At 40.3% G+C, this 257,756-nt stretch overlaps 1 protein-coding gene across 1 annotated transcript; it reads right to left on the minus strand.

The window, feature by feature from the left end:
• Positions 1 to 86,013: 86,013 nt before the first annotated feature.
• LOC134225414 (frizzled-like) lies at positions 86,014 to 220,954 on the minus strand. The gene is made up of 5 exons (XM_062705474.1): positions 219,462 to 220,954; positions 142,494 to 142,613; positions 116,688 to 116,882; positions 101,486 to 101,711; positions 86,014 to 86,883 (listed from the first exon to the last, which is right to left on the minus strand). Exons 1-5 carry the CDS (start codon positions 220,131 to 220,133, stop codon positions 86,345 to 86,347), a joined length of 1,752 nt encoding a protein of 583 aa, XP_062561458.1. The 5' UTR covers positions 220,134 to 220,954; the 3' UTR covers positions 86,014 to 86,344.
• Between the last annotated feature and the right edge of the window lie 36,802 nt (positions 220,955 to 257,756).

Here is a 257,756-nt window from a genome sequence, read left to right on the forward strand (position 1 = left end):
GCCAGGATTCGAAACGAATCCCGCCAGGATTCGAAACGAATCCCGCCAGGATTCGAAACGAATCCCGCCAGGATTCGAAACGAATCCCGCCAGGATTCGAAACGAATCCCGCCAGGATTCGAAACGAATCCCGCAAGGATTCGAAACGAATCCCGCAAGGATTCGAAACGAATCCCGCCAGGATTCGAAACGAATCCCGCCAGGATTCGAAACGAATCCCGCCAGGATTCGAAACGAATCCCGCCAGGATTCGAAACAAATCCGCAAGGATTCGAAACGAATCTCGCAAGGGTTCGAAACGAATCCTGCAAGGGTTCGAAACGAATCCTGCAAGGATTTGAAACGAATCCCGCAAGGATTCGAAACGAATCCCGCAAGGATTCGAAACGAATACCGCAAGGATTCGAAACGAATCCCGCAAGGATTCGAAACGAATCCCGCAAGGATTCGAAACGAATCCCGCCAGGATTCGAAACGAATCCCGCCAGGATTCGAAACGAATCTCGCCAGGTTTCGAAACGAATCCCGCAAGGATTCAAAACGAATCCCGCAAGGATTCGAAACGAATCCCGCAAGGATTCGAAACGAATCCCGCAAGGATTCGAAACGAATCCCGAAAGGATTCGAAACGAATCCCGCAAGGATTCGAAACGAATCCCGCGATTCGAAGCAGATGCGATTCGAAAACGAATCCCGCAAGGATTCGAAACGAATCCCGCAAGGATTCGAAACGAATCCCGCAAAGATTCGAAACGAATCCCGCAAGGATTCGAAACGAATCCCGCAAGGATTCGAAACGAATCTCGCAAGGTTTCAAACTGAATCCGCAAGGATGTGGACCGAATCCCGCATTATTTTAGGATCAGTACATTAATATTTTTTATTTTTTAGAATTTTCTCATTTTAATTACACATTTTGATCTATCGAGCTTTCCCGTTGTGCATTCCGTGAATTGGCACCGTTTTGTTTTTTTTTCTCCCCATGACCCAAAGCACCGTTCTCAACTTCTGCTAAGCGTCCATCTTCACCGCCACGATCAACAGGGAATTTATTTCGCTATTTGTTTTCGATGCAGCAATCCACCACCAAGTAGGATATTGCATATCTTCCATCTTCCTTCGGTTTGGCATCGTCGTCTTCCATCGTCACGATACTTACATTGTGATCAGCGTGTCGTCGTTGGCCGTTCATCGACGCGACTAGAAGAAAAATCTCCTGTGGGCAAATATTCTATCGAAAATCCAATCTGCTTCCACCACCGGTTAAGAAGAATAGCAACGTGAAGGAAGATTCCTCGAGAAGTGCCTACGGGTCTGCGATTCGGTTTAACCGATAAGGAAGCGGCTTGGAATCGATCGGAGATTTAGGGGACAAGATGTTTTCGTTCGCTCGTTGCAAGAAGGATTTATTTCTCTAGTTGAGGAAAATATATTGCTTAATTGTGTGTTTGGTGGTGATGATGTCGGCTGGAAACGATGGGAGCGTTGTGACGAAGAATGATTTAATGGCATATTGAATTAATTGATTAAGTATTGCTGTGAGAAAAATTTCAGTTTTTGTGCACTGGCATGAAATGAAATTGTTTGGGACTGTTCCCGTAGCGCACTGATTTTTTTACTGATTTTTCTTAAATTCTAGAGCTTATCACTTTTCACACCGAAATCCATAAACTTTGTTGAATTATTTTAATTGAATTGAATTTTAGCCTTCAAAAATACAGAAGAAAATTATTGACGAATTCAAACATCACAATAAGTTGTTTGAAAATCTCGTGCTCAGTCAGTTGCCGCTAAGTTGCGAAGGCGGTCCTTCTAGTCTAGCGTACTGTGGGTCATGGGTTCAAATCCCATCGGAGGAAAGTGGTTACGTTCAATACAATTTTCAAATCAATATCCTCCATATAATGAAAACATTCACATCGGAGGTTATGGCACTATGGCACTTGTTCAAATTCGTTTAAAAATTTGCACAGATACTTCTGGTACAATAATATTATTAGAAACGTAGACAAATGGTACACTCATTTTCATTTAACAGTGAATTCTACAAGAATGTGTATTTTTTAACTTCAAGGTTTTTAATTGTCAAACACATGGAAATTAGCGAACTATGAATATTCTTATACAAGTATTTGAAGCCTAAATTCATCCATGTATAACCGTTCCAATGGGGTGTAATACACTCAAGTATTGTTTAACGAAATTAAAAAAAAAAACCTGGCGTAACAACATATGAAATTTATGTTAGCAGAAAATTATGTTTTTATTACCACCTTCCATGACCATGTGCGTTAATTTGAATCGATTCAACTTTCAATTACAGTCACGCAAACGGACGGTGTGGTCGCGTTCTCGAACACATTTGGCACGATTCAAAATAACAGCACGTCTATTCGCAGTCAACGTCGTTGTCGTCGTCATCGTCGGAACATTTCACCTCAGCAGACGTTTCTAAACCATCTGACGCCAATTCCTATTTGGAAAGTGTCAATCACGCACATTGCCCTCCAGTATAGGATTGAGCTGGAAACCCACTCGGATTACAATTCCTCGTACACATACGTGTCTGCATCGTCTGCATGGGGTTGGGCATTGCCTTCCCATCAACTTCATTCAAACAGCTCAAACACTTTAGTTCGCGCCGAAGGATACTATCGTGGATCATCCGCCACTTACCTACCGAAAGCTTATTTCCTCCACCTACACCGCACCGTCGCGTCGCGAACTTCGAGGTGTTAAGAAACAGTCTCCCAGTGCAAAAGGAGATATTTATCATTTTTCCATTTACAATGCAGCACCCCGACTGCACTTTGCCTCCCAACCCCTGGGGCAAAACCAGAAATGCAAACGAACAAGCATCTGTTTCCTGTCATTCAACGAATGTGTGCTCTTTTGTGCGGGGAGAACCCATTCTTGGCTTGACAGTGGATAGCGACGACGACGACGAGTTGCATTTGCAGTTCCACAAAGGGCTTTGTGTGCTCTGTTAGTGAGTCTCGGTCATAGAACTCGAGATACCTTTGCTGAAGTCCTACGGTTTGTCTCTATAACGTAGGAACATGCAGTACGTACAAACGTGGATTTGCGACTGCTCGTATGGTACCACCATATTTCATCCGCGAGCATAAATCTTCACTGCTTGCTTACAATGCTCATTACTCATCATTACCTGGTCGTTGGAGCCGCAGCACTCCAGTCTGAGCTGAGGTGTGGTTGGATTTAGGACACCCTGAAAGCTTGCTCTTCGTGGAACCGGGCGCTCGTAATGATCGTCGGCTGTCAGTGGGAAATCCGTTGACGCCTTGGGGTAAGGACTGTCTGTTGCGGCGCCTGTGGATTGACATAGGATTTATTCGCATGTGTGCTTTATTCCACTGACCTCTATTTGTTATATCGAATTAGTGGAGTGGCAGCAAAGGAGAGACTTTGCCTTTCAAAATTTCAAATCCACCACAATTAACTGGAGCGTCCTCATTTTAAGTTATTAAAAAAAACGCGAGTTTTTAATAAGGTATTAATCTACTACACTCCCGATCACGGAATTCTACTCCGACTCGCGGTAATTCGATTTGGCTTTGATAGCACTTTGATGGTTCCTGAGTTTAAAACTGGCAACAAATATCCCTCCGCGGTGCCCTCCTCGGCCGCCGCACTCCACGCAAACAAAGTTATTGATTTCAATAATCCCCGCAATGTCGATGACCTACCGGGTGGGGTCCATGCTCTTGGCGATCGCAACTCAATCCAATGCTGTCACACTTGGATGCGTAGAAATTCTGGGGGTGAGAATCACAAGCCGATTTGGCAAGACGAGACAAATAAGCACAGGCACAACGAGAACAAATAGATCACGATGGATTACCTTCTATGTTAGCTTTGCTTTCCAACTATCGCAACTTTAAAACCATGCACTTAACTTTGACTTACTGTAGAACAAACAATAACAAAATTATTCAATTATATTTAACGTCACTTATGATACCTAATTTAGCCAAACACGAACACTTCCAACTTTCCAGGAAGTCCCGAGCAAAATGATCGAGTCTGTAAATCCTAAGATTAAGGAAGGTGGAACTCAGACACAACTGGAAATACGTCATACGAAATACGACTCTTTAGTGTACCAACTAGGGTTTGTATACCTGGAATACCGGAATCGGTAATACCGACAGAATTTTCAGTACCGAAATACCGGTACCCGTTTGCCTACATCAAGGGAAAATTCAATAGGGATTACTTAATTGGCGATTGAATTATTTATTTACATAAATTATTTACAAATATACTAATAAAGCATTCAGTAAGAATGCTACAAAGTTTGTTTTCACACCCTAAAAATTATGACAAAGTTTTTTGCACATAATGAAAAATTACACTAAAACACAGGTACAGCTCAGCTAGTATACAGTTATATGCTAATCCTTTGATGATTGGTGTTCACTAAATATAACAGCTTTTACGACAACTCAGTAAATATAATATTAAAGTAACAGGTCAACCTTTCTTTTATCAGCATAGCAATTTACATAATCAGCAATGAGTTTGTTCCATTCGGCAACTACACATGGAAAAAGGAAACTGGTAATGTATTGGTTTACAATGTTGTGAAAACTCATATGTGAATATGTACATTATGTGAAAGATATTGATTTGGAAAATGCATTAGAGGTAACCACTTTCCCTTCGATGGGACTCGAACCCATTCTAAATACTCACGCTCCTCTAATGTGTAAGTGTACTACACACATGTGGAAGTGTTGGCTTGAGAAATGGATTGCGAGTGATTTGATTATATGTCCAATTTGGGAATCTCGAGCTTGTTCAGTAGCCGCTAGGATGCGAAGGCCGACGGAGGTCCTTCGTAGATTGGTTGGTTAAAGCACCAGTCTAGCGTACTGTAGGGTTATGGGTTCGAGTCCCATCGAAGGGAAAGTGGTTACCTCCAATACATTTTCCAAATCAATATCTTCCACATAATGTACATATTCACATATGAGATTTCACAACATTGTAAACTAATGTCCACGTCTTTAATCCCCGGAAATAGGCAATTAACTTCGATTGAACCGTTACCAAATTGTTTTCAATTAAAAATTACGTGAGCCGAGCATACTAATTATTCTCATGTTTCTTGATTGTTGGGTGAGAAATAAATGCATTCCATATGCGCATTGTATTGTTATTGATATATCAACAGACGTATTTTTGAACGAGGATTCAAAATATATAAAAATCTCATTTTGGCCAAAAATGTTACATATGCAGTTTCTCAAACAAACGGTTCATTTTGACGTAGGACTTACGTCTTTCTTTATTATACTGGGTGTCATTTAGATTTTTGGAAATCGAGAGCGTTACGCTGGAAGGGAAGATTTCGAACGTTACTAGCGCCTTTATCTTTCGATGGATTTTGAAGATTTCTATATCAATCGACTCGGACACTCTCCAGCAATTTGTCGATTTTATTGAAACTTTTGATTAATATCGATTAGTTATTGAAATTTTCAATTCTTGTCAAAGCCAATAAAAATTTCATATATAACCAATCCCGTGCATTCCTAACACGGACATCAGAATGCGGTATCCCGTCATTCCAGTTTGTGACAGCAGCACGTACTGACGTGCTTTTTGCTCGAGCATTTTTTTTTTTTCGTTAGTTTGCTGTGTTTGTACTCGCCAGCGGAAGAGTTGCCCTGCCGATGGGTCTGCCAGTATTATTTTTTCTCGTTCGTTCGTTGTGTTTAGATACACAGCATGTAGTCGCCAGTAGGAGAATATGCATGAAAGAAGTGGACATATTTTTTCGTCATTCTATCCTTGATGATGGTCGGATGCAGTGGTGTTGGTTGCGATTAATGCGATCGCCTATCGCATCGCTCGGAGTTCACGGCTATAGGCCGATGATGGCTAAAGCTGCGAAGGGAGCGGTGATTGATAAAGAAGAATAAAATAAGTCCAGAGAGATTTGGTCTGCTCAGTGCTCATCCAGGGAAAGTTCCTTCCGGGATGGGAACAAGTCATGGCATATGATTGACCATATGTTTAGTTGTGTTTGGTACTAAACAACACGTACATTAATACAAAGTTATACTGTAAGTAACAGTTCTGATTCTCCATAAAAAAAATCAACTACACTGATGAAAATAAAAAAAAACTTTTTACTTCCATTTCTTCGCAGAAGGCATTGGCAATGTAGCAATGGTGCTGATATCTATTTTAGATTCGACGTATTACATGTAAATGTTTGAAAAAAGTCCGAACAAAAATAATTCCAGAAGAATATTTTAATGGTTAAACATTTTTTATACTTTGAGCTTTATTTTTTGGTAAATTATATCATAAAACTTGACTTACACTAGGAGTTTGGAGCCACAACATTAAAAAAAATTTCGTTGACGTTGTTGACCTCCTATGGTTACTGAACCTTTAGTATGGTTACTGCTTCCTGACTAATTTTTGTGATTTTTTCAGCAGTATGCACACATGTTAGCAATAAGAAGCAACGAAATTGATGCTGCATTTCTTTGGTTGGCGAAAAGATGAATATATGTTCTATGAGATGGAAAACGGGACCGTTCCCCTAAAATGTCACCTTTTGTCCAAGTCTAAAAATTTGATTATTAGAATTTTTTAACTTTAAATACTATCATCAATAAGAAATCTATAAAAGCCCTCCATTTGCTTGAGTAAATAAGGGCCTTATAGTTAGAAACAAATGAAATTCTGATTTTTTTTATTTATTAGTTTTATTTTCTGAAGTTTTTAATACACAAATGGCCAATCACCCTTATTCTTGTTTACAAACGAACGATACTTTCGATCGAATGCGATTCGTTCGAACCGTTTCTCCATTTGATGTTGCTGGCGTAAACGAGAATGCACTACAACTTCCGTTCGAAAGCGCGTTCGTACGTAAAAAAGAATATTAGTAAAATTCTACACAGCTTGTTGTTTCCAAAATCAAAACCTATTATCAGACCCTATAAATTCAAAAGTTGAACGTAAATACATTACGTTTATATAAGTCCTACGTCTACTCGCGATTATGTTCAAAACATTACCCATTGCTTATTTTTAAAAAGTGTTAAAGCTGTAGATTTCTTAATTTTCGTTCTTGGCGTATTTCAAGGCGCACGTTTTTTTAATATTGCGTTTATTTAATAGGCCCAAACGCCAAAGGCTTCACGGGGCCGGGGTTTTCTTAATTCTTAAATTATAACTAAAGCTATTGGATCTTTCTTTGTCCGAAACAGCACTGCAAGAATCGCAATCTTTCTGCGAACTCTGACTAGAACACATTTTATTCCTCTCTTTCTCGCGTTTGGATGATACCCGTCGCTTGTTGGTGCCTTCGTTTGTATCGTATTGTGTAGATGAACTATCGTTTGTGTCCTCATCGTCGTCATCACCGTTGTCGCTGTTGAACGTCTGTTGCTTGTTCTGGCGTTCGTTTTTTTTTTAACTAATTGTAGGGTAAATGATGTATCTTGGACAAGCGCAGGACATTCATTAGAAAATATATCGAGATTGAATAGTATAAACCAATTGAAAACCACTAGGTTCATCCAAATACATAACCTATGATTAGTCTTGTGCCTCCATTGCCCAATTTTTGAGTAAATTACGTTTACTAGGTGTAAACTGTGATATATCAAGAACTGAAATATTTTCTTTTTTGGACATCAAATATATAATTTCGACATGGAAAATGAATATATTTTGGACAGAGTCATTTTCTCCTAATTAAAAAGTGGCCTCCTCCAAATCTCAATGGTATGACTTACCTACACGTATCCACATTCATTTAAAAGCATTTATTTGCTTAACTGACATAGATTAAACCAGAAATTAACATTGTTTCGCAATCTTATCGATATCATTGAAAACAGCCTGAAAGTTGGCAATTAATGGTTCATCCATGTATTGTACATGGGGTGACCAATAAATGTCTGATGCATAAAAACATAACTTCATTTTGGTCATTCCTTTTTCATCCGTCTCAAGTTCATGTTAAGCGATTGGAATATGTTAGTATCTCAATTACAATCAAACTTTGGCTGCAAGACCTCAAGATTGCCGTTTGAACCAATTTAAACGTGTTTCAGGTGCATGTTACGAAGAGTCCTATAATGCATGTTCTCCTGCATACTGGCGTCCAGCAGGCACTTTGGTAGAAAGCTTTACATTTTAGATAATTTTAACGATAAATAATAGTTGATTTGTGAATTCTCATCAGGAGCCGCTAGAGTTGAGGTAAAAGTATGCAATGATCATACTTTCGATAAAAAAAATCCTACACATTATCTAAAATTGATCGAAGAAGCTCAGGCTTGTCCAAAATATGTACATGTCCAAAATATATCATTTACCCTATTTGCTAATTATCTAATACATGCATTCATCTCTAAGACTAGGTGTTCCGTGTTTTCTTAACACTATCATCCATGATTCATCCTTATTTGCTATGTTATATTTTTAGTTATTATTAATACATTTCAATTGCCTCTGGCAGTTAGAATTTTTCTTCTGGTTGAATTGAACCATGTAGGAATTACAATATTTTCAACTTAAACTAATCTTAACCTATTTTATACTAAGGGTACAAGGAGTTAATCTTTGCAATAGAAGATTGCAACGATTTTTGTCTAAAATTGGAAATTATTTTGTTGGACATTTGTTGCAATGTATCAATATTTAGAAATTCTATGAATTTCATTGGTACTATACCACAGAGGCAACTTCAGAATCATTTTCAAAATTTTATTTTGAATCCTCTGAAGTTCCTATTCCTATAGTATTGCAGCAACTAGTCCATATTGGCACAGCATACAACATGGCTGGTCTAAAAATTTGTTTGTAAATCAAAAGTTTGTTCTTAAGACAAAGTTTTGATTTTCTGTTTATAAGTGGATATAGACACTTAATATATTTATTACATTTGGCTTGAAGGCCTTCAATGTGATTTTTAAAAGTTAATTTTGGATCTAGCAGAAGTCCTAAATATTTAGCTTCGCTAGACCAATTAATTGGAACCCTATTCATAGTGATAATATGTCTGCTAGAAGGTTTCAAATAAGAAGCTCTCGGCTTATGTGGGAAAATTATAAGCTGAGTTTTAGAAGCATTCGGGGAAATTTTTGCAAGTAAGTGGAGAAAATATCCAAACTTTTTTGCAATCTACTACAAATGACACGAAGGCTACGCCCTTTGGCTGAGAGACCTGTGTGATCTGCAAACAAAGATTTTTGACATCCTGGTGTTAAATCAGGTAAGTCAGAAGTAAAAATGTTATACAAAATGGGCCCCAGTATGCTGCCTTGGGGAACACCAGCTCTTACAGGTAATCTATTAGATTTAGAATTCTAATAGTTTACCTGCAGTGAGCGATCTGATAAATAATTTTGGATCAGTTTAATAATGTACAGAGGAAAATTAAAATTCATCAATTTTACAATCAAACATTCATGCCAAACACTGTCAAATGCTTTCTCTATATCAAGAAGAGCAACTCCAGTCGAATATCCTTCAGATTTGTTGAGCCGAATTAAGTTCGTAACTCTTAATAACTGATGAGTGGTTGAATGCCCATGGCGAAAACCAAATTGCTCATCAGCAAAAATAGAATTGTCATTAATATGAACCATCATTCTATTTAAAATAATCTTTTCAAACAGTTTGCTTATTGAAGAAAGCAAACTGATTGGGCGATAACTAGAAGCCTCAGCTGGATTTTTGTCCGGCTTCAAAATTGGAACAACTTTGGCATTGGCAAAATGTAACTAGATAATTGGCAAATGTAACTAGATAAGTACCTAGATAAATTATTATACCTACGCATAGCATAAATAGTGTAAGCTGCGATCATTTTCTTCAAGTCGAATCAAGTAGGTCGAAATACGTAGGACTCGTCTTATGACAAGTGAAGACATTCCACTAAAAAGCTCAAAATAATTTTCTTATCAAAATTTTGCCGTTGGAATTGCTTTGAGCATTATTCCATGAACGGTGTTTGGCATTGAAGTCACCAATTACGAAGAATTTTGATTTGTTGCGAGTCAGAATTTGAAGATCAGCTTTCAACAAATTCTTTTGCTGCCCATTGCATTGAAAAGGCAAGTAGGCTGCAATGAAGGAAAATTGTCCAAAACTTGTTTCAACAGAAACTCCCATGGTTTCAAAAACTTTGGTTTCAAACCAGGGGTATAGCAAAAGTCAAAATCACCGAAGCAAACATAAAATACATATCTAAATATGTTTACTCTTTTATTCGTTGACTTACACAGATTTATGACTTAAAAATGATTTATTCCTCTGAGTCGTGTAGTGCACTCACGTACACGCCAAAAAATAACGAGTCGTTTACAGGAGTTAACCCCGTTGAAACTCATGGAAAACACAATTAAGCGTGCACAAACCGAGAATGTCAGAATGCCCAAAACTGTCAAAATTTCCAAAAATGTCAAATTCATGTTTACTACGGTGCATCTGTATGGGGTTGACAGCTGCGCTATATCCCTGTTTCAAACGAAGAAAATAATTTATGTTTGATACGTCTATTAATGACAATGGCGACCCCACCACAAGCGCTGTCAAGACGATCATTTCTGTAGATAAAATAATTTGGATCTCTTTTAATGGAGAATCCGGGCTTTAAATAAGTTTCTGTTATAATGGCAATATGCACATTATGAACTGTTAGGAAGTTGAATAATTCATCTTCCTTACCCTTTAGAGAGCGGGCATTCCAATTTAGAACTTTCACACAATTATTTAGATCCATTAAAACGGAGTCCGATAACAATTTTTTGTGTGTACTTTATACCAACCTGAACAGCTTCTGGTATGGTATTTGCTTTGAACATTGCATCAATCATGTGATGCAATGGTTCAGTTAAAAAATCAAAATCGGAAGCAGTCATGCTACCTGAATCGGCAACATGACCATTATTTTCCGTTGGGACATTTTGTCTACCAGCAGCGATGTTTGCATACGTAGGTACATTCGAAAAATTGGAATTTACTGAAGTGCTTGCTACCCGTTGACGAGCGGCAAAATTTGTTTGTGAATTGTGGTGGGTATGAATTGCTCGACCGGTAGCTGGTTTCGAAATTTGAGTGTTTGAAAAATTTCTACCCGTCGAATCTGGGATCCGATTGGAATTTCCCGTCATCAATTTTGCACGGGAATTCAAAACTTTTTTGCGTGAAGGGCATTCCCAGAAAATGGATTTATGATTGCCCCCACAATTTGCACATTTAAATTTATTGGAATCTTCTCTCACAAGACATGCGTCCTTGGCGTGAGAGGTTCCACCACAAATCATGCATTTAGCATCCATGTGACAATGTTTGGTTCCATGACCCCACTTTTGGCACTTACGGCACTGGGTGGGGTTTTGAAATTTCCTCAGGCCTGGTGGAAATGTTCCCATGTAACACGGACATGGTACATAATACATGCCTGTTCCAAACTTTTCATATTATTTAGTTCACTTTTGTTAAAATGAACTAAATAAAATTCTTGAGAAATGCCCCTCTGGGAAGTACCAGAGTGGGATTTCTTTTTCATCTTAATTACTTGGACTGGAAAATCCAAGTAATTGAGAAATTTCAATTTTAATCTCATCCAGTGATTTATCATCACTGGGGAGACCTTTCTAGACGACTTTGAACAATCGCTCAGTTTTGTCGTCGTATGTGAAGAATTTATGGCGCTTCTCAGTTAAATACTGAAGAAGACGTTTGCGATCGTCAAAGGATCCCGGCAAAACGCGGCAGTCACCCTTCCTAGCAATTTGAAATGAAACCTTGATCCCCTGAAGGTTACTCAAGATTTCATTCCGAAAGCCAGAAAACTCGGCAACAGATACCACAATTGGCGGAATCCTTTGCTTTTTCGCATGAATCGAATCACCTGGGCTAAAGGTAGATTCGATTTGCTCAATTTCATCATTAATCAAATCGAACTGATTGCTCAGTTCGATAGGAGAAGAAACAATGTCAACATTAGATTTAGAAGGAATATCTGAAGTCTCCAGCTTCCTTCTATTTTTTCCGCGCTTGGGCAGGACGGTCTTGAAACCTTGTTTCTTTGAAGGAAGTGGAGAATTCAGAGACTCCCCCTTCCTCTTGTTTTTATTAATGCTCATGGCTGAGCGTGGAGACGTGACCTTCTAAGAGGTTTTATCCCAGAACGGTGTCCCTGCAGGATTACCACCGCTTGTCGGAATTTTACTTCCGCAAACGGGTCCAACGTAAAACGAAGGCACGGGTCAAATAGCGCTGAGAAGCACTGTTGAAATTAAAATAGCTTCGGGTAGTATTAAAAACTTCCTTCCGCAAAGAGAGAAAGAACCGCACAGCACGAAAGCACAATGCGGTCTGTAGTCACGGCTTCGTGGATATTTTTCCGCAATCTGTTGACGTCGCCAGATCCGGTGGCATCTCCTATCCGCTCGTCCAGCTTCTGGTGGTGCTGTTCAGCAAACGCATCGTTCTGTTGTTTCGTGAATTCGTGAAGCAGCAGCAGAGGTTACAAGTCGCAGACCATAATCGTTGGTAGCGGAATGAAGGCTGTCCGTGCCAATGACAGGGCGAAAGAAACTTTCTCTTCCGACCTGCGCATTTGCATCCCCGATGACAATTTTTACATCGTGTGTTGGTTGGGCACTCTCCATAGGCCTTATCAAGGCTCTCATAGAACTCATCCTTCACGTCATCAGGCTTAGCGTTCGTTGGGGTATAGATGCTGATCACGTTTCATCTGTTTTCCGATCACCATGATGCCAACTCACCGTTCTGCTCTGTCACCGCCGCTATAGTAGATGTTGTACTTGAATGAAATGTTCGCTATGGTATTCACTGCCCGAAATTCACGTTCTCCAGCTCTGGGCCACAGTATTTCCTGGATTGATGCCACACTTACGCCGACCTTCTGTAGCTCACGAGCCCACCACGTGCGGGTTCGTTTAAAGTTCTTACGTTTCAAGATCCGACTTTCCAATCGTTGTCCTTTATTCGTTGCCGGGTCTGTTGCCGTTGAATTGATCCGTTTGCTCTACTGTTGCCTTTCTTGGTTACTTTAGAACAGTGGATTAAAATGTACTGTCCTGAACTGTAAATCTGTTGATGGTCACGTGTTGCATGTATGACGGTCATGGTACACAAATTATTGTAGCATGACAGAAAAAAAAGTCATGAGCTACCGTGACATTTTTCTATGCGACATAATATGTGTCACAAATGAAACGAATGGAATATAATTTTGAAGGTGATGAATGCATCACCAATGGAGCTAAATATTTGAAAATAATACAGTTAATTATACGCTGAGTTCGCTTTTTGTGCTTTCTTTACGCGGATTTTGGGATTTTTAAGTTTAATTTCCTATTTTCCCGGTATTGGCCATCCGAAATGAACAATAATTACAATATTATGAAAAGTCGATTTGCATATACACAGCAAGTAAAAGATTTAAGAAAGATGAACGGTTTACGCTAATTTATACAAAGTGTTTTTATATTTTATGAAAATGCGAGGAAAAAACCACTAGAAATCGATTTCGTTGAGTCGTTTCTTACGTTTATTTTAAAATTCACGTTCACGGATTATCGATATTGATTTGGTAGCTTTTTTCGGCGTGCATCTTTTTCAAAGTAAATTAGGACCATTTGAAAAAAAAAATCCAAGAAATATGACCATAACATGTGTCCTTGAAATTGTTTATGCTGATATTTTTTCAAGAAGTATGCTGTTTGTGCTGGCGACGTTCGTTCTCACATTAAAAAATCTAAGCTAACATCTAGTGTTGATATTATCAATAAACGGATCGCTATCCTGAACAGCAATCAGGTTACGAATTATGCTTCTATCAATCATTCCGTTACCACAATCTATAGGGGAAACTGGACACACATGATCCCTGGGGACACATGATCCCCCCCTGTTTTCTCGAAAACTAATCAAATTTTTATATCAGTGATATGTGCAAACGAATCCGTTAGATAGATTATTGAATCTGAGTAACATTTGATATTAGTTACTTCATGTATATGGGTTTTAGAGAGGTTTTATTATTTAAGCATTCTCAATCCTTTTTTTCTTCAAAGGAGAAAAGCTTAATAACTTTGAATATGTCCAACCAAAACGTACCTGAGAACGTTTTATTATTGTAGAATTGAATAAATTCATTCAATTAACTATTGCTTATTTTCCATTGAATACAAAAAACAAAACAAAATAAATACTCAACATGGACACACTTGATCCCCCACAGTTTGGACACCCTTGATCCCGATATTGCATATATTAAGGCGTTTGTTGTATACCGTCGCATATTATTGTATTGTATGTAGCTAATTAATCTGTTAAAATTCTTTTGTATTTAAAAAGTATAGATAAATTTAATTTCTCTTTAATTTTGTCAATCAGACAATACACGCGCAATTTGAATTTCTCAATAGCCTTATTTCATTAACCAGAACAAAGTGTAGTTGAACATATGTAATTAGTTTTGATGAATTTTATTAAATGCATTTTAACATTATTTTCATTGAAAAAGAGTGTAAAACAAGCTTTGAAAATACTCAACAAATCACAGGGCTTAAAATCAGTATTGTTCGATCTGGTATTATTTTTTTCCGGTTGAGCTAGGAGAAGTTTGTTTACAATCACCATTTATTTGTAAATCTTCTTAAAGAATTTTTAATAATAGGCTCATTCAACATCTTCTGGTCAGTCGTTTAAGAGAAATCGCATTTGTTTAGCAATAACACGCACTACAAAAATGATGATGCGTGATAGAACCATATTGATGTATGAAGTCATCATCCTGGTATGATCACGGTTGTGGTATTGGTAGTAGTCTGGTGATCTCGATGTACCGTCGTCGGATGAAACAATGGATCAAATAGGGGTGACAATGGGTCACTGTTTCAGCTACTTAGAATGCTTGTAGAATAGATTGAATGCATCTGAGGGCAAGAAACCAAAATATAAGAGACCTTTTGAACAATTTATCAATCACAAAGAGAGATCCTCTTGGGAACAGCATGGTTGTCGTGATATGACCACTGTCTTTGAGTGGAGTGAATGGTTTGCAGATAAATCATCATCACCATGCCAATTTTGTTGCTATAGCAGACACTCTATCTGTCACTATTAGTCTATTCGAGAATCAAAATACTTGCCTTGCTTAATACAAACAATATTTAATTTTCGCACGACTGATATTACGGCAGACTATGAAGAATTATTAGGATTTGAGGTTAGACCAATTCAACCTTTCATTAGACTTGGAAGACCCTGAACATGTTCAGCTCATAAAGGGATCAATTTCCCCCTATATGGGGATCAAGTCTCCCGCAAGTTTTGAAAATTCCAAATTTTCTATCTTTCGGCAAAATCGATTTTTTAGTAACTTTCATGAACAAATAATTGCTTCCAATGACGTTTTTGAATAGCTTATTAAATTCTTTATCAAGTTCATCAAGAAGCGTGCAAATCTGTGCATGTTACTTTGAGAAATATCCTAAACAAAAAGTGGGGATCATGTGTGTCCAGTTTCCCCTAGTGCCGTGATCCGGAGGAACATTGATAATTTCCTCCGTAAGTGGCTTTTCTCATATTTTTAAAACGAGTACTGCTACATGTATAAAGTATTAGGCAATTGTTCTTGATTATTTGATAATTTTAAACTTGTTTTAAAAATCTTTCTATGGAGTTTTTTGACTCTTCAATTTGGGGTAACTTTGATCATCAAACGTTTCAATCATTTATCTATGTATAAAGCAAGCATCGGTAAACGCCTTAAGGTAGGCAATTATAGTTGGAATGCATCGATTGTTTGGAATTAGGGGTAACTGGGCAACCCCGGGGCAAAACGACTTTTTGGCATATTCGGCGATGCTCCAGGAATATTTTCATTAATGTTTACTACTGGATCGCTAGTTAGAGATCCGTACTACATGCGCTGTACTAAATACTCTAGAAAAACTACTGAAAATGTATTCAAAAATGCAAATGGGTCGTTTTGCCCCGAGGGTGCTTATTACCCCAGTTTCCCCAACCTTGGTTTTCAACAATAAAAATCAAAATTTTGAAATAAAAAATGTGGTTCAACCAAGAAAATAAGATTACTTATCACACAATTGTAGGTACGAGCCTATTTTTTTGCTATTATATTGATTTTTAGTGCTTTTTTGAAATATATCTAGAAATGTAATTTTTTATTTAGATTAGATAATCAAAAACAGGTTAAAAATAAATCTGGCTCAAATAGTTGAAATATTAAATTATTTAAATGATTTTTAAGCCTGTAAAAACGTTCTTTTTTCAGAGCAGCAATAGCTTTTAAATATATAAGAAGTGTCTCATCGTTTGACGATTTATTGTTTTGGCTTTTGGGAAATCTTACTCGGAAAATAAAATGACGATACACTCAGTACGAAAGTGAATTCTCCGGGGTTTGAACCTCCTCCCCTATGAGAAATTGTTTCGTTATAAATTATTTTTTGCTCTTACCCCACCCGCCATAAGCCTTTAACTAATAAGTATGCGGCCCTAAAGCAGCCAAACGAAACAAATTGTTTATTAATTTACTTTTTCTATAAGCATCATACCTTTATGACTGCTCAGAACATTCATTTTGCACTACCATCATAATAGATAGCGATACGTTCACAGGCGGCACGAATATTGTCACATGATACGAATGACTCGCGGGTAATACATTCATTGCCATGAATGGCATGTGTCTACAACACTATAATTGTCACAAAAGTCACAAAAAACAAAATTCTGTCCTGTACAAACAATGTGACATGATAATAGCAGCAAAAATGTACTGTACGAATCACTGCTTATCACTGTACGAATCACTGTGTGTGTGCGACAATTCTGACGATTTATTCTAAGGGTTCATTCACATAAAGTCATATTTCTATGAAAGGATTATTATTTTTATCTTCTGACTTTCTTCAGCCCGGCAATGCAAATGTGAGCCCGTTAGAATAATTTTTAGACTGAAAAAGCCAGAAGATAGAAACAAATATCGAAGTCGAACTATACTCAAGCATTATTATTCTGAAAGAAAAGTATTGAAGTCATTCCATTGTTTTTTAGTTGCCACCCGTTATGTGGATTTTGCCATAGTCTTTGATACCATACCTCACAATTTAGTCTTCGACAAATGGATAACGAAGTGGATAGCTTCATATTTATTGCCAACGCAACTTATTCCAAGTAAATTGGAAGAGTTTAAGTGTAGAACAACAGTTTTTTTCTTATAACAAATATCCATCGAAGATACAACGAGAATCAAATGAATCCACGTGGAACAGAAAGCTTTGAAGTTTATCCTGTGAATGAACATTGATTTGGCTGTTACCTTTTGAAACCTTGCGAGATATTTTGGTGTGATTTGTTTCTTCTTCATCATCATCATCATCTTCTTCTTCTTCTTTGTGGCTCTACATTTCAACTGGAACATGGTTCAACTCAAGTATTCTATTATCATTTCCTCAGTTAATAACACTAGTCAACAGTGTTTTACTCCCTTCAACCATTCTCAGTGTACTTGAAAGATTTTTCTTCGCTGAATTCAGTCATGTATTCAGATTTTTTGTAACACGTCCAGTTTTTGAGAAAAACGGGTTTAAGTTCACAAAACTACGTTTTCTTATGGGAATTTGGTTTCTCTGTTCTGTAAGGCTGGTTTTCGGTTTTTATCTTTGAGAAAGAGGTTTGAATTATATAGAAGAAATCGTACAAGATCTAAGTAAGTTGTTGAATCTTATTTGACACGTTCATTTGTTGTGAAAAACGGAATTTCATTCACAAAAGTACGTATTTTCATAGAAATTTGGTTTCTCTCCTCTGCAAAACGGAATTTCGGCTCCTCACTTTCAGAATAAAGTTTGAATTTTGTAGAATGGGCCTTGTAGAATGCATGTGGGTTGTTGGACTTCATTTGGCACGTTCAATTGTTGTGAAAAACGGAATTGAATTCACAAAAGTACGTATTTTCATAGAAATTTGGTTTCTCTCCTCTGCAAAGCTGAATTTCGACTTCCTACTTTTAGAATAAAGTTTGAATTTCATATAATGGGCCTTGTATAATGCATTTGGCTTGTTGGATTACATTTGGCACGTTCATTTGTTGTGAAAAACGGAATTTCATTCACAAAAGTACGCCTTTTCATAGGAATTTGCTTTCTCTCCTCTGCAAAACGGAATTTCGGCTCCTCACTTTTACAATAAAGTTTGAATTTTGTAGAATGGGCCTTGCAGAATACATGTGGGTTGTTGGATTTCATTTAGCACGTTCATTTGTTGTGAAAAACGGAATTAAATTCATAAAAGTACGTCTCTTCATAGAAATTTGATATCTCTCCTATGCAATGTTGAATTTCGGTTCCTCACTTTTAGAATAAAGTTTGAATTTTAGAATGGAGCCTTGTAGAATGCATGTCGGTTGGATTCCATTTGGCACGTACATTTTTGTGAACAACGGAATGTCATTCACAAAAGTACGTCTCTTCATATAAATTCGGCTTCTCTGTTTTGTGAAGCCAAAAAATCCGTTTTCACAACAAATCAATGCGCCAAATGTCATCCAACCAACCATATGCATTCTGCAAGGCCTATTCTACAAAATTCAAACTTTATTCCAAAAGTAAGGAGCCGAAATTCAGCTTTAAAGAGCACAGAATCCAAATTTCATTGAAAATACGTATATTTGTGAATTAAATTCCGTTTTTCACAACAAATGTACGTGCCAAATGAAATCCAACAACCCACATGCGTTCTACAAGGCCTATTCTACAAAATTCAAACTTTATTCTAAAAGTGAGGAGCCGAAATTCAGCTTTGCAGGGGAGAGAAACCAAATTTCTATGAAAAGAAGTACTTTTGTGAATGAAATTCCGTTTTCACAACAAATGAACGTGCCAAATGAAATCCAACAACCCACATCCATTCTACAAGGCCCATTCTACAAAATTCAAACTTGATTATAAAAGTGAGGAGTCGAAATTCAGCTTTGCAGGGGAGAGAAACCAAATTTCTATGAAAAGACGTACTTTTGTGAATGAAATTCCGTTTTTCACAACAAATGAACGTGCCAAATGAAATCCAACAACCCTCAACCATTCTACAAGGCTCATTCTACAAAATTCAAACTTTATTCTAAAAGTGAGGAGTCGAAATTCAGCTTTGCAGGGGAGAGAAACCAAATTTCTATGAAAAGACGTACTTTTGTGAATGAAATTCCGTTTTTCACAACAAATGAACGTGCCAAATGAAATCCAACAACCCACATCCATTCTACAAGGCCCATTCTACAAAATTCAAACTTCATTCCCAAAGTGAGGAGCCGAAATTCAGCTATGCAGAGCAGAGAATCCAAATTTCTATGAAAATACGTACTTTTGGAATTAAATTCCGTTTTTGACAACAAATGTACGTGCCAAATGAAATCCAACAACCCAAATGTATTCTACAAAGCCCATTCTACAAAATTCAAACTTTATTCTTAAAATGAGGAGCCAAAATTCTGCTTTACAGGAGAGAGAAACCAAATTTCTATGAAAAGACGTACTTTTGTGAATCAAATTCCATTTTTCACAACAAACGAACGTTCCAAATGAAATCCAGCAACCCACATACATTCTACAAGGCCCATTTCACCAAATTCAAACTTTATTCTAAAAGTGAGGAGCCGAAATTCAGCTTTGCAGAGAAGAGAAACCAAATGTCTATGAAAATACGTACTTTTGTGAATGAAATTCCGTTTTTCACAACAAATGAACGTGCCAAATGAAATCCAACAACCCACATATATTCTACAAGGCTCATTCTACAAAATTCAAACCTTATTCTAAAAGTGAGGAGTCGAAATTCAGCTTTGCAGGGGAGAGAAACCAAATTTCTATGAAAAGACGTACTTTTGTGAATGAAATTCCGTTTTTCACAACAAATGAACGTGCCAAATGAAATCCAACAACCCACATCCATTCTACAAGGCCCATTCTACAAAATTCAAACTTTATTCTAAAAGTGAGGAGTCGAAATTCAGCTTTGCAGGGGAGGGAAACCAAATTTCTATGAAAAGACGTACTTTTGTGAATGAAATTCCGTTTTTCACAACAAATGAACGTGCCAAATGAAATCCAACAACCCACATCCATTCTACAAGGCCCATTCTACAAAATTCAAACTTTATTCTAAAAGTGAGGAGTCGAAATTCAGCTTTGCAGGGGAGAGAAACCAAATTTCTATGAAAAGACGTACTTTTGTGAATGAAATTCCGTTTTTCACAACAAATGAACGTGCCAAATGAAATCCAACAACCCACATCCATTCTACAAGGCCCATTCTACAAAATTCAAACTTTATTCTAAAAGTGAGGAGTCGAAATTCAGCTTTGCAGAGGAGAGAAACCAAATTTCTATGAAAAGACGTACTTTTGTGAATGAAATTCCGTTCTCACAACAAATGAACGTGCCAAATGAAATCCAACAACCCACATCCATTCTACAAGGCCCATTCTACAAAATTCAAACTTTATTCTAAAAGTGAGGAGTCGAAATTCAGCTTTGCAGGGGAGAGAAACCAAATTTCTATGAAAAGACGTACTTTTGTGAATGAAATTCCCTTTTTCACAACAAATGAACGTGCCAAATGAAATCCAACAACCCACATATATTCTACAAGGCTCATTCTACAAAATTCAAACTTTATTCTAAAAGTGAGGAGCCGAAATTCAGCTTTGCAGGGGAGAGAAACCAAATTTCTATGAAAAGACGTACTTTTGTGAATGAAATTCCATTTTTCACAACAAATGAACGTGCCAAATGAAATCCAACAACCCACATCCATTCTACAAGGCCCATTCTACAAAATTCAAACTTTATTCTAAAAGTGAGGAGTCGAAATTCAGCTTTGCAGGGGAGGGAAACCAAATTTCTATGAAAAGACGTACTTTTGTGAATGAAATTCCGTTTTTCACAACAAATGAACGTGCCAAATGAAATCCAACAACCCACATATATTCTACAAGGCTCATTCTACAAAATTCAAACTTTATTATAAAAGTGAGGAGCCGAAATTCAGCTTTGCAGGGGAGAGAAACCAAATTTCTATGAAAAGACGTACTTTTGTGAATGAAATTCCGTTTTTCACAACAAATGAACGTGCCAAATGAAATCCAACAACCCACATGCATTCTACAAGGCCCATTCTACAAAATTCAAACTTTATTCCAAAAGTGAGGAGCCAAAATTCAGCTTTGCAGAGGAGAGAAACCAAATTTCTTTGAAAAGACGTACTTTTGTGAATGAAATTCCGTTTTTCACAACAAATGAACGTGCCAAATGAAATCCAACAACTACAAGGCCCATTCTACAAAATTCAAACTTTATTCTAAAAGTGAGGAGTCGAAATTCAGCTTTGCAGAGGAGAGAAACCAAATTTCTATGAAAAGACGTACTTTTGTGAATGAAATTCCGTTTTTCACAACAAATGAACGAGCCAAATGAAATCCAGCAACCCACATACATTCTACAAGGCCCATTCTACAAAATTCAAACTTTATTCTAAAAGTGAGGAGCCGAAATTCAGCTTTGCAGAGGAGAGAAACCAAATTTCTATGAAAAGACGTACTTTTGAGAATGAAATTCCGTTTTTCACAACAAATGAACGTGCCAAATGAAATCCAACAACCCACATCCATTCTACAAGGCCCATTCTACAAAAATTCAAACTTTATTCTAAAAGTGAGGAGTCGAAATTCAGCTTTGCAGGAGGGAAACCAAATTTCTATGAAAAAGACGTACTTTTGTGAATGAAATTCCGTTTTTCACAACAAATGAACGTGCCAAATGAAATCCAACAACCCACATATATTCTACAAGGCTCATTCTACAAAATTCAAACTTTATTATAAAAGTGAGGAGCCGAAATTCAGCTTTGCAGGGGAGAGAAACCAAATTTCTATGAAAAGACGTACTTTTGTGAATGAAATTCCGTTTTTCACAACAAATGAACGTGCCAAATGAAATCCAACAACCCACATCCATTCTACAAGGCCCATTCTACAAAATTCAAACTTTATTCTAAAAGTGAGGAGTCGAAATTCAGCTTTGCAGGGGAGAGAAACCAAATTTCTATGAAAAGACGTACTTTTGTGAATGAAATTCCGTTTTTCACAACAAATGAACGTGCCAAATGAAATCCAACAACCCACATCCATTCTACAAGGCCCATTCTACAAAATTCAAACTTTATTCTAAAAGTGAGGAGTCGAAATTCAGCTTTGCAGGGGAGAGAAACCAAATTTCTATGAAAAGACGTACTTTTGTGAATGAAATTCCGTTTTTCACAACAAATGAACGTGCCAAATGAAATCCAACAACCCACATATATTCTACAAGGCTCATTCTACAAAATTCAAACTTTATTCTAAAAGTGAGGAGCCGAAATTCAGCTTTGCAGGGGAGAGAAACCAAATTTCTATGAAAAGACGTACTTTGTGAATGAAATTCCGTTTTCACAACAAATGAACGTGCCAAATGAAATCCAACAACCCACATCCATTCTACAAGGCCCATTCTACAAAATTCAAACTTTATTCTAAAAGTGAGGAGTCGAAATTCAGCTTTGCAGGAGAGAAACCAAATTTCTATGAAAAGACGTACTTTTGTGAATGAAATTCGTTTTCACAACAAATGAACGTGCCAAATGAAATCCAACAACCCACATCCATTCTACAAGGCCCATTCTACAAAAATTCAAACTTTATTCTAAAAGTGAGGAGTCGAAATTCAGCTTTGCAGGGAGAGAAACCAAATTTCTATGAAAAGACGTACTTTTGTGAATGAAATTCGTTTTTCACAACAAATGAACGTGCCAAATGAAATCCAACAACCCACATATATATTCTACAAGGCTCATTCTACAAAATTCAAACTTTATTCTAAAAGTGAGGAGCCGAAATTCAGCTTTGCAGGGGAGAGAAACCAAATTTCTATGAAAAGACGTACTTTTGTGAATGAAATTCTGTTTTCACAACAAATGAACGTGCCAAATGAAATCCAACAACCCAAATCCATTCTACAAGGTCCATTCTACAAAATTCAAACTTTATTCTAAAAGTGAGGAGTCGAAATTCAGCTTTGCAGGGGAGAGAAACCAAATTTCTATGAAAAGACGTACTTTTGTGAATGAAATTCCGTTTTTCACAACAAATGAACGTGCCAAATGAAATCCAACAACTCACATGCATTCTACAAGGCCCATTCTACAAAATTCAAACTTTATTCTAAAAGTGAGGAGCCGAAATTCAGCTTGGCAGGGGAGAGAAACCAAATTTCTATGAAAATACGTACTTTCGTGAATTAAAATGCGTTTTTCTCAAAAACTGGATGTGTTACAGAAAATCTGAATACGTACCTGAATTCAGCGTAAAAAAATCTATTGAGTACATTAAAAATGGTTGAAGGGAGCGAAAAAAAGTTCCATTTTGTTGGATAGTGTAATTGAAAGCTTTCTATGGAAAACATATTTAAGCTCTTTTAGTGGAATGTCTCAGCTGCCTAGGACGAGTTTAGTACTTTCCATTTAATTCCAAACGTAGTGTGCTCGCTTGACTGTGGATATACAACAATAAAGCACATGTGAAGATTGGACAAATCAAGCATCCGAAAGATATTCAATTTGCAAAAAAAAATCTAATCGCGGTGGAGGTTGGTACTCGGATTCTGATGGCTTGTCCGCAAACGTGACTTATAAGTGATCTTGTTGTGTAGGGGCTATCGCCCCTATCTAGAGAGTAGGAGGTTGAGGGCTTGAGTTCCTTCAAGACACGTGGATTCTTTTTCACAAATTTCATATCAATTTTTCCATTTCGAAACATGTGCTGTGCACATGCACAGCCAAGATATTTAACAAAAAATATAGATTTTCGTACGGCCGAGTTGCCGAACAATATGCAATTAATCGTCTTAGACAGTTGAGGCTTTCTTTGCCCGCCTCGCATAAGTATTAAGTATGTATCTTGTGTGGCAAGTACAATGGATACACTATGCCCAGGGAATCGAGAATATTTTCCACCCGCAAACATCCTAGACCGGACCGATAATCGATATCGCCATCTTCGGATTGACAACCCTACGCCTTCGCACGCAAGGCTAACTGAAGACCCCATAATTTGCAATTTGTTGGAAATCTCAAATTTCCTTCTGTAAATTAGAAGGATTCAGGCCATTAGACCGACGGGTCATTAGACTGAATTAGATGAAAAAGATGGGAAATGATCCAGGCGCACACGTGTTGCACAAAAGTTTCTGTGACCAATATGCAACCGAATTTAGTCACATTTGAGTTGCTGAAACCAAATCGGTCTGGATTGTGCTGCTAGAGGGGAAGTGAAAAGCTAGTTTTTCCTTTTTCCTGCTTCTTTCCTTTTTCTTACTTCTCTTATCTTTTTTCCTTAATTCTTCTTACTTTTTTTCTTTTACTTTTCTTCCTTTCTCCTTCTTGCTTTTTTCTTAATTTTTCTCAATATTTTGTCATCCTTCTTTTTTACTCCTTCTTCTTTCTTCCTTCTTAGTTCTTCTCTTTTATCCCTTCTTTCTTCTTGTTTCTTCCTTCACTTGTCTTATTTCCACCTTCTTTCTTCTTCAAACTTCTTCTTCACCCCTCCTTATTACTTCACACTTTTTCTTCTTTCTTCTTCTTTTTCCATCTTCCCTCTTTGCTTTTCCTTCTTTCTTTCTTCTCCCGTCATCTTTCCTTCTTCTTCCTTCTCCAATCTCTCTTCGTCTTTCTTCCTTCTTGCTTTCCATCTTCTAAGTTTGTCCTCATTCTCATATCTCTTTTCGTATGTCTTACTATTCGCTATCTCACTTATCACTTCTCGCTTACATCTTAATTCTTACCTATAATACTTATTTCTCACTTGTCACTTCTTACTTTCCACTACAAACTTGTTACTTCTCAATACTCACAACTTACCTCGAACATTTCGTTTCACACTTTGACTTTACCCCACTCACTAATCACTTTTTATTTCACACACATATTTCGACAATTGGACCAAACGGCATTCGGTCAAATGGCGTTTGGCCAAACGGCATTCGAACAAATGACTCTAAACCGTTCGTACTATTTACGTTTAAAGTCACTGCATGAGCATGAGCATGAGCATGATTGACCGCCCACGGTTGCTACTCCGTTATTGCCAGGTCAGCTGTAATTACACAGAGAACCAACAGATGAAGTTTGGGACTAACATCATCTTCAATGTGTAAGCCGGCCGTGTCCGAATGCAGGTCAATTAAGGAATGGGTAGGATAATGTTGACATGATACTCGCTTTGATAGAAGCCGACGAGTCATCTGCACTTCCACGAGAAATCACTGGGATGTTGGATATATGGGGTAGGTATTGTGGCAGGGTTCGTTTTGGTAAACGGTATGCCGTGTATAGCGTGTAGTTTGATCAATTCAAAACATAATCGAACGAACACTAATTATTTTAATTACCGACCGCACTAAGCAGAACAAAATTGTCGATGACCAGTCGATCTCTCTGCTAACCGCACAAAGCAGAACAATATTTTCGATGACCGACCGATCGTTCTGCTTACTGACGCGAACTGCATTTTCACTTCACTTAATTTACTCACCAGCACAAATCTGAACAACATTTCGATGATCGGGCGATCGTTCTGCTAACCGCACAAAGCAGAACAAATTATGTCATGACCGGCCGACCGTTCTGCCTACTAAATAAATCACGTTGTGAACATTTGTCTTTCAAGCAACAAACAACATGATCTACTTTTTTCACTCAATTCCGACAGAAAATTTGATACTCCTAAATAAACGTCTCTGAGGCATGTTTCCAAGTACAGCATTGCGATTAATAAAATCTATTCACTTATCGACCGCATAAGCAGATCAAAACTTCTGATTCTCGCGAACAATCTGCATATCATATAAAAACGCACTCTGATCTATTTTCTTACCAACCTAATAGGTACTAGCATTTCTACCACTCTTCAAAGAATTAGCTATGTCTAAAATGCATTTTCTACTAACAAAATGGAAAGCGAGCAAGATAGTTGACAAAATAGATATATTTGAAATAGGCTATGAGAAGGAAGATTTGAAGAAATAGAAGGCAAGCAAAGGCCAGAATAAATATATATATTGTGATCTAGGGCTGAAAGTCTCTCTGAAAGAACTTCTGTTGGTATTCAAACAAAACTCCATTCGGAATACGGAAAAAAATCCGCTCAAAATTCGGACAGAATTTAATTCGAAGTTCGAATAGAAAAATCCAAGTGGAAAGTGATAGATTCGACTACATCTATCACTTTTTTTGTCAGTATTTATGTTTGGTGCACATCATAAATGTAGTTCAAAACATAAAAGCGGCCAGGCCTAAAAAGAAACAAAACAAGCATAGAACCCATAAGACGATAGAATACATCATATTTACTTACCACAGATTATCGTTATCTCGATTATCTCAAATATTCACTGGCCCATATTCACTCATACGTTGACAGCAATGTGTAACATTTTTATTATTTAATATATGTGAATATTAGAAAAATATCTCACATTTGGCAAATAGTATTTGAAATATTTATTCGAAACATACTATATTCAAATATGTGAAAGAATAGAATAGAGATGATATAAATATCTCAAAAATTAGTATCTCTGAAATACTCACCACGCGAAAGTGTATAGTCTCCTCAGTCCTCTTTCATGTTGTGGGTAAACTGAAGGATAGAGCCTTCAAGGTAAACATACCATTAAAAAAACAACTTGTGCTTATTCTTATTTAACTTATCTTGAAAATAACTAACTAACGCACGTTGAGTCCAGGAATCGAGTGGCAAATAATAAATCACTTTAACTAAATAATGTTTATCTTCTGTTGAAATTCAGTAAAATTAATAAAAATAAAATGAATACGAATGGACAGTTGAGGTTTACACAATCAGAAAATTTGAAAAACTAAGGTGTAGGATTAAATGATATTTGAAATTAAAAACTTGATTTAACATTCCAAGATGCGCACACTCCTAAGCTGATTGCATTCATTTCATCTACTTCTTGGATTATTTCAATTGAAAGGTGAGAAAACCTAATTACTTTACACCCACGATGGTCACGACAAATATTTCCTCTGCATTCCAGAATGTATCGTTTGTCTCTGATGGCCTCTGTTTACGTTCAAACTACTTCAACGACCAATCCCTCATCCAGTCAAAAAGCTCAATGAGTTTTGGCAGAATGATATTTGTTTAGTACAAATTTGATGTAACGCCATTTTTTCCATAAACAAAGTTTATCTATCGTACTGACAAATCCAGCCATGTTTCGGAACAGGGCGAATCTCAACCATAAGTTAAGCAACCCACAAACCATCAAACTTCGACCAAATTTTAAACGAATCGGTAATCAGGTTCGCAGCTTAGAAAAGAAAATAACAAGGTATATGTTTTAATAAGCGTATATGACAAATAATAATTATATTATAAGAGAAGATGATGACAATACCACAGAGAACAGACATGGAGGCTCGAACAAAATTTCTTGCAAAACATGTGTAAACAAACACACCGAACCTCAACGCCATCGACGTCGACATTGCAACTCACAATCTCATTTTGACAACACGATGGCGCTGGTATGCTCTTGCATGCATAACGACACTAGCGCACAGTGGCATTTTTGATGACGCTAGCGCTGATTATGCACGGGATAACGGCGACATTCCAAAGTTATTTCAAAATGAACAGTAAAAAGTTATCACAACATGGCGAGTGTAGCTTCAACGTCTGTTCTCTGTGACAATACTATAGTTATTTAGCATCATTTAGCATCATAAATACACCCAGGTTTTTTTTTACACGGTTTGGTTTTAGTCGTTTAAGACCTTCAGCATCAATGAAACAATGAGTTAACCCCACGAAAAAATTCAGAAAAAATCAAAGAAAATTCAGGGGGTATTTAGAAAGCAGTGAAAATTCAGGTTACCCGAGAAATCAATGAATTCCAACCGTGTAAAAAAAAACCTGGGTGTACTGCAAACAGTATGAGTTCACCAAAAAAAAAACACTTACACATAATCCGCTGAGATATAAAGATTATCTTTTTTGTATTGCTTACCTTTTTCCATCTTGAATTGATTTATTTTTAACTTACGACGATTCCATTCTGGTTTCCAGTTTTAAAACCCCCTTCCGGAGTCGATACCTCCGCTAAGCAGCTAGATATGCTGGAACAACTCCTCTTTTTATTCTGATGGCATAGAAATTCGCGGGTCAGCTGGACTGCGGCTCTGAACTGGCTGGTCTGCAACATTTTTGTACACCCGCGAATCAAGAGAAGAAAAAAATTCTAGAAACTATACCACAGTTTCGGATTTTATCGGCTGAATACATAAAAGTACAAAAAATACGAGACAGAAAAGTCAACAGCAGCTATTTTCGCGCACAACCTGCTGCGATCTCTTTTACGTTTAAAGTCACTGCACAGACAAACAGACATAACACTCGTGAAATCCTCATCGTTCACTGATTTACCGGTCAAATTAAATAATCATTAGTTGGCCAATCGATCACCCGTGGCGCACGCGTTGGATTTGCTCTAGTTTGACGTTTGCTCACTACCGCCATCTGGTTCGTGATTTGCCCAACTTAGTGGAAACAACAGATGTGGTTACTGTGTTTACGACGATGAATTTGATGAGTAAATGTTCAATGTGAAACGAAATGGTTTGGGCTTCTGACAATCAGCAGCTTAAGCGCCACTCTCGTTTTGGAGAGGCTGCTGTTGCTGTTTGAGCACTCGGCTATAGACTCTTTACAAGGCGGGTTTGTTAAGGCTCAAACACCCGAATCACATTAGCATTCCCAATACGAACGGCCTAAAACGTTGGGTGCCTAACTGAAACTATAAAATAATGAGAGGATATTCTTCTCCCACAGCGGTGTGATTTCTATAAAAACTTCCCCAGCACCCTATTTGTTGGAAACGTCAATTTTAGCTTGAGAACCTCTGCCTAATTTACAAAACTCTAGATGTAGGCAACCAGCATGTATTCTCGTTTCTGTTTGTTCCCTGCCTGCTAGTGACGTCACTGTTTCTCTAGGTTACAATATTTGTCTTAGAACTAGGCAAACCTGTCTGTTATGTGGTAAGCTGGATCATGGCACGTGTTCGCTATGTTCGTAGGAATCGCACTCGTACAATATCCTCACGATCTCGTTGGGACGATCTCGTTTCGATCCGTGCACGCCGTGCACGCAGATTGCGCCTCGCGTATGGGTAGGCGTCTCTCGTCACCGGGCTGTTCCAAAATGTCTCACAGGGCTTCGGATGACCGTTACCTAACGACGGTAGCGACGAGTTGAAGGATTACCGTTACACCGGACTTGATCAGAGGTTTGCACACCCAACCACGTGGTAGACAGACGGCGATGTTTTGTGGTTAGCTTTCGAGGTACGAAGCTCGTTGGTGGCTCTGGTAAAAAGCGCTTCGTTAAGTTCCCCGCATCTACCGTTCCACGGTAGGGATTTGGACCACTGTCACAGTCACTAGCTATAGTAAACCACCGAAAGAGGTAGCTATCCACGTGGCCACTCCGAACTGACACCCACGTTGTAAGGTGGGGTTTCGACCTAATCCAGATTGTTTTAATTTTTAACGCTGCTACAAATTTGGTTTAATTGTTCTCGGATTCTATTTACCTTTCATAAAAAGCAATAACTTGAGCACAATGTTAATCCGACAAAGGCTTAATATTTAGCTAATTTTACTTTTCGTGAACGACTGCTTCAGCCAACAATTTCCACCAAATTAAATTAAAAACCCCGACTAATATCACTCGATCCCACTCTTTTGATCTCTTCAAACAATACCTCTGTATCGGATGCTGTTGAAGACAAATGCCATCTCATTTTCCCTAACGCTATTTGAGGCTTTCTTTTTTCCTCCTCTGTTTTTTTAGGATGGAATGTCCTTGACCATACGATCTGTTTCTATCTATCTTCGATCTGTGTCTATCTTTTACCAACATTTTTAATACACCTGACTGGGAATATCAATGAGACCCCCTGGTGGAACTCAATCTATATATTTTTTCGCGAGCAACGCAGTTTCTCGCTTCACGTGAAGATGGCGCGTTAGCATTTGAAAGTCAGTGAAGCTTTCAACCGATAAGAAAGTTTCACGACTAACACTCAAGGGAAAAACAAATCTCTTACAAATGTGTTATGTCTGTTTGTCTGTGGTCACTGTATCAAATCAAGACAAAATTTTCAAAACGACTTATCTGCTTTTGTAAACAAAGATTCAAACGACGATTTGACGAGTCTGATAGCTCTCCCACGCAAACCAACACTATCAACAGGTAGCGGAATCCTTCACCTACCTATTGATGGTGTTGGTTTGCGTGAGAGAGCTAACAGATTCGTCAAATCGTTGTTTGAATCTTTGTTTACAAAAGCAGATAAGTCGTTTTGAAAATTTTGTCTTGAAATGTGTGTTTCTAAACATCATCAGTACCAGTAAACTAATCGCAGATAAGCTCAGAAGCGATTGATGCATTTAAATTGCTGAAACGCATCCCAACGGCTAGACGAATTCTTCTGCAATGAAATTATTGCTCCCGATTAAACAACCCAATAATGACGGATGAGAAGAAACAAAGCCCATCGATTTTAATCTTCTCCCCATATCTGAATCACGAAAACACTTCGAGGGAAACACGCCATGTGCCGACATCGAAAGGCACATACCCATCGATAATCTCAAACTCAATCTCAATCTTCGGGCACAGCACGAGAATGCCTCCAATGCTCAATAATGCAAAAGGGTGCTCTGAATAGAACATGACTTGCGTGGACTCGACACGACTGGACGGAAATGCGATGTAAGACCCTGTGGGCAGTCTTCAGCAAGAACAGTGCAGCCCATTCACTCCGGACTGGTGGTTTCGAAGCCCGCCACGCTGCAAGAGCATTGCTTGTTGGTTTTATTGTGTGCGAAGAACAGAGTGCGGTTTAACGAATATGATAAAGACACCGAAGAAGTTTTCAGATTTAGTATAGGGAAAATAAGTGGTAACTTAACATGTATAGAAGATATTATTATTTTAATCCAATTATGTGTGTAAACTTTTCAAATAATTTTAAATTGTTTTATTAAGAAGACGTCCATAATATCCTGAGGCGACACTTTTATTAGTACTCTAGGATTTAGTAAAGTTTCAAAATTCTCCCGGACTATCTTTGTTCGATAAATTGTTGATCGCATTCTGCCGCTTATTCTTAAGCCACAAGTTAAGCCCTCAACCACGTTATTTGGCATATATGCGAAAAAGCATCTCAAAGCTAGGCGATCACGATGCGCATGTTTTGAAAGTATCTCCAAGCACACGATAACAACCCGGTGCAAATAAATGAGCAGAAGCAATCCTTAAGCTCGTAATTCGACAAGAACGCAACCCCGCATGAATCTATCATTACAACGAAACAGCCTTCCGCTGCGCTAGTCAGTAATAAAGCGACAAGACCAACGCACAGCGCTGCTCGATCATGACTCCCACTGCTTTCAGGCATCTCGCATTCTCCGACATTCAGCTATGCGTGCGACTTGCGACTTGACTATATGATCAAAAGGAGCACGAGATGCGCCACGCACCCGGACGCGTCCCAATCAGCTAGAACCGCGCCGGGTCGGAATTAAATTTATTACTGGCTAATGGCCCTGGAGTGGTTGGTATGTCCCCGGAGGCGGGCATGTCTTCGAGTGTGACCACCGACCGCTTCTTGGCCTTGTCGCTGCCGATCCAAGCCAAGCATGTGGCGAATCCGATTTGTTTGCCTCTGCCGACTACGACCAGGACCAATCAATGACGGCATGGACGTGACTTTATTAGAGCTTTTATGCAGATTCACGATGCGTGTGGTATGCAATTACGTAAGTACCTTCTAGGGTGAGTCGAGAAATCGTATGTCGTTAAACTTTGGTGTGAAAACTGCATCAACAATCGGAACAAACAAATTTCTTTGCAACTAGAAATCGATTTTGACAAATGAGAATTTTTAGAACATACATCGTCTGAGCATTGTGACCATCTAGTTAAGAATTGTGATACCCCCACTTACAGCTTTGGGTTACCCTCTTGTACTTTTGCTAGTCTTGAGCAGATAATGAGCGAGGACTGGGTGTGATTGATGTTGACTCAAGCCTGCGGCCGGAATCGTATGATTAAACAGACGTCGTTATAACTGTGTGGAAGCGTTAAATGACGGGTTTCTGATGCTTTCGCTAACCTTCGATTTGAATTATAATAGTATCGCGTGGTGAAGTGATGATCCAAGTTCGTGATTGCTACCAATAAGCAAATGGTGTCATATTCCCGGTGTCTGCTGGAACTGGGTTTGGAGGAGGCCGTTGTCGCCTGTTGCAATAATTGTCACGAATGGCGAACACTATCCATAAAGTTTGCAAATTTATTGCGATAATTAGACCCAAAGCAAGATGCCGGCGGTATCCGTTGGACCTGTAGCGCCCGTTGCGCGTGCTGCTCATGTCTTGAAGGCTAATTATAATTACACATGTTCATGTGGTTCGGAGCGAAAAAATAACAGGAAATTAGACCTCACTCCAGGAGGGCAAGTTTAGTCAAGTGGGGACATTAGTTTGATAGGATAACTTTACAACTTCTGTGAAAAGAAAAATTAAAACATTTGAATTGATGTGTTGTGTGTTCGACTCGTGACGTGAGGCATAATTTAAATTCTTCCATTTTCATTTCATGGGCAGTTTTTTGGAGCATACAACCACGTATTAACGCCTAACCTTTTTAGCAATTAATGGTTTAGTGTACAATATAAACTTTTGAATGGCCAATCACTAATAGGAGCGTCGAAAGCCCAAATCTTTCAGCGACAGAATCGCTGTCGCCAAACGATAGAATCGCGTCGCGTGTGTTTGGGGGAACCTTTAAACTTGACTGCCACTGAAGCCATCCATGCGAATACATATTTGTAGCATCTCCTTCCGACGCGCGCTCGTGATTCTGCTACGGACGCCAGGCAACTTTATGGCGTCTCCAAGCGGTTTATTTGCACTTTGCAAAAAAAATCGCCTCGCCTCAATCTTCCTTTGTATAGAATGGAGGCCCTGAGAAGAACCGATTTTTCCAATATCCCATATGTATTTGGAATAAAATTTGCTCAGCAACTCCACCGATGCTTAGAGATGTCATAAAATCTCGATTAATCGATTAGTAAATAATCGATTACTCTCGAGTCTTGACGATTATTGAATCGATTCATCGTTGAGTAGTAATCGATTTAAAATTAATCTATTATCATAACGATGAATCGATTAATCGAAGTAATCGACATCTAAAAGTTGTCGTAAAATCCCGATTAATCGATTAGTAACTAATCGATCACTCTCGATTCTTGTCGATTATTGAATCGATTAATCGACTCAATTCTTGTGTCATGCGTGACTGTGTAAGGTGACCAAACTATGCTGCAATATTCAAGTATCGATCTGACATAAGCAATATATAAGTTTTTATAGTGTATGGATCGTGGAAGTTGTAGCCAAACCTTTTTATGAATCCTAACATATTATTAGCTTTATTTATAATAGTATTATAATGGTCAATGAACGTAAGCTTAGAGTCTATAATTATGCCAAGATCCCTAACTCTATCACATCTTGTTACCTTTTGGCTACGTAAAGTGATTGTCATATTTGGAATATTTCGTTTTCTGCTTATAGTAATTAAGTTGCATTTCTTTATATTGAGCTGTAACAAACTTTTTATACACCAGTTATGAAATATCTGGATCTCGTGTTTGAATGTGTTCATGTCTTCAGCGTCTTTGATCTCAATAAAAAGTTTCATATCGTCAGCGTAAATCAATACTTTTAGATGTTTTAGAATGAAGGACAAGTCGTTTACAAACAAAATAAACAATAGCGGACCTAAATGAGAGCCTTGCGGGACTCCCAATGTGGTATGAATAGCTACAGATTGCTTTCCTTTGAACCTAACTATCGTTGGGAAGTAATCGATTCAAAATTAATCGATTATCACAACAAATAATCGACTAATCGAAGTAATCTTTAGTAAAACTTGGGACTTCGATCAAATTAAATGAAGATGTGGTTCGATTCGTGGTTGGTAAACTAATCATCTTTATTGTCAATCCTATTGAGTAGGAAACTTCTTAATTCTAGTACATCATTATTTCTTCATTATGCTTTCTCTGTCTATGGAGTGAGAAGCTAGGAACAACTATTTACTAATTTACCAATCAGAGAAGCGTAAATCGTAAAGGCAATAACCGATACGTAAACATAGTCATATCGAAGGGCGTTTTCACTTTGGTTTGCGTTGAGTAGGTCAGTTGTGTAAAAAAAGAAAGAACATAATTGCTCAGCGCTCTAGGCGACATGAAATATGAATCCAAGGGATCGTGAATGAGTCATGTTGTCATTGAAGAAAACCAGCGCCTTGCTCAAGTTACCAGCACTTGTGTGGTATGGGAATCGATAGGTGTAAAGTGACATGACACAGAATTATTCTTGGAAATGTTGTATGTCACCTAAAGGAATTTATTAGTTATGGAACGTTGTGTTCCAGATGAATTCATGGAATTGTTGTATTCCACTTGAGTGAATGTGAAGTAAGCGCATCTGACTTGCGCGTGGGAACATTCTGAAATTGAGCTGCATGTTTGCTCTGTTGGAAAACGACAAGATCTCTAATTTATGATCTTTGAAGATGAAAAGGATATTTAGTATGCTACACCATCCCTTTGGGTGAATGATGCAATGAAATGAAATCATTCAATTGTTGTCAACATATATCGAGAAAATTTTAAAAAAAAATGTTGTTCCAAATCTTCTTTACAATATTTATTGATACACTACACTTTTTATTTTGTTATTACTAGGAGGGAAAAAAAAAATAAAATCAAACTTAATTTAAATCTAACCGAATTGCGCACTTCTTAGCTATTGCCAAGAATTTTTACCTATCTCATTTTTGTTTATTATTTTTTTGAAGTTCAAATTTTTTTTTCTGAGATTAGGCTCGGTATTTTTAACACTTCTTAAGCTCTAATTAATCTATTTTTATGTACTAATAATGATTGATTTGTCTGTAAATGAATTATCTCGCAATTTGGTTCATTAACGTTTTTGACCCTATATGGACCTCTATAAAAGGAATCTAACTTTTTTCTATTTTCGTTTTTAAGATACACTAAATCTCCTATATTTATGTTTATTGGATTTACAAATTTATCTGCTAATTCTTTTCGTAGATGTTTTGCTCTAAAAGTTTTTGTTTAACTATTTCATGAGATTTTTGCAATTTGTATTTTATTTCTTTACTGTCAAGTTCAAAATTGTAAACAGGTTCAATGTCGTTAGCAAATGTTTCCTGGGGTAGTTTAGCCTTGACTCCAAATACAAGTTCATAGGGTGTATACCCATGTTCTGTATGTGGGGTAGTGTTATAAGTAAATGCGTAGTATTGTAACCAACCATCCCAATCAGATTGATGGTTTATTTACGAAAGATCTCAGGTATTCATTCAAACACCGGTGATTTCTTTCTAACGAACCAATTGTCTGAGGGTGATATGCTGTTGAAAAAAGTTTGTTTGATTTGTAATAATTTACATATTTGATCAAGAACCTCGTTTTTGTATTCGGTTCCTTGATCTGATTTCAATTCTAAAAATATGCCGTATATTAAAATAAAATTGTCAACTAAAGCTTTCGCAATCACGTTAGCTTCTTTTAGTTGGAATTGGTATTAAAATTATATACTTAGTCAGTCAGTTCACATTGTATAGTGACTGCATATCTATTGTTATTACCAGATTTTTGGAAGTGGACCTATTGTATCAATGGATACCACTTCAAAAGGTTTTGATGGTGTGTTTGTAATCATTAATTTCTCTTTCGTGTGTTTAGTAATTTTATTCAATTTGCACAATTCACAGGCCTTGATGAATTGAGCTATTGAACTTTTCATGTCTTTCCAACTATATATTTCTCGTAACTTTAGGTACAGTCTGTGCTGCCCTATGTGTCCTCCGGTAGGTGTTGTATGATGTTTATTCAAAATACTTTGAATTTCACAAAGATCACTAATGAACTTTGGTGGATTAAATATGATTATTTGTAGACTTTTCATTGTTTCAAGAACTAGTTCTTTAAATGATTCTTTGGGTACCCATTCAAAAATTTTATCATGACTTGATAATGCAATTTTATATATTTTCTTCATTTCCATTTCTTTTTCCAACACTGAAAGTGCAACCACTAATGATTGTCTTATGCTTTGCAAATGTGTTGTTATTCGTATTATTATGTTATTCTTCTGCGTTCCTTTAAAGATTGTTAATATCAATTTATTGTTCTCAATTGTACTTCGAAGTTTTGGTATTTTCCTCGTCTCAGTCTGGTTTTCAGTAGTATAAATAGTGAGTTGATCAGACTCGCTATTGTCTTCGTTTTGTCGATAACTCTTGTCAAGTTGCTCTTTGTTTTGTCTAAGTTTTTCATTCCTTTTTCGTGTCATTGACCTTGTATTAACGATAAATATATTTTCTGTCTTTAAATCCTCTGATGTTTTTTGGTATACGTGATAAAGCATCCGCTGTAACGTTTGTTTTACCCTGTATATACTCAATATTGAAATCATACTCTTCCAAGTCCAATCTCATTCTTGTCAGTTTGGACGTTGGATTTTTCATGTTGTATAAGAATACTAACGGTCTATGGTCTGTATAAACAGTAAATTTTCTTCCATACAAATAGGCTCTGAAATAATTTATAGCCCAAATGTATTGCTGTCAGCTCTTTCAAAATAACTGATTTATTTTTTTTCACCGGGAGTAAAACTTTTACTGGCAAACGCAATAGGTAAATCGTTGCCATCAATAATTTGAGATAAAACTGCTCCACATCCCACGTCGGACGCGTCAGTTGTCAAAATGAAAGTTTTTCTGAAATCGGGATACTGTAATAATTTTGGTGACATCAAAACGGCATCTTCGCATTGAAATGACCATTTAAATTGTGTATTTTTCTTTAACAATTGATTCAACGGATACGCAATTGTTGCAAAATTTGGTACAAATTTTCGGTAGTAGTTGCAAAAAGCTACAAACCGTCTAACTTCATCACTACTTTGTGGCTTTGGATAATTTTTTATAGTTTCAAATTTTGAATCATCAGGAAGAATACCTTTATCGGTTAATTTATGACCAAGATAAGTGACTTCTTTGTTGAAAAATTTGCATTTTTGTAAATTCAATTTTAAATTATACTTTCTTATACGATCAAAAACTTTGGTTAAATTATGAAAATGATGTTGTATAGAACATCCAATAACAATTATGTCATCAATATAGACAAAAGCATGTTCTGGTGTTAAACCAGCCATTGCGATCGTCATCATTCTTTGAAAACTATTTGGACTTATATTTAATCCAAACGGTAATCGTGTAAATTGATAATGACCTGTCTGGGTCGCAAAAGAAGTGGATTTTCTAGAACTATTGTCTAGCGGGATTTGATGGAATACAGACATTAAATCTAGTGTTGTAAAATATTTTGCTCTACCAAGTTGATCCAGAATAGAGTCAATTCTTGGTAAAGGAAATTTATCAGGAAGAATCTTTTTATTTAGCTGCCTGAAATCTATAACTAGGCGCCATTTTTTTATATCATTATTACTCTTTTTAGGTACGAGTAATATTGGATTATTATAAGGTGATATTGAAGGTTCAATAATGTTTTCCTTCAACATCTTGTTAACTTGTGTTTGAATTTCTTCACTTTAAGAGTGAATAGTTTTATAGTTTGGAATATAAATTGGAACTTTGTCATTCAAATGTATATTCTGTTCATAGAAATTATTGATAGTAATCGATTCATCAGGTAGTAAAAAAATGTCAGAATAGTTTGTTATTAATTTTTTTAAATCATCCTTTGCATAGTCAGGAACATTTGTCATATCAATTTCTTTTAAAATATCCTGGTTTCTTTTTTGATTATTACATTTAGTTTTATTTACGTTCATAATTTTATATTCACTTAAAGGTTCCATTTTCAGTTTAAAACCCACATTCGATACATTAATTGGTTGAAATGTTGTGTTCATCAATTTTATATATTTACTTTTGGGTGAAATTATTGTATTACCACAGAATAGACCAGGTTTGATCTCTTGTGAAAACAATACCATATCCTCTGTAACGTTTAAATTTTCAATTTTTCGGACCACTTCACATCTTTTGTGGTATGATGTAATTTCCATCTACTGTATCCTGAATTGGAATAGACACAGTTCTATTATCAATGTTGAAATTTAATAACCAATATTCATAATCGATGTTACATTTAAAGGACGACAAAAAATCTCTCCCGAGAATTCCATCTGTTAAAATAGGGAAATCTGGTTTAACTAAATGAAATTCGTGTTTCAATTGTACATTATCTCCAAAATCTAACACTGTCTCAGTAATGGCTAGAGTTTCTATTTCTTCTTCAGTAATCCCTGTCAATTTAGTTTTAACCCTGTTATCTATTTGCTGATGCGCAAGTACTTTATTTGATTTAAAAATTGAAATTTCTGCCCCTGTATCTACAAGTAGAGTACAAACAGAATTTGCCATACGCACTCCAACTTTAATAAAATTTGAGGCGCTTATATTCATCGTTAACACTGATCTAAAAAATGTCTTTCTTGTTGTTGATTTTGTTGTGAAACCATCCTATTGGACACTCCTCTTTGTACCTCACGATTTTGATGTATCGGTTGTGATTGACCATTTGGTTGATCAATATTAACCAAATACATTCTGTTCCTCCGATCAAATCCTGGGCGATCATTGTTATACCTGCCGTGGTTATTATAACCTCCACGTTGATATCTTCCGCTAAATGAACGATTATTTCTAGAGGAATACCCTCCTCTAGAGTAATTTCTGAAATCTCGACTTCTATTAAAACCATTTCCTCGAAAATTGTTTCTATTGAATGCGTTTGGACGCGCATTATTTTGTTTATTTCGAATGTTAAAAATTTGCGAATTGCTTGAATTGTCAATGCTGAATTCTTGAACTTTCTGCAATGCATCTTTTATTGAGGCAAAATTCCTGCCTTTTAAAATCAATTTAGTTTCACTGGCGCTAGTACCATTAATCAAGGCATTTACGCCTGCCTTCGTAGTCATTGCCTTAGCAACTTCTTCAGGCACTTTTTGAACAATGTAACTATTTTCAAGTTTTATGCAAAGATTTTCAATATCCTCGCAAAAACTTGTAATTTGACCACGCTGTTTGGTCGAATTTAATTTAGCTATTATTGTTTCTGGAATGGCAATATCTCTACATTTATTTTTTACATGATCAATAATATCATTTATTGTAACAAGTGTGTCAGGAAGGCCACTACGAGCTTTCCCTGACAGTCGGGTTCTTATAAATTTCACGGCCATCGCCATATGTGTTGGCTGAATTAATTCTCCAAGTAGTTTTGCTGAGTCGATGAAAGCATCGAGCCCGGTTGCTGAACCGTCATATGGTTGTAGCAACAACGTAGCTTGGCGTAAATCAAACCCAGTTTCATTTGCTTCCGTCATTGTGTACTGTTTTGTTTTTGCTGCTCTACAAGTGCTAAATGTTGTTTTTTACGACTTTGTTTTTCAAATGTAATTTTTCTAATTTACTTTTACAATATTTTAATTTCTATATACCACTTGTTTGCATTAGCTATGAACAAATTTGAATCCTCTTCTGAAAATTGGTCTATATTTTCGTAAAATTTTATTTCAAGTATTTTATATAATTCGTCGCATTCCTTGAGTTTACTCCTTAACGTATTCTCTTTTTTATTGTAGTATTTATTGACTTTTTAACATATGTGTGCAATTGCTTCAATTGCTCATATTCATTCATTAATAAAATCTTATCGTATTCAAAACAATTATAAAGAAGATACACAAGAAAAATAGATAAAAGGGGTACATTACCAGGTAATAAATACTCATTTACTTCCTTATGCTGCTACCTTCGCCAAACATTCCTGCATTCGCCGCTCTGCTGCATGCACACTTCAGCTACTCTGGTCGGTCACCGTTGCACACTCAAACTCCCAGCCGTTGAAATTCAATACATGTAGTTTTTTTTTTTTTTTTCTTCTCTGGCTGTCCACAGCACATTATGTTTGCTTTCCTGATTAACTGTCCAAATTATTCCGCTTCAATCCGCTTTTGCAATTTTCTGTACTTCTCAGTTTTATTCATACATGAGTTTTTGTTCTCGTAAACTTTTGAAATATTCACTCTAGTCTTTACACTGTAACCATCATTATCGACGTAGTCAATTTCTAATGTATAGCTTGTTGCACTCGATTTTGTAAAGTTTTTATATGCACTACTGTTTTTGAAATTCTTTACTTCAATGTCAATAAGTCTTTCGACTCTAATTCTCTCAAGCACATCATTCCAAATATTGTTTTCCATTTTAAATTTTTAATCACTACTTTCTGTGTTGACCGGTTTTATCAGACTTGCCGCATAGTGTTAATTTGTAATTCTCGTCGAGCCACTTCACTCACTGTGCTTCTTATGTATTTCGTATAGATTTTGGTACACAAAAATATCACTATAATCATAACAATCACTATCAATGTTACTGCGATCAATGTATTATCACTGGACGTATTTGCACTGGTGACGATCTCGTCACTGCTGAAAAATCCCATCTTCTATTTGTTTTACTCACTTCGCGAAATGCACAAAGATACTTTTGAATTTCAAACTTTAATTTACCACTTCTAACTGTCTGGTCGCCATTTAGTAAAACTTGGGACTTCGATCAAATTAAATGAAGATGTGGTTCGATTCGTGGTTGGTAAACTAATCATCTTTATTGTCAATCCTATTGAGTAGGAAACTTCTTAATTCTAGTACATCATTATTTCTTCATTATGCTTTCTCTGTCTATGGAGTGAGAAGCTAGGAACAACTATTTACTAATTTACCAATCAGAGAAGCGTAAATCGTAAAGGCAATAACCGATACGTAAACATAGTCATATCGAAGGGCGTGTTCACTTTGGTTGCGTTGGAGTAGGTCAGTTGTGTAAAAGAAAGAACATAATTGCTCAGCGCTCTAGGCGACATGAAATATGAATCCAAGGGATCGTGAATGAGTCATGTTGTCATTGAAGAAAACCAGCGCCTTGCTCAAGTTACCAGCACTTGTGTGGTATGGGAATCGATAGGTGTAAAGTGACATGACACAGAATTATTCTTGGAAATGTTGTATGTCACCTAAAGGAATTTATTAGTTATGGAACGTTGTGTTCCAGATGAATTCATGGAATTGTTGTATTCCACTTGAGTGAATGTGAAGTAAGCGCATCTGACTTGCGCGTGGGAACATTCTGAAATTGAGCTGCATGTTTGCTCTGTTGGAAAACGACAAGATCTCTAATTTATGATCTTTGAAGATGAAAAGGATATTTAGTATGCTACAAATCGATTAATTTGCTATATCTATGGTTGTCTATCTATATTTCAAATGAAATGCCACGCGCGCGGGGGAAAGCAGTTTTCTTATAATCAATAAAGATGGCTCATTAGTCCCGCCTCTTTGTTGTCCGGTATGACTGCAAGTATTGTGTACCCGTCACACACTCACTAAAGGGGCGTGGCTACAGGTTCAACTTGATTGATTACAAGAAAGCAGCTCTCCCGCGCGCGCGAGCCATTTCGTTCGAGATGTCGCGAAAAGCAGATCGTAGTCCCACCATCGCCATCGGCGGAGCTCCTACCGGAAATCTTAGTATCACTGATGGTGTGGGTCGTGCGGTCGTCTTCATCAACATCAGCAGCGCTCAGATTAAAATTTTCTTGTCTGCAGTACTAACGATTGGCTACCAAAGTAAAACTTAATTACTTGGTGATGGAAGATTGTTTTCCATCGGTAGCAGAATCACGAGCTCGCGTCAGAGAAAGACAAAGGATAGCAGTAGCAGTCAAGTGAAATTTCCCCTCAAGATTATAATTTTAGTAGATAGTCTGCTACTTGCTTCAGGTTTTATTTTCATCCATGCGAATACATATTTGCAGCTTCTCCTTCTGACACGCGCTCGTGATTCTACTACCGACGGCAACATTCTGCTGTCGCCAAGCGATTATAATTTGCACTTTAGAAAAAATTCGTCTAGGTTTAACCTTCGCTTCCACAAAATTGTGATCTATCGATCGATTGTTAATAATCTGCCTTCCCAATCACAAACTGCAACAAAACCAATTAAGAATCTTGATAAAATTTCACTTGGCTGCCACTGATCCATACATTATGGCGTCGCCAAGCGGTTAATTTGCCCTTTGAATAATATTCGTCTCGCCTCAATCTTCCTTTGTATAAAATGGTGGCCCTGAGAAGAACCGATTAATACCAAATAATGCATATTTTGAATCACTAACAGCTATTGACGACGACCACACGATCCACTCCACAAATATAAATTGCTCGGCAACCTTGCCGATGCTAAGACCGCTCTCCGCGACATTTCAAATGAAATGGCTCGCGCGCGGAGGAAAATAGTTTTCTTATAATCAATAAAGATGGATCATTGGTCCCGCCTCTTTGTTGATCGGTATGAGTGCAAATATTGTTTAACCGTAACACTCACCAAAGGGGCGTGGGCTTTATTGATTACAAGAAAGCAGCTTTTCAGCGCGCGCAAGCCATTTCGTTCGAGATGTCGCGAAAAGCAGATCGTAGTCCTACCATTGGCTTCAGCGGAGCTGCTACCAGAAATTTTATTCTCATCGATGGTGTGGTTCATGGGGTCGTTCGCGCTCAGATTAAATTTTCTTGTCTGAAGTACTAACAATTGGCTACCATCAGAGAACCGATTCATTCTCACTTATGTGCCTCACCAACAACAACTACTGGACTGCGCGACAGCCATCCGATGATTCGGCTCTACGCACGTCGTTAATTGCCAGATCCAAAAATGCTGCTTGTAACACGGATGTAAAGATATAATGCTGTTGCCACGACCGCTACCACCATCGAACGAAAAATTTTCATCCGCACCACCACAGCCGTTGTCGCTGGGACCGCTTCTGGACGCCTTGGTCCGCTTTACATGAAATCCAGAATGAAAATGACGCGCGCACGCGAAACACTGGGCTTTTTATACACAGGGAAAACGAAGCAGTGGATCAAAAGGCCCGTACCTTACTGCAATCTGATGTCCGTGTTGGGGATTTATGAACGGGATTGATTATTTCTGATTTTTTCACCCGGTTTGGAAAGAAATAACATTTTCAATAGTTTGCCGTTGATAATGAATAGTTTTAATACAATTAGCAAATTGGTGGAAAGTTTCCGAATCTATTAATAAGAAAATCTCGAAAATCCGTCGAAAGATAAAGTCGCTATTACCGTTTGAAATCTTACATGATTTCGTGACGGTCTCCAATTTGGAAATTTTCATTTTGCACCCTGTATCCGAGGCTTCCCCTTAGACGTAGTTTACGTCAAAAACGAAGACCACCTACAGTATAACTTAAACCTATATTCAAAGTAGAAACAGCTGGACAAAGTTAATTGCCTACATTATGGATAATCATCATCTTTTCAAGAACATTGTTTGTTATAGTATAATATATTTTCATCACTTTTTATGTAACACAACGAGTTATAATTTTGTTCAATAAATAACATATTCAGTAATATTTTTGTTAAAACTTGAAGAGATTTTGTTACAATTTTTGTTATTTTAACTACTAATGGTACATGTTTTATAACAACCGATGTTATAAAAAAAACTGCTGTAACAGAATAACAAGGTCTGATATAAATCTGTTACTATCTACTGGTCAGGTGGTTCTCACAGCAGCTGCACTCCATCATAAATGATACGCACCAAAATCCTTTCTTAAACTCGTATCCGTAAGAGGACTAGGCAGTCTAATGAGCGTTCTGAGTGATTATCTACACTTTGGTACCGCCGAGAACTCTATTCGATCTTGCGGAGTTCAAAGAACGCTTAATTTTTCTTGATTGGTGACTTGTGAGGGAAGTCTGATTTTTACTTTATTTTTGGAAAAGATGTTCAATTTTGATACACATAGTTAAGTTTGCCATTTTAAGGTGTTTTTATGAAATATTGCGAAAAAAAGATTCGGCTGCCGCTGGGACTTGAACCCATACTTTTCCATTAAGTACACGGACGTATTACCGCTGCCCTTGTGAGAAGTTGTTCCATAACCAACTTATAACGATGGGATATCAGTCAATTAGCCGTATCCATCGAATTTGTTTTGGCAACATTTCACACTTTTTCTCTCGACCCAACTAGGTGTATCAGAATTGAACAACAGTGAATTGCGTTCGAATCACAAACATGTGCCACTGTTTGTCGTATTGAGGCGGGTTTGCTTCTTCAACGACAATAGAGGCTCGCTTGCCACCGTGCGTCCGACCAGCTACGCACAATACGTCTCTGCATTTCGTTGCTGGTATCGATTCCGGTGGTCACCAATGAGCCCAAGTACATGAACTCATCAACCACCTCGATTTCATCTTCAACGATACAAACTCGTGGTGGGTAACTTACGTTGTCCTCTCTTGAGCCTCTTCCTGTTACGCACTTCATCTTCGACGTGTTGATGGCTAGGTAGATGTACCAGTAGTCGTGGCTATAGCACCAGTTGTCGCACTAGTACATTGTACACCAAGTGGCACATCACATCACCACACAATGTTTTCTGATAAGTGTACCATATTCATATGACACGATAACACCTTTAATTTCCTCCAACCAAACCATAATTGTAAAAAAATGAAGTTGCTTAATTTTTGTCGTCCTTTGCACCAGTTGTCGCACTAGTGGTCTCATTATGGCCAATCCCATAAGAAAACAATGGGATTTGCCATAATAGGAATTAAAATTAAGAATAGTGCCAGAACTGGTACATGCGTTCCTATTATGGATTAAGCAGCTTTGGGTACTATCACGAATCTTATTGCGAATTTCATATTTGTTGTAAGGAACAGGAAGGGAAACCTTGCGCATGACATAAAGGGTGTACGGAATCAAACTGCATCACTTTCAAAAGTCGATAACATTTCACCTGGGCTGATTTTAACGAAATTTTGAGGAAAGTGGCGTCATCATGTGCTATTTACACTGCATGAGTTTCATTACGTAATTTCCAGTAGTTTCGAAAATACAGCCGAAGGAACAGAACGTGAGCAAATAAATCTTGCGCATTCCACTCTATATTTCCACTCTATTGTTAGTAATCCAATTTTGTTCCATTGACACCAAAATCACCAGAATTGCGGCCGATCGAAATATGCATCTGGAATGAAAACACGAGCTTCAGAAGCCTCCAAATTGATCATTACGGAACATAAAATACTGATTTCTCGGGTACTTATTCAAAAGGACATATGTGATTTTGTAAACAAAGATTCAAACGTCGATTTGTCCAATCTGATAGCACTCCCACGCAAACCATCACCACAGACAGGTAGGGGAGGCCTTCGGCTACCTGTTAGTGGTGTCGGTTTGCGTGGGAGAGCCATCAGATTGGACAAATCGACGTTGGAATCTTTGTTTACAAAATCACATACGTATAACATACGTAATAAGCTTTCTTTTTTTATCGCTTCTATATTAAAAAATCAAATTAAAAAAAAACAAGAAAAGCGCTGCAATCTAATTTTGGACTGATATTCGTCAGATTTTGGGAGAGCATCAATCTTATTCATTGTTCAGGCCGGCTCACATTGCAGCACTTTTTTGATTTTTTGCTTTCGAATTTGTAATAGGGTATCTGTTCCCATATTAATAACAGCCCGTATATTAATCTCAACCGTCGATAAACCAAATATAAAATCAATTTGATTACAATTTCTCACATCGTATGTACACAATAATAAATAGACCACCTTCTCCAATGTTTGGAATATTATTTAAAATTCTGTTTGAGTAATGTTTTAGCTCACAAGACTCAAATTATTAAAAACAAAATTATAAAACACATTTATTTTCATTTTCCTACCTCTGAACTGTTGATTTGATGCACTGCTCGATTGCTACTAGCAGATTCATCTCATTTCACGCCGTTGTTTTCCACTCAATTTCATGCTAAAACAAATGTATCCTTTGAAAATACACTTCACAACACATAGAGCACATCACATTTTCACTAAAAACATAATCATATTTGAAAACTAACGCGATTTCCTATAGTTTGATATAGGTTTATTTCAAACAACGTCTAAATTATTCTTGGCCGTATTCCAAACTATTTACATGGCCTGCAGCATCTGCAAGGGTTGCCGACCTAGTTTTTTATTTCAAAAATGCTTGAATGAACTTTCATTGTGAAATTCAACTCTTATGTTTGTAAAACAAGGTATATCGAAGTGATGAGCTATGACAAACATAAAATTAAACTCATAAGTTGGAAAACTACAACAAAAACTGCAATTTTGTAATTATATTTCAACTCAAATACAAAACATTGAAGAATTCGGCATCACTGTAATCATATCGTTACGTATACACACAAGTAATAGTGTGCGTATTTTATGTTGGAAACAGTATTATTGATATAGGTACAGGCATAGGATTAACTGTTTTTGAATGTTATTGAAATAGGTGCATGGCAGTGATGATGTTTTTTAGCTAAATACTTCTATAATGTGATAACAATTTCATTTTTGAAGTTACCAAATTGTTATCAATTAAAAATGACGTTAGCCGAGCATAATTATTCTCATATTTCTTGATTATTGGGTGAGGAATAAATGCATTTCATATGCGCATTGGCTTATTGTTATTGATATAGGAACAGATACCCTAGTTAGAGGCGTCAAAAAATATGGTTTCTTTGGGAAAGTTGGTTTTAATTAAGTTAAATAATCGACTGAGACAATAACATGAGTTGATTTTTTTTGCTGGGATAGATTGCAGGTTGAAAAATGTTGGTATATGACGTGTACAAAATCTTATGAGTTCATTTAAGAAAAAAGTTCCAGCATTTGGCTATATTCAAGAATTACAGTGAAATAGTTACACCCAAAAATTTTTTTACACGGTTGGTATTCTTTAATTTCCCGGTTAACCTGATTTTTCACAGCTTTTCAAATACCACTTGAATTTTCTTTGATTTTTTGTGATTTTTTTCATGGGGTTAACTCATAGTTTCATCAACGCTAACGGTCGTAATCAACTAAAACCCACCCGTGTAAAAAAGGGTGTATACATAATCAAAGCTTACATATTGTAGTTCAGTTTCTGAAAATTTCATGAAAATCGGCTGATAAACTAATTTTTGGCGAATAGCTCAAAGTGATGCAATTTGATTCCGTACACCCTTTATCAACACAACCCATGTACCTTTCATTTATATTTTTAAAAATAGTTGTTCTTAACTATGGCGACGATCGGTGCACCCACCCAACCCTAGCAGAATACATATCGCATATAGGTTACTGCAATTAATATGTGACCAGATTTAGTCTCAATCAAGTTGCTGAAACTATTTTCGTGTAGTGACTTGTGCTGCTCGGGTAGTCCGATCTGCGTAGCTTCCCCCATTAGTCTGATGAGTATCGAGTCATTTAACCGAATGGCGCTTGGCCGGATGCCTTTTGGTCGACTGCCGTTTGGCCGAACAGTCGAAAAAAAAAAACAAATTTTTTTTTGCACAGGTGAGGATATTTGGGAATTTTTTGGCTTCGCAGTCTTGAAGGTAACTGAAAACTATGGTTTTTTTTTATCTTTTGCCGACGTTTTGGTTCACTTAGTTAAAGTTTCTTCATCAAATATGTTTCTATGTAACGTACAACGTCATGTAAACTATACGGTTCAAATTTGGTCCGAACGAATGAGGTATCGGACAATTTGAATGATTAGATTTCCGTCGGCGTTTCGTGGAATTGCGTTTGGAGCTTAAGGAAACTCCTCATAGAATCCAAATTTAAAAGTACTCGCTTTTTCAAGGGCACTCCACTCAAAACGGAAGCAGTGCACTACTGTCATTTTTATTATTTCATCTTTGCAGCGCCGCAGCATGCGTGAAATAATAAAAATGACAGTTTTGCGTTACTTCCGTATCGAGTGGTGTGCCCTTGACAACACGAGTTTTAAGGGCACTCCTAAAGTCCTAACGGAATCCAACTTTCAAAGTACTCACGTTTTCAAGGGCACACCACTCGATACGGGAGTAACGCACAACTGTCATTTTTATGTTTTCACGCATGCTGCGACGCAGCAAAGCTGAAAAAATAAAAATGACAATTGTGCGTTGATTCCGTATCGAATGGCGTGCCCTTCAAAACGCGGGTACTTTTAAAATTGGATTCCGTGAGGAGTGCCCTTAAAATTTGGATTCCGTGAGAAGTGGCCTTAACAGCAACAAAACCAAAATCTGAATCTTGAGAGAAAATTTCATTTGACTGTTACTAACGCCATCCCTGCGAATATTTTTTTTTGCAGCGTCTGCCTCTGACGCGTGCTTGTAGTTCTACTACCGACACACCTGGGGCCTCAAACTTATAAGATGCTTTTAATGTTGTCATAACAGGAAAATGTAGTTAAGTATCAATTCCAGTCATTTCGCGGCTAACTTTTGAAAAGGGCTTAATATTTTGACTCTTTTATCAATAATGCACTCAAAAACCAAATCTGACAATTATTGTATAAAATCTGGGCATATATGCCCAATTATTATAAAGTTTCTGTAAGGTTCTTATGCAGAACTGTATTAAAATCTGCCATCCCCTGGTTGGGTGATGTATCCAGTTTTTAACGCAGCCTATGCCCTAAACTTTGAGTCACCCCTTTTGACGTTTGCGTTGTACGCTATAATTTTTTCTTATAATTGGATCAAATAATGCTATTTGCTCATTTTTTCAGATTATTTTGAAGCAGTCAAGCTTAGATGCCTTCCTAAGCTCATCAATTCCATATTTGGAAAGAGTAATAGAATTATTTTCAGCACCAGTTCTATGGATATGAAATCAGCTTGCGTCTACCTGGATAAAGGATTCGTTGTTCAGTTGTGACTCTGCGAACAGAATAATAAGAATAGCCAAGGGTTTAAGTTTGAGGACGACGATGATATATATAGCAATATTTTTTGGGGACTGTCTTAATAGACCCACACTAGAATACTTTCGTTAATCCATACAGACGTGTCTTAAGTTAAATGCTAGAATCACCCACATGTGAAGGATGAGTTTCCCAGATGAGAATATAGACAGATCTGAACCCAATCCTTCTAACAAAACTACTAAATTAATCTAAATAAAGTGCAGTCGGAACTTCCAGAGTTGATATAGCTTTTAGCACAGGTTTGTAAGGCTATGACGAAACAAATGAACTTACGAGATTCATAAAACTTGTCATTATGTAGACGTGCTCAATTCCAAGTGAAAATTGTTTAATGGAGTCAACTTCAAACCTTCCTCTAATTACAAATGCCCTTACAACTGAACAAATTGATCATTTGAGTCCTATGGAGCTAACTAGTAAAGACATTACGATGAATTTGAATCACTCAGTAGTAGAAATTGATGAAGCTATTTACCAAGCATAATGTGATTATTTACTGTACATGTAAAAGCTTCAAGACCGACCCGTTGAATCCTGCAAATTGCCCCAAAACGATTCTCAACATTGTGGACTTGATGGGTGTTAACGTTTGCAGTCAGGTTCCAAGACTGTTGGTGAGTTATTTATTTAGCGGTAATAAGAGAGGCATGAAGTCCATATTATCCCTGGAAAACATCTGCATTCAAGGAATGTCCTAAATGGATATAGAACATTGCTTTTTCTGGCGGGCGATATTACATATTAGGGGTATTCACTAAACGGCGTAGGTTGCTGCGTATCTGATTATAGAAATGTTTCACGCACAATCATAAGGGACATATTTCAAATCGCCTATGAAACATTTCTATAAACAGATACGCAGCAACCTACGCCGTTTAGTGAATACCCCTATTGTCAAGCCGTCAACGCCCTAAAACGGTTTCGAATCCTAAACTGAGATATGTTTTGCCATATGGTGATGTTTGTAAAGCTTGTAACGGTATTCTGAAAAATATAAATATAGTTAAATGTATAAAACGAAACGATTCAGTTACCATGAATTGAAAATAAAACAAACTGTGAAAAATATTGACATATTTACCTATGCGTCAACGAATTGAGAATCATGGCTACCAAGATGGTATTAAAGAAATCTGTACACCATACCTGTCATGTATGAATCACCCCTTATAAAGTTTATGGCTAGCGTAAAAAGCTGGTTATAAATTTACAAACGACATCAAATTTTTATTCACAAAATATCAAGAACAAATAGGGAAGAACGTTTATTATAATAGAATATTTAAATTTGTGTTGCAATGATGCACACTAAGGAAAAACAGACAAGTTTTGGAGCTCAAACTTTTTTTTCAAATTGCATTTTCTCAAAATGGCGCAAGTTTGCGCAGAAATTTCAGTGGGAATCTGAAAGTTCACATCCCAAATATGATCCCCAACTAAATATCTCCGCGGGGAAATGCGGGGAAAAAGTGGCTGACTTTTAAAGTGGGAAATACATCTAATTTTCAGTGTTTTCTCCGTATTTTGATTTTTTTTTCCTTCATTATATCACGATTTTCGTTAGTACGATATGATAGCTCTTTTAATTATCTTTACAATGCTATATATAAACCTCGGTATCGTATCAGAAAAAACGTTCCTATTTCCTGTAGATGCTATTTATTTCACCGACGAAAACAGGAATGCACTCCGACTGGTACAATCTTTCAATAACTAGCTTCTTGACTCTTGCTGCCGTAGACACCTGAACAACTTGCAGTCGAATTTAAAGAACAACCCCTCCATGTTTTGGAAGTTTGTGAAATCTCAGAAGTTAACTAACCAAATTCCGAAGGCGGTGAATTACGGTAACGCTACTGCAACTACATCTGACGAGGCTGCGATCCTTTTTGCGGCATTATTTCAAAGCGTATTCAATGCAAACCCAACAAACAATTAAAGCCGAATAAGCTAGTTTTTCGTCTGAAGAAGCCGATTTTTGGCTTAACAAACGCATTATTCGTCTCCAATGTTTGTTGGGACACCTCTGCCTCCAGTCCACGCAGCAGGCTTCCGGAACATACCAGTTCATGAAATCCGTCTTCCACCCAAAAAAGGTGCAAAGGTGCAGGAGTGGACAGCTTAACGCCCTATCTTCTGAGGAGCTTTGCTGAATCTTTTGCGACTCCACTGCTACTGCTTTTCAATTAATCGATAAAAGACAATATGTTCCCGGAATTATGGAAAACTGCAAAAATGATCCCTGTTCACAAATCAGGAAGTAGGCGCGATGTTGAAAACAACCGCGGTATATCGATACTATGTTATCTTGGCAAACTCTAATAGAATCTATAATCCACAAAGTCATATTATCAGCAACTAAACATGTAATATCGGAACACCAGCATGGTTTCGTTCCACGTCGCTCTACTACGACCAACCTGTTATGTTACTCTAATGTGCTGCTTCGTGAAGTTGAACGGCGAAATCAGGGGTGGCATTGCGCACCTCGACTCGAAACGAGCAAACCATGCAAACTGTCATGCGAAAGAGCTGTCGAAAGGAGATGCGCAATTAGGCCCCTGGGGATTCGATTTACTTCGACTTTTCGAAAGCGTTCGATTGTATACCACATCATCAAGCCGTGAATAAGTTGCGACACATGGGCTTTCCAGACTGGGCAGCGGGCTGGATTTTATCCTATTTGATTGGCAAAAAAGTTTACGTTAAAACAAACTCTTCCCGATCCGAGGCCTTCAGCATCCCTTCGGGTGTTCCGCAAAGCAGTGGGCCAGGGCATTTAATTTTCATTCTCTACATAAACGACCTCGACTCTCATCTGGCGGATCGAAGTGTGCCGTGCGCGCGAGCGAGGACGCGTTTTTTTCCTACGCACAGTTCTGCCATCTTTTTGTTTCTTCTGATAACCGGCCGATTGTAAATAATGGTGAAATGCGAAAAAAATCTGTGAAGTGATAACAGTATGAAATATCAATAAACTGGAGAACCTTTCGAAGACATATCAAGTGGTACAGCTGTTACAGCTGTGGTGACAGTTATTCGGAACTCACATCAGCATCTTTGTAAGATTACTGGCTGGCCGTGAGAGCCGAATTTGGTGAGATAAAGTCAATGAGTTTTTTTTTTTCATAATTTCATTGTGGATTTTTCTTATGTATGATATGATTACGTTTTTTTTCGATGCGGATTGGGGGTATTTCCATACAGGGAACATAAGAGAGTAAATAAGAAGTTAGCCTAAAACGTTTGCAAGATTTTTAATCAATTGGTTGGAATTCGTCTGATAATAAGTATCATTTACACTACCTTTGGTATATTAGCAAGTGAATTATACGTTTTTCTAAAACATTTGTAGCCAAATTTAATCTCTGGCAGGGTAAGAAGCTTGCCAATATTATTTCGTGTATGGTAGTTCAAAAAGTTGACAATTTCCCTTGAATCGGCCATGTTTATTGCTACTGACACTATTATTTTGTCTACCAAAAAGGCAATAGAGAAAATCTTTGTTGAAATTATTTTTCAACCAGATGAACGGGGCACATTTTTAATAAGTTTTTATAAAACATTTTCAAAGAAATCATTTCAATTAAATTTCTGAAACCTAAATTTCATATATTTATATGAAATTTGTTATTAGATTCTAGATTCTTACTGACATGCTCTGTTTTTTAAAGTAATGTTTCACTTATTTATTTTGTCTAGCACTAAAAAGAGTACCTATGTATAGAGAAAAATAATTTTATATTAACAAGTTTTACTTTGCCTTTGTTTATAATAATACATTTTTAACTAGAGGTTCATTTTTTAAAACATTATCAAAGTGTTTATCAGTTCAACATTATAAAAGAGGTTCATCAGTTATGAAATTTGGATCATATTGATTATAACAATCAGATTGTTTGACAGTGGGCCCTGTTAAACCTCTAAAAAAAGCTGCATGTATCCGCAAGTAGGTTCCGCCAAAGCGACCATGTGCCGCTCAAAGCTCATAAGCCCAAGTCCTGGTGTTAGGTGTGACGCTAAACAGCCCTGACACGACGGCCCTCCGGCGAGACATGTGGTTTGTGCAGGCTCAATAAGCCGCCTGGAAAACCAATCATTACGAACAATATAAGAGATAATGCGACTCGATATAATCGGCAAAGATCTAGGCGACGACTAAAGGATCACGATTGGAAGCTTGGAACATGGAACTGCAAGTCGCTAGGTTTCGCAGGTTACGACAGGATGATCTACAATGAATTACTTTCCCGCAACTTCGACGTCGTGGCACTGCAGGAGATTTTGAGACAGAAAGTGTGGAAAAGCGGGCATCGAGCGGCTACCTTCTACCAAAGCTGTGGCACCACCAACGAGCTGGGAACCGGCTTCATAGTGCTGGGTAAGATGCGCCAACGCGTGATTGGGTGGCAGCCAATCAACGCAAGGATTAGCAAGCTGAGGATCAGAGAAACGACTGGTATGATGGCGAATGTGAGCGGTTAGTAGAAAAGAAGAATGCAGCATGGACGAGATTGCTGCAATACCCCACGAGGGCGAACGAGGCACGATATAAGCAGGCGCGGAACAGACAAAACTCGATTTTCCGGAGGAAAAAGCGTCAGCAGGAAAATCGAGACCGTGAAGAGATGGAGCAACTGTACCGTGCTAATAACACACGAAAGTTCTATGAGAAGTTGAACCGTTCACGTAAGGGCCACGTGCCACAGCCTGATATGTGTAAGGACATAAACGGGAACCTTCTTACGAACAAACGTGAGGTGATCCAAAGGTGGTGGCAGCACTACGAAGAGCACCTGAATGGCGATGCGGCAGACGAAGATGGCGGTATGGTGATGGACCTGGAGGAACGCGCGCAGGACATAATTCTACCGGCTCCGGATCTCCAGAAAATCCAGGAGGAGATTGGCCGGCTGAAGAACAACAAAGCCCCTGGAGCTGACCAACTACCAGGAGAGCTATTTAAACACGGTGGTGAGGCACTGGCTAGAGCGCTGCACTGGGTCATTACCAAGATTTGGGAGGAGGAAGTTTTGCCGCAGGAGTGGATGGAAGGTGTCGTGTGTCCCATCTACAAAAAGAGCGATAAGCTGGATTGTAGCGACTACCGCGCAATCACATTGCTGAACGCCGCCTACAAGGTACTCTCCCAAATTTAATGCATTCGACTAGCACCAATTGCAAGGGAGTTCGTGGGGCAGTACCAGGCGGGTTTTATGGTCGAACGCTCTACCACGGACCAGGTGTTCGCCATTCGCCAAGTACTGCAGAAATGCCGCGAATACAACGTGCCCACACATCATCTATTTATCGACTTCAAAGCCGCATATGATACAATCGATCGGGACCAGCTATGGCAGCTAATGCAAGAACACGGATTTCCGGATAAACTGACAAGGTTGATCAAAGCGACGATGGATCGGGTGATGTGCGTAGTTCGAGTTTCAGGGGCATTCTCGAGTCCCTTCGAAACCCGCAGAGGGTACGGCGAGATGATGGTCTTTCGTGTCTGCTATTCAACATCGCTTTGGAAGGAGTAATGCGAAGGGCAGGAATTGACACGAGTGGTACGATTTTCGCGAAGTCCGTCCAGTTATTTGGTTTCCCCGACGACATTGATATCATGGCACGTAACTTTGAGAAGATGGAGGAAGCCTACATCAGACTGAAAAGCGAAGCTAAACGGATTGGACTAGTCATCAACACGTCGAAGACGAAGTACATGATAGGAAGAGGCTCAAGAGAGGACAATGTAAGCCACCCACCACGAGTTTCTATCGATGGTGACGAAATCGAGATGGTTGAAGAATTCGTGCACTTGGGCTCACTGGTGACCGCCGATAACGATACCAGCAGAGAAATTCGGAGGCGCATAGTGGCTGGAAATCGTACGTTTTTTGGACTCCGTAAGAAACTCCGATCGAATAGAGCTCGCCGCCGTACCAAACTGACTATCTACAAAACGCTTAGGTAGTTCGTTAAACGTTAAGTAGTTCTCTACGGACACGAGACCTGGACGATGCTCGTGGAGGACCAACGCGCACTTGGAGTTTTTGAAAGGAAAGTGTTGCGTACCATCTATGGTGAACAAGGAAACAAGAAGGCGAGGTGCACAGCGGGCAAGGTGGATCGATCAGGTGGAGGACGATTTGCGGACCCTCCTCAGACTGCGTGATTGGCGAAGTGCAGCCATGGACCGAGCTGAATGGAGAAGACTTTTATGTGCAGCACAGGCCCCTCCGGCCTTAGTCTGATAATAAATAAATAAATAAATAAATAAATAGAAATTAAGAAGCGAGAGGCAGAATTTAAGGAGTGAGAATAAGAAAAGAGAAGTAAGAAATAAAAAAATGGGAAATTCGCAGAGACAAGAATGAAATGAAAAGCGAGAAGTGAAAGGTGGGAGGAGTGAAGTGTGAAATGCGAAGTAGGGAGTGAAAAGTGAGAAGTTAGAAGTGAGAAGAAAATAATAAGAAGGAAGATGTGATAAGTGAGAAGTGGAAGTGAAAAATGAGATATAAAGAATTAATCTTCACTCCTTCTTTCTTCCTTTTTCCTTCTTCTTTTTTCTCTATTTATTTTTCCTTCTTCCCTCTTCCTTCTCTCTTTTTCCTTCTTCCTTCCTCTTACTTCTTTCTTTCTGCTTCCTTGTTCTTGCATTCTCAATTCTTCTTTTTCCCTACTTCCTGTTTCCACCATCCTTCTGTTTTCTTCCGTTTTACTTCTACCTTGTTTCATTTTACTTCTTAGTTTTTCTTTCTTTCTTTTTCTTCGTCTTTCTTTCTTCTCTTCTCCTTTTTCTTTCTTTATTTTTCTTTCGTTTTTTCTTTTTTTCCCTTCTTCTTTATTTTTATTACTTCTTTCTTCCTTCCTTCTTCTTTTTACTTCATCCTACTTTTTGCTTCTTCCTTCATTCTTCTTCTTTCTTCTATCCTCCTATTTCCTTCTTCTTACACACTTAAAATAGAATTTTTTTGACCAAAAACTTCGTTAAACATTAAAAGTTACAGTAAGTTCGGTTGAAAAGATTTATTCTACCGAATTCCGGTAAATTATGCTGATCAAACTGTAATTCAAAAATCATTTGACAGAATTCGGTAATGAAACCTAATTATTGCCATCTATGGTAAAACAAAAACCGAACAAACTTCAAAATAAATTCTATATTACAGTACTTCGGTAAACTAGGTTGAGCTGTCAAACTGTAATGCCGCACCTGTCTACAGAAATTGTTTGCAGCTAGCGATCGGTTCAAGACTTTTTTAAAAGAAACGATCACATTTTTTATCAGATTTATCATAAAAAAATCTTCTTCAATAAATCTTCAAATGACATTAATGTCATGCCATTCCGTGACTTTTTTTTAAATTCGTTATCATGTCTCACGCTTTGTATTTGGAAGAATCATCTGTTTGGCAAAGTTGTAGGATCTTTTAAGCATTACATGTTAATCAAAAAATCCGAAATGTAAACAACTTTTGAAAAAATCTATTAGGAAATTAGTAATAACAATCCCATGACATTTTTTATGACATTTTTTTTTACAATTCCCATTACTGGCACTTTGCCTCATATATTCAAGAAATATACTGTTCAATGCGTTTGAAAGGCAATTTGATGGGTGTTTACTAGTAGAAAAAATTGAGAAGCATTTGCATTCTTTTTTCCTAATCCATTTCTCACAATTCTGATTCTTCTGATATGTTTGACATTTGTATTACAGTGATCGTTCGCTAATTGGGGCACGACCTCACCCCAACTAGCGAATGCCGTTCGCTAATTGGGGCGTTTTGACAAGCGTCAATGTTGTTCACTTTTTGCATTGAACAAAGGAAAATTTTACGCGCCAGAAAATATCGATCCCGCTAAACACGGAAACAAAACGTCAACGCGTTTTTGACATCACATTCTGACGTTTAGCTGCTTTTTAGTTGGGTTTCGCCCCAATTAGCGAACTCCCAACTAAAAAGCGCCCCAACTAGAAAAACCCCAATTAGCGAACGTTCACTGTACTACTCATGCATTTCATTTTCGATATTTATATTATTTTATACCAAAACTTTAAAAAACAGAAACGCAAACGTGTGCAACGTTTTGTCACATGTCGCATGTTGTAGGTTGTATTATTGTCGGCGTAGCACCAGCTTAGAATTCGGAAGTCACGACTTCCGAACCGAACTTTCTTCTGTCAAACTAATTGATTGTTTGCGTTGTTTAGCGCATCTTTATGGAACGTACACACAGTCAAGCAGTTTGATCAACATTGACTCCACCTCTCGTTTATTCAAACATCCATAAAGTTTTACCAACAGCGACACGAACAATCAATTTATTCGACCAACAATATCACACACGAATGACCGAAGCACCAACTCGAGCACAAACCATCAAAAAATATATGGGGGCTTGTACAACTTCACTACAAATGCTCAAACATGTTCGGCGAACCTTGACTCCACCCCCGACAACTCAAACCAAAATCAAACCGTTTGAATTTCTTCCAATCGAGTCGCTAACTGTCAAATGGTTGTTCGAACAACTTCACACACGTTCAAACAAAGCAGCAACCGAAGAGTTTTCTTGGGGGCGAAGTCAATGTTCGTCAAACTGCTTGACTGGTGTGTACGTTGCATTAGACGAACTACTTCCGCACTACTTCCGAAGTTGGGTAAGATGCCTGTATCTGGAGAAATCTCGCTTAACTTTTCAAAAGGTCCTAAGTAACATTTTTTTCAAGAATTAATTTGAATAGCGCAATCAACAGACCAATATGAAAGCTTTTGATTGCAGTACACCCAGGTTTTTTTACGCGGTTGGAATTCATTAATTTCTCGGTTAACCTGAATTTTTACAGTTTTTCAAATACTCCCTGAATTTTCTTTGATTTTTTTGTGAATGTTTTGGTGGGGTTAACTCATTGCTTCATTGACGCTGAAGGTCTTAAACGACCAAAACCAAACCGTGTAAAAAAAACCTGGGTGTACTCAAACTAATTCATGAAAAAAATGTTACTTAGGTCCTTTTGAAAAGTTAAGCGAGAAATCTCCGAATAGACAAAACTAGAATTTCTTCAGAAATAGTTATTCTGCAACTGTTTTCCCAAAATTTCCAAAAAGGAGGACATTTTAGCGCAAAAGGAGGACATCTGGTTTTTAATGAAAAAGGAGGACATGTCCTCCTTTAGGATACCATATGGTCACCCTACTCACAACTGTGAGTTTTATTACTCTCCGCATGCTGCGACGCAGCGAAGCAGGAATAATAAAGATTGCAGTTGTGCATGGTTTCCGTGTATACCCTTGAAAACGCGAGTTCATTTAGTTTTAGATTACTTGTATTTTCTCAGTACTCACTTCTCACTGCTCTGTAGAAAATCTAACAACCGCCGGTTGGGTGTATCGCTCATCTAGGGGATGTTCCGCATTAGGTCCGTTTTGTGTGATGCAAACACATCTCTGTGTTATTGATTTTAAGCGTGTGGCGTCGTTGGATTGCTTCGCTCTTTTGTTTTTAACAACAGAAGAAAGAGTGGATGAAAGAGAAGAGAAAAAAAATAACTCAAAAGTAAGTTTAAAAAAAAACTCAACGCTGGGTACCTTTATTCTTGGCCTATCCAGAAATTCGTGTTTATTAAACCTATTCATGTTTTCAAAAATATCAGAAATTCATCCAATCACAATTCTTATGCTAAAATAAGCAGTCAGTCAAATTTTCAACTAATTCGGATGAAAGTTCAAAGTGGCTCAAGTCAATCTAGACTTTTGGGACTATTGTTAAGTTTCAAAAAAATATAACGCGGAATATGAACGTTGAAAATAATCACAACAACCTCTAAACGAAAGCTTTTGGTGAGCACTACACAAGGTTGGCCTCACCTGGAGCACCATGGGGGCAGCAGGGACTTTGTCCAAGGGCTTGACGACCCCTCCCCATGGCCACTGCGAGTTAGACCGGGACCATCGTCCCTAACCCCTAATCCCAAGGCGTCAAGCGACCCGTGCCGAGGGGATGCATGGCCAGGGGGGTGAAATAATAAGCTAGGCCTTTAACGGAGCCTGTGGGGTACCTGGGCACCCCCCACAGTAATTGTCCCTTACCGCGTCATGCTGGGCTCTGGCGTGGTGGACCTCTTTTCCCGAGCAACTCGTGGGACCAAAATGGAAAACCAAGTCAATTCTTCAATTAGTGGTAGTAGTGTAGGCGACAACCACTTCGCAAGAGGTGGGTTGTTCAGGTCTCCGCCTAGGAGGCCAGAGGCAATAGTCGGCAGCTCAGTGCGCAGCGCCAGCGTGGGTCACTTAACCTTCCTCTCGGCTAAAAAAACGCCGGTAGAGGTTATTGACGGCCCATGGCTTGTGGAGGCGATGAACCGCAAACGCGATGGGCTCTCGGCCTTCGAGGTGGCGACGGAACAGCTGGACGCCATCATCGACTTTGCGTCATCGAAGCATAATATCAGTAAGGACCTTAAGAGGAGCTTGCAGAAACTTCGAAAGTCGATGTTGGACGCCAAGCTGGAAACGGCGGTCGGGACGGCCAAGTTCAAACCCGTGAAATCCATGGAGTCGAGGTTCACCAGACTGAGGCCCAAGAATTCGCGGATTTGGGCAAGGTCGAATCGACCGAGGGCGTGCCAGCGAAGACGGTGGTGCCAAAGTCTACCAAGACTGAGGCTCAAGTATTCGCAGGCATCGTCAGGGGTGGCTGCTCCAAAGGAGCAGACACACACGGGGGAGACAGTCTCCAGGGGATGAGCTCCCTGGGGGCCGCTCCAAAACGCGGAGGGTTACTACCCCGAACAAGGGTAGTGGGGCTGGGAAGCTGAACCCCGGCCAGGTACCTCCAAAACCGGGGGAGGAAGGACCTGAAAAGGTCCGTCCACCCAGGAAAGACGGTGGTAAGGGGTTACGGCAGGCTGAGAGCTCTCAGCCGCCCCAGACCAGGGAAATAGAGGGGGATGACGCCTCCTGGACCCTGGTCAAGAACAAGAGGAAACCGAAGACGTCAAGGGCCGAAAAGAAGGCCCAGGCGAATGAGGGTAGCAAGAAATCTAGGGTAGGCGCCAATCGCTCCAGGAGCGATGCCCAGTCATCAAAACGGACGAGGCTAAGTACTCGGACGTCTTGAAGGCGATGAGGAGGACGTCAACTCGGTGAACTCGGCGCCGACGTACGTCGAATAAGACGTACTCGGATGGGCGAGATGATCCTCGAGCTAAAGCGGGGCGTCTCGCAAAGGGCGCCGCCTACAAGAAGTTGGCGGAGGAAGTCCTAGGCGAGACGGTCAAGGTGAGAGCACTCACGACGGAGGTGAATCTAAGGGTTAAAGACCTGGACGAGATCACCGAAGTCGAAGAGCTCGTCACGGCACTGCGGCGACAGTGCGAAGTGGAGGCGTCCACCGCAGCCGTTCGGCTACGGAAAGGTCCGGCAGGGACACAGGTAGCATTGGTTCGGCTACTTGCAGCGGACGCCTCCAAGGTAGTCAAGTTAGGGAGCGTCAAGGTGGGGTGGTCGGTATGCCCTGTGGGCATATATGAGCAAACAGAGGTTTGCTTCAAGTGCCTGGAACCGGGGCACAAGCAATGGGACTGCAAAGGCCCTGACAGAAGCAAGCTCTGTCGACGCTGCGGATTGGAGGGACATAAGGCACAATGTTGCACGAACCCTCCCAACTGTTTGATCTGTTCCAGCAAAGCTGCGAACAGCAAGCACCCCATGGGGGGTTCGAAGTGCCCGGCGTTTAAGCGTGCTGCAAAATCACAGTGCAGGTAACGCAGCTAAACCTGAACCACTGTGATGCAGCCCAGCAACTGCTGTGTCAGACAGTTGCTGAATGGGGAGCGGATATCGCCATCATAGCAGATCCTTACCGGGTACCCGCCAGGAACGGTAATTGGGTCACCGATGGGTCTAAAATGGCGGCGATATGGACAACGGGGAAATACCCAGTCCAAGAGTTGGTGTCTTCGACACACGAGGGCTTCGTCATTGCCAAAATCAACGGGGTCTTCTGCTGCAGCTGCTATGCGCCTCCTCGATGGTCGATCGAGCAGTTCGGTCGAATGCTAGATTGTTTGACGGCTAACTTGATGGGGCGTAGGCCGGTGGTGATAGCGGGGGACTTCAACGCTTGGGCCGTGGAATGGGGAAGCCGATCCACGAATCAACGGGGGCAGATCCTGCTGGAATCACTGGCCATGTTGGATGTGGACTTGGCTAATGTCGGTACCAAAAGTACCTGCAGCTGGAACGGTGCCCAGTCGATTATCCACGTTACGTTCTGGAGCCCTGGCCAAACGAGTAGTTCGAACTGGAGGGTAGATGATGGCTACACTCACAGCGACCACCTGGCGGTTCGCTACAGTATCGACTATACGACCAGCATTCAGCGGACGGAAGAAGGGCGAGGCCTAGTCCTCGTATGTGGAAGACATCATACTTCGACGACGAGGTGTTTAAGGAAGCGCTCCGCCGCGAGCACAATACTCTCGGTCTGAGCGGCGAGCAGCTGGTAACAGTACTCTCGCGTGCATGCGATGCCACCATGCCTAGGAAAGTCCACCCTAGGAATGGGAGACCACCGGCTTACTGGTGGACTCAAGCAATTGCGAACCTGCGCCGCGCCTTCCTACCACGGGCAAGGAGGCGGATGCAGCGAGCACGCACAGAAGAGGAGCGTGTTGAACGACGGGTGGCGTTCGTGGCTGCTAGAGCCGCTCTGAAGACTGAGATTAGATCAAGCAAAAAAGCCTGCTTCGAGGGCCTGTGTCAAAGTGCCAACGCGAATCCATGGGGTAACGCCTATAGGGTCGTAATGGCCAAGACACGTGGGGCGATGGCCCCTACAGAGCGGTCTCCAGAGATGCTGGAGAGGATCATCGCGGGGCTCTTCCCACGTCACGACCCAAGTCCCTGGCCTCCCTTTGTGGAGCTGCCACGGGCCAGGGTGGCCGACGAGGGAAGAGTAACGGTGGCGGAACTTGCGGGGATTGCACAGTCTCTTAGTGTAGGTAAGGCGCCAGGACCGGATGGTATTCCGAACCTGGCCATCAAAGCGGCCATTGCTGAGGCTCCCGAGATGTTCAGATTTGCCATGCAGAAGCATGGAAAAAGCAGGGCTTGGTCCTATTGCCAAAAGCGGGAAAACCATCGGGAGATTCGTCGGCATATAGACCAATATGCCTGCTTGACGGGGAAGGGGAAGGTGCTCGAGAAGATCATCCTCAACAGGTTGTTGATACGCACGGAGGGTGCGGATGGTCTATCGAGTAACCAGTTTGGCTTCCGAAAGGGTAAGTCGACCGTAGACGCTATCTTGTCGGTTACCAAATCCGCGGAGATAGCTATCCAGCGTAAGAGGAGGGGAGTTCGCTATTGTGCAGTAGTGACTCTCGACGTGAGGAATGCTTTCAATAGTGCCAGTTGGGCAGCTATTGCAGATGCGCTCCTGCGTCTTGGAATTCCTGAGTACCTGTACAAGATTCTCGGAAGCTACTTCCAGAATCGAGTACTGGTATACGACACGGAGGCGGGTCGGAAGTGCGTTGACTTAACCTCAGGGGTTCCGCAAGGTTCCATACTGGGTCCGGTGTTATGGAACGTCATGTACGACGGTGTCTTGAGGTTGAAGTTCCCGGTGGGCGTGGCAATCGTCGGCTTTGCTGACGATATTACGCTGGAGGTCTACGGCGAATCGATCGAAGAGGTGGAATTGACTGCAGCCCACTCGATCGCAATTGTGGAGGAGTGGATGAGTTCCAGGAAGTTAGAACTGGCTCACCACAAGACTGAGGTGGTTGTTGTTAACAACCGAAAGTCGGAGCAACAAGCGGTGATAAGGGCAGGCAACTGCACGGTCACCTCTGAACGCTCCATCAAACTCTTGGGGATAATGATCGACGATAAGCTCACCTTTGGTAGCCACGTCAATTACGCCTGCAAGCGTGCCTCCACAGCTATAGCGGCATTGTACCGGATGATGTCCAATAGCTCTGCGGTTTATGCCAGCAAGCGCAAGCTTCTGGCTAGCGTTGCTCTGTCCATACTGAGGTATGGGGGGCCAGGTTGGGGCACGGCCCTGCGTATTAACTGCTACAGAACGAAGTTAGAAAGTACGTATAGGCTCATGTGCCTAAGAGTTGCGAGCGCGTACCGTACCGTGTCGCACGATGCACTTTGCGTCATCACCGGTATGATGCCTATCGACATAGTTATCGGTGAAGACATAGAGTGCTTCGAAATGCGCGGCACGAGAGGCATCCGTAGGACTGTCAGGGTTGGCCTCAATGGTCAAAATGGCAGCGTACGTGGGACAGTTCCACTAAGGGTAGATGGACACATAGGTTGATACCGGAGATAGGTACGTGGGTCAAGAGGCGCCATGGGGAAATCACTTTCCACCTGACCCAGGTCCTTACAGGCCATGGTTGCTTCAGACAGTACCTACATCGGTTCGGACACTCGGCCTCGCCCGAGTGTCCGGTGTGCGTAGGTTTAGAGGAAACGGCGGAACACGTGTTGTTCGTGTGCCCGCGTTTTCGCACAATGCGTGATCACATGCTTGCCACATGTGGTCTGGACACTACCCCGGACAACCTAGTCCGGAGGATGTGTAAAGATGAAGTTGGCTGGAACGCCGTTTTATCGGCTATCGTCCAAATCGTCTCGGAGCTACACAGAAGGTGGCGCGTGGACTCGAGGAATGGCTAGTTCAGGCGCAAATAAGAGGTGGTCCAAGGGTTCGGAGTCGGCTTCATGGGTCATACCGGTGCCCTGTGGTCGAACTCGATCTTTTATCGAACAAGTGGCCGCGTGAAGAACAACATGGTATCGTCGCTTTCGCGGCGTCGGTCAACCGGGCGGGTTCCGAGCCCGAGGACGGAAAGGGGTCCTCGTCAAGGCTGGGGCAGGCGTAGGCACCGCGTCGGCAAGTCCCTCTGTGTGCTGGCGAATAGGCCCTATCGCAGAAAGGTCAATTTGGGGTGCACGCGGCATCATCATTCTTGATACCAGTCGTGCAGAGGGAAGCAGGCGCGAAGTCGACCCTGCCCACCTTCCGAGGACATAGGGTAAGGCCACCTGGAAAGCCGGCATGGTGTTCTTCTAAAAAAGCGAGTCACGATGTTCGATGCTGCAAGGACACGCAGCTAACCTCGAGGGTGCGTTATGCACTGGCCCCCCTTTGAAGCATTACTTTCTGGTTGTACCGAAGGGACGATGGGCTTGGCGGCAATGGAAACGGTTTAGCTGGTCGGGGATGCAGTCCTGCCTCCCTCATTGGAGGTGGCCCTTAACCCAGCACTTCCTGGTCAACCCAGGATGTCTGTTGAGCAGATTCCCCCTCCATTGTTTAGGAAGAAAATAAAACACAGTGTTGGTAGAATCATGCTCAAATCTCACTCACCGAAGCCTCATGCACGAGCTTGCGATTCTCGCTTGCGATTCTGCATGGAGAGCCTCGCGCATGAGTTTTTCACGCATCGTTTCGCTCATTATCCGAAAAATGATTTCGCTCCAAAAAGTGTCAATATCCAATCGAAACGTATTTTATGTTTACGTATGGATTTGTTATTCATTGTTTTAAGCAAAAAAGGTTATTCCCATGAATTTAACGAAGAAAAACACGCAAAAATGAAAAAGGCAATGATGCAAATCACAAGTCGAATCATGGACGATTCTCTGGGCCATGAGTTGGCTGAGGTTTGCCTCGCACTTGATTTGAATCGTGGATGAGATTTGAGAATTTGAGTTTTTACCAACACTGGCACTACACTGCCGCTAACCGCAAGTTGAGCACATCTGTATATGGAGGCCCATATACAGATGTGCTCGACTTGCGGTTAGCGGCAGTACAAGTCTTGTAAATATTGTGATTCATTTCGAATAGGTTTTTATTGTAGACTAAAGTCTTCATTCCAGCCAGTTCTTGAAAAACCATGAACGTTCGTTCAATTTGACACAACATTCCGTTTCATTAACCTTTTGTCTGTGCTCTGGGGTCAATATGACCCCAGGCCACTTTGAGTGGCTGCCATTTTTTTAGTTTTCAACCGATTCTCCTAATTTTTGGTAGTTTGGTAAAACTCGCCGAGATATGTCTCCTAGGTGCAAATTCGCTTGAAAAATCTTGAAAATATGCGCTACAGTGTACTTTTTTCGAAAAACTTACGTTGTCTGTGCTCTGGGGTCAAATTGACCCCAAATTGAAATTGCTATAACTTTTTTAATGTTCTGCCAATTCTGGATTTTTGGAGCTGTTTCGAAAGATAATTTAATCATCTTTCAGATCGTTGCCAAAGATTGACTATAGGTGGGCGGGTACATCGCGGGGAGGAGTTTTCGTAAAAAAGGTAACAAAAACAGTGATTTTTCATGCTTATTTTACTTATATCTGAAAATCCTACCCATTTTGAACTACACCTTTTCAAAAAGGTTATGCAGGAAGGCGTGTGCTTTGATATGAGGCATTGATTAATTTAGAGCTTGGTCGCTAGGTGGCGGTATATTTGAATTCATTAATTTAGACTACTCCAGTAATTCCGATATATGGAATTTTCCTCATTGTAAATATTCTTATCACAGAAATTTGAAATTTGTAAAGATGACATCTTTAACAAAGTTCGTCTGGTGGGAATGGACTGTCATGTGACGGAATAAATAATTAGGAAATTTACAAATAGGCGGCGCTAGCGTACTTGCAATATTCTTGCATATATGAAATATTGCCTTAGCTTGAGATCCCTCATACCTACACCCAAGTTGTATGTATTCGGCAACATTGTTCAGGATGTCTAGCACTACAAAGCGGTGCTCAATATAATAAGCACTTCTTCCAATTTTTAAATTTGTGCGATAAGAATATTTACACTGAGGAGAATTCTATATATTGGAATATCTTAAGTAGTCTAAAATAATGAATTCAAATATACCACCACCTGGCAGCCGAGTTCTAAACTTATCAACGCCTCATGCCAAAGCACATGCCTTCCTGCATAACCTTTTTAAAAAAGGTGCAGTTCAAAATGGGTAGGATTTTCGGATATAAGTAAAATAATCATGAAAATCACTGGTTTTGTACCCTTGTTCACTAAAACCCCTCCCCGCTATGTACCCGCCCACCTATAGTCAATCTTTGGTAACGACCTGAAAGATGATTAAATTATCTTTCGAAACAGCCCCAAAAATCCAAAATTGGCCAAACATTAAAAAAATTGGAGCAGTTTCAATTTGGGGTCAATTTGACCCCAGAGCACAGACAACGTAAGTTTTTTTGAGCACAGACAGAAGGTTAAAGGGTTCAGGGTCTGCACCTATTGACTGCATACTCTGTTCTTTTTGAGCTTGTTAGGCATAGGGCTATATTCCATGAAGATTTGAGATCTTAGAAGTGGATTGTGAATATAAAATGTTGCATAATTTATATGAACATATTTCTCGCCACCTACTAGTATAGAGCCGACTCATAGTGCATCAGAATGATTGATTTTTGACGGATGAACTAATCTACATTTTCTTGTTTTTCGTTCAGTTTTTTTTTTTACGTTCTTATGAAAAAATATGTTTTATTGATGTATTCTATTCTACGTTATCGAATATTCCCATTTTTTGTGAATTTTTTCTCTCTTTACTTAATCTCTATCTCTCCCTTTTTTAGCATCTTTATTTTTACTCTCTCTTATTTTCTTTTCGAATGCGTTCATATGAGTGAGACCTTCGCATGATACCTATAAGCCAAATGCATCTGAAAGATCTCGCTCTGCAAATCCAATTCAGTCGCACGAAAATTTACGCGTGACCAGCAGAAGATAACAACCTCTACGACTTGCACTCATGTCATGTTTCGCTTGCAGATAAATCTTGAAGGGTTTGGCTTGCGTTTGCAGCTTCGGTTCGCTTTCGTATTCAAATTTCCACCCAAAACATGCTACCTTCGCAATGGACTCATCTCGTCTTACTTTCCGAGGCTGCAGTCAGTGCGACTGCCACAGCAGCCGGCCGTGAACAAATTTATTGTCGGACAGGATCATTGGGCCATCTTTTCGTACATGGCTTGTGGGCCCTACTTTAAGATAAATTGATTCAAATTAAAACGGCTCTAGAATTGAAGCAACATCCAGGAATGGTCTGATCCAATTTTGTGATTATGCGAAGGTGGACCTTCAATGGAATACACGAGAAGAAGAAATGCTACACGAAAATAAACTTATCCGAAACGCGCGAGCATTCAGCCTGCACGAGAAGTAAAAAAACAGAAATCAGTAAAACATGTTACCAAAAATCTGTTCGTGTTACGGTCCGGAAAAAGCTTGCCGTTCGGATCGGAGTTCGCTCGTGAGATAATCACAGTCACGTAAACCGGCCGTACATAAATTCCGAAATTTCCTCCGGGCCGGAATCAGAAAAAGCTTTCAAACATTTGTTCGGCATTGTTTCTTCTCGTGGGATTTCCTTCTTCCATTCGGAATGTGTCCTGTTTTCGTTGATTTCTGTAGCCCACCCTTGAAGATGGATGGTAGAAAAAGTTTTCTTCGACAGCTGTAATGTCTTCTGAGACACAGCTCTTGTGCACAGAGGCGATGAACTGTGTCTACCAAGCGTGAAAATGATGGATGACGGATCAAAAAGTTGATCTTGTCGCATTCCGGGGCACTGCGTCTTGCTGGTAGACAAACGATAATGACCAGTCCAGTTCGGTCACCACCTTGAATCAGTTTACCGCATTTTAGGCACTCATAAAAGCTAAAATTCGTTGAAAACTTGAGACGATAAGGTTAGTCCGAGACAAGCACAGTCAGTTATAAATCACCCGCACAGCTGACTGAGAGACGGACGGAGTCGTCGAGGAAAAACAGTTACCAACGATGAGTCCCCAGAGACAGATGAACAGATCATAAAGCGAGGAAGAGTATCAACTTTACTACCATCCTCGCCTACAATAGTTTCATCACAAAAACACTTCTTATGGGAGAATGTGCCACACTTCCCGAGTCACTGGCTGCCAAATCTCTCAGGGCTAATTAACATTCTTCAGTTTGAGGAATAATACATTTGGGGAATAAATCTTTGCTCGAGGGCACAACAAAATGAAAAATTAACTACTTAACTAGTTGGCCATCCCCTCTTGGGGAAGATTTATAACCGCAGTGGTATCGTTTTGGGAGAACATTCATCTTTCTTGGAAGTGACACCGCTCTTGGGTCAAACTGAAATCCAATATCAAAAGATGGAAGACAATCTTCTCTGTTTTACGAAATGAACAACGATCGCTCACCTTTTTATAAATGCTTATGAGTTTTGATAGGATAGTTTAATTGGGTTGCTAACATTTTCGAAGAAATTCCTGTGGAAAATCCGAAAAATATCTCGAACAAATTGTTATGAATTCCTCCTTTCTGATAGAAAGCATCCTTTCAGCGATGCTTGTGCCTTAGTTTAGCATCGATGAAAGGGCGAATTTTGCTCATCGTTTTATCCAAGTCTCTCAAGTGACGATGAATCCGACCGTAGCTGTAGATTCCATTTGCGTTCCATAGTCATCGGTCTATCGAATTTACTCTCGGAAAACCAAAATTCGCTTTGAATGCCTAGTAGAGGTCTGTAAAACAATAAAACAATACCAAGGTCAACTAAGTGTATAGACTAAAAGTCCTTTCCCCTAGAATGTTTTCCTGTAAGGTTTCGTCAATTCAATTTCCTGAATAAGTCGCTAACATCGGCACACATCTCACAAAATTTGAGAGCCAATTGGACAGGAAATGCTTGGAGCATTGAACCGCCTGTTGGGAACCAACAAATTAATTGAATAAAAATAGATTACCAACAAAACTGCCCGTAACTTTGATGTTCACCTCTTTGATGTGGAACACATTTTCCACCATAGCCGCAGGACTGTGTTTACATTTTTTCATCTGTTTACAGAATGCCACCACTGGCAGCGCGCTATTCGAATTGGACAGCAACCGAAAGAAGTAAAATAATTGAAATTGATTCTCCACTCACTGTAATGCATCCCCGCGGGGCAAGACAGCAAAATTATATTTATTTAAATTCATTTTTTTCTCTCCCATTTTTATTTTATTGGACATCACATGGTCGAACGCAAAGCGAACGTGGCTCGCCTTCGCTTCATTCATCAACGGGTCCCATCCGAGCTCTAATTGTTGTTTACATTCATTCACGTTCTCGCGGTGGGCCCTTTAATCACTTCGGTAGATACACAAACCACACACCGACCGGGCCCAGGTTGCTGACCGACCGGCATCCCATTTGTTCCCTGTCGGAGAGCACGGGTTAATGGAATGCATTTTGTGGGGCGAATATTAATTGAATACGATGAGGGGCACTTTGGGAGTGTGTATTTTTCTACCGGGGAAAATTCGACCGACTCAAAGGAAAAATGGTGAAACATCTAAAGTACTTCCGGTTCGAATCGGCTTCGATTAGAGATTATCAATCGAAGCTTCTTCGGAAATTTACATTTTCGAACCAATATGTGATACTTTTAGGAACCTATTAATTTTATTGATGAAATATAAATCAAGCATAACCTTGGAAACGCTTCACTTGCTTGCTTAGGAATCCTGCGCACCCAGAGTAATGCAAAGGGCTGAACTGAAAGATCTCCTCTGGTCTGCCTCTATTGCGATATCCTTATGGCTTCCAAACTATTAGCTATTTGCAGATTTCGTTTTCGCCCCTACACTGAGCCAAAGCTTCAACTCGTAATGCAACGTACACACCAGTCAAGCAGTTTGACGAACATTGACTCCGCCCCCAAGAAAACGCTTCGGTTGCTGCTTTGTTTGAGCGTGTGTGAAGTTGTTTGAACAACCATTTGACAGTTGGCGGCTCGGTTGGAAAAAATTAAAACGGTTTGATTTTGGTTTGAGTTGTCGGGGGTGGAGTGTGGGCGACTGAAAAGTGTTTCGCTCACACCCTTTAACGAACATCATCCGCTTTCCGAATGATTCTCTTTCGGTTGTATCGAAGTCAGATGACAAACAGCCGTATGACAATCATCCGAGAACCGAATGCCAATCAGCCCGAAACCAAAATTGTTTGTCGAGAGGAATTCGAATGATTTGGCGAATGATTCTTGGGGGAGTGTTAGATGATAATGGGATGACATGCATATATATTCTTTCCCATGTAATATGAAAATTCAGTTTATAAATTGTTTTATGATTATTTAAAAACAATGAAAAAACTCTGATACTTTAAATATTTTATTCTTAGTTTTTCAACAATCGCCCAAGTTTGACAAATGTGGAGTTCAGTGCGAGATTTCTCTTGTTTCGGACAGCAGAACGATGGCGCGATCGGACGAAATATTGTGTTCTGCTTTGCGCGGCCGGTAATAAAAATCAGTTCAGTGCGAGATTTCTCTTGTTTCGGACAGCAGATCGATGGCGCGATCGGACGAAATATTGTGTTCTGCTTTGCGCGGCCGGTAATAAAAATCAGTTCAGTGCGAGATTTCTCTTGTTTCGGACAGCAGAACGATGGCACGATCGGACGAAGATGAAATATTGTGTTCTGCTTTGCGCGGCCGGTAATAAAAATCAGTTCAGTGCGAGATTTCTCTTGTTCCGGACAGCAGAACGATGGCGCGATCGGACGAAATATTGTGTTCTGCATTGCGCGCCCGGTAATAAAAATCAGTTCAGTGCGAGATTTCTCTTGTTTCGGACAGCAGATCGATGGCGCGATCGGACGAAATATTGTGTTCTGCTTTGCGCGGCCGGTAATAAAAATCAGTTCAGTGCGAGATTTCTCTTGTTTCGGACAGCAGATCGATGGCGCGATCGGACGAAATATTGTGTTCTGCTTTGCGCGGCCGGTAATAAAAATCAGTTCAGTGCGAGATTTCTCTTGTTTCGGACAGCAGAACGATGGCACGATCGGACGAAGATGAAATATTGTGTTCTGCTTTGCGCGGCCGGTAATAAAAATCAGTTCAGTGCGAGATTTCTCTTGTTCCGGACAGCAGAACGATGGCGCGATCGGACGAAATATTGTGTTCTGCATTGCGCGCCCGGTAATAAAAATCAGTTCAGTGCGAGATTTCTCTTGTTTCGGACAGCAGATCGATGGCGCGATCGGACGAAATATTGTGTTCTGCTTTGCGCGGCCGGTAATAAAAATCAGTTCAGTGCGAGATTTCTCTTGTTTCGGACAGCAGAACGATGGCGCGATCGGACGAAATATTGTGTTCTGCTTTGCGCGGCCGGTAATAAAAATCAGTTCAGTGCGAGATTTCTCTTGTTTCGGACAGCAGATCGATGGCGCGATCGGACGAAATATTGTGTTCTGCTTTGCGCGGCCGGTAATAAAAATCAGTTCAGTGCGAGATTTCTCTTGTTTCGGACAGCAGAACGATGGCACGATCGGACGAAGATGAAATATTGTGTTCTGCTTTGCGCGGCCGGTAATAAAAATCAGTTCAGTGCGAGATTTCTCTTGTTCCGGACAGCAGAACGATGGCGCGATCGGACGAAATATTGTGTTCTGCATTGCGCGCCCGGTAGGCCGGTAGTTAGTTTGTACTACTTTTCGCGCCCGATTCATGGCTAGGTAAAATCATTGTGTATAAAGAATGACACGGTCGTATCGCTTATCAGAGTGAATCCAGATCCAACGATGCCTACCAATTAACTGATAATCCTTCCTGTGGTTTTTGTGGAGACGCAGAGGTAAACACGGTCTTCAAATAGCAAAAACCACCTACTAATATTCCTTCCTTCTTCCTAACTGACTACAAGGACGTGGCCGGCGCCGTTATTGATCATTTGAATTTTAGAGTCACTGAAACTTGCACACTGAGAATGCTTGAACAATCCCAGTCAATCATTCAGTTGATTCTTTGTGCAATTTCACTGATTCTGGTCAATCACGGAGTAGCAACCATAGATATGTGTAGTCAGTCAAAGCTAAGCTAAGCTAAGCTAATCGCCCAAGTTTGACAAATGTGTTGAGACATGCTTACGAAATATAAACGCATTATTTCAATATTTTTGCCGCTACCGGAGGGCAGTTTAGAAGCTTCACTTAATTTAGGTGCACTTTGGTAGAACGGTATTATACGATGTTCAGTTGTCGGGTGCAAGGATTCCGAACCTTCCCGCTGACATTAAACGAGCTATAAAACTCCGGAACGGAAGCTGCTGGAACTTCATCATTTGCTTGTTTTAGATAACTAGATAATAACTGCTGTCAAAGATCACGGGTCAAATAATTCGAAACCTTTGTACCATATCTGTAAAGAGAATAAATTAAATTCCGCAGATTTCTTATAATAAAACAGAACTCACTTTAAATTTTCACCAAAAGTAGTTTTTTTTTCCACCCGTACGGTTACCGATTCGAAACGAAATAAAACATCGCGATGCATCGTGCTGATGCGACATCAGTATACCAAGTACACACAATTCCCTTATCGAATGACATTCGTTAAGGGGCGTGACCAATACACTATTCATCTACTTGTAGGATGACACTCAATCGCTGTCTCGCAGTTCCCGGCATGAAATGAACTACCATGCGTAAACCAAAAGACAATCATCCGCATTTGAAATCATTTTCTTTCGATAGATTGGCGATGAGGCATTCCCTCGTTTTCGTAATATGTTATTGAGATGATATAAAATGAAGACAGGGAGGATGACAAATCCTACGCTTAGAGGATGATGTTTGGGCTCAGTGTACGTAAGGCGTGGCCGACCAGTAGGATTGCTATTTTGGTTGACTAAACTATCAGTATTTTCGACGTAGGACTTACGTTTTTCCTTACTATACAAGGTTGTGGGGTTTGAGTAGGTTACTTTCAGCGTGTGATTATACATTAACACCTCAGCGTGTCAATTGATGATCAGCAAGCCATGACTCGCCCTCTTCTTGTCAGATCTACGTGGCCTGCACACGCACCCACGGAGAGCTGATCGCATTTCGTTCCGGCCATTTGAGGACAAACATTTTGGCGATCCTGTCAGTTCAATCAAAGTTAATTGCCTATTTCCGGGGATTAAACCACCCGACTTGGACGTTAATTTACAATGTTATGGAAACTCATATGTGAATATGTACGTTATGTGGAAGATATTGATTTGAAAAATGTATTGGAGGTAACCACTTTCCCTTCGATGGGACTCGAACCCATGACCCTACAGTACGCTAGACTGGTGCTTTAACCAACTAAGCTACGAAGGACCTCCGTCGGCCTTCGCAACCTAGCGGCTACTGAACGAGCTCGAGATTCCCAAATTGGACGCATAGTCAAATCACTCGCAATCCATTTCTCAAGCCAATACTTCCACATGTGTATTGTACACGTCCACATTAGAGGAGCGTGAGTATTTAGAATGTCTGGCGGCTATACACATTCTTCATCAGCAACGGTACTGATCAAGTGAGGTTGTGTAAGCATTTGCCAGTCGGTCGTCAAGCTCAGACCCGACCGCATTGCGTAGGCAATACATTTTTCAAATCAATATCTTCCACATAACGTACATATTCACATATGAGTTTCCATAACATTGTAAATTAACGTCCAAGTCGGGTGGTTTAATCCCCGGAAATAGGCAATTAACTTTGATTGAACTGAACCTGAGTTGCGTGCTCTTGCCTACGCAATGCGGTCGGGTCTGAGCTTGACGACCGACTGGCAAATGCTTACACAACCTCACATGATCAGTACCGTTGCTGATGAAGAATGTGTATAGCCGCCAGACATTCTAAATACTCACGCTCCTCTAATGTGGACGTGTACAATACACATGTGGAAGTATTGGCTTGAGAAATGGATTGCGAGTGATTTGACTATGCGTCCAATTTGGGAATCTCGAGCTCGTTCAGTAGCCGCTAGGTTGCGAAGGCCGACGGAGGTCCTTCGTAGCTTAGTTGGTTAAAGCACCAGTCTAGCGTACTGTAGGGTCATGGGTTCGAGTCCCATCGAAGGGAAAGTGGTTACCTCCAATACATTTTTCAAATCAATATCTTCCACATAACGTACATATTCACATATGAGTTTCCATAAGATCCTGTCAGGTTATTTTTTTATCCTGACGATGATTTCTATAGGTGAGTATTTTTTTATTGTCTTTATTAGGGAAACTTTCAGCCCGAGGCTGGCTCGTCTCCAAAAATAGGTGAGTAGAATTCAAGGGGTTATTAAAATATTGGATGGTTTAAAAAAATCACAAGGTAAAGTGATTTGTATTACCACAAAGGTGGTTTGGAAAATTGCAAAGCGCGTCGGGACGACCCCTGGAAAACGGATTGTGGTTCGAAAAATTACAAAGCGCGACTGGAAGACCCCTAGAAAATGGATTGTGCTTTGGAAAATCACAAAGCGCGTCTGGAAGACCGCATGAAAACGGATTGTGGTTTGGAAAATTACAAAACGCGTCGAGACGACTGCTGGAAAACGGATTGTGGTTTGGAAAATCACAAAGCACGTCTGGAAGAGGCCGCTAGAAAACGGATTGTTGCTTGGAAAATCACAAAGCGCATCGGGACGACCGCTGGAAAACGGATTGTTGTGTGGAAAACCACAAAACACGTTTGAAAGACCGTTGGAAAACAGATTGTGGTTTAGAAAATCACAAAGTGCGTCAGGACGACCGCTGGGAAACGAATTGTAGTTTGGAAAAACATAAAGCGCGTCAGGAAGACCGCTAGAAAATGGATTGTGGCTTGGAAAATCACAAAGCGCGTCGGGACGGCCGCTGGAAAACGGATTTTGGTTTGGACAATCCCCAAATAGGGACGTTCCGATACTTCAAAATATCGATATTTGATTCGATTCGATAATCGAATCAAAGTATCGATATCACCGATATATTGGAATGAAAATATCGATACATCGGAAAATCATATGATATTTCTGAAAAGAACATATTTAGAATATATTTGTTGTATTTATTCAATTACTATCGTATTACCGAATCACCCCTTCAAAATAATTATTGGAAATGGCTTTTGTTTTCTATTACTTAATCCAATTTGCTTCTGTGCCAGTCCAACAATCATCGGCGGCGGCGTTCGTCGTAGTTTTAAACGGTAGTGGTGGCGTTTTCGGCATGATACTGATCTCACTAATTTCCGTTCGCGCGATCAACTGAAGTTTCGAGAAATTTGCTGAAATTCTAATGACAATTTTTCTGTATTTCTCCTCGGGTTTTTCTGATTCTTGACTGATCTGATATGATTGATACTGATACTTGACTGAAGAAAATTCTCTCTTCAGAATTTCCAAGGAAGTTTTTTGAAGTTTTGAAGTCATAGAAAATTCAGAATTTTCAGAAAATTCATTCTATTAAAGTATTTTTAACTATAAAATTCACTTCGATTTTCGGGCATTCTTCAAAGTTTACGCAAAAAGTTCCATAAAAAATATTGAAAATTTTCATCAGAAAACCCGTAGAAATATTTTAAGGAAATTCATATGTTTTCCAATTCTTCTAAACTACCATTTCCGCAAATCTCTTCCTAATTTCTCAAGTTTATTTATCTAATTTATCATAGGAACACGTCAAATGTGTAATAAGATTTCAAGGACCAACGGCGTGGCAGATGTTGCACAACGACGCGTCAATGCAAAGTGTCGAGTTTCCAAAACTATTTGTGATGAAAGCACACACATCACACCATCCACGCTACCGGAACAAAATCCTCTTAGGCTGTGAACCATTCCACCGATTCGTTTATCTTTTAGTTAAAATTTGACATTCCGATGGTTATTTTCCCATCGTCGTTAAAATTTTACTCCGAGGCCGACCCATTTGAGTTTTGACAGATTGATAGTTATTTGGAACGAAATGGATTTGGCGCCAATTTTATCGCGAACAAAGTTTAACTATCGAACTGTTAAATCTAACCATGCTCCGGAGCAGGGTTATTTTTAACCACGGCGAAATAACCATCAAACTGTCAAATTTTAACTAAAAGTTAAACGAATCGGTGGAATGGTTCACAGCCTTAACCATTAAAAATACGGTGTTTCAGATCCATTTTGTAGTACTTTGTTCTGATTCAATATATCGATATCGAAAGCAAAAATATCGATATGACCGATATATTGGAAGCAAAATATCGATACAAAAATATCGGATACCGAAACAAACATATCGATATTCCGATATATCGGAAGTATCGGAACGTCCCTATCCCCAAAGAGCGTCGAGACTATAGACACTGTAGATTCCATAGACGAGCTGAGGCGAAGGCGAGTGTAGCCAAACGAACTGTCAGTTAGTGTAGCCAAACGAGCATGACGTCACAATTGCAATCCAAGCAACAGAGCGTGTGACGTCAAATTCGCGTGGTACACTGTGAAAAAACGGAAAAACACACTAAATCGAAATGACTCAACCGTGTCTCCGCTCGTCTATGGAACCTATAGTGGTTATAGTCGAGACGAGCGCTAGAAAACGGATTGTGGTTTGAAAAATCACAACGCGCGTCTGGATGATCGCTAGAAAGCGGATTGTGGTTTGACAAAAAAACACAAAGCGCGTTTGGAAGACCGTTGGAAAACGGATTGTGGTTTGGAAAATCATACAGGGCCTCGGGAAGACAGCTGGAAAACGAATTGTGGTTTGGAAAATCACAAAGCTCGTTTGGAAGACTGCTGGCCAATGGTTTGTGGAGTGGAAATTCACAAAGCGCGTTTGGGAGACATCTGAAAATTTATTGTGGTTTGGAATACAAGAGGCGTCTGGGAGACTCCCAAGTCCCAAGGTTAGTGCTGATTTTGGTTAAAATTAATTTAGTTTGATATTTATACACTTTGCGGCTTTAGTTGAGCAAGTTCTAACGAAATCTGAAAGATACGGAGAACTATCGTATGCTACAAAGTTGTTTGGAAGGCAAAATATATTATCTTGAAGTTTTTTTTCAATTCACTGACTTAGTAGCGGAATTACCCGTTGGATCTGATTTAAGTAAGATATCTCGTTCAAATATAATATCTCTGCGAAAATTTAGATAAATATCATTTTCTTGGCCGTTGTTCGGAAGTTCAACATCGATAGGTTGAAGATCAGCTTGATTGTGTTCCTATACACGAGGATGATAGTTGGATTTAATTGAGGTAATAAGATATTTAGATTATTCATTATTATTATTCATTATTATGACTCGCCCTCTTCTTGTCAGATCGCCGTGGCGTGCACACGCACCCACGGAGAGCTGCTGTTATCGCATTTCGTTCCGGCCATTTGGGGCCACACAAAAATCGTCCAAAAATCGTCATTCAAATTTTTGGAAATCCAGGGCGTTACGCTAAAAGAGAAGCCTTTATCTTCAGCGACGGTAGCGAGGGCAGCCCATTGTCAATAGAGGTATGCACCGGTCCAAAAATTTTGTTTTTTTTGTTAATTATATTTCAAAAAATCATTTAAATCAAACTAAAGTTGAATACTAATGTAATCAACAAATAAATGAATAAATAAATGAATTTAAGTCAAAAGTCGTGCCTATAATGAAGGATTGCCCTTTCAGATGCCATATAAACATATTTTTTTTTGATTGCACAATCGGAGATATCAACTTAAAAAAACTTAATTTTGAAAGCCAATATAAGTGAACCAAGACAAACGCTCAGTCAATTTGATTGGCGGTATTTTTGTACCTTACTCAATGGAGAAGCATAAGGGATATATCTTCTGTAAGAACTAATAAAACCTCCAAAGTTTCTTTATTTTTGGATTTATGCGAGAAACTGTCCAAATTAGGAACATGACCAAAACTGGTACAGTCACCATACTAAACGACTGTTTTCACAGGCCAGCAATGAGTATCGTTTGTTTATACAATCGCCTACTTTATCGCCGCCATGTACGTCGCACTCAGCAAAACCTGCGCTCAGATCTAAAGCAATTTTGGTCGTTCATGAATACTAAGAAGAAAGAGAAAGGACTACCGGTTGAAAGTTTCCAAGAAGATTGTCAAGCTAGCACGTGTTTGGATAAATGCAATCTCTTAGCTGACAGATTCAGAAGTGTTTCCTCGGACGCATCTGCCACTGACAATCAGGTCAAAACAGCCTTGCAGAATGTTCCCAATGATGTATTCAACTTTGACGCTCTTACATACAATAACTCCGGAACAACCTTTGAGAGCTGGTGTTTCATATTCCGACGATGAGAAGCAATGGCTTAAGCCTTGGTTGATCTGGTAGATAACTTGGGTTGAACTCGAGAACGCTTTTTTTTTAACCAGTTCATTTATTTGGTAGGTTCAGTCGTGTGTGACACTTTGCGGAGCCGCAATTCTAAAGTATGATATTTTTACATGGTATATCATCTTATCTTAACAGTTAGTTGGGAGGGGACATGGACCATAATACTCGTGGCGACTCAAGGTTAGAAAAACTTAATACAGGACGGACGGGGTAGGGATTTGGGTTTAGGTTATTTCAGCTGCTCATCCGGGCGTTTGACGTTGAACGTTGAAAACGGTTTTGCGTGGCGTCGTGCTCGATTTTGGTTCGTCAGGGAGCATCTTCCGGATGGCCAGAGCATCGGGGTACATGGTACAGAGAAACAGAATCGGACAAGAAAAAAAACTGAGAAAGAGAAGAATATAGGCATTAAAGTTTAATGTTAGCCAAGCAAAGGAAGGCATAGATGGCCTGCATATATATCACATCGCGATCTCCCAAAACACCTCTTATATCCCGGAAGGGTTGTTTACCTCGGGCCACAAGGGTATCCAATAGTTGCTCTCTGGAGGCGTCATTTTCCGAGCAATACCAAACTACGTGATCGATGTCATCGTAACCGGCTCCGCACCTACATAGGTTGCTATCGACCAGGTTTATTCTGTAGAGATGTGTGTTTAGTGAAATCTCGAGAACGCTTTGGAGTAACTTGAACATCTCGTATTCCTGAAAATTGATCACCGTCTCAACGATCAGGATGATTTAACTTGATTGAGTGTTTACAATTAAAAAACAATGGGATCCAAAAATTTCAGATTCATCTACATGCTCTCAGAAGTGAAATCTTCCCAAGGTTTTTGATATCTGAGTCTTTAGGGTATAGTCAAACTTGACCTCCGATATATTTCCTGTGAAGACGAAATCCTGATGAACATTTTTGCTGAAGAAAGTGAAGACCTAGCTCTCTTAAAATTTCCTAGAAGAATATTGATGATTGTTAACTTTTCGGACGCATTTTTGGTCTTCACCCCCTTTTTTCGAACCTGCCTGGAGCTAGCGGCCGGCATTCTGCTGGAACGACTCGAACATGGTGATCACGCAGAAAAATAGCATGAATGTAAACCTGTTTGGAAGAGCTTGCATGACGTTGTTTGTATCGTCGAGCCGCCTCTCATCCAATGCCGTATGGTCTTGGATGGTTGGCTGATGTTGCCGTTTTGTAAGTAGGTACAACGTACATACTAGAGAATGCTACACTGACTGCAACAGAAAAGTGCAACCTATCTTTCCAGACGGGGGAGATAGGTAGGTGGGGAGTGCTGTACAAAGATCCCGACTGCCGACAAGCCGGTGAACATCATGCTGAGTTTGTTTGGTTTGGTCTTTGCTCTATTTAGGCACTCCAATCGAAACCCATTGTTGGTGGTGGTTTTCCGTTCTGGAAAGGGTCAGGAACAGAGTATTGGGGCTGATCAAAACAAATATTATTTAAAAAAAAAACTGCTTTTCGAATCGTGTTTTGAATGTAAAATCAAGTTAGAAGCTAAATTCAAATCCTATTCCAAATCCAAGTTTTAACGCAATCATTTCGTTGCGTAAAAACTTGCAAGCCTCTACTTTGTAGCCCAATTCTTACTTATAACATATTCTGTGTTTATTGTCATCATAAAAATATCCTCAAGCCAGTATAAAATCACACTCATAAAATCTAGATTTGAATCATTTTACGATTACGGCTTCGAAATAAAATATGTGCACCCCAAGCTCCATTTATCGAAAGTGCCTTCGTCCCTCCTCGGTGTCAAGCTCAAAGCTGCTGCTGCCAGCCTGGTCTGACCATTTGCACAGAAACATTGAAAACTAGTTTTTCCTGCGGCTGTCTCCCGGTCGATGCTTTGCCAATGCCATCGATGTTCGTTTTGCCTTTTGGCATTGTACCAAAACATCACCGACCACCACTGTCAAGCTCAGTACCTATAAGAAAACTAGCGGGGGGAGGGTGATGTTAAAAGTTCCTACGAAGGATTTCAAACCATCCGAAACGATGACCACGAGTGTGGTTGGGACCTCCTCCCCCCGTTATTGCAGCATCAAGAAGCACGAAAAGCTTAAGCGATCGAACAGCTACGGCGTTGAAGCCCCATCATCGTGATTATGATGCGAGCAGCCCATCCCCGGCGAGTTAAACATCGCGTTATCGATATCGGATGGACCGTGTACTTCTTTTCGCAACGCACATTCATATGTATGATATTTTTCTAGCCAGCTTTTGCGTTTCATGTAGGTTAGGGTGTTCCGAATGGACTCAGTTGGTTCAATTTGACTGCTATGCATGAACACGATTGGTAATTAGGAATACTCAAAATAGGGTCAGTAGCTGTTTTTCGAGTTAAAATCTTTCACTAATGTATTTTGCGAGTCGACTATTTTACTACCGATCTGGATCCGTTTTAAGTTCATCATAAGAGTTATACCGCGCCAAATATTGATTGATTTGTAACCTCCTACGATTTGGCACACCTTATGGAGCAGATTTGAAAACAATAGCCGTTCGGTCAAGCTTGACCACCGCAATGCAGCCTCTGTTACGGTACTCTTGACGGTTAGTTCGACCGTGCACCGGTTTTCTTCTGAGCATCCACTTAAAGCAAGAACAGGGGAATTGTGAGCGAGCAATTAAAACAATCGTTGTTTTGTATGATTTATTCAGTATTCTTTATTAAAGTCTTGCGTTTTTTTCTCTACTGTAAATTGATGTCACGACTACCATCAACGATGTATAATTTCGCCATTCTATTCGATCCGACTAAAATGCAGTTAACCACACTAATAGCATACAAAGTGAGTAACCTATACGATTGTTTGTTTCAGTTTTTAATTACAGATGCTACTATTGTTCAACTATGTTTGAACATATGCGTGGAAAAAGGGGTTAGTGGCGAAATTTCGTATCCAATTCGCGCAGTCTAATAATATGACACAGTTCGATCGTCTTAAGTCTAACTTTTAACCAACCATCTCCTAACGCTAACGGTTAACCTAATCAGAGCTTTACAAAATATTGAATAACAAGTTTTTCTTTCTTATGAACAGTTTAGTAAATCACTTTTAAGTAGCTTGCTGACTAAGAGGACTTGGACTTATGAAACTAATTGTGATTACAATGGTCTTAGTATAAAAAAAATCTAAAATAAATGGGTGTCAACAGAAAATTGTTGAATTCTCTACATATTTGGCAACGTTCATTCAAATGTAGGGATTTGAACAAAGCTTTTTGAAATGGTTTTACTTTGTACAGGATGTGGGTACGGGACTACCGAGTAGTGTCTGACAATATTCTGGATTTTGATTATTTTTCTATGATTGTGTTTGATTCGCTCAGGGTTTACCGACTAGAGGCAGCTTATGCATGATACTTTACTAAGAAACGGAGTGGTATGACGTCGGAGCAACAATAGACCACGTTGAATCTACAAAATCAAATCGTGTATACTACTTTAAAAGACAATTCCATTTAATCATAGTTTTACAGATACTGTAAAACCTCCTTTTACGCTCCTTTTTTCACGCCCAAAATTCCAAATAACACTCCCTCTTGTTATGCCTTATAGGAGCGTAAAAAAAGTTTCAAGCATTTATATGATGCAAATCTGGATTAGTTTCAGAGGTTGTTTATTAGATGAGCTAAGTACTTCGGATGTTCTAGGAACAGAATTTATGCTTGCATGTGAAGGGGTATTACCTGTTGTCACATGGGTTAAAGGTAGTTTATGAACACCTTATAGGTCAAGGTCTCTTCATAAGGCTCGGAAGCCTCCATTCATAAGGCTCGGAAGCCTCCCTTCAAGAGGCTTGAAAGCCTGGACTGAAGCCTCCATTCAAGAGGCTCAGAAGCCTCCCTTCAAGAGCCTCGCCAAGAGCCAATAGCTCGGAAGCCTCCTTTCAAGACGCTCTGAAGCCTCCTTTCAAGAGGCTCGGAAGCCTCCCTTCAAGAGCCTCGCCAAGAGCCAAAAGCTCTGAAGCCTCCTTTCAAGAGGCTCAGAAGCCTCCTTCCAAGAGGCTCGGAAGCCTCCTTCCAAGAGGCTCGGAAGCCTCCTTCCAAGAGGCTCGGAAGCCTCCTTCCAAGAGGCTCGGAAGCCTCCTTCCAAGAGGCTCGGAAGCCTCCTTCCAAGAGGCCCGGAAGCCTCCTTCCAAGAGGCTCGGAAGCCTCCTTCCAAGAGGCCCGGAAGGCTCCTTCCACGAGGCTCAGGAAGCCTCCTTCCAAGAGGCTCAGGAAGCCTCCTTCCAAGAGGCTCGGAAGCCTCCTTCCAAGAGGCTCGGAAGCCTCCTTCCAAGAGGCCTCCTTCCAAAAGGCTCGGAAGCCTCCTTCCAAGAGGCTCGGAAGCCTCCTTCCAAGAGGCTCGGAAGCCTCCTTCCAAGAGGCTCGGAAGCCTCCTTCCAAGAGGCTCGGAAGCCTCCTTCCAAGAGGCTCGGAAGCCTCCTCCAAAGAGTCTCGGAATCCCCCTTCCATGAGGCTCAGGCCTCCTTCCAAGAGGCCTCGGAAGCCTCCTTCCAAGAGGCCTGGAAGCCTCCTTCCAAGAGGCTCAGAAGCCTCCTTCCAAGAGGCCTGGAAGCCTCCTTCCAAGAGGCTCAGAAGCCTCCTTCCAAGAGGCTCAAGCCTCCTTCCAAGAGGCTCGGAAGCCTCCTTCCAAGAGGCTCAAAGCCTCCTTCCAAGAGGCTCGGAAGCCTCCTTCCAAGAGGCTCGGAAGCCTCCTTCCAAGAGGCTCGGAAGCCTCCTTCCAAGACGCTAGGATGCCTCCTTCCAAGACGCTCGGAAGCCTCCTTCCAAGAGGCTCGGAAGCCTCCTTTCAAGAGGCCTGGAAGCCTCCTCCAAGAGGCCTGGAAGCCTCCTTCCAAGAGGCCTGGAAGCCTCCTTTCAGGAGGCTCGGAAGTCTCCTTTCAAGAGGCTCGGAAGCCTCCTTTCAAGAGGCTCGGAGGCCTCCTTCAAAGAGGCTCGGAAGCCTACTTCCAAGAGGCTCGGGAGCCTCCTTCCAAGAGGCTCGGAAGCCTCCTTCCAAGAGGCTCAGAAGCCTCCTCCAAGAGGCTCGGAAGCCTCCTCCAAGAGGCTCAGAGCCTCCTTCCAAGAGGCTCAGAAGCCTCCTCCAAGAGGCTCGGAAGCCTCCTTCCAAGAGGCTCGGAAGCCTCCTTCCAAGAGGCCTCGGAAGCCTCCTCCAAGAGGCTCGGAAGCCTCCTTCCAAGAGGCTCAGGAAGCCTCCTCCAAGAGGCTCAGAGCCTCCTTCCAAGAGGCCCTGGAAGCCTCCTCCAAGAGGCTCTGGAAGCCTCCTTCCAAGAGGCTCGGAAGCCTCCTCCAAGAGGCCTTGAAGCCTCCTCCAAGAGGCTTGGAAGCCTCCTCCAAGAGGCCTCGGAAGCCTCCTTCCAAGAGGCTCTGGGAAGCCTCCTCCAAGAGGCCCGGAAGCCTCCTCCAAGAGGCTCGGAAGCCTCCTTCCAAGAGGCTCGGAAGCCTCCTTCCAAGAGGCTCAGAGCCTCCTTCCAAGAGGCTCAGGAAGCCTCCTTCCAAGAGGCCTCAGAAGCCTCCTCCAAGAGGCTCGGAAGCCTCCTTCCAAGAGGCCTGGAAGCCTCCTTCCAAGAGGCCTGGAAGCCTCCTTCCAAGAGGCCTGGAAGCCTCCTTCCAAGAGGCTCGGGGAAGCCTCCTTCCACGTGTCTCGGGGAATCCTCCTTCCAAGAGGCTCGGAAGCCTCCTTCCAAGAGGCTCGGAAGCCTCCTTCCAAGAGGCTCGGAAGCCTCCTTCCAAGAGGCCCGGAAGCCTCCTTCCAAGAGGCTCGGAAGCCTCCTTCCAAGAGGCTCGGAAGCCTCCTTCCAAGAGGCTCGGAAGCCTCCTTCCAAGAGGCTCGGAAGCCTCCTTCCAAGAGGCCCGGAAGCCTCGCTCCAAGAGGCCCGGAAGCCTCCTTCCAAGAGGCTCGGAAGCCTCCTTCCAAGAGGTCCGGAAGCCTCCTTCCAAGAGGCTCGGAAGCCTCCTTCCAAGAGGCTCGGAAGCCTCCTTCCAAGAGGCTCGGAAGCCTCCTTCCAAGAGGCTCGGAAGCCTCCTTCCAAGAGGCTCGGAAGCCTCCTTCCAAGAGGCTCGGAAGCCTCCTTCCAAGAGGCTCGGAAGCCTCCTTCCAAGAGGCAATAAGCAGATCTTTACTCTAAAGAATTCGTAGACTACCTAAAACCCATGAACAATTGGAATTGCTTGGAATGCAAACAAATTCCAAGAGAGGGTCACACAATTTGTTATTTATTCAGTTCATAGGTTCTAAGTAGTCTACGAACTAGAATCAAGGCTTGTCCCACTTTGGAAACAGGCCGATAGATCTCTGGATACGCGTGTTGTTCTTGAAGCCTTACTTCAAGGTTTTCTTGGATGACCATAAACATATGTAATGGATGCATTCTATTCTATGTGCCACAAAAGCCATGCACCAGTTTTGAAACAGGCCGATAGATCTCTGGTAACTCGTGTAGACCCCTTCTTGAGGCCTTACTCCAGGGTTTCTTGGATGATCATGAACATATGCAAAAAACACATTCTAGTCTATGTATCACAAAGAGCACGTACCATAACGAAAACCATTTGGACGACCCTAATGCCGGAATTGGTAAAAGACACATCTTAAAACTAAAAGTAAGTTAAATTTCAAACTTTGTTTACCCAAAAAATTGCAAACATTTTTACGCTCCGAATTCGAAATATCACTTCCTCTTTTTACGCTATGATTCAATAAACGCTTCATCGTTTTGGGACGCAAAAAAAGGAGTTGCATTATCCATTGCTCGATCTCAAGGGTTTGTCGTGTGTTGTCGGGTCCAAGTTACAAAATGGTCTATATTGCAAGGAATATTTCGATCTGTTGAAGTCTAATCATCCCCAGTAATAACAGCATTTTACATTCTTGTAGTGCAGAACATGGTCTTGAAATCGTTAAAATCCAAGAATATAACTTGAGAAGAACGAGACATTTCAGACATATCCAATTAAATACCAAATAATGGAATTAAATTGAACTATAGGAACGCAATTTTCAAACTTTGAATAAAAAAATCCGTTAAACAAGATTCAAATAATTAATTGAAGTTAAGAATATTGAGAAATTTGAGCAACATCCAAATGTAAACAGTGGCTAGTTATTTTACAGAACCATTTTTAAACCCACTGTCTACAGTCGACCATGACGAATACTACAACTTAATTTTTGTAGTAATAAATATTTACTCTGATTTGATTTGTGTACATGCTTGTGGACGAATAGAAACTCTCACCACCGTCAAACGATTCTAACCCAATTGACCTTTCCCGTCAAACATTTTAGTATTTTCAAGATTAAAAACAAAAAATCGAAAAAGTGCTGTTTTCCAAGATTGGCCTAATATTCTCCCGAATGTGAACGAAAATCGGGTGAATTCTTCAGACCGGTTTTTCGGATTTTGTTAAAGGCTTCAAAATATGAGTTCTTCAGGAAAGTTGACCTTAAATAAGCCAAAGATTCGCCTGAGACAATTAAAAGAGATACAATTTTTGACGGGAAAGATCCATTGCAATCAATATCTATCATTAGGTATTACAAAAAAAAAATCAACTTCAATTTATCATCAAAGATAGATTTTTTGATACTTTTTGATAACTACATTCATAAGCATGCTCTAGTCGTAACTCTTCTCGAATTTCCGTCTACTTGTTCTCATGAAGCCTTACTTGTCGTTCGAAAGCTCAAGCTTACAACTGTTTCTCTATTTGGTTTGGGCAGCCATCCTTGAACTCTGTACTAATAAACTCTCAAACAGTTCGCGGAAAACTAGTGTGACGGTATACTATGTGGATAGAAATCTTGTTACGGTTCACGCTGGAGGCATTTCGAAAGCAGTTCTTCCTCCCGGACGACCGTCTTCAGCTTCAAAAACTCCCCTCCCCCGCTACTAAACATAGGCTCCCCGACTCCGAGCGTCCTTACCTTGCAGCCGTTCGGCAAACTGCCGCCAGCTGACCACCGTCTTACCGGACCACAGCCAAACGCTCGAAGTCACCCCCACCAGCATCGAGCACACGTACTTCGCCATGTAGATGTGGAAAATCGGTTTCTCCTCCTCCGGTACCATGTTGCTGTTGTACTTCGTAGCCGGACATGGGATCGAAAAAATCTTACACATCGCCCGGTTCCACTGGATCATCCAATCGTCGAAGTTGTAGTACTCGTAGAACAAACAGCCCAAGTACCCAAGCGCGGGCAGGATAAACAGTCCGCTGAAAAATCCAATCCTCAGCATCAACCGTTCCAGCTTGTCCGTCCGGGTCCCGTCGTGCTTCATCACCGTCCGAATCCGGAACAGGGACACGAACCCGGCCAGCAGGAATATCGCTCCCAGTGAAAGGTAGATGCACAGCGGAATCAGCAGGAACATGGCCAACGAGTGAGTGTCGAGCTGACCGACGAAGCACACCCCAGATAGGACGTCACCTGGGCGGAGGAAAAGAAAGAGACGAATGTTAATTTCAGTATAATTATGGGATGCGAATCGGGAAAGTCAATGAGGGGGACAAAGCTCTGTCATCAAAGCTCTAGCAATGACATGTTTGCGGCACACTGTTGACATGTTGGACGCGGTTAGCAGCGGATGGACCGCGTTACATTCGTACATGCTAATTAGTGACCATTATGCGACCTTCGTTCAGGGTTGTTCAAACCGATGATGCGGGGCTCAATTACAAACGGATATGTTGAATGCTTTGTCATTCTATGGATGTGGACAGCTTTGTTTCAAATGTGAATTCGATTCGATATAAATATAGCAAAGATATAATGATAAAAATACATAATCTCATTTTGAAAATATAATCTAGGGCAACTATTAGAAATAAAGCAGCACATCGGTCTTGAAATAGAACTGGTTATAGTAGTCACCACACTCCTGAACTTTGTCAACGTTCCATGCAGTCTGGTAATAACGTTGACTCATTCGATTTAAGGATGTATAACGAATCAATTCTTCAAATCTGCCAACCAGTTCTATTTTATGTCTGAAACCAATTTTATAGCCCTCTCTATGACACATTAATGTATATCTTCATCATAGAGAACGATAACCAAGAAAGCCGAACCATTAATACCTACGACGCTCATAAAATGTGTGAAAAGACAGAAAGATAAAAACAAGAATAACACATTTTCATTGTTCGTTTCCTTTGAATATTTTTTAACGCAAAACAAAAAACTGAAACTGTCTTACTGATAAGTCAGTGCAGTAAAAAGCAAACTTACCCAAAAATGGTCGGGGACCCACCATTGATTTGAGATTTGACTTTAAAATTTCTAGAACAAAGCCTAGGGTAACAGTTACGATAGTCGTGGGTGTTCCTATAATTGCGGTAATGCGATTTACAGAAATTCTACTGATTAAACGCAGCAACACACCTTACCGGTTAATTAGTTGTCATAACACGATAGAGAGAAACAAGTTTTGGAATTACTTTTAAATTGGTAAATTAGTTTGAAAACACCTAATTTTTTCGCCTGTGCACCAATAGTTGCAGGCGGATAAGGATATAGCCAGTACTGTTAAATTGAGCCACTCGTGTTAATCCCTGTTCTTCGCATTACCCCTTCCAAAGCGATGTTGAATAGCAGACAAGAAAGACCATCACCTTGCCGTAACCCTCTGCGCGTTTCGAAACTCGAACTACGCACATCACCCGATCCATCGTCGCCTTGATCAATCGTATCAGGTTATCTGGAAATCCGTTTTCGTGCATTAGCTGCCATAGCTGGTCCCGGTTGTATCATATGCGGCTCTGAAGTCGATGAATAGATGATGTGTGGGCTGGGCACGTTGTATTCGCGGCATTTCTGCAATACCTGACGTACGGCGAACACCTGGTCTGTGGTAGAACGTTCACCCATAAATCCCGCCTGGTACTGCTCCACGAACTCTTTTGCAATTGGTATTAGTCGACGGCCTAAAATTTGTGAGAGTACCTTGTAGGCGGCGTTCAGTAATGTGATTGCGCGGTAGTTGCTGCAATCCAGCTTCTTGCCCTTTTTGTAGATGGGACACAAGACACCTTCCATCCACTCTTGTGGCAAAACTTCCTTCCTGGTAATGACCCAGTGCAGCGCTCCAGCCAGTGCCTCACCACCGTGTTTAAATAGCTCTCCTAGTAGTTAGTCAACCCCAGGGGCTTTGTTGTTCTTCAGCTTGCTCATCATTCGTTTGCCACATCGCCATTCAGGTGTTCTTCGTAGTGCTGCCGCCACCTTTGGGTTACTTCACGCTCGTTCGTAAGAAGGTTCCCGTTTATGTCCTTACACATATCAGGCTTTGGCACGTGACCCTTACGTGAACGGTTCAACTTATCATAGAACTTTGGTGTGTTGTTAGCGCGGTACAGTTGCTCCGTTTCTTCACGGTCTCAATCTTCCTGCTGGCGCTTTTTGCTCAAAAAAATCGAGTTTTGTCTGTTCCGCGCCCGTTTATATCGTGCCTTGTTCGCCCTCGTGCGGTGTTGCAGCAATCTCGCCCATGCTGCATTCTTCGCTTCCACTAGCTGCTCACATCCACCGTCATACCAGTGCAACTATTTCGGTGCTACCAATGACGGCCGAATATCTCTCCAGCCATCTTCAAGAGACGCTGCGCCTAGCTGCTTTTCCATTGGGAGTGCCACTTCCAGCTGCTGCGCCTAGTCTTGGGCTAGTCTACCGTCTTGTAGCTGCCCAATGTTTAGCCACGGCGGACGACTCCGATGCGTGTTCAACACCGTCGAGAGTTTTCAGCGCAGGCATACTGCGACGAGGTAGTGATCGGATTCAATATTCGCACTGCGGTAAACGCGTACGTTCGTGATGTCGGAGAAGAATTTACCGTCAATTAGAACGTGGTCGATTTGGTTTTCCGTTTCTTGGTTAGGTGATCTCCATGTGGCCATGTGGATATTTTTGCGGGGAAAGAAAGTGCTTCAGGCTACCATTCCGCGGTAGGCTGCGAAGTTTATGCATCGTTGGCCGTAAATACGGTGTGCAGACTATCCGGTCCGATGACCGGTCTATACATTTCCTCCGTTCCTACCTGAGCGTTTATGTAGCCGATGACGATTTTGACGTCCCGTAGTGGGCATCCATCGTATGTCTGCCCCAGCTGTGCGTAAAACGCTTCTTCTCGTCGTCGGGTCTCCCTTCGTGTGGGCAATGTACGTTGATGATGCTATAGTTGAAGACACGGCCGTTTATCCTCAGCTTGCACATCCTTGCGTTGGTTGGCTGCCACCCAATCACACGTTGGCGCATCTCAACCAGAACAATGAAGCCTGTTCCCAGCTCGTTGGTGGTGCCACAGCTTTGGTTAAAGGTAACCGCTCGATGGCCGCTTTTCCACACTTTCTGTCCTGTCTAGCAAATCTCCTGCAGCAAGTTGCGGGGATGTAATTCATCGTAGATCATCCTGTCACAACCTGAGAAACCTAGCGACTTGCAGTTCCATGTTCCAAGCTTCCAATCGTGATCCATTATTCGTCGCCTAGGTCTTTGCGATTATTTCGAATCTCTTATATTGTTCCTAATTATTGGTTTTCCAGGCGGCTTATTGGGCCTGCGCAAACCTCCAGTCTCGTCGGAGGGCCGTCGTGTCAGATCTGTTTTGTGTCCCACCTGACACCAGGACTTGGGCTTGTGCGCTTTGAGCGGCACACGGTCGCTTTGGTGGAGCTCACTTGCGGATACTTGCAGCTTTTTATAGAGGTTTAACAGGGCCCACTGTCAAACCCCACCACATCCTAGGCAAGCCCCACAACTCGCAGATGGCATGGGGAGGGATCGTCAAGCTCTTGGACATAGCCCCTGCTGCCATGACATCTCTGTTATTCAACTGAGATCTACGTAGGATAAGTTCACATTCGGTTCAAAAAATTCAATCGACATTGAGATTTCACGGCACTGTATGTGAAATTAACTCTTAATTTATCTCGGTATGTGTTTCGGAAAATTGACGCCAAACATGTAAATGGAAGCAAGAGTTGTGGATCTTGTGAGGATTATAAAAAATATTTCTGTAATGCAATTTCCGTTTTAACCTTCCTAATGCATTAGAAAAAAGTTATACATTGTTTATTGGGGTCCATTTGGACCAAAAATTTCTACAGATTTTCGATCTTTAGGCTCCAAACGAAAACTGTAGGTGCGTAGAATAAGCCCATCGGGTGATTCATCCAAATTGACCTGTTTGAGCTTCTCAATCTGGCACCTAATTTTATAGTTTCGTTCTATTAAAAATAAAATTAATTTCAAATATGTACTCTGATGATTCCAACTGTATTTGCTATCTTGTATGCGCCATTTCTTGGCAATTTTAGTCCTTAAGTGGCCATCGGAAAGCCCTCTGGAAGATCCGGAACATCCTTAAAAGTGGCCAATTCTAAAAGTTCATCCCAGAGCTTCGCGATTTTTTCGTTACCATCCATTCTGGAAAATTGTGGATTCAATCAAAAGTGGAGGTCTTCTGTGTGTATGTTTCCAATCTATCCCCCACTGTCCGCAGTGCTTTTATGGAAGAAACATGTCTACATCTATTTATTGGTTTTTTTATACCCATAGATGGGAACATTTTTAGACCTGGAGTTAGAAGGTGATAGCTCTAATGTGCATCCGAAGACCCTATAACAAGAAGCTACAGACCACATCTTGTGGTAATTTTCTACACAGCAAGCCCCGCATAGATACACCCAGAATTAAATGTATTAAATAAAGATACGCAATGTATTTATGCTTCCGGTATCAACAATTTATATCAATGATATTTATCACAAATATATATATTTATGATCCCAGCTCGTATTTAATGGAATCATTGCGTGACATCAATTTTGTGTAAAACAAGCATGAAACGGACTGACCAAATTTTTGCTCGAAAGTTATTTTCTCACATTACTTACTGTTGGCGATTTTTTCAGGACTGGATCCTAATACCACTCATGGTGGGTAATCCGGGTTAGAATCTTTTTCTTGAAAATACCTGAATTCCAACATAGTGTATGTCCTCCAAAATCCAGTGTACGTCTTAATCTTGTGACACATCCAACTGCAATTTTCAGGAATCCAGTGAACAATATCCTCTAACCAATGATTCAAAATGGCAAAATGGTAAATGCATCATGAAAGATTCATGATTACCCTTGAAAAATTGAAAAATGCTCCTTAAAATAGTGATAATTTTTCCTTAATTATCTAACAAATTACCTTGAAATATATAAAATGCTCCGTAAACATTCGAAAAGCGTACCGTAAAAACGAAAAAAATGTACCGTTAACAATTAAAAATGCTCCTTAAAAAAGCAAAGATTTGCTACGTAATTAATGATAATTGCGCAGTATATTGACAAAAGAATTATTATAAAATAGTTCAAAAGGTACCTTGAAATTGGCTATCATAAATTAGAATCTTATGCACAATTGTATAGCCCCAAGTAGCACACGCAACATCTTCCTAAAAGCTCCTTGTTCTTATTCAGTTTCATTAAAGGCATTAGAAAACCTTCAAAGCACGAAAAAGTTGCATCAAGATGACAAAAACGTTCGAATTGTGATAAATGTTCATTAAAATTGCAATGCAGTACGTGTTTGACATTTGGAAACAAACAAACGAAGAATACTGCACTTCATGTTGCAAACACGAAACAAAATCATTAAGTTGCATATTTTTCACCATGTAACTTCAATGCGTCTTTCAAAATTCAATTGTTTGTTTAAATTAAGTTGCAGATAAGTTGAATGTGTCTTCATGTTTAATTTAGCATCTTTCAGCGTTTTGACACATTTCTTCCTGTGATGGTGCAATCAAGTAACAGGAAACCCGAGTACAAAACTTCATAATCGCATGGTTTTTATTGTGAGTCAACATGCAGTCCCTTTGAAGTGTTGAATGGTGCTGTGGTAGAGTGAAGGACTATCAATCACAAGATCCATAAATCGAATCCAGTTTTATATTTTTATGTATTTTTTTCCGCTGTGGTATTTTGCAACATAATTGCAGTTTTACTGCAATCGAAGGATGTTTCCGAAGGCTCCACCTCTTGCGCTTTTTAGATTGCTTTTTAGATATTTGATGACACTTACGCAAAGATTGTTTCTTTTCGAATAGTTGCAACACAGTGAAATGTTCAGTAGTGAAACAATTTGTGCTGCTTGGGGCCCCTAGAGTTTATTGCTGATTGTTATAAATCAAAAGTGGAGTCTTCTGTGACTCCCAAATGTTTCCGAAATGGCTCTCCGGAAGATCTGGAATATTCGTAAAAATGGCCAATTCCAAAACTTCATCTCAGAGCTTCGCGATTTTTACGTAGCAATGCATCCTGGCAAATTGTGAATGCAATAAATAGTGACCCCCAAATGCTCCCGAAATGGTCCTCCAGAAGATCCGGAACATTAGTAAAAGTGGTTAATTCCAAAAGTTTATCCCAGAGTTAGGTTTTTTCGGCTTTCAGTTACATGAGAATGTTGATAATTTTGAATCATTTCCAAAGTTTCAAGCCCAGATGAAGATCCAAACTTCCGGATCGAAACGTGGGCAACTGTAAGTGACTGTAAGCCGAAAAACCCTAACTCTGGGATAAACTTTTGGAATTTGCCACTTTTAAGGATGTTCCGGATCTTCCAGAGACCCATATCGGAAGCATTTGGGAGTTACAGAAGACCTTCACTATTGATTGCATCCACAAATTTCTAGAAAACCTGTTATAAGCAACAGATCCAGTCGAAATCCCTGAAAATTTATCCCAGAGCTTCGCGATTTTTTCGTCATAATCAGGGATCGTAGCTCTCACTCATTCTCACGAGCAGAGAATGCTCCCTCACGCTGATTTTCGCCGAGAAATCGGTTTGCGGGAAAAGAAAAAAGGTGCGATGAGAGATAAACATTTCTCCCTCACTGCCAGTGCCGCGAAAAGTTGATTTGCTCGTTTTCTCACTCCTTTCTTTCTTTTCGTGTCATCATCAATTGCAAAAAGAGTAGCTTTTATGGAACAAACAACCTTATCCCTACATGCAGTCGATGTGGTGTAATGACTATGGTGACTGAATCCCATCGCCATTTTTGTTGATGTTCTAGGTTCGAATCCCGTTGCGGTTATAAAATTTTTGTAATTGCTCAGCGAAAATTTTCGCGAAAAGTGAGGGAGGCGTAAAAGTGATGAAACGAAAAAAGAAATTCATCAAGTAGGCACGATTTTCGGTCATCTTCTAGGTTCGTTCTAGAGAAAAGAGAGGTGGATGAAAGATGTTTTTCACTACAAACTCCGAAAAAAGATTCTCTTTCGACCTGAAAATCGCTCATTTCGTCTCATCGAAACGAAAAATACGAACCCTGGTCATAATCCATTCTGGAGAATTGTTGGTGTATTCAATACTGAACCCTGGCAGCACAATTCAGACCGATTTCGTTGCAGCAACTCATATATGATTGGATTTGTTGGTATATGGTATTCCGGAAAACACCCTAACCCTAGAGCTGCGCATTTTTGTTAGAATTCATAACGGTGAATTATAGTGGAGTCAATAGTGAAAATCCTCTATGTCCTTCCAAAAGTTCATCACAATCGATGTTTTAAAAAAATGATAACGGCATGTTACGTCTGCAATTGGCAGTAAAGTCCTCTCTCATCGCCAATGATTCCAAAAAAGTTCTCCGTGAATTTTGGGACATCCGTTAAAATGATTATTTTCAGACCTCTACATTCTATTTCTAAACCGTCCATAGCGGGGAAATAATTGTGCAATCAATAGTGGGATTTTCCTCCTGGAGATCAGGAATATCAGTGAAAATGGCCAATTCCAAAAGTTTATCCCACACTGCTTTGATAATTTTCTCTTTCTTACATATGGGTGAATTATACAGTGTCGACCCTATTTTGTCACGCTCCGATTTTGTCTACCCCCGATTTTATCACGTTTTCGACCCGATTCGTTCAGTCGTTCTTTTTATTTTTGTAAATAATACCGCAAACAATAAAGATTTTCATGAAATAACTTTCACCGCCTGTGGTTTATTAAATCACTAGCTTTATGTACCCGGCCTTGCTCGGAATTGCCAGTTTGGTTTGCAGTTTTCTTTTACAATCGGAAAATGATAAAACCAATTGATCAACAGGGTAATTGTGTTTACTTATTCAAACTTTATCATTTGATTAAAAGAAGGCTTTTGGAAACATTGACTGATTTTGAAGAAGAGATCTTGGGTTTGAAAGGTCTTATTCCGGGAAAACGTCTATTTCTAAAGAAGGAAAAACATTCATCGATGCCATATTCGGGCAACGCATATTTTTAAAGAAGGGATCACACCCACCATTGCCTTATTCCGGGCAAATGCCTACTTTTGAAGAAGCAATCACATCCACCATTCAGAAGGAAACACATTGATCATTGCTTTTCACTGGGCATACAATTATTCCGATGAACAACAATACCCAATCCCAATACCCCCCCACATCTCATTCCAAAAGTCCCTTCCAGCCTCTCTATAATAGTTTCCTTTGGGTAGGGATTACATGCTTACGTGTTTGGTTTGAATTGACCTATGCGATAAAAAGGTATACTAAACTGTTCGTTTAATGAATATACCCTCTCTCTCATTTAGCTATGGCACTTATACCCAGTCTGATATAGTCTTCCTTAGACAGATAATATGGGTTCCAAATTTGGTGGACATCGATAAATGGGTTCAGAAGTCATGCTGAATTGATCGATAACTAAACAATACCCCTTGTCCCACACCCTCCCCTTTTTTTTAAATTACTTAACCACATCCACTAAAATCGCTTCCTTAAGACAGACAATATTTGATACAAATTTGGTTCAAATCGGTCATGAGGCTCAGGATTTACATTGAGTTGATCGATTGCTAAACAATACCCCTCCCCCCATACCCTCCCTCTTTGTAAAGAACACCCTCCTCCCACACCCTCCCTCTTTTCCAAAGAGCATGCCTAACCCCTATCGTCCCCTTCTTAAGATAAAGAATTTGTGTTCCAAATTTGGTCGAAATCGGCCAAGGGTTCAGAGTTTACACTGCGTTGATCGATAATTAAGAAATACCCCTCCCCATACTCTCCTTTTTCAAAGAGCATACTTAACCTCCCTATCGTTCCCTCTGTAAGATAAAGGATTTGTGTTTCAAATTCGGTTGAAATCGGCCAAGGGGTTCAGAATTTAAACTGAGCTGACCGATAACTAAGAAATACCCCTCCCCCCCCCCCCTTCCCTTTTCCAAAGAGCATGCTTAACCCCCGATCGTCCCCTTCTTAAGAGAAGGAAATTGTGTTCCAAATTTGGTCGAAATCGGCCAAGGGGTTCAGAATTTAAACTGCGTTGATCAATAGTTAAGCAATACCCCTCCCCCCATACCCTCCTTCTTTTACAAAGAGCACGCTTAACCCCCCTATCGTTCCCTCTGTAAGATAAAGAATTTGTGTTTGAAATTCGGTTGAAATCGGCCAAGGGGTTCAGAATTTACACTGAGTTGATCGATAACTAAGCAATACCCCTCCCCCCACACCCCCTTCCCCTTTTCCAAAGAGCATGCTTAGTCCCCTATCGTCTCCTTCTTAAGATAAGGTAATTGTGTTCCGAATTTGGTCGAAATCGGCCAAGGGGTTCAGAATTTAAACTGCGTTGATCGATAACTTAGCAATACCCCTCCCCCCATACCCTCCCCCTTTTCCAAAGAGCATGCTCAACCCCCCTATCGTCCCATCCTTAAGATAAAGAATTTGTGTTGTGGTTGAAATCGGCCAAGGGGTTCAGAATTTAAACTGAGTTGATCGATAACTAAGCAATACCCTTCCCCCCACACCCTCCCCCTTTTCCAAAGAGCATGCCTAACCCCCTATCGACCCCTTTTTAAGAAAAGGAATTTTGTTCCAAATTTGGTCGAATTCGGCCAAGGGGTTCAGAATTTAAACTGCGTAGATCGATAATTAAGCAATACCCCTCCCCCATACCCTCCCCCTTTTCCAAAATGCATGCTCGACCCGTCCCCTCCTTAAGATAAAGAATTTGTGTTCTAAATTTGGTTGAAATCGGCCAAGGGGTTCAGAATTTACACTGAGTTGATCGATAACTAAGCAATACCCCTCCCCCCACACCCTCCCCCTTTTCCAAAGAGCATGCCTAACCCCCCTATCGTCGTTTCCTCAAGATAAAGAATGTGTGTTCCAAATTTGGTTAAAATCGGTAAATGAGTTCAGAAGTTAAGCTGGAACATACATACAAACATACATACAAACATACAAACATTGAGTTTTATATATATATATAGAAGAAGAAGATAGATTTCTTAGTACCTGTCAAGGATTTTAAAGCCTTTTCGACAAGAAATAACGGGTGTCAATCACGCATTTTACCTTTCCAAAGCATAAACTGATTCATATTTGTGAAATGAATTTAAAAATTGAAAATAGTTCCGATATTGTCACATTTCCTATTTTATCACCACAAAATTCACGAGGTGGGTGATAAAATCAGAATATTACTGTATATGTAATCAATAGTGAAAAACCTTCGTGATATGGAATGACAATAATAGAAAACAAGAGTACAAAAGTCAAGTACGAGACACTGAAGACGGCCTTACTGTTGAGGTCGTAATACGTATCTGTCAAAGGTATTGGTGGAATTAAATGGAATTGTATACACTCGTCTTATGACATCTAAGACAATCTAATCTAAAGACATTTCTAGCTGAACTTTTCAAAAGGATCTAAGTAACATTTTTTCATGAATGTATTTGAATATCGCAATCAACAGCCCATCAGCTTTTGATTGCAATACTCAATTTAATTCATGAAAAAAGTGTTACTTAGGTCCTTTTGAAAAGTTAAGCGAGATTTCACTGAAAGCTCAACATATTTTTATCAATAACAAAAAGTTTTTTGTAAAAGTGGCCAATTCCAAAAGTTATCGTAATAGAACATTATCAGCCAGTGACGGCGGCGTTGCGGCGTTCCTCCTTGAATTCCTCAGAAGCTGCTCTGGGAATTCTGGAGTTCTTCCAAAACTTTCTCCGGGAGTTCGCTCAGGAGCTCCTCCGGTAATCCCTTCGGAAGTCCTTCGAGTAATTCCTTGGAAAGCTCCTAAGAGCATTGCTCTAGAAGTTCTTCCGCGTATTCATCCGGAAATTCCTTTGGATGCTGCTTCGTGAATTCCTCCGGAAGTTCCTCCTCAAATTCCTCCTGAAGTTCATCAAGTAATTCCTCGGGAAGTTCCTGAAACCATTTCTCCAAGTATTTTACCGGAAGTTGTTCCGGGAGCTCATCCAAAAATATTTCCGTTTCCCCGAGAATTCTTCCAAAATATGTAAAGGAAGTTCCTTCGGGAGTTCCTTCAAAAGTTCCTTCGAGAATTTCTCCAGAAGTTCTTCCGGGTGTTCATGCGGAAGTACCTCCAAGAATTCCTTCAAAAGTTCCTACTTGAATTACTTTTGAAATTGGACACTTTTACGTACAGTAAAGATCTGGTCCGTTGACGAGCGGCTGTCAACGAAGCTGGCTTGATAAGTTCCCACGAACTCATTCACTATTGGTGACAGGCTACGAAAGATGATCTCGACGGATAGTGATTTATAGGCGGCATTAAGGATGGTGATCGCTTAAAAGTTCTCACACTCCAGCTAGTCCCTTTCTTGTAGAAGGGGCATTTGACCCCTTTCTTCCACTGCTTCTTCGGTAGCTGTTCAGTCTCCCAGATTCTGACAATCAGTTTGTGGAGGCAAGTGGCCAGCTTTTCCGGGCCCATCTTAATGAGCTCAGCTCCGATACCATCCTTACCAGCTGCTTTATCGCCTATGGCATCCTTAACTTCCCTCAATGTGGGGGCTGGTTGGCTTCCATCGTCCGCTTAGCTGACGTAGTTATCTCCTCCGCTGATTTGACTTCCACTACCTGTACACTCAGCGCCATTTAAATGTTCCTCGTAGTGCTGCTACCACTTTTCGATCACCACACGTTCGTCAGTCAAGATGCTCCCATCCTTATCCCTGCACATCTCGGCACCAAGCCTTTGCAGGATGCGTTGAGTTTCTGATAGAACTTACGTGTTTCTTGAGAGCGGCACAGCTGTTCCATCTCTTCGCACTCCGCTTCTTCCAGGCGGCGCATATTCTCCTGAAGAAGGCGGATCTGCTGTCTCTGCTTCCGTCTATAACGATCTCCCGGGTACATTGCTGCAGCGCGACCGCGCTGCGTCCTTCTCCTCCAGAATCTGTCTGCGCTCTTCTCCATTTTCAATATGGCCATCATAAATTTCGATTAGAAAAATGTTGCTCTAATTGAACACCTTTATAAACTCTGCCCTCTTTAGCCGTGCGGTAAGACGCGCGGCTACAAGGCAAGACCATGATGAGGGTGGCAGGTTTCGATTCCCGGTGCCGGTCTAGGCAGTTTTCGGATTGGAAATTGCTTCGACTTCCCTGGGCATAAAAGTATCATCGTGTTAGCCTCATGATATACCAATGCAAAAATGGTAACTTGGCTTAGAAACCTCGCAGTTAATAACTGTGGAAGTGCTTGAAGAATACTAAGCTGCGATGCGACTCTGTCCCAGTGTGGAGATGTAATGCCAATAAGAAGAAGAAGATGATAAACTCTGCAATGCAAATATTCTTATTGGGGTTACTCATTTGACCACACAAAAGTTGTAGCATTGATCGAGCTATGGAAATAGAATTTATCACACTCTTCATCACAACTGTAGAGCCGCTCATAAGGTCTATAGGCGTTTGACATTTGAAGCTTTTTCAGCATATTTATGAGTGGTTTATTGATAGCAATAAGATCGACAATAAAACTGAGCAAATAGCTATGATGATTGCTACTATAAATCCGCTTTAAGAATTAAATAAATCTAAGAAGCATGGAAATTGTTACTTGGGCAGGTTGCTTCAGGGGCCTCCTTCAGGGGGGCCTCCTTAGCCGTGTGGTAAGACGCACGGCTACAAAGCAAGACCATGCTGAGGGTGGCTGGGTTCGATTCCCGGTGCCGGTCTAGGCAATTTTCGGATTGGAAATTGTCTCGACTTCCCTGGGCATAAAAGTATCATCGTGCTAGCCTCATGATTTACGAATGCAAAAATGGTAACTTGGCTTAGAAACCTCGCTGTTAATAACTGTGGAAGTGCTTAATGAACACTAAGCTGCGGGACGGCTCTGTCCCAGTGTGGGGATGTAATGCCAATAAGAAGAAGAAGAAGCAGGTTGCTTCAGTCGCTCTAGGTCGTAATGCGGCGGCCGTCGATACCGAAAATTGTTGATGTCGGATATTTTTGGGCGCAGTTTAACCATCACCAGAAAGTGGTCAGAGTATGTCGAGAAGTGCCGTCCATCAATCAGAATAATAATACTTCTACTTCATCTATTATTATTAGAGTTCAATAATCTTTTACAAATCTAAGTGTAAACGATCCAAGAATTCATAAGCTTTACCAGACCCATTAAAAACCCATTCACTTTTTTCATCTTAGGACTCTTCCGCCCTTTCATAGCCATCTATTTATATTTGATAATAAAGGTTGCAAATCCGGTTGAACGTTGTCGAGATAAAAATGCTATTTTAACTCCGGATTAATTATTTTCTTCAAATAATCCATCACATCTTCAATTTATCTTATATTAATACGCTTCCACCCACTCTTTAAATGTCTTCTTTATGTGGTTGATACCTACGTGTTCAAAATTTGCTGGAATTTAGCCCGTGCGATGGGAAATGTTCCATTACCTACTCTTTTACATTCTTCAAACAAATGGGAATAATGTGTACTGTACAATTAAACGAGGTGAGCAAATGTGTATTGTTGTCGTCATTATAATATGCCTCCCAGCTCTACCACAGTTCACACCCATGAACTTATCCATTTTACACTTATGCAAGTACATCATTACATCATTATGACAATAACTATTTTACATGTTATTGTGTCATAATTTCCTTACCAACTGGAACGTTGACGTATTCTAACTCTATTTAGCTCTAGTGCGGTCCCACCATTAACGCTCTATTGTGTCGCCCATCAAGGGAGTAATCAACTTTTGTGACACAACGCATCAAATCCAAAACAAAACACCTTCATCAACGCAAAGCTGCCATGAAATCCAGCCTGAACGGGGCTGACTATTCCGACGAGGCTGACGATGGCAGATTTCACGCCACATTGCGGTCATTTGCAAGTTGAGCCGTACAGAAAGTTTCTCATTTCTTTCTCCATTCGCTACAGTCCAGGCCGGTGGGGAAGTCTATTTAGGAGATTGCTGTTGGTGAACAGTAGTTTGCTCGCAGAAGGGCATGATTGGTATGCGGTGCGGATGTTAATGGTCTGACTTTCAGTCGTGATGCGCTACGAACAATGAACAACCCAAGACGGACGACCTTGAATAGATGGAAGATGGCCTTCCTCATTCTATGCCTACGGTTTTTGCTGCCAACCAAGTATTTACATTACAATTTACTTTTAATGTAGCCGATTCGCAACGATGGATTGTGTCACGAATCTACAAGATTTTAGAATAATACGGGTGACTGAAGCACGAATTTGATACCAGGTACAAACTAGGATTCGAATTTGATACCAGGTACAAACAGGATTCGCTTACAGTTTTTTTCATGTTTGATTACCGGTTCCTGCGAGATGTCGTGACAAACATTCATCAAGCGTTATTCATGTGAGGGCTGCCTTACAGGTGCCTTACATAGAACTTTTAATTCATCACCGTAGAATACATCGCTGTATTCATAATTCAACACCGCACCGCTATAACCGTCGTAACATGCATCACACATAGCTCGTAAATTGCTGCCCTTCCGACCCCATTTCCCCAAGGATATCCAATCATCAATCGTCCACAAACTTAACCTTGATGTATGTACAGTCATGAATGCCCAGAACAGAAGACGTACACCGACAGGAAAATTGACGCACGTCCGGACAAAAGTAGCAACCATCAAATAAACGGAGGGGAAAAGTTGGTACACACGATCCGGGAAAAAAAAAGATATAGGTATATGAAAAAGCAGCAAACCAACGAGAACTTACCTTCCACCTTGCCGAGTGCGAGCACGAAAATGGTCTGCACGGCCGGGATGGCCCACGCCACCAAATGGAACAGATGGGACCGGTTCTCGATTGCTTCGTGGCCCCACTTGAGGCCGGCGGCGAGGAACCAGGCCAGTGCCAGACAGGCCCACCAGGCGAACGCGGCCATACAGCAGAAGTACAGGGCCATGAAGAGCACCGTGCAGGACGTCGATTGGCGGTGACCCTGCGAAGAGGTGGAAAGAAAAAAGAAAGAATTGCTAAATATTTGTTGCCAAAGGGCAAGGTGATGGGGAAATTAAAATGCGCGAATTAAGTGTAGGTTATGGGGTTTTATAAATAGTTGTTGGAAATTGCAGTTTTTGGTGAGCTGAGTTTTATGCATTTTAACCGATGCATGCAAAAACAAGGGGTTTAATCATACTGAAACGGAGTTTTCTCGGATAATTCAGTAATATGACTTAAATATTTGAGCCACGCACAATTTCGGCTTTAAATTGTGATATAGATATTTTTATCAGTATAGATTATTAAGAGCTTTGTTTATGAAAAAATGACAACATTTGTTCATTGTTAGGAGAAATTGTTCAAATGTTGTATGGCCACTAAAAAATCCCTGAGAGGGTCAAAACACAGAAACCGTTCTGCCAAACTGCCTGCAGAGACCGTTCTGCACGGTTGTCAATCCAAAAAATAACTCATCGCGTATTTGTAAAATAGACAAAAGTAAGTATGGGAGAAATTGACCGTTTAGATTTGTGATATGCATCAGTATGTAAATTATTTTCTTAATTATTTTCTAAAAATCGCCAGAAATTATAGAAAAACTTTTCCAGTGTTGTGCTAAATCATTATCAGACGATTTTGGGTGCAATTGTGCAATTTTCATGTGAAAACTTTTCACGTGAAAACAGTAGGCGTGTTGTCGCCGGCGACAGCTTCTCAAATTTTGCACTCAAACGATAATAAGCTCATAATTTTCATTCAAACATTAATCTTTACTAATATCAGCTAATTGTCAACAGTCCCGATATCTTCTATTTGGCGTTATAGTTTCATGGTAGTAAGGAAAAAGAGTTCAAAATGTAACGGTAACTGCTTCAAATCAGGATTTTCAAACGATTCTTAACTGCCCATGATCGCATATTTGTAACAATTGCATTTTGGTTGATTTTGTAAATCGTTTGTCAATCCGTCCCACACACTCAATTATTTCCAGCTTACCACAGATAAGCAAGATGGTGAAGCCTATTTTACTGTTGTGAGATAAGATGCAGTAAATTGAGCTTTCTGAACGATTCACAGGCTTTTTACAAAATTAACAAAAATGCGAATGTTACAAATATGCGATCATGGGCAGTTAATCGCTGGCGAGTTTTTATCACTTGATAATTTGAAAGTAAAATCGCGGGGAGTTTTGATCACCTTTGATTTTTAACAAAAATGATTTTTCCCATCCCTGAAATTTTCTAGTTGAAATCTTGCATAGCGCCGTTTACATTACACCCAGGTTTTTTTACAGGGTTTGGTTTTGGTCGTTTAAGACCTTCAGCGTTAATGATGCAATGAGGTAACCCCACGAAAAAAAATCACAAAAAATCAAAGAGAATTCAGGGGGTATTTAAAAAGCTATAAAAGTTCAGGTTAACCAAGAAATTAATAAAATCCAACCGCGTAAAAATGTTCGTTGGAGGAACACGATACAATTTTCTAGTGTTACTACAGTGATGTTCCGATTTTGTCTAGCTACGATTTTATCACGTTTTCGACCCGATTTTATCACTTTTTCAACTCGATTTTGTCACTCTAACAGTTGAAAATTTTAGCCGTTCTTTTATTTTTTTGTGAATAATACCGCAAACAACAATGATTTTCATGAAATAACTTTCACCGCCTATGGTTCATTATGAATGACTTTACCTGTGAAGGATACTGTAAGCATGTTTAACAATTAATAGCGGTAACACGCGTAACACGTGAACGGTAACACGCATTTTGCCTTTTCAAGGCATACACTGATTCATATTTGTGAAATGAATTAAAAAGTTGAAAGTAGAACAATTTCCGATTCTGTCACATGCCCTATTTTATCACCCCAAAATTCACCAGGTGAAAAATGAGAGTTCTTAGTGTGCCATGAGTAACAGATGGACGTATTTTTTTGTCACGTCAGTTTTGGTCTTTGGAACAAAAACTGAATAAAAACCGGGATTCTATGTAATTTTAAAATGTAGTCACTGACAAATATCGCCAAACGCTGGATATGAATATCATCAAGCCAAAGTCCGACTAAAGTCAACAGACATATGCCGCAATATCTGTGTTACGACCTGAACAGCTTGCCGTCGAAGTTTGGAAGATTTTCGTGAAGATTTGCTTCCGTGGATGTTTGCGATTAAAGAGGAAATCGTAGTCAAATCTGCAAGCTTTGGAGTGCTGCCCACCGCATATTTTTAGATTTCCAAAAAGTTGCTGTTCAAGACCTCAGAATTTGCTTGGTTTCCGGTTTAAAATTCATTCATTTGGATCAAAAATCCTTAAGTATAATTTTTCCACATTTTTCTGTTTCCTCTTTCTATTTCTGTTTTTCTGTAACGAAACTCCTTTTGGCTTATTTTATATAAGCTAACGGATTAACATGTCCTTATGATCTTCAAATGGTCCAACGCTGGGTGCTGCGGATAGAGCCGCTTTTCTGCGCTCAAGCGAGCTGAGGGATATTTTGAAATCACTCCCATAAACAAAATTATTTTGCAGTTACTTGGCTGTCAAACATTTCCCGCTCTTCAAATTTCTCTTTCCACGCTGCATGAGGGCGCAAAAATGCGCTAGACTCTACATGACTTTACGATTGTTTACATTCATTCATGCTCCAATCAGCTGCTGAATCTCGTGAAATTTCGTAACGAGTGCTTTTTAGTTGCATTCCCAGTAATTTTCCACTCGAAATATAATGTGAGAATATTTGCTACAAACAGTACAAAACTCAAACAAAGTTTATTTTTATTTTTTCCCAAAATAATAACAATACTTCTCAATATATCGACAACGATCCGACGGGCACAAGAAGGCGAGGTGCGCAGCGGGCAAGGTGGATCGATCAGGTGGAAGATGACTTGCGGACCCTCCGTAGACTGCGTGGCTGGCGACGTGTTGCCATGGACCGAGCCGAATGGAGAAGACTCTTACATACCGCACAGGCCACTTCGGCCTTAGTCTGAATAAATAATAATAACTTCTCAATATTAGATTAGAAACGAACATAACCACAATCTTCAATGTTTGGCTCCGGCACAATAGAAAATTTTGGCTTCAGTTTGACAACCAAATCGATTCTATCCGCACCACCCAGGTCCAACGGGGCGAAAATGCACAAAAAATCCGTCTGTTGCAATATGCAAGCTATTGTTGAGTGATTTTCAACAATAGTCTATGGGCCGTTGAGAGCCGTTGAGGCCGACGCGTCGCCGCCAGCTGTTTTTTCTTTTTCAATTAGAACCAAACAGATTCATAAATAATTTTCATTCTAATTTTCATCTACTCAGTGTTGACTTAAAGCTTTACTTCAAACTGCTGGAAACTTAACAAATATAATTGGAAATAGCAGAACATTTCTATCGCGGATTTAAAAACGTGCATGTCTTACAAAGGTATGCGGAGCCTACTTTGCATTATCGACATTGCAGCATTCGAAAACTGGGGAATGCGGACAAGGTTCGATATCGTTACTTTAGACAATTTTAAACACAAATGACAAATTTTGTAGATATTTGGATTTGGGTTCACTTCTTCTTCTTATTGTCATTACATCCCCACACTGGGACAGAGCCGCCTCGCAGCTTAGTGTTCATTAAGCACTTCCACAGCTATTAACTGCGAGGTTTCTAAGCCAGGTTACCATTTTTGCATTTGTATTATCATGAGGCTAGCACGATGATACTTTTATGCCCAGCCACCCTCAGCATGGTCTTGCTTTGTAGCCGCGCGTCTTACCGCACGGCTAAGGAGGATTTGGGTTCACATTGAGTGTAATACACAGTCGTATAGCTTACAAACAGCCGTGCGTTTTGCATCACAACGCTTTTACCATAATATGGAAATATATTATGATTTATTCAGTTTAGTGAACGTTTATAGACATCACAGCCAAGCCAACTAAACTTTAAGTTAATAATATGTTTCCCATCCATAGATAATCATTTCGCCCCAATGCTCGGTTCAAATATTTGTAGATAAGAGGATGTTAACTTGAATATTTTAGATTTTTATCTCGTGTTGTTAAGCCTAACTCTATAAGAAATACAAAATAACGCTATTCAAATATGACCAGAATAGTCAAATGATACACCAAATGATTCGGGTGACAATGTTTAAAGTTTAGTTTATCAAATTCTATCGAGTTTTTCTAGAAAAAGCTCTTAAGTAAAGGTTAAGAGTGGTAATAATCAGTGTTGGTTAAGTCGACGCTACTTTTCGATATGAAAAATTAATTATTTAGGATAAATTGGGGTAAAATGCACCCCCGGGGCAAAACGACCTTTTGCATTTTTGGCGATGTTTCAGACATATTTTCAAAAATTTTAACTGCTGGACTGGTAGTTCGAGATCCGAACTACATGAGCTGTAGCAAATATTATCGAAAAATTGTCGAAAAGGTCCTCAAAAACGTCAAAGGGTTTTGCCCCGGGGGTGCATATTACCCCAGTTTCCCCTATATTTGTATCTGGAAGTCAATCAAAGTGGATTGTCTCAGAAAAAAAACTTCCCTAGCGGATCGAATGTGAAATCAATAATGGTCAAAAGATATGGGTATACATTTCATGTTGAATTCTGAAAGGATTTTGCCGGCAAAAGATGTGCAGAGAAAACAGGATGATTCAAAGTTTCGAAAAAGTGTTTAGGAAAATCCAAATTAAGGAGCACTTCAGGTGGTTATTCAGGTTCCGAATCGTGTTATTACATGAGTAAGGATTTCCTAAAGGAACGAGGAAGCTTCCATACACACATGTCTGTCTTTACACGGACTTTTTAACTGGATCCTTCTTGCACCAAAGGTCTACTCAAGTTCGGAATATCCGGATCCAACAATTCGTAGAAAAATGCATGCGAAAATATCCATCTAAAAAAACAAACATAATAACGTCCATATGTCTAAATGTTAATAAATATGCATCAGCACGATGAGAGTTGGATTCGAAATCGAAAATTTTTGACGTGTCATATATACATCTAGCATATATTCAACATCCCAGTGATTTCTCGTGGAAGTGCAGATAATTCGCCGGCTTCCATCAAAGCGAGTATCACGTCAACATTTTCCTACCTATTCCCTAATTGATTTGTACAATCACATATGCTACGCTACCCTATGCTCTATAACCATTGTATGTAGATGATGCTGTACCTTATTTCCTTGAAAACAGCGATAAAATGTTTTTCTTCTCGTTCTTCATATAAAAGTTTTGTAAGGTCTGCCTTCAAAGGAGAATTATAATACAGATGACCGTAAGGTGTTACTAATGTTTCAAAAGCTTTGTTAGTGGATTTCTTGAAATTGAGTGAGCTTTTTTTCTGAAATTATTCCAAATTTGGTATTAATATGCATTGAAAATCAGCATATTACAAAAAATTCGGATGGGTCCGTTACTGACCGAGGAGAAGGGTCACTGCCTATATATGTGAAACACCATCTGCCATCAAGTTCCTCAACCCAAACTTAGGTCCCATACTTATAGACGGTCGGGCTTTCCCGTTTCTCGGCCGTACGAAAACCATTTTTTTGTTAAATATCTTGGCTGTGCATATGCACAGCATATGTTTCGAAATGGACAAATTGATATGAAATTTGCGAAAAAGAATCCACGTGTCTTGGAGGGACTCGAACCCTCAACCTCCTACTCTCTAGACACAACAAGACCACTTAAAGGTCACGTTTGCGGAAAAGCCATCAGAATCCGAGTACCAACCTCCACCGCGGTTAGCTCTCTTTTTTGCAAATTGAATATCTTTCGGATGCTTGATTTGTCCAATCTCCACATATGCTTTAGTATTGTATATCCACAGTCAAGCGAGTGCACATTGTTTATTAAACGAGAGGATCGCACTCCATGCCCCCCAGTAACGGGCTGGGCGGGACGGTATAGAATGCGAATTCAATCGCACTCTGCTGTGCCGCGACCGCTTACGTAAAAGGCAATCAAACTCATCAAATTCTTTAGCCAAGCAAGCCTTTGGCACAGCAGAGTGCGATTGAATTCGTATTCTATACCGTCCCGCCCAGCCCGTTACTGGGGGGCATGGAGTGCGATCCTCTCGTTTAATAAACAATGTGCACTCGCTTGACTGTGGATATACAATACTAAAGCACATGTGGAGATTGGACAAATCAAGCATCCGAAAGATATTCAATTTGCAAAAAAGAGAGCTAACCGCGGTGGAGGTTGGTACTCGGATTCTGATGGCTTTTCCGCAAACGTGACCTTTAAGTGGTCTTGTTGTGTAGGGGTTATCACGCCTATATAGAGAGTAGGAGGTTGAGGGTTCGAGTCCCTCCAAGACACGTGGATTCTTTTTCGCAAATTTCATATCAATTTGTCCATTTCGAAACATATGCTGTGCATATGCACAGCCAAGATATTTAACAAAAAAAAACATTTTATTTGATTAACCCCTTACAGCCCACTCAATTATTATTACAAGATCAACCAATGTCTGCTTGAGCTCGTACAAAGCTTTATTCAATCTACAAACTTTCGTTGATGCTGTCTCGCTCCGGAATCTCTCAGGTTGATTTCGTCGTCCAGATTGCCTTGAATGAGTCCATCTAGTAAATTATGAGATTCAACTGCGTGGCCAGCGCAAGAAGGTGACGGATAGTGGCGTAGTGAACAACAGGCGAGTAGGTTCCTATGTAGTCTACTTCTCTTATCTGTGAGTACACCTTTATCACAAGTCTTGCCTTATACCGTTCGATGGTGCCGTCCGGGTTGGTTTTAATTTTGAAAACCCATTCATTTTTCAAGAGTTTCCATCTTTTTGGAAGACCCACAAGACACAATGCCTAGTTAGCACCCAACACGTGGTACTCGGATTCTATCGGCTCAATTCATCGGTCCTAGTTCTCAAGCTGCCGATTACGTGATCACGTCCCTCGTGGTTATGTTAGTTATGTGGAGCTGCAAAATCCTGAGGAATAATACTGTACGTCACTTTAAAATCATCATACTTGTTTGGGAATCTGCGCTCAGTGCGGCTTGCACCATCGCACAGTGGCTAAAATCGTGTCTTGGGGGCGTTTATTTAATAGTACCTTTATTATGTGATTTAGCGTAATGGCGTCTTCGAGACATTTTATCAGTAAATTGAAGTGCTTTTATCAAGCCTTATGATCAATTCCCCTGAAAGTGAGATGAAAAATTGGAAGGCATACGTCCTCGCGAGAGTTGTAGTAAAAGTTCTCCTGAAAAACTTTGTCCAATACATCAAGTTCGTGACTTCATTACTTTTGGAGATTTTTTGATTTTTAAGTCAACAAGTTTTGAACATGTTCGATGTATAAGCATACAAGCATATGTAGACGCAAGGTACTTTGGTTCATCAACTCCTTGTAATGGTGATTGATTTCTACCTTGCATAGGGAGTGAGTGCTAGTAATGGACCCCGTGCGTATAATGGACCCCCTGAACAAAAACCGAGAGTTTACGCTTGAATCTACAATTTCCTGCAAACTTCCATAGGATAAAGTTGCTTCACTAATCAGGGTAGTAGTTCCATACAATTGTTTTGCACTGGGAGACTGAAATTTAGTTATATTAACTATTTATGAATGTAAACGCGCTAGAGGGTCCATTACTAGCACAGAAGGGGGAGTCCATAATAGGCAACAGGAACATGTGGAAATGGAACATGTTAATCAAATAGGGGGACCATAATACGTATGTAAACAAACTCGATGTTGCGTATTATGGACCCGGGGGTGGCCATAATAGGCAACCTGGCTACATAATTTTAAAATACATATTTTAGTAGTAAAAATGAATGTTTCACCACGTGTTATGTACGAAACGCGATGCTGATACCTGTTGCTTGTCATCTAGTGCTGAAGAATGGCAATTTGTCATGAGTCTTACTCTAGCGAAGCGATTGAAGTAAGTTTCCGTCGTTAAGGGGTCCATTATTAGCACTCACTCCCTAGTAGGAAATGATTTTTGATGAAACATTCCTTACATTCGCTTTCAACTGTACAGTTCAGGTATTAATTTAAAGTTCATTACTTGTACTTTGTTATGCGTATGAGATTGACTGCCACAATTTGCCCGTTGTCAAGTAGCAATTAAATCAAATGTGATTAAAATTAAACAAAACTATTACATATAACTTTTTTATTTTATAAGTTTTTGAGTCACTATAGCCACCAAACGGGGTATTTTTATATGATCTAGAACTTTCTGAAACAAAATGTCAAAATTAAAGTCAAAGAGATATAATGAAAAAAACATTTTAAAGGTTTTGTCTGCATGAAAAGTAAAAAAGGTCCAAAAGTAACAGAATAACGAACTTGGTGTCTTCTACAAAGTTTTTCAGAAGAACTCTTGTTACAACTTTTCTGAAGAATCAAACCTTCACAACATAAGAGGAAAAAATAGTAAGCTGAATACCTTCAAAGAAGCGCATTAACTTACTAATAAAATGACTCGAAGAAAACATCACGCTAAATTGGATAATAGAATTACTATTAAATAAACGCGCTCAAAATACGATTTTAGCCACTGTGCATCGTCGTAGTCATATCGCCGTCCATGATCTTTTGTTGATCGGCTTACCAGAAAACCTAAACCGACGGTTGAAACTCATCCAGATTACCCACATATCGGCCCTTAAAAACTTGCGTGCTCTTCAGGTTGTGTATTCGATAGGGCTTGGAACAGTCTTTACAACCAATCAGAACGTACGGTATTGTATTGGGATCCCACTTCGTACGCTTTTCGTTTGGAACGTTTTCGATTGGTCCGGCTATCGACGCTGCGTCTGCTCATAACCGTTTGTTTGTTGTCGGACAGAAGACATCTGGTTCGCTCCTGAATCGTCCGGTTCATGCGTTTAGTTAGCCCGTTCTACTCCATATTGCAAGGCATTGTTGTCTCGTAAAAAATACCGTGAGTCTTGAGGAATTCGACGATATGCTTACACATGCACTCGGCTAACCAACTTGTTTCAGTCGGTAGAAGCCATCCGTCTTATGGCTCATACAGATCTTTCCTGCTGTAGCGTTGTGCTTGATCCCACACGCATCTTTTGCGAAACCAATGCATCAGCCTTTCCGGCAAATACGACTCACAGAGATACACACTAACTTTTTCTGTGTCGAGCTCGGCAAAATTGGGCACCGCTGTAGCTCAGTAAATTTCAAAACTGAGCTTCGGCAGAAAATTTCGTTTATTACTGATTCTCAGCTAAATATTTGCTGTATCTCAGCAACTGAAACGTCACTTTCACTGAGATCTCGGCAAAAATCAGGTTTGCTGAAACTCGGCGATGTCCATATCGGGAAAAGAAAACGAATAATACTGAGATCTCGGCGAAAGAAAAAGTGTAAGGTTCGATGCGAGGTCTTTAACATTCCTTTCCTTCGGAAATCCTCGGAAAACACTTGGAAATTTCATCAGAAAACTTTTCGGAATTTCCTCGAGAAGCTATTTGAAGTTTCTTAAGGAAGCTTTTCGAATTTTTTTTCGGAAACGCTTCAGTAAATTCTTTGAAATGTCCTTATGACACGCTTCAAAGTTGCTTGAGAAACGCTTCAATTTTTTTTTGGAAGACTTTCTCTGCGAAATTTGTTGGAAAAACGCTAGAAAATATCTTGCAAAATTCTTCGGATTTTTCCAAAAACATCTTCGGATTTTTTTCGAGAAGCGCTCCGAAATTTTCCCGAGGCACTCCTCCGAGAAACGCTTCGAAATTTTCTCATGAAACATTTCAAAGTTCCTTGGGAAACGCATCAAAATTTCCTCGGGAAACGCTTCGAATATACCTTGGGAGACTCGTCGAGACACTCCTCAGCTTCAAACGCTTCAAAATGTATTTGGGAAACGCTTCAAAATTTTCTCGAGAATCACTTCGAAATTTCCGTGAGACACTCTTCCGGGAATTTTTCTCAGAAAACTTTTAAGAATTTATTCGAAAAACGCTTCAAAATCTCTTCGGGAAACGCTTCAAAATTTTCTTCGAGAAGCATTTCAAAACATCCACGGGAAATGTTTAGAAATGCCTCGCAAAACTCTTCGAAATTTCTTCGAAAAACAGGTTCGGATTTTTTTCAAGAAACGCTTCGAAATATTCTCATGAAATATAAAAGTTCCTTGGGAAGCGCATCAAAATTTTCTTGGGAAATGCTTTGAATATTCCTTTGGAGAATCTTCGAGACACTCCTCCGAAAAACGCTTCAAATTTTCCTCACGATTCAGGGACGAAATTTCATCACGCTTAATGTCCGACCACGATTTCTTAGAATCTAAAAAAAAGTCTGGCGTTGGAGTTTTAATCGTAATCTCTACAAATTTTGTATCAGAAATAAGAACTACCAAAAAAATATAAAAACTTTGAACATCTTTGGGTGAAATCTAACATTGCAGGAGAAACCCATGTTTTCTCCTCTGTGTATTGCCCACCGGAACATGCGCAAACAACATCTTTTGAAAGCTTTTTAAACACTGCAGAAGAAATTTTATCGGAACCTCCACCTGAAGTCAAAGAACTTATTTACGGAGACTTTAATCAATTTTTAATTAATGACTTTATTCCAGCTTCAGAAAAGGACCAAATTCTACTTACAGTCGCTGAGCAAAACGAAACACTAATGTTTATATTTGATAGAACTGCTAGCCTAGGACTTCCACCAACCAACCAAATCAATCACAATAAAAATCAACAGAACTGTTACCTTGATCTCCTACTAACGAATATTCAAGAAGATTTCTGTGTATCTGAATCATTGAATTCCTTATGGAAAAATGAAATATTCCACACGACAATCGAAAACTCTTTGTTCGTTTATGACCCATCAAAAACCCAGCAACTGTTACTTTGAAAAAGTCCTTGAATACCATAAAGCAAACTATGACAACATAAGACATAAGCTAAGTAGATTTAACTGGAAGCAAATTTTGGAGAATGAAGGTAATATTGAATTTTCCGTTGATGTGTTCTATAACATCATTTTTGATATTATTATTGACGAGGTTCCAAAAAGAAGAAAACGACGGAGCGGAAGCTCAAAATATCCAATTTGGTGCAATAGGCAAATACAAAATTTGAAGAATCGCAAACAAAAATTGCATAAAACCTACAAGCTAGACAATACGCATGGAAATTTGGAAAAATATTTAGACATCTGCGATCAATTGAAACTAACAATTGATGTAGCATTTGAAGAGCACAACAAAAGAACAGAAGACGAAATAAAGTCACACCAAAAGAATCTTCAAATCACTTCGAAATTTCCTCGAGTCACTCCAGAAATTTATCTCAGAAAACTCTTAAGAATTTATTCGAGAAACGCTTCAAAATTTCTTTGGAAAACGCTTCAAAACTTCCTCGAGAAACGTTTATAAATGTCCTCGCAAAACTCTTCGGAATTTCTTCGAGAACCAGGTTCGGAATTTTTTCATGAAACGCATCGAAAATTCCCCGAGACACTCCTCCGAGAAGCGCTTCGAAGTTTTCTCATGAAACACTTCAAATTTCCTTGAGAAACGCATCAGAATTTCCTCGGGAAACGCTTGGAATATTCCTTGGGAGACTCTTCGAGACACTCCTTCGAGAAACGCTTCGAAATTTCCTTAGGCTTCAAACGCTTCAAAATTTCCTCGGGATACACTTCGGAATATCTTTGGAAAATGCTTCAATATTTTTTCGAGAATCACTTCGAAATTTCCTCGAGATACTCCTTCGGAAATTTTTCTCGGAAAACTATTAAGAATTTATTCGAGAAACGCTTCAAAATTTCTGCGGGAAACGCTTTGAAATTTCCTCGGAAAAGGTTCAAAACTTCCTCGGGAAACGTTTCGAAAAGTCCTTGCAAAACTCTTCGGAATTTCTTCGAAAAACAGGTTCAGATTTTTTTCAAGAAACGCTTCTGAATTTCCCCGAGAAACGCTTCGAAATTTTGTCATGAAACGCTTCAAAGTTCCTTGGGAAACGCTTCAAAATTTCTTCGGGATACTTTTCGGAATTTCATCTCATTCTCTTTCATTTCATTCTTGGCAGACTTCGGAATTTCTTCGGGAAATGCTTGAATATTTTCTCGAGAATCACTTCGAAATTTCCTCAAGACACTCCTCCGAGAAATTTCCTCAGAAACTTCTTAAGAATAAAATTCGAGAAACACTTTAAAATTCACTTTGATGTCCTCGGGAAATATTTCGGAATATCGAACCGGCTTGTGAAATTATAAATCATAGGCGTGAAAAATTTTTTTTTGAAAAAAAAAAGCTTCTAAAAAAATTGTCTATGGGGGGGGGGTTATGCCCAAAACCACCCCCGTGGCTACGCCACTGGATCCGTGTAGTATGAATCAATCTCACAGTATAAAAATGTTACAGCATATATGATGTAACAAAAAGGCTCCATTCGATTCGACTCATTTTTCCATCACATTTTAAAATTAAAGGTTGCCATTTCTATGGAGCTTGCATTCAATATTGTATACAACAAAAAGTTGGATGTACAATTAAAGGTGTTTGAACATAAAAATATGGGTTCAAATATTTCCATAGCGTGTAATTTTCAGAATTTTAAACTGTGCAGTTTTGTCACATGCGGAATGAAAGAAATTAGAACTCATTTGTAACATGTTTATCTAAAGAAACGTTTAACTGCAAACGAAACTTCTAGCTGTGTGGTGCATTGAACAAATTGAACTCTACTAAATGAAAACAAATGTTTAAGCCTCAATACCTAATCCAATGTATTTTTATAGGAAAGATGCATGCTGCAACTTTCGTAATGTGATCTGAAGAACTAGAAGATAAACATTTGAAAAAAAGCACTCAACAATGTAAACCGGACAAATTGATCTTGATGGGATCTCCGTTAAAAGCCCTGTCATTTTTTCACATGTCTTCTGCAATACATCATATGCACTATCATCATCTTTAACTCCGGATGATCCAGTTACCGCACATCAATAGATCAATGAGAGAACTAAATACGAAACAATCCGGTTTATCGCCGCACAACCAACCGGTTTCGCTAAAGTTAGACGTCTTCCAGTCAGAGCAGTGTGCAGTGCAGTCGCTTTCTTTCCAACCTACGCCTCTGAACTCTTGTGGATGCTGTGCAACATCACCATCAGCGCACTAAAAAGTATGAAACGAGACCAGCTTGAAGAGTACCATTTCTTACGTCTTACAAACATTGAATCGCCGAGCCGCCACGAGAGGAGACTATTGAAAACACACTCCTCCAGGCATACCTGTCTTGAAAATCGAGGATTGTTTTTCCGTCTCGTCCCGCATCTGTGACTGCGGTAAGCTTTCTTCTGAGAAGTCCTGCCCGACTCGGCTTCCAATCCGTTGCAACTTTGATCGAAGAATCAACAAGTTGGACGGCGATGGGCAGTGACAGACAGTTTGACAAAAAGTGGAATAAATCCGCGTGCACTTTCCTCGCTATCGTCATTCAACGTTTGTCTATTCTTTTGAAATTGTGGGGAAAGCAAATTTATAAGATTTTCCAGCTCTCGGCCACTGTTGACCATCAACTTCTAGGGCACTGCAGGCAACGAGGAAAGAATTGCGCGCAAAGAAATGTGAAATATCAGCGTTTTTCATCTTTCCATTCTTTTAAGCCAACTGCATGAACACCAGCCAGCATTCCACCCCCTCCCCTTCCACGCGCACAGCACAGCAGCACCACATGGCATAAATATTTATATGAAACGCGAAAACAAAATACATTAATTCGACGGAGGGGGGACGGGGTAAAATGTGTAACGGTCACAATCCGCTGCGCTGCTGCTGGGCAATGGACAATAATGGAAGGCATTCATAAAGCCGCTCTGGATGGTGGGGACAGTTCACGTTATACCTTTTGTATTCATGAGCTCCGAACCGCTCGTTACGCATCCAGAATTACTTAACGAAGTTCTGGGACCATCAGTTGGTTCCTATACCTACAAAGAAATTGAAAATTCGAGTGACTTCAACTGTGGGTGACGAACCTTTCGAAGTGTTCGATCAAATTAATACTTTTTTCAAAGAACCTCGTTCATGGGCACCACTGTTCGAGTTTGCGTAAACTGGGCATGTATTTCTTGCTCAGAAAATGCATGTATTGTTCTTTTTCCCGTCGTTGTCTTCTTACTATCCCGTTCCTGTCGCGTTGTTGTCGCATTTGATGACAACTACGGCAACTATTTGCGGGCTTTGTTAATCCGTGCGTGCTTGACTCAACAGTGCTTAATCCCAACAACAGTCGGTTGCATTGTATATGAAGCATTCAACGTTCAACAGTAACTGGATGATCCTCGCCCTTGCTCGATGTTGAACATGAACATCGGTGGGCACAAATGACAACCCAGCGCTATATTTCGTCGCGGGGTGCGAGCCAGGAGCGTGGATTTGCAGCAGTGGAACGTGGAAAACATGTTCTCCGTCCGCAGTTGGTTCACGTCGTCGTTGTTCTACGTAGCTAGTCAGGCGTCGTTGCGTTTCATTTCCATGTCAGCTGGAGGGCCAAGTTCAATTCGTGGAAGGGCCTGATGTAGTTGTTTTGCATAAAAGTGCTGGGCTCGCTGGGTGATTCCAGGTGCAGTTTTATTGAAAACAATGTTCCGGGATTTATATCTGGCTTCACCGATAGCAAACTGAAGGTCAAAAATAAGCATGATCACCGACTAAATGAGCATTTATCACATTTACATAGTTTTTCCTTTCACTCGAAAGGTTCGTACGCATAGGTACAGTCAGTTAAGTCACTTGTTATGCATATGAGCCAAACTCTGTATCAGAAGTATGAAAATCAACACAAATAATGAGATTCTGAGACTTCGTGGCATTTTTAAATCATAATTATTTCGAAATTAGGATGGGAGACAAAATAACGTAAATAGCTTATGCACAGTCAATATTTAATGCATTGGTTCAAACGGTTAAGCAGGAAATCCCAACTACAAGTTAGTCAATTTCGTCATAAAAATCCTTACCTGCGTGATGGTCGCCAGCATCTGCATCCGGCCGAGTTTGATGTGCGGCTGGAACGGCTCCCGGCACGCTACCGAGTCGCCTGCCCCCAGCCCGGCCACGTACGCACAGCCAACGATCAGATAACAGATCGCCAGGAACACGATCGGCCGCTCCGGATATCGAAAGCGCGAAGAATCGATCAGAAACGTGAGCACCTGAAATGGAGAAAGCGCGTGTGAGTGTTGAGCATGGGTATCTCGTGTTTCGTTGGAATAGGCATGTTGTTTTGTGAGTCGAATTGAAACGCGAAACGGAGAAAGATAACAAACCAAGCAAATTTATAAAACTTTATTACGGCCCGACGGGTTTCCGAATAGGGGCAACGCCATCAATTGTCTGGACGGATTTAATTTCTACCCATCAATCAGCCTCATTAGAATGCGGATTTTCGTGTGACGACTCGGTTCCATACGGGGCCATACGCGAAAGAAGATCGATCGTAAATTGAGCTCGCCAGAGCTAATGCTCGCACGGCTTTCAAACGAGCATGAATCACACGAGCCTGAGTGATTCATATCGCAATTGGAGTGTCTTTCAATTTACCGCTCGATGCAAATTGGAACAAAATATGTACGGTTCGAGATTTTCTGATTTCTCATACCCTCGTATACAAATAAGGTCTACACGATCTTTCTTCTCTTGTGAGCTGAAGTTGCCATCAAAGGGGCTTTGGTCGTTCGAAAGCCCAACGATAAATTCGCCACTCGTCGCCGTCGTCGTCATCATCGTCATCCAGTCCGAAGTGGAGGGTTTTAATGAACTTCTTTATTCATGAGCGGATATTCCAGGCGCGACCAGAACAAGGAACCCAATCCGAAGAAACCAAACAACAAAGCGAAAGAAGTTTCTTAATAACACCGAAGACCAACTCGCGCACAACATGTGCTCCGGTTTTGCCACCAACTGTTTTCCCCCTTCACGACACACGGTGGGCGTCGGACTTTCATTGCTTATTCCTGAGGTTGGCAGCGCGCATTGGATCCACCACCATCACCATTCATCAGCATGGGTTCTCTGACGACAACAACGACCGGCGCGCAACTGGCCATGTTTATCGAGTTCTAGCGAACATCCATCCTGCGCGGTTGGGGCGACTACCATTCCGGGCCCAGTTTACCTTGCCGACAACCATCGTCGTCGTCGTCGACGGTCGCTTCGCTCCGGTTTGCCTAGCTGGAAGCATATGAGCGAAATCGCGACTCTCAATCATCAACCGGAGGGGTGCCACTTTCGACGGCTAGCGGCTGGCTACCGCACAGTGATGTGAGACACTGAAGGGGAGCAATCGGCGGTCAGGGGAAGGCAATTTGGACTTCCTCTGGCGAGTCGGATCTCGGATCATCAACACCGCATTGGCGTGCTGTGTGTTGCTGGAATAATTCGTTTGCGCAGGGAGTAGGTTTGTGGTAGCGCGTGATTTCGCGAGCGATCGTTATTGATCGCGCTCGAGATGGGGATCTAACAGGAAGCATTATTCCGGGTTTCGGGTGAAATTGATCACCGCGGTCATTAGTGGAATTAAGATAGATTTGTTTCTTTGATGTGTGTACTATGGAACTGAGGAATGATAATGGATATGAATGATGAAATGGGAAACGTGGAAATGGGATCCAACATAAAAAAAAATGAAGATAAGTTTACTTTAGATGTTCACAAATTTCAACTGCCTTTAACCTAGCGGTTTTTCAAATTGCAATTTCTTTCACATAGTACCATTTGGTTTTATTTTTCAAGACAGTAGTTATTAATTGAAAAGGTTAGCATTAAAGGAAAGTTAGTGGCATATTGGTCATTACATTTTTTTATTACATTTTCTCGCATTGCCAGAAGGGCTTCATATCAGGAAATCTTACACAAATCTACTAGAATTTTCGACAGAAAATTCTCACAATAAATTTCCTGTATTTTCTCAAAAAGATTCAAAAATAGCTTCAACCAAAATTTCCTCCGAGGTTTCATGGAACATTTTTTGTAGTTTTCATATATGATCACATACAGTATTGTGTGTGTTTGTGTTTGTGTGACCCAGCTGAGGGCGTTGGTTAGGTAGTACTACGAATAATTTGATCATATCTCATGCTCCGATTCACCTCTGAAGCAAAAAGGATTCTCCAGGAAGTGTATGGAATGGGATGAACTAGTTGTTCATAACAGATACAGCAAAACTTCACAAAGACCTCGTTATTCGTACCAACTACTCTAGGATTAGAAGGTCGAGAATTGCCCCCGTTACTAACTAAAGCGTGAACGAAATACCTGGGACTCTTACAATATCCGCAGCAATAGCGACAAACAATGCCCTATACGTATTTGGTGGCATTTTTTAGTTTCTAGCTAGCTGCGCTATCAGAATACATGATCAGAAAGTAAAGAATGGGAACGTGCTCACTGATTTAGTTCCTCCACTACTGTTGGCTTCCTTGCTTGCGACATAAAGCCATGGATCGAATTAAGTTTTATGACGGCACCGGCTCTCCTGCATACGTCAGAATAAATAGCAAAGAGCTTCGCACTGGTAAGCTGCAGTGATAGAAAATCCGACTTATTGGACACCCGAACGTTAACTGTTCAATCGTTTCCGGCTGTCTTCTTTTTCTGATGGGCACCGATCCGTCGAGCGCAACTCGTTCGGTTTCATGAATACAATAGATCTTCAAAACTTGACACCGTAACAGTCACAATATCTTCATAGTTCGCTATAACAAGAACATCAGTCGAATTGTAATACACCCGATTCTGTTTTTACACGGATTTTTGTTACATGGCCGTGTAAAAAAATTCCTATGCAATTTTTTTGCAAAGTTGCTCCATTTTGCATGATTCGTCGAGAAATCAAAAAACTTTTTTACACGGATTATCAAATTTTGAACTGAATACACGGAACGCATCTCCCGTGTAAAAAAAAAAAGAATCGGGTGGATTTTGGCGGTGTTTATCAAACACAAAAAAATGACAAGCAGATTTTTTAAATGCGTCCGTTCGCGATGCTTACTAGGATCTCAGTTTCCATATAATAGACTGTATTCGATGAAAATGTGACATATTAAGTAGCTTATAACTTTTCAACGTGTGATGAAATGTTGACAGAGCTGGCTAGAAGTGTAATGTGTACATGTACAATGACAAAAATTTACTGCCCATGATTTCATAGTTGACGTATCAACCATCGCACTTTCGCATGTATTTGGGATGATTCAGAGACAAATATCGAAAATCTTAAACATTCTAACCTGTGGACACTTGAATGAGGCTTGAAACATGCCACGTATCGATATTACAGTAGTTTAATTACCGTAGTTACCACGTGGGAAGTCTAATTCGGTGAAATTTGGAATGTTTATCATGGACACAGGGCTGGAAGCGACCAATGCCGCTCAAAATAGTGACTTTAGTGACCAAAGCTGACGAAAAAAGGGACCAAATAGTGACTTTCAGTTGCAGAAAAAGTGACCAAATAGTGACTTTTAGTTTCAGTTGCAAGTTTGATGAGACGAATTCAAGCGTTTTTGGGTCGAAGGAGAATCTTTTTTCGTAATTTGTGGCGGAGAACAATTTTCACTCACCACAATCTCATAACGAACTCAGAAGAGAAACGTAAATCGTGCAAGCTAACTTTTATCTACTCAGTTACTAAGTAAAATTGTATTGGCCGCTCTTTTTTTTATCACACGGAAACTAAATATCAGTCAGTCAGTCAAAAGCAGGATTACTCAAAATTATTAGTAGTCCTGCTAGCAAATCAAATGTTTGTGCCACTGGAAGTGAACGAAACAAGGTTATCACTTATAAGACCTGTGTTTCTTTTCCGAAAAATGGTTTCTCGGCAAAAATGCGTGAAGGAATATTCTCTTCTTGTGAGAATGAGTGATAATTACGATCATTGGATTAGCTAAACACCTACTTAAGAAAGCTGCAGATTTGTCACATGTGCCATGGAATTATGCAAAAGAAACAACAGTACGGATCGTTTTGGTAGAAAACGAAACAACGAGCCTGGGATTAAACGCTCGACCTCCTGCTTATAATGCAGGACCATCGGGCTCGACTTATTCAAAAGTTATCAAAAGCTAACAACTCTAACAAAATCTAAAAAAAAATCACAGTTTTTCATATTTGAATCTTTTACATTTATGCCATTTAATGCCATTTAAAATGTATAAAATATCATCATAATATATTTTGAAAAATTCTAAAATATTGATCGAAGTGGATGTTGGAAGAAAAAAACGGCTTTTTCTCATGTCCTTACATATTTAATGTACCTCCCCTCAATTCGATTGCAGTATAATCATAGATACAAATATCATTATTAAGCAATTAATTGCATATTATTCGGCAACTCGGCCGTACGAAAACCATTTTTTTTGTTAAATATCTTAGCTGTGCATATGCACAGCATATGTTTCGAAATGGACAAATTGATATGAAATTTGCGAAAAAGAATCCACGTGTCTTGGAGGACTCAGACCTCAACCTCCTACTCTCTAGATAGGCGTGATAACCCCTACACAACAAGACCACTTAAAGGTCACGTTTGCGGAAAAAGCCATCAGAATCTGAGTACCAACCTCCACCGCGGTTAGCTCTCTTTTGCAAATTGAATATCTTTCGGATGCTTGATTTGCCCAATCTCCACATTTGCTTTACTGTTGTATATCCACAGCCAAGCGAGTGCACATTGTTTATTAAACGAGAGGATCGCACTCCATGCCCCCCAGCAACGGACTGGGCGGGACGGTATAGAATGCGAATTCAATCGCACTCTGCTGTGCCAAAGGCTTGCTTGGCTAAAGCATTTGATGAGTTTGATTGCCTTCACGTAAACGGTCGCGTGTACTCAGACGACTAATGACGGTGAAAGACCGACACTTGATTACAATTAATTGCATATTATTCGGCAACTCGGCCGTACGAAAACCATTTTTTTGTTAAATATCTTAGCTGTGCATATGCACAGCATATGTTTCGAAATGGACAAATTGATATGAAATTTGCGAAAAAGAATCCACGTGTCTTGGAGGGACTCAGAACCCTCAACCTCCTACTCTCTAGATAGGCGTGATAACCCTACACAACAAGACCACTTAAAGGTCACGTTTGCGGAAAAGCCATCAGAATCCGAGTACCAACCTCCACCGCGGTTAGCTCTCTTTTTGCAAATTGAATATCTTCGGATATTCGTGATTCTTTTTCGCAAATTTCATATCAATTTGTCCATTTCGAACATATGCTGTGCATATGCACAGCTAAGATATTTAACAAAAATGGTTTTCTGTACGGCCGAGTTGCCGAATAATATGCAATTAATTGTAATCAAGTGTCGGTCTTTCACCGTCATTAGTCGTCTGAGTACACGCGACCGTTTACGTGAAGGCAATCAAACTCATCAAATGCTTTAGCCAAGCAAGTTTTGGCACAGCAGAGTGCGATTGAATTCGCATTCTATACCGTCCCGCCCAGTCCGTTGCTGGGGGCATGGAGTGCGATCCTCTCGTTTAATAAACAATGTGCACTCGCTTGGCTGTGGATATACAACAGTAAAGCAAATGTGGAGATTGGGCAAATCAAGCATCCGAAAGATATTCAATTTGGTAAAAAGAGAGCTAAACTGCGGTGGAGGTTGCCTTCTGGATTCTGATGGCTTTTCCGCAAACGTGACCTTTAAGTGGTCTTGTTGTGTAGGGGTTATCACGCCTATCTAGAGAGTAGGAGGTTGAGGGTTCGAGTCCCTCCAAGACACGTGGATTCTTTTTCGCAAATTTCATATCAATTTGTCCATTTCGAAACATATGCTGTGCATATGCACAGCTAAGATATTTAACAATCATTATTAAGATTTAAAAATAATTATTTTTATTCTACCAAAATATCACGCGCTGCTGTCAAAAGTCGAATTTGAAAATATTCGGAGGGTATTGTTCCTTCTCCAAGAACTTGCTTTCATGAAAGTAGAAAAGTGCTCCCTGAACTTTTAAATATTTTTCCTCCAAAAAACGCAAATTTTTCGACTTGTTGTGCATATTCATGAATGATTTTTGCTATGGAATTCGACAGCGCATGCAATCTTCGAAATTGGGGAGTCTTAATCCCCTTTTTTTATCTATTGTATTTATTTGACAGGCTCAGGCGTGTATAACACTTAACGGAGCCGAGACTATTAATGATATTTACAATCGATATCATCTTATTATCAACAGTTAGTAAGGGAAAGGGACAAAGACCAAGATACTCGTGGCGACTCAAGGTTAGATTGCGTAATTTGGTGATGGACGGGGTTGGGATTTAGGTTTGAGGTATTTCAGCTGCTCATCCGGGTATTTGACGTCATGTCTGGTTTGGCGTTGCGTCGTGCTCGAGTTTTGGTTTTTCAGGGAGCATCTTCCGGATGGCCAGAGCTTCATGGTACACGAAACAATAAGACAGAGACAAGTTAATCCCCTTTAAATGATATCTACTCAATAAATGTTTTTACGAACGAACCCTTTATTACATCTATATCTACAAAAAAAATCATCCGCTTTAGCACAATTTATATTTTCTTGAATTTTCTCGCCAATTTTATGTGTCACTAATGAGAGATCAAGTCTCCTAATATTCGGGCAACAATTACAAATCCAAATATCCTGAAATTGTAATGGAATGTAGGATTTTTTATCAGTAAAAACAATTTAGCATACTGATGGCTTTGTGCTGTGAAAAAATGATAGCATTTGGTCATTGTTGGGAGGAGTTGTTCAAATTTTTTGCAGCCCCTAAAAAAATCTTCAGGAGGGACAAAACACAGTAAATAATAGAGTAAATAAGATTTGAGGGCAGCAGGGACTATGTCCAAGGGCTTGACGATCCCTCCCCAGGCCATCTGCGAGTTGTGGGGCTTGCCTAGGATGTGGTGGGGTTTGACAGTGGGCCCTGTTAAACCTCTATAAAAAGCTGCATGTATCCGCAAGTAGGCTCCACCAAAGCGACCGTGTGCCGCTCAAAGCGCACAAGCCCAAGTCCTGGTGTTAGGTGGGACGCTAAACAGCCCTGACACGACGGCCCTCCGACGAGACAGGAGGTTTGCGCAGGCCCAATAAGCCGCCTAGAAAACCAATCATTACGAACAATATAAGAGATAATGCGACTCGATATAATCGGCAAAGACCCAGGCGACGAATACAGGATCACGATTGGAAGCTTGGAACATGGAATTGCAAGTCGCTAGGTTTCGCAGGTTGCGACAGGATGATCTACGATGAATTACATCCCCGCAATTTCGACATCGTGGCGCTGCAGGAGATTTGCTGGACAGGACAGAAAGTGTGGAAAAGCGGGCATCGAGCGGCTACCTTCTACCAAAGCTGTGGCACCACCAACGAGCTGGGAACCGGCTTCATAGTGCTGGGTAAGATGCGCCAACGCGTGATTGGGTGGCAGCCAATCAACGCAAGGATGTGCAAGCTGAGGATTAAAGGCCGTTTCTTCAACTATAGCATCATCAACGTGCACTGCCCACACGAAGGGAGACCCGACGACGAGAAATAAGCGTTCTACGCACAGCTGGAGCAGACATACGATGGATGCCCACTGCGGGACGTTAAAATCGTCATCGGTGACATGAACGCACAGGTACCCGAGCAGGAGCGACGACCTCGATAACAGAAATTGGTATGATTTAGCCTTGCATAAGAGGTAAAATACCAAGAAATAATACCAAAAACTTATATGCAGAATACTTGATGCATACCATGCTTAGGTATTTCAATACCAAACAAATAATAATTGGTTATGCATTTGGTATTGAAATTCAATTTAATAACTGAGTTTGTTATGGCTTAAGTATTGTGCATATTAGTTTTTGGTATTATTCCTTTGGTATTTTACCTCTTATGCAGGGCTAGTTCATAACAGAGTATGGTATCAATAACAGAATTAAGTATTATTTAGCCAATTTCTCCTGCTCGGGTAGGAAGGGAGGAAATGTATAAACCGGTCATCGGACCGGATAGTCTGCACACCGTATCGAATGACAACGGCCAACGATGCATAAACTTCGCAGCCTCCCGCGGAATGGTAGTCCGAAGCACCTTCTTTCCCCGCAAAAATATCCACAAGGCCACATGGAGATCACCTAACCAAGAAACGGAAAACCAAATCGACCACGTTCTAATCGACGGTAAATTCTTCTCCGACATCACGAACGTCCGCACTTACTGCAGTGCGAATATTGAATCCGACCACTACCTCGTTGCAGTATGCCTGCACTACAAAACTCTCGACGGTGTACAACACGCGTCGAAGTCGGACGCCGCGGCTTAACATTGGGCGGCTACAAGACGGTAGACTCAGCCCAAGAATACGCGCGCAGCAGCTGGAAGTGGCACTTCCAACGGACGAGCAGCCAGGTGCAGCATTTCTTGAAGATGGCAGGAGAAATACTCGTAGTACCGAAGCCACTGGCTAGGCACGGTGCCCCGGATCAGAGAAATGACTGGTATGACGGCGAATGTGAGCAGTTAGTGGAAGAGAAGAATGCAGCATGGGCGAGACTGCTGCAACACCGCACGAGGGCGAACGAGGCACGATATAAAACAGGCGCGGAACAGACAAAACTCGATTTTCCGGAGGAAAAAGCGCCAGCAGGAAGATCGAGACCGTGAAGAGACGGAGCAACTGTACCGCGCTAATAACACACGAAAAGTTCTATGAGAAGTTGAACCGTTCACGTAAGGGCCACGTGCCACAGCTTGATATGTGGGACATAAACGGAACCTTCTTACGAACGAGCGTGAGGTGATCCAAAGGTGGCGGCAGCACTACGAAGAACACCTGAATGGCGATGTGGCAGACGAAGATGGCGGTATGGTGATGGACCTGGGGAGAACGCGCGCAGGACATAATTCTACCGGCCCGGATCTCCAGGAAATCCAGGAGGAGATTGGCCGGCTCAAGAGCAACAAAGCCCCTGGGGTTGACCAACTACCAGGAGAGCTATTTAAACACGGTGGTGAGGCACTGGCTAGAGCGCTGCACTGGGTCATTACCAAGATTTGGGAGGAGGAAGTTTTGCCGCAGGAGTGGATGGAAGGTGTCGTGTCCCATCTACAAAAGGGCGATAAGCTGGATTGTAGCAACTACCGCGCAATCACATTGCTGAACGCCGCCTACAAGGTACTATCCCAAATTTTATGCCGTCGACTAGCACCAACTGCAAGGGAGTTCGTGGGGCAGTACCAGGCGGGTTTTATGGGCGAACGCTCCACCACGGACCAGGTGTTTGCCATTCGCCAAGTACTGCAGAAATGCCGCGAATACAACGTGCCCACACATCATCTATTCATCGACTTCAAAGCCGCATATGATACAATCGATCGAGACCAGCTATGGCAGCTAATGCACGAACACGGCTTTCCGGATAAACTGACACGGTTGATCAAAGCAACGATGGATCGGGTGATGTGCGTAGTTCGAGTTTCAGGGGTATTCTCGAGTCCCTTCGAAACCCGCAGAGGGTTACGGCAAGGTGATGGTCTTTCGTGTTTGCTATTCAACATCGCTTTGGAAGGTGTAATACGAAGAGCAGGGATTAACACGAGTGGTACAATTTTCAATAAGTCCGTCCAACTATTTGGTTTCGCCGACGACATAGATATTATGGCACGTAACTTTGAGAAGATGGAGGAAGCCTACATCAGACTGAAGAGGGAAGCTAAGCGGATCGGACTAGTCATCAACACGTCGAAGACGAAGTACATGATAGGAAGAGGTTCAAGAGAAGACAATGTGAGCCACCCACCGCGAGTTTGCATCGGTGGTGACGAAATCGAGGTGGTAGAAGAATTTGTGTACTTGGGCTCACTGGTGACTGCCGAAAATGACACCAGCAGAGAAATTCGGAGACGCATAGTGGCTGGAAATCGTACGTACTTTGGACTCCGCAAGATGCTCCGATCGAATAGAGTTCGCCGCCGTACCAAACTGACAATCTACAAAACGCTAATTAGACCGGTAGTCCTCTACGGACACGAGACCTGGACGATGCTCGTGGAGGACCAACGCGCACTTGGAGTTTTCGAAAGGAAAGTGCTGCGTACCATCTATGGTGGGGTGCAGATGGCGAACGGTACGTGGAGGAGGCGAATGAACCACGAATTGCAACAGCTGTTGGGAGAACCATCACACCGTTCCACCGTTCACACCGCGAAAATCGGACGACTGCGGTGGGCCGGGCACGTAACCAGAATGTCGGACAGTAACCTGTTGAAAATGGTTCTCGACAACGATCCGACAGGCACAGGAAGGCGATGTGTGCAGCGGGCAAGGTGGATCGATCAGGTGGAAGATGACTTGCGGACCCTCCGTAGACTGCGTGGTTGGCGACGTGTAGCTATGGACCGAGCCGAATGGAGAAGACTCTTATATACCGCACAGGCCACTTCGGCCTTAGTCTGAATAAATAAAAATAATAAGATTGTCAATCCAAAAAATAACTCGCCACATAACGATCATTTGTCTAGAGGATTTATTAGAAAAATACGCTAGTCTCCCAAAGGGGTCAAGTCTCTCAAGGAATCAAGTCTCCCCACCTTCCCTTTCTGTAGAAAGTCTTATAGTTAAAAACATCCAAATAGTCAGGTCTCCTGCTTACTTGACCATATACCAATTCATGAATTCTGACGTAAAACAGCTTCAATTAGCTACTGGTGAAATGCCAATAAGAGCAGCGAGTAAAATGGCTGGCGAAGTTTCAGAGCAATCAGAGTTTTCCCAAGATCCGTAATTTCATTTCCGCCATGAACAAAGCATCATCCGACGGATACATAAAGCTTCATTCATAAATCTTAGTCAATAGTTTCAAAATAGTTGAAAATAGTGACTTTTTGCGTGAAAAAGTGACTTTAGTGACTTGAGGTCGAAAAAAGAGACTTTTTAGTGACTTGCCCTAAAAAAGTGACCAAGTCACTAAAAACTGACCTGCTACCAGGCCTGTGGACAGTTTATCATAATCTGTCAAGGTATTAAATCTGTTCAAGCGTCTGTAGGAAAGGTCGCGTACATAATGGCTTTTTGCAGTTGAAAAGGGGTTGAAGGCGTTAAACTTTAGAGGGACTGGAAACGATCGGTTCAGGATCAATTCAATTGGAGAAGGATACTGTATTCGGCGTTAGCTTAACCCTAGTAGTTTTGAAAAAGCAAGAAAATATATGAAAATTGTAGATCTCGAAAATTGAATCACAGACAAACAGACTTAAATCTTAGAGAAAATCAATTAAAAAATTCTCGTCATCGGAAAATATTGGAACCCTAGCGCCATCTGTTGCACAATCTACTCGAATCAATCGAATTCTAGAAGCAACGCCTTCAGTATCCACTTATATAGCATCGGCATCGCATCTAAGGAGGCAGCAGGGACTATGTCCAAGGGCTCCCTCCCCAGGCCCTCTGCGAGTTGTGGTGCCTGTCTAGGATGTGTTGGGGTTTGACAGTGGGCCCTGTTAAACCTTTATAAAAAGCTGCATGTATCCGCGAGTAGGCTCCGCCAAAGCTACCGTGTGCCGCTCAAAGCGCACAAGCCCAAGTCCTGGTGTTAGGTGGAACGGTAAACAGCCCTGACACGACGGCCCACCGACGAGACAGGAGAATTGCGCAGGCCCAATAAGCCGATTTTAAAAACAATCATTACGAACGACTCGATACAATCTGCAACGACCTAGGCGACGAATAAAGGATCACGATTAGAAGCTTGGAACATGGAACTGCAAGTCGCTAGGCTTTGCAGGTTGCGACAGGATAATCTACGATGAATTACATCCCCGCAACTTCGACGTCGTAGCCGTAGCGCTGCAGGAAATCTGCTGGACAGGACAGAAAGCTTGACAGAAAGTTTGGAAAAGCGGGCATCGAGCGGCTACCTTCTACCAAAGCTGTGGCACCACCAACGAGCTGGGAACCGGCTTCATAGTGCTGGGAAAGATGCGCCAACGCGTGATTGGGTGGCAGCCAATCAACGCAAGGATGTGCAAGCTGAGGATAAAAGGCCGATTCTTCAACTATAGCATCATCAACGTGCACAGCCCCGACGACGAGAAAGAAGCGTTCTATGCACAGCTAGAGCAGACATACGATGGATGCCCACTGCGGGACGTCAAAATCGTCATCGGTGACATGAACGCTCAGGTAGGAAGGATAAAAATATATAGACCGGTCAGCGGATCGGATAGTCTCTCAAACGACAACGGCCAACGCAGCATAAAATTTGCAGCCTTCCGCGGAATGGTAGTCCGAAGCACTTTCTCCCCCCGCAAGACTATCCGCCATATGGAAATCACCTAATCAAGTAACGGAAAACCAAATTGACCACGTTCTAATCGACGGTAAATTCATCTCCGACATCACGAACGTACGCACTTATTGCAGTGCGAATATTGAATCCGACCACTACCTAGTTGCAATATTTCTGCGCTCAAAACTCTCGACGGTGATCAACACGCGTCGGAGTCGTCCGCCGCGGCTAAACATTGGGCGGCTACAAGACGGTAGACTAGCCCAAGACTACGCGCAGCAGCTGGAAGTGGCACTCCCAACGGAAGAGCAGCTAGGCACAGCGTCTCTTGAAGATGGCTGGAGAGATATTCGATCCGCCATTGGAAGCACCGCAACTGCTGCACTAGGCACGGTGCCCCCGGATCAGAGAAACGACTGGTATGACGGCGAATGTGAGCAGTTAGTTGAGGAGAAGAATGCAGCATGGGCGAGATTGCTGCAACACCGCACGAGGGCGAACGAGGCACGATATAAACAGACGGGGAACAGACAAAACTCGATTTTCCGGAGGAAAAAGCGTCAGCAGGAAGATCGAGATCGTGAAGAGACGGAGCAACTGTACCGCGCTAATAACGCACGAAAGCTCTATGAGAAGTTGAACCGTTCACGTAAGGGCCACGTGCCACAGCCTGATATGTGTAAGGACATAAACGGGAACCTTCTTACGAACGAGCGTGAGGTAATCCAAAGGTGGCTGCTCCACTATGAATAACACCTGAATGGCGATGTGGCAGACGAAGATGGCGGTATGGTGATGGACCTGGGGGAACGCGCGCAGGACATAATTCTACCGGCTCCGGATCTCCAGGAAATCCAGGAGAAGATTGGCCGGCTCAAGAACAACAAAGTCCCTGGGGTTGACCAACTACCAGGAGAGCTATTTAAACACGGTGGTGAGGCACTGGCTAGAGCGCTGCACTGGTTCATTACCAAGATTTGGGAGGAGGAAGTTTTGCCGCAGGAGTGGATGGAAGGTGTCGTGTGTCCTATCTACAAAAAGGGCGATAAGCTGGATTGTAGCAACTACCGCGCAATCACATTGCTGAACGCCGCCTACAAGGTACTCTCCCAAATTGTATACCGCCGACTAGCACCAATTGCAAGGAAGTTCGTGGGGCAGTACCAGGCGGGTTTTATGGGCGAACGCTCCACCACGGACTAGGTGTTCGCCATTCGCCAAGTACTGCAGAGATGCCGTGAATACAACGTGCCCACACATCATCTATTCATCGACTTTGAAGCTGCAAATATGATACAATCGATCGAGACCAGCAGCTAATGCACGAACACGAATTTCCGGATAAACTGACACGGTTGATCAAAGCGACGATGGATCGGGTGATGTGCGTAGTTCGAGTTTCAGAGGCATTCTCGAGTCCCTTCGAAACCAGCATAGGGTTACGGCAAGGTGATGGTCTTTCGTGTCTGCTATTCAACATCGCTTTGGAAGGGGTAATACGAAGAGTAGGGATTAACACGAGAGGTACAATTTTCAATAAGTCCGTCCAGCTATTTGGCTTCGCCGACGACATAGATATTATGGCACGTAACTTTGAGAAGATGGAGGAAGCCTACATCAGACTGAAGAGGGAAGCCAAGCGGATCGGACTACTCATCAACACGTCAAAGTACATGGTAGGAAGAGGTTCAATAGAAGACAATGTGAGCCACCCACCGCGAGTTGGCATCGGTGGTGACGAAATCGAGGTGGTAGAAGAATTTGTGTACTTGGGCTCACTGGTGACTGCCAAAAATGATACCAGCAGAGAAATTCGGAGACGCATCGTGGCTGGAAATCGTACATACTTTGGACTCCGCAATATGATCCGATCGAATAGAGTTCGCCGCCGTACCAAACTGACAATCTACAAAACGCTCATTAGACCGGTAGTCCTCTACGGACACGAGACCTGGACGATGCTCGTGGAGGACCAACGCGCACTTGGAGTGTTCGAAAGGAAAGTGCTGCGTACCATCTATGGTGGGGTGCAGATGGCGGACGGTACGTGGAGGAGGCGAATGGACCACGAGTTGCATGAGCTGCTGGGAGAACCATCCATCGTTCACACCGCGAAAATCGGACGACTGTGGTGGGCCGGGCACGTAGTCAGAATGTCGGAAAGTGTCGACAATGATCCGACGGGCACAAGAAGGCGAGGTGCGCAGAGGCAAAGGTGGATCGATCAGGTGGAAGATGACTTGCGGACCCTCCGTACACTGCGACTAGGGTGGTCTAACCGGTAGTACCGAAACCGGTAATACCGGTATTACCGACCAATTTTGACTACCGAATATACCGGTATTAGAGGTGGAAAATATCAGTATTTTCGGAATTTCAAATTTTGCTTTTTTTTTTCACCTACATATCTCTATGCATTGGTAACTTTGCCCAAGTAAGCATCATTGACGACGTTCACGCTACAACAAAAATCGATCAACATCGTCATTAATCATTCCTGTTGCTTCATTCTCTTAGCCATCTGTCAAACTGCGTATGACTTTTTCTTCAATGAACATTGTTGACATCAACGAGCAATTCCCGATCAATCAATTCAACATCAATTCCCGCAATGCATGAAATTGTGATAAAGATACGAGCCGTATTAGTTCTTTTCCGGAGATAAACTGTGAAAAACGATTTTCTGTTCTGAATTCAGAAAAGAATTTGAATTAGTGGCTGATGCCAAGGCACGCTTGAATAACATGTTATCTATGCTTAAACGGATCCATGAGTTGAAGCTTTAATCCAAATTCAACTTCAGTGGTGATTGTTTGGCGATTGGTGAAATAATTCAAGCCCTCGAACCGAAACAAGCTGCTGTGGAACTACTGCTCTATGAGTTCTGCACTCTATATGAAGCCGACGTGGCACTCCCATTTATTTTGGAACAATAATAATGCTTTGCAACAAAATGACAACTTTTGTAATAATTTTCCAAGGCTCTCATAGATGTGAAACATTTTTACGCAGTACAAAAAGCCACAATCCATCGCGGCCAAATTTTCAAAAATATCAAAGAAGCTTTTCTGCAGGTATATTTTTCTTACGCGACGACTTTTGTTACGACCAAAATAGGCGGAGTAGATTTATTTTATGCGCAGTACAATATCAAATCAAGCCACTGCAATTTCCGCCACTTATTCGATGCTTTTAAGGAATGAATCCAAGAGATACTATCCATATACGCTGATCTTTTTTGCTTTTTTGAATTATTCTTCCTCGAAGCAATTAATCAGAAACAATGTTGGCACTTTCTGCGAGGCATCCAGAACTAGGGGAACTGGGGGTAGGACGCCCACGTTAAGGAAAATGCCATTTTTATCAATGAGAACCACCATTTCAGTCAGTTTTCATCAGCGCATACTAAAGAACAGCATATCTGCGACTGACTACCGATGACAGATATCTAATTGTACATTTTATTGCACAGAAATTTGATTTTTAAAAAGCACCTGCAAAATATTGATTTTGAAACCATGCGGGGTGAGATGCGCCAGTGGATGGGTTAAAACGCGCATGTGTTTATCGTACTGATTTTCATTTTAATTGCCTACATTAAGGCAATTAACCGAATGTTTCAGCTGTTTCGGTCATACGAAATGAGCATGGGCGTACTGCCCCACACCGACCTCAAGTTTGAAGGCCCATCAAATCGTTTTAAGACCAATTTTGACGACGATTTCGTGTGGAACATAAAGAACACGAGTAAGCAGTATGGCTCATGGCTCAATTTTCAATTTACCAATGAATAACAGCGATAGAAAGACTAAATTTCACCGAGCTAGAATTGCATCAAAACACGCAAAAAATCATTTTTCGAGTTTTTCATGTGTAACTAGAGAAAAATCATGAAATATATGTATCCAATGGCAATATTTTTCATTGATTCATCGTATAGACTATTTAAAAATAATCACAATGGGGATATTTAACCTTATTCAGGGGTGGCGCGTTTTAACCCTATGGGCGTGTTACCCCACTTCCACTACTTTGATTAAGCAAGCGGACAGGATCTTGAAGCATCTAATCATTCCTGATGCGATCGTTGAAACTGAGACAACGACCATACCTGACGATCGGTACGAAGAGGATTCCTCTATGGATAATTTTTCTGGTTTTTATCGGTTAAAGAACAACTTGTGAAGATACTGTAGCTAAGAAAACACTTGCGTTGCTGGTGGCAAATACGTTGACGCCAGGAACCTTGCATGCAATCCGTAAGGAATTCTCCTACTATTAATTGGAAGGTATTGAGGGTAAGTGTTTGACACTGATTTTTGACCGTCTTGGAACCATTCGTCCAAGTTCGGTTGAACCAGAGAGGGCATTCTCAGTAGTTGACAACATTGCTTTTTCATCCAAAAGCCCAAATCACAAGTTTTTAATTTAATACCCGAAATTTTCACAAAAACCGGTATTCTACCGGTATTACCAGTATTGACTGCACCAAATACAGAATACCGGTATTTGTCAAAAATGACCAATACCGACCACCCTAGCTGCGACTGAATGGAGAATACTCTTATATACCGCACAGGCCACTTCGGCCTTAGTCTGAATAAATAATAATATATGTCGGCGTGCTTCTAAAATGCGTTTCAAGAATGGATCACTTTTACAGATTAACCGGATCTTCCGGAGGACCTCCGCTGGTCACTAAGGTTCATGAGAACATGTCACAAGAATTATTTCTTGCTCATAGTATACAGCAAACAATTTTGAAAATTCAACCAAGTGTCAAATTGCATTTATCCCATCAAACGAATTAACATTCGATATTTATTTACATTTGATTGAATTTTACAAGCAAGCATCGTTTAAATTTATTCGATTTGAAGGACCTTCGCCAAAGTAACCAAAAGTTTATTAAAAGTTCTTTTTCGCTTAATCAGCTCAGTCAAGCCCCTCAGGTCGATGATAATTTGTCACGTTGGCTTTCGTAAATTATCCTGTTTTACGGGTGTCTGGAAAACCTGTGGTTGTGGCCTAACTTTGAAATAAACGCCATTTTATATGATGAATTCCATGAATTGACCATTTTTACAGATGTTCCAGATCTACTAAGGGACCAACGGTGGCCATCAAAGTCCAACAAAATGGTTCACGACAACTGCTTGTTGCTCAGAGTATCATATTTTTTCGGTGTCGTCTTGTCAAATAGTGTACCATAGTTTTCGATGATCTAGCTTCTCACGTATCCGCAAATATGATTTGCTGCGTTGGTCACACGACAGACGATTTGGTCGATTTGGACGATTTGACGAATGGCCGAAGGCAGGCCTTAATATGTTTGCAGAACTAATTTCAAACAGGGAAGACATGTTGTTGAAGGCGAAGATTTGTTTGGTTAAAGTAGGAATTGTAATATGGCTTGGAGCCTCCGTCTCCAGGATATGACCAATAAACTTTTTGTTCTTTTTGCCTCCAATGCTACGATTTGTAGCTTTAACCCTCCATGTTCAGGAGGTCTTGCCAGCTATGTTATTGGCACACGTGCTGGTTGTCCTCTCCACGGTTGTCAGTAATCATCCACCGAATTGAGTACTTGAACACAACACCCAAAATTTGGATGTTGCTTTCGGTTCTAAGCCTATCGATACATATTAGATTGCCGTTAAGGAATTCTACATCCATGGCAGTTGTCTTTTTTAGATTCAGAACGGCTCTCGAAACACGTTCAAAGCTTACAAAAATGTCACGCTTTGCATGAATTATGAATGTCGCTGTGGTTATTACGCTAATATCGTCTGCGTACGCTAGAGATAAAACCAAATCCGTACCACAGGCACGTTCGATGGGTGAAGGGCTCAAATAACATTTTAGGTTTTATAACGCCGTTATTGAAGATCACAATTTACGATACAAGAGCATTATAAAACCAGCATAAAACAAAAAATGTTACTAGGGATAAGACAAACAAATGCATCGATATCGGGTCTCCTTATCGTACCGAGCGTTCGATTGGGAACGTCGGCGTCAGATGCCCTTTTATCAACAGCCGAGAAAAGGAAAGCGATGAGTTTCGTGAGAGTAGATCGACGAGTTGCGGATTAATACCTACGACTCGCATGCTGTTGTAGAGAAAGATGTGTCTTACCCGATCGAAAGCATGGTCCAAATCGTAGCTCACCAGTTTCGCTACCTGTTTTCTGGCAGTTAGCTGTGCGATTCTGTCTTTAAGTGCTCTTCTTCAATGGCTCAACATTCCAACCGGAACTTGGCGAGCTTTTCAATTTAGTGTTCCTCAGTTATTAAATGAAAGCTTTTATAAACCCGCCATTGCATGAGTGTGTATCTTGCGTGGCAAGTACAATGGATATACTATTCTCAGGGAGTCGAGAATGGTTCCAACTCGAAAACATCCGAGAATCAAAATCGCCATCTCTGGATTGGCAATCCTACGCCTTTGCTCGCAAGGCTACTCCAGGCCCCACACGCTTAAAGTCATTCACACAATTTTGTGTTTCGTTCACACAAAACGGGACTCTTCTGAAACAACACATATTATGAGTTACTGTCATGTTACTCATTTTAGTGTAACGGACGGTGAACAATTTCCGATGAGTTCATTTCACACAGTGAGAGAGCGGTCGGAAAACGGACCTAACCTCAATTATATTTTTCATGTAAATTGAAAATTATCGCAACATTTTTATACTATTTCAGAGGAGTCCCCATTTGTTTCGATATGACCAAACTAAAGTGCGATGTTTATAGTCGCACATTTTAGTTGTATCGTATCGAAACAAAACGAAAATCCACAGAAAAAGTCATTTTCGTTGCGGTGCATGCCGGACGCAACCGCCATCACGGCAGTCAAAATGGACTTGACAGTTCGAAGCAAAGTTTCTTACACATATTAAAATAATAAAAGACATTACACAGCGACTGTGCATGTCTTACACATAATTTTCACACAGATTGCTATTCTCTCGTGTCATCGTCGTCATGTGTGAAAATTATTCATGCGATGTAATTTACTTTAAGCGTGCAGTGCTAGTGTTGCCTGGATACATTGTTGTGAGAGTTCGAGCATTTTTTAGCGTTACTGAGTATATTGTGTGCACTTATCACGTTATCCAGTCGTTGTTTCAGTATACGGGGAAGAAGCTTATATAGTCAAAGTTGAGCAAGGAAATGGATTTTAGCAAGGAATTCTTCTTCACTAGAATTATTACGCCGCGCCGTCAACAAATCTTGCAGGGAAATTTGACGAATAGGCCTCATTGAGTATAAGATTTAGCTCGCGATGGATTACATCAAATGTGCGGTGATAAAATTCCTTTGGAAGGTCGTCTGATCCTGGCGACATCTTTGACGCACTGCTTTTGATTACTGTCCATATGTCTGCCGTGGTAATCTCGTGCATACATGCATCAATATTTGGGATGATCTGGTCGCACTGATTTTTTAAATCTTTATTAAAGTCGCACTGAAAGTCGTTATGATGTTCCAGGTTGCAATTTGGTTCTGAATACAGCTCGGAGAAGTATCGATGTATGTGTCGTTGGATAGTTTGTGGGTCATCAAGAGCTTCACCCTGCTCGCCTTCGATTCGTGTTATGATCGTCCTCTCCCTATTACGATCGCCGAGCTGGTGCACAGAGAAAAGTTCGCCCGCTAACAGATGCTCGTTTATTCTCACGAAGGCTTGTGAGAAGTTTCGCTGTAGTGTAAGCATTTCTGCCTCGAGTTGGTGGATGGTGGATTGTTGTCGACATTGCCGGATTCTGATAATAGTAGGTTTTTAAATGTTTTGATCTGCAAGCAAATGGGGTTCGATGCAGAAGAGGCTTTTATGCCTTTTGAGAGGGAGACAGTCAGGATTGCGCCCACGATCAATACCAGCAAAACGAAGTACATGGTCGCAAGTTCTATCAGAAGCTCAACGCATCCCGCAAAGGCTTCGTGCCGCGAGCCGAAATGTGCCGGGATAAGGATGGGAGCATCTTGACGGACGAACGTGTGGTGATCGAAAGGTGGAAGCAGCACTACGAGGAACATCTGAATGGCGCTGAGAGTACAGGCAGTGAAAGTCAAGGCAGCGGAGGAGATGACAACGTCAGTTCAGCGGACGATGGAAGCCAACCAGCCCCCACCTTGAGGGAAGTTAAGGATGCCATTCAACAGCTAAAGACCAATAAAGCAGCTGGTAAGGATGGTATCGGAGCTGAGCTCATCAAGATGGGCCCGGAAAAGCTGGCCACTTGCCTGCACAAACTGATAGTCAGAATCTGGGAAACCGAACAGCTACCGGAGGAGTGGAAGGAAGGGGTTATATGCCCCATCTACAAGAAAGGCGACAAACTGGAGTGTGAGAACTTTCGAGCGATCACCATCCTTAATGCCGCCTACAAAGTGATATCCCAGATCATCTTCCGTCGTCTGTCACCATTAGTGAACGAGTTCGTGGGAAGTTATCAAGCCGGCTTCGTTGACGGCCGCTCGACAACGGACCAGATCTTTACTGTACGGCAAATCCTTCAAAAATGCCGTGAATACCAGGTCCCAACGCACCATCTGTTCGTTGATTTCAAGGCGGCATACGACAGTATAGACCGCGTAGAGCTATGGAAAATTATGAACGAGAACAGCTTCCTGCGAAGCTTACCAGACTGATCAAAGCAACGGTGGATGGTGTGCAAAACTGTGTGAAGATTTCGGGCGAACACTCCAGTTCGTTCGAATCACGCCGGGGACTAAGACAAGGTGATGGACTTTCGTGCCTGTTGTTCAACATTGCGCTAGAAGGTGTCATGCGGAGAGCCGGGTGTAACAGCCGGGGTACGATTTTCAATAGATCAAGTCAATTTATTTGCTTCGCGGATGACATGGACATTGTCGGCCGAACATTTGCAAAGGTGGCAGAACTGTACACCCGCCTGAAACGTGAAGCAACAAAAGTTGGACTGGTGGTGAATGCGTCAAAGACAAAGTACATGCTTGTGGGCGGAACCGAGCGCGACAGGGCCCGCCTGGGAAGCAGTGTTACGATAGACGGGGATACCTTCGAGGTGGTCGAGGAATTCGTCTACCTCGGATCCTTGCTAACGGCTGACAACAACGTTAGCCGTGAAATACGAAGGCGCATCATCAGTGGAAGTCGGGCCTACTACGGGCTCCAGAAGAAACTGCGGTCGAAAAGATTCGCCACCGCACCAAATGTGTCATGTACAAGACGCTTATAAGACCGGTTGTCCTCTACGGACATGAAACATGGACAATGCTCGAGGAGGACTTGCAAGCACTCGGAGTATTCGAGAGACGGGTGCTTAGGACCATCTTTGGCGGTGTGCAAGAAGACGGTGTGTGGCGGCGAAGAATGAACCATGAGCTCGCCCAACTCTACGGTGAACCCAGTATCCAGAAGGTAGCTAAAGCCGGAAGGGTACGATGGGCAGGACATGTTGCAAGAATGCCGGACAGCAACCCTGCAAAGATGGTGTTCGCTTCCGATCCGGCAGGTACGAGACGGCGTGGAGCGCAGCGAGCGAGATGGGCAGACCAGATGCAGAACGACTTGGCGAGCGTGGGGCGTATCCGAGGATGGAGAGATGCGGCCTCGAACCGTGTATTGTGGCGTCAAATTATTGATTCAGTGTTATCTGTTTAGATGTTAACTAAATAAATGAATGAATGAATGGTCGGTGGTAATCAACGTGGGTTCATTAGTGGTGGTGGTAGTGAAATTGTTTGTTTGAAGAATTTGTGTATCTTGGAAAATTAGTGACGTGCGATAATAGTGTTACCCGCGAGGTGAACAGGTGTTTTTCAGCTGCAAATAGGGCTTATCACGGACTTCGTAACCAGCTTAAGTCCGGTAGTCTGCAAACGAACACAAAATTTGCGCTGTATACTACTCTGATTCTTCCGGAGGCTTTATACGGCCATGAAACATGGACTTTAAAGGAAGTTGATCGGAGAGCTTTCGGAGTGTTTGAGCATAAGGTGCTGCATACAATACTCGGCGGTATACAGGAGAACGGTATCTGGCAGCGTCGCATGAATCACGAGTTGTACCAGGTGTATAAAGGGCTGGATATGGTTAAGCTTATACAACACGGCAGACTAGGGTGGGCTGGACATGTTGTTCGTATACCGGAAGAACGTCAAGCGAAGATAATATTCAGTAGAGAACCCGGAAGAGGCCGTAGGCTTCGTGGAAAGCCTCGTACACGATGGCTTTTAGCAGTTGAAGAGGACCTGAGGGCGCTCAACGCTTTGGGCGTTTGGAAGCGATTGGCTTAGGATCGAGTCCAGTGGAGAAGGATATTCCATTCGGCGTAGGTTCATCGAAGAGCTGTAGCCCATGAAGTAAGTTAGTATTCATTATGTTTTACTTTTTTATGTTATTATCTTTTCCGTCCCTGAGGTCTGTTTTAAAGGGCCTTCAGAAAACTAAAACTGCTGTAACCATATGTATAAACCATATGTCCGAGTCCATGGTGCGAATGAAAGTCCGAAGAGCGTTTCGTTGCAGCTTGAAAAATCCAATACTTCTGTAAAACATCGTCCTGTGAGATCTCTCCATCGTCGTATCGTGGCTTTTTTCAACACATCTGGAACGTCTGCTGGAACGCCTAAAGAATCATCAGTATCGCCACCATCGTTGTTTCGAGATGACTTCTGTTATTGTTTTTCTTTCTGTTGCTGTTGATGGTGGGGCATAGCAGTGCTCGGCTTTTTGAATAAAGCAGAATTTGGTGTAAGTGATATTACCACCGGTTTGATTGTAGTAGTGTCTGTTGTCACAGAATTCGGCGCTGGAGGCTTGAGAGTTTTTGCTGGTTCATTGATCTGGTTGAAATGGTTTCTCTCGGTTTCGCCGACATCTTGGCGACGTTGGCATATGATTGTTTCGCTGTGGAATCAGCAGTCATCTTTTGGATTAGAAGCGTCGTATTCTGAACGCATGATGCTCTATTATGAACTTTCTCCGCAATGCTTGCAAGACTGAAGTTGTTTCGCTTCACAATCATTCGTGTGACACATACACCGGTCGAAGTGCCTCCGAAGAAGTATTGGTCGGACCACGTGTGTTCTTGTACTTCGAGAACCTCTCCATAGTCGCTCAGAAAGTCAGTGATGCATTGTTTGGAGATGTCCTCGTGGAGGTCGAAAAGTTTCACCTCCACTGTCCCATCTTCCATCTTTATTCAAACCAAATATTTCTCACCGTCGACGTCACCTTCGTGTTTCTCATCGTGTTCTTTGTACACTTTTTGTGCTAATTCTAGGTCGATAACTTTTACGAATACACAGTTCGCACTGCGACTGCACTGAATTCGTTTCACAGCTCGAGCACGACGCTACGCTACACCGGTTATGGAAGTCAAATACCTGGATTAGCAGCTGAAATAACCCAAACCTAAATCCTAACCACGTCCATCCCAAAATTACGTAATCTAACCTTGAGTCGCCACGAGTTTCTTGGTCTATTTCCCATTCCCCTCACTAACTGTTGATGAAAATGATATAGTTTGTAAATATCATAAAGAGTATCGGCTCCGTTAAGTGTTATACACGCCTGAGCCTTTCAAATGAACAAATTTAGAAGAAAAATAGGGAGCGCCTAATAAAGTTTCGCCAAGGGCGCCGGGAGGCCACGATACGGCTCTGCTTGCAGCACAAATCGAATAAAAACAATTGCAGGAACTTGATTGTGACTCTGCAGATTTAGCCAATTTTTGATTTTATGAGAGTAAGAATATTCGACAAAACAAATACCTGGGGAGCGAAGAAGGAATAATTCTTCATAGTTCCTGGAAGGTAAGTCTTCGGAACTCTGGAAGAGGAATACCTCAGAATTTCTGGAAAATTTCCTCAGAATTGAAGAAGAAAAAAGTACCTGAATATATTGATGGCGAAATTCTACGGAATCCTTGGCACAATTATATCCCATAATTATTGCAGAAGTAATTACTGATGGTCGAGTATGTTTTAATTCCTATTGAAGAAATAAACCAAATTTCTTGATAATTCTTCAAGAAATTCTGTTTTTTTTGCAGAATTCCAGGAGAAGGAGTTTTTCAAAATTCCTGGGGAAAGGGTTTTCGCAAAATAGCACAGGAGAATTTTTTGATTGGGAACTTTTTATATAGGCATGTGTTTGTTAATATTTCCAGTATTATTTGTTTGTGGCTAGCTCAATATATATAGCTCAATAAAGCTTATTCTCCGGGAAGTAATCTATTTTTTTTACTTCGGGATCTGAATTCGTAACTTTTACCATCTTTTTGACGAAATCACTCACAATTTCCGTAGGTTTCATAATATGAATGCAAACATTAAAAAAAAGAACAACCACAGCGGAATTTAAATGTGGCGCATTTTCTCATACATTCAGCCTGTTCTCACGCTAAAGTACGTGTTTATGCCTAAGGAGGTATACCCCCTACTTTGGGTTCCAATAGGATTTGTAACCAAAAACGAGTAGTAGTAATACCATGCATAAAACGCTTCTTAGACCGGTGGTTTTCTTTGGATATGAGTCCTGACCAATGCTTAGAGAGGACGTACAAGCACTTGTAGGTTGTAGTCTTCGAACTATGTGTGTTCAAAACGATTTATGGCGCAAGTTAACTGTGTGCGATCTACGAGCTCACCTGACTCCACGGCGAACCCAAGCAAGCATGTAGCTGATCAATTCATCAGAGTTTGACTCAATTGCCTGTAATTCATAACATAATCGCGCATAAACATTGACGTATAGAAGGAGTCTGTCGCTGATAAATGAGGGGGTTAGAAGCAGAGGGGTGTAAGTGACATTATTAGCTTAGCTTAGCTTAGACTGACTGTACATATCAATGGTTGCTACTCCGCAGAGGGGTGTAAGTGACATTATGGTCAAAAATGAGTTGACTACATCAAAAAATGCTTTGGTACTTGTGCTTTGCGGCAATATGTTGATATAGTTTGTACGGTGTTTATAAAAAATGTGAAAATTCACAGAAAATTAGTAATTTTTTGAACTTTCATACAATTTGTATGGAGCAAAAAAATATTGAAAAACTTTGCACTCATTTTTCTCAAAACTAACTTTTTGTCACTTACACCCCTTTGCGTTTGACCCCCTCAAAAAAATAAAACAAATTATTGAAGAGTAACCAGACTTTTTAAATGTAATACGCTTCTAACATTATTTTGGATTGTTTTTTATGAGACTAATTTTACCTCAATCTTACTGAACAAATATTTTTCCTGTTTCTAATATTGTTTCATTATAGAAAGAAATACAATCGCTTCCAACATCCTTCCTCTTTCTTTGTTTCATGTTTTCATCGATATTTAGATATTCACTGACCGGAACCGAGAACCATATGTTCTTCGTAAGCGACACGAGTCCGAAAGGTTGGTTCCATTCGAACGAGCGACTTGATTGAGGGCCGCTAAACACACAGACAGCTCGTTATTCCGCATCCCCATTCAGGGAGACAACATCATGCACCGAAAATCAACTCACCGTAAACAGGCAGCTTGCCACGCAGACGGCAGCCCACGAGCCGACCCAGTACTTGAGCACGGTTCGTTCGCTCTCGGAGAAGAACATCGAGTTGCACGGCGCGCCGCAGTCTTTGGTGACCTACAAAATGAAAGAAAGAAAGAAAACGAGCTCTAATGAGAACATGAAAATAAAAGTCAAAATTTAAATATTATGCAGACATATGCGAGTGAGAAAACCAGCTCCAGAAAAGGAGAAGTATTAATTAAATGTTGTGGTGTAGGATCCTGTTCGTACGGTTCGGTGGATTTCGGCATCTGGTGCACTGGCGCAGAACGGTATTCGTTTAATCTAGTTGGACAAAATTGGATTTCCATAAGTTTATTTTTTCGTTGAAAGATAAATGAACACGAACAGTCTACCACAAAAATGTTTTTATTGAATTTTGGGTAAAACAACCGATGAACTTTTTTACCAACCAGTTCGTTGAAATATCCTTCCGTGTGACGACGGAATGTGCCATCGGGTGTCGTTTTGCGCAATTTCGGATATCAGATAACGTGGCGGAATGCCAAAAGTTTGGCTTCTCCAAAATCCAATTTTATGCTCCTCGTGGTAACAAGTGCCACTTTAGTTTATGACAGTTTGTTTCGATAAAGTTTCCAAAATGACGAGAAACCGAACTAGGCTATGGGGTGCAAGTGGTGCGGATAGTACGATCAGGTTTTCCAAATCAAAAGCATTCGAAGCAGTCTCAATTAATTAAAGCTACCATATCGGCACATTCAATCCAAGCGTATGCACGTACATACGTACAACGGTGGCTCTGAATAGCTCAGGTGTCGCCTGAGGGGTCTCGTTGGTCGTTGGAGCTACTAGTTTATGAATTCAACTCACGCATCAATGGAAGCCCTCTGGGGTGACAAATTTCGTCGTTGATGGCTAAAGTAGTCAATTTATCATTACGAAGGTGCGGGGTGAAGACTGGTTTCTTGGTTTCTTTTTTCTGCGAAGGTTGACAAAACTGGTACTAAATAGAGAGCCACTTGCTGGAAGTTGAAACTGACAAGTTGATCCGAGCTGGAATAATGTCACCAGAGTGATAAGCACAACTTTATATCCGAACTTGGAATTCGAAGGTTGACGTGTTAGTCGTTTTTTTAATCGGTGCCATGGATCAATACGATTCACAGATTTGAGCTTCAAACGGAAGATCAAATTTGAATTTTGATGAAGTTTGAAGATTCCGGCTCCATTATTTACGACAATTTACATTTCGAATAACTCGATGGCAATCATAATGTAATGTCTTCATTCCAAATGTAAAATAACATTCTGAAATTATTGTTTCTATATGTATATGAATTTAGACTGCAAATCGGATTTTCGAGCGAAAAAAGCTGCGTATAATACTCGGAGGGAAACTTGAAAATTGTGTTTGGACGCATGAATCGCGAGCTGTATCAAGTGTACAAAGAAGAAAATATTGTGAATCGTATTAAAGAGGGAAGATTTGTGTAAGCTGATCACTTAGTGCGAATGTCAAATAATAGCGAAAACAATATTCAGCAGAAAACGAGATAGAGGACGTCGACTTAGTGGAAGGCCACGAACCCGCTGATTGCACGCAGCTGAATCGGCATAATCTATTGCATAATCTATGCATGCATGCTTTTATCCACCCTACTGGCATCGCCAATCCTTCCAATGGGTTGTACCGATCAACTTGCCAACGAGATTGCCAAATCTATACAAAACACTTCCTTTTTTTTGTTGCACTCTCAGTGACTTCTATGTCAATTCTCAGTGACAATGTCATGTACTGGAACTTTTATAGCGATTTATAATTCCGCACCGATGAGTTTGAGGTTATGTTTTTAATTTTTAAGGTGTCAGTTCTACCCCCATATAGAGACTTCAGTTTGCCCCAACAGCTGAACTGAACTGAAAACTGTTGGAAATTTTATAAAAATCAAGGAAACTTGTCACAAATACATGCCAGAGTACTGTAAATAACAGAATTTTGCTATGGGATGACTAATAATTAAGAAATCATCTTCTATGGTAAAGTAAAGCTTATTTTATGGGAGGTGAAACTTATAATTTTTAATCATTTGGGAGACATTCTTACTTTTTTGTCAAATTTATGCGCTAAGAAGATAAAACTATGACTTCTACGCTATAAATTAGTTGTTTGTGAAAGGATTATAGAGTTCGCTGCATTGAAAATAGAAAAATGATTGAATTAACTAGAATATTGGGGATCCCCTATTTCTTTCCTACAATAGTTGTGTTGGCCGATCAGTTTTGAGGTTATGAGCAGAAGGAGAACAAATATTTATTAATACATGGCGAATCGAATATTAGTTTGCATGCGCCACACGTCACTCATCTCAGTTAAATAAAATTTTAATAATTACTTAATTTTTGTTTTCGTTCAAAACTACTTTTATGCTTTCTATAAATTCTGAGAACGTTTTGGGCAATTAAAATGTTTCATTCGCGATTTAATCAATTTTATATTTGAATCATTTGTTTGAGAAACTGCATAAATCCATTTGACACAATTTCGAGAAACAACAAAAAACTGTTAATATTGGCACCGAATCTTATTTCTTCGACATAGATCAATAGTTTTTGGCAAAACTCAACACCCTGGGGCAGTTCTGGTGCTAAAACTATAAGCAGTACTCCACAATTGCTCTTCAAAGTGCGTGGACATATGTAGTTTCTCAAACAAACGAAAAAAAAATTCATACATTCCGGAACAAAATTTTTTTTTCGTACTTTTTGCCGGACTGCGTATTTTTGGACAAGGATTCAGAAAATATAAAAATCTCATTTTGGCCAAAAATTTTACATATTCAGTTTCTCAAACAAACGGTTCATTTGTTCAACATATTTAGAGTTTGGAAATTCTCATTCAATGCTGACTTATTTCAATTCCGAAATTGTCAGTGTTGTTTTTATTTTCCGTGTAAGAAGTTGGATTAATATTTTAGAGACTAACATTCACCACAATAGCTTTCTGTCACCTTCTGTTCAATAAGATTAGTACGTGTGAATACTAAATTGCAAATATTTTACTCTTCAGAGGAATACAAGCAAAAACACGGGGCAGCAATAAAAAACTTAATTTTCAATTTTTTTTTATAAATTTGTTGATTTTTAAAAATCACCTTCAAACAACACTCAAACATCCTTTGAAGCTTGTATTATTTATCAACATCAAAAGCTTTTCGAAATCTGAATAATTGAAAATTTAAATAAAAGTTCCCCCATTTAAAGGTGGCTTTGGGTGACAGAAAATTTATTTTAGCGCAAGTGCCTTCGGTCGAACGCGGCCTAATTATTGTAGTGTCAGCCTCAAAATGGGTGAAATTCAAACAAAGCACGTCCCAACCCGGACTAATTTATTTCAATTCCTGCCACAAAACGCAGGAATAACAACATTTCAAGAAGGACTTTTATCACAATTTTTTTTGGACTTTTTACGGGAAATTTGTCATTTTAAAATGCGTTATGTATAAGGCGTCATATAACTAACAAGGTAACCAAACCAAATAATTGGACGATCACACGACCTGTGGTCGTGGGAGCGCGATTAGTCGACAAGCTGTCTCGAAATTATTTTCATTATAAAGAATCAACATCCTTACAAAAATATGTTTTGGGTTATTTCCCTTTAATAGAAGAAAAGAAAACTTGTAAAAAAAATATACAGAGATCGACCAAATGGACTCAGACGAGGGGAAGGGCCGTTTGGCCGAATGTCAGTAGGCCGAACAAACCATTAGGCTGAAACCCATCTGACTGAAAGTCATTTCGCTTAACGGATCATCCAGTCGAATCGGTCATTTGGAAAAATAGGTCATTTGGCCGAATAAGTCATTTGGTCGAATATGTCATTTGGCCAAATAGATCAATTGACATCTCACCTCTTTCATCATTTCTACGAAAATTAAGAAATGAGAAATGAGAAATAATGGAGAGGTGTCTCCTATCTCACTTCACTCTTCTTAAAATTTCCGTTCTTCCGTTCCAGCCGCCACTACCTCCGCATCCTCTAGCTCGGCCATAATACACACGCGGGTCATCTTTTCGTTGCGCGCCAAATCGCAGCGGGGACATCTCGGTGGCAGCCATAACATCACCGCCATCAACGAGGTTTCCCCGAGCCAGATGCTGCAGATTCGTTAAAGTTCGTCGTGCCCCATCGATCATCAAAAACCTGCGCAGGTACGTGATAGAGCTTAGTTACATGGCCATGTTAGCTCTTATGTTTCCATTCCCGTCTCACTTTTCACATTTTACTCATCATTTCTCATTTCTCAAATTTATTTTGCACTTCTCCGTTTTCGTAATGAAAAGTGAGAAATGCGGAGTGAAGTTAGAAAAGTGCGAAGTTAGATGTGAAAGGCCTTTTGTCTCGCTCCTCATATCTTACTTTTCACAGTTATTCTTTTTGACAAACGATCATTAAGGCCAAACGATGTTTTTTTGCCACATGATACGTTCGGCCGAACGACATTTTCGGCGAAATTATCGTTTTAGCTAAACGTTTTTGCCAAACGATGTTTTCGGTCAAATGACCTATCCGGCCAAATGAACTATGCGGCTGCATGACTCTTGCGACCAAATGACCTTCAGCCTAACGGTCGTTCGGCCAAATGGTGTATTCGGCAAAACAACTTTCGACATAGTTCTGTGGTTTTGTGGGGATGCAGACTTAACTTAAGTGACTTAAGGACTAGACCGGCGCCGTTATTGACCTATATTTGTGAGCTGCTGAAACCTCGAATCGTAGTGCAATCATTGATATGTTCAGTCAGTCTAAGCTAAGCTAAGAAATTACCAAATGTGTTCCGGCCAATCAACATTTTCGGTCAAATAAGTTTCGAATGCCACTCAGCCACTGAGTCATCTAGCCGAATTCCATTTGGCCGAATCGATTATTTGGCTGACCTGGTAGTTCGCCCAAAAAAGTCATTTGTCCCAATAGATCATGTACTTTAACCGATCAAATGTCGTTGGTCGAAACGGTCGTTTGTCCAAAATGGTCGTTTTATACGGCCAAAAATGTCGAATCGTTCGGCCAAATGGCCCTTTCTGTCAAACAATGATTTCGGGTAAACATCTGCCTGCCAAACGACATATTCGGTTAGACTAATTTTTCTGTCAAATGATTTTTTAGCTAGATGGGTTTCGGCCTAATGGTTTCTTCGGCTCAGCAACTTTTGGCCTTCAGCTGAACGGCTATTCCTAGTCCAAAATTTGATATCAACAAGAAAATCTTTGGATCTCAACCGGAAAACATTGGTATTTCCCTCGGGAAAGTTTCCGGAATGTGCACTCAATTTCTCCAGAATTTCCATGCAAAAGTTATTCCAAATTTTTGCGAAAATTTACTTCCGTTGAAAATTATTTTCGAAATTAAGGAAAATTCTTTGCATTTCATCTGGGAATTCCTCAAAATTGATGATGTAAAAGCTTCCTCGGGATGATTTTTATTTTTATGACTCAACATTCGTACAAACATACTTTTCTGGTTATTTGCCTTGAAGAATTGAAAAGAGAAAGAGCCTTGGCCAATCAGAACGATGACCCTGCCTGGAAGATCAGCCAAATCAGCAGATTAAACTGGACGGTTATTAGGTCGAAAACGGTTTGCCGGAACATGTCATTTTGACGAAAGTGAAATACGATCGTTTGCTCTAGCAGGTCGTTTGGCTGCCCGTGCAGCACAAGTCAGACTTAGTCAGACTCGACTTGCGAGTCAAGTACGAGACACTGAAGACGACCACACAGTTGTGGTCGAACTACGTATCTGCAAAGATATCGAAATAATTGGTGGAATTAAATGGAGAGTACTAAACTCGGCTTAGACGGTTGAATACATTCCACTAAAAGAGCTTAAAATATTTTTCTGAACATGTTATGCCAAATGGTCCTTTCTGCTAAACGACCTTCTTCTTCTTCTTCTTCTTATTGGCATTACATCCCCACACTGGGACAGAGCCGCCTCGCAGCTTAGTGTTCATTAAGCACTTCCACAGTTATTAACTGCGAGGTTTCTAAGCCAAGTTACCATTTTTGCATTCGTATATCATGAGGCTAACACGATGATACTTAGATGCCCAGGGAAGTCGAGACAATTTCCTATCCGAAAATTGCCTAGACCGGCAACGGGAATCGAACCCAGCCACCCTCAGCATGGTCTTGCTTTGTAGCCGCGCGTCTTACCGCACGGCTAAGGAGGGCCCCATGTTAAACGACCCCTGTTAAACGGCCCCTGTTAAACGACCATTTCGGCCAAATGACTTTTTCACCCGAACATAAAGATGTGTTTCGGCCAGGGATTGAATCCTAAAGAGAAAGAACAAGTCTCTCACTTATCATCTCTGTATACGTATACGATATGTAGCATACCGCGAGAGACTTTTTTCGCAAGCTGTCATGATAGAGAACTGATTCGGGAGGCTATACCCCATGATAAATTTCTTTTAGAAAGCTTCAAATGCGGGAAGCACTGGCTCTGATGATGCATTTCAACTTGTTCTACACAGCTGTGCAGTAACCAACAGGAAGGGAGCGAAAACAAAGCGAGAATCACCATTTTTCTGTCGGGGGTGCCTATCCGATTCTGTTTTTTCGCACTTGTATACAAGTCTATTTTATCGTTGTTCGTTATCTATTGAGACCGATTACCACAAACCCTGGTTTCGGCCAATCGATATTTTCGATCAGACGGATTTCGGCCTCTCCAGGGTCTTCAGTTAGCCTTGCGTGCAAAGCCGTACGATTGCCAATCCGGAGATGGCGATTCTCGGTCCGGTCCACGATGTTTTCGGATACATACTCATGCATTGGTGGGTATTAAAAACCTTCCAATTAAAACTTGAATCGCCAATTTTTGCGTGACGTACTTTATGGATCTTCCCCATATATGCCCAAACAGTTTTCGGTCTTGTAGCATTCGGTCGAACACTTTTGCCCAAACGTCTCATCGTTTTGGCCGAAAGTCATTCGACGGAAAACCATTTTCGAATGTCACTTGGCCGAATAACGCATTAAGCCGATAGTCATCTGGCCGAAAAGGTTATCAGGTCGACACTCATACAACTGAAAGGGACGTACGGCCGAACTGGTAGTTTTGCCGAAAAAGCAATTTGTCCTATTAGATAATTTTTCCTAACCGATAAAATGCCGTTTGACCGCAACAGTCGTTTGGCCGAAAATGTCGTTCGGCTGAATAGGTCTTCTGGCCAAAAATGTCAGCCAAAAAACATTTCGGCCCGATGGGTTTCGACCTAATGGTTTGATTTCGGCCCAATAACTTTCGGTATTCGACTTAATTGCCGTCCAAAAACTTAATTGCAACTTACGTACTAAGTTCGAAGTTTGCACAAATATACACAGAAAAAAATAAAACTATACAAACAAATGTAATGCGCTTTCTAACTGAAAAGCGGCTTATTTTCTTTAAAATGAGAGTAAAAATCGTCTCCGTAAAATGTTTGTATTTTATGTAAAAGTATTTTGTTTCGAGGCTGTGTGTAAAATTAAAAGTACGCGCTTTCGTCACAGAAGTTCAAGAAATGTTAAATCACCTTACGTAAACAACACATAGCCGGTGCTGTGACACCGAACGATGGAAAGAGAAAAAAATGCCTGTATTTTTCTTCACTCACAAACAGTTTGTTTTCGTCTTTGAGAATCCCCAATGGGGATTTTAAATCAGATGGTCATGGGTTTGATTCCCACCCCCTCCACACCCTTTAAAAAATATTAAAAAGATGATAATCTATATGACTTTAAACGAATGAAAAAGTCTACGGACATATAAAACAAACAATAATTGTAAGACATTTAAAAAATACAATACCAGCCGATAAAGGAGAGCATTATTGTAAACTCCATTGGAGTATAAATAGAAATAGGTGGACATATGGCCTGCGATGCCGGTCCAGATAGGTGGGTGGTGCACAAAAGAAAGCACCACCCAAACAGAAAGAAGAAGAAGAAGAAGAAGAGAGAATCCCCAATCGAACAAAAGTAGTGCAGCGAGTGCAGCCGATGCAAATCGCGCTATGGTCAAGGTTTTGGTGGTAAGTAACACTTTAATTAAGACTTTAATACATTAAAAAAGTGTCACTTGAGATGTTGTTTTTTTTAATCTTATGAAAGTTATCAAGACATTATTTATTTACAGCATCTTTCCGACTCTTCCTTTCTTCCGGCGCAGCAAACTTCATCCGATATGGCGATGGTGAAACAGAGCCCCCAACTGTCCTGCCTAATCAGAATTGTCTTCAATCAACATATCGGGAATAATCTATGGAAAACTGAAATTGATCGCCTGGACATCAATTCTCACCCAAATAAATAAATAAATTATGTTAATGTAAAATATAAACTAACAATTATCAATAACAAGAATCCATAAATTTTCCCTATTTTATTCTTCAATGGTTTGACAGTATTAAAAAACTATAAATGAAACATACTTTTTATCAATTTAAAAGTATTCGTACTTTTATTTTGAAGAACAACCTTTCAATTTCATATATCAGCGATTCCACGGGAAAAGAATAGAGTTGAAAAAAAAAGTTGTCCAATTTTGCTCAAAATCGCTTGGTATGTTCTTCATTGAAAATAATTAGACTCGTATTTTTTATTAGGGTGACCATGTTCGATATAGGGTTACCAGAAAAATCGCTATTTTTCGATTTTTTTTATTTAAAAAAAATCATAACTTTTGAACCACTGCACAGTGTGCAAATTCGAGCCAAAAAACGGACGCAATTCAACCACGGTATGTACATATCTGGAGATTACCTTAAAAAAATCACAAAAATCCAAAGAATCTGATGGTGCCGACCCCTTTTCTGTTAGAATACTGGAAGTGTCCTTTTTTGTCCAATTTCCCCTACAAATAGAGGATTTTGCTAATGCATATGTTCACATCAATCGAAAAGACAGGGAAAACTTGGACTTGTGTTATGGAAATATCATAATAGGCCTCCCATATATTTTTGAACACGGATAAGTGTCTCATTTTGTCTAATACCCCCTATAAAATGCTTCAGATGATACACATTTAAGATTCGAGGAGATCATCAAATTAGTTACTGTCAGTTATGGAATTCAGACGATGAAATAGTGTTATCCTCGGACAGTTCACTGGGAATATGTTTAGTGTCTCTTTTTGTCTGATGCCCCCTATAATTTAAAAATATTTTCAAGAGGATAACATCAAATCAATTTTCATGTTAGGAAAATGTACTAAGATCCTTGAAGACTATTGTAGGCATATCAAAAGGCTATTCCTTTTTTGCAGGGTCCCTTCAGTGTCTCATTTTGTCCAATATCCCTTATACGTTGAACCGTTTTTATTCAATTTATCAGAACACACAAATTGAAAGCTCGAGAAAATTTTATGAAAATCGGCGAATTATCTGGTTAATGAAATGTGACTTTTCCTAGGGGGTTGAATAGTGTCTGATTTTGCCTAATATCCCCTATAGTTAAATGAAATTTTAAAATCAGATAGAGCAAATCAATTAATAACTCTGAAAATTATATTAGCATCTTTGCTTACTTAGTGAACATATTAAAGAGAGTTTTTTTTTCTTTTTTAGAGTGCATCGTCCAGTGTCTCATTCTGTCTAATACCCCCTATTTATTGAAATTCTTGTAATGCACAAATACATCATTTAAAGTTCGAGAGAAGTTTGTGAATTGGGCTAATTTTAGCAAATCACTTGAATAATAAAATAAGGCCTTAGCCTCGGCCTTAGCTAATTAACAGGGAGCTGAGTAATGTCTGATTTAAGTCAATATCCCCTATATTTAAATGAAGTTCCAATATATAGTAGATCAAATCAATAAATAACTTAAAAAACTATATCAAGATCCTTGCATATTATAGTGAATATATTAAAGAAAGGTTGGCGAATCATCTGGACAATAAAATATTCTACAATAAGCAAGTGGAAATAACTCAAATTCATAGTGATCTGATATGTTTAGTTTATTACATTAAAATATAAAAAAAAGTATTTGACAAAACCAGCCACAAAACTGCTAAACAAATTAATGAGAAGAACCACATTTCATTCCCTTTTATTGCTCCCATATCTCTTATCAGAACTCTCATCAGAAACACAAAAAAAGAATATTTTATTGTCCAAATGATTCACTGATTTTCACAAAAATTCTTTAGTTATTTTGATTTGTGTGTTCGTATGCATTAAAATATTTCCTAGAAGGATATTTGTCGGAATGGGACACTGGACGGTGCACTTAGGAAAAACAACCTTTCTTTAATATGTCCACTATGATATGCAAGGATCTTGATATAGTTTTTTAAGTTATTTATTGATTTGATCTACTATATATTGGAACTTCATTTAAATATAGGGGATATTGACTTAAATCAGACATTACCCAGCTCCCTGTTAATTAGCTAAGGCCGAGGCTAAGGCCTTATTTTATTATTCAAGTGATTTGCTAAAATTAGCCCAATTCACAAACTTCTCTCGAACTTTAAATGATGTATTTGTGCATTACAAGAATTTCAATAAATAGGGGGTATTAGACAGAATGAGACACTGGACGATGCACTCTAAAAAAGAAAAAAAAACTCTCTTTAATATGTCCACTAAGTAAGCAAAGATGCTAATATAATTTTCAGAGTTATTAATTGATTTGCTCTATCTGATTTTAAAATTTCATTTAACTATAGGGGATATTTGGCAAAATCAGACACTATTCAACCCCCTAGGAAAAGTCACATTTCATTAACCAGATAATTCGCCGAGTTTCATAAAATTTTCTCGAGCTTTCAATTTGTGTGTTCTGATAAATTGAATAAAAACGGTTCAACGTATAAGGGATATTGGACAAAATGAGACACTAAAGGGACCCTGCAAAAAAGGAATAGCCTTTTGATATGCCTACAATAGTCTTCAAGGATCTTAGTACATTTTCCTAACATGAAAATTGATTTGATGTTATACTTTTGAAAATATTTTTAAATTATAGGGGGCATCAGACAAAAAGAGACATTAAACATATTCCCAGTGAATTGTCCGAGGATAACACTATTTCATCGTCTGAATTCCATAACTGACAGTAACTCATTTGATGATCTCCTCGAATCTTAAATGTGTATCATCTGAAGCATTTTATAGGGGGTATTAGACAAAATGAGACACTTATCCGTGTTCAAAAATATATGGGAGGCCTAGTATGATATTTCCATAACACAAGTCAAAGTTTTCCCTGTCTTTTCGATTGATGTGAACATATGCATTAGCAAAATCCTCTATTTGTAGGGGAAATTGGACAAAAAAGGACACTTCCAGTATTCTAACGGCAAAGGGGTCGGCACCATCAGATTCTTTGGATTTTTGTGATTTTTTTAAGGTAATCTCCAGATATGTACATACCGTGGTTGAATTGCGTCCGTTTTTTGGCTTGAATTTGCACACTGTGCACTGGAACGATTTGCAATATTTTTTGTGGATAGAAAGCTTATTACGTCTAGTTCTTACTAAAATTTTTGGTTTGGTGAATTGGCGTACTCAAATTTGCTAAAATGGTCAAAATATTCGTTTTTTAAGATTTTTTAAATGTTGGACCACAACGACTATATATTTTTATATTTTTTTATGAAAATTCAAATATTTTTACATAACATATCAAAAAATTAGAAATGTTCATCGAGCCGTTTTGAGTTACATTTTTTGAAAATTTCAAGTTTTCTGAACATACACACATGGAATGAGCATAATTTTCATCACTTCAAAATAACTGCAGGAATCATTCTGTTGAAGTTATCAAACTTATTCCTAATAAATTCATGATAACCATGTGTACTAATCTAGTTTTATTTGTGAAGTAATGTACCTATCAAAAGTAGGGGAGGCTTGTCCAATTCTGACCCCATTAAATGTAAGAACTATAAATCACCCTCACATTGTTTAAAAGCAGAGACCAACATTGCTAGGGTTTACTCAACCATGGTTTACGCTTTAACTGGAACCACAATGGTCCATTAGCGTCCTAATTCAGCATGAGTGCTCATAAGGGTTGCAGAGGCACTCATGCCGAATTTGAGTGGTAGCGTAAACCACGACTGAGTAAACTTAACTATTTTGAATTATTCCACAAAAGGGTCATTTTGAGTGAACCGAACTGAAACTAGAATATATTTTTTTAGCGTGTAGATTTTTTTTAATATTTAGTGAAGTTGAAAAATCAATTTTGAAGTCCAAAAAACACATTTTTTCCGACCAATGAAATCTACGCTGAAATTCTTTGTGTAATGAATGCTTTCCATTGGTATTATTAAAAATTTGGCAACTAGCGCTGTCTGAGAGAATCTTGGCTCTGCTATACTGAGGAATGGTAGCTCAAATCTCAAAGCTTTAGACTACAAGCAATGGTTTTCTCTGATTACCTTCAATTAAAACTCGGCATTTAATTTGATTATTTTTATTTTTCATAATTCATCAAAAAAAAATATTACATAGCAAAATTCTTACAATTTAAAACACTTTTCTTCATCTGAAAACGAAAACCGTTTCACGATAATGTAATTTTCATTTTGTGGCTTAAAGTAATGAAACGATTGTGTCCCAGAGATTTGTTTTACACGAGTATAACGGTTCTTTATTTTCTTTTCCATTGCAATGTAATCTTTTTCGGAGAAAAACTCGTAATACATTTTGGAATCTACTTTAGAAACAGCCCAAGAGTAAAGTTCGTACGCAGTTGTAATATGATGGCCTTGTAAACTTGCTTTTGAAGCGTTTCGCTTTAGAACACCTCCTAAAGCGTCACAAGGCCCTTTTCCATGGCAAGTGGCAAAAATGTTCCACTCTGCTTTAAGACCGAAGTCTTTGTACATGTGGCACAAATTGAAAGCAGTTATCTTATTTTTGTATTGACTGCCTGATCCATCAGAAAAAAAATGAATATTTTTCAGGTAAGGTAACTTTTTTTTAATGAAATTCACACAATTTGTTATAAACAGCCGAACGGCAACATGGTTATGTTTAGTAAATTCTGCGATTGCTATGAAGCTTGTAAACTTTAAATTTTGTGCTTCATCTTTATAATATATGGCAAAAGGATGGATTGTGCATTGAGCGTTTGCCCAATGAAAACCTTGTATAGCGTCCTGAATAACAAAAGAGTAATTTTCAGAGATGTCAGCAATTATAATGCAATCAGTTGCTTCCAAATTAATTTTAAGTTGTTTTAAGTAGTTTCCTTGTTGCTCTGCAATAAAATTATGCGGAGATAATTCGCTTATTTTTTTCTAAAAATGTTTCCACATACTCTTCTGCATCCATTCGCATGGAATTTAAATGCCAACGAGCTGTTTGCCTCCATTGTTTAAATTCTAAGGAATCGACATTTTCAAGAGAATTCATCAGGTCATTCTCTAGTGTCTGCGTACCCGGGCAATGATCACAGGTTATCAACCAACATTTCTCTGTAGGATTTTCACAAAGTATTTTAAAAAACAAGTCATGATACGTTTTTAAATGGTTATGAATAAGTTTCTTGTCCTTACGGGTTTTAAACATTAATTTAACATTCTGATGATAAATGCATACGCAGACAGTATGCGTTCCACTTGAACCAGCTAGAATACAATTTTTTGGGCGGCTGCTGGAAAACATTGCATTGGGATCGATTATTTCGAAACCACCATTATTGATGTTTGCTGGTGCGGCGAAATTGTTCACTCTAGATGGTCCCGCCACGGCGAAATTATTGGTGCCTGATGGTCCGGCAACGGCGAGATCATCAAGTTTCGATGGTTCAGAAACGGTGAGTTCTTGATTTTCACATTCTATATTAACTGCACTTGGAGCTGCTGGCTCGTTTCCTTTCTTGATAATGCGATAAAGTCGGCAATAGCAGGTATTACAAATGTAGGAACAGCTTTTATCCAATTTTATTCTCCTTTCCGCTGCATAATCATACAGTTTAGGAGTAAGTTTCCTGTAACAATTACTCCAAACATGGCAATTTGAGCATTCGTGCTTCATTGTATTAAACGTTTTATCAGTAAGGCAACTGGACAATTTCACTGATTTTCTTGACTGACATATACTTTATCTTATAGACCACTTTAAATAGTCCCTTTGCGTATCATTTAGGTAGAGTGAACAAGGAAAAGGAGACAGATGAATCATAATCAAAAAAGAAAATACAATGAATTACCTGCATCAAAAATATTGAAAACATATAAACAAAGCAGGTAACCTATTGTATGGATTGCTGAAAACCAACCTTTTTGAAAAACGACATATTGCTTTGCCGATTTTGGAGAATGAAGTCATCAATAGCAACACCAGACAATTCCGATTGAATTATTTTCAACTATTGCGATTCGTAAATTCTTCTAATAAACGAGACCAAACAAACACTCTTGAATAACATTTTCATACTTTTGAAATAGTGGAGAATAACTATTCCATGTGTCAACTTTTCAGATTTTTATATTTTCATCCATCTCACCTGTTTCACACTGTGAAAAGTGAGAAGTGCGAAATGAGTAGTGAGACGTTTCTCTTCTCACTTCACACTTCTCACTTTTCACAGTGAGACGTGAGATATGAGAAGTGACAAGTGAAAAGTGAGACGTCTCACTTTTCACTCCTCATATCTCACTTCTCACTGTGAAAAGTGAGAAGTGCGAAGTGGGAAGAGAAACGTCTCACTACTCACTTCGCCCTTCTCACTTTTCACAGTGAGAAATGAGAAGCAAGAAGTGAGAAGTGAGACATCACTTCTCACTTTTCTTGCATTGTTTCTCACTTTGCACTGCAAAAGGTGAGAAGTGTGAGAAGTGAGAAATAAGAACTAAGAAATGATGAGTGAGAAATAAATCGTCTCACTTCTTATTTATTTTTTTACTTCTCAATGATCTCTGTGAAAAGTGAGAAGAGCAAAGTGAGAAGTGAGACGCCTTATTTTTTAATAATCTTTTCCCTTTTCTCACTCCTCACTACGGAAAGCTGGCTGTTTTAAATGAAAAGTGAGAACTAAAAAGATATAAATGGGAAGTGAGAATTGATGAGTGAGAAATAAGGTGTGAGACGTCCCACTTCTTACTAATTACTCCTCGTTTCTCACTTCCCATAAAAAGTAAGTAGTGCGAAGTGAGAACTGAGATGTCTTACTTCTTACTTCGCCCTCCTCACTTTTCGCATCGAGAAATCATGAATGAGAAATTTACAGCCCCATTTCTCACTCATTATTTCTTGTCTCTCTTTTATCACTTCTCGCGGTAAGTGAGTTTCAACCGTGATTTTTAAGAAAAGCGAAGTGAGAAACAAGACACCTCTCTTCTCATCCATTATTTCACACTTCTCATTTCTTAATTTTTGTAGAAATGATGAAGAGGTGAGATGTCAATTTATCTATTTGGCTAAAAGACATATTAGATCAAATGACCGATTCGGCCAAATGATTCGTTAAGCGAAATTACTTTCAGCCAGATGGGTTTCAGTCTAATGGTTTGTTCGGCCTACTGACATTCGGCCAAACGGCCCTTCCCCTCGTCTGAGTCCAGTATATTCTTTTTTAATACTTTTCTTTTCTTCTATTAAAGGGAAATAACCCAAAACATATTTTTGTAAGGATGTTGATTCTTTATACAGCGATTCCACGGGAAAAGAATAGAGTTGAAAAAAAAGTTGTCCAATTTTGCTCAAAATCGCTTGGTATGTTCTTCATCGAAAATAATTAGACCCGTATTTTTTTATTTTTTTATTAGGGTGACCATGTTCGATATAGGGTTACCAGAAAAATCGCTATTTTTCGAATTTTTTATTTTTAAAAAATCATAACTTTTGAACCACTGGATCGATTTGCAATATTTTTTTATGGATAGAAAGCTTATTACTTCTAGTTTTTACTAAAAATTTTGGTTTGGTGTATTGGTGTACTCAAATTTGCAAAAATGGTCAAAATATTCGTTTTTTAAGATTTTTTAAATGTTGGACCACAACGACTATATATTTTTATATTTTTTATGAAAATTCAAATATTTTTACATAACATATCAAAAAATTAGAAATGTTCATCGAGCCGTTTTTGAGTTACATTTTTTTGAAAATTTCAAGTTTTCTGAACATACACACATGGAATGAGCATCATTTTCCATCACTTCAAAATAACTGCGGGAATCATTCTGTTGAAGTTATCAAACTTATTCCTAATAAATTCATGATAACCATGTGTACTAATCTAGTTTTATTTGTGAAGTAATGTACCTATCAAAAGTAGGGGAGGCTTGTCCAATTCTGACCCCATTAAATGTAAGAACTATAAATCACCCTCACATTGTTTAAAAGCAGAGACCAACATTGCTAGGGTTTACTCAACCATGGTTTACGCTTTAACTGGAACCACAATGGTCCATTAGCGTCCTAATTCAGCATGAGTGCTCATAAGGGTTGCAGAGGCACTCATGCCGAATTTGAGTGGTAGCGTAAACCACGACTGAGTAAACTTAACTATTGCTTATTATTGATATCACTTTTCACATTTTACTCATCATTTCTCATTTCTCAAATTTATTTTTCATAATGAAAAGAAGGCTTGCCATAAACTCCTCGCCAAGTGGAAAAAGAGCAAGAGTCAGAGTTTTTTTGAGGATCAAATATTATCATCATCAAACCCGAGCTTGTGCGTCGCAAAACAAGAGCGAGTTTGACGTTCATCATTTTCGTGTGGTGCGTCACTCACTCTCATACACACTCAAAACAGCCTCTACGATTTTCGTCCCATACAAAGCGTCGCTCCGGAGGCTTAATGAGTGCTCTTTCACCCGGCGCCACACTCGCATCTGTTTTTGCTTCGCTCTTCCTCACTCTGTTTGTTTGGACCACTGCTTCATTTTCGGTTCCCTTCATTCGTGAGAATACGAACGCAGTCTTTTTAGTTAAACGTTTTTTCAACCGATGTTTTCGGTCAAATGACCTTTTCGGCCAAATGAACTATGCGGCTGTATGACTCTTGCGACCAAATGACCTTCAGCCTAACGGTCGTTCGGCCAAATGGTGTATTCGGTGAAACAACTTTCGACCTAGTTCGTCGAAATGGTAGTTTGTCCAAAATGGTCGTTTGATACTAAGACTAATTTTTCGGTCAAATGATTTTTGGCTAGATGGGTTTCGGCCTAAGGGTTTCTTCGGCCAAACATATTCGGCTCAACAACTTTTGGCCTTCGGCTAAACGGCTATTCCTCGTCCAAAATTCGATATCAACAAGAAATTCTTTAGATCTCAACCGGAAAACGTTGGTATTTTCCACGGGAAAATTTCCGGAATGTGCACTAAATTTATCCAGAATTTCCATGCTAAAACTATTCCAAGTTTTTGCGCAAATTCACTTCCGTTAAAAATTAATTTCGAAATTAAGGAAAATTCTTTGCATTTGCTTTCTCGGGATGATTTTTATTTTTATGACTCAACATTCGTACAAACATACTTTTCTGGTTATTTGCCTTGAAGAATTGAAAAGAGAAAGAGCCTTGGTCAATCAGCAATGATGACCCTGTCTGGAAGATCAGCCAGATCAGCAGATTTAACTGGACGGTTATTAGGTCGAAAACGGTTTGCCGGAACATGCCATTTTGACGAAAGTGACATACGATCGTTTGCTCCAACATGACGTTTGACTGCCCGAGCAACACAAGTCTGACAAAAATAGTTGCATCAACTTGATTGTGACTAAATAAATTAGCTGTAGTAACCAATGTGGACCATGTGTGCTGCTAGGATGTAATTAACTTTTGGTCGACTATTCCCAGAAAAGGCCATTTGGACAAACGGGTCATACGGCCGATAATATTTTTTTCTGAACGGGTGATAACCAAAAATGTCGACCAGTCTGCCAGATGGCCCTTTCTGCCAAATGACTATTCCGGACGAATGGCCTATTCGACCTAACTACTTTTTCGACCAAAGAAGCAGTTCAGCCATATGTCCATATAAATCAAACAACATTTAATGCCGAATGGTCCTTTCTGCTGAACGAACATTTCGGCCAAATGACTTTCTCACCCGAACATACAGATTTGTTTTGGCCAATCGATATTTTCGATCAGACGGAATTCTGCCTTTCCAGGTTCTTCAGTTAGCCTTGCGTGCAAAGCCGTAGGATTGCCTATTCGGAGATGGCGATTCTCGGTCCGGTCCAGGATGTTTTCGGATACATACTCATGCATTGGTGGAAACTGTGGACATGCTGATGGAACAAGCAAGCCAAGTTCAAGTTAGAATGCAGAGCCATAGAAGAAGAAAAATGAGAAGAAGAAGTAGAAAGGTTTCGGCCTAAAGAAATGTATGCCCAAACAATGTTTGGTCTTGTAGCATTCGGTCGAACACTTTCGCGCAAACGCCGCGTCCCATCGTTTTGGCCGAAAGTCATTCGACGGAAAACCATTTTTTAATGCCACTAGGCCGAAAAACACATTAAGCCGATAGCAGGGCTGGTAGCGATCAATGCTGCTCAAATTAGTGACTTAACGTTAACGAAAAAAGAGACTTTCATTTGCAGAAAAAGTGACAAAATAGTGACTTTCAGAAGAAACTCAAGATCTCAAAACTCATATATGTTTTGAATCAAGGCCAAATATTGCATGATTAAAATCAAATGACTTACCTCAGGATTTTATTTTGTATTTTCACTTGATTGATTTTTCGGAAAATTAGTGAAACGGTGAAACGAAACGATTTTGCATGAAAAACTCAAGCGCGATGCTTTCCTTTAAAATTGTAAACGAGCCAGCTCAAGTGTGAGAACTTGATGAATAAGATTTGGAATGATTTTACCAGTAACACTTGGGTGGGGTTTTTCCAATTCGCAACAAGAGCCAATGGAAATCAATCAGTTTTACGCAGAAATATGCGTTCAAGCAGTTCAAATTAGTAGCAGTTCGAAATATTCACAAACCGTTTCGAACATACTCCAGCTTAATAAATAAGGGTAGAGAGAAAAATATAATTATATTTAAATATATTCTCGTGTTTATTTACAAGCATAATCCCGGAAAGTGAAAAAGCCGCTTGGTGCAGTTTAGTCAAACCCCGATCACTTGTTGATGTAGAAAAAGTTATGAAAATTGACTTTTATATGCAGTTAATAACAAAGAAATGAGTTAAAATTTGTAACACAGAATTGTTTTTAACTTAAAACAACAATTTTGCAGCCAGCTCCACATAATTGCATTGTGGGGAACAATATATACAGCTACGAACTTTTTTCTACAACATCTGAAGTGAAAATACCTTTTTATTATTGAAAATCATGTTAATGATTGCTAAACATCTCCACATTGCTAAATATTTCCACTTGCAAAGTTTTTAAATCAGCTAAAAAAGCTGAAAAACAATATTGCTATTTATAAAAAAGACTGTTTCCAGAGTTCGCATTTCGAAATCATAAAATAAATATATTATGAACGTTAATGGACAAATTTAAATATATTTTGGCGATTTTGAGTTTGACGTTAGATGCAGAGGAAAACTTTTGAAGCTTCGATAAAAAAATCAGTGTAGTAAATTATAATTTCTAATGAGAGTCTCAAATACGTAAAATTTGCAACCACAGTTCAGATTCTTGTCCGAGACCAATGAATCATTTCCAAACCCAAATCGTTTATTCAGGGTTCCAAAATTCTTCAAGAAAAAGTTTCCTCAGAATATCAAACGGTAATTCAAACTCAAAATTTGCAAATCTTTAGAAATTCACAGTTTTTTCATTGAATCTTTTAATATTTATGCAATTTTAAATGTACAATCAATCATCAGAATGTATTTTGTGAAATTGTCAGGTGCTGATCGTTTGATCATTTGAGCAGTTCCTTGCTTGCTTTTGGATTTCTTGAAACACCAGGAAGTTCATGTAGAATTAAAAATATTTAATCTAAATAGTTCAATTGATTATGGAGCTCAATAGATTTTTTCAAAGGGTTAGAAAATGAGCAGTTAGCCTTTTGCATATGTTTGGATTCACGATCCCATTTTGCTTTCCTCACAATACAAATATTCATAAAAAGTGACATAGAATCCACCCAATAAATTATTGTTCAGTTCACGTCATATTATTGAAAAGCTTATAACCAAGTTAAAAGACTGGCCAAGTTTTGGTGAGAATTTAAAGGCAAGAAGAAATAAAGAGCGACTTTCGGCCTAACACACCTTAGGAGTTCAATTATTATACATCCATCAGTTCAATATAAAGCAACTATATCGATGAGCACATAAAAATGTTAATCATTTAAAATAGCTTTACCATGATAGGATGATGTACCTTACGAAACTTGATCCATTCTGGAGTTGGAACCCTAACTTTTAACTTTGATCGAAATAGTTAAAAATGGTGACTTTTTAAGAGAAAAAGTGACTTTAGTGACTTATGAGCTCGAAAAAAGAGACTTTTTAGTGACTTACCCGAAAAAAAGTGACCAAGTCACTAAAAAGTGACTCGCTACCAGGCCTGCGATAGTCATCTGGCCGAAACGGTTATTAGGTCGACACTCATACAACAGAAAGGTTTGATTTCGACCCAATAACTTTCGGTATTCGGCTTAATGACCGTCCAAAAACTTATTTGCAACGAGACATTCTTTAGATTTCAACGAAAAAACGCAAGTTCTTCATAAATTCCACAGAACATTCTTTGGAGTTTCCACAAGAAGTTCGAAATTAGCACAAATATATATATATTCCAATTGCCTGGGAAATTATTCGAAATGTGCACTCAGTTTCTCCAGGAACCCTTTTAGAAGCTTTAACAGAAAATTGTATAAAAGTTTTAATTTTTTAGATTCAACATTCTTACAAGAAATCTGTTCTGGATATTTGCCTTCAATCATTGAAATGAAATGATGACCCTGTTTGGAAGATCAGTCACAAGATTCCACCCATCAGATCTGCATATTAAACTTGACGGTGAAGTCTGTTTTGTGTACATCAACGAAAGCTGCTGTGTAGCGGCTAAAAGTGATCATCGGATTATATTTTCAACATGAAGACCATATCTAACTAAATCGATCAAAAATCGTTCCCAAGAATCAAAGTTTTCACAAAGGGAATGTCTACTTTGAACTTTTAGAAAAATATTGACACTCTGGTTATCTTTTGGCTCGAGAAGTGGTGGAGTTCCTGCGGAGGGTAGCATATTTGTAAATATTAACTTCTTATAATTATGACAGATCAATTAAGCAGTCCACAATTTCATTTTATTAATTTGCCTGTCTGTCAGAAACCTTCTTCACCACATTTACATTCAGCAATTATACCTTTTAGTGACCTGTACTTGTGAAATTTGATTTATTTGCATGCATTAGTGCTGAATAATTAATTGCACAGACCAGACCCAGTCTCCGCGCTCCGTACTAATGGACAAGTCTGGCTGTCCGATGCGTATGCAGGGTCATTTACTCTGATTGCTACACTAACTGATGTGAAACTGGACACAGTGCCAGAGAGTCCAATCGGGAAGGTGTAGGTGGTGGTGGTGACATTTGAAGACTGATGAAGTTATCAGCATTCGAATAGAACCGAGAATGAAATAGCTTTTACGACCGACAGTCTGAACTATTCGTTTCCTGGCAGATAACGTCATTCAAAATTCATTGCACCCAGCATAAAATGAAGCGATTCTGTTTTCCACGGCTGTTCCAGTCCAGGTGCACGAGAACCATCGGCTCCGTCTGTGCTTACACACGCCAAGGGTGCTAGAAACTGTAATTAAATAGAGTGCTCTTGAAGTGGATAGATCAAACCGCCCGGCGAGTCATAATTTAACACTCATAACAAAAACTCAAAAGTCATCAGTGCTACCGGTCATATCGAAATAATGATGTTTTTGTTTTCCTCCACCAAGGAAGTGTCCGCCACCGATATCAATCGGTGGTGACCCAGTGCCGTCACTTATTGGTATTACGAAGTGCCCACATGATCGGCAATGACAACGCAGCAGCGCGCTGGTCGGTAAGTAATTTACTGCCGTGGAATGCGTCTCGTACCGACTTAGGCAAAGAAGCATGCTTACAGCATTAGCAGTCATAAAACGTTCAGCCGATGATCGGTGACGGGTCCGGAAGCTGCAGCTCCATCGCTTTTACAGGGAGGGCCGATCCATCAGCACGCCTACCGGATATTTTACCTACGGCAGCTAAAAGCTTTCACGGTCTGAGCCTGCTGCAGCCATCTGGCAGAGCTGTGTGCTACTGTTGATGGTTGGACGGCGCAAGACGCTGTTCGGTACGGTATTATTGCTTTTATCCGATCATTTGCTTAATGCGATTGGTTGGTATCGATTTTACATGCCAATGATGTTGATAATTACTGTTCGTTGGAATGGGTACAAGTGCATGGAAATGGGTTTCTAAAGCGGTTGTGAAGCTTGGAAGTAAGGCATTGCGATGACAATCTGGATACAATATATTTATATTTCATGAAAGACTTCTATTATTTTTCAAGCTCAGATGGCTCTTCATAAGATTTTGCAATAAAAAAAAGCTTGCAAATTTTCTCTGGAATCATGAAAAGCTGTAGAAGTCTCGCTTAACTTTTCAAAAGGACCTAAGTAGCATTTTTTCATGATTTAATTTGAGTACTGCAATCAAAAGCTGTCATGTTTTTCTGTTGATTGCGCTATTCAAATTAATTCATGAAAAAAATGTTACTTAGGTCCTTTTGAAAAGTTAAGCGAGAAGTGTTGAGTGATCTCATGATGAAAATGTAGTATGTTTGAACAAAAATCGAGATTGATAGAGGCATTGAAACATAAATACGCATCCATGAATTTCGTTAAGTGGTAATGTACTGACTATTCAACTAGTTACATCTTCATCTCCCCTCGTTTAGTTTTATTTTTTTATTTTCGGCTACTAGTTAATCATTGAATGAAGCGTAAAAATCGATTAAGTCTACGAGAGGCATAGCTTTGTTTGCCCACCGTTATACAAGAAACATTTCTAATTATATATTCAACATAAACCGACAAAGCACGCTTCCCGCCTCGGTGAAAGTGGAGAAAAAAATTTCAACTTACACAAACAATAACAGCGCATCTTTCTATATTGGCAATCCCACTTCTGTCTTACTTTGCGCCACCGCACATAGGATTAAATGAGGTATGCTCATGGGTAAAATTGTTCAAATTTGCTATTGATGAAAAGCATAGAGCCTCGTATTATGAGGCCTTAGGCCACGTGTTTATAAAATTACATTAATTACATTCATCAATGCAATTTTCGCTTTTTTTTAAGAGATTGTTCTTTATTCTTTGTGTGTCCCTATTTATTTATTTATTCAGACTAAGGCCGAAGTGGCCTGTGCGGTATATAAGAGTCTTCTCCATTCGGCTCGGTCCATGGCTACACGTCGCCAACCACGCAGTCTACGGAGGGTCCGCAAGTCATCTTCCACCTGATCGATCCACCTTGCCCGCTGCGCACCTCGCCTTCTTGTGCCTGTCGGATCGTTGTCGAGAACCATTTTCACCGGGTTACTGTCCGACATTCTGGCTACGTGCCCGGCCCATCGCAGTCGCCCGATTTTCGCGGTGTGAACGATGGATGGTTCTCCCAACAGCTGATGCAATTCGTGGTTCATTCGCCTCCTCCACGTACCGTCCGCCATCTGCACCCCACCATAGATGGTACGCAGCACTTTCCTTTCGAAAACTCCCAGTGCGCGTTGGTCCTCCACGAGCATCGTCCAGGTCTCGTGTCCGTAGAGGACTACCGGTCTAATTAGCGTTTTGTAGATTGTCAGTTTGGTACGGCGGCGAACTCTATTCGATCGGAGCGTCTTGCGGAGTCCAAAGTACGTACGATTTCCAGCCACTATGCGTCTCCGAATTTCTCTGCTGGTGTCATTTTCGGCAGCCACCAGTGAGCCCAAGTACACAAATTCTTCTACCACCTCGATTTCGTCACCACCGATGCAAACTCGCGGTGGGTGGCTCACATTGTCTTCTCTTGAACCTCTTCCTATCATGTACTTCGTCTTCGACGTGTTGATGACTAGTCCGATCCGCTTAGCTTCCCTCTTCAGTCTGATGTAGGCTTCCTCCATCTTCTCAAAGTTACGTGCCATAATATCTATGTCGTCGGCGAAACCAAATAGTTGGACGGACTTATTGAAAATTGTACCACTCGTGTTAATCCCTGCTCTTCGTATTACACCTTCCAAAGCGATGTTGAATAGCAAACACGAAAGACCATCACCTTGCCGTAACCCTCTGCGGGTTCCGAAGGGACTCGAGAATGCCCCTGAAACTCGAACTACGCACATCACCCGATCCATCGTCGCTTTGATCAACCGTGTCAGTTTATCCGGAAAACCGTGTTCGTGCATTAGCTGCCATAGCTGGTCCCGATCGATTGTATCATATGCGGCTTTGAAGTCGATGAATAGATGATATGTGGGAACGTTGTATTCGCGGCATTTCTGCAGTACTTGGCGAATGGCAAACACCTGGTCCGTGGTGGAGCGTTCGCCCATAAAACCCGCCTGGTACTGCCCCACGAACTCCCTTGCAGTTGGTGCTAGTCGACGGCATAAAATTTGGGAGAGTACCTTGTAGGCGGCGTTCAGCAATGTGATTGCGCGGTAGTTGCTACCATCCAGCTTATCGCCCTTTTTGTAGATGGGACACACGACACCTTCCATCCACTCCTGCGGCAAAACTTCCTCCTCCCAAATCTTGGTAATGACCCAGTGCAGCGCTCTAGCCAGTGCCTCACCACCGTGTTTAAATAGCTCTCCTGGTAGTTGGTCAACCCCAGGGGCTTTGTTATTCTTGAGCCGGGCAATCTCCTCCTGGATTTCCTGGAGATCCGGAGCCGGTAGAATTATGTCCTGCGCGCGTTCTCCCAGGTCCATCACCATACCGCCATCTTCGTCTGCCACATCGCCATTCAGGTGTTCTTCGTAGTGCTGCCGCCACCTTTGGATCACCTCACGCTCGTTCGTAAGAAGGTTCCCGTTTATGTCCTTACACATATCGGGCTGTGGCACGTAGCCCTTACGTGAACGGTTTAACTTCTCATAGAACTTTCGTGTGTTATTAGTGCGGTACAGTTGCTCCGTTTCTTCACGGTCTCGATCTTCCTGCTGGCGCTTTTTCCTCCGGAAAATCGAGTTTTGTCTGTTCCGCGCCTGTTTATATCGTGCCTCGTTCGCCCTCGTGCGGTGTTGCAGCAATCTCGCCCATGCTGCATTCTTCTCTTCCACTAACTGCTCACATTCGCCGTCATACCAGTCGTTTCTCTCATCCGGGGCACCGTGCCAAGTGCAGCGGTTGCGGTGCTACCAATGGCGGATCGAATATCTCTCCAGCCATCTTCAAGAGATGCTGCGCCTAGCTGCTCTTCCGTTGGAAGTGCCACTTCCAGCTGCTGCGCGTATTCTTGGGCTAGTCTACCGTCTTGTAGCCGCCCAATGTTAAGCCGCGGCGTCCGACTTCGACGCGTGTTGTACACCGTCGAGAGTTTTGAGCGCAGGCATACTGCAACGAGGTAGTGGTCGGATTCAATATTCGCACTGCGGTAAGTGCGGACGTTCGTGATGTCGGAGAAGAATTTACCGTCGATTAGAACGTGGTCGATTTGGTTTTCTGTTTCTTGGTTAGGTGATCTCCATGTGGCCTTGTGGATATTTTTGCGGGGAAAGAAGGTGCTTCGGACTACCATTCCGCGGGAGGCTGCGAAGTTTATGCATCGTTGGCCGTTGTCATTCGATACGGTGTGCAGACTATCCGGTCCGATGACCGGTCTATACATTTCCTCCTTCCTACCTGCGCGTTCATGTCACCGATGACGATTTTAACGTCCCGCAGTGGGCATCCATCGTATGTCTGCTCCAGCTGTGCGTAGAACGCTTCTTTCTCGTCGTCGGGTCTCCCTTCGTGTGGGCAGTGCACGTTGATGATGCTATAGTTGAAGAAACGGCCTTTAATCCTCAGCTTGCACATCCTTGCGTTGATTGGCTGCCACCCAATCACGCGTTGGCGCATCTTACCCAGCACTATGAAGCCGGTTCCCAGCTCGTTGGTGGTGCCACAGCTTTGGTAGAAGGTAGCCGCTCGATGCCCGCTTTTCCACACTTTCTGTCCTGTCCAGCAAATCTCCTGCAGCGCCACGACGTCGAAGTTGCGGGGATGTAATTCATCGTAGATCATCCTGTCGCAACCTGCGAAACCTAGCGACTTGCAATTCCATGTTCCAAGCTTCCAATCGTGATCCTGTATTCGTCGCCTAGGTCTTTGCCGATTATATCGAGTCGCATTTTCTCTTATATTGTTCGTAATGATTGGTTTTCTAGGCGGCTTATTGGGCCTGCGCAAACCTCCTGTCTCGTCGGAGGGCCGTCGTGTCAGGGCTGTTTAGCGTCCCACCTAACACCAGGACTTGTGTGTCCCTGTATGTCGCATTTTCCCTTAAGAATGTCATTTTCCTTTAGTTGTCTCCCGTCTTTTTGTTTTTGTTTGTATTCAATTACAGATCAATTCCAAAATCCATCATCAAAACAAATCTACAACATCGCAATCAATAATTTGAGAATCCAGGGGCGTCTCGTGGACTTTTGCTACACCTGTTCTACCATGCTGATAAAAAAATATTCATCAAGCTGAGTGGTTTCGCATGAAAGTTGGGCATTTAATCTAATATTACAACCTTTTCTTGTACAACTTTACCAAATATTAGAAAAAAAAATTAAATAGAAAAGATTTACAAAACAATAAATGACTTATTTTTCTCTTTTGTTACAAAAATGTTTTAAATTTAGATGCACTTAAAATTTTAGACTCGGAAATCGTCTAAAATCTAACTTGATAACAGTTGGGCAATAACTGGATATTGCTCAGAATAGAGATCTTTCATATCGGCTCATTCCACCATTCAGTGTACACGGGTCCCATCGCCGCTAATATTTAAACTCTCACATATTTTGTTGCTATGAAAGAAATGTTATTAACCACTATTAGTATAATAATTATAATATATAATTAGTATATAATTATACAATTATTGTTTGATGCGACCCCAGATTGTGACGACCAATGAGTCACATTTAGAAGCTAAAATGTGTTCCAGATATTAATTTTTCAAATTTAGTGAAAACTATACCTTTTTCTCTATGTTGATTGATTTTGAGTATTCGTAAAAAAGCATTATTTAATGTCTCTTTTGAAAACGCAAACATTAATTTAATATTGTTCTTGATGCATTGCATATTCATCACGAGAAAAAAGAAAACCAACTGTTTCCAATCATCGGCGCCGAAAGCGAGCGCGGTGCGCCTTTCGGCAAAGCACAGCCCGACACTACGATCGAGTCTAACCGAAGGTGCGTCGCGTCGTTGATTGTTCTCGCAGCGCGTCGAACGGGTTTGACTCCTGCGCGCATAGCAGAACTTGCATCTAAACGTGCTTGCTTCGCATGCGAAAGAGGATGATGTGAGAAAACGGAGAAAGCTGGCAACGCTCACGCTGGTTCTCTGCGCGCGGAGAACAAGTTAGCATACCAAGGAGGAAATTATTTCAAATCATTTGTCATGGCGCAAAACTTTAAATTTGACTTCTGGCAGCGCTGCTGTTGGTTCTTCATTATAGATCGTACGACTGGCAAAAGCTTTCTATGTGATGGGGTGTGGTTTTTCAGAGAAACACACATTTAGCTGCAATTTGACTGTACGCCAAGCATGTGGCGTTAACTTGATCTGCCTACGAAATATTTTGTTTCTTTAGATGTTTAGATGTTAAAATCATTGGAAATATTACGTGAAGCTTTGTTTAAAAAATTTACTGAGTAAATTATTTATATTTTATAATTAATTGCCAAGATATTAATTTCTTACTTCTGACTTACAAATGGTTACCTGTTCCATGAACAGGTAGAACGTATGGACGAGTCGCCCCTGTGAGAATCACAAAACCCCTCCTTTTCCTATTGTGTATTTGTAACAAGATTTGTAGTCCCTGACCTCGAGTCAGCCGCGTGTACTTCGGTTCCCAAACTAACTATAGTTGTAAGAATCGCAAAAAATGTAAAAGGAATTTCACAAAAAAAAACAAAATATCCGGCTCCGTAACGCCAATTGGCAATTGAGCCTTCCAAATAAACGCAAGATTTAAAAAAGAGCAAGATGAGCAATGTAAATAGTGACTATGTTCTAAACATAGAAAAACCCAAATTCTACATGCTTTAGACGATAAAATGGCACTCTTTTGCTTCGACTATTTTTTTTTAAATTGTTCTATAACCAGGTTTTGATTTAAATTTCCCCGTAGTGCGTAGTTCGATCGATCAGGAGAAACGTTTACAAAACTTTTTCTCCTCAATCACACACCCCGGTTGCCACACAGGAAAAAAAGACGAGCAAATTTTCTGCGTCGACTGCTCCACTACTCCTTGCCCAACGCCACCATCATCGTAATGTCCGTCTCGAAGAAATAATGACCAAGAGGAAGAATACGAAAACGAATAGACGTTTAAGTTGTTTTCAATATAGGAAACTGAGGAAACAATCTGTAGGCGCTTCGCTTTTCGAGTTTTGTCTTCCCTTCCCGTGCCACGATATTTTCCGCTCAATCGCGCCAAATTCTCTTTGATTCGGAAAGAAAAGCTTTTTAGAATAATTAGTTTGTTCGCTATCGGAATTCAATCAAAAAGCGATCTTGTTTTTTTTTGCACAGCGTTAGTGAAACATCGAACAATGGTATTGAAACGAAAATTGAGGAAGCACAAGAAAAGTGTTGTTCATAGTTCATTTCGTTCAAGCCCTGTTTGCGGAGGCTCGCATTCGTAGGAGAAAAGATTAAAAGATGGGCCGACGAGCGTGACGGTCGAACACGAGCAAGTGAATGAACCCCAACAAAAGTTTTGTTTGCTGCGATACAAAAGACGATTATTATCGAAACATCCGATACTTTTATACTCCAGATCATCGGAAGCGTAATATATTAGCAGTTTTAGTTTTTTTGCAAACCTGCTTTATAAGCTTTGAAAGTAAATCCGTATCATCGTTATTAGTCAAAAACAAAATCAGCAATGAACTACTCAAAAATGAGTCGAATTAGACTCACTTTCGTTAAAAATGGAACAACCCAGCATTTGATTCAATTTAAAAAAAAAGTGATTTTGTATGATCTTCCATTATTTTATTATTACGCAAGTGGCAAACAAGTGTATCTATCAATCTTATTGTATTTTACAGTAAACAGATCCCCAATTTCAGTCCAATCATCATGTATTTTGACGTTGGACAACGTCTTACCCGAAGGTACTGGGTGTCAAATCAGAACCCCCCCCCCTCAAATACATGTAAAATTGTAACGTTAATAGAGCCTTTATCTTTCAATGGATTTTGGAGATATAGCAATCGACTCGGAAACTAATAGATGTACTAGACTAACATTCCTTCCCTTCCTTCCGTGATTGTAAGGACGTGGCCAGGTATACAACTGCTACTGTATAGGAAGAGGTACTAATCCCAAGTACCAATTTACGACAATATACAGTAGATTGCTCAATTGAGCATTGTATAGCCACCCACGATTTGTACAATCACATATGCTATGCTATATAGCAATCGACTCGGAAACTCTTCAGCAATATGCCAATTTAATTGAAACTTTTGATTATTTACGATAAACTATTGAAAATTTCAACCCAGCCCTAACCAGTAAAAATATCAGAACCAATCAATCCCGTTCATGCATTCCCAACACGGACATCAGAATGATTTAAGTTACGGGCCACCGTTTCATTTCCTCTAGGTATAAAAAGACCCATGTTTCGCGCGTTATTTCAGTTCGAAGATTCATGGTGAGTGATCACGGAGAGTGGGCAGGGTGAGCGGACAGAACGATGGCGTTGGTAGCGGTCCCAGCATCAATGACAGTGGTTTTTGCATCTGTAGCTGTTCGGCGGCAAACTATTGTCGGCGTCAGCGGCACTTCGGTTCCTCAATTTTATAGAACAAAACCAGAATAATCCACCTACAGTGAGATTTTGACCCTTCCTCAATTATAAGGAATTTTTTTCCAGACTCCAGTATTTAAAACGAGATAAAACTACTCAGCTTCCCACGGCGATTTACCGTGAAAGTGACAAAATAATTGCCTACCCAAAGGCGGATCTCATGGGTTGAGTGACAACTCAACGAATGATAACGTACTGTACTTCATGCTGCCTATCTATAAGGCGCTCGTCGAATTGAATAACTATTGCGACATGGTCAATAACTGTCGTAACGCTGGTTGCATATATTGTACTCGCAATTTCCAGAGACCTCGATAATAATTAATCCAGAACTAACTAAATCAGTCATTGATCTGAGCGAAACTCAATAGCGTTCAATAATAACATATATTTCGCCTTATGGATGCCTAATTTGGTAAAACTAAACTTGTTCAATACCTTAAAAATGAGCGAGATTTTTATGGTAGTAAATTTCAGAATTTGCACACATACGCACACATATATGCATACAAGTGATCTATTAGTGTCTCAAAACATGCTCACATTTGCTATCTAGCTTCCACTGAAGAAATTTTTGAAATCCCTTTCAATTTTTACGTTTTTGCTTTTCTGAGAAGATTGTTTGGTACATGCTTCTATATGTTGTTCAATTAAAATCAACAAACCAGAAAAATATGCATATTTCCATATCATATCATTTGTCATAATTATATTTTCAATATTAAAGTGAATTTGTTCCAAATACCATACATTTTACTTCATAATTTAAGAGATTTATTGATAGATTAATACGTAACACACCTGCGTAACGCATACAAAGCGAAATTATATACACTTCCGAAGGAAGGGTCAAAAAGGTTGAGCCGAAACAAATTTTCATCATAGTGCAAATCATTGTCGCTTGGCGACAGCAGAAATTTTACTTCTGCAACAGAGTAACAAGAATAACCTCGTTGCAGTATGTCTGCGCTCAAAACTCTCGACGGTGTACAACACGCGTCGGAGTCGTCCGCCGCGGCTAAACATTGGGCGGCTATAAGACGGTAGACTAGCCCAAGACTACGCGCAGCAGCTGGAAGTGGCACTCTCATCAGAAGAGCAGTAAGGCGCAGCGCAGCGTCTCTTGAAGATGGCTGGAGAGATATTCAATCCGCCATTGGAAGCACCGCAATCGCTGCACTAGGCACGGTGCCGCCGGATCAGAGAAACGACTGGTATGACGGCGAATGTGAGCAGTTAGTTGAGGAGAAGATGCAGCATGGGCGAGATGGCTGTAACGCCGCACGATACAAACGGGCGCGGAACAGACAAAACTCGATTTTTCGGAGGAAAAAGCACCAGCAGAAAGATCTAGAGGTAATCCAAAGGTGGCGGTTGCACTACGAAGAGCACCTGAATGGCAATGTGGCAGACAACGGTGGCGGTATGGAAATGAACCTAGGAGCACGCTCGCAGGACATACGACTTCCGGTTCCGAATCTCCATGAAATCCAGGAGGAGATCGGCCGGCTGAAAAACAACAAAGCCCCTGGAGTTGACCAACTACCAGGAGAGCTATTTAAACACGGTGATGAGGCACTGGCTAGAGCGCTGCACTGGGTTATTACCAAGATTTGGGAGGAGGAAGTTTTGCCGCAGGAGTGGATGGAAGGTGTCGTGTGTCCCATCTACAAAAAGGGCGATAAGCTGGATTGTAGCCACTACCGTGCAACCACATTGCTGAACGCTGCCTACAAGGTAGTTTCCCAAATTTTATGCCGCCGACTAACACCAATTGTAAGAGATACTGTTGTTCATTTTCTCATCATTAGGAGGTATATAGAATCAAAACCACAATGTTCAAGAAAATTTTGATTGCAGCGTTCTTGTAAAAGCTTTAATATGCGCAACCGAATCACTCACTATGAGGTGATACTAGGGTTATACTTCATTCCTCCGTTAACAGAGGGGACATTTGGGAACATTGGATTAGTGGGACCATCTTATAGTTAAGAATAAATATAATATCATATCAATATCATTATCATTATTATCATTTTCTTCTACAACTACAACTACAACTTTTTCTACAAACTATCGCAAAGCTGAGATTTTAGGCTTAGAAATGGTATATAAAAGCATTTTATTTAGAGAAAAAATGGTTTCATAACATACAAATCAAAGTAAAGAATGATTTTTTAATTTTAAACAACTTTTTTTTACTTTATCAGCTCATATATTTTGACTGAATAAACGCTTAAATATTCTCCGATTTTCTTATGTAAGGTATAAGGGTTGTAGGTGACTAAAATAAATACTCCCCCTAAAAAATAGAAATTTTCCATAAAAAATAGAAATTTGAAAAAAAACGGAGTGTAAGCAATAAATAAATTTTAAATTTTACTAAATAATGCAAAATCTCCATAAAAAAATTTAAAATTTCCACAAGACAAAAATAAATTAGCAGTTTTAATAGCAAAAATTGCAATTGTAAAAGAAGAATTTCCCGTAAAAAAATCAAAACCAAAAAGTTTATCTGCACTTACCCTCAACCGATTTCCTCGCAACAGGTTGCATTCAACGCAGTATCCTGCCCCATCATTTCCTATTGAAAATTGGCCGGATCGGACTATGGGTTTGTGAGTTATGGCCAAAATACTTTTTCTTTGCAACAGATTGCATTCCGGATCGGACTATGGGCTCAGAAGTTATGACCAAAATACTATTTTTGTAACGCACGAGAAAGGCATAATCACCGCTAGGTGGATTAATCTGGGTTTTTTTAGAGAGAAAATCGAATTTATTCTGCCAAAATAAAGTTGGCCGGATATTCCTCCACAAATTCGGTTTGATATTCGTCAAGGATTCCTAAAAAATGGAGAAATACCCGGAGGCATTTCTGATGGAATATCCGGAAGAAATTCTGATGAAATACTGGAGGAATATCCGGAGAAATTCCTGAATGAATATTCGGAGGAATTCCTAGTCGAGAATCTGGAAGAATTCCTGGAGGAATATCCGGAGGGATTCCTTGTGGAAGATCCTCGTCAAAGGAGTTCAAAACTACCTTTCAATCGACCGGACTCGGGCACGATGTCACCAATCTTCAGGACAATGTCCGACTGGTTACTTTTGAGTTTTTTACGTCTTTCGTACACGTCCACGAGAGGAAAGGATAATGTATAGCTGTGTTTGTTAAATTTTAAAGATAGGACATGATGGGAGGATCATCTTTATTCTTCAATGGTTTTTTTTGACTATTTGAATATAATCTATACTTGAACGTTATAGAATGAAAGTAATTGTTGCGAAACAATCTGACAGTTGTAAGTTATAAAGAAAATGCTCATTATTGATATTGATATTTTTTTACATGTTAAATTGAATTTTCCACGATTCAGTATTTCCGTCATAACTTTTCATGCCAGCTTCAGTTTCCAGTTTCGCAACGAAGACGATCTGTTTCCTTGCTAAATTTTATATATTGGAAAGTGTATTTATGTGTTTTAGAGCTTACCCGCAACGCTGCGGAACGATTTTCCACAAAAGTTACTGTTTTCATAGTATTTTTTATACAAACTTTAAACTGCATGTGCTCAGTCAAATTGCTACCAAATTAGCAAACATTAAGGAAGATTATTTTGATAACAAATGCCATCGTTTAAGCATATGCACAATAGGAAAAAGGAGGTATTTTTGGCCAAAATTATGAATCCTACAATAAACAGTGGTATTCATCATAAAAACATAGATAGATAAGAAAAATATTTTTTCTGAGCCTTCAATGGGGTATGGGACCAATTTTCGGCGTAGTATCGATTTTTGTCATATTCTACAAAACCAACGGAATTTGGTCACTTTTTGGCTTACAATAAGCCTGTTTGATGCTGGATAAAATACTAATGGTCATATAAACTGTATATTCGTGTCACAGACAAATGGACGCAACACAGATTTCCTAAAATGATCAGAAAAGCACTATTAGCTTCTGGTGTACTGTCACTGAGTAAAACTTATTAAACTAACAAAGGAAGGAAGAACAGATTCGTCATATTGTAACATTAACGAAATAGAATTTCATTTATTTGACATTTTATTAAGATTTCTTTCATAATTATAAAAAGGTATTGTGTCAAGGAGTTATTCAACACACTACTCATCCAACACGTTATGACACGTTATGGTTAAATCTATAATTCGCTCCTATAAGTTTATTAAATTTGTAAATTTTGAACAACTTCCCTTTTCACTGCGTAACGCTTTTTATATGATAGATAACTTTTTCTTGAATTATGCGCAACGTTAAGGCATAACCCCCTCCCCCTCTTAGAATGTTATGTGAACTGTGTTCGTCACCAAATTCAATAAAAGTGGCATTATTGAGATACTCAGATTTAAATTTAAAAATAATAAGTTTACCAAAACACCTGATTAATCCCCCTAGCGGTCATGTTGTTTTTCTCGTACATTATAAGAAAATGTATTTTGGCCATAACTTTTTAGCCCATAGTCCGATCCAGACTATTTTTATTAGGGAACAATGGAACAACGTTCTCTGATGAATGAAACTTGTTGGAGTAAATCGATTTAGAGTAAGTGCATAAAAAGATGTAACACCACTTTTGCTCACACACATACAGACATTCACAAACATGTACACACGGACTTTCTCAGATTATTCGAACTGAGTCGATCGGTATACAACACTATAAGTGTTTGGGCTTTTTTAAAATGATTTTCGAGCGATCATATAGCTTCTATGTATGCTTAGTACACGAGAAAGGCAAAAATTGCCAATTTTAAAATTCATGTATCTCACAAAATGGTGAATTTGGGCAGAATTTTATTCATGATCCTCAAAGCTTAAGAGTTTAATAGTATCAGAGGCGCATCCACGTTGTGAGTCGTGGGTAGGACAAATAGGAAATGCCAGTTTGAGCAATAGTTGTGGTATTAGCATTGGTCTTAAGCGATTCGCAAAAAATGGTGTGTGTTACAAGCCTAGGCTATGGCATGCGATACTACACTTCAACCCGTCACCACCGAAAGCTGCATCTCTTACTACAGAGAACTCTACGACCTCTAATAGGTGCCACGGAAGGTTTTGGAGCTGTTAGTGTGGAAGGTATAGCAGAAGGAATAGTTTCGGTAGAACGTGAAATACAGACAGAACTAAGAAATACAGCATATGAAAAGGACTCGCATGCGATTGAACCCACGACCTCCTGCTTATAGGCAGAAGCGGTAGCCACTAGATCACCAAGCTTGTTCCCGGAATTGATGCACATTATACTAACCTACCTGGATACCTGGTGGGCTACAGCGTCGCACATTCTATCTATACTGCCGCAAAAAGCGAAAAAGTTACCGACCCATGTTGAAATGAAATCCATATCAATATAAGACAGTTTTGCTTGCGGCAGCAACATAATCAATTCCAGAAATAATCTGGACTTAAACAAATCTTAGCGGAAAGAATAATTTGAGAAGTTTTCTACGATTCTCTGGAAAAATGTTGCTTTTCCAAGATTGCTTAAGGATAACTAAGAAGAAGCATGACATACATATTTGAATTCTCAATTATCGAACATTTTTACAAGCTTCAAGAAGAAGTCATGGATCACCGAAATATATATGAATCTTCAATGGTTTCAATCAATTATTGCTTAATATTGGTTATGGATCTAGTGATCCAAAGCAAACTTTCAAGAAATCGTATGATTATTAAAGAATCTTTTGAGAGCTCAAAATTTCTTACGGGCCAGATTTCAAGTGGACTTTGTAATGTTTGTGGTTCCTCAGATTTCAATAAATCTTTTCAGGTTTGTAGAAAACCTTTTTCCTTGGGTTTCCAATAATTCATTTAAACGCACTTCATCTATCAATACTTTCAAAATTTTTAATTAATCCCATTTGCTGATTTCAACAACTTTTTGTGTCTCTGGAAAACTTTTAGAGCAAGGATATTTCTGATCATTTAGTAATCAAGGTACGATCATTCAGTAGATTGCCAATAAATCATTACAGATGAATTCCAAAATATTGATAAACTACTAAATCATTGAACCCAAATTACAAGATGGTCGAAAATATCCTTGCTTTAGACATCTTGAACGCTTTCGAGATTATAAAGTGCTCAAAGTCCTAAAAATAATCAGTAGTCTATTCCTTCAGGATCTAAGAAAACTCTATGATTATTTTAAATACTCTGATTAAATTTGAAATCACCTTTTTATAACATGGGTAGGACAATGCTTTGACTGTCCCACCCAGGAAAATTCGTGCGTAGGACATGTCCTACTTGTCCCACCCACTCCCGGCGCCACTGAATAGTATAGTGCATGATATTCTACTGCGGGGTATTGCGGGGTACCAAACTGTTTTGTTCGTTAAATATTTCGTAAAATATGCTTTTACAAAACTACTAAAAACTAAATTCTGAACATAGCTATTCTCACTTTATCGAGCCTATTGCATAGATCTGTTCAAGAGCTTTGTAACGATATATAAATACGTTACTTTTGAGACGAAAATATGGTAAAGCTGCCCGTTTTCCCAAAAAACGTAAAAATATCATTTCTAGGAGTGGCTAGTTTGAACGCACCACACCCCTCCCTAAAAAAACTAAAAAATAAAAACTGTCCTGATTATATCAATATAGGTTATAAGCTGTGTATTCATCACATAGATAGGAGATAGGAGATAGGAGATGAAAAGTCAAAATTTGAATAACTCTACTGGGCAGTCCTTACAAGGAATGTTATATATTCCGGATAGATCATCTGGGGGTACTTTATCTTTCAGGTTACAGAACAAATTTCGTAAAGAGTTATCACTTTTCCGGACTACGTGTCACCCTTGTCATGAAAGGGTGGATTTATTCAGATTTGTCAACTTTGTATAAAAAGGCAAGTCTATTATGCGCGTTTCTTTCGTTTCTGGTATGAGTGTTGTGATATTCTGTCGTTTTTTTGCGCTTGTGCTTGCGGAGAATTTTATTCACAAACGACTTGTCATAGCCGTTTAGCATGGTGGCTGTGTGAATCTTGTCCTTCTCCTCTGCAAACTCAGGCTTCTTCATAGGGATATAGGCATAGGGAATTCCTGGAGGAATATCCGCCGAAATTTCTGAAGGAATATCCGGAGAAATTCCTGGAGAAAGAATTCTTGGACGAATATCCTAGCGCATTCCTGAAGGAATATCCAAAGGAATATTTGGAGGAAAACTCAGGGGAATATTCGGAGGAATTCCTGGATGAACATCTGGACGATTTTCTGGAAGAATATAAAGTGGAGTTCCTGGAGGAATGTCAGAAGAAATATCGGAGGAATATCCGGAAGCACTCCTGGAATACTATCCGGACGAATTCCTGAAAGAATATCCAGTGGAATTCCAGAAAAAACTAATATCTAGTGGAATTCCTGAAGGAATTTTTGGACGAATATTCGGACGAATTTCTGGAGGAATATCCGAAGGAATATTTGGAGCAATATTCGGAGGAACATCTGAAGGCATATTTTGGAGGAGGATACCAAGAGTACTTAGGAATTCCTGGAGGCATATCCGACGAAATATCTGGAGGAATATTAGGAGGCATTCCTGGAGAAATATCCGGACGAATTCCTTGAGGAATATCCATTGGACTTCCTATTGCAATAACTTGAGAGACTTCCGAGAGAGCTTCCCTTGGACCTTGAAAGCGTTTATTGTTCATGGAAATTTCATCAATTTTATTTAAAAAATCAATATTTTTTTTATGGAAATTTTTCAGAGGCGTCTATATGTTCTACCTGTTTATCTAACGAAACAAAATATTGCGTAGTCAGCTCAACTCAACGCCACATGTTTGGCGTACAGTCCAGTTGAAGCTAAATATGTGTTTCTCCACATCGCATAAACCAGTCGTACGATTCATAATAAAGAACCAACAGCAGCGCTGCCAGAAGTCAAAATTTAAAGTATTGCGCCATGACAAATGTTTTGAAATAATTTCCGCCTTGGCATGCTCACTCGCTCCGCGTGCGGAGGACCAGCGTTAGCGTTGCCAGCTTTCTCCGTTTCCTCACATCATCCTCTTTCGCATTCGAAGCAGGCACGTTTAGATGCAAGTTCTGATATGTATTTTTTTTTTATCTATTGCATTTATTTGACAGGCTCAGGCTTGTATAACACTTAACGGAGCCGAGACTCTTTATGATATTTCTGATATGTTGCGCAGGAGTTCAACCTGTTCGATGCACTGCGAGAACAATCAACGACGCGGCATTTCTTCGGTAAGACTCGGTCAGAGTGTCGGGCTGTGCTATGCCAAAATGCGCACCACGCACGCTTTCGTTCATGATGATTGGCGCATTGATATTGCATGAAGAAGAAGAAGCAGAAAGATGATAATCGAAAATATCTCCACGGGAAACCATACGAAGAAGTTGTTAAAACTCTTCTCAAAAATTCTAAAAGAAATTTATTTAAAAACGGTAACCAGTACGGGGTAACTGGAAGGTGACGATTTCGGGTGAACACTCCAGTTCGTTCGAATCGCGCCGGGGACTAAGACCAGGTGATGGACTTTCGTGCCTACTGTTCAACATTTCGCTAGAAGGTGTCATGCGGAGAGCCGGGTGTAACAGCCGGGGTACGATTTTCAACAGAACCAGTCAATTTATTTGTTTCGCGGATGACATTGACATTGTCGGGCGAACATTTGCAAAGGTGGCAGAACTGTACACCCGCCTGAAACGTGAAGCAACAAAAGTTGGACTGGTGGTGAATGCGTGAAAGACAAAGTACATGCTTGTGGGCGGAACCGAGCGCGACAGGGCCCGCCTGGGAAGCAGTGTTACGATAGACGGGGATACCTTCGAGGTGGTCGAGGTATTCGTCTACCTCGGATCCTTGCTAACGGCTGACGGCTGATAACAATGTTAGTCGTGAAATACGAAGGCGCATCATCTGTGGAAGTCGGGCCTACTACATGCTCCAGAAGAAACTGCGGTAAAAGAAGATTCGCCACCGCACCATTTGTGTCGTGTACAAGACGCTAATAAGACCGGTAGTCCTCTATGGACATGAAACATGGAAAATGCTCGAGGAGGACTTGTAAGCACTCGGAGTATTCAAGAGACGGGTGCTTAGGACCATCTTTGGCGATGTGCAAGAAGACGGTGTGTGGCGGCGAAGAATGAACCATAAGCTCGCCCAACTATACGGCGAACCCAGTATCCAGAAGGTAGCTAAAGCCGGAAGGGTACGATGGGCAGGACATGTTGCAAGAATGCCGGACAGCAACCCTGCAAAGATGGTGTTCGCTTCCGATCCGGCAGGTACGATATGGCGTGGAGCACAGCGAGCGAGATGGGCAGACCAGGTGCAAAACGACTTGGCGAGCGTGGGGCCTATTTGAGGATGGAGAGATGCGGACTCGAACCGTGTATTGTGGAGTCAAATTGTTGATTCAGTGTTATCTGTTTAGATGTAGTTAAAATAAATGAATGAACCAGTACGGGGTTGGACTTTTCTTATACTACTTTTCTTTTTCTGCTTCTTCTTCTTCATCCAACATCAAAGCGCCAATTGGGAACGGTTCGTTTTTATTTATTCTCCTGATGAATATGATTCAAAAATAATTCAGCATCAAGAACAATATTAAATTAATATTTGAGTGTTCAAAGGAGACATCAAATAATGTTTTGTTTTCGAATAATCAAAATCGATCAACATATATATCAATCAACATATTCAGTTTTCTCTAAAAAAAATTGAAAAATTTAATAGCTGGAAACCATTTTAGCTCGTCAGGTCGTCACAATTTGGGGTCGCATCAAATGATGATACTAATAATGGTTAATAACATTTCAACAGATATGTGAGAGTTTTGATGGCAAATTAATTTGCCATTTTGTTAGAGGCGATGAATCCTGTGCAACCCGAATGGTGGAAAGAGCCGATTTGAAAGATCTCAATTTCGAGCAATATCCAGTTATCGCCAACTGTTACCAATAGTAGTGATAATATCTTTGCACAAGCAAAGATAATATCCTATGCCCAGAGGGTATTGCAATGCCTATTTTCCCGGCCCCTATGGGCAGTGAAGTGGTTTGATTTGTTTAGTACTTGTTCCGGGTATCCCGGGATTTTCTTGATTTTTAAAACTATTTCGCGGGATTCAGGAAATCCCGTAATTTAGCAAATCCCGGTTATGTTTTGTTCAGGAGATTCATTTTATTCAGAGTACGAGAGCTTCGAATATATATTTATTCTGGCTGGATATAAACCAATATAATCGGATTTTATTATGATATTGTGTTTAGCTTTCTATTCCTTACAACAATCGATATAATTTTTCACAAAAAAAGTTAACCAGCCAGTAAAACCGTTGCCAAAACCCGATAGATTTTAATTTGCCATCAAAACGCTTCCGGTTCGGCCATCCATCCGAAACCGTTCATTAGCTGCGCACTCATCCACATCAACTTTCGATAATCGATTTTCCCAAATAAATACTGACAGGTGCCCGGATAATAGAGTTCTTTTGATCGAAGCAATGTTACGCCTCATAAATTTCCTACTTTATTACCCTTCTCAATGGAGCTGGGGATTGATATGCAGTACACTGAACATGTCCAACGCTCTTTAACGGTCTTTTATTATCGAAAATGATTTCTGTATCTGGAAATTGAAACGACTAAAAGCTGAAAAGCAGCACAGGACCCCGTCAATCGTTGGTAATTGTCATTTTTATGAAGAGCAGTTTCATTTCATCTGATCTGGTCCGATTAGAGTCTCTCGATACCGAAAGCATCCCTCCGCAGCGGGAGTTAATGAAGTAGAGTGGACATTTTAATTACTTTCAAGATGAGCTAAGACCGAATCCGATGGATTCGTGGAAGGCATCAGTGGGAATTAAGCGCTTGCTGGTGATGAGAGCAAGGATCTCCAGCTGTGAACAATGTGATATAAAGGAGACGGTCCCTCAACTGCAGAGCCGGAGACTCATTTTGGAAATTTAATCTGTTTTGGGTTCTTTCTATCTTCTTTCTGAACCAACAGTGCAAAAGAGAAGAATGAAATCGAGCTAAATTCGGAGGTGTCGATGTTTATTCCACTGGAGTGAAACAATTTCTGCCCCTAACCAGGTGCATTCGCGCGTTTTTAAATTTATTGCCTATTGTAAAATGTGTTTGCTGGAAGGTGCTTCCAAAAGAAAAGCCCGAAAAGTGCCGTACATTATTCAATAGCGCAAAAATGACTCGCTGTTAATGTTTGGCACGGCGTCCACGTTGTGAACCACAACGCAGAGAGGCACATACATGAAAGGATTACACTCTGGCACATTGTAGCCTCGCTTTATGCCAACTCCATAGAGGGTGATCCAGTAGGAGGCTGCAATCAGAACTTGGCTCAAGTTTTAAAACCTAATTAACAATTCTTCTGCCCCATTTCCGAGAAGAGGTTTCCGCGGCAAAAACGCCCATCATATAAACTGTGTCACGATGAACCATTCAGCATATCATTTTGCGGAGCAAAAACAAAATGCGAAGAAAAAAGAAGGGGCGCTGAACGTTGCACTCGTTCAAATTAAACTGACATCGGCGAGCATGCATTTATCTCATAGCTGTTGTACATCAACGTGCGCATCGGCGTAATAAAGATTTTCTTCGGGGATTGGATCTGTTTTTGCATACTTGTAAAGCAGTAATTCCTGAACTTTTAGAGCTGCACAATTTTTTTCTTTTATATTAAAAATCTATGGAAAAGCGCTAAAATATATTTTTACTTTCAGTCTTTATCCAAATTCAAACTGCTCTCCCAAACCATTTTCTTCAAAATGGAAACTATCTTCATGATCACACAATGTGTGATCTACTTATAGCCAGATCGGCAAATTTTCAATTAGGAAAAATTTCCTTTTCCCACCCTTTTTTCGATTAGGTACATACGCCAATGCACATACTCGAGCAGCGAAAGCACGTGCCCCACAACTGCCTATCGATTAGTTCGCCGGTTAGGTGAAAATCGAACGTTGCGCGGCATAATTGTTTTATTGGCCCCATTAATTGACACATAAACTGTGCCAAGAGGATGCTCTGTGTGCAGCACATACAAGAACTTAGGGGTTGAATATGAAATGGGGGAATGATTTTTAGTTTGATGCAGATTTTTCCCAGCAAGTTTGTTTCAGATGATAGCCAGCATTGTTAAAACCCAATTTGTGTTTTCAAATCTGTGTCAAATCTATCTTTTATAGATCGGTAAACAACCATTAAAGATCACAACAAAGATGCTGAATAGGTGGTTCGAATGCTTTCACTAACTTGTCCGTTTTGCTTGACGGAGCCAAGTGATCGCTTTACCGGAGCAATGCAAGCCGCAAATTGAATTGAAGTGGATCTTAAATCAGCAGCAGTCTACAATTTGTACCTCATAAATCGTGCTCAACACGCAAGACTCGCATCGTGCAACAAAGTAGGTATCGCACCCAAGCTCCACCATCGTCATATAGTCGTGCATGCGTCGAAAGGTGATTTGTCTGCACGGTTCGATGAATTATAGTCCGCACCTCGCCCGGTACCTATGCAATGCACCGATCTGTCGCGCGCGTCAAACGGATGCCAATCCACACGCTCTTCGCCGCCGTACTTTTTCATCACATTCATCACATGGCTGGCGGCGCTAATAGTCGGTAATTACCATAAAACTAATAATCAATTTATCCTAATTTCATCCTCCGCAAATGTGAATAACGTGATGTTGTTACTCCGGCTGCATTCAGTGTGTCGACGGAGGAGCATCTAATGGTCATTCGCGTCGGGTTTCTCAGGAAGGAGAAATCATCCAAAAGCTTCGCTAACATAATTGCGTTACACTTCGGGTTTCGTACGGAAATATAAGGACAAAAATCTCAATAGAATTTGTGGACAAAATTGATGACTATCATTTTCATTGACTCAATTTTCTTAAAGCTTCTCTAACACGTTATCAAATAAGTTAAAAATCAAATAATTTGTAATAACACGTTTTAAGTTTCGTTTTCAAATTCATTCTTCAGTCCATGGTGCATCGTGATAAACACGATACCATCTCTGATGCATATTAGTTGATTGCAGTGTCGATTTCTCCCAGGTTTCTAATTAGCCCATGCGGTTGACAGCTTCCGATACCGAATTGAAGTCTGTTTTCATAATTAACGGAACCAATCGGTGCGCGCGTGTCTTGCTTGTATGACACGACAACACGTCAGTAATGAAACGACCGGGGTAGAAATAGACATAACTGATGATGGTAGTGCAGTGCACCTTTGCCGGACTTTGCCGTCAAGTGCATAAACAAAAGTGATGAAGTTCCACCGCGGTCTCACAATTTTCCGCGCTAATTAGCTGGCCACAACCACGAGCCTCGGCATGCACGGCATCTGGTAATTAGTTAATTTAGATTATGCATAGCTGAGTACGAAGTTGTTCATCAGCGGCATGCCCTAAACCACCGTATCGGATGGCGTATTTTGCTAGAAATGACACAGGACAGTAATTGGTGGTAGCCGGCACATGTCGTTATGAATCTAAGTAAGTGACTAAGTGACTGAGTAGAAAATTGTTTAGTGATATATTGATGGCTGCTTCTTTATTTCTAACAGAACACCGAACTATTTATGTTTCGACAAACGGTATTATTAATTCACTTCAACATTTTTTAATATTTTCTTAATACACGTTTATTTTCATTATTTTGATATATGAGAATCAATCCTAAATTCATTTAAATTTGCAGTTCTTTTAAGTCATAAAAAACAACAATCTAATTCCAGCTCGCCTTTTTGTTGATGTTTCAATCTTTTTAACCCTTGCCGGTAATTCTATAGTTTTCTCAATATCCATTCGGAGACATAAAAATTCGAATAAGCAATTCCACGCACCTCACAAATGTCAAAACCAAATTTATTATGCTTCTTTTACCCATTCAAACCAACAAAAGCGAAACCTTCCAAGAATTTCCTGCTTTCATGAGACTCTAAATCACTCTCACTCAATTATTTCGTTTTACAGACGGTAGAGCGAGAAAAAAAACGAAACGAAACGAATTAGTCCAGCGCCGCACATCCTACCGCATCTCCAAGTCCGTGCCGGGCGGGATGATCGCGATCCGTCCTCGCGCCTTCGAAAGGATCTCGGCCAAACAAGTGGCAAGTGCTCGGTGGAACTTATAACAAACGATGATGAGGGAAGAACCTCGGAAAGGGACCCAAACGTTCACAGCACGAAAATGATTTGAAATCGAAACGTTCGTCGTTTATTTTTCCATTTCGTTATGCTCTTCCACCGTTGAACATAACAATATTGGAGGGTAAAAAAATCATCGTTTCGCTTCAAATATTGAAATTGTGGTTCAGAACTGATCATCGGCGTAGCAAGTTGGAAAGTCAGATGAGCGGATCATACACATATTTGTTTTCGTGTTCGACATTTATTATCAAAATCATCTTCTGCAAATAATTCGGAAAGCTGTTTCATTCATATCAAAACCTGAGCACACTTGGAAGTACTCGATAAATTGAAACAAGTCGATCAGTTGAGATCGCTCAACCAGACGAACTCACTGGATAGGCCAGTTGGATTAATTTGGCTCACTGGGTTACACTCACTCAGCCCTCGGAAGCCTATAGATATAACAGGAGACCAACTGCTGTAGAGGAGGAAAACAGCGCAAGAGGCTCTTGATAAGTTAGCTATCGATGACACCAAAAGTACCTTCCATTGAAACAGAGTAGAGTCGACCATCGAAGTAACATACTGCTGATTCCAACCTAGCTACCCGAGCAAAGCTTCATAGCAAATCAATAACAGAGGGTTCCGAAGGTTCAAGAAAAAATTAAAAAAAAACTTTATAAAAAGAGATTTATAAATTCTCTTTCTCTTCCAAAAATGTCTTCTCTTCATACCGCATTCCGATAGACTGAAGAGAAAGAAAAAAACAAAAATTTCGTGCGAAGAAAAATATTTTCCACTAGATGTCTTTTGACAACTATTAGCATACTGATTGTTCAAAACATCCTCATATCGAAAATAAAACTTGCTTTCGCTTATTGTTACCGAAATAATGAAGGGATAGATAATGATTAGTGTTCAATATAGTGATGGAAATATGCAGTAACAGCAATATTGTTGTGATTTCTAACTGTCTGAAAATAACGAATGCTCTAATTTTATTACCTAAATATACCTAAACATTAACATTTGGCTTAGCTTTAGCTTAGCTTATCTTAGCTTTAGCTTAGATTAGCTTAGCTTTAGCTTAGCTGAGCAGCTTTGGCTTAGGCAAGCTTTAGCTTTAGCTTAGCTTAGGCACAAGCAGGCTGAGCAGCAGCTTAGCTTAGGCACAGCAGCAGCAGAGCAGGCAGCTCCAGCTTTGAGCAAGCTGAGCAGGCTTTAGGCACAGGCAGGCTCAGCTTTAAGCTGCTGAGCTTTAAACAGGCTGAGGCAACAGCAGGCTGAGCAGGCTGAGCAGGCTGAGCCAGGCAGGCCAGCTGAGCAGGCTGAGCCCCAGGCTCAGGCTGAGCAGGCTGAGCAGGCTGAGCACCAGGCTGAGCTGAGGCTGAGCAGGCTGAGGCTGAGGCTGACCAGGCTGAGCCCAGGCTGAGCTGGGCCAGGCTGAGCAGGCTGAGGCTCAGGCTGGGCAGGCTGAGCAGGCTGAGGCTGAGGCTGCAGCTGACCCAGGCTGAGCAGGCTGAGCCAGAGCTGAGGCAGGCTGGGCGGGCTGAGCAGCCAGGCTGGGCCAGGCTGGGCCCAGGCTGGGCAGGCTCCCAGGCTGGGCTGGGCTGGGCAGGCTGGGCGGGGCACCCAGGCTGGGCCACCCAGCTGGGCTGAGCCCAGCCGGGCTGGGGCTGGGCACAGGCTGAGCCCAGGGCTGGGGCAGCCCCCAGCGGGCTGGGGCAGCAGCTGGGCCAGGGCTGGGCTGGGCCAGCTTTAGTTAGCTTTAGCTCACCAGCTTTAACCAGCTCCCAGCTTAGCTAGCTTTAGCAGCAGCTTTAACAACTTTAGCTTAGCTTTAACAGCTTTAGCTTAGCTTTAACAGCTTTAAGCTTTGCTTAGCTTAGCTTTAACTAGCTTTAACAGCTTTAGCTTTAGCTTAGCTTTAACAACAGCTTAGCTTTAGCTTAGCTTTAACAGCTTTAGCAGCTTTAGCTAGCAGCTTAGCTTTAGCTTAGCTTTAGCTTAGCTTTAGCTTAGCTTTAGCTTAGCTTTAGCTTAGCTTTAGCTTAGCTTTAGCTTAGTTTTAGCTTAACTTTAGCTTAGTTTTAGCTTAACTTTAGCTTAGCTTTAGCTTAGCTTTAGCTTAGCTTTAGCTTAGCTTTAGCCTAGCTTAGCTTTTCAATACGCGGTAGATAAAACATCAACATTTTTTCTGTTGATGATTAATGATTAAACTCGGAACAATTATGAAGTTGAATAATGAATAATGATTAAATGTTACAAAATGGTGATTATCGACTAGTGATTAATGATTAAATCACATTTTTTGTATGAATATGACTAATGAATAATGATTGAATCGGGGAAGGGTCGTTTGGCCGAAACCCATTCGGCCGAATGCCACTGAGCCAAATAAACCATTAGGCCGAAACCCAACTGGCCGAAAGGGTCGTTTGTCCAAAAGGGTAATTTGGCCGAAAGAGTCATTTGGCCGAAAGGGTCGTTTGGCTGAAAGTGTCGTTTCGACGAAAGGGTCATTTGGCCGAAAAGGTCTTTTGGCCGAAAGGGTCGCCAATAATTTTAATTTCTGGAGAACCTCCGAAAGAATTTCTTGGGGCATTTTCAGTAGAACTTCTGGAGAAATTCTCGATTGTTTATTTTTTTTGGGAATTCCATTGAGAATACTATCGGGAACTCCTCTAGAAAATTTGTTTAGGAAATATTTCAAAAATTAAGAAGAATTTCATCGAATATTTCTTCAGAGATTTCTTCAAAAAAGTTTCGTTATTTAAACCATTCGCAATTTCTCAAGGAATTCTTTTTAAAATTGCTTCAGGAGTCCTTTCGAATTTTTATGAATTTTAAAGGCTGGTTTACAGTTCGGAAAACGTGTTTGCGGGATTTGTTACGGGATTTTGCTCCGGGTTTTGTCAGGGAAAATTTTCCGCCGATAAGTCTCCACTGTCAAAACATTTTCCGTGATTGGGTTTACACTTCAGGATTTTACTTCGGGATTTGAGAATCTGTGTATCCTCGCCCGTGCTTGAGTTTACACTTCGGGGTTTTGGTGCGGTTTTTTTTATAAGAGGTGGAAAGATAACGAGAAGAGGGAGATATAGCGAGAGAAAGGGAGATAATGAGTGAAAGAGAGCGGTTGAGTGGGAGAGAAAGAGGAAATGTGTGAGCGAGTGAGTGAAAATGAGTAGGTGAGAGTGGTTGAGTAAGTCAAAGTGAGTGAGTGAGTGAACGAGTGATTGAGTGAAAGTGAGTGAGTGAGAATTCGTGAGTAAGTGAGAATGAGTGTGTGAGGTTGAGTGAGTGAGTGAGTGAGAATGAGTGTATGAAAGTACGTCAATGAGAGAGTGAGTGAGTGAGAAAGAGTTAGTGAGCGATTGAGTGAGAGTGAATAAGTGAGTGAGCCAGAGTTAGTGAATTGAATGAGTGAGATTGAGCGAGTGAGTGAGAATGTGTGTGTATGAGTGAGATTGAGTGAGTGAATGAGTGGGAGAAAGTGAGTGAGAATGAGTTAGAGCGAGTGAGTGAGAATGAATTAGAGCGAGTGAGTGAGAATGAGTTAGAGCGAGTGAGTGAGAATGAGTTAGAGCGAGTGAGTGAGAATGAGTTAGAGCAAGTGAGTGAGAATGAGTTAGAGCGAGTCTCACTATGCACTATTTCTCAATTATCACTGCTCACTTTTCACTTCTTAGTACTCATTTCTCACTTTACTCTTTTTACTTCTCATCCTCAATTCCTAATTCTCACTATTCATTACACTTCTCACAACTCATTTTTCCACTTATCATTCTTCACTTCTCACTTCTCATTAGTCACTTTTCACTTTTCTTTTCTCACTCTTCATAACTCACTTCATACTCTTCACTTCTCGCACCTCATTCTCACTACTCATTACACTACTCATTTCTCACTACTCAACTCTTACTTCTAATTGTACACTTCTTACTTCTTATGCTCACTGCTCATTGCTCATTGCTTACTACCTCATTTTTTCATTTCTCGCTTATCATTCCTTAGTTTTCTCTTCACACTTCTCACATTTCTCACTTTTCACTATCCACTTTACTAAATTCTTCCCATAATAAATTTCCATCATAGATTACACATTTCCCGTGCGGAATCAATTCAAACGGAATTGTTTCCCCGCGGGATTTGCATCTCTACACAAGGGATTTTTACCCGTACACTTTTCCCGCGATAGGGTTTACACTTCAGGAAAATATTTTTTCATGTAGACTACTGCTCCTGTCACGGGAAACGCAAGTCCCGCTCCCATTTAAACTACATGGGAGACCAAATCCCGGGACAACCTTCCCCGGCCCAAAAAACCTCTGCTTACAAATTTTCATGCCGATCGGTTCAGTAGTTTCCGAGTCTATAAGGTTCAGACAGACAGAAATTCATTTTTATGTATATAGATTACGGAAAGAACTCATGAAAGCATTTCCAATGGAATTCCTGAAGGAATTTCCGAAAGAACTCGTGAATGAATTTTCGAAGGAACTCCTGATGGAGTTTCCAAAGGAGTTCCAAAGATATTCTCATAGATATTTTCAAAGGTATTTATAATTTCCGAAGGAGTTCCGAAGCATTTTTAGAGAGAATTTCCAAAAGAATTTCCGAAGTAGTCTCTGGATGAATTTGCAAAGGAATACGTGAAGGAATTTTCAAAGGAATACGGGGGAATGTCCAAAGGATTTCTTGCAGAAATTTAAGAAAGTCGGGAATTCGATCAGGAATTCCTCCTTCACTTATTTTTTTTTTCGGAAATTTCTAAGAAAGAATTTATGAAAAAAATGTTGATAGAACTACCGATGGAAGTGCGTGAATGTATATCCGCGATTTTCGTGACTGCATTGTAAGATACCGCGAATATCGCGACTGGAAAAGATAATCCGCGAAAAACGTGATAATCACGAAAACAGAGACTGTTGTAAAAGCTCTGGAATTGCTGGAAGATCTTCCGGCGGAACTTCTGAAAGAGTTCTTGAGGTAACTTCCGAGGAATATCTGGGGGAATTTGGGTGCAATTTTTGGAGGAAATCCTTAAGAAACTTTGGGAGGCAATCCTGGAGAAAATTCCGGAGGAATCACTGGAGCAGCTTCCAAACAAATGTCTGAAGAGGGGAAGGAATGTGGAAGGAATTGCAGGAGGAGTTCTTGGGGTACCTCTCAAAGAATAACTAGAGAACTTCTGGGATAATCCCGGGAAGAACTTTCGGGGGAATTTTAGGAAGAATACCTTTCGGAGACGAGCCAGCCTAAGGCTGAAAGTCTCCTTAATAAAAATACAAAAAAAAAGGAAGTATGCCGGGAGAAACTTTAGGGCCAATGCTCGCGTAGTGTTTTTCCAAGCTGGGTGCACGCCGCGCCCACGCCAGGTAGTCGTGCACATGTATACGTGCGCATTACTCCATTTGATGCTGGGCACCTTGCGCGAAAGCGGTTTAAAAAACTGCTATGTGGAGATCGGAATTCTTGGAAAAGCTTCAGGAGAAATGCCTTGAGGAATTCCTTGTGGCACTTCCGGAGGAATAACTGGAGGAGCTTTCAAACGAAATTCTGCAAGAATTTTTGAAGGAATTGCAGGATAAACTTCAAGATGAATTCCTAAAGGAACTACTTGACGATTTCTTGGGGTAACATCTGAAGAATAACTGGAGGAACTTCCGAATGGATTTCTGTAGGAGCCTCTTAACGAATTCCAGAAGAACTTTAGGAGCAGTTCTTGAAGTAACTCTTAGAGGAGTTCCTCGATAAACTTTTGGGGGAATTATTTGAATTATTTGAGGATCTCCTAGAGGAACTTCCGGAAGAATTCCTGGAGGAATTGTCGAAGGAATTCCTGGAGGAACTTTTAAAGGAATTCTAAGGGTAACTTCTAAGAAACTCCTGGAGGAACTTCCTGGGTAATTCGCTGAGGAACTCTTTGGAAAATTTTTTGGAGGAACTACTGGAGGGGATCTACTGGAGGAGGAATTCTTGGAAGAACTTCCGAATGCATTCTTGGAGTAACTATCGCAGGAGTTCCTGGAGGAGATTTCAGAGAAATTTCTGGTGAACAGTTCTGGAGGTAACTTCCGGAAGAATTCCTGGAAGTACTGTCGGAGAAATTCCTTGAGGATCTATTGGATGAATTTTAGGAGAAACTTCTGAAAATACTCCGGACAATTTTGGTTGTAGCCTTCCAGGACATGTGGATTCTTTTTCTCTAATTTAGTTCAATTTGTCCATTTCGGCAACATGTACTGCGCATATGCGCAGAAAAGTTATTTAATTTAACAAAATAAAATGCTTGTAATAAGTTTTCGCTGACTTACGCTGTGATGCCGCCGCTGGCTCCCCCAGACCTAAACGATTTCATCGCCGCGACTGCGACAACTAGTCGCGGGTCTGGGTCATCTGGCATAACGCCATTTGGCACAAGGTCATTTGACATAACGGACACTTGGCATAATCTTGTACTACAACATAAAAGTGAGTCATTTGGCATAACGGACATTTGGCATAATTTAGAACTGTGAAAGGGAAAAGGTTTTTTGATTTATTATTCCACATAGATAGAGTTGATCGAGGGTATGTTCTGGTAGATTTAGACTGCTGGTAGACATTTTCGAAAGGACGGACAAACGAAACGGCAGAACTACTTCTGAGAAAGGGATCACATCTATCATCGACTTATTCCAGTCAAACGCTTATATCCAAAAAAGAATCTTAATTCCCGTTGCTTCAGGAATCACATCCACCATTGCCTTACCTTGGGCAATATTTTAAATCAAATCACTACCTTATTCCCAAAACCGCCTACATCCAAAGGTTGAATTACGTCCACCATTGTCTTATTCTAGACAAACTTCTGTTTTTATAAAAGGGATAAATTGAAATTGTCTTATTCCGGGCAAACGCCGTCTTTTAAAGAAGATGTAACATCCACCATTGCCTTAATTCGGGCAAGTGCTTACTTTTAAAGAAGGGACAAATCCACCATTGCATTCATCCGGACGAGTACCTACTTCTTAAGAAGGGATCATACCCACCATACTTTTGAAGAAAGGATCACATTCATCATGGTCTTAATCCAGGCGAGCGCCTACTTTTAAAGAAGGGATCATATCCACCATCGCCTTATGTCAGGCAAACGCCTTCTTTTGAAGAAAATATCACATCCGCCATTGCCTTAATCCGAGTCGTCGCCTATTTTTAAAAGAAGGGATTGCATAAATAATTTCCTAAATCCGAGCGCTTAATTTTCGAGAAGGGATCACATCCACCGTTGTCTTAACCCGGACTAACGCATTCCCTTTTACTCGGATAATGCATGCCTTCTACGAAATGGATTATGTCTTTTTAATATTTTTATCGAGCTTTGTTATGCAGTACTAGCAGACCCGACGAACTTCGTTTCGCCTAAAATTGATTTATCCTCTGATTAGTTTTCGAGTTTTGCAGAAATTTGTGTATGGGAGCCCCCCTTTCCAGAGTGGGGAGGGGTCTTGAACCATGTTAGGAACCTTCCCCGGCTCAAAAAAACCCCTGTGTACAAAATTTCACGCCGATCGGTTCAGTAGTTTCCGAGTCTATAAGGGTCAGACAGACAGAAATTCATTTTTATGTATATAGATTGACCCGATTTTATCACCTTTTTGTCCCGATTTTGTCACATTTTGACCCGATTTTATTAACCTGAAAAAATGTTCTTTTTAGATTTTTAAACAATACCGCAAGTACAATGATCTTCATGAAATAACTTTCACCGCTTGTGGTTTATTATCAATCATTTCTGAGTACCTGTCAAGATATATATTGCAAAACAGAAATTACGTGCACAGTTCACATATTTTGCATTTCCAACGCATAAACTGCTTCATATTTGCGAAATAAATTAAAAAATTGAAAATAAAATAAACCATTTCCTATTTTATCACCCCAGAATTAACCATGGGGTAATAAAATCAGGATATTACTGAATTCACCATTCCGGGTTTATTTTCAGCACCACTTAGTCTTAGTGAGGACCATTTGGCATAACGGACATATGGCATATTTTTTCTGTATTCACAAAATTAATTACTAGACTAAGTAACTAATTTTATGAATACAGAAAAAAAATATGCCATATGTCCGTTATGCCAAACGGCCCTCACTTTTGTCGCTGTTCACAATTATGCCAAATCAGGACCGATTTGCGATTTGGGCATAACTTATTTTGTAATTGTTTTGTGGATTCCGTAGAATGCAAGCGTTTTTCTCCAAAACTAATTCCCTTACCTGATAGAGGAAAACCTGTTCTGTCGGATAAATGCCGTGGTATCCTGAGAAAATGCTTGCTTTAGCAGGAATTCACCTTCTAATGTTTGTTTACAAAATAAGTTACGCTCAAATCGCAAATCAGTCCCAAAATGCTCGATATGTCATATGACCGTTATGCCTGACGGTCCTTATGCCAAATGGCGTTATGCCAAAAGACTTTATGCCAAATTGCCCGCTCTCGCTTGTCGCCGCGATCCTATCGTTGGGTCGCCACAGGAATATTTCATTTTCGATTTCAGTCAAACAGCGACAGAAACGCAGTCGCCAAACGATAGAATCGGGTTGCAAAAGTGCAACATCCATAATTTTTTTTTTCTACCTGTCTTTTTTTCATACCATTTTTTGCCTTTAAGTCAGAAACAAGATCGCCCTAGGCATGTTAAAAAAGAAAAACTACAAACGGTAACGCGAATAGCGGATTTATAACTGAACAAAAGCAAAAACTATTTGTTTCATTTATCAACTGTGTGTCAAAAAAGTTTTTCAAAGCATGCATTGTCCCAGCTATCGCTATTTCAAAAAATGCATTTGCTGGCTATAAGCCAAGAGAGGATGCCCAGTCAACGCTTAGAGGGGGGAGGGGGGTTGACCGAAGTGTGAAAATCGATACAAAATTATAAATGATTCATACAAAAAGTGTGACATAGGGGGAAGGGGGTTGACAATTGCCAATATTGGCGCTACGTAATTAATGGATCTTCCCATATACGATTTTGTGCTGACTCGGTCGCTGCATGCAAGGTTCCATTGACGCTTCTACAACAGCGCGTAGTCAATAGCAGTCACCCAGCGACAGCAGCAGTCGGGTCTCTTGTGTTTGAACCTTCATTTATCTTTTGCTTTCAATTTTGCGCCCAATTATCGCGTATTGTCGTTATTCAGAAACCATTCAGCTCTACTACCAATCGAACTTCATACTAAACGATCATTATGCCAAACGAGGTACAATCGACCTGAAAGCGGCTCTAAAGCACGCGTTAGTGGCAATTCCGGCCATGTTTAGTGAAGTCATTCAGAGATGCGGTGCTGATGGCAGACATTATCGAAAATCCTTTTTATTAATATTATGAGGATTGTAAGAATCTCCAAATTGAAAATTTCTCCAGAAACATTTTAATCGGATTCAGCCTTGCAGTCTGTGTAGTTCAAACAATATTTTTTAACTGACAGACGTTTCAGCTGTTTTTGGCGTCCTTCTTTTGAATAAATTAGTTTTAGTGTCCTCGTATGAAGCCGAATCTTTTTAAGAATCGAGCACGCGAGTTGAATAATTTGCTGTAGGATTTTCTTTTTAAAAAAGAACACTCTTCACTTACTGCTAGACTAAGACTAACTTTATTGAACTACCTTACTTAACTCCTAACCGATGGCCACACTCGATACTGCTGCTTCAGCAATTTACTCGATGGGTCCCAAGTCCGATCGACTGACCTATTGATCGCGGTTGCGATGTGCATCGTTTCTGCTGACTCCGACAAGAATGTTGTGGACTCCGGGTGGCAACATAGTTAACTTGCCCCGCCTTAGTTATGAGGCTCCGTCCGAATGATTTCTTCTAAGTTCGCATGGCGGAAGCTAAACGTGACGTCTTTGGTTGTTGGTACTTCGTGGGTTTGTGGCTTCATTTCGATTTTCATAGTTTGCCTGCGAATGAAAATACTAAGAAAAATGGCTAAGCCAATTATGATGGGGTGAGAGAGAATGTTCCGAAGATCGTCCAAGGTGTCCAATTTATGCTGTTGTTTTCCAACCGTATCAGATCCAAATCTTTTCTCGTTTCTGTCTGGAGAAAATTTAGATGTTCCAAACTGAGATTAGGGATGTGCTGATCTTTGACTATGGTTAGTCCGTCCAAAAATAGACGTATTGGTTTTCCGTTCAAGTGCCTTATGGTGTTACTGACCATAATGTAGCTTACGTTGACCGTACAATTGTCATATGAGATCAAGTATGATCCCGTGAGATTTCGTTCGGAAAATCCACAATCTGAATTCATAGTATAGTTTCTTGTAGTAGAAACTAGCAAGTGGTGATCATCAATGGAGATTATTTCATCTGATACTGGATATGAAGTATAATTACAGATGGCTGGCTGTCCTCGTATAAGGTTTGAAATGCATGTAGAGTTTTCGAGGGTTATTTCGTCGGATCGGAATATAGATGGAGTTAGAGATGGTACAATGTAAATTTCATTGTCATGAAATATGAAATTCCGGTTTGGTAGATGGATTTGTTCTTTGTTGTTGGTGATCGGATGAATGTGAACCTTCGTGTACGTTTTCCATATGAGCTTAGGCAGTTTGATCAAGAGTGCGATTTCCTTTCCGTTGGTGGCTATGGAGGTGGATGCATAGGAGATAGCTTCTGCTGCTGTGGCAACGCTTATGTTTTCCCTAGCTAAGTCGTGAATGAAAGTAGTGGTTTCTTTGTTACTGAGAATAATAATATTTAGTATTCCTATTTTCGCTAAAGTTATTGTTTCAAGGATTTGTTCTAGTGTCTGGGAGATAATTTTTAGATTTTCTAAAATTGATATACTATGAAATTCATTGGATTTAGAATTGAACAACTGTATGGCTTCTTTGGTTTTAAAAGCAACTTCCTTTAACTGAATAGTCATTTCCCTGTTTATTTTTACCTGTTGATTATTATTTATTACAAGATTGTTTATGGAGGAGTTTCAAATCATCGGCGTCTGGGGTACCTGCTATGTATTTCCAAATAGTGCCTACTCTATCCCAGCGTTTTTGCCGTCGAATAGGTGTTATTCTCTGAAGGAGCATATCTATGTAATTGAATTGATTAAGTACAATAGATGAAAATTGATTTTTCTGCAAATCCTCAAACTGATTCTTTAATATCCCAAGTAACATTTTATGTTTTATAACGCTCTTGAAGACCATAATTTACTCTACAAGAGTGTGACAAAACCAGTATAAAACCAAAATGTTACTAGGGATGTCTACATATATTCGAATAGAAGAAATATTAAAATGATGAATATAATAATATGATCCGTTTTGAATTCGTCCAGTTCCATGGTCAAGCAAAATTAAAGGTTGTCCATCTAGAGGTTTTGCAATCTTTGCAAAATCTTTTACAAATCGTCTGTAATAGCCAGTCATTCCCAAGAATGATCTTAGCTGTTTGATCGTTGCTGGTTCTGGAAAATTTTCGATCACTTCAATTTTCTTTGAATTTGGTTTGATACCGTCCGATGTGATAATGTATCCAAGGAACTCGATCTCTTTCTGTAAAAATTCTGATTTGTCTAGCTGGACTTTTAAGTTAGCTTCATTCAAAGCTTTCAAAATTAACTCTAAGTTCAGTAGCGTTTCCTCGAGAGTTTTGCCAAAAATAATAACGTCGTCAATATAGACGTAACAAATTTTTCCAATGTACTTCCTTAATACATCATCGATTGCTCGTTGAAATATTGCGGGAGCATTTTTAGTCCAAATGGCATACGAGTAAATTCGTACTTGCCATTATTAATCGAGAATGCAGTTTTCTCGATGTCGTTCTCCTTCATTTTTATCTGGTGAAAACCAGAGGCAAAATCAAGAGTGACAAAATATTGTTGATACTTCATTTGATCAATTACGTAATTTATTTCGGGCATCGGATATCTGTCCGAAATAGTTTTTTCATTTAATTTACGGTAGTCGATTACCATCCGAAATTTTTCTCTCCTGAGGCATCGGATTTTTTGGAACAATCCATACCGGAGATGTCCAAGCGGATCGCGATGGTCTTATTATACCATCGTTCAAAAGTTTATCCACCTGTTTGTTCACCTCGTCAGCATATGCAGCTGGATACGGGTAAACTCTCTGGTGAATAGGGTATCATCAATGGTGTTAATAGTGCATTGAACTACAGTGCTACAAGTCAGATTTTCATCTGGTTTATGGAACACTTGGTCGTGCCGATTCAGTACCTCGAAGCCTATCTTTTCATTGGGAGAAAGATGAGACGTTCTAAATATTTGTCCGGTGGCGGATTTTGAATGAGGTGTGACGTCGTCTGATATACTGTTTGGTTGGAAAGTTGCTTGAACCTCGTTAGTTTCATTATGTTGGGGGTTGTCTGAAGTTATTTTAGCTATAGGGGAATATTGTAAAAGCGGTATTGACAAGCAGTCATCGTCTTTCCTAAGTTGGAGAGTTTTATTACCGAGGTCAATTTTCGCATCAAGTGCATTTAATATTCCGGTTCCTATTATACCATGGAAGAATGGATGAAAATCATGAAGTAAAAATTGAGCTTGGCAATTAATTTTGGGTCTGAAAAATTCAATGTCAATCGCAGTGTTAGCATCGAATTTACCATTAGCACTTGCGATACCATTCGCTGTAAAATGATATGGCTTTGCCAATGAGTAATTATTTGCCAGCATTGGATGTATGAGATTGATATTCGCTCCAGTGTCAATAAGAAAAGGGAAATCGCCAATGTTAGTTTTAAATTAATATATGGCATCGTTGGTGTTACCAACGGGGGAGCCATTCTAAAAAATTTGCTGATTGTGAGTCAGACGATGGAGGTTCTGGCACATTGACTCCAGATGGTTCTCCTATTTCAACGTCGTGTTGAGGCGGTTGGTCATATGAGCTGTCATAGGAACCATCGTTCCAGTACTGTTCATCAAAATAGCCATAACTGTATAAATCGGTATCATCATAGTAATCATGCATACCTTCAAGTGGATGAGCTTGCCTTTTGATGGGTTGGAATTGTGCTGATGGATATGGGCGCTTTAAATTCATTATTGGTCTGTTACCGTAATCTAGAATTTTTGTTTGTTGACTGGTGTCAACTTCCATTGGTTCGGGTTTAAACGAATTATGAAACGGGTTTCTCTGTGGGTTTAGATTTTGTCTGAAAGGGTTTTGAGAAAACGGATTTGGTCTTGGAGGTGCAATATGATTCTGGGGGAATGGCCTTTGGGGTGGAAAACGATTATAAAATGGGTTGATTGGTGGAGGTCTTCGTGGCGGTACTGGTGGAAATGCGAATAATCTGGTTTGTGGTGTGTTCATCCTAGGAGGCAATTTGGGTGGATCACGTGGTTTGGGAGTAGACTGACCACCAAACTCGTTTCGGTAGGGAGCGGATCTAAGATCCATATTGAAGTACTCCACGCAAAAATTGTAAGCATGTCCTAAGGACTGAGGTTTAGTGCTTTTCAATAAAATACTCAACGTTTTGTCAAGACCTCTGATAAAAGCGTCTAGTGCTTTATCTCGGAAGTAATCAATATGTGCTGCGGCATTAAGTTTCATTTTATCGTCCGTTTGCACTTGAACTATAATTAAAGATAGTAATTCATTTACCCTGCTATAATAACTATTTAGAGTTTCATCGGGAGATTTTTTAGTTGACGTAAGTTGATAGTCTAATGTTTTAATATCTCTTTGATCCCTATAGTAAAGGATCAAAGTATTTTTAATTTCTGTCCAATCGAACCGAATATTATTTGCGTTAAGTACATCCGCAGCTATTTTTCGGCGGATAATTCTTTCTAATACACTCTGTTGTACATTAGTAGCTCCGTTTTGCTTGTATGTTTCTAAGAGGGATTCGGCGTCGGACAACCAGTCGACGAGTCTGGTTGGATCGCCGTTGAAAGATCTTAAATCACGGACAAGGTCCGGTACTTTTCCCAACTCGAGAAACTGCTGAGTGGTCATTTCTGCGACCGCTGGTGGAACTACAGGGGGCATTCTGATTTTGGTTTTTGTCACTTCGAAATTAACACAAACTTTTTGAAAACTATTATTTTTTAATTTACACAAATTTAAATGTCACTGTTCTTTCACAATTTTATATGTAAACTTGCACTTTTGTATGAGGATTGTGATTAATAAAAATGTGTTACTTACATTAATGCCAACAACAGCATAGTTGGACTTTTTGGGTTGAGTCTGCTAGAGTGGTTGGGCCTTCGCTCCTAGTGGGGGAAAATCAGGCAGCTACTTCGGGGTGATCCGTTTTACAGATGGCTGCTACTCTGGTCCCTGATAGCGATCGAGCGTCTGCTGCTGTGTCCTGATTTTCGCTTCGTCTTCTGTGATGAGGGCTCGTTGGACCAGAGATGTGAATGCTTGGCTCTTTGAACCAACTACGGATTTGGTGATTTATCACTTTTTAAGATTTTTTGCACTTCACTTTTTATACGATTTTTTCACCACTGACACTATACCGTTCCCACACGCGGAGGTCCCTATTCGGGCGCCAGTTGAATAATTTGCTGTAGGATTTTCTTTTTAAAAAAGAACACTCTTCACTTACTGCTAGACTAAGACTAACTTTATTGAACTACCTTACTTAACTCCTAACCGATGGCCACACTCGATACTGCTGCTTCAGCACTTTACTCGATGGGTCCCAAGTCCGATCGACTGACCTATTGATCGCGGTTGCGATGTGCATCGTTTCTGCTGACTCCGACAAGAATGTTGTGGACTCCGGGTGGCAACATAGTTAACTCGCGCTATTGTATTTTGTTCCATTTGCCCAAAATTAACATTTTCCCAAAATTACAATTATTCGAAAACAACATTTGTTCTAAAATATCATTTGTCTCCGAAAATAACATTTCCCTGACAACATTTCCTCGAAAATTACGTTTACTCAAGAATGTTTGAAAAATGTGTTGGGACCACAAACATGATGCCGGGTAACATTTCAAATCAACTTTTGACTGCGTCTAACATGCTGATGCTACTGATACTAGCATTTCGAGAAAATGTTACAATCGGGGAAATGCTTTATTCTGGAATTGATTTTCGGAGAGGTATCGCACATTTATTTTTAAGACCCTTTATGCCGAAAGTCAATTTCGACATTGTTGCTTCACAAGGACGAAAGTCGAAAACGTAAACAATTACTTCTTCTGCTGATTGCAGGAAGATTAGAGACGTTATTTTCCACTTCCTTTCGATAGAAAGCGCGGAGCGCCACCAGTTCCAAGTGGTTATTAGCTGGGAGCGGTCCTAGTTGTTGAGGAATTTGCAGAAAAAGGCATTGTTTACGTTTGCGACATTGGCCCTTATGAAACAACCGTGTCGATTTGTTCATCGTTCATTATGTCTAACGTACTTATGCTTATGCAAGTTAGCCAATCATCGGTTACTAGAACTATTTTATTCCGAAAAAATATTCAAGTTGATAAATCATTAAAATGCTTAAAAATGTTATAACCAATCGGCAGAAATTCGCCTCATCAAAACCTATCAGACAAGCAATCTTTTGGTTTCTTATGTCCTCCTCCTTCCGTACCCTATCAAGTGACGGTGCTTACTACTCCAATGGACGCGACTCAGCATTGCATGTTGCCAAACGATTCTCCCGAAAAGAAACGATTCGACATATTAACCACCAAACTTTGAAGGCGTGTCCTCCCTGCTCCGGAAAGAATGTATCTTCGAAAATTAATTGAAGCGTGTTCTGACTTTTGCTGGTTTTTCTTCTCGTTTGGCTGTTCGGATCAAGAACGATGACTCGGACGGATTTGACCCAGGCGCGGCCCGGCAGTTGTAACCGAAAGGGAGTTAATTACGAACAATGAATGATTGCTTCGAATGCGGCGAACAGGTTCCTCATGAGAAAATGAGAATTCATTAATCGAAATGTTGAATTCATCTTCAAGCTATTAAACCAAGGTACGTGCATAACTGCTGGTTCAGCCCAAGGGTGAATAATAATTACCATCAGGGTGACCCTGCTTCGGAGCTGTGTTTGCATCCGATCTGTACACAAAGAGTCACCGGGCATAAGTGTGTCATCATTAGAAAATATTAACCCAAGCGGAATGAAGATAATTACGGGTGCAAGTTGGGACAAAGTTTGCTCCGTGAGGGGTTTCTTCAAGTGGAACCGAAACAATCTTCAGACAGCCAGCGGAGGCGGTTGGTTAATTCCAGGAGCTATATCTCAAGGGAAGAGAACCAAAACAGATTATCTACACCTGCCGGTCATAACTTATGCTCAGTTTGTGAGGATGACACTGCCACAATTTTTCATTTCTTTATCTTTATTTTTTTTTTTCTGGAAAGTCATGCTGATGTCGGGACGAAAAAAGAGCTCATATTTGGGAACTTGAAAGGGATACCGAACCAGGCAGACAGAGTAACTTTGTTGCTATGTTTGGTATCGTGAGAGAACTGGCGGCGGCTGCGTGGAAGATGTTCCGCTGAAAGGCAGTTTGCCTGGATCGTGAAATACGGCCGACTATTAAGATACCGGGAAATAGTATTTTTGGATCACAATCTGTGGAAACAGTTTGTTAACAAGCTATTGAACAACGATAAAAATGTACTGTTTTAACATTTGTATTATCTTAAAACACGATGAATGATGCACTTTACAATAGATATAAGGAACTTAAAATTTAAGTACGTCTAAATTCCATTCAATTTCACTTTGTATTTGATTTCAACCTCAACTGTAAACCCGTCTTTTGTATCTCGCGTTTAATTCTTCTTTGTCGCAATCGAAAGCCAAGTAAAGAGCAAGTCATCTACTTAATACAGGGTTGTTACGAGGATCCTGATTTTTTCTGCTTCAAATGCGCGACGACTAAAATCAAATCCGTGTGGTACGAAAAGCAATCCGCGCGACCCAGAACTAAGTTCTGATCATATACATTTTTGGTATCATAATTTTCTAAAAAAAATCTCTTCAAGTGCGTTTTCTAAAATATTGCTGTTTTTATATGATTCTTAACTACACTATACCAAATTTTGTTTTTTTGTCTTTATTATCGAGACTTTCAGCCCAAGGCTGGCTCGTCTCGAAAGCTGTACCAAATTGAAACAGCTTAGAAACAGCTACTAAGCCTGGCTAAATAAACAAGAACCAACCGTTCTGCGTCTGTGGCAAATAATTGGCGTTCAGTGAAATTTTACCACAAGATTTTGATTTCAAATTTGTTGCTATGAGAGATTCAAAATGCGCATTATTTATCCAAGATGAATTTTCTTCATAGTGCAAAATAATCGCTTGGCAACGGCAGATAGTTCAATCTTAATGATTCTGTTGGTGGCAAAATCAAAAGCGCCGGAGAGAGATGCTCCAATAAATTTTTGGTTGGCACGGATTGCGACTATAGCGCTTTAACTATAAATTATTGAATTCGACTGTCTTCTACGAAAAGCGAAATTTTCTTCAGCGATTTTGCATGCCATCCATACGAAAAAAAATCTGCAGCGTCTCCCTCTGATCCGCAGTCCACACTCGTGATTTTGCTTCCGACTACAACTTTCTGCCGATGTCAAACCATCCGATTTATTTCCAATAACGTGCGTTTCAATCACAAACAGCAACACCTTGATTGCCACTGACGCCAACATCAGACACTCGGTGAGTTACCTTGGAAATGCTAAAAATGTCAGCCATGTGAATTGGCGATTAAAGGTTGCATGAAGAAGAAGAAGTCAACGGATGATATTTGAAAAATGTTCACGGGGAAGCATACGGTAAGCTTTTTATAACTCTTCTCAAAAATTCTAGAAGCGATTTAATTAAAAACGGAAAGCAGTACGGGGTTGGACTTTTCTTATACTGTGTATCAAGCATGATATCATAAAATAAAATTTGAAATCGAAAAATGCGTTTATTGTGCAGTAGTAGGAAAGTCCATCCCCGTACTGCTTTCCGTTTTTAATTAAATCGCTTCTAGAATTTTTGAGAAGAGTTATAAAAAGCTTCCCGTATGCTTCCCCGTGAATATTTTTCAAATATCATCCGTCGACTTCTTCTTCTTCATGCAACCTTTAATCGTCAATACATTTTTGCAGCGTCTCCCTTCGACTCTGTGATTCTGCTACCGCAGGAAAAATTTTCGCGACGGACAGCGTGGAAAAGAAGGAGCGGCTCCGGCCTTTCTATACGAAAGGCTTTCCGGAGAAGCTGTACTCGGGCATTGATCACTACGCCAAGCAAGGCCTGCAGGTCACTCTCAGCCGGTGCACGAGTGGCTACAAGGAGGCTGAGAAGCCTTTTGAAGCTATCCTGAGGGGTCTCGACGATATGGAAATCAGCAAGCTGGAGGAAGAGCTGAAGGAAGCCGGCCTCAAGTCTGAAAAGGTCTACAAGATCCAACAATGAAATGTGAACAAAAAGTACCGCGACCAGCTGTACTTGCTTCACTTCTCGAAGGGAACAACGACGATAAAGGAGTTGCACGGCAATCGAGCTCTGTTTCATCACATCATCGAGTGGAAGCGGTCCAAGCCAGTGCATCGCGAGGTTACGCAGTGTGCAAACTGCTTGAATTTTGGCCATGATGCCAAAAACTTCCATCTTTAGAGCCGCTGCTCCAACTGCGGCGAGAATCACGCTTCGGCCACTGTTGCGTGAACTGCGACCAGGACTACTCGTCAAAAAGCCGGTCCTGCTCGAAGCGAGCTGAATTATTCAGTTCCGCAAGCAAGCTAACCAGTACAACCGTCGCCCGAAGAAGCAGCAAGACAACATCGACCTCGACCCCGACTCCTTCCCGGAGTTGCTCTCACCCAAAAGAGCCAAGTCAGCTCAGGTGCAAGCATTCGCCGGCCCGCCACCAGGATTTTGGGGCAATGCACGACCGTCGACTACATCTTTCCAGCAAGGACCTCAACCGCCAGCGCCTCCATCCTCGGATGGCCTGTCGCGGACCATCAACCAACTAGTGCCTCTCGTCACCGAGATGCAGAAAATGCTCATGCAAATGATGCAATTCTTCATGCGCTGCAACATTCGCCCTCAAGGTCCTTAATTGGAACGCCAACTACGAGGCGAAGAAACAGCCGGAAGTTATCGACTTCCTGCAAACCGAAAAAGCTGACATCGCGTTCCTGACGGAAACAAAACTCAAGACAACCAAGAACTTCAGTCTCCCGCATCATTCTATCGTCCGACTCGATCGGATCAACGACCAACCCGGTGGCGGCGTAGCCATCGCCATAAAAAGAGGTCTGGAGTACAGGATGCTCCCGGACTTCCGCCTGTCCATGATCGAAGCTGTCGGTGTCGAGCTGGCGTCGTCCGGCGGCCCAATCGTCTGTATCGCTGCATACTGCCCGGTTCAGGGCAGGGACTCAGATGGATCTTCCGAGCGTCTGAAGAACGACATCCAGAGGCTGACCCGCTGGAGACAAAAAAACATCGTCGCAGAGGACTTGAATGCCCGGCACTCGCTCTGGGGTAACTTTTGGAGCAACAAGAATGGCACGGTGCTGGCTGAAGGCCTCCAAGCCGGGAACTATGTTGTTCTTCACCCTGAATCAACGACGTTCTTCTCGTCAACAAGCACGGGATCCACCCTTGACATCATGCTGACCAACGTGGCGGACAGTTGCTCTGTCATGCGAACCCTGACCAACCTGTCCTCCAACCACCTTCCGGTTGTGTCCAATGGAAGAACAGGTATTCGACAGCATTTTCCAACTGGCAAACACGCCGATCGAACTTCCTGATGAGCAACAGATCACAACGCGTGAGCTTAACATTGCGATCAAATCCTCAAAAAATATGAAAGCTCTTGGTTTTGACGGCATTTTCCACATCGTACTCAAGAATTTAGGACCGAAGGCCATCTCGCTCCTTGTTAAAATGTTTAACCGCTGTCTGGCAATAAATTACTTCCCATCTGTCATTGCCAAACCAGGAAAGGATCCCACAAATTCCTCGAGCTACCGACCGATCAGTCTACTGTCATCGATCAGCAAACTTTTTGAGAAGCTCATCTACTCCAGACTTCTGTCCCATACCGAGTCGAACAACATCCTTCCGGATGAACAGTTTGGCTTCCGCCGTGGCCACTCGACGGTGCACCAGCTCCAGAGGGTGACAAACTCCATCAAGCAAGCGAAGGCGATCTCGAAGACGACCGTCATGGCCCTGCTAGATGTTGAAAAGGCTTTCGACAATGTCTGGCATGACGGTCTGATTCACAAGCTCTACCAGTACAATTTCCCAGTGTACTTGGTGAAAATCATCTCTGACTACCTCGACGGTTGATCATTTTAAGTTTCGTGTCATGCGGACGCTCGTATCGAAACTGCAATGCGGTCTCGATACGTACACCAAGTACCTAACAGAATGGAAGATACGGGTCAATGGAGCCAAAACACAGACGATAGTGTTCCCTCATCGCAACTCCGATCGTTTGAAACCGTCCACCAAAATCAGGTTGCAGAACGTGGAAATCGAATGGGCCGACGAGGTCCGCTACATTGGACTAATGCTTGACAGAAAACTCCTCTTTCGGGCGCACGTTGATGACCGAGTAATGAAAGGAACAGTGATGCTGAAATGCCTCTATCCAATAATCAACCAACGATACCCATCGGAAGAAGCTTCAGGTCCTTCAGAATAAATACCTTAAAATGATCCTGAATCTGCCCCCACGAACCCGAACCGTAGAAGTACACCGACTGGCAAATCACGATACCATCGATCAGAGGTTGTCCATACTTTCCGAGCGTCACCAATTAACGGCACAACATTCTGAATTAGATTCAATCAGAAATTTAAATCCAAACTTATAAATAGTACATAGGTTAAGATAGGTAGTAGTATAATTAATAATTACCATAAAACGGAACCGATAGGTGACAAGTGTAAAATGGGCAAAAGCCAATTTATTATATAATAGCCATCTGCTTAAAAATCTTAAAACCGAAAAACTAACGTTGAACCACTGGACTTGTGAACAATTGTAATAACAAATCAAATCTGAATAAAATGAATTTTCAAGTAAACAAAAAAAGGCGCATGCGTCATTTGCGTTCGAGCATTTACGGAGAGCGGAAACGACGCTCCGTCGGTAGCGGTGAGCGTGCATCGGAGGTGATCGTCGGGCGGAGTGCAGACCATGGCGTTGGGTAGCAATCTCAGCGACAACGGCTGCCGCAGCGATAGCGTTGGTGATGTCATCAATGGTAGATCGGCGCCGGCTGCTAATTGTAATTTGAGATATTAAAAATAAACCGGTTCTTATCAGGAACACCATTGTTTTGGGAGGAAAGTTAAGCTGAGAGGATTTTCAAAAGAGCCGTTACTAATGACCGGCAAATTTTTGGCGTCCAATTGAATTTATTTAAATTAATTTAAAATACTTATCATTGAGAAGATTATCAATATAAAATTTACCCAAGACGAACTCCATTCAAACTAACAAATAGGGTAAGACGGTATAATTTGCCCCCCCCCCCCTAAGGCAACTCTTTTTTTTTTAGTTTTCAATGCAATTTATGCAAACTTTGTGTTATTTGGTAGTCCATGTCGTAGTCCATGGTAGTCGTTGCATTGGCCGTCAGCAGTCATCTAAAAATATTAAAGATAACACGTGATAAAGCTTTTTTGAAAAGTCGTAAAAAAATAGATTTCAAAAATTGCCTGGGCAATACGTCCCACCTTAACCAAAGACGCTTCATTGCCCTTCATTAGTGTTTTATCAATCCCATAATAAAAAGGTAAAAAAGGTAATAAATCCTTATGTGCTTCACATTAAAAAACTAACATAAGTTCATTTAAGCAGGTTTGAATTATATTTCAATAGTTTCCATATAATTTGTGAAACGTATTTTTGAAAAACGTTACATTTTAGAAGATGTTAGCAATTTTATATCATATTAACCACTGAGAAAAGTTATTTTGTTGCCCAACTGAGTGTTCCAGTGCAAGTTTTTTATTTCTTCGTCTTCAGCTATGCTGTCCAGACTGCTGCTACTAAAATTAACTTACATCTAGTTGCCTAATGCTATTTTTAAAGGAAGTCCTGTTAACGTTAAAATCAAAATCAGACATTGAGAAGTCATTGAGAAGGTTGAAACATCTTTCTAGCGGATGGTTCTGGCCGAAAACGGAGGTATGTCTTCTAGCCCAAAATAGTTGCCGCGTACGGGAGCGGCGAGCCGGAACATAAAAGGTGACACGCTGTAGTAGCTCATCGCAGTCCAGCCAGTAGTGGCTTAGCAGGTCAAAGGCGAACATCCTCTGCAAATATGCACGTCCTTGGCGGAGCGGTTCCAAGTGTATTAGCTGACAACGATCCTCGTACTGTGGTAATCGCAAAGGATTGGTCCAGGGCAACCTCCTGAGGGCGAACCGGACAAAACTCGTTCGATACGGGCTGACTGCACTTCATGAAACGGTGCCCAAACTGGTACGGCATATTCAAGTATGCTGCGAACAAGACAGCTGTACAACCTTTTTAAAGCATTACACGTCGTTAAATTCCGCGCCGTTGCGACGAATGAAACCGGGCCCTGGCAAAGCTTTGGCGGTGGTCACAGATATATGCACGCTGAAATTGAGTTTTTTGTCCTTTGTTACGCCAAAATCATTGATGTAAGAGACGCGATCCAGTGAAATTCCATCTGATGAGTAGTTGAAATCGATTTGCGTCCTTGATCTGTTGAAACTGATGATTTTGCTCTTTTTGGAATTCAAATCTATGCCATTCAGCGCACACAATTGGGCTATGGTATCGAGATCATGCTGTAGAGCAGAGCAGTCGACAAGCGAAAATACTATTCGAAATTTTTTAAGATCGTCAGCGTACATCAGGCGGTGGGAACGAAGTCGTTCGCACAAATCGTTTACAAAAATTATGAAAAGCAGCGGACCTTGCGGTACTCCGGATGGCGAATGTGTCTGACTTTTCAGCACCTAGTTTGACAAAGGCGGATCTTCCAGTCAAGTATGAACAGAGTCAGTCGATAATCCAATCAGGAAATCCAAGGCGGTCAAGCTTCCTAAGCAACAAAGTGTGCGGTACTCTATTGAATGCTTTCGAAAAATCTATGTATATACTGAAAGTAGTGTTAAAGTAGTGACGGAAAGTAGTCTTAACAAATTCGCCATACTCTGCTTCAATGCGTTGAAGAAACATTCTATTCTCAAAATTCTGATTTTTGAAATACCGTTGTAATTTTTTTCCCAAAATCTTTAACAAATTCGCTTGGCAATGTCAAGTAAATATTCCGTCGATCAGAGATAAATTTTCAAAAGTGCAAAATTTATTCAGCAGTGTGCGTCTCAGGCGATTCGATGGTTATTATTCTCAGTTTCTGACATTTTAATGATAAAGAGTAAAAAGCCTAATTTCGCCTGACAAAATTCAATTTGCAATAGAAATATCAAAAGTTTAGCTCAATTTGACTATTTTTCGACAAATTCAGTAAACAACCATGAAATTTTTGTTGTTACTTACTAAACTACGAAAATATATAATTAACTTGTTTAAGTGCGAATGTCATAAATTGCCAACAGCTTTCTTATTTTTAATTTTGTTCGAAACCAGTGACATAAGAAATCAAAAGAGTTATCTTTTAATGTTTATGCATAATGGCACTACATTCCTCAGAGCACCAAACTATTTTACGGCGGTCGTGTTATGTATACAACCCTAGTGATTTTTTAAATTGAGAATAAGTTTAACACTCAAAATATCAAATTAGAGCTTTTTCCGAAATCATGTCTGCAGGAATTTTTTTATGGTTTTCTGAAGGAGATTCCTGAAGGAGGTTTTTAAGAATTTCGGAAAAAAATACGAATGCCCTTCCGAAGGATTTTCTTTAGGAATCTCTGGAAGAGTTTCCAAATTAATTCCAGGTGGCTTTTCTAAAGGGGTTTTTGGAGAAATTCCTGGAGCAGGAATTATCCAAAAGAGAACATGAGAAAGATTTTCGAACAAAATTTTCAAATGAATTTCTGAAATATCCGAAAGAATTCTGAAAGGAACTTTTAATGGATTTTCCAAACAAATAGCTATTCGAATTTACATACAAATTCCTATATTTCTCCAAGAATTTCTTCGAAAGTTCGGACAGTAGTAAACTCAGTTTTGACTCTGGAATCAAGACTACATGCCAAAAACTCCAAAAATATCAAGATTGCGGGTATTCGGATATTCTCAAGAATTTCGTGGGAATTTACTGCAGGAGTTCCTTCGAAAATTTCTACAGATTATTCACGTAAATACTTTAAAAAAATCTCTAGGAAATACATCCAGGAATTAATTCGGTAAGTCATAAAGAAACTCATTCCAGTACACCCGGTTCTTTTTTTACACGGTTTTAGTTGATTACGACCTTGAGCGTTGATGAAACTATGAGCTAACCCCATGAAAAAATCACAAAAAATCAGGGGCGTCTCGTGGACTTTTGCTACACCTGTTCTACCATGCTGATAAAAAAATATTCATCAAGCTGAGTGATTTCGAATGAAAGTTGGACATTTAATCTAATATTACAACCTTTTCTTGTACAACTTAACCAAATATTAGAAAAAAAAACAATTTAAATAGAAAAGATTTACAAAACAATAAATGACTTATTTTTCTCTTTTGTTACAAAAATGTTTTAAATTTAGATGCACTTAAAATTTTAGACTCTCGCAAATCGTCTAAAATCTAACTTAGTAACAGTTGGCAATAACTGGATATTGCTCAGAATAAAGATCTTTCATATCGGCTCATTCCACCATTCAGGGTACACGGGTCCCATCGCCGCTAATATTTAAACTCTCACATATTTTGTTGCTATGAAAGAAATGTTATTAACCATTATTAGTATAATAATTATAGTATATAATTAGTATATAATTATACAATAATTGTATTATTGTTTGATGCGAACCCAGATTGTGACGACCAATGAGTCACATTTAGAAGCTGAAATGTGTTCCAGTTATTTAATTTTTCAAATTTAGTGAAAACTATACCTTTTTCTCTAAGTTGATTGATTTTGAGTATTCGTAAAAAAGCATTATTTAATGTCTCTTTTAAAAACGCAAACATTAATTTAATATTGTTCTTGATGCATTGCATATTCATCACGAGAAAAAAGAAAAACAAACTGTTTCCAATCAAAACCAAAAGCGTGCGCGGTGCGCCTTTCGGCAAAACACAGCCCGACACTACGATCGAGTCTAACCGAAGGTGCGTCGCGTCGTTGATTGTTCTCGCAGCGCGTCGAACGGGTTTGACTCTTGCGCGCATAGCAGAACTTGCAACTAAACGTGCTTGCTTCGCATGCGAAAGAGGATGATGTGAGAAAATGGAGAAAGCTGGCAACGCTCACGCTGGTTCTCTGCGCGCGGAGAACGAGTGAGCCGAGTGAGCATACCAAGGAGGAAATTATTTCAAATCATTTGTCATGGCGCAAAACTTAAAATTTGACTTCTGGCAGCGCTGCTGTTGGTTCTTCATTATAGATCGTACGACTGGCAAAAGCTTTCTATGTGATGGGGTGTGGTTTTTCGGAGAAACACACATTCAGCTGCAATTTGACTGTACGCCAAGCATGTGGCGTTAACTTGATCTGCCTACGAAATAGTTTGTTTGTTTCTTTAGATGTATTGATGTTAAAATCATTGGAAATATTACGTGAAGCTTTGTTTAAAAGATTTACTGAGTAAATTATTTGCCCTAATAATTAATTGCCAAGACATTAATTTCTTACTTCTGACCTAAAAATGGTTACCTGTTCCATGAACAGGTAGAACGTATGGACGAGTCGCCCCTGCAAAAAATCAACGAAAATTCAGGTGGTATTTAAAAAGCTGTGAAAAATCAGGTTAGCCGGGAAATTAAAGAATACCAACCGTGTAAAAAAAATATTGGGTGTATACCTTCAAAAAATCCGCCAGGAATTCGATCGGGAATTTTTCCAGGAATTCCTTCAAAAAACCTTTACAAATGAAACCAAAGTTTTCTTTGAAATTTCCCTCAGGAATTGCTTTGGAGCTTCTTAGGACCTTAGGAAATTTCTCAAAAAATCTTCTAAGATTATTTCTGACAATTCCATCAGGAATTCCTTCAGAAGTTCTTTTTGGAATATTTTAAAAAAAATCTACCCATGTAGATGGGTACACTTCCCCACAGTTGTAATGGATTTGACGCGCCCTTCTTCAAAGAAGCCATCCTTCGGAGAGCTTAAAAAGGATTGCGAATCTATTTAATACAGTCAAACCTTCATGAGTCGATATTGGAGGGATGCATATGTGCTCAGTGAACTTCGATTACTCACTAAATCTGTTCAGGATATCAAACAGGAATCAATGAATACCCGGACTGCCTTGGAAGTAACCACGGCTCAAATATCTACGTCTATGAAAAACCTAGTGGAGACTACCAGGCACGTAGAAGAATCCCAAGCTTTCTTGGAAAGTAAGTTTGATGATCTCCAATCAGCTTTCAATTTGTTCAAAGATGAACTAAGCGGTTTGAAGCAAGATAACACCAAACTATGGGAAGAGGTTCACGCGTTGCAAAATAAGAACGACCAATTAGTATCAACTGTAGACCTGCTGGAAAGTGAGCATGATAAAGTTAACCGTTCATCGCTGGCAAAAAACGCTATCACTCTTGGGGTTCCGTCGTTGGAAAATGAAGACACCAGAAAACTTGTACACCATATCATGAACGTTGTCGGTGCTTCGTACAATGCAGAAGGCATCGCTGATGCTAAGCGGATTCAAAGTAGGAACTTTAATAGAAGTGCATCACCGATTATCGTTCGTTTCAGTGATGAAAACATCAAGGAAGACTTCTTCGAGAAAAAGCGTGCCCATGGAGTTCTTCTAGCATCAGTTGTATGTGATGCTTTTGTCGGATCAACGAACTGGATTACAATACGTGACGAAATACCATCATACGGAAAAAATCTTCTTCAAAAGGCCAAGGATCTTCAAATTTTGGCTGATCTGAAATATGTATGGATGGGTAGAGATGGAAAAGTCCTGATTAAGCGGTATGACGGTGCAAACGTGGAAAAAATAGCTTCGCTTAAGGATCTCGAAACGTTCTCAAATGCGTCTTAGAAGAGGCTACTGAATATGTCTAGCACTAGTTCAACTTGCCATAAGCTTCGACTGCAAAAAGAATCTCTGCATGAGTAGTTTCTGGTACCAGTCGCATCTGATTATTTACCGATTTCGATCACAACTATTATTTTAATACTATTTCTGAGTTGAATAAAAATCTATCGAATCTACCAAACCGTGTATCAATAAGAGTCTTACAATTTAATATTCGTGGCATGAATTCACTTGAAAAATTTGATAAAATAAAGAAGTTTTTGGTAACCTACGATAGAGAGATCGATGTCGTAGTACTTGGAGAGACTTGGGTGAAAGAAGAGCGTCGGCAACTCTGTTACATAGACGGATACAACAGCTTGTTTTCGTGTCGTCCTGAATCCCTGGGAGGAGGTCTTATTATCTGCGTACGCTAATCGTTGATTGACACATCAATGGATTCCACCGCATTTCCTTGCGAATTGCTATTCACGATTCTTACTTTGACGTATTCGCTATGTATAGACCACCGTCGTTTGATACTACAGTCAAACCTCCATGAGTCGATAATGAAGGGTCCATCGACTAGTGGAAATATCGAGAAGTGGAATATACAATTTTTGGAAAGCTGTTTGAAGGGAACATCACAGTAGCCCAGAAAATATTTTTTAGTTTGGCATAAATCGCTTCCATGAGTCGATATCGAGTCATAGAACATCGACTCATGGAGGTTTGACTGTAGTCATTTTCTTCAAACGCTGGACGCAGTTCTGTCTTCTACTAAACATGGGTCATCTTGCATCGTGGTTGGTGATATTAATATACCTACGAACCAAACGAACAATAGGTTGACTGAGGAATATTTAACATTGTTGAATTGCTACAATTTCAAAGTTACAAACACGTTCCCAACAAGACCTGAAAGTAATAATATCCTGGATCATGTCACCTGTTCAAATGTTCTTCTCGATCACGTCGTCAATGAAACAATATACTCTGACATTAGTGATCATTGTTTCGTACTCTCAACCAAGATGAATACACAGCTAGGTGTTGCAGTCTGCCCAATTTATGGACGAGAAGAAGGCGGGGGTGAAAAATTCATTTTCGGTGCAAAACATAAACAAACCGGCTGGCTCTCCCATACTAAAATCCAAGATGGCTGAATCGTGAATTTGGCAGATTGGAACACCTAGTGGTGTATTCATCTTGCTCTCAACGTTCCAGAATACTAGGGCTATCTGTACCCGTAGCTTAGAGAAAATTATAATCGATCACACTAGGCTCAATGAAGAATTCACAATGGCGATTCAAAATCTCCCTCAAGCACCCGCAACAGAAAACTTGCAATACGTCATTAAACTGTATCAGGATTTGAAAGAAAAATGCTCTAGAAAAATAACAGTGCAAGCGAAAATTAAGGGACCTTGTCCCTGGATGACCTTCGATCTCTGGAAACTTATGCAGCTGAAAGACAGGACCTTAAGCAGAAGCAAGAGATATCCCCGTGATAGCCACTTGCAAGAGCAACTAATGTACGTGTCAAAATTACTCCGGCGTGTTAAGCAGCAAGCCAAGAGTCTGTACTATAGAAAGCTGCTACGCGACCCTAATCAAAACGTTAGATAATGTTTTGGGCCGTAACTCTAATGAATCTCAACAGATTGAACTAGAGCATGGCGGCTGCAATACTAAGGACCCTCATGATGTTGCCGAAATCTTCAACGAGTTCTGCAGTAGTATCGGACCCAGCTTGCCTCCAGAATACCTAGCCAGCGAGATTTCAACAAATTCAGAAGCCTACAATCTATCAGTAACTCCATTTACTTGATTCCCACAACAAAACAAGAAGTCATCGTGATAATTAAAGAACTGGACAACAACAAAAGCGCTGGACTGGATGGAATTCCTGCATCATTTCTAAAAACCCATTACGACTTTTTCGCCAGTATCCTAATGAATGTTTTCAATGAAAGTATAGATTCTGGTTCCTACCCGGACTATTTGAAAACCGCTCGTGTGATTCCCATTTACAAGACAGGTCTAAAAAGGATCCAACTAACTACAGACCGATTTCTGTTTTATCGGTTTTCAACAAAGTTCTCGAACGACTTATTGTGGACAGGGTGACTAATTTTCTTGGACTTCATAATATCCTGTATCAGCACCAGTACGGGTTTCGCGCTGGCTCTAATATGTTGATTGCAGCCAGTGAACTGGTTGATGAAATTTACGATGCAATGGATAAGCGTAAGATAGTCGGAGTTCTATTTCTTGATCTCAAGAAAGCGTTCGTCACGATTGACCATAACATCCTTCTCCAGAAACTTAATATCTATGGAATCAGAGGAACAGCAAACAGTTTAATACGCAGCTATCTGACTGGCAGAAAACGAATCGTCTCTGTTAGTAAATTTACTAGCGGATACAGAAGTTTATCGGTAGGAGTACCACAGGGTAGTAACCTAGCTTTACTTTTATTCCTACTTTATATCAATGATATGCCGCATCATCTGGAAAAACTTCAGAAGTTCTTTTCGGAGAATCTGTTATCGTTAAACCTGACCAAAACGAAGTAGATTTTTTCCACTCGCCTCGCCTAATCATCTCAAGAAATGAAAACCTAGTGGTGAACTCAACGAAAATTGATGAAGTTGATAGTTTCAAACACTTGGGAATTACACTTGACTCAACGTCAATAATCATATCAGTACACTACAGAAAACTATCAGTTCAACATGCGGAATATTATGGAAAATATGCAAGTTTATACCATCGAAACATCTAATGCTGCTTTATCACGCGTTCGTGCAATCGAAAGTCTCCTATCTAGTTTCCATATGGGGCGCTGCAAGTAAAGCAAATCTCAAATTGATCCAGACAACACAAAATCGTTGTTTGAAGATCATTTATAAGAAGTCGAGGCTGTATTCCACCTATAGCCTTTATTCCGAGGCAGCTCAATCAATATTACCAGTTGCTGCCTTGCGAGATTTGCAAACATTAGTACAAATCCAAAAACTGCTCCACAATCCAACAGCGCTTCACAATCAACATTTTCATCGCAGTTCACACCGTTACGAAACAAGGAACCCTCCAACCCTAACTATTAGTCGCCCCAATACCGAATACGGGAAAAAATCCCAAACATACTACGGTAGGTAGAACAAAATACAATGCCCTTCCAGTATCTATAAGATCCGAGCGCAATCCTCACATTTTTAAACGAAATGTAACATTAAACCACCTTGAAAACTACATAATGTAGACCAGCAAATCCAGTGCAATACTCGGAAACCATTTTTTAAAGCTTCCTTCAAAGAGATATCTTAATCTCACTGGGAACTTAAGTTCTTCGAGCACTCAACGTTTCAAAATCAAAAATCACCACCAGTTTCTGTCCCTTACTAATGTGAGAAATACGATTTATACTTTTCATCCGCCTCCACAGCTCGCCGCCGCCTATCGCCACCCACCGCTAACTGCCACCTGCCACCCACCACCTGTCACCCACCACCTGCACTCATCACGCCGACGCTGCCAACATCCTTCACCGATCATACTGATATATAAAAATGGCATTGTAATTTTGTGAAAATAACTTGCTTTTGAGAAAAGATGAGAGGTTTTGTGCCTCCTGGAGGAAAAAGGCTTGAAAGGAGCTTACCTCCAGGTGGTTTTGCTACTCCCTGAGAAAACAGTACAAAAAATAAATAAATAAAAAGAATTTCTTTACACATTCCTCCAAGAATTCCTTCGGAACTTTCTTCAGGGATTCCTCCAGAAATAACTGCGGAGATTAATTCAGAAATTCCACAAGATTCTAAGAATTGTTTTCAAGTACCTATTCCCTCAGAACTTCCTCCAGGACATCCTTTGGAAATTATTTCAAGAAAACCAATAAATTCCTTTTTAAGAACAATTCTGGTAATTTAAGTGAAAGGAGGAGTGAAGAACAAGTTCAATTTAATGGGTAACGTGCCTAATCCTGCTCCAGCTCCAGAAGCCAAGTTACCAAAATCCTACCAGACTGGGAATCCAAATCTAACATTCATTATAGTGTTGACTTGTAGCCGCGTATATAAGCACTAGACCAATAAAGATATGTAACTCTACTAAACTGCCGTGAATCGCATATCTGTCCCATCTTTGCTGGGTTTCCTATTCATATGGGACAAATATGCGATTCACGGCAGTAAAGGTATAATAGCTATTTAATTAATACGAATATCAAGTCCAAGTCAAGTCAAGTACGAGACACTGAAGACGGCCTTATTGTTGAGGTCGAGGCGTGAATCCAACCGGTGTATGGCGCACCACCGACACCTTGACCGGTGTCACTAAATGTCGGCGGTGGCGGCGCACAGGTCTATTCTAACCTCCTTAGTGGGGGCCGCCTATCCGAATCAGTTTTTTATGGCTTGTTATGATTCGAAGAGTTTTTTATCTCCCTTTTATGGTTGTTCGTTAGGTCTATTGAGAGCGATTTCTGCAAACCCTGATAGGAAACAATGGAACAGGATTCCCCAATTTCCAATCTTTTGTTAGTACCTATTAGCTGATTTCTAGTGGTATACATAAGTCCATTTGATAGTAATGGTTTAGTAATAGTTTTTAGATTAGTAATAAAGTCTAGATTTTTTTAATTACTTTATCAGTGATCTTTTATATAAGACAAGAGCCTGGAGATTAGAATAGGTGATGCAGCCTATGAAGGCCGTTTCCTTAGTCCTTTCCGTAGCAGTAAAAGCCATAATGGTATGTCCATAAAATATTCAAAGGCATCTACCTCATTTTATATATGATAAGACCACTAAAACAAGCATTGCAATGCACCAGCATAATGCTTAACGTATGAATAAACTTCGTATGTGATCCCTTTATTCTGTTATGGCAGGTACAGAGACAATAGAAAATCTGTTTCAAATGGAACAAAAGCATTCTCTAGAAAGTCATACCTTACTTAATTCATTCAAGGCTTGTATCACATTTCTGATCGAATAATGCTACATAATACATATGCATCAGTAACGAGATAGCTATCCTTTGTAGGAATGTACAAACCATAAACCCTCTTTTCAACAGAACTGCCAATTCAATAAATGGTCAACCATCATCTTTCCAACAGTTTCCTTGTTCTTCCATACGCAATGCACTACAATGAAATCATGCAACATTCCAACATATCAGCAAAACCGATATAGACACAGAGAACCCACCCTCATCGCGCACTTTGTGAATTCTGTTAGCCAAAACTTGATGTCTGTACGTGTGCTTGTGTCTGCCTTAAGTAATTCAATCGCCACTAAAGGCAATATATGTTAACATTCATCATGTCCACCCAGTCTGTCCGTTCACCCACGGAAATTGCGACACTAAAAAACGGACAAACTTCCGGGAAAATGCTGATCCACACGAATTTCTTGAATGGTGTCGTAATAAATAGGCGTGCATAGTGCCAGCACTCCATTGGCACCACGGACTCTACGTACGTCACCGTTTGCAACCGAACCTTTGTTCCAAGAACGTTTGTCCGTTCGACAGAACCCCGAAAGCCAACAACGGATACACGGCTTGGTACGTGATGGAAATGCAAAAACAAAGCCCATTCCCAGCACAACCCGCCCGCATCGACTTACGAAGTAAACGGTCCCCGAGGGCAACTGTCTTACCTTTCCACCGACCGTCAGTTGATAGCCCATTATCGTCGGTGCTTTCAGCTGAACCGGACAGATAAAGCCCAGATCCCGATGGGGCACGTTGGGCGCTGTGTTTCGCCGCGGGACCTGCGGCTTGGTGGTGTGCACCGCACTCGGCGGAATGGGCGTACTCTCGGATGAATTGTTCTGCGAAACGCACAGTTCCTTCCCGTCGACCGGGAACTTGGTGCACTCGAGATTCTCCGGCCACTGGAAATCGAAAGTCCGCATGATGCTCTCACAGACGCGTGCACTTTCGCACAGACTCCGGCACGGCGGGATCGGGTAGTTGAGTATCGTGCAAACCGGAGCATACAGCGAGCAAAGGAAAAACTTCAGATCCGGACTGCAGTCAATTTTGACCAGCGGAATGAACTGGTGCACTTCAAGTGCCGCCTCATCCTGCTTAACATGTCCCAGCAGATTCGGCATGATGGTTTTGTTGTACTGGATGTCCGTGCAGAAGGGAATTGTGATCGGTTCGCAGCGATTGTGATGTTGAAACTCGTCCGCACTAAGGCCGGACATCTCGTGTGTGCCATATGCATCCTGCGGCGACTGCTGTATGCTTAATCCAACATTTGCATAACCCAACACCAGAACAATGGAACTCAACACTGAACACACGTTTGCCATTTTATTCATTCTTTACACCCTCTTTATTAACTCTCTTTCACTTGTTTTCACTAGCTTCATTATATTCTCCACAAAACAGCCCTCGGAACAAGCGCTCCTCTTTCATGCTCGCATATTACTTTATTTCAAGGAGGGCAATAATCGCAAGCCATAAACAACACACCAGACGCATCCTACTGCTGCAGCACACATTTTTCTTTTTGCAGATCTTCCCACTAGCAGCAAGGGACACAATCCTGCTATTCTTCCATGCACTTTCAATACCGTCCCGCCATCAATTTCTTGCCTTTTGCCGTTTCTCGCCCCGCAAACACCAATGCCACTCTATCCAACTCTTGAATTTTCGAATTTCCGCGAACAGAGCTCTTCCCCCTTTCATTCACCAGTTTCGCACCAATTGAGTGTGATTCTTCGAAGGAATCCGACTTCCTCGTCGTACATCTCTCGAATTGCCAATTCCGTTAAGCTCCTTCGCACTTTATTCCGTATTTCATCGGATTACGGTTCGACCCGGCACAAACCCCCAATCCTCGCCGTATACTCGCACTCGACACAATCGACAATAACAAGGACTACTTTCTCTTCATCTCGCCCCGAACTACATTTGCCGCACTCACCACAAGCGCACAATCCTTCAGTTGAGGCAGCGGAAATGCAGGACCACTACACGCGCTAGCACGGTGGCGTTGGGAGCATAATTTGCAAATTATGCCCCATTCCCATTTACCACTCGGTATTCAAATTGCAAGACAAGAGATGAGGCGCGAACCGAAAACCACGCGACAAAGATACGCGCCACGCAAAAGAAAATCGATCCAATCCAGACGCCGTTCGAGATGCGACTGAATGGCACAGCGACGGCGGACGAAATTGCATCGGACACGGACGCTCGCGTTCGGGCCCGACGCGAAGAGAAAAGTGTGCTGGAATCGGCCAGTCTCGTGCCAGAAGCGAAGGAGTTCTAACCAGGGTCGGTGTGCGTGTGCTTGCGGGTGTAAACAAGCGGCAAGTGCAAAGCAAAATAAAGCCGCGGTTTGCGTGATGGCACCACTACCGTCACAAAGTGGAATGAAAACACGGTTCAGAAGGGTGAAAACTGTTCGAATCTGGTATACGAAGCGGCTGGTCTAGATCAGTTTTGTTTGCATCTGCTCGCCATGTGTATGGATAAAGAAAAAGTTTGGTTGATTGAAGATGATGACTTCGTTGTTGATGAATCGTTGTTGGAATAATTTCAGCTTATCTATTTAGAAAAAAAACCCTGGTTAATGTTCTTCTCGTGAAAAAAATGCTAAAAAAATATTTTGAATTTTATGCGTGCTTAGGACATAAAAAAATGTATTCTGGCCATAACTTCTGATCCCATAGTCCGATCTGGCTAATTTTCAATATCAAACAATGAATGGGACAAGATTCCGCGTCGTATGGAACCTGTTGCGGACAATGCTTAGTTCCACAAAGTGTGAATAAAATATGTACAAATACAAACACACATACAGACATCACCTCAGTTCGTTGAGCCGAGTCACTATGGGTCTCCTGGCTTATGGGTCTCAAAAATTCGTTTTTGGAGTGATCATATAGTCTTTCGGTACAATTTTGTTGAATGAGAAAGTCGAAAACTTTAAATAAATGTTATCTGAAATTCCAAAAACTTGTACATACCATACTTAGGTATAATGTTATAAATAACTGTGATTTATTTATATATTTGCAAAAGTTTGCCGCATTTGTAAACATTTAGCTTTTTAGCTCCTAACATCCTACAGGCTAAAAACATCGATATGATGTGTAAAAATTTTATCATGTTCGCTCGCTTCAACCAGATTTAATGTTCCTATCTTTAAAAAACAAACATTAAAACTTGTTCGAGCTTCACAGTCAGTTTTGCTTGCTTGGTGAACGCATTGAACCTGCTTCTTCTGCGGAAAACCGCAAACTGCTCCATATCAACTTCAATATCACGATGTGGTTTACCACTTGCGAACAATCGATCGTTGCCATTACTGCATCCATCCATTGATCCACCCCGTTTGGCCTAGTCGATATCTCTCGTGGATAAACCGACCCAAGCACAGATCACTCGCGTAAATGCCTTTTACCATGATTTGTCGAGCAATTTGTATACCTTTCATCCGAGGTTGAAGGAACATCCCTCAATGAAGAAATATGCCCGTCCATTAACCCGTAGGAAAAAATATGATTGATTCGAATTCGGATGGGGGATAGATTGCCTATGTCCTATAATGGGGAAAACCACCCACGGTGTTGCTGGATTTCAGTCGCTGTCGCCTTTAGGAGAAATGGGTCTACAACCCTTGTCAGAATCTTATTTTTCTTCGTATCCTTTCAATCTTACATGGCCCAGAAACACACGTGGCCATTAGCTATCGAGATTTTTTTTCCAGTAGGTGTGTCTGTGTGTCTGAATCATAATTTAGGCACGTGTTTCGGAAGATGAAGGCAAGTATGTATGTTGCGACACATTTCTGTTTGACCAGGTCTCGATAATCCGGCTTCATCTATCACTTAGTCCTTGTGTTTTTATAGGCTGCTGCAAGAAGTGGAGACTTTAATTTTTCCCTATTGACCTGGTGGGATCGTTATAAAACGAAGAATAATTGAATCAAGAGGTGGAATAAACCGGGAATAAAAGTAACTCGTTTTATGATAATTTTCATTTTTTAATTCAATAATGGACCCTAAACGAATAGCAAATCATGAGCAAATTCCAATTTCAGAATCGATATATTTTTGTTTTTATTTTCAATTATATTTTCAATTAATTTCTCACATGCTTAATAAAATTTCTATTTGATATTGAATCTTTTTTTTTTAACGGAATCCTTTCGGACTTCCAAGAGAAGTTTCTTAAAGGCTTCCAAACGAAATCCTTTTGGGCTTGGTTTAAGATTTCCAAAAGTAATCCTTCTGGGGTTCCTTTTGGAAACACAAAATATTCCGTTCAGAATCCCAAAAGAACTCCTTTCGGATACCCAAAAGAATTTCGTTTGGAAGCCCAAAAGAATTTAGTTTAGAAGCCCAAAAGCATTTTGTTCGAATACTGAAAAGAATTCTGTTCGGAGGTCCAAAATGATTCCGTTCATAAGTTTAAAAATTACGTTCAGAGGCCCCCAAAATTCCGTTCAGAAGTCCAGAAGAATTCAATTCGGAAATCCAAAAAAGTTTCCTTGGAAAGCCAAAAAAATCGATCGGGAGCCAACACAAATTTCAAAATGGAAGGAAAACCAAAAATTGCGATCAGGAGCCCATAATGATCATGTACAGAAGTTCTAAAGTATTCCGTTCGGAAGCCCAAAAAATCCTTTCTGCAGACCAAACGGATTGCGATCGGAAGCCTAAACTGATTCTATTGAGAAGCCTGAAAAGATTGCACTCAGGAGCCCAAAAAATCGTTTGAAAGCCCAAATGCATTCCGTGCGAAAGCCCAAAAGAATTCCTTGCGGAAGACCAAATATTTCGATCTAAAACCCACAATGATTCCATTTAGAGGCCAAAGAGGCGTTCAAAAGTCCAAAAGAACTCCGTTAAGAAGCCCAAAAGAATTTTGTCCGGAAGCTCAAAAAAAAATTCTATCGTAAGTTCAAAAGAATTACGTTTGGAAGCCTGAAAATATTTCGTTCGGAAGCCCAAAAGAATTCCGCTCGTAATTCCGTGCGGAGGCCCAGAAAGAATCCGTTTAGAAGCCCATAAGAATTTCGTTAGAAAGCGCAAAAAAATTCCGTTCGGAAACCCAAAATAATTCCGTTCAGAAGCTCAAAAAATACGTTCAGAAGCCCAAACATATCTTTCGACGCCCAATGGAATTCTGTTCAGAAGTCTGAAAGAATTCCGTGCGGAAGCCCAGAAGGATTTTGTTTGGAAGATTCCGTTCAGAAGCCTAAAAGAATTTCGTTGAGAGGCCGCAAGAATTCGTTGCGGAAGACCAAGACAATTGAGATCGAAAACCCAAAATGATTTCGTTTAGAGGCCCAAAAATATTCCGTTCCGAAGGATAAACGAATTTAGTTCGGAAGCCCAAATTAATTTCGTTCGGAGCTCAGAAAATTCCTTGCAGAAGACAAAAAAAATGCGATCGGAAACCCAAATAATTTTGCTTGGAGGTTGTTCAAAAGAATTCCGTTCAGAAACCCAAAAGAATTTCGTTCGGAAGCCCAAAAGCATTTCGTTCGAATACAAAAAAAAATCCGGTCGGAGGTCCAAAATGATTCCGTTGAGAAGCTCGAAAATTACGTTTAGAGTCCCAACAAAATTTCTTTCGACGGAATTCTGTTCGGAAGTCCAAAAGAATTCCGTTAGGAAGTCCGAACAAGTTTCTTTCGAAAGCTCAAGCGTTTTGTGTGAAGCGCAAAAGAATTCCGTTCGGAAGCCCAAAAAAATGCGAATTGAAGACCAACAATTTTGATCAGGAATCCAAGCTATAAACGATTGCGTTTGGTAACCCAAAAAATCATTTCAGAAGATCAAACACATTGCGCTTAGAAAACTAAACTGTTTCTAATCAGAAGCGAAAAAAGATTGCGAACATTGAAAATGTTCGAAAGCCCAAAAGCATTCCTTACGGAAGCCCAAAAGAATTTTAAAATAAGAAGACCAAAAATATTGAGATCTAAACCCAAAATCATTCCTTTGTGCGGCCAAAAAGATTGCATTCAGAAGTCCAAAAGAATTCCGTTCAGAAGCCCAAAAGGATTTCGTTCGTAAACTCAAAATAATTTCTATCGTAAGTTCAAAAGAATTCGTTTGGAAGCCCAAAAGAATTCTGTTCTTAACATAAAATGAACCGTGGTCGAAAACCCAAAACGATTCCGTTCGGAGGCCCAAAAAGATCACGTTTAGAAGTCCAAAAGCATTCCGTTTAAAGACCCATAATTATTCCGTTCAGAAGCTCAAAAAATACGTTCATAATTCTTTGCAGAAGACCAAAAAACCAAGCGATTGAATCTTGGCCAAATGATTCCGTTTGGAGGCCCAAAAAGATTGCGTTCAGATGTCCAAAAGAACTCCGTCCGAAAACCCAAAATGATTTCATTCGGAAGCCCAAAAGAATTTAGTTCAGAAGTTCAAAAGCATTTGGTTCGAATTACGAAGTCTAAAATGATTCCGTTCAGAAGCTCGAAAATTACATTCAGAGGCCCAACAAAATTTCTTTCGGCAGAATTCCGTCCAGAAGTCCAAAAGAATTCCGTCCGTCTAATATTTTCAAAAGTCCTAATTTCGTTCGGAAACGCAGAAGAATTCCGTTCGGAAGCCCAAAAAAAATCCTTTCGAAGACCAAAAAAAAAATGCAAATGGAAGACCAAAAATTACAATCAGGAGCCTAAAATGATTCTGTTCGGAAGCCTAAAAAATCCTTGCAAAAGACCAAACGGATTTCGATCGGTAAACTAAACTGATTCTATTCAGAAGCCAAAAAAGATTGCTTTCAGAAGCCCAAAAAACTCCGTGCGGAAGTCCAAAAAAGTTTCTTTCGGAAGCTCAAAAGAATTTCGTTCGAAAGCGCAAAAGAATTTCGTTAGGAAGCCAACAAAAATTCCGTTCGGAAGACCAAAAAATTGTGAATGGAAGACGGAAAAAATTAAGATCTGAAACCCAAAATAATTACGTTTGGAAGCGCTAAGCGATTCCGTTCGGAAGTCCAAAAAAAAAATCCGTTCAGAAGACCAAACGAATTGCCATCAGAAACCTGAACTGATTGCTTTCAGAAGCCCATAAAATCGTTTCCTTGTGGATAACCAGACATATTGCGATCTGACCCCAAAATTATTCCATTTAGAGACCCAGAAAGATTGCGTTTAGAAGTCGAAAAGGATTTATTTCGGAAGGTCAATATAATTTTGTTCGGAAGCGTGGAAGAATTTCTATCGGAAGCCAAAAAGAACCGTGATCAGAAACCCAAAATGATTCCGTTCGAAGTCTCAAAAAGTTACCAATCAAAAGCCTAATAGAATGTCGTTTGGAAGCATAGAAGGCCCAAAATAATTTAGTTTTGAAGAGCAATAGAACCGCGATCAAAATCCCAATAAGATTCCGTTGGGAGACTCAGTGAGGTTCCGTTCAGATGTTCAAAAGAATTTCGTTCGGAAGCCCAAAAGGATTTTGTTCGGAAGCTCAAAAAAATTGCTATCGTAAGTTCAAAAGAGGAAGCCTGAAAGTATTTTCGTTCGGAAGCCTAAAAGAATTCCGCTCGTAAGACAAGATGAGCCATTGTCGAAAACCCAAAATGATTCCGTTCGGAGGCTCAAAAAGAATCTGTTTACAAGTCCAAATTAATTTCGTTTGAAAGCCCAAATGAATTCCGTTTGTAGACCCAAAATAATTCCGTTCAGAAGCTCAAAAACAAATCTTTCGATGCACCAAGGAAATCTGTTCATAAGTCTGAAAAAAAAAATCGTTCAGAAGCCCAGAAAGATTTCGAACGGTAGCCCGAAAAAGTATCTTCCGAAAGTTCAAATTCATTTCGTTCGGAAGCGCAGAAAAGTTCCATTCAGATGACCAAAAAAATTGTGATTGTGATTCGGATCAAAATGATTTCTTTCGGAAGCCCAAAAAGATTCCATTCGGAAGATCCCATTCCCAAAAGATTCTGTTCAGAAGTCTGAAAGAATTTCGTTCAGAGCTCAAACAAAATTCCTCGTAAAATACCAAAACAATTGCGATCGAAAACCCAAAATGATTCCGTTTGGAGGTCCAAAAAGATTCTGTGCCGTTAGGAAGCCCATAGGAATGTAGTTTGGAAGTCCTAAAGTATTTTGTTTGAATGCCCAAAAATATTCCGTTCGGAAGCCTAAAAAAGTTTCTTTCGAAAGCTCAAAAGAATTTCGTTCGAAAACCCAAAAAATGGCAAATGAAAGACTGAAAAATTGCGTTCTGAAGCCCAAAACATCCTTTCAGAAGACCAAACGAATTGCGATCGGGAATCTAAACTGATTTCATTAAAAACCCTAAAAAGATTACGTTCGGAAGCCCCAAAAAAAATCATTTCAAAGCCCAGAAGTAATAGAATGCGGTTCTGAATCTCAGGAGGCTCCATTAAGGAACACGACACAATATCATTCGGAAGCCCAAATGAATTCCGTTCGGAAGACCAATAGAACCGCGATCAAAAGTCCAATAATATTCCATTCGGATAACTCAAAAGAATCTAGTTCGGAAGCTTAAAAGAATTTCGATCTATAGACAAAAGATACGTGATCAGAAACTCAAAATGATTCCTTAGGAGGAGTAAAAAGATTGTATTCAGAAGCTTAATAGAATTTGGTTAGGATCCCAGATGGCTTCATTCGGAAAGCCAAAACTTTTTTTTTGAAGCGCAAAGTATTTGGTTCGAAAGACCCAAAGAATCTCGATCTAAAGCCCAAACTGATTCCGATTGAAGGCCAAAAAATATTCCGTTCAGAAGTTCAAAAGAATTTCGATCGGAAGTTCAAAAGGATTTCGTTTGGATGTCCTGAAAAATGTATATGGGAAGCCCAAAAGAATTCCGTTTGACAGAGATGAGCCAGCCGAGGGCTGCAAGTCTGTTACACAAAGATAATAGTAATAATTCCGTTTGGGAGCCCAAAAGTATTTTTGTTCGGAAGCCCGTTAGGAAAACAAAATGAACCGAAATCGGAAACCCTAAATGATTCTGTTTGGAGGCCAAAATTATTCCGGAGGATCAAAAAATTTTTTTTTGACGCCGACGGAAAGGAATTTCGTTCAGAAATCCAGAATAGTTCTGTTCGAAGCCCACAAATGTTTTTTTTTTCGAAAGCCCAAACGAATTTCGTTCGTAAACCCAAAATAACTTCGTTTGGAAGCTCAAAAGAATTCCGCCCGGAAGACCAACAAAATTTCATTTGGAAAACCAAAAGAATTGCGATCGAATACCCAAATTGAATCCGTTCGGAAGTCCAAAAAATTTCATCCAGAAGCTAAAAGGAAAAAAACTGCGATTCGGAGCCTAATAGGAATCTCAAAGCCCAAAATAATTTCCCGAAAGCCCAAAATAATTCCACTTTGAAGCCCAAAAGAATTCCACCAGAGAGACCAAAGGAAGACCTTTTCGAAACAAGTTTTTCAACGAGAATACTAAATGGAAACCTTTCTGTCTTCTGAATACGATACTTTGGGGCTTTCGAACAGAATATCCTTGTGGGTTTCCTGGAAGCCCAAAACATTTCGTTTGGAAGCCAAAATAATTTATATCGAAAGCCAAAAAGAATTTCGTTTGAAAGCCCAAAAGAATTCTTTCCGGAGGACCAAAAGAATCGCGATCTGAATCCCAGAAGGATTCCGTTCGGAAGTATTTAGACTTCCAAATCCAAAATCGAAATCCGAATCCAAAAGAATTATGTTCGGAATCTCAAATGCATTCCGTTTGGAAGCCCAAAATGATTCCGTTCAAAATCCCTCTTAAAATTAAATTGAATTCCTAAGAAAAATCGTTCGAAAGCTGACTACCAAAACTACAATGCCACAACGTCCCTTACCAACTCATAACATCCAATAACCAACATCAATCTCAAATTTCACTCATAAAGTTTAATTATTTGTGAGAAATGCAATCCATTGTTAAGTCCACAATTCATGCTGGCTTTTGAATGTCATTTTCCAGTAATTCTCATATAAGATCAGATTTTTTTTAAGTGATTTCTCAGGACACACTAAGAATTCTTGGCGAAGCCCTAAATCAGACACTAAGCTTCAAGCTACACTGCCACATTTTGAAGTAAGAATGTGAGTCTCTATAGCAGATCCTGCAGATGATTGACTCCATGCTTCTGCGTGGCAATCAAACGACCCTGGCTTGGTGAGTCTGGGAAGTCTAGCAATATTACAAACACTTGCACCGTCCTGAAACGAAATGATTCGGTTTGCCTCTGAAGCCATCGTAACCAACCAGAAAAAAATTGGTTATGGCCGAAGCGGGAGCACTGCCATTAGAATTTCTGGCTCTATGGTTTACATCATGATCGGCCATCCGAGTACCAATGAACGAACGAAGTAACAAGATTATTTGGTTCGCCGAAGCCTTGAGCTGGGACCAGGTCAGGTCAGATTCCTGCCGACTTCATTTATTTCTTTGTTTAAGGCTACGTCGCCACGATCCAGGCATCTGTCTCTGCTGCGATTTCCTGCCGGATTGCAGTCCAGCACTTGCTTGCAGATTTCATCTCCGCTGTCTCATGTGTGGCAGACCCACTTCCATTTACGCTCTCGAATTTCTGTTGATATCATTGAGCGAGCTCAGTATATTGAGGCCATCAGGCCCGAATTAAAAATTCGTAGGCATCGGTTAGAATACCGTTTTGACTCAAATTCGAACACTCGCTTTTAAAAGGCCATTTTGACGTGTAATGTTTTCCGCGGGAGCTTAAATTTGTTTGTAATCTTGATCTTCAGTGCAGAAAACTAATGAAAGTTTTAGGGCGCTAAAACGCCAGTGTTCGGAATATGAGTCATGTTCGGAATTTGAGCCAAAACGGTATTCGAAATTTAGTGCGTTGACTAATCCGATTCAATCTTCATATACAGGCCGGACTCGATTATCAGGAGGCTCGATTAACCGGAGGCTCGATTATCCGGGGCTCGATTATCCGGAGAAAATGGCTCGATTATCCGGAGTAATATTTTTACCCATCTTACAAATATAAAAATATGTATTATCAGTGCGTATCCGTAACGTATCCAATATGTGCAAGACACCTAGTAATGATAGTGCCTTTCTCGCTTTCCTAAGGGATTGTTCACAAATTACGTAACGCTTTAGGGGCAGGGAGGAAGTCAGACCAAGCGTTACGATCCGTACAAAAAATTAAACCTTCCATAAAAATCGCAACCCAGAGGGAGAGTGGGGTATCAAAATTATCAATTCAAAGCACCGATATGTTTTTAAGTATTGGTATGTACATTCTGAATACAGCATTGACACTGTGACTCATGCTACCAAATGGTCCTCCGAAATATCCAGAATGGGTTCGTTCACAAATTACGTAATGCTAAATTTGACGATTTTGAACCTCCATCCTCCCCCTCGTAACGATTTTTGTATGTTCAATTGGTTTGTATGAATCGTAACGCACGGTCTGACCGACTGCCACTCCTTCCAGTGTTTTGTAATTTGTGAACAGCCTCAATATTTATATGAAAAAATGGTTATTTCGCCAACGGTGGTCCATGTATAGATTCACACTGGAACTGGTGTACGCATAGTAATAACAAAAAATCATTGCGTTCAGGGAACATCCATTAATTACGTAACGCTTAGGGGTTCCCTGAAGTGTGACAATCCATACAATTTTTTTAGATACCTCATACAAAAAGTGTGACATAGGGGGGAGGGGGATTGAAAATGGCCATTTTTTGCATTACTTAATTAATGGATCTTCCCTTAATTATGAAATTAATATTTTCATTTTTTAAAGAATCACTTGATGGCCAAGGTGATCCATACACAATGTCATGCTCAGAATGTCGGACAATAACCCGGTGAAAATGGTTCCTGATAGGGATCCGCAGGGTACAAGGAGGCGAGGTGCGCAGAGAGCAAGGTGGTTCGATTTGAAGTCCCTCCGTGGATTACAAAATTGGCGACGTGCAAATACTGACCGAGCTAAATGTAGACGAATTTTATGTACAGCAGAGGCCTTAGTTTGAATAAATTAAATGAAATAAATTCCGTTGTTAGAATGTCAAATGGTGCTACGCAATGAAATTCATTATTTTTTGTTTTATTTCACGGATGTTCCGGAATTTTCAACATTAAGTGCATACTCATAATACAAAAACAAATGCATCAGAAAAATCTTGGTGCTTAACGATAAAATTCAGAAGTTTTCATTTTTTGGGATCCTCTAGATTTCCCGGAGGACCACACGGTGGTTAGAGGTGTGCGCCGTCGCCGCCGACAGTTTATGGCAATCCCGTTGAAACTCCAGAGGATTTCTCGTGAAAAGACTATTTTTCTTGAAAATTCCTTACATTTTTTCGTTCAAAAATCGAAAAAGCGTTTCATAAAAACTAAGAACTTTTATTGAGAATTCTGAAGAATATCCTTAAAAATCTCGAAAGCACTACCGTTGAAATTCTGAATAAATTTCCTTGAAAATTAGGAAGATCTTTTTGTAGAATTAAAAAAAAAGGCAGGAACACCATCTTTGACCAGAGCTCGCACAGACTGAATACTTAACACTTAGCATTAGACAACGGACAGGACATTCACACAGCACCTAGTGATCAAGTGGAGCGTTTTCCGCTTCACGAAATGTTTTCTCCTGACTAGGGCGGGAATCAAACTCATACTCCATGGCTTGCAAATACGCTTAGACGACTGACGCCAATAACAATGAAATTTACCGGGTAAATTATAAAGAATTTCCTTTGGGAATCTTGAAGAATTACCTGCATAAATTTCCAAGGATTTCCTCAGTTCAATCAAAGGTAATTGCCTATTTCCGGGGATTAAACCACCCGACTTGGACGTTAATTTACAATGTTATGAAAACTCATATGTGAATATGTACGTTATGTGGAAGATATTGATTTGGAAAATGTATTGGAGGTAACCACTTTCCCTTCGATGGGACTCGAACCCATGACCCTACAGTACGCTAGACTGGTGCTTTAACCAACTAAGCTACGAAGGACCTCCGTCGGCCTTCGCAACCTAGCGGCTACTGAACGAGCTCGAAATTCCCAAATTGGACGCATAGTCAAATCACTCGCAATCCATTTCTCAAGCCAATACTTCCACATGTGTATTGTACACGTCCACATTAGAGGAGCGTGAGTATTTAGAATGTCTGGCGGCTATACACATTCTTCATCAGCAACGGTACTGATCAAGTGAGGTTGTGTAAGCTATTTGCCAGTCGGTCGTCAAGCTCAGACCCGACCGCATTGCGTAGGCAAGAGCGGGTTAGGGACAAAAGGTCGAAAGACAAAAGGTCGAAAGGACAAAAGGTCGAAAGACAAAACGTCGAAAGACAAAAGGTCGAAGGGACAAAAGGTCGAAAAGGACAAAAGGTCGAAAGGGACAAAAGGTCGAAAGGACAAAAGGTCGAAAGGGACAAAACGTCGAACGGGACAAAAGGTCGAAAGAAAAATTGTCAATAAGATCAAAAAGACGAAAGGGATAAAAGGTCGAAATAGACAAGAAACTGAAACGGGAAGAATTAATCTCGCAACAGAGTTGGCTAACACAGTTGGCAAAAAATCTGCTCTTTAATTTTTCACTATTTTTAACAATTAGATAAAATTCATTCAGTGAGTACAACTAATAGATGGATGTTTGAGTTTTCTAAATGTCACTTCGATTTGTCAAAATGCCGCACACCGCACATCAAATACACTGGCGTGTATTACACGCAGGTGTATTTTTAATGCACGCGTCTGCATGGCTGAGGCGTGCACTATTTTGACAGATCAAAGTAACATTTAGAAAACCTAGATATCTTTCTATTATTTACACTCATTGAATGAATTTTATTTAATTATTAAAAATCGTGAAAAATAAAAGAGCAATTTTTTGCAAACTGTATAGGACAACTCTGTCTTGTGCAATACAGGTTTTATTTCAACAATCTTTTTTATCTCTAACAGAACTATCTCGATATTCTTAATATTGTTTCATAGTCATTACTCCTTCTTTGAAAATGGCTCATTCTTCAACTTTGATCAATGTTATGAGTGTGTAATCTCTGCTTGAATTTAAATGCATTTCACAAATTCCCTTGGAATACACAAAACTTGTTATCAGCCTGTTCTTGATCGACCTTTCGACCTTTCGACCTTTTTGTCCTTTTCGACCTTTTGTCCCTTTCGACCTTTTGTCCCTTTCGACCTTTTGTCCCTTTCGACCTTTTGTCCTTTCGACCTTTTGTCCTTTCGACCTTTTGTCCTTTCGACCTTTTGTCCTTTCGACCTTCTGTCCCTTTCGACGTTTTGTCCTTTCGACCTTTTGTCTTTCGACCTTTTGTCTTTCGACGTTTTGTCCTTTCGACCTTTTGTCTTTCGACCTTTTGTCATAGATTCGGCAAGAGCACGCAACTCAAGTTCAGTTCAATCAAAGGTAATTGTCTATTAACCGACTGGCAAATAGCTTACACAACCTCACTTGATCAGTACCGTTGCTGATGAAGAATGTGTATAGCCGCCAGACATTCTAAATACTCACGCTCCTCTAATGTGGACGTGTACAATACACATGTGGAAGTATTGGCTTGATAAATGGATTGCGAGTGATTTGACTATGCGTCCAATTTGGGAATCTCGAGCTCGTTCAGTAGCCGCTAGGTTGCGAAGGCCGACGGAGGTCCTTCGTAGCTTAGTTGGTTAAAGCACCAGTCTAGCGTACTGTAGGGTCATGGGTTCGAGTCCCATCGAAGGGAAAGTGGTTACCTCCAATACATTTTCCAAATCAATATCTTCCACATAACGTACATATTCACATATGAGTTTTCATAAGGATTTCCTGTTGAAATCCACAGAATTTCACGTTGAAATCAAATGTTTTGACGGGGAAGGGCCGTTTGTCGTTTGGCCGAATATGTCATTAATCTGAAACTCGACTGGCATAAAATCATTTGGCCGAAATAGACATATGGCCGATAATGTTGTTCGGCCGAATAGGTCATTTGACTGAAAAGTCGTCTAATCGAATAGATCATTTAGCCTAAAAGGCCTAAATGGTCGTTTGGTAGAAAAGGGTCATTTGGCTGAAACGAACATATGGTGTTGTTTGATCGAGCTGCCGAAAAAAAAATCTTTTGACCGAAAATGCTGCTTGGCCGAACGAGGTGACATAAGATCGAAAACGGTTTGCGACGTACGGGTGAAGATCATACGGCCGAACTGATAATTTGGCCGAAAAAGACGTCAGCTCATTTGTTCGAAAATGGCGTTTGGCTAAACGGGTCGACGTTTTTCGCCGTATAATTCGATCAGCCGAATAACATTTTCGGCCAAATTGACCTTCCTGCTAAACTACCGTTTCGGTCAAATGGAATTTTCGATGACAAGTCTTATTCGACCAAACGACCTGTTAGAGCATACGGATTTTTCGGCCAAATGACTAGTTTGGTCGTACCGCCAAATCATTTTTGACATACCGTATCGGACAAATGGAATTTGGCTAGATAGCTTTCGGCTTAACGCATGTGGTATTCGGTCAAATGACTTTCAACTGAACGACCCTTCGTCTTTTGAAAATTTTCTCGTAGAATTTCCGAAGAATTACTAATAGACAACAGAATTTCATGTAGAAATCTAAAGAAATTCCGTAAAAAATCCAGTTGAAATTCCGTTGGAAACAGTTTTTGTGAAACTTAAAAAAACACAAGAAAATTCTGCTAAATTCGAAACATGCATGCCAGGTAACATAGGCAAACTCCTAAACAATTTCCCGTGGAAATTTCAAAGAAATTTCCGTGAAAACTTAAGCAATTCCTGTTGAAAATTAGAAAAACTTGGAAGAATCTCCTGGGTCAGCTCATTAGATTTTCCGGGGAAATTAAAAGGATTCTCTCGTTTATGTCTTAAAATATCCTGAAAAAAAAATTTAACGTTACGAACGTAATAAAAAAATCGCCAAGCCATCGCCGACCAAAATTATGACAAACGTTGCCGCCGACGATTTTCGGATCGGCGCTGAGCTCTAACGGTAGTCAGAATCCATGAACGGACCAACGGGATATTTTATTAGATGTTATAAAACCAAAATGAAGATTATTTGAGCAAAAGATAAATTTTCAGCAACAACATAAAAATGGCTCGATTATCCGGAGGGTTCGATTATCCGGAGTGAAATTTTTTTCAACACTCCGGATAATCGAGTCCGGCCTGTATTTCGTAAGCTCGCAAATAAAACCTTAGCCTTCTTGATCTGAGCTAATATGTTGATCTTGGTTCCAACGTCCGACACTACTTAGTTACTAAGATATTGAAAGTTGTCGACCTTCTCCACTGCTTGTCTACCGTAAGTTGGAGGGGTTGTTCGTGTTGACAATCAACGATTTAGTCTTGTTGACGTTGATGGTGAGACTCGTCGTAGAAGAACGTTCAGCCAGGTTCAGCGTAATCTGCATATCAGAGCGCAATTGCGCTTATAGAACAATATCATTAGACGAATCGAAGTCGTTTAGATGCTCCATAGTAGGCTGCCAGAGAAGCTCACGGTTTGGTACACGAATAGTCGGACCCACCATGGTCTCGTCGATTACGATGAGGAAAAGTAGCGGAGTAAGAATACTTCCTACGCGGCTACAAAGCAAGACCATGCTGAGGGTGGCTGGGTTCGATTCCCGGTGCCGGTCTAGGAAAATTTTCGGATTGGAAATTGTCTCGACTTCCCTGGGCATAAAAGTATCATCGTGTTAGCCATGAGCGTCGTTAGCTGTGTTAGCGTCATGATATACGAATGCAAAAATGGTAACTTGGCTTAGAAACCTCACGAGGCGGCTCTGTCCCAGTGTGGGGATGTAATGCCAATAAGAAGAAGAAGAAGAAGAATACATACTTGTCTCACTCCAGCGAATACCCGAATGGGGTAAGACAAAGCTCCCTTCTTGCAGGACTCTGCACCACACTACTGCGCTTCGATAATGCCGACGATTTTTGCGTCTAGGGGCCAGGGTTGTAAATATTCGGCAGCACTGGATGAAGGTGATGTTTTTTTATATCATTTTTTTATTTTCTTCCTGCTTTGAAATCAACCTCACATTCCCGGAGAGGCAGAGAAGTAAACAAAAGAACTCACATCACCCACTGCACCGCGAAGATGAAATTTACCACAGCAAAATGTACACATTCACCCAGCAAATTGAAAAAAATCACCACGCGTTTAAATGGGCCACTCACAGTCATACGGTAAGGCGCGAACTGAGCAGCCTGTCAGAGCGACTTGTGAGTGGCTGAATGCGAAATTGAACGGTCGGTGTTGGAAATGATTTTTCGGCTGCACCCAGTCGCACACACCACGGCGGCGATGAAGGCGACTGCAGATTATACTGAGATCCATGTTTTTCACTGCATTGACTGTGAAATATTTCTACCCTGCTTGGGGCGCTTCACAGACTTTCGTGGTTCAGACAATCGAAAGCTTTTTCGTAGTCAATGAGTACCAGATAGTGGGACTCTTGGAATTCGTTGACGGACGGACGTAATCCTACCTGTTACCGTCGGAGAGTCGTGTCTATTTTCTTCTGTATCCGATTCGGGATATCGTTGCACAGAGTTTGAGAAAAATGCACAGTGGCATGAAGCCTCTCCAATTGTCGCACACAATTAGATCTCCTTTTTTTTTGGGACCTTCTCTAATACGCCCTGCATTCAGTCGGCCGGAAAAGTCGCGGTTTCCCAGATATTGCAGAAAAGTTAATGCAACGTTTGTGTAGATAAAGTGGGGCCATTGATGGAGCTTCAGAGTTGACGCGGGTAATCCGTCGCACTCTTGGCGGCTCATGTCGATATGTTGGTGTTTGGGCGTCAAGAAGTTGTTCGAAGTTTTCGAACCAACGTTTCTGCTGATCAGCTGGGTCGGTTAGTAACTGACCTGTCGATTTTGTGTTGACTGGGGAGCTATCCCCCAATCACCTTGTCGTTATTGCCACAGAATTCTGCAAACAGCTCACCGTTTTCACTATTTTCTACGTTCCATGACACGCTCATAGTCCGTATTTTCGAAGCCGGTCTTGGCATTGAAGTCGTCCATGTAGATCTTGATGTCACCTTTCGGGACTTTAAGTACGACGCAATTCAGTCCACTGTAGAAATTCTCCTTGTCCTGTAGCTCTGCAATATTGGTCGGCGCATAACAGTGGCAATGATCATTTTCTCATTAATATATTCCCACTTAATGAACGCAATCTGTGCTTGGGCTAAGCAAGAAACCAGCAACAACAAACCAGTTGTGCCAGCTTACCTTGCTGAGCTAACGCTAAAACATTCCATGTCGCAATTCGGGTCCTTTGTTTCATGCCAAAAGTTGTCGCCTTCATATCAGTTCTCTGGACTAGTCTGATTCACAATATTTGACAGAAAGAGCCCATGCCTTCGGCAATTGGGAGATTCTTCCGATGGAAGATATTTCACTGTAGATGGATTAACATTTAATTTAATATATTTTATTTGAAGTTAATGACTATTGAAATATAATTGAGTCATTGTCGCAGAGTTATTTCGCCTGGAGATGAGTTTATGAATTATGAAAAATTACCCATGGAAACGAAAATTTAAAGCGGAGTCTGATTCATAAGTTTCGTCATCAATGAGCAGACACCTGGTAACAAAAAAAAGGAAAGTTATGGCCAACAGCCATTTGACTGGTACCTTATAAGGAAAAACTACAATAAAGTGATGTTCAAACATTGAAAACCTTATATAGAGACTATTTTCATTGAAATGATAAAATCAATTAAATTTGGTAAGCACGCATAAACTGCTATTGCTGTTCAATTTAAGTTTACTAACTATATGTTCTCATACCATTCGATAAACATCGCATTGAAAACCTAAAACAATGATAACTCTTCAAAACTATGACCCTGTCAACACAAGCATTGACTTGTTTTAATTTTTTTGGTCATTATAAATATCATTCTGCTGAACAGCACGACCCTGCTCTTAAATCCAACCGCAAAAGCTTCATATAATGGACCCATTAGTAGTAACCGAATTGATTTCCTCCTAGCCCTTTCAGTATCATCGATGACTACAAAACTTTTCCCTGCAGACTATACACAACTTCAGCAGAGTTGCAGCAAAGAGAACAGACGTCCAAGTTAAAATAAATGTTCATTTACATAAAAGTTGGATGGTTGAAAAAACAGAAATGATAAAATTTGAAGAATGATTTTTGTAGGTACTTATTATCATCTGTAAAAATTGTACGGATTTTGCTCCAACACCTGACATCATTGACTGCAATAATACGATCGAGTAAACACCAATGTTTCAGAATGGGGACGGTTCCTTCATCAGTGCTGCCATCTGGAAAAGTCTCGAGAAAAAGTAGAATCATGGAAATTTGACATGGCATGATATAGAAAATGAGAATTAAAATGCCTCAAACAATCAGCATTAACTGCTTATTCGAAAATCGAGATCATTCATTTATTTAGTTTACATCTAAACAGATGACACTGAAACAACAATTTGACGCCACAATACACGGTTCGAGCCCGTATCTTTCCATCCTCGAATGCGCCCCAAGCTCGCCAAGTCATCGAGATACCATGTCTATTTTGTGTGATTTCAAAATTCTAACCCCTTGAACCAAGGTTTCTTTTTTTTTGAAAAAAATCTTTAATTTTTTTTTATAACAAAGATATACTACATTTCCTGTACCACACCGTGTGAAATTTCAATGATTCTACTTTTTCTCTCGATGACAGCTAGCGGTCTTCTCCTCCCCTATGCTTGTAGAACTGGCTATACTCTCGGTTGATCTTCGAGTTAAAAGTCTATTACCTGTGGCTGCAATCTGATATTTGATTGCCAGCACGGCGTTGGTTAGATCTGATCCTTCGTACGACACAAGGAGACCCCATCATAATAATCGGAAAGATTCGAACGTAGCCTCGGCAACTGAGACACTGACTGGCACTGCGGCTGGCTTGCACAAGGAAAAGTTTCAACCTCAAAGTATCGATTATGGCAACTTACCCCGAGTCGTGATATGTGAAATTGTATTTGCGGTTAGATTTGCATACGACGAACAAAACGGATCTTCAATAATGCCCGGGGCCCATTAAGGGAAGAAACTTATGGAACAAAGTCATCATTTGAATATGATTCATGGGATTTGTTTAGATATCTTTGCGGTAAGCCACATCCGAAATAGTTTTACAGAAATTACTTCTTTCACTGTTGGAATATGCGGTTGTCCAAAATTGGAAATGCGCATACACACTAAGGGTATGCGATAACACACTTTTTCTTAACGAAACGAAACGAAACTAAATTAAAAATGTCTATGTTAATTCGAAACGAAACGAATCGAAAAATAGATTTGCTTTCGATATTTCGAAACGATACGAAATCAAGGTTCATTCAATTCGAAATTTTTCGAAACGAAACGAAATTTAGTTTTTTTTTCCGCGGAATTTTTATTGAATTGGTTTTACGTAAAGTACGCAATTCTGATGTCATTTTTTCGAAGTCAAAGATCTGTTTTGCGACCAGTAAAAGAAGAAGAAGGGTATGATAAATCACCGCGTTTCCGTTTATATGCTATTGACGATAAGGCAATACACCATCATTTGTAGTGCTTCCAAAGGAATTCATCGTGGAGCATGTGCTCCAAAATCTGATCAATTTTTTATGTCTGATTACATTAACACTCTAAGCCCGACTTTTAAAATTTTTAGTCGGATCACTTTTGTACAAAATATGATATCCCAAAAATTGAGTTAACCTTCCGGGACTCGCATTGTTGTAAAAAGTACAACACATTGAGTAAAAATGGGATATCTTTTTAGTCAGTTGACAAATTTGCACCAAACCACCATGTATTCCTCTTAAAAATTAATTCTCCATCACTTGAGAAGATAATAAAAGTGATTCGATAGAGTGACCAGTTTTGAATTATCTATTTATTTCAATAATAATTCATCCCTCAGTAGTGCGATTTTTTCTATATTATTTCTGACAATAACCTTGGAGTTAATTCGCAGTTCTCACTCACCTATGACCGTAGGTGGCCTTCCGGAAAACCCGGAACGTTCGTAAAAAATGGTAATTTATGGAAGTTCGTTCTACAGCAGCATCCTTTTTTTTCTAAACAATTTCTGACGATGATCTCAGAGTTAATACACAGTTCTTACTCTGCTATGACCGCAGGTGACCACCAGATGGCCTTCTGGATAATCGGGAACGTCCGTAAAAATGGTCATTTTGGGAAGGTTGTCCTAGAGCAGCGCAATGTTTTCTAAACCATTTCTGACGGTGATTGTGGAGATAATTCACAATTATTACTCAGCTATAACCGCAGGTGGGCACCAGATGCCTTCCTGATAATCCGGAGCGACCATAAAAATGGTTATTTTGGAAAGTTTGGCTTAGAGTAGCGGATTTTCTTCTATACCATTTCTGACGAAAACCTTAAAGTTAAAACATAGTTCTTACTCTGCTATGACCGCCGGTGACCAAGAGATGGCCTTCCGGATAATCCGGAACGACCGAAAAACTGTCATTTTGAGAATTTCGTTCTAGAGCAACGCAATTTGTTCTAAGCCATTTATGATGGTGACATTAGAGCTAATACACAGTTCTTACACTGCTACGAACGCAGGTGGTTACCAGACGGCCTTTCCGCAAATCCGTGAAAATGGTCGTTTTGTACAGTTCATCCTAGACCAATATTTTTCTTCTAAACTATTTCTGATAATGACCAGGGAGTTAGTCAATGCTCTTTACCATACAATATTGTATAGAGTTTTCCACCTTCACCATAGGTATAATAATAACCCAAGAATATACTACGCAAACAAATGAATGATGAATTTTATCATAATAATACTAAAATAGTAGTCATTGATGATAATAACCACATCAGGTATTCGAGAGATATTGAATACCAAATCAATACCTCGTCTAAGTAAAGTTATTCGACAAGAATGATGTAGTTGTAAAGGTCATCTAAATTCCTGAAAATACCTCAATGAGGTACCATACATACTTGAGGTACAGACAGTGTACTTTGCGTTACTGTACTGTAATTCGATTTGAATCCTGACTTGTATGATCAGTTTCTTGATAATAATTTCGATAATAATAACGAGTGGCCAACCCCAAAAAACATTGAATAATGGTAAACTGCCGCTAACCGCATGTCGAGCACATCTGTATATGGACGCCATATACATATTTGCTCGACTTGCGGTTAGCGGTAGTAAAGGTCTTATCTAGCCAAAAGGAAGCTACTTCAGCTAAAAAACTAGATTGTTTGTTGGGATGTGATAGGAACGCGAAAGACGGAATCCTAATTGGATGTAAGACACAAAATTTTTCTGCATTTCCAATTTAAACAGTTACTGCTAGACTAGTCATTTTGAAGGTACAGCATTCGGAACGAAATGGAAACAATACGGAAATCCATTTCATGTTCTAGCGATTGCTGGAACATGAGCAATATGGATAAATATACAAAGTAGGCGAATGAAATGAGCCCGAGATCGAACCTAGGGCCTCCTGCGTATAAGACAAAAACAGCAGCCATATGACTACCAAGCACACTTTTCTGAACACATTGATTATCAAATCCTAAATAAATGTAGACGGTGTGATTGAATACCACATATTCTGAAATATCTAGCAAAGCTGGTTTATTTATATATCACCACCCAGCGGATGTAATCCAAACTAAACAGTTTTTCAGATTATTGGATTTCATCCTTGAACAGCTGTGAAGAAGATGACCACTCTCTAATATCACAGATACACTAGCACTACTCTACGGATGAATTTTAAAATTCATAATTTTACAAAATATTAGTTAACAATCCCCAAACACCTTTGTAGAAGACGACAACTTTCTAAATCCCACAGATCACGAGATATCGAAGAGCTTATCTCTCATATACAGTAGTGCCTCTTTGCGGATGAATTCTAAATTAACAGTTTCTCAACATATTAGTTTCCACCCCTCGAACAACTTTGTAGAAGATGGCAATTTTATAAATCCCACAGATCCTGAGATATCGAACTTAACTGATCTTTCATGTACACTAGCGCAGCCTTGCGGCTGAGTTCTGAACTAAACCGTGTCTCAACATATTGGTTTCCAATAAAGGTCGAACATTTTTATAGAAGATGTCAACTTTCTAAATACAACACATCCCGAGATAACAAACCAAACTGATCTTTCATATACAGTAGCGCTACCTTCCGGATGAATTCTAAGATAAACAGGCTCTCGACAAATTGGTTTCCAACCCTCGAACAACTTTATAGAAGACAGTAATTTTCTAAACCCCACAGATCCCAATATATCGAAGAACTGATCTATCATATAAACTAGCACCGCCTTACGGCTGAATTCTGAACTAAGCAGTTTCTCAACATTTTGGTCTCCAGTCTTTGAACAACTTCGTAAAAGACGGAAATTTCCCAAATCCCATAGATTCCGAGATATCGAACCACACTGGTATTTTCATATACACTAGCGCCGCTAAGTGGGAAAATTCCAAATCCTTTTTTTTCTTGAATCATGGCCACATGGGGTTAAAAAATGGATTTAGAATTTTTTTCACATCGCCAGGGTTTTTTGAATTGTTATAAGAAACATTGCGCCATTTATTGAGAAAATTGACTATTTTACCTGGTGTTCCGTTGGTGTCCTCAATGAGAGTATATTTATTTCCCTTTTATTTTTTTCCCGAGAAAATCACGTTGATATCATTTGAATTGGATTCATTATAACCGATTTTCGACCTGTTGTACTTTTTACAACATGCGAGTTCTCGTGTTATGAAAGTTGAAGTTAGTTGGGGATGGTTAAACTTTTCATTTTCTGCTAATCAATTTTTATAAAATAAATTTACAAATTTTTCTATTAACGCCTACTACATAACCTCATTATGTCTTCAGTGGTTTTATAGAAGAAAACTTAATACGTATTTATCGACTCAGAATGAGGTTATGTAGTAGGCGTTAAAAGACAAATTTGTATAATTTAAAATTTTGAAAACAGCTTTATGATTTTGTTCAGCGGCGCAGCCGAAATTTTGGATAATATAAAGCAAACTAGAAGTTTGGATTTGCTTCGAAATTCCGCGGAATTCCGTTAAATTTCGTTAAACGCTAGTTTTTTCCAGCGAAATTTTTGTAATTTATCGAAACGAAACGAAATCAAGAAATCAGATTTCGGCATGCTCAAATTCCGCGAAATTCCGCGGAATTTCGTTTCGAACCACCTGAAACGAAATTTTTCGAAATACCGCATATGCTTAATACACACATGTCGTTGTATATCATCTCTAGACTTTTTAATTGAAAATGGATCTTAGTCTTTAGACTAAATTTAGTTCTGCAGCACGATATGAAGCTTAATTTTGATTCGGCGAGTTTAATTTTGCATCTATAATTCGTATTGTAATTTTCTAGAATTTTTGTTTTCAGGATGAAATTGAGATAGACATTAATGTATCACAAAGTCGATAAATATATTACATTAGGTTGAGACGATTTTAGCATTCAAAAATAAAGCCACATAGGCCTTAATTGAGTTTTCTGTAGGTATAAGCACATCTCTTACTTAGGACGAGGTAGTACATTTCACTTCAATAAATTTGGTTCAGCGGATTTATTTTCCACGTCTTCTATTCACTGCCATCGCTCATAGAATGAATCACATTTTCAGCTTCTCATTATTCTTATTTTTTTTCGTCCCGGCAGTTCTTCCGGTCGGAACTGCGTTTCATCTTTGCGTTTGATCGTAATGTTTTGGAACGCTATAACGCTGTGTAACTGTTGGTGTAACGCTTTACCTCGTATGCGTCTAAAATAACATTTGCACTGAGGAAATTCTTTTCCAAAATGATACTCAATTTTGATTTTTTTTTTATTTCCAAAATTTTAAGCATTAAAATTCAACTAATTTGTTTTATTTCAAATATACGTGTAGTAAGATCAACGTATTAATTCTTGCTAATATCGCCTCACATCCTACAACTTGTATTTTTGTTTATTAGACAAGTCTTCACGGATAAAAATAAAAAAGCTAAATAGATTATAGTTTAAGCTAAAAGCATATTCGATCTATCCACTCAGTAAAATGCTTAAAGTTAAAGTAATCTACGACTGCTTAATCGAAATTTAATCTTTTAAAATGCTTATTTTATTTTTATCTATGAATGATTAATTTTTATTTATTCTGGAAGATGATTTCATTTCACCAGAATGACAACCAGTTGACTTTTCAGAAAAAGAAAAGAATCAGTAAGTTAAAAAACAATTAAATAAAACATTTATTATACTCTACTAAACATAATTTTGTGCAACAAATTGCAAAATTGCAAACGAAATTCTTTGTCAGCGGATTGGATAAGATTATGTGGGCTTAGAGCAACCTATATTCATTCTCCGGCACAATTGTTGGTTCTCCTAACTGCTCGTTCCACATACAAATGGAAGCTGTATTGTTTTGCCGGAAAACTATTTCTAACTATTTGTTAGCCAACATGATGCTTGCGGTTGCGGTTGCCGATGGAAGAAAATTTCTGCGTACGAGTTCCTTCGAGATATGGCTTCCTTTTTTGTCAAATAACAATCTCTCGATTTGATTGATGGCCGGCATCTATAGGGATTTTAAGTCATCAAAACTGATGCAATGATCATACTGATTATATTTATTACATACCTGCATATAATACAAGCTGCAGCTGGAACTGAGGAATTCATTGTAACCGATGCGAAATCTTGTCCACTAATTTGCCTTGAAGAAAAATGGCAATTCGAAAATGAACTTGTACTCCCGCATAAGCATGAGGAGTATTAAAAATCCAATAAACATTGCGATGATTAAAAATAATCCTTGTTTATAAGCCTTTTGAAAATTAAACTTTGAAAAAACTGGAAAAGGAATAAAAAATAAGCTATTAAGCTTTTGTATTTTTATCCGTGTTGTTTTCAACAAGTTTATGCTGTTTATGTTGCTTGTCATATTCGTTTGCGTTTAGACCTTTCTACTTAACGGCTTGCTTACGGCAATAACTTATACACATCAGTGTTTATATTATCAAATATAAATACATATAAGCATAGCAAGCTGTTCCATTTGGAAAGGTCTATTGCTCAGTCAGTGCAATATTTTTTTCAACCCGCTACTAGTTACTACCGTTACTACAGTACATACTACACCTTTTAACTCCCTTATTGATTGTAATTCGAGTCGAGTCAAGTACGAGACACGGAAGACTTATTTACTGTGGAGGTCGAACCATAAAGAGTTATTGCTCCTGGACTTTATTTCATACCACCTTTCTTCATCCCATCAAAAACAAAGCAAAGAAAAGAAATTTGATAAATTTCTCATTTTCGTGACATTTTCAGCAGTGAACAAAACGAAACGTCGATATTGGTGTATATCTTCCTGTCGCGATTAAACGAACATGTGTTTAGTGAGAGGGAAATGGAAACAATTCCCTAATGTATGAAGTTGCAATCAAGTGGTTGAATTAAACGGGATAGCATGTATTGAATCATCTTATGACAAGTGAAGACATTCAACTAAAACGCTCTAAATAATTTTCTATTCAAGAACACCACTACTCATTATCGTTTATTAATGATGGTAATTTACTTTCTTAACAACGAGTAATTCGTGAGGTTCTTTGGAAACAGAAGTGATAGATCTCCTTCATCTTTTCTCCCAAATAACGCCCATGGCAACTAGACAGCAAAGGTGCAATAGGACAACCAAGTTAAATTCGTACTGGCTGCTGCTGGGTGCCAAGTTCTCCACCATGAGGCCGATGATGAATGTGTGAGCCCTTGCCAGAGACTTTCCGCAGCAGGGCGAGACGAGGAAAACCTTTCCCAAGTAGCAACATGAATGTTCTTATAGGAATTATCTCGTCGCTAAACAGCATAAATTATTCATAAGAATGTAAAATATGCTCAACTTGGAACTTGCCGATGGGATGCCGGCCGAAGCAACATTCAATAGAAGGCTCTACCACGTGCTGATGAACTTGGCCCCATCGGAAAGTGGCTTCTCCGGAGTGTAAATGTGCAAGTGCATTAATGTAAAGAGCAAAGCGGCGGCCTCTGTAATGGGAGTGCAAATGAACTACCGCGACCATGTTTGGCCGATGACATACTAACACGTGTGTGTGCAAATGTTAACGCGTCCTGATGCTGATGTTCTGCTTTTCGTGTAGTTAGACGCGTTAGCATGGCAGCACCCTTCTATCGACAGGGATCGGATCGGTCGGGGACCCCGGGTGACGACACTTGCAACTGCCATCCTCTCAGCATGCCTTCGGTTCGGTCCGGTAGCAGTCTGACGGTAGCCGCAAGGGATTGTTTGAACAGCATCGATTACGATCGAAACATTGCAGGTAAATGGCTAATAATGTCACATCGACCGAGAGGTGGCGGACCGGAGGGCTTTGGTGAAAAGGTGAAGAATTATGGTTTGCATCGCCGGTCGGACGGGTTCCTGGAAAGCTACTTGTCTGGTGAGGTCGCATGGATTTTGGTTGGACTTTTTTGTTATTTGCTTGTAATTCGATACCAGCACAGTCAGGAAGCCCGAGTAAGGTTCCTTTCCCACTTGTGATTGTGTTTGGCGAAGGAACGTCTTGACTGGAGCTTTGTTTCGAAATGTGCAGAAATTCTTGCGAAAACAGCGTGAGGTTTAACACTTCGATAACTGTAAGGCAGGATGTGGTGAGCATTTTGGACAGCATGGTCTGTCGAATATAAAAATCATTTGGAAAATTTTTTACTCATAAGTCATTAAGGATATAAATAAAAATTATCTGGTTATTTCGATTTCACTTGCGGAGACCGATTCTTTTTTCTTCCAATTTGTAAAAATGCTATGAAAGGAGCGATTGTATCGTTAAAGGTAAACTAAACTAGTTAGAGAAAATGCCAGTTTTCTAATAGCTGACTAAGTTTGCAAGAGAAATCTTAGGTGATTGTCATTTAACCTTCCGGGACTCGCATTGTCGTAAAAAGTACAACACATTGAGTAAAAGCGCGATATATTTTCAGTCAGAGGACCAATTTGCACTATACCACCATATATTGTTCACAAAATTATTTTTTTATCAACTGAGCAGATATCAAAAGATTTTCGACAGAATGTTCGGGTGAATATAACTGAATAAAGACCTCAGGTGCAAAGGGAAGAATCTATCTAGAAGAATCAAAAGTTCGGAAGACAAGAGGTTGAAAGATCAAAAGGTCGAAAAATGAAAGTTCGAAAGGGCGAAGAGTCGAAAAGATAAAACGTCGAAAGGGACACAAGGTTGAAAGGTCAAAAGGGGCAAAAGGTCGAAAGTTTTTTTTTCTTTATTTATGCGTTTTTTGAATTTTAGATTAAGTTCAACACATGATGAAAGGGATCTTGAAGAGTCCCTTTAAAAAAATGAGAAAAAAAGTTCGAATACACAAAAGGTCGAAAAGGACAGGACAAAAGGTCGAAAGGGACATAAGATCAAAAGGACAAAACGTCAAAAGGGGCAAAAAGTTGAACGCAAGGTCGGAACCAAAGAACGTAAAAATGATCAGATTGAAAAATTCGCCCTAGAGAAGAGTGTTTTTTTTTTTTCAAAATCTCTGACTGTGACCTTGGAGATAAAACTAATCTATGGCTGTTTCTTTCTGTTTTTAAATCTTTGTAACAAGGTGCTTGAATTCATAGCCCTTACTGCAGGTTACTACAAGACAGCCTACTCAGAAATCCGGACCGTCCATGGTCAATTTGTTATGTTTGTCCATAGCAGCGGTATTTTTTATTTTTTATTCATTTCTGATAGTGATATTCTTCTTCTTGATTCGATTCGCGTTAGGCACACCGTCAATTGCGGTGTCTATAGCGCATACGCTCACGAAAAAATTCAGTTTTTTCGAGTTTATTCGTGACCTTCACGATCGAATATAATACGGACTAATGAACACGGAAGTGAGAAAGAAGCAAACAGTGAAAGTTTGGCGAAAATCGGTGGTAAAACGGCTGAAAACGTGCTCAGAGTGCTCCTACAAAACAAACCGGCGTTGTCCGGCCGCCCGGTCGTTTTCATTCACCTTTTCAATGGTGCTGGTTGCGGTACGCCTGTAGGGAGTTTTTTCGGCATAAAATAAATCGGCGAAAAGTTTTGATAAATCCAAAAATCATTGTAAATTCGAAATCTACGAGTGCCATCGGAATACAATACAGTCTGGTCCGTAAGTGTCACATTTTGTGAACACTTGTCTAGAAAATTCTTTGCATACAAGTATTTTGAGAATTAGGGGTAGGTAACGGGTGACCGTTACCAACTATTTTGGTACTAGCGAAGTGGAAAATGGCAGCCACTAGTAGCGGTGATCCGGGAGGGTCTTTAGGACGTAGATTACCGATGTCCATGGACTATACTAATAAACTCGGTGAACTGACATTCCTCCAACTAACCGGAAAAGATTATGCTCAACTCCCGACGAACCCTTATATCGCGGGAAAATCTGTCGAGATGTGCGCAGGTAGACCAATCGAATTCGCTAAATCCGAAGCTCAAGGAACAAAATATATTTTGAGAATTCGAGACCCTGCTCAAGTAAACAGGCTACTCAAGCTGAGAAAACTCATCGACGAGTCGGATGTTGTAGTTACTCCCCATCCAAGCTTGAATACCAGCAGATGTGTCATCTTCTGTTACGAGCTGTTGAGAATAGAGGAAGAAAATATTTTGACAGAGATGACCAGAGATGGTGTAACCCGAGTGCAACGTATTACCAAGAACGAAGGTGGCCAGAGAGTGAATACGCCGGCGCTAATCCTCACCTTCTGCAAGACCACGTATCCAGATTTCCCCAAAGTCGGCTAAATGCATGTTGCCACGAGATTATACTTCCCGAATCCGATGTTGTGCTATAGCTGCTTCAACTATGGTCACACTCGAGCTCGATGTCCTGGACCACAACGATGCTACAATTGCTCTGGTGAACCCCACGGCGAAGAGGAATGTGGCGAGGCATCTTTCTGTCAAAATTGTAAAGGTGATCATCGTCCTACTAGTCGTCAATGCCCAATCTATAAGAAAGAGGTGGAGGTAATCAGAATAAAGGTGCGAGATAACGTAACATTCCCAGAGGCAAGGAAGCGTGTCGATTTACAAGCAGGGAGTAACTATGCTCAGGCTGCGTCTCGACAAAACGAATTCGAGAAAAGGCTGAAAGAACTGGAACATGCGATGAAATCGAAAGACAGCGAAATTGCCAAGCTCCGCAACGAAATCAAACTGAAGGACGAGAAGATAAAAATAATGTCCAACATCACCGAACAACTGAAACAGCAAGCTACCACACAGGAAAAATCGAACAGAGATCAAAGTGACAGCCGTGAGAAACCGCAGCTCAGCAAGGAACAAGTATCCGCTCACACGATGCCAGGCCATGTAACACGATCGCGGAACAACTCCCCAGCCGTACAAGAAACAAAGCGGAGTCGTACACCGAAATGCAACTACGTTAAATCGACCATCTCACCAGACCCAAGTCCGCCGCCGAAGAAAACCGCTACCACGTCATACGATCTCACTCAGATGGAGCACTCTGGTGAAGAATCTGATGTTATGGAGAAATCCCAAAATCAGAATCTTCGATAATTCTAACACTCAAAACCGTTTGGACAATAATGATGACCCTTGCACGAACACGGACAATGAGATTAATCGGTTCGAAAGAGGGGAATGTGTAGTACCCCTTTCGACGCAAGTGCAGCAGGTTGGAGGAGCCATTCGGGACGTCTTACCCCAACCCGTCAATGGTGAATTCACCTCTGTAGCCGATAAAACAGGATATACAACCACGATACCGGAAACTTGGAATAGACGGCTGGGACAAAGAGAAGCCCTTCTTTGCCTTGGCCACCGCCCTACTCAAACTCAATCTACGCCAACGCTTGAAGAACAGCGAACCACCAACGAACGTACTACACAAAGCTCTGTCCACAGTGCTGGCTATTGCCGGTAGTGGAAACAATCGTGTAGTAGTTTCGGCAATGGCTGGCACTGTGGTACAAGACGTACCACAGGTCAGTAATCACTATACTCCAATACAAACAGATACTACTTTGCCCAATACCCTTTCAGATGTCCGCCATTACGTAGCAAAACTACCATCCGAAGAAAACTCTTCAAGGACCAGTCGGATAAACATTACACAAAGCATCTCCCCAGTGCCGGTCGTTGTCGGTATTGGTGATACTAGTGTAATGGGTTGGACATCGGCTGGCACTGTGGGGCAAATCGTCCCACAGGCAAGTTCTCATGTTCACCACAAATCTGTTGAGGTTACTGCCGTATCTTCCTTTTTCACAGCAGGTCGATCTACCCATACAGCACGATCACGGAGCTCATCAGTCTCGTCAGCCGCGCCCACCATTCGATCAACCCTGGACATTCACACTGATGGCTGTTTCGCACTGCAGTGGAACCTTTGTGCACTCAGAGCCAATATCAGTGAATGAAAGCTCCTTATACCCGACCTGGGGCCCTTCTTAGTCGTGCGGTAGAATGCGCGGCTACAAAGCAAGACCATGCTGAGGGTGGCTGGATTCGATTCCCGGTGCCGGTTTTAGCAATTTTCGAATTGGAAATTGTCTCGACTTCCCTGGGCATAAAAGTATCGTTGTGTTAGCCTCATGATATACGAATGCAAAAATGGTAACCAGGCTTAGAAACCTCGTAGTTAATAACTGTGGAAGTGCTTGATGAACACTAAGCTGCGAGGCGACTCTGTCCCAGTGTGGGGATGTAATGCCAATAAGAAGAAGGATAGTCAAGGCTAGGCTCATTTCGATGTAGAGTCGATGAAGCGCGAAAACTAAGAAACGTTGAATCACTTTCTTAGCGAATATGACCGAAACATTTAAAAAATGGAGCACACCATCCTGGTCCTTATGGTGTGTTCCAGACTGGATTTGATAACGCTTCGCGTATTGGGAATCGCATCCTTGTTCCAAGGAATTTCCCAAGTACGGATAGCTCACCAAATTTTTTGGGCTACAATCGCTCAAAAAAAAAAATACTAGGGGGTGATTCAAATATGACGTCCACTTCTTTTTGGGATTTCTAGACCCCCTCCCCCCCTCTGTCACGCTTTTTTGTATACCTAGTACATGTACTGTCACAAAATCTTAGACCCCCTCCCCCCCTGAAACCTGTGACATCATTTTTGAACGACCACTAGCCACACTGAATCCTGCAGGTCAAAACTTCTGTGAGTCATCCGTCGATGCAGTCGTGAAATAGATTCAGCAGCGCTTCAAGAAGGTGAAAAAGTATGGTACATGTGTGAACTATTCTTCTTCGCTCATCATTCCATTGAATGTCGCCTTCTGGATAACAATAGAAAACAAATCGAGCAGTTCGTAGTAGTAATCATTTGAACAGCTCTAGTTACAAAAATTATGGTCGTATTATTTTGCCTAGTTTCAGATTGAAATCCTTATGATTTCAAGGTGGCCGGCATGGTTAGAACTAATTCAGTACACAGATAAAAATATGTTGTGATTTTAAATGTATTTTAATGCTCATATTTGGAGCATGTAAATAAACGTAATATTCCATCGATCCTGCTTTTCTTTTGAATTGAAATAAATTTAAACTGTGCTTGCTTGTAACATTCAGTCTAATTAAATTGAATATCGAATACACTAATTAATGATATGAGTGTATTACTTCTACGTGAAGTTAAACGATTTACAATGATATGGAAATGCCAGTGGAGATATATCAGCTTCCACACTGATATTCTTCCCTCCCCCTTCATACGGGAGCTTGGCAGAAGAAAGGTCGTGTGATATGTGCCATCACAAATATTGCCCTCCGCTCGCTGTCAAATCGACTTCTATAAAAACATTCTTCATGCCTGCCGTATCTTAATGGAACTATCAATTCTATACTTTCGCCTCTAATCCTATCATGAACATGTACGTCTGAGTTTGGAAGATGATATTAGCATTTCCATATCATTGAATATCGAATGTTAATTCGCTTGATGGGATAAGCTACAATTTGACACGTCGTTTAATTTTCAAAATTATTTGCTGTGTAGAACTGGTAATCAAATGCCTTCCACAGTTTCGGAGTAGTACACATATAGCAGGCCTGGTAGCGATGAATGCCATTCAAAATAGTGACTTAGTGACCAACGATGACTAAAAAAGTGACCAAATAGTGACTTTCAATTGCAGGAAAAGTGACCAAATAGTGACTTTTGTATGAAGTTTATAGCCAGATAGCAACTACAAGTTGCATTAGCATTGCTACGGTGTAATTCGTAGACTAAAAACTATGTTGTATTTATAATTTAAGCAACGATTTTAACCAAGTTCTACAGCATTGTGTAATAATGTTTAATATGAGCTCAAAGTTTTCCGTGGAAATGTAAAACAATGGTAAAAGTGATTTAATGGGGTCGTACACATATTACGTAAGCATTTTTTCTGGATTTTTCAATCTCCCCACCTCCCATGGTAAGATTTCTTTCATACAAATGATTTGTTATTTGTAAGGAGCGTAACAAAAAGGCAGACCCCCCCTAGTAACATATTAGTTTTATGATGGCTTTATTACACTCTTGAAGAGTGATTATGGTCTTCAAGGGCAGCGTAAAACTTAAAAATGTTACTTGGGCCTCCTTCCCTCCATACTTCTTCTTCTTCTTCTTCTTATTGGCATTACATCCCAGTTATTAACGGCGAGGTTTCTAAGCCAGATTACCATTTTTGCATTCGTATATCATGAGGCTAACACGATGATAATTTTATGCCCAGGGAAGCCAAGACAACTTCCAATCCAAAAATTGCCTAGACCGGCACCGGGAATCGAACCCAGCCACCCTCAGCATGGTCTTGCTTTGTAGCCACACGTCTTACCGCACGGCTAAGGAGAGCCCCCTCCATAAGTGCTTACGAAATATGTGTACGGCCCCAATAGATTTTTAGACAAAGAATTATTTGAACTCACAAAGCTTATGAATCGTTAGTACATAGATAGAAGAACTTATAGAAATGAAAATGACAAAGAAATTTTAACAATACGATTTTTCCAGCAACAGGTAGATTTTTCCAATAACAAGAGTTAAGGTGATTATACAATCTAGCCAAGTGGTGAATTTCAAATTCACCACACGGTTTCTTCTCCTATTATCAAAAGTTCAACTCTAACGTAATAATTTTCGTACAATGCTGAAATTAACGCCGATTGTTTAGCATAAGTTAGCAAACGATCTACGGATGTTTTATCTTCATGGGTGTTGTGGCTCTCTTAATTCGAACTCTTGAAAAATCACTAAAAAAAGCACGTGGTTTACAAGATGGTCGCTTTGTAGCTTTGTTGTATAACCACCTTAAAAGTAGGTGAAAAAGTTGACAATGTAGTACGCGTCTCCATGCACGGCCCATACAAGAATGCTGATTTGCCGAAGCGAATCTGCCAGCTAAAAGATGTTTTGCCTCGTGAGTTTTCCGGCAAGCAAATATCACCACTTTTATGGAATGTGGATATCATCAATATAATTGAGATTTTTATAAAATTATATATAAAATAAAGATGGTATCGGCTAGCTATATTGTTTAACTTTTGCATGAGGTAAAAATACCCATGAAAACCGTTACAGATAATACATCAAAGTAGTCTTTGCTCAGGTAGGATATATTGCCTCCCCTTCCCCCACACTGTCCTCACTCGCATATTAGTCCCAATTCGTTTTTCGCATACTGAGGTAATAGCCATTGGAGATCCGAATCGCATCTTCCATATAAAACTTCAAAAAAAATCCAATAAATTGAAACATCAAAGAATCCTTTTCTTCCTTCAGTCTATTTACCGTCAGTCTGTCAATAGTTAACTAAACAAATAAAGGAAGGTCTAAGGACACAAGAAATGTTTTTCACAAAAAATGTTTGTAGAGAATTTAAATATAAAATTGTGTTTAGAGTTTCTTGGAGCCGACATCCATCTTGGAGCCGACATCTTATAGCAGTCTATGTTGACAACGGGTGATACTATTGCCACCTCCAAGTAACACTTTAATTGGGGATATATTATTCTGATAGTTATGTTATAATGAATCGGAATATTAATATAAGAGCTTCCCTTATTTTGATGCGGCTAAAGAAGTAGTTTGGAGAATCGTATCTATCTTTATGACTTCTTCCAAATGCAGTGATGTCTGGTATTACAAGTTTTAATAGTCAAACAGTAAATTTACTTCTTATTTTGTGTAATATTTCGTAAGATGTCATTTTGTTTTAACTTGTTAGTTCACCTATCACATTGTCTTTCTTAGTTTTTTTTTGTGTGTTCTCTACGTAATTCAGTTGAATTTATTGTAGATTATGTTGCGTTGTTCCTTCATTTTATTTGTCTAATACTAATCTCCCAGGGTCGTTTCCGCATAGATGAAAAACCTAGTTTAAAAGTTTGAAAAAGCATCGCTTTAAAGTTGAGCGAAGATAATGAAATTTGCCCTACCGTTTCTAATCGTCTTAAATCCTTACAAGCAAGTGTAAAATAACTATCATTATATAAGTCGTGGTCAGCTATAGGATTCACTTTTCGGTGGCAAAATGAAGCTTCGTCACGCCTAATCCCTATCTGTTAATAAAATTAGTCAAGAATAAAGCCAGTATTAGATTATTTGTATACCATAGTTGTCATGTGTGGTATATTATGGCTCTTTAATTTGAGGCATAACAAAATAAGAGAGGCGCCACGCTCCTAGTTTCGAAAAAGACTTCTACTCAGTGAATGCTATTAATGTCGATAAAATTGATTACATTTTCTCTATATACACCTATCTAGCTAGATTTAAGCGTAGCTACGACTTATAATAATATAATCAGGGACTGCAAACTATAATTGGAAATCATTATAAAGTCACTCCACTTGTATGGAGCTTAATATAGAAGTAGTGGCTTTATAATTATTTCCAACAACGTTCAGGAAACATGCATACAAAAAACCATCGTAATTTGGGATGCCAAAAAAGTCCTCAATTTGATCGCTCGAGATTGTGATCCTCAAACATGATCATTTTGTATGAAAAATAGCGAATATTTTATAATTATTTCCGGTGGTGTACACTTGGCGCTTTTTTGGAGCATATTACTTCAAATTTATACATTGCTACCAGATTTACTTTCGATTCGGTTGATAATAAAAGTAGGTACAAATGATTTTTATTTTGAACTTTTTTCCAACAGGTGGTGCAAAAGTAGTGACTTTAGTGACTTTTGGATGCAAATAGTGACTTTTTAGTGACTAGACTCAAAATAGTGACCAAGTCACTAAAAAGTGACTCGCTACCAGGCCTGATATAGGGTACCGGTACCAATAGTGGAGGTTTTAGTAGATTCACAAGAGAACATTTTTTTAAGTTGATAGTTATGGGACATTTACAGCTTTAATATCTTAGCAAATAGGAAAACTGATAAATTTGCTAAAAAAATGAGAATTATGTTATTTAACATTAACAACTACCAAACATTACTTGCACCAGTAATGGGTACACTATTCGCCTCCTTGGTAGCAGTCTCGCAGTACCCAGCAGAATTCCAGAGGACTATCGCTACTCGTTGTCTACAACTCAACACTACCCTTATTACCAAACCCCCCGCCTGCTGAACTAGCCTTTTGCAGCAGCCGAATGCGTTTGCCAAGTGCAACGGGAACTCATCCGGACCGGATGAGTTGGGGTATCTCATGATTAAACGGCTCCCTCCAGCCGTGAAAGCTCTTTTTCTTAAGTTTGTCAACGACATTTGGGAAACCGCACCTCCCCGGACGAGTGGAGGAAAAGTTTCGTTGTGCCTCTCCCGAAGACCAGCGTAAATAGCCGAGATGCATAGGCCAATCTTCCTGACCTCGTGTGCAGTCAAAACCGTCGACAGGATGGTCAATCGGCGACTCAGAAATTGGAAGCCGACGAAAGGTTTGGCTTCCGTCAACACACTTTTCGCCCATGCTATGGCACCAGTACACATTTTGCCAACCTGGGCAGTGTGCTCAAAGAAGCGTATGAGGAAGGCAAGCATGTTGACCTTGTGCCACTCGATATCGCCAAAGCTTTTCGCCGAACCTGGATCCCTTTGGTCCTAAGAAAACTACAAAATAACAGGTAACATTCTTGCTTTCGTAAAAAACTTTCTCACCCGACGAACCTCCCAAATGCTCATCGGCGGCACAGCATCAGACGAGTACTCTAGCGGTGACGTTTTCCCTCATCGCTATAGACGGGGTTTTCAGCGTTCTACCTGCAAACGTATATCTATTTGTATACGCCGACGACATTTTATTGGTCGTGGTCGGCAGAACAGCAGGAAGGACCAGGAACAAGACTCAGGCGGCGGTTCCATTTCCATTCATCGCTGGGCTTCATCCGTCGACTTTGTCATAAACGTTAGATGTGGTGACGTGAACGACTCTAAGAGTTTAAACGTCTGAAATAAAGACAAATAATAATAATAATAATGAACGCAAGTAAGTGTGGCCGGGGACATGTCTGCAGCGGCTGGCATCAGTAAGCAGGACCTTCCATGAAGCTCGGCGCGGATACCATCCCCAACCGGAAGATCGTCCGGATGCTTGGTGTCAACATCGACCGGAAACTAACCTTTTTACCGCACTTCTGGGCGGTGAAGGTAGCATGTAAATCCCGCATTATTCTTATTGAAATCCTCTCGAGAAACTCGAGATCAAAAAGAGTACTAGACTGAAAGTCGGGCAAGTCGACAGCCGCTTGTTTTACTGCCTTGAACTAACTTGTTCTGTTTACCGGAGCCTCAACCTCCGGTCTAGTTCCGTCCACTCCCGCTGAAGCTGCCTGCGTTGATGCCTGGCATTGTTCCTTTCAGACATTGGACCGTAAAGCTGTCTCTTTCGCTTCTGCCACCTCAAGAAATGACAGGATCTCTCTCCTCGACGTGGCTGACCGGATCCTGAGAAGTGCAGCCGGTACCAGTTTCCCAGTACACAATACGACAGCCCCATATAAAGGAGTGGCCAAAACTACCAAATGGCCGATTTCCGATTTTGAGGAGTAGAATGTGATGTATACAAAGCTTATAACCTATATTTTTATAATCAGGACGGTTTTTATTTTTTAGATATTTTGGGGGAGGGGTGAGATGCGTTCAAACTAGCCCCTCCTAAAAATGATATTTTTACGATTTTTGGGAAAACGGTCATCTTTGCCATATTTTTGTCTTTTAGCTCTGTCCAGAATTTAATTTTTATTAGTTTTGCAAAAGCATATTTTACGCAATATTTAAAGAACAAAACAGTTTGGTACCCCGCAATATCCCGCAGTAAAACATCATGTACTACACTACTGAATTCTCAAGCTTCGAGGAACACGAATAAAATTTTGCCCAAATTCACCATTTTGTAAGACACATGAATTTGAAAAATTGCCAATTTTTCCCTTTCTCGAGTACTTACCATACGTAGAAGCTATATGATCGCTCCAAAAGCATTTGAAAGAAAGCCCGAACGCTCATAGTGTTGTATATCGTTCAACTCAGTTCGACAAATTGAGGTGATGTGTGTACGTGTGTGTGTGAATGTCTGTATGTGTGTGAGCAAAAATGATTTTAACTCTTTTTTAGACACTTACTTTAAACCGATTTACTCGCAACAAGTTTCATACGTCAGAGAATGTTGTTCCATTGTTCCCTATTGAAAAAAAAAGCCTGGATTGGACTATGGGCTCAAAAGGATGGCCGTTATACATTTTCTTATAATGCACGAGAAAGACAACATTACCGCTAGAGGGATTATTCAGGTGTTTTGGTAAACTTCTTCATTTTGAATTTTCATTTGAGTTACTCAAAAATGCCCATTTAATTGAATTTAGCGCCGAACACAAATTACATAGCATTTTAATTGGAAGGGTTGTGTCTTAACGTTGCGC

Source organism: Armigeres subalbatus, chromosome 3 (genome assembly GCF_024139115.2).
Source record: "Armigeres subalbatus isolate Guangzhou_Male chromosome 3, GZ_Asu_2, whole genome shotgun sequence".
In the NCBI taxonomy this organism is placed as follows: domain Eukaryota; kingdom Metazoa; phylum Arthropoda; class Insecta; order Diptera; family Culicidae; genus Armigeres; species Armigeres subalbatus.

Coding starts and splice junctions, on each gene's coding strand:
- LOC134225414 (XM_062705474.1), bottom strand. CDS start 220,133: ATGAATAAAATGGCAAACGTGTGTTCAGTGTTGAGTTCCATTGTTCTG. Junction 101,712..116,687: donor TGCTGGCGACCATCACGCAG/GTAAGGATTTTT, acceptor ACCTCTTCGCAG/GGTCACCGCCAATCGACGTC. Junction 86,884..101,485: donor CGCACTCGGCAAGGTGGAAG/GTAAGTTCTCGT, acceptor TCCTCCGCCCAG/GTGACGTCCTATCTGGGGTG.